The sequence below is a fragment of the Equus asinus genome, chromosome 30 (genome assembly GCF_041296235.1).
Source record: "Equus asinus isolate D_3611 breed Donkey chromosome 30, EquAss-T2T_v2, whole genome shotgun sequence".
Lineage (NCBI taxonomy): Eukaryota > Metazoa > Chordata > Mammalia > Perissodactyla > Equidae > Equus > Equus asinus.
Window position 1 is genome coordinate 904,621 of NC_091819.1, and position 278,205 is coordinate 1,182,825.

The 278,205-nt window shown below is 56.6% G+C and overlaps 9 protein-coding genes and 1 long non-coding RNA gene across 27 annotated transcripts in view; 3 read left to right on the forward strand and 7 right to left on the reverse strand.

Annotated features, from left to right (window-relative positions):
* Positions 1–2,610: 2,610 nt before the first annotated feature.
* On the reverse strand, positions 2,611–109,686 carry LGR6 (leucine rich repeat containing G protein-coupled receptor 6). Of its 3 annotated transcripts, none has more exons than XM_014843182.3 (18): positions 109,341–109,686; positions 83,974–84,045; positions 81,641–81,712; positions 73,860–73,931; positions 41,471–41,686; positions 36,729–36,800; positions 21,758–21,826; positions 19,719–19,790; positions 19,496–19,567; positions 18,216–18,284; positions 16,982–17,053; positions 15,530–15,595; positions 14,369–14,440; positions 13,920–13,991; positions 12,017–12,142; positions 10,976–11,136; positions 7,292–7,369; positions 2,611–4,485 (listed from the first exon to the last, which is right to left on the reverse strand). In XM_014843182.3, exons 1-18 carry the CDS (start codon positions 109,547–109,549, stop codon positions 3,230–3,232), a joined length of 2,898 nt encoding a protein of 965 aa, XP_014698668.3. In that variant the 5' UTR covers positions 109,550–109,686; the 3' UTR covers positions 2,611–3,229. The 3 variants fall into 3 exon arrangements, with proteins under 3 accessions (XP_014698668.3, XP_070357648.1, XP_044618788.2); XM_070501547.1 differs by lacking the exon at positions 109,341–109,686 and adding an exon at positions 94,225–94,364; XM_044762853.2 differs by lacking the exon at positions 41,471–41,686.
* Positions 109,687–112,056: 2,370 nt separating this feature from the next.
* LOC106832345 (receptor-type tyrosine-protein phosphatase V-like) lies at positions 112,057–124,235 on the reverse strand. The gene is given in 23 exon segments (XM_070501421.1): positions 112,057–112,269; positions 112,485–112,620; positions 112,948–113,108; positions 113,196–113,304; positions 113,474–113,610; positions 113,740–113,824; positions 113,875–113,957; positions 114,062–114,149; positions 114,309–114,376; positions 114,704–114,839; positions 114,955–115,115; positions 115,688–115,764; positions 115,767–115,815; positions 116,413–116,547; positions 117,407–117,483; positions 117,561–117,651; positions 117,813–117,997; positions 121,924–122,049; positions 122,237–122,506; positions 122,710–122,899; positions 122,901–122,983; positions 123,177–123,225; positions 123,570–124,235. Coding segments are annotated over 23 exon segments (2,613 nt in total). The 5' UTR covers positions 123,627–124,235; the 3' UTR covers positions 112,057–112,209.
* LOC139039764 (uncharacterized) lies at positions 118,770–120,648 on the reverse strand. Its single transcript, XR_011499361.1, has 3 exons — positions 120,144–120,648; positions 119,763–119,865; positions 118,770–119,642 (listed from the first exon to the last, which is right to left on the reverse strand). It is a non-coding gene; the product is annotated as an uncharacterized lncRNA (long non-coding RNA).
* A 4,840-nt stretch (positions 124,236–129,075) lies between the features above and the next one.
* PTPN7 (protein tyrosine phosphatase non-receptor type 7) lies at positions 129,076–139,907 on the forward strand. 7 transcript variants are annotated; one of them, XR_011499359.1, is made up of 11 exons: positions 129,076–129,402; positions 130,427–130,599; positions 131,086–131,269; positions 131,542–131,626; positions 133,099–133,175; positions 134,326–134,463; positions 134,776–134,886; positions 135,556–135,713; positions 137,151–137,264; positions 138,183–138,328; positions 138,421–139,907. XR_011499359.1 is itself a non-coding variant. In XM_070501395.1 (11 exons), the coding sequence occupies exons 2-11, from the start codon at positions 130,478–130,480 to the stop codon at positions 138,602–138,604; spliced, it is 1,341 nt and encodes a 446-aa protein (XP_070357496.1). In that variant the 5' UTR covers positions 129,076–129,402; positions 130,427–130,477; the 3' UTR covers positions 138,605–139,907. The 7 variants fall into 7 exon arrangements, 4 of the variants coding, with proteins under 4 accessions (XP_070357496.1, XP_070357497.1, XP_070357495.1 ...); XR_011499360.1 differs by having other exon boundaries at positions 139,058–139,907; XR_011499358.1 differs by having other exon boundaries at positions 131,545–131,626.
* Positions 139,908–141,038: 1,131 nt separating this feature from the next.
* ARL8A (ARF like GTPase 8A) lies at positions 141,039–149,191 on the forward strand. The gene is made up of 7 exons (XM_014843178.3): positions 141,039–141,334; positions 145,665–145,745; positions 146,084–146,157; positions 147,133–147,226; positions 147,341–147,408; positions 147,609–147,679; positions 148,130–149,191. Exons 1-7 carry the CDS (start codon positions 141,212–141,214, stop codon positions 148,177–148,179), a joined length of 561 nt encoding a protein of 186 aa, XP_014698664.1. The 5' UTR covers positions 141,039–141,211; the 3' UTR covers positions 148,180–149,191.
* A 3,231-nt stretch (positions 149,192–152,422) lies between these two features.
* GPR37L1 (G protein-coupled receptor 37 like 1) lies at positions 152,423–157,953 on the reverse strand. The gene is made up of 2 exons (XM_014843177.3): positions 156,667–157,953; positions 152,423–153,842 (listed from the first exon to the last, which is right to left on the reverse strand). Exons 1-2 carry the CDS (start codon positions 157,294–157,296, stop codon positions 153,024–153,026), a joined length of 1,449 nt encoding a protein of 482 aa, XP_014698663.1. The 5' UTR covers positions 157,297–157,953; the 3' UTR covers positions 152,423–153,023.
* A 63,503-nt stretch (positions 157,954–221,456) lies between these two features.
* ELF3 (E74 like ETS transcription factor 3) lies at positions 221,457–226,227 on the reverse strand. 9 transcript variants are annotated; one of them, XM_014843170.3, is made up of 9 exons: positions 226,089–226,227; positions 225,556–225,726; positions 224,986–225,207; positions 224,664–224,759; positions 224,374–224,493; positions 224,118–224,207; positions 223,855–223,971; positions 222,790–222,985; positions 221,457–222,245 (listed from the first exon to the last, which is right to left on the reverse strand). In XM_014843170.3, exons 2-9 carry the CDS (start codon positions 225,716–225,718, stop codon positions 222,131–222,133), a joined length of 1,119 nt encoding a protein of 372 aa, XP_014698656.1. In that variant the 5' UTR covers positions 225,719–225,726; positions 226,089–226,227; the 3' UTR covers positions 221,457–222,130. The 9 variants fall into 9 exon arrangements, with proteins under 9 accessions (XP_014698656.1, XP_014698657.1, XP_014698654.1 ...); XM_014843171.3 differs by having other exon boundaries at positions 224,118–224,201; positions 224,664–224,762; XM_014843168.3 differs by having other exon boundaries at positions 224,664–224,762.
* A 3,251-nt stretch (positions 226,228–229,478) lies between these two features.
* On the reverse strand, positions 229,479–246,604 carry RNPEP (arginyl aminopeptidase). The gene is made up of 11 exons (XM_044762786.2): positions 245,995–246,604; positions 242,465–242,605; positions 242,003–242,151; positions 237,311–237,427; positions 236,397–236,632; positions 234,491–234,604; positions 233,504–233,616; positions 233,250–233,358; positions 231,927–232,151; positions 230,954–231,096; positions 229,479–230,028 (listed from the first exon to the last, which is right to left on the reverse strand). The coding sequence occupies exons 1-11, from the start codon at positions 246,580–246,582 to the stop codon at positions 229,870–229,872; spliced, it is 2,094 nt and encodes a 697-aa protein (XP_044618721.2). The 5' UTR covers positions 246,583–246,604; the 3' UTR covers positions 229,479–229,869.
* Positions 246,605–258,585: 11,981 nt separating this feature from the next.
* Positions 258,586–269,131, reverse strand: TIMM17A (translocase of inner mitochondrial membrane 17A). Of its 2 annotated transcripts, none has more exons than XM_014843167.3 (6): positions 269,042–269,131; positions 265,772–265,871; positions 265,577–265,640; positions 262,099–262,227; positions 261,215–261,325; positions 258,586–259,065 (listed from the first exon to the last, which is right to left on the reverse strand). In XM_014843167.3, the coding sequence occupies exons 1-6, from the start codon at positions 269,065–269,067 to the stop codon at positions 258,980–258,982; spliced, it is 516 nt and encodes a 171-aa protein (XP_014698653.1). In that variant the 5' UTR covers positions 269,068–269,131; the 3' UTR covers positions 258,586–258,979. The 2 variants fall into 2 exon arrangements, with proteins under 2 accessions (XP_014698653.1, XP_044618717.1); XM_044762782.2 differs by having other exon boundaries at positions 268,822–269,091.
* Positions 269,132–277,331: 8,200 nt separating this feature from the next.
* The window catches only part of LMOD1 (leiomodin 1), a 33,531-nt gene continuing 32,657 nt past the window's right edge, over positions 277,332–278,205 (forward strand). Inside the window, exon 1 of the mRNA XM_014843166.3 lies at positions 277,332–277,809. Coding sequence (XP_014698652.1) covers positions 277,549–277,809 — 261 coding nt within the window. The 5' untranslated portion in view covers positions 277,332–277,548. The remainder of the gene's footprint in view (positions 277,810–278,205) is intronic.

Below are 278,205 nucleotides of genomic sequence, written 5' to 3' on the forward strand. Positions count from 1 at the left end.
CCTCTCTCAGAGCAGCCCTCGGCTCTACCTGAGGCGGCGGAAGGAGTGAGGGACGCCCGTGTGGCTTCACTCGTGCTTTATTACACAGAAGAATCCAAATATTTACATCCTGACAATTCTTACACTTCACACAGCTGTTGAAGACGTGGGACTGGGACCCAGAAGTGACACAGGGGCCAGTGGGCGGGAGAACTGGCTACACGGAGCGGAGGTAGTCAGAGGAGGTGGGGCCAAAAAGATCAGGGCCCCCGGCTACCTCCCATCGCCCTCTCTCACTCAGGCCAACTAACTCATCAGCTCTTCCACCTTCCCCTCCCTCTCTCCGTCCTTAGACCTTTTGTTTTCTGGAAAAGGAAAGTTGGGAAGGAGTTGGGAAGCTGGAGGAGAGGAGAGGAAGTCAAAGAGGGCCCCAGTTAAGGCTCTGCTGATCCCTAGTCTTCAGAGCTCAGCGCTGAAGTGGGGGCTTTTCTCTTGGTGCGGACCGAGGAGCTGGAGACCCGTGCTCCGTGGAGGACGTTCTCTCCACGTGTCGGCCTGAGAGGAGCTTGTGGTTGGCACTGTTTGCTGAGGAGCCACACACAGGGGCCAGGGCGATCCCTGCCAGGTCGGCAGTTCCCAGCGCCTCCAACGCTGCAGCCCCCTGGATGGATTGCTCCTTGTGGACGCCATTTGGAGGATTTCGTTGACCAGACAGAATGCGTTTACATGCAGTGAATTATTTGGCTTTTGGTGTTGTGTTTAATCAAAGATGTACACGATCTTCATGGTCTTCTGCTGATCACAATGGAGATAACCAGAGGAGTAACATACTGACTTGCTAGAAAGTCAGTCAAACACAAAGAAACTTGACAGTCTTATTTCGGGTAAATGTACAAGATCTGCTAGGCTTTTTGAATAGCAAAAATAGTTCATGGCAAACACCTCCACTCCCTTCCCGCACACCTCTCCTCTGATCACAGGGCCAGCCATGGCAGATGCCCAGACCTTTAGGGACAGACGATAGGATGCCAGCGGTGCCAGCCTGGAGCTTCAGCCAAAAAGCACTGGCCCCCTTGTCGTGGACAGGCCACCTGTCAGGAACAGTGCCTGTACCTCCTAAACCTCCAGCACATAGACACTCCACTCCACAGCCCACTCAGCGCTGGCTCCCTGACTCCAAGCGGGACAGTGGCCACACAGGGAGGGGGCAGCTATGACGAAGGGCCTGGGTGACTTCCCAGAAGTCAAGGCTCCCAAAAATGACACCAACTTCATCATCCCTGGGACATCTCAGAAAAGTCGTTTCCCACATCAGAGTCAGCAACTCTCAGTTCCCAAAGTAGAGCAGACTCCTTCCATTGGTGGCTCTTGCTCAGCCCTGGGAAACAGTGAGACTGGGAGATCTCAGATAACCCAGTGAAAAAGGACTCCCCCGCCGTGCAGTGAAGCCCACGCTGAGGCTGACCCTGTGCGAGGCCCCTAGGTTCTTCTGTCGTTACAAGGTCAGCACGTTCAGCTTCAGAGCCTGAAAGAGTCCAGGCAATTCAGCTGGTCAATCAAGATTTAGGAACCCACCAAGATCCACTCACGGTCTCCGCCTCACCCCGCAGCCTGGGCAGCCTGATGACTCCCGCCAGGATGTCCGTGAGGCGCTGGGCGCAGCAGGGAGGCAGAAGAGAAGCTGAGCTGCAGGCTGAGAAACTAGAGGGACTTTCTCAGGGTTGTCTTGGTAGTGGAGCCCGTGGGGCAGGGCCCGGCTGAGGACCACGACAGGGTTCAGGAGGAGGATGGTCGCACTCGGTCTGGGATCCCAGCCTCCTGTCCTGGTGTGACTGAGGTTGGGGTGCCCTGGAACAAGGCCCACCCTTTCCTGAGCCTTGGGTTCTCCTTTGATGTCTGCAGGAATGCCCCCGCTCTCACCTCCTCATCCTGACGTGGAATGTGTCTGTGCTTAGGGCGGGGAGCGGGGCTCTGGAAACACTCAGAGGCACTGGGTAAACCACAAGGTAGGAAGGTTATGACAGGAGAGGCAGAAGACTCGTGGCCTGTCTGGGGCACCCAGGAATCCCAGATGCCTCTGGTGCTTCCTACAGCACAAACATCCCTCCAGTGTGTTGGCCAAAGGCTGCCGTCCCACAGAGAAGGCAGGACCTGGGATGCGAAAGGAGGACCAGGGTTGTGGCAGGAGGTGGCAAGGGGCATATGATGAGAACCACAGGAAGGTGACCCAAAGCCAGAGGGAAGCCAGACAGCCCCGGCCTCCCCTGTGTGTACCGTGCCGGGACCCAGGAACCCTCCCTCCTACTGAGGGCAGAAGTTTCAATGGTGGCTGCGCCTGGGGAGGCAGTGGGAGCACATATGGGTCCCTTTGTCCCTGCACCCGTGCAGGCTGAAGGTGGAACCACAGGGCTGGGACAAGAGGGATGGGAAGGTACGCGTGGAGAGGCTCTTCTGGTTCGTGGGATCATCCACTTTACCCCAGGTGGAGCATCTGGGATGGAGGCTTTCAAGGATTTGTGGCATCTTGTGATGTCAATGGGTAGCGCTAGATGGCACAGAGATGAGCCCCCTGGCAGAGAGCAGTGCCAGATTCTTTGAAACATTAATAGATATGGCGTGAAAACCAAACAAGCAAACAAAAACCTGTTGTCAAATAATTTGAGGAACTGAGTTAAATGAAGCTCAGCAGATTCACTGCCACAGGAATTCTCAGAGCCTTCGCTACGCTGACATGCGCTGCGAATCTCTAAGAAAGGGACGTGGTGGGTAATATCCTCCAAAGCTTGTTTTAATAGGCTGTCTTTTTGCATGGCACATCTCAAGATTAATGGGACACAGAGCACATTTCCTATCCTGTCCGTGAGTCACGGGGGAGAGGCCCAAAAGCCTTTGGCAGGCCCCCAGGCCTTTCTCTAGGAGGTCCCCCTGCCCACTGCACCCTGATCCTGGACCTGCTCAGTCCCCACCGCAGTCCCTGTCTTTGCTTCTCTCGTTTCCCTGAAGTGGACAGATTTCCAGGTTTCTGGCCCACAGCTGCCGACCTGACAGGGGAAACGCCCAGAGGAAGGCCAAGGGGAAGCCAGGCCAAGAAGCACATGTTGGTGACGGCCATGGGAGAGAGGAGACCAATGGAGCCAGGGGCCGGGCCATCCTGCGTGGGTCACGCTGTTGGGTTTCGGTTGTATTTATTTTACAAGCAGCCGTCATTCATGGAGGGAGAGGAGAGGGAAGGGAAGAGATGGGAAGACACTTATAAGTGTGAGGCGAAGGCTGACCCAGGGGGCTGGAAGCCCCTGCCCACTGACAAGCCCCCGCCTGCTGACGTGGCCCCCTCTGCCCTCAGCAGCAGTTCTCCACCCATGGAGGGGGGCGGGTTCCCAACGCGGGCTCCCTCTGGATCCACGAAATGGCTGCCCTCCAGCCTGGGGCCTCCTGGCTGCTGACAGGAGATGAGAGTCACTGAGGGGAAGCCATAGGTCTCCAGCCCAGGGGGCCGCCCAGCCTCGGAAGCTTCCAGAATGAGATCCACATCCGAGAAGGCCACCAGGGCCTGCGTGGAGTCGCAGGAGCTCTTCTCCAGCTCACTGGCGGCGGCGTAGGCTAGGGGCCCCGGGGCCCGTGTGCAGGGCCAGAGCCGCCGCAGGTCCTCCCGGCAGTGGGGGTTGAAGAGCAGATAGAGCAGCGGGTTGAGGCAGGCAGGCAGCGGCAGCACCACCAGCAGCACAGACTTGACGGCCTCTGGGGTGACCGGGAAGAGGCCCAGCATGGAGGCGAAGCTGAGGAAGGCCACGGGACAGTAGAGGAGCCCGTCTGCGAAGATGAGCCAGGCCACGTGCCTCACCATGGCACAGTCCCACACGGCCTCGAAGTCGGCGCGCGGCAGGTCGCAGTAGAGTTTGATGTAGGCACCGGCCACCACCAGGAAGCAGAAGGAGTTTGTCATCACCAGGGCCACCGCAAAGCCCAGGGCCGCGGGCTGGCCCTCCGGCGGGGCGTAGGGCAGGCAGAGGGGAGAGGCCCCGTACTCTCCCACCGAGGCAAGGGGCAGCGCGGCGGCCAGCCCGGCCAGCACCAGGCAGCCCAGGGCCGCGGCGCGGACGCTGCCCAGGGAGGGCGCCTTGCCGTAGGCACGGGCGCAGGAGATGGAGACGCTGCACTGCACGGCGGCCAGGGTGAGCAGCAGCACGGAGGCCTCGGAGCCCAGCACGGCCAGGAAGCCCGTGGCCCGGCAGCCCAGGCCCGTCTCCCAGCGGGCACCGTACTCGGCGAACTGGCCAAAGGTCAAGGCGTCGAGGGAGGCCAGGAGGCCGCAGGAAATGCCAGTCAAGGTGTTGGCACCTGCGATGGCACCCACCACAAACTTGACAGGGGGCAGGGGCGCAGGCCCACCGGCAAACACGCTGAGGAGCACCAGTCCGTTACAGAGCACGGAGAGCAGGACGATGGCCCACACAGCCAGCCGGATGCCCCAGCTGTCAAAGAGATGCTCGCAGGGCTTGAAGGGGCCTGTGGGAGAGAGGACGAGACATCACCCCTGGGCCAGAGGCTGCTTGACACAGGGGCCTGGGGACAAGGCCAGGGAGGCTAACGCAGCCTGTTCCCTCTGCGGACCCCCTCTGAGGGAGGCTGAGCCGGTCTCGCACTCAGGGATCTGCCGTCTGGGAGGCCGACAAGGTCTCTGAGAACTCCCGGTTAGGGGTAGTGAGAGCAACAGTGGGCATAGACACAGCTCTTCTTCTGAGGAGCTGCAAATGGGGTGAACACGAACCACCCCACCCAGAAATTAGAAACACATAACAAACATACACAGAGTATCAGTAACGCAGTGAGACAGGCACGGAGGGACGGCGAAGCAGGTTGTGCAAAGGAGCCACATTTGGAAGGAAGGAAGGGACAGGCTGGCAGAAAGGAGTGGAGAGGGCATCAAAACTGGTGACGTGGCTAGGGTAGAGACATAAGGGTGTGAGGGGCCCACCGAGAGTGACCCCTCTGCGGCCCAGGGCTCTGCTTCTCTGCCGGCGCCCAGTGGTCCACTAGGACCCGCCGTGGCTGAGCCCTGACAGGGTGTCATACCAGGCTGGCTCTCCCTTGCTCTGAGAGAGGGACAGAGACCACGTTGAACGCTCGTGGAGCCAAGCGGTATTGGGGAGGCGAAGCATACTAAGCATACTAAGTAAGGCAAGAAGAAGACCTCTGAGGTTTTCCAGTCTGGTTCACTAGACAGGTGGGATCCTGGTGTTTGCATCTTTTCCTCCAGGTTATGTCCTTAAATCACCTTATAACTTTGGACATAGTGTTTCTCTTCATTTCCTTAGGCTGCAGACTCCCGTTCTGCAATGTATTGCTGGGTAGCTTGGAAATTCGAGAAAAATAGCTCTCATGGGAGCTGGGTTTTAAATATATATATTTATTTAAATATATATACATATATATTTTTTTAATTTAGAGTCCTTTCTCTTTTTTTTAAGATTTTATTTTTCCTTTTGCTCCTCAAAGCCCCCTGGTACATAGTTGTGGATTTTTTTCAGTTGTAGGTCCTTCCAGTTGTGGCATGTGGGATGCCATCTCAACATGGCCTGATGAGCGGTGCCATGTCCGTGCCCAGGATTTGAACCGGCGAAACCCTGGGCCGCCGAAGCAGAGCACGCGAACTTAACCACTCGGCCACAGGGCCGGCTCCTATGTATTTTTTCTAATTACAAAATAATAGAGGGCAACTGCAGAAAAAGCAGAAAATATAACATGGAAAAATTAAAACTGCTTATGATCCCACCTCTCAGGGAGAACTCCTCATTTCGGTATATTTTCTTCCAGGTTTTAAATCTGTATATATTTTTAAACTAAATTGAGATTTTACAGGATGTGGTTTTTAATTCTCTTTTATTAAGTTAAAATTTTATTATTCACTTTCCCATATCCTCATCTTCCTCAAAAACATGTTTTCAGTGGCCGTGTAGTTAACACTGCACCATTTGGAGGACCCGTCTGTATGAGCTCTCTTAGAAGCAAGCCCAAGTTGGACTTTGTCTGTCGGAGCTTCCTTTTTCACCTCATTGCTGCCGATGCTCGGTTTTCAAGGTGCGAGTTCTGTGACAGTGCCAACGACGCGGGTTTCCGTCAGCAAAGCCACCAGCTGCTTCCTGCCTCGCGCCACCGCTCTCCCCGCGGGCGGGCACCAGAGGGCGCGCTGCAGCCACTAAGCCCACGTGCAGGTGCTGGGCAGCGGCCGGCAGCGCTGTTCCAGCCTCACGGGGGCAAGGAAGAAGCAGGGGACTGACCCAAAGAGGGAGGGACACTGGAAGATGGAGGCGAGTGAAGCAGGGAAGCCCACTGTCCACTCTGAGCTGTCCCTGTGCTGGCTGAGGCGCTGTGCCATCTGGGAACCTGTTGGCGTTTATACCCAAGCGAAGGCACTTCTTCAGCCCAAATGCCTTAGGTTGAATTGCACCAAGGAGAAAGTGTTTTCCCTCTTTCTTTACGGCAAGACGGATTTCGGCTAGACCCCACAGGAGGCTTCCTCCGCTGAAGGGTCAGACAGGACAGCAAGGAGTTACCCAGATCCTGCACTGTGTTTATACCCCGGAGAGTCTTAAGAAAGAGGACAGTCGTCTCCCTGGGATACCGCAGAGAGGGATGGAGAAAGTGACCTTTCCCAGCTCCGTCTGCTCTAGGATTCTGCGGGTCTTAGGCTGAGGGAGTGCTCAGAAGCAGCCCCACCCTCCACCCTGAGCGAGGGGGTCAAGATATTCTTCCCTGCTTCTGTCTTCACTGAGCGAATTTTTTTTTTTTTTGAGGAAGATTAACCCTGAGCTAACTACTGCCAATCTTCCTCTTTTTGCTGAGGAAGACTGGCCCTGAGCTAACATCCATGCTCATCTTCCTCTGCTTTATACGTGGGATGCCTACCACAGCATGGCTTTTGCCAAGTGGTGCCATGTCCACACCCGGGATCTGAACCGGCGAACCCCGGGCCACCGAGAATCGGAACGTGTGAACTTAACCGCTGCGCCACTGGGCCGGCCCCACTGAGAGAAATTTTTTCCCAGACAGATAACCTCTAACTGGCCGGTTTGAGAAGGTCACTTGGACTCCCCACCCCACACCCTCTCCCACTGCTGCCCCCAAGCAGCCGTTCCAGGGAGAGAATTCCAGCTCCTTCCTCAGGAGTCACCAGCAGAAGCTGTCCTCCCCGGAAGGCTGGGTCCCGGGCAGAGAAAGTGCCTGAAGCATGGTGACAGACGTGCCAGGCTGAACTGGCATCTTGATAAACACTTGTCCCCAGTCCCACCGTGCCCCAAGGCGCCCATCTCACCTGGAACGGGGCTGCACTGGACACTGGGCTGTGGCTTTGTGTCCATCTCCAGCTGGAGCTCGTCCAGGTCCAGGTCATCTGAGAGGGGAGACCAGAAAGTGGCTGGGGGCCCTGGTCTTGGTGTCCAGCAAGCCCCACCTTTCTCCAAACGCTGCCCTTTGAGAAGCCATCCCGACTCCCTCGGCTGGCCCGGGTCAGTCCAGCAGCCCTGCACACCATTTCTACCCTCGAGAGTAAACCCTCAGTCAGCTCGCTGTTTCCACACGTGGATCCCCCGCCTCATTGGTTCTTCGTGGCAAACGTTTCACGCGAGCCTGGCTCTTCCTACAACTCAGTGCACTCCCGCATCCCCTTCAGGCAGCCTGAGTCCAGGGCGCTGCTGAGAGGGAGGGCGCAGGCTGCCTTCACAATGGGAGCCAGGAGTCCCACGGTTCTCCACACTGGCCCGTGCGCACCGTAACTCCATGTCCAGTTGTAAACACTGTGCGTTAAGGAGGGCGTCTTCTTAAGACAGAGTGGGGAGCTGCAGCGCGTTCACAGGTGGGTGAGCGGAAGCTGCTGGGTGAGAAACAGTCCAGCGAGTGAGGTTGGCGGGAGTTGGTGAGGATGCGATGGCTGCCTCAGGGAGCTGAAGGGCTGTCAGGCGTGAGGCACATGCACCCTGCATGCTGTGCTGTCTCGGGGGAGAGCCAGCGCCAACGGATGGGTGTGGAAGGAGGCAAATTACGATTCAAACGGAGAAGTTGAGTTCTTACCAACATAAGTCAATTCCCACAATTAGATTGTCCGACAGAGGGGTAGGACGGAGGCCCAGGTGTACAGAGTGCCTGCCTGACATATGCCGGGCGTTGGGCATGTGTGGAGGAATTCGAGGGTGACCAAGACATGGCCCTGCTCTCGAGGAGCCCGTGGAGACAAACGAGGATCAGGCCCTCAAGACAGCATGCACTGCACCGACTAACAGATGTATTACCTTGAGGGCTGAGGCTTCTCCGGCTCGTCCTGCGCACCAGGCACTTCGCCTCTGAGCCACCCCCACAGTCTCATCAGCCGTCACAGCGGCCGCACGAGGCAGGTGCCCCTTTGCCATCATTTGACAGATGAGGAAACTGAGTCTCGGGGAGTTGAGTGGCTTGTTGCAGGTGTCACAGCCAGCGAGCCACAAGGCAGAATTCAAACCCAGTTTTGTCCGTCTAGAACCCGGACGTTCAACCATCGCTCTTCCCAGAGGGACTGATTTGGGGGCGGGAGGGTGTTGAGGGAGCCCTACAGATATGTGAGCTGGGCATAGCTTGTCACTGGGATACGGGAGCAGAAGGTCCCTAAGGTGAGAAAGAGCACTTCTGTATGAGTCAGAGGCTGGACGAGATCATCTTTAACCATCCTCCCGACTCTAAATCTGGGCTCTGCGAATCTGCTAGTCTGAGGACATAGGGTTAGAATGGTAAATCCACTGTTAAAGAAATTCTGTAACATGTTTGGGTCAAATGGGATTTTTTTTTTTTTCTTATTCTCTACTGCAGTGTTTCTTAAACCAGGGCCTGCAAACTCCAGAGGCGTTATGGACATCCTGGGGGGCCGTAATTCTATCAGAATTTTGAACTGACAATCTAAAACATGTTATAGCTTATAAAGACAAAACTCTCTTCTGCAGCAATAATTCATCAGAGAGAGACTTTTTAAGAATAAGAATTTAGTTTCTCGAGAAGTCAGACTGGGAACTATGTCCAAGGCCCTCAGGGGTGCAAGAGAATTGCGCCTGCACGTTGTTGAGGTCCGAGAGACAGCGCCCTGTGGCTCTTCCTCCGTCCGTCGTTTGGCAATGGAGTGGGGACCGCTCGTGGCTGGTCCCCATCTTTGGCTCACATGGTTGTTTCCTGTGTGGACCCTTCCTCTCCACTTAGAGAGTGAGCACTTCCAGTTGGGAGTTCTCCCAGGCGGCAGGAAGGCTCTGGGAGCTGCCCTGGCCCGGACACCATCTGGGCGGCAGGAGGCCGAGGCGTGCCCAGAGTCCTGGCATTTCCTTCCCTCTCCACCTTTCATAGCCTGCCCGCCCTGCCCTCCAGAACGGAGCTCAGCAATTCTTTGAAATCAAAAGGCATGAATGAAATACAGGGGCGAAACCCGTGGACCCGGCTGAGGCTGGAAAGTCACAGCCAGGGTGTTAAGTAACCACTCTTCAAACGGGGAGGAAATTGGATCTGGCTGCCACGGCAGCTCCTGGCTTTCCTTCCCCGGGCTCATTAGCTCCCACAGGAAGTGGGGGGCCCTGCCCCAGCTCCCGTTACCGGCGGCAGGCAGCCCGTGAGCCCGACGCCCTGTGGTCCTCCCAGACCTGAGCCTGGTGGAAAGTTTCACCTGGAGGAAGGAAAGTTTCCATTCCTCCTTCCAGCCCCTGAGGGAGTGTCCAGCAGACATCCGGGACCAGGCGCTGGACGTTCCGTCTGCAGGCCCAGAGCAGCCTCGCTGCGGGCTCCTCCTCGCACATCCTCACGCCCTCCCCAGGAGGGGCTTTAGTGAACCAGGACGGGGGATCCGGAGACCCCCAAGTGCCTGCGCAACGGTTGGCCTCCCTCAGCCGCGTCTTCATCTACACCCTCTTACACACGCACCAGAGGGCACCTGGTTCTCAGCCGCCGCAGCTGGAGTGGTCTGAGTGGACATCCTTGGCCATCTATGGAATCCTCTAACGTGAGATAGAAAGATGTGTCCTGTCATGCTCATTTTACAGATGCGGGGACCCAGGCTCAGCGAGGTGATATCACTTGCCCCAGGCAACCAGGCTGTGAATGGTGTGGTCGGGTTTAGAACCCAGGTCTGTCTACACCATCACGAGATGCTTTCTTTACATGTTTAGACTGGATTGTTCTGTTGAGTTCCTCCATGGATATGTTGTCCTCCGTGGCGAGGTGGTTAGAGGTTGAAGAAGAAACCCCAAACTCAGGGGCCCTTTCCTCCACCTCCTGATTCTGCGTGCGTTCTGTAACGCGGGGCGGGGGAGGGCAGCCTTCATCCGAGACACTGCCCAGGAGACGAGCCCTCGGAACCCCCTCGGGCGGCTGCGTCCAACCTTTTTGCCCCAGAAGCAACCAATGGGGTCCAAGACGGCTGTGCTGTGATGGCCTCCTCTGCGAGGCGTTCCTGCCCCCAGTGGCCTGTGGCGTCTCACTGTGGCGTGCTGGGGCCGACTGGAGGGGCAGGACGGCTCCCACGGCAATGAGTCCTACGCTGTCCCAGTGAGGGGACTTGTTCTTTTCTGGAAGCAGGTTTCCTTTAATCGATTTAATTCCATCCTACTTGGCTCAGTTTGATTAGAAAATGGATGTCTTCTCTGAGAATGCTCTCCAGTTGAAGGGCCCATGTGGTGAGGAGGTGGCCGTGGGGAAGAAACACTCAATCTGTGGGGGTGGCCTGTCGCGGGACACGCACATGCGACCTGAAAGGGCTCGGCGAATCTGGAGGCATTAGCCCTGTCATTGTCATGGTCATTCTCTCTCCCCATGAGCCTCTGGGGAGTGGCCTTGGAGTGACAAGGGGCGAGCAGAGGCAGTTTTCTTCCAGGTCACCAGTGTCCCTGCCCGAGGTTTCCTTTTGCAGCCCTGCCAGGTCCCCTCAGGGTCCCTGAGCCTCCTCCCAACTTCCCCTTACAGCACCCCCCGCCCTGCCCGGGGCCCCGTCACTCACAGTGGTTCTCGGCTTGTCCAGCGAGGAGGCCCAGGGGCCTCTTCGGAGCCTCCTTGTCTGCAAGGTGAGCATCCTCAGCCTCCCACTGCCCTGAGGCCTTGAAGAAGCTGGTGCATATGCCATAGGCGCAGCATTGGTAGGCGTAGGGTGCCTCCAGGATCCTGGGGGCAGGGGCGAGATGGCTGGCTTAGGAATAGTCAGGGGCCGGGCACTCAGCACCTGCCCTCTGACCCCGAAGCACCCTGATTCCCACGCAGGTAGCTTCCTGGGCTTTCTCTGTGAGGGTGTTGCAGCCTCCGAAGGGCTCTGAGCATGTGCCAGGCTTCTCGTTCACCTGGAGAGCTGAGACAGGGAGACGCGCTTTCTGTCCGCAATTAGGGAGGCCCCCCAGCAGGCTCAGGGTGGGAGCAACTGACCCAGGCCATGCAGCTCCGGGGGCTCCGCTCCCCGCCCGGGCGGCAGCTCTTCTTTTACATTAAAGGAGACGGGGTTCTCCGAGGATCCTTCAGTCTTGCCCCAGCAAGACCTACACCCGGTCCCCAACCCAGCCCTGGGCACAGCAGAGCCGGAGTCGTGCCCTCTGAGGGTGAGGGCAGAGGCCTCGGGCATCTCGTTGGTCTGCAGCAGGCGAGGCTCAGGCCACACAGGCTACAGCCACGGCTGCATCATCGGGAGGCCTGGATGCCATTAGCACCGGGCCCTGGTGTGCAGTCTGCTCTCCCCTCCTCGGTGCCCTGGGCGCTGCCCTGAGTCCAGGGCCCAGATGCTGCCCCAGAAGGATGGGCATCCGGGTGCAGAGAATGGGGCAGGGAACGAGGAGGCCCCCACAGGAGGTCTGGTGCTTGGGACGGGGGCAATACTGCAAAGGAGATGGAGGGCGGGGCACGAACCCTTCCCACTCAGTCTTGGCCACAGCCTAAGCCGCTGGGCCACCAGGCTTTTCTTGGGCTGAGGCCCTGTGGCTTTCTCCCTGTCCCTCCACAGCCTCTCCCGCTGCCCTGGGGCCGTCCTATCCAGGCGTGGGGAAAGCCAGGCCCTCACCTCAGTTTCGGGAAACTGTCCTTGGAGAAGGTCTGAGACAGAGCCGGGTTCCCCTTGAGCTTCAGATGCATCAGGCCCCCAAGTCCGGCCAGGGGCAGAGTGGTCAGCTGGTTGTCGGTCAGGTCCCTAGGACAGCGGATGGTGAGGGTTACCGGCAGTCAGTTGGGCTGCTGGGGGGGCGGGGCTATGCTGAGGGTGTGGCCAGCGTGCCTGGGATGGAAGCAAGAGGAGAGGTGCAGAGGAGAGACCACCACAGAGAGAAGGGGAGGGGTGGTCAGGCTGCCGGAGGCACCGTCCGTAACTCAGCCAGTCAGTCAATCATCAAACAGTCATCCAATAGTGCCAGCTACATACCAGGGACGTTCTAAGGCAATGCCGAGCCACCCCGAGTCAGCTAACAGGGCCGTCATCCCCACTCCTGCGCCTGGCCTGAGCCCCATTCGGAGCCTCTGTCCGCCCCCCAGGGCATCAGCCTGTCCGTGCTGGCCCCCATTCCCCTGCTTTTCTGATGATACAAGAGGCCTGAGCCGCCATCTGGCCTCACGCAGGGATTTGGTCATCCTCTCCATCTCCCACGGCCGGCTCAGCAGCCAGAGGTGAGGGCGTGCACCGTCCTCTACCGGAGACGCGTTAGAGGAAGCTGGGGCTCCAAACCAAACACACACCACAGACTGTGCGTCGTGGAAACAGCCTGGCCGGGCAGGCAGGAAGCCTTGGGCTGTGGCCAGCTCCCTGTGTGACCAGGGGACTCAGAGAGCTGCCTGAGCATCGATGTCCTCATCCCTCAAAGGGATGAAAACACCCCCTACCTATCTGGCAGGAGGAGAGCAAACAGAAGCAGGAGAGGGAGGCGGGAATTCTGTGAGGCTCGGCCCGGAGCCCAGAGAGCAGCAGACTGGAGAGGGCAGTGGGGAGAGGGCAGTGAGGGCACAGGAGGTCGCATTCTGGCCCTCTACTGTGAGCAAGCTCCTCCCCTGGGCCTTGGAGGGCTCTCCTGTGAAGCGAGGGGTGGGGCTGGACCATCTCAGAGGCCGGGGCTGGTGCTAGCTCAGAAGGGGTCTTGGTGTTAATCAGAAAGGGCCCTGGCTGGGTGGACACACCCTTATTAGGACACGCAAGTGGCTGGCCGTCAGCTCTCCCTTGGCTGGGAGACCTTGTACAGTGAACAACCTGCACCACAGTGTGTGGCAGCCCCGACAGAGGCCCTTCCAGCCCCGACGTAATGACCATGCAGCCAGTGCTCTGTGCTCCCTGCTTACATCCTACATAACTTAGAGGACCCTCTAAGATCGGCACCCTCTACAGTCATGCGTCACTTAACGACGGAGACACGTTCTGAGAGAGGCACCGTTAGGCAATTTGGTTGTTGTGTGAACATCACAGAGTGTCCTCACACAAACCTAAGTGGCACAGCCTACTACACACCCAGGCTGTGTGGTACTAACCTTAGGGGACCACAGTCATGTATGCAGCCCATTGTTGACCGACACATCAGTGTGCGGCTCACGACTGCACAGCAATGCTCATGCAGGCCCTGCCGAGCTCTCTGAGACCCTGGCTCCCACGTCTGCTGCCACCATCTGTGTTGTGAAGGAGTGCCAGGGCACACAGCCTCTTTCCCGGTGCAGGGGGAGGCTGGGGGAGAGGCTGGGCATGGGTTGGGCTGAGCGGCCCTTAATGTCCGAGCATCCCCAGATGACGTCCCGGAGCTCGCAGGAGGCGGCTCTGTGCCTCAGGCCCCACGGCCTGTCAGCAGACTGTCAGGAAGACTGACGAGGCTGGAGCCCGTCTCCCTGGGATGTGCGGGCACACAGTCACGCATGTCCCCGCTCCGCCCCCACCAGCCAGCCCACAGTCCCGACTGGTCTCCAGCATCCAGGAGGAGAGCGACGTGGGCACTTACAGCTTGACCAGGGAGCGGAGGGTCACGAAGGCCTCGGGGTGGATAGTCCGGATGGTGTTCCAGCTCAGGTCCCTATGAACAGAGAGGGTGTGACAGGAGGGGACAGCGACAGTGGACCGAGGGGGCAGTGGTGGACTCCTAGGTCCCACCCTGGGCTATCATTCACCCGCCCCATCTGAGCGGCCCCAGCAGCGCCACCCTCAGCCCTTTGTGGAAGGTGCCAGCTGCCTGGCTCCCGATGCGGCTGTGGCCCCAGAAAAAGAGATGTGGCAGCGTGGCTTAGAGCCTCCTGGACCCTGGGGAACCAGCTGGAGATGGGGCTGAGAAGCCACGTGGAAGGGGAAAGCCCTCCTCCTGAGTGTGCTGGGGCAGGGAGGCCGTGTGTGTCGCTGACCCACGTGCTGTGGGTCTGAGCCTGCTGGGAGGGCACCCTGGGCGCGGGTACTCACAGAGCCTGCAGGGAGCTCAGCTGGCTGAAGGTGTCGGCTCCGATTTCCCAGATGCGGTTGTGCTGGAGGCCGCTGCAGCGAGAGAGCCTGGATGAGTCAATAGGCTTAGGCTCTGGCTCGGCTCCACAGCCCCCGCACCCTGGGAGGAAGGAAAGAGAGCCCCCCGCTTCTCCTGGCGTGAGAAGAAAGGGCCCAGCCCGCGAAGTCACCGGAATTAAAGGGAGCACAAGGGGATCCGGTTGCCTTGGGTAAGTGGGTCAGGAGACAAAGCCACGAAACCATCCCTGTGGCCCCAAAGGGAGTCAGTTTCCAGGGTTCCCACCGGGCCTGGCTCCTAGCCCAGCCCAGCCCAGCTCGCCCGCGGGTCCTCCAGACCTTAGTCCAGCAGAGAGCACCGCCCAGCCCTCAGATGGCCCCCGGGACGGGTCTATGCCTGGAAGCAGAGCCCACGCCTGGAAGCAGAGCCCAGTGGACTGGTTGTCCGAATGGGAGATGGACCCTGGGCCTCAGCAACATTGAAAGCCCTCCTTCTTTTGGCATCTGGACAGATAGGGGAGACCCCCACACCCCAACTCTGCTGTGGCCCCAGAAGGCATTTCCCTGCCTAGGGACACGGGGCAGACGTGGGGGCCCTGCTGGCTCGAGAAAACGGAAGCTGGGTGGAGACAGCTTAGAGAATCTTTTGAGTGTTTTTTTCCTTGTCAAATTCGAATTCCAGGTTTTGTCTTCTGTGTATGGGTGTGCGTGTGCACGCATATACAAGAATGTGTGTTTACGGGGTGGGGAAAATGAGGGCTCATGCTCCAAAATGCAGGGCCCCTCATTCCTTTGATGGCCCCTGGGCCAGCCCACCAGGGCCCACTGTGGTCCTGTCCCTCTGCTGTGGCCCTGACCCTTGGCTGGCTGTAATCACTATTGCACTTCTGTGTTGCCGTTGACCCCCAAAGAGCCACCTTGAGATTCCTTTTGGGCACGGGCTCCTGGGCCCATCCTCCGTGAGTCCCAGGGGACTCGTCCAGGCCTCTGCCGCGTTCCCCACCCTAAGCTCTGGGTTCGATGAGCCCAGAGAAGGGAGAACGGTTGGAGTGTGTTTGCTGACTCCCCCAGACCTGCCCGGAGTCTGGCTGGCACGCCGTCCCCTCTTCCCTACCCCAGACTCACATTTCCTCCAGCTTCTGACACCTGTGCAGGCTGGGCAGCTCCTCGATTTGATTATGAGACAATTCCCTGGGGAGAGAGAAAGACCAGGGCTGGGGGCCAGGAGAAGTGGCCCTGGCCGGGGGCTGGGAGGACCCTGCAGGGACACGGCTGTGACAGGCCTCACACCAGGGCACCTGCTTGCTCCGTCAGACTTGTCTTCATCCCGCTGGTGAGTCCCACCCTCACCGCAGGGCCTGGAGGGGCCGAGCTGGCATCTCCCCTGTAGGGTTGCCCCGTGCAGATGAAGGCCTGAGGGACCCTGGGAGGGTCCTGGGGGAAGGAACCGGAGGTGAGGGGCGTGGAGATGAGGACAGAAGTGAACGGTCCGGTGGTGCTGGTGGATGGAGCAGTGCACACCACTCAACAACGGGGAAAGAGGCACAGAGGGGGACAGGCCTCACTGAAGGACACACTGCCAGGCAGTGGCAGGGCTGGGTCTGGAGCTCGGGCCTCCGGACACGCAGTCTAGCGCTGTTCCACCTGGGGTGTCGTCTCCCCATCTCGAGTGTGGGGACGGTCTGTGGGGAGGACCCTCAGAGCCCAGCTGGAGTCAGGGGAGTGAGGATAACTCCCCTCGACCTCACAGGCTGCTGGGATATCCCGCAGCTCTGTCTCGTGCAAACAGAGCAACAGGCCCCCGACTGCACGCCTACTGGGTGTGAGCACCGTGCGCCGGCTGCTCGACAAACATCTCCTCACCTCACAGATTTGTCCTCATTCTGCAGACGAGGACCCTGAAGCTTGAGACGTTAAAGAGTGAGTCCAAACTCACACGGCAGTAAGAGCCAGCCTGGGGGGTCTAGTGGTTAAGATTCTTTGCTGTCACCCCTGTGGCCCGGGTTCATTTCCTGGGTCAGGGAACTACACTGCCCGTCTGTCATTGTCACACTGTGGCGGCTGCGCGTGGCTGTGATGCTGAAAGCTCTGCCACCGGGATTTCAGATACCGGCAGGGTCACCCATGGTGGACAGGCTTCAGCGCAGCGTCCAGACTAAGACAGACTAGGAAGAAGGACCCGGCCATCCACTTCTGAAAAACTTGGCCATGAAAACCCTGTGAATGGCAGCGGAGCGTTGTCTGATAGAGCAAGGAAGGGGAGAGGATGGTGCGGAAAGACTGAGCAGGGCTCGGCTCTGCTGGACAACAGGCGGCGAGGAGTCAGAATAGACCCGACAGCACTAACAACAAAGTAGGTGGCAGAGCTGGGCCTCAAACCCAGGTCTGACCCCAGAGACCACTGTCTCTTTGCCCTGAACCAGAGGGGACGGCCCGGACAGGTTCTCAGCAGCAGCTCACGTTGTCCCTCTCTGCAGGAGACAGGTGACCCAGTGGGACAGAGCAGGAGGGCCTTTTCCCAGTCCACAGCAGTGAGGGCACAGGGCCGAGACTGGAGAATGCTCATGAGCCACTCACAGGACTCGGAGCCTGGGCAGCTGTTGGCACATCCCCGGTGGGAGCAGCCGGATGCCCGCGCGGGTCAGGGTCCTGCAGGGAGAACAGAGACAGTGCTGGCACCAGGCCCAGGGCCCTACCATCCCCGGCCTCCTGTCTTCAGCTCTGGGGCTGATGCTGACGTGGGAGGGGAAGAGGTGGGAGGCACAGGGTGGGGGTGGGGCTGTGGGGAGAGAAAGCAGCCCTGGTACCTGAGCATGGAGCTCCCCTGGGACTGGAGGAGGCTGGGAGGGCAGCGGACAGAGAGGGACACAGCCCAGGGGCTCTGATGGGCAGACGGTGCCTGCACGCCCAGCCCTACCCGACCCGCCACGTCCCCACCCAGCGTCTCGTAATGGTCTCCAGAAACGCGGGGTCTATAGGACAGGGACTAGAATCTTCTCTGCTCTCCTTAGAGAGGAAGGATAGCCATGCGCAAGGAGTCTACAGAAAAACACCCCCGTGGAGTCATGAGAACCAAGCACAGAGTTTGCTCCCTGCGCCTTGGGGAGGGGAAGAGGTGGGAAAAAGGGAAGGCCCAGGGGCGGGCAGGGCTGTCGGGCAGGCTGGAGAGTGGGCTTGGCTTAGGGAAGGAGTGTCCAGGAAAGACTCCAGCCAAGGCCATCCTTGGGGAACTTTGACTTCCCTCACGGGAAATTTTCCAGATGCCAGGGAATCTGGGGGAGACAGAAAGGCACAGAGGAGTGTGCCCGACCCGGCCACGAGCGAGCTGTGTGACGTGGGGCAGGACAGCTGACTTCCTGACATCACTCTGGTGTCTGCTTGGTGGCTCCATTCATTCTCTTAAGTGCACTGAGGGCCTACTGTACTCTGGCACCCGCTCCCCTCTACAGGCTATAATAATGGGAATATGAGAAGGTCCTTGCTGGGGTCAAGCTTCAGGCAGGAGAAGGAAATGGGTTTTCACAACCCTCCTCCCCGTCACGGGTCTGGGGCCAGGGTCAGGAACCCTGACGTCAGAACAGAGTGAATGGGGGAAGCCCAGCTTCCTCATCCTGACCACCTGCCACCCCTGGCCTTGCGGCAGCAGTGTCACATCAGGAGATGGCCATGGCCTGGGGCCGAGCCAGACTGGAGCCAGCAGCAGAGGCAGGCCAGATAAGGGGCAGGCAAAGAACCTGGACGGCCTTAGGCAGAATAGCTCCTGGGGGCGAAGCTGGGGCCGGAGGAGGGGGAGGCGGGAGCGGCCACTCACAGGATCTCCAGGCTGGTGGTGCCTTTGAGGTCTGGGAACTCCTGGATGTCCGTGGCGCCGTTCAGGGATCTGGAAACAGAGGCAACAAGCTCTGAAGGGTTGGGTGGAGCGTCTCACCATCCGGCTCTAATCCTCAAGATCTCCCTTTCAGAGACTCCCCTTCTCGGGGAAATGTCATCCTCCCCGCAACCTCCCTCCAAACGTCCTAGGTTGCAGGCCCTGCCCGAGGCTGCACTGTGCTTAGCACGATCCACGCGGCCCTTTTCCTACGTGGCTCAGCCCACTGTCCCCAGACAGAGCCAGCTGTCTTGAGCTCAGGCCCCACTGAGCAAACCAGGACAGGAAGGACCATGGTGATGGCCTCTGTTTAAGGCAACAGCTTGGGCGTTTCTGTAAGGTCCCTGGCTCTGGGCTTTGCTTATTAGAGCTGACGCAGGGCCTCGCTAAGTTGTCATCTCCTAGGGCTTTATCAGAACCTCTCACTGGTCCTTTCATGCTGCTTCAGACCGAGGGCTCCCCCCCCATGCCACCCCCATCTCGGCGAGGACATGGACCACACGGGGCCTGCGCACAACAGGAGCACGAGGACACGGGTGTTGTGGACCCAAGGGGGTGGTGTGGGGTCTAGAAAGGAGCCCAGGAGCTGGAGTCAAGGGTCCTGGGTTCAAGCCCAGTCAGGACCTGAGAACCTCAGAATCTGTCTATAAAGCGTCTTAACAACACAGCCTCACAGGCAGGGGGTGAAGACAGAGTGCGGTTAGGGAGGTGCACACCAAGTGCGTGCCTGGAGATGCTGGTTCTGTTACCGTGATGCCCTACGCCGAGAGTAACCCCAGGAAGCTTTTTTGAAGGAGTGGGGCTCAGGCTGGGAACTAAAAGAATGGCAGGGAGAAGATGAAGGAATGTCTTCGGGCTAAAGGTGGTCCAGCAAAGGCCCCGGGACCCACGCTCCAAGGCCACGGGAGAGCCAGACCTCAGCCAGGCCTTAAGGAGCAGCGGCCTTGAGCAGGACTAAAGAGCCTGGATGGAACTCCCCAACTGTGGAGAGGGCCCTCCTCCCATCTGAGATGGAGAAGAAGCCACAGGGAGGGGGAGGCGGCCGTGGAGAGTGGACCGGTCTGCAAACAGGCCTGAGCCCAGCGGGGGCTGCAGCCCTGAAGACCACACCCTCCAGTGGGGGCTGAGCCTTGCGGGTGGGGGTCTGCAGATGGGGGCGGGGGCGGAGGAGCAGTGAGGGAGGGAGAGGTCCAGGCCATGTCGGCCTTCCGAAGCCGACTTACAGCGTGTGCAGCTTCGGCAGGTACTGGAACGCTGACCTTCCCACAAACTGGATGGGGTTATCGTAGAAGTGTCTGCAAGAAGACGCGAAGTTCAGTTCCTTGGCCCTTTCAGCCGGGACCATGGAGACCAGGAGAGCAGCCCCTCCCCATGCTCCTGCGCCCAACCCTGTCCTCGTCCCCCAGACGCCGCTCAGCACCAGGACACGGAGGAGCCAGGACTCACATGGTCTGCAGCAGAGGGTTCCCCACGAAGGCCCTTTCCGGGATGGCCTTGATGTTGTTGTTGTGGAAGCCCCTGGAAGACAGCCCGGGGTCAGCGAGGACTCGGGGAGGAGGGAGTAGAGGGAGGGACCTGAGTGTACGGAGCTCTCGGACAGCCGACCACAAGGCCGTGAGACCAGAGGACTTCAGCCTGGGTCAAACAGTCCAGGGTCAAACCCTGCCTGTGACTTTTCTCCTTTGCTCGGGAACTCACCATCCTTCTCCCTGACCCTGGAGGGTCCCCGAGGAGGAAGCTGAGGGTGGGTGGGAGGAGGAGGAGGACACGGAAAGAACAGAACTTCTAGGGGCTTTTGGGGTGAGGGACGCTCCCCAAGTGGTGGCTGGCGTGGCCCCGAGGCCCTGAAACTGAAGGACACAGAAGTGCAGTGGCAGCGAGAGGGACGCAATGCCGAGCAGGATGTTGAGTGACTGTGGACGGCATTATGGGGACTGAGGAACGAGGTGCCCGGTGGAGGGTCTGGGCCTCTGGAAGGTGGGAACCATGGGTTTGGTTAGCTGAGGAGCATATCTGGAAATAAAAGTTAGACTGAAAAGTACGTAATCCATGCTGAGCAGGCCCCTTTCCTCCTTTTCACGGGAGATTTCTGGGTTTTCCCTGCATCCTCCTGGCTCTGTCCCCTCTCTCTTTGTCCTGCCCTCCCTGCGTGACCTCCACCTCCAAGCCCTCTCTCACAGGGTCACCACCGGTGCCTCCCACCTAGGCCTGTTCGTTCACCCGTTCATCCCCTGCTGGCTTTGGAACACCGCCTCTGTGTCCAGTGCTGCGCTCAGCCCCGAGGGATTCAGAAGTTCTTAAGACTGAGGCAGCTTCTCTCAGAGACGTAGAGAGACAGAGACGGACGGACAGACACTTCCACACAGGCCCTTCTTGCTTCTGTTAACCTCGGTCTTGGCTCTCTCCTCTAATCCGTTCTTGTCCCCTCTCCTCACACCTTGGCACACCCTGTTCCCTCTCGATTGACCAAATCTCATCCTTTCCTCACATCCCAGCTCAAAGGAAAAGTCAGGCCTTGGTGACTGTCTGGCGCGCCTCATGCGGACCCTTCCCTCTGGCTGGTGCAGCTGCTGCCTATTGCTATGTGCATCGGCCTTCGCCCCTTCAGACCTCCGGGCGGGATGGAGGCGGGGAGGGGTAGTTGGAGTGGAGATGCTGTGCTGTCTCAGCATCTGGGGCTCTGACCATCAACTGTGGTTCCTCAGCCGGCTCTGCTCCAGCGTCAGTATGTCTCTCGCTGTTGCCCGGGATCCTCCCCCGTCGGCATGCTCCCCTCCGGGGGTCGGCCCTCTGCCCATTCGGCTTTTCCGTCTAGATCTTTTCCTACACGGTCCTCCATCCTCCTTCTAGGCCCATCTCAAGACGCCTTAGCCCACAACACTCTTTCGATGTCACTCTGGACTCCTACAATCATTTCAACTAAGACGTCACAGTTTAGGGTCAGAATTATATACGAGCCTAACTGCCTGGTCCTGTTCCCTGCATTACACACGTCACTGTGTCCTCAATGGGCCTGAAGGATCCCTGGGGATGGCTCAGCATAGCAGGTACTCAGTGAATGCTAAAATAGAATAATAGTAAGTGGTGGCTTGGGGAACCAAAGCCAGCTTCTCGTCTCCCCCAAGGGGACAAGGTGCTGAGGAGTGACCCCAGAAACCATCCCCAGTTCCTCTTCTCACTCATCTCCGGACGCACCCAACCAAGGCAGGGGCGGTGCCAGGCCCGGCCTAACAGGAGGCAGCTGGTGCCACGTGTCTCCCAGGCTGGAAGTGCTTAGGGCCATTTCTGCTCCTGACACACCCCTCAGAGATGCCCAGAGCCAAGCTCTTGAGGCCTGTGACCACTCAGACCTGCCCTGGGGGCTGGAGGGCAGCGACAGTTTTCACAAGGACCACAGGAGGTGAGGGTGCACGGGAGGCCCAGGCCTGGCTTCCATCCCTGCCCTGGGAGAAGAGGACGCCAGAGAAACCAACAGAGGAGCTCACAGTTCCTGCAGTCTGCCCAGGGTCCGGATGGCGACGGGAAACTCCCTCAGCTCGTTGTAATTCAGGTCTCTGGAACGGAAGGCAGAGCAGTCATTAGTGGCAGCCGAACGGGGCATGTCGGGGTCCCTGAGAAATGGAAACTTGGCTCCGGGGCTGGCCAGAGAGATGTTTCCAGTCTCCAGATCGAGCTGCCAATGCCTGGAAACATATTTGGGATGCTCACATCCCGTTCCTCCTCCAGCAGCCTTGAGGCTTGGAGCCTTCTGGCAGCAGAACTGTTTTGAGGGGACACTTAGGATGTGGCCATTGGAACTCACTCCCTCGGAAGGAGTCCCTGCTGGCTCAGGAAACATCTCAGCCTTTGGAGACATGAGCGGCTGGGGAGGGGCTGACGGGAGAATGGGGCAGCAACAGGGTGACGCATTGTCCCCAGCGCTCGGGGAGCACTAGGGATGGTCCCACAGGTGACTCCTTGCCTGTCGTGGCCCCTGTTGTCGTCTCCTATAAAAATGCACAGGGCTTCTTATCTTTGGGCGGTGGCATGACAGTGAATCGTTAGTTTCTCTTACTCTTTTCTGCATTCCCTTTTTTTTTTTTTTTACTATGAACATAGATCACACGTATAATCAGAAAACAATGGACAGAATTTCAAAAAGTGGTAGCAACCCAAGTTGGCAAGGATGTGGGGAAACGAGCATTCTAATCAACTATGAGTAGGAATTTATGTACAACATTTCAGAGGTAATTGAACGATATCTTTTCAAATTCAAAGATTCATTCCCAGTTACTCCAAGGCCAGGAGATTGTCCTACAGAGAAGCCTGCTCTGGGGTGTGAAGACGCCGTGCAAGGATGCGCATCACAGCCTGGTCGGGGCAAAGGGGCAAAATCCTGACCCGCTCGTGATCAGAACCTCCCCTCTTCCACCACCTCAGGGGTCTTCTGCGTTTGTACCCTTCATGTGAGATAAACCAGAAAGGAGCCCGAAAGACAGGGCGCCCCGTCGGAAGAGCAGGAAGCCAGCGAGAGTGGCTGGGAACTGAGAGGCAGAGCCGCCGACGTCCAGGCGTGTGCTCTGCGTCACAAGATGGGATGCCCTCCCCATGCGGGAGCAGAGGAGACACCACTTTCGGATTTCTAAAGGTGGCTTTCACCTCACTCAGTGGCCAGTGGGTTAGCGCCTCTGGACAGGTGGCTGATTTGCAGGGGGCTGTGCCGGGGCCTCCACTTCCTGAGGCTGGAGTGCATGCCCCAGGCTTTGGCAATGGGGGGCTTGGTTACGGTGTCCCTCTTGAGCCCCCTAGGATGACCCTGGCCTGTCTTCTCAGCCTTGTGAAGCCACCTCTGCCCTGACACCTTTCCCGAGAGGACTGTCCAAGGCTGGGGCAGGGGACCACACAGAGGCCCTTAATTACAGTGACCTGGCAGGTTTTGTGGGTAAACACCGTGTTAACACGGGGATAATGACAGGCTCCTCTGCGTGACAGCGTCATTACACTTAATAGTCCCAGGTAGAGCCAGGGGCCAGAAGAGCCGTGGCAAGTGTCTGGCAGCCAGTCAGCCGCATAATTGCCTCTCCACTAATTACCCGATGACGCTCAGACCATCCCGGTGATGGGGAATAGTTACGGCACAAATGCCCCGCCCACTCTGTGCTCTCTTGAGTGAATCAGACGCCTTTCCCTCAAACTCGCAAACCTCGATGGGCTCATAGAGAGGTTCCCACGAGCCGCTGAGGGGAGGACGTGGGTTCCCAGGGACCAGAGGCACTGGAGCTGGACGGAGGAAGAGTGTTCACCTCTCTGGGGTTCCACCACGGGCACAGAAGACGCCGGGAACATCGGGCTGGGAGAGTGGAGGATAGAGGCAGCAGGGATGCGCAGAAACACTCTCCTTGGTCTTAGATTGCATGAACGGTTCACCCGCACATCGCGGCATCTCCAATTCAAGTGTCCCCAGTTTAACTCGGTTCAGCTCACTTGAGGATTCTCTACTGTCCCCCAGGGCAACTGGATTTCCCATAAGTAACATAAGAGCATCTTCCCTCAAAGCCTGAATGTCGCATCATTGTCTTAAATGCAGAGATTCACGCTGGTCTGGCCTCAGAGCTTTGCTCTCAATTCCATCCGCCTGGAACGCTGAGATATTGGCACGGCTACTACCCACTTCATTCAGGCCTCCGTCCAATGACCCCTCATCAGAGAGGCCTCTCTCTGCCTGTCATTCACCGTTCCTCCACCCTGTCTGGGGGATTAAGAGTGGCCATGAGTCTAGTCATTTTATAGTTCGTCACTTTGTCAAATCAACATGTTGCATCTTTACCTTATACGATACATCAATTATATCCCAACGAAGCTGGAGAAAAAGAAAACAGCCGCAAGTCCTTTGCAGCTTCTCTGTCAAGAGCTGGCCTCTACCTCCCAGCTCTGGAGACTGGGCTGGCCTTGTGACCAGCACTGACCAACAGAACGAGGTGAAATTGGCATGGTGTGACCCAGTCCTAAGTCACTTCACAGCCTCTGCCTTGTCTTGGACTGCCCTCTCCACCGTGGAAGGAGGCCGGGCTAGGCTCCCAAGTGACAAGAGCCATGCGGAGAGAGGACCAGCCAGCACCAGGGCCCCGGACGTGCGAGAGGCTCTCGCCCTCAATGAGCCTCCAGCGACCTGGAGATGGAGCCCAGGGCAAGAGCCCAGGCGAGGCCAGCCAGCCCACAGACTCATGGGAAACCATCAATTGCTGTGTTACACCATGAAGTTTGGGGTTGATTTGTTGTGTAGCCACAGGTCATGAGATGCCCCTCTTTCATTTTCCTCGTGGAACATACCGACATCTGACACACATTTGTCAATTTTCTTCCCACCCAACTAGAATGAAACTCCTTGAAAATAGGAACTTTGTCTGTTTCATATTCTAAACACCAAAATAGTATTGGCACAGTAGCTCGACAAATTCCTCTCGGATGAATAAATAAAAGTGGATTAATGAAAATCTCTAATGGACTCTTAGGGGACCTAGCGTATTTGGAGGAACATCCTTATGGTTTTGAGACGGATGTCAAAAAGGCCGTCCTGAGGGCACCGTCGGGCTTGCCCAGGGACACCGAGAATGTGGGACGGGTCCCCTGTGACTTCGCCGTCACTGAGCCCTCACACAGTTCTCTGGACCCGTGTCTAGGCAGCCAGATCGAGTGGTTCCAGGCCTCCCTGCTGGTTTCTGGTCAGGAGTTCTGCCAGGAACAGCCTCACAGACAGCGGAAAAAGACACGTGGTAAGAGGCATGCAAACTAAAAGGCAGTTTCTGTAGAGACATGTGGGAGAATAAAAATTGTGCAAATGTCAAAAAGATTCTGCAAACTACATGCCAAGGAGGTAGCCTGAATTCTCCCACCCAGACTGCTACACAGACTCAAGGACCTGGGTGATCGCGAAAGCTTTGCTTTGTTTGGTGCTGTGTAGACGCAGTCCCCCGCTCTGACTGTCTAAGGAACACGTCTCTGGAACTCTCTGCCCCAGACGAATCCAGCTTGGTGCAATGGACGCTGGTTGCTGCCCCGAACACACAAAGCATTCTGCCGGGCAGAGTGGAACGTGGAGAGGTGGGTAAGAAACACTCTGTCTAGACGGATGCAGAAGACAACCAGCTGAGTGACCTGGGCACGATGTGGTAGGTCCTGGAGGACACACAGGGCACTGGGGCCTTTGGAGGCTGTGGAGCTGGGGGGACGAGAGGGCTTCATGGGGACGTGGCATCTGAACCAGGTCTTGACGGCTGGGCGGGATGTCAGCAGGTAGAGAGGAAAGGATGGTGGGTCAAGCAGACAGAGCTTAGTTTAGAGGGCGTGTGCTGTGGAGTTCTGAGAAGAACCAGTGGTGTAGTTTGGTCAAGCAAAGGGCATATTTGGTGGTGAGGCTGGACAGGAGTTTCCCCCGGACTGTGGCGCATGCTCCTAACTGGAGTCCTGCCACCAGGTCATCCATGAGGCAACCTTGGCTGAGCACCGATTCTGCGCCAGGCGCTGAGTGCTTGGCCCGAATGATCTCTTATTCCTCACGACAGCCTTGCAGGTGGACACCACTCTACACCCGTTTTACAGTTGAGGGAAGTGAGACAGAGGTGTCCAATAAGTTGTCTGATCTCACCCGGTTATTAAACAGCTGTGGCAGAGACCACCCTGTCCACCAAAATCCCCCCCCTCCTTCCTCTTTAGCTGCACCACTTAAAAAACGCCATGGCCACTAGCCACGTGTGGCTCTTTACATTAATGACAAGTTAGTAAAATTAGCAGTTCAGCACTCGGTCTCACTAGCCACACCTCAAGCGCTCATGTGGCTAGTGGCTACCACGCCCGTAGCACAGATTTCGAACATGTCCGTCATCGCAGAAAGTTCCAGTGCACAGCGCTGCCCCACAGTAACAGGAGGAATGGTCAGGAACGTAGCTACAGTGAATTTCCCAGCCTCCTTTGCAGGAGGTGTGGCCGTCCGACCAGATTCTCCCCCACGGAAGGTGTGCAGAAGGGGGACGTGCCACGTTTAGTCCAGGATTTATAAAACAGCCAGCCTGTCTCCTCCATCGTCTCTCTACCTTCCACCAGCTGATGCTGAAGACCGTGAGGCCCTGGGGCTGGTGAGGTCCCAAGAAGACACACCCTCCGTGGACTTCAGTGATCCAGAAATGAGCTTCTCTTGTCTGATCCATAGGTGTGTTGTTCCCTATTTGTTACAGCTACTTCGCCTCCCTGAACCGACTCGCACGGCAACCAGGATTGGAACCTGGCGGCGCCTCTGGAGCCCACACTTATAGCTACTACACGTCTGCCAGAAAGATCTCTTTACAACGCAAAGCTGACTGTCACTCTCCTGATGAAGAATCGGAAAGGCTTCCTCCTTGCTCACAGAACAAAGTTCAAGTTCCTTAACGGGCGGCGGTGGCTAAGTCATCTCCAGCCCCATCTGCGGTCAAACCCTTGCGTGTTTACCCGCGTCACCCACGCTGTCGACCTGGGACGCCCTCCCCATACCCTCAGCTGTTGATGTCCTGGTCGTCCTCTGAAGTCCGGCTCAGGTAGACCTTTCTTCATGATTGACTCCGTCCCTGCATGCAGAATGAATCCCTCGCCCGCTCAGCACTTTCTGGTCTTTCTCCAGAAACGCGCTCAGCATCAGACGGGTCAGAGCGCTGGTGGTGGTGGTAACAATGATAACGGTAATTACTACGTAACAATCACAGTTCTAGGCGACCTACACATATCAACTCGCTTCATTCCCTCGCCAGCCCTTTGAGGTGGGTGCTATTATTACCTCCATTTTGCAGAGAAACTGAGGCACAGAGAGAGGCAATCACTTGACCAGGTTCCGCAGCTAGGAAGGGAAGAGCCGGGACGGAAGCCCAGGCAGCTGAGTCCAGAACGGGGTTATCTGTGTGCACGTGTCCCCCCGCGAGATGGGAAGCCTGCTGCAGTCAAGGAGCGCAGGGCTCCCTGCTGGGTCTCCCGGAGCCCATCCGTGTGAATGTTCACGGTCGAGGATGGTCCCTTGAGCCCACTGTGCGAGGCCTAGGTGGGGGGCTGCGTTGGCCTCATGGCTGGCCGCATGGGGGCAGGGGCTCTGCTCCTTGGCATTAAGCGCTAACATGCAGGCTCTTGGCGGCTGCAGGGAAGGCCGCCCTGGCCCAAGGCTCGTTCCATTGCAGAGTGGTTTACGATGCCCTAAACGTCAGCTGGGAAACTCGTCCATCCATGGCTTTATAGTCTATTATCTTTAATAGCCCGGAATCAGCCAGAAGCCCAGGAAGAGTTAGTTGTTCCGTCTGCTGCTCCCGGGAGCTGGCAGCAGACGGGAAGGGCCGAGGTTAAGGAGAAACCATTCCCAGCTCCGGCGAGAACTCAGTCTAGAAGCTGCAGCAGTCCAGGCTAATCACCCCTTCGTCTGGTCAGCTGTTTCCAGCCAGACCCAATCAAAGCTGATGGCAAACCCGTGGCACCGGTGAAAGAGGCTGAGAAGGCGACCCAGCTCCCCAGCTGCTCAAGGACCCACGTCCCCAGTTTTCTCCTCTCCAGCTGGCTGTGCAGGAAGGGCCGACTCCTGAGGTCCCCGGGGAGCCTCGCTGGACTCAGAGCGCAGACTGGCGAGTTTCACAGCTGCCTCGCCCAGCCCCTTCTCACTGCTCGGGAAACTGAGGCTGGAGGAGAGCAGGGAAATCGCTGGACGTTCCAGAACCTGTTGGCTCCCGGTTGAACGCCCTCTCTATCTGCTCCCCAGCGCTGTGTCCTGGCTACGCTTGGAGCAGCAGGGCTGAGAAGAGAGTTGCAGGGAGAGTGGGAAGGAGGATGAACGGGGAGGCGGTGGACACAGGCTTCCCCCAGGTGCACGAGCATGTCAGAGCCCGATGCTGGCGCTGGAGGCTGGACTCCTCCTGTGTGTTATCCGCACGTAGGGAGAGCTCCTGTCCTCTGGGTGCCACAGGGTCACCTCGAGCCAGTCACTTAACTTCGCTCCGTGTGTCTCCTCACCTGCAAACCATGAGGCTGCCCTGTTCACCCGGCCCAGAGCCTGCATGGAGCAGACGCTCAAACATCGCGATTGCTCTTCTCTCTTCCTTCACCAGACATTAGACACCAGGACAGACCTCATTAGACACCACGACAGCAGACACACAGGGCGCTCTCTCTACTTTCAACAGCAATAAAGCAGGATTAATATCATTAATTGGGCTTCCGCTTACACTTTTATTCTCCAGGCTAATACCCGTGGGTATTGCCAGGTCACAGATAAGGGACAGGGAGGAACGTGGGTGAGCCCAGCTCTTTCATCTCCCGAAGGCCTGTCCCAAAGCCGAGCACAATGCGTACGCCTCTCAGCCGCTCTCGGTCCTGCAGACGGAGCGTCTGCCCGAATCTGACTGCACACGCTCGGGGCAGGCGACCCGGTGAGCCAGGAACCAACAAAAGCTTTATGACTAACGGCATTGTTTTATCTTCTAAACAGCCCACAGAGAGGGCCACCCCTTTAAAAAGGCAGCAATTAGTAAATTGTCACCAGTTTATTGAGAGCCACAGACACGCCTTCCTTTTGCCCTCCCTCCACCTACACTCTCTTCCGTGCCAGAAAGAAAATTCGGAAAATCCCTGAAGTGATTGCAGAGCTGGGTTTAAGGAAAGTTGCTGACCTCTGATACAGAGGTCGTGGTCCTGCCCTAACGAAGCACTGGGGTCAGAGAAGCCTAGAATTGGAGGGCGGTCAAAGGTCACAGTCCAACCTGCCCAGGCATTTCTCCAAGTTAGAGAGCATGGGACGTCTGTGCTGTCTCCTGGGCTGGGAGAAAACAAATGAGTAGATTCTTAAATCTGGCGTTCAGGGGCAAGGTCTGGGCTGAAGACTTCGCATTGCACTGAGTATGGCAGACCGGAGCTGGGAAGAACCTCAGAGATCAGCTAGTCCAGTGCTCCCACAGTACAGATGGAGAAACTGAAGCTCAGAGAGGAACAGAGATGGCCAGGGGTCAGACAGCCGTTCCTTTGTTCTTCAATATTTATTGAGTATTTTCCCCGTGTCAGGCACTGTGTCAGGTGCTGCAGATACGGCTGTGAACAAGACTCACGGCAAGGTAGAGACAGACACAAACTGCCTAGATAAGTAAAGAATGGAGGACGTCAGATTGTGGAGTGCTATGGAGAGATCAAGTAGGAAAAGGAGACGGAGAGTTTAGGGAGGAGCGGCTGCAGAATGCTGATGGGGGAGGACCTCACTAAAGAGGTGGCATGCGAGCAAAGTCTTGAAGGAGGTGGATAATTGTGGAAAGAACATCCCAGACAAAGGAAACAGCCAGTGCAAAGGTCCTGAGGCAGAGGCATACATGGTGTTTGAGGAGGCCGTCGTGCCTGGAGAAGACTGAAGAAGGGTGAGGCCAGAGAGGTGGCAGGGGGTCACGTTGTCTGAGGCCTTGTGGCCAGTGGAGAACTCTGGCTTCTTTTCAGAGCGTGATGGGAGCCACGGGAGGGCTTCAATAGAAAAGGAACACGTCTGATTTGTGTTTTATAAGAGTCCCTCTGGCTGTTGTGTTGAAGAAGATAGTAGAGTAACAAGGATGGAAGCAGAGTGACCAGGTAAGAGGCCATTGCCAGAATCCAGGGAGGGAAGGACACGGGCTGGTGAGAAGCGGTCAGATTCTTAACATATTTTGAAGATGGAGCCAGTGTTGCTTGCTGACAGCTTGGATGTGGGATGTGAGAGAAAGAGAGTTTTCTGGATCACCCCAAGGTTGGAGCCTGAGCGACTGCAAGAACAAAGCTGGCATCACTGGGCCAGGGAAGACTTCTAGAGCGACGGGCCTGGGGGACGTTTGGGCGCGGTTTGAGCGTCTATCAGCCGTCCACATGAGCACGTCAAGAAAGCCTTTGGATCGTGAAGTCTGGGGTTCAGCTCCAGAGCCATCAGCAAATCCACAGTATGGAAAACCGGGAGAGCAGTTGAGAACACGGAGGGAGAGTGTAAGCAGGGTCCCCCTCGGGGTACGCCACGGTTAAGGAGTTAGGGCGAGGCGGCCGGCAAGGCCGTGAACAGCACATTAGTGATTAGAAGTTACAGAGAACTCAGACTCCTGGTCCAGAGCCCCTTAGTCCCTGTGTGGGGGGCGCTACACTTTCCTTGTTCATAAATGTTTCCCCAGTGCCTGTATCTCGATAAATAGTCGTGGGAATGAGTGAATCTAAAGAAACAGAAGAAAAGAGGCTGGTAATTGTTGCTTCTTACCAGCTCCTCTTTCCCACAGGCATCAGGGCCAGACCTCAACTTCTGAGTTTCCTCGCCCCGGATCTACCGGAACCTGCCGCAAAGCGGTTTCTGAGGGGCCCCAGGAGCCCGGCTCCCGCCCTCCCTCCCCTCCACTCCAGACCAGCTGGCCCGGGAGCCTGTGAGGAGCCACGTTCAGAGCAGAAGCTTTGGCCCCACGGCCAGCAGGAGAGGAAGGGACAGCGGGAACGCGAGCGATGACCTTGGCCAGCACAGCACGGTGGCAATGGGACAGGGGACTCTGTGCTGGGAAAAACTATTAATAACCTGTCACAGTCGCGGACACAGGACAAACTCATTGGGTAGCTCAATTTTCTGCCTCTAAGAAGTCATTAGTGGTTCTGCAGGGAAGCCAGAAAAAAAAGTTTTATATGGAACAATAAATTACTCTATAGGCCACAAAACCCCACAAATTTGCAGCTAATAAACCCGCAAATGTAAGATGATTAAGAGCTGGCGCGGAAAGAGTTCCTCCGTGCTCCCAGGGCCGGCCTGGAGGGGCCGCGTGGGCTGACGGCTGACGCTGCGCCAAAGGCAGGGAAACCCGCGTTCCAGCCCTGGCTCTTAATTAACTGGAGGATCCTGGGCAAGTCCTCCACTCTGCCTCAGTTTCCTCACCTGTAACACAAGGGTACACCATTCCTGCCTGTCGTCCTCAACGAGTACTTGAGTGGGAGGAATAAATGAGATGTGAGATGCAACAGCCTTTGAGAAAAATGTATTTTGAATTCTCTGAACTGCAGGAATTCTCAGAGGGATGATCCGTGCTTGCCTTTAGATCAGAGGCAAACTGGCGAGATTCACCTGGACCTCTGTCCCACCCGTTAGCCTGCCTGGCGGGCTCTTCTGTGGAGCCTGCCCGTGGGTGGCTGGAGTAGGTTGAATTGTAGCCCCGAAAAGGTATGTTCAAGTCCCAACGTCTGGAACCTGGGAGTGTGACCCTATTTGGAAAAAGGGCCTTTCCAGATGTAATTAAGTTAAGGATCTTGAGATAAGATCATCCTGGATCAACAGGGTGGGCCCTAAATCCAACAAGTGCCCTTATAAGAAGAGGAGGCAGGGAGAAGGCATGTGAAGATGGAGGCAGAGATCCGAGTGAGCCAAGGAGTGCCAAGAGTTGCCCGCAGCCGCCAGAAGGTCAGAGAGAGGCCTGGAGCAGATGCTGACTCGAACCCTCTGAAGGAACCAACCCTGACAACACCTCGATTTTGGACTTCTGGCCTCCAGCCTGCGGGAGAATAAATTTCTGGGGTTTTTTTAAAAGCCACCAAGTTTGTGATAGTTTGTTATGGCAGCCACAGGAAACTAATATGGCAGCCGCGCCCTGACCATCCACACTCTGGAGGAGATGAGTCAGGCAACACCCTCCCTGCCACCTTCAGACACACTGCTGTCAAAAAAAAAAAAAAGGAAAGAAAGAAAGGAAAATTAATTAGTTAATTAATTTAGGAGGGGCAAAGTCACATTGCTGTCCATCCAGCATTAGGTGGGAGGACGGGAACGAGAAAGCCCACACCAATGAAGCACCTGGAGCCTTCCAGCCTCGGTAAATATCATCACGTGCATTGAAAACTATCGTCTCCATTTCCCGTTTGTGGAAACCGAGCCTCTGGAGAGTTCAGGTGACTCGCACATGCCACGTGCTGGTGGCAGAGCCAGGGCCGAATCCAGGTGAGCTGACTCAGGTCCAGTCGTTAGTCTGCTGCAGGATGCCCCTGAGCCCTGGGAGACCCTCCACTGGAGACGCGCCTGGTTTTCTGTCTCGGTCCGAAGGCTGGCCCTTGGGCCCAGGACTGAGAGACGGCCGGACACCTTGAGGACCAAGTCAGAGTTGGTTTAGAGCAAAATCTGTTGGCATGAGTGGTGTCGATGACGCAGAGCCAGAGGGCTTTGCAGCCACAGCTTCCGTCGAAGTAAAAACGTCCTGTGGAAGCAGATCACTGGGGCATCTGGCCCCAGACCAGCTTTTACGCGGAATGCACAATTTTGTTTCATCAGGCAGAATCCTATAGATTCCCGCCCTGCTCTCCTCCCAGACCTCTGTTGAACGCTGGTCCTGATTTGGAGCTAGAGCGGGAGGTTTCTGTTGCCACGATGGCCCCAGGCTTCCCTCCAAAGGGGAAAGGTCCAGCCAGCACAGGGGCTCCAACTGGGTCTGATCTGTTTAATGAGGTTATACCGAAGCTGAGATCACCGCCCGGGCCCGAAGGAGGCGAGGCACCGTTGGCCCCAGCTCCGTCCCAGGCCCTCCCCGCTCTGAGTCACAACCGAGACGCAGACATCAAACTCCCAGACTAGGGAGTGGTGTTGAGCCCTGCGTTGTAACAGTGTTTGCCAGGCTTTTCTTTTTTTGCACAGACTTCATGGGTAAGTATAGCTGGGGAGTCAAGGACCATTAGCTGACAGCTCTGCACAGCATCCGTGGCCCCCAGCCAGGCATTTCCAAGCATTGGCCAAAGGGCAGGGTGGCCTGGTTTTGGGTCCCTGAGACCCTTCCTGGAGAACTTCCCAGAATTGCTCCCGGTCCTGCTTTCTCTTATTTCTCAACCTAGATATCTGGGAAGGCCTGAAATTGACCTGACCTCACAGGAGCTGGTGCTCAAGGGAGGAAGGGATCAGGAGGCAAGAGTTTTGGGTCCTAGAGGTTTACCATCACTTACAAACTGTAGAAACTTGTGCAATTCACCCCAAATCTCTGGATTTGGTCTGATCTTGAAAGAGGAGGAAATGGTACTTCACAGGCCAGGGGCGGGCCCATCTCTGATTCTGACCTTCTCAACAGTGGCGGGGTATCCTCAGTGTGGGAGCAGAAAGTGGGTGCAGAAGCAGGACAGAGCTGGTCCTGCCTGCCTCCGCTGGGGTGTCTTGGTCAGGTCTGGAATCATGATGACGGCATCAGGGGAAATGGGAACAATGTCCCCAGAGCCTCTCCCTGGGCGATCGGACTCCTCAAAGCACACAAGGCTTCTGCTCGGGGCCTGGAGTCTGCCTGCTTTGTCCTGCTCAGTAGGGGAGAGGGCACAGCGGCACCCAGCCCCTGGACCCTGCCCACATCCCTTGGATTTGCCTGGCTCTTTTGGAGCAGAAGGGAGCATGGTGCATATGTGTCTCGCTCACGCTCATCCTTTGAGGATGCCCATGGGGATGCCCATCTGATGCCCAGCAGACGAGGGAGGCGGGGCTCACAGAGAGGAGGCTGCCGGCTCTGGGTGGCCCAGCTTGCAGAGTAGGACCTCCTGTGTCACCCAGGCAGTCCGGCCTCCAGAGCAGAGGGCCTGACAGAGGCCGTGCTGCCATGGGTGCATTGGTTGGCAGCAGGTGTGTCTGCACTGTGCTCGGGTGTGGGGTGGCAGCGTGTATGTGGCGGGGAGCATGGAGGGCTTGAGTGTGTGGCATGAGCACTGCATGGCTGCCTTGCCTGCTGTGTGTGGCTCGGGTGGCTGTGTGACCACGTGTGCATGCCTACACCGGGCCCTCCTCCCAGGTGGAATGGCTGGGTCCCGCTCCCCCTCAGAGGAGGAGCCTGTTGATGAAGCCAAACCACAGCAGGGCCGGGAGTAGGGGGTGGGGGGGGTCTCGCCCTCCCTCTGCTGCGGAGATGAGAGTGGCAGAGACTTACCCAGGGGCCCGAGGGAGAAATACCCTTCCAGTGAGACGCTGGCATGAAAAGCTCCAGAGCAATAACCGTGCCTGAGGACGTGCCAATTACGCAACCATTAAAAGGCCTGACTATCTGTCTCTCTCCTTTTATTCTCCAGCCACGCCTCCATCTCTCCACAGCTGGCCGCCCCTGCAGGCCCCAGGTAACTGCTCTGGGGGGTAGAGGATAAAGAACGCACTTCCCCCTTTTTAACTGGAGATCAAAAGTTGGAGGAACTTACCCTCAAGGGCGGGAAGCGAGGGGCGTTGCTGAGATGGAGGCCCTTGGAGGAAGGATGGGGAGCAAGGAGGGAGCACAGGGCAGGTTCCTAACCCGGTTTGCCAGGCTGTCGGGACCCGCACACATCATCTCAGTCAACCCACGCCCACCCTGGGAGTCAGCGGTATCAGCTGTATCCCAGAAAACCAGACTCCCAGAGGCAAACGACGTCACCGAGTCGTGAAGCTGGTGGAGCTGGCTTAACACCAAGCTGTCTGATGCCACCGGGCGGTTCTGCCCCCAAGGTGGGAAGTGGGGACCATTCCCATCTCTTCTCCTTGACTTCCCCACCTGTAAAGTGGGTGCAAGCCCTGGGATCTGAGCAGAGGCCAAGCGCTCCTGCGGATGGAAGGTGCCTTGGGCACTCAGCGGCAGGACAGCTCTGAAGTCGAGCCAGCGCCAGCTGAGCCAAACGCTCTGCGTGTGGCAAGCCAGTGGCTCATTGAGAAAGAACTAGGCAGCGTGCCCCAGAAGTGAAGAAATCGCTGCCGGTTGGCTTTTTAGAGTTGCCAACCCACACCCATTGTATGTGCCCCCTCCTCACCCCACACTCCCGGGCAGGTAACACTGGGCTCCCCCTGCTCTGTGGGCGCCCAGCAGCTCCAAATGCCACCTCCAAAGCTCTTGTGTCTCGAGGGCCTGGCCTTTGAGAGGGTCACAGCCGTCTCTCACACCTGGGAGCCCCCAACCCAGCATGATAGGCTTACACAATTCACAGTCGACCCAGATGACCGAGGACTGCAGGCACAAGCTCGGGACTTGCACCCGTGTTTTCTCAGTTCACACACCCTAGATTGCTCTGTCCCTAACTGAGGGAGTGACTCTGGGGTCACGCCACCTCCCTGGACATCAGTTAGCAGGTTGATTGAGCAGGCCGGACTGCCCAGCAGTAACCGTCCAGCTGTCTATGACAGCTAGAGAGGGGATACACACAGCCAGAGCCCCACGCGGCAGTGGGGAGAGGCTCCCTTTCCTGACTCCTGGCTGGGGCACATCCCCCTGTACCCCATTCCTGGGCACTCAGTCAGCTGGAAGGTGATGACGCCGGGGAGCCGGACCCGCTCTGGCGTTTCTCCTGCTTCGGGCTGAGCCCAAGGGAGCGACCGTGGCCCTGGGTCTCCCGCCCACAGGAAAGACGAGCGGAGCCTTGGTCTCAGCTTCCCGTCCTTCCCCCACAGCCACAAACGCAGATGCCGAGGCCTCTGGGACAGAGCCACTGAACGGTCTTCCCCACACCTCCCCTCTCAGGTCACACAGCTTGTCTCCCTGCATCGTCTCTTCTGCTGCTCTGGACTCTTGAAAACCCCTTGCCTCAGGAACGATGCCTTGGTGCGTGTGTCACGGGTGGAGAAAGGCAGATGGAGTATGGGGGCCAGGTAGCAAGAGGAGCTGTGGCCATGCCCCCAACACCAAGAGCCCTTCTCCAGCCTCAGCAGCTCACGCTTGGTGACCTGGGGGTCCTCGTTTCCCCAGTGCTGCCCTCCCAGGCCTGCACCAGGTGGCCATGACCACCAGCCCCATCGTGGGAGCCGAGAGACCCCGGCTGGCACGGCCAGTGTGCTCAGAGAGCCTGGCCAGTTGTTTGCTCAAGTGGGGCCCACTCAGCCCACTCTGTGGGGCCTGGCGGGACTCCAGAGGAAATGATGGGAGGGTTTGGGTGAATTCTGACCTTCACCGAATTCCAGGATGATGATGTGTGAATAATATGGCTTTTTAAGCGTCAACAGCTTGGGTGCTTTTTATAGTCAGGCCAGAGCGCTGAAGGGACCATCTCCTCATTCATCATCTAGCTCGTTAGACCGATTGGCACACAGGACCAGCATGACTCGGTGTATCACTCTCCCTCTGTCAGCAGCCACCCTCAAACAGATGTCAAAACTGCCGTCGAGTCAGCCCCAGCCCCACCCCCAAGCCTTCCATTCCCAGGCTTCATATCCCAGTTCATCTAGCTTCTCCTCGCAGTTCTCATTTCTGTCTAAAATTTGCATTGTTTTGGTGGTCTCTGCTGGCAGGACTCCTAGGCTCTCTGGGCCACCCTGAACTCCCCGAGAACAGTTCTGCCCCTCCGAAGGAGGAAGGAATTCACTGGGAGTGACATTCTCGAGAAAGTGCCCGGGAGGGGCACGCGGATGAGCCTGGAGCCACAGCCCAGCATCCCAGTCCTGCCATCCTTCCCCTCTGCCACCCTCCCTTCCGACTCCGGGACTCCAGGCTGTCATCACCCGGAAGGACAGAGTCCACAACCCCACAACCCCACACTCACAGTGTCTCCAGATTGTGCAGCCCCTCAAAGCTGTGGGTCCCCAGATGCTGGATGCGGTTGTTATGAAGATGCCTGTGTGGGAAGGAGAGCCACGTCAGAATGGGTGCCCACAGCATCAGGGCCCGGGGGAAAGTGGAGGCAGAAGCAGGGACAGACTGACCCCAGTGGCCCAGCCCCTTGTCTCTAGGGACAAAATGATTGGCCAAGACTGACTTCTGAAGTCACAATCTCCAAGACTGGATTGACCATGGGCAACGCTGTTTTGACTTCTTATTGAAGGAGAGAATGAGAGCGGGACCTCAGGCCTGGACCACAGCAGGCTCCCGCTATGCTTTGGAGAGAGGCCTGATGTCGGGGGCTCGAGTCTGAGGCTCCTGCTCCCCGGGACCCAGCCTGCCTGACTCAGTGGCCAGACGCACTTGTGGGAGCCCACAGCAAACCACTGCAGACAACATATAATTAAAGGGTAAGGTCTCTGTTGTAGCTGGAGAGAGCCGTCGACAGGCTCAGAGACGGGAGATGGGTGAGGCCGGAGAAGTCAGGGAAGCCTTACGGAGGCGGTGGTCCAGAGGTGGACCCTGAAGGCCGGAGATCTGAAGAGGCAGGCGGTGGGGACAAAGGTGGGGACAGGGGAGGAGCCCGGTGTGTTGGCAAAGGGCTTGGCCAGAGCTCGTGCTGGGTGGGTAGAGGCAGGAGATCCGTTTGGGAGCGACTTCCAGGGTAAACACTGAAAATAAGCAACAGAAGGTTCTCCTCCCAATTCCTAAAGAAATGAGCGAAAATAGCAAAAGCAAGCCCCGTGGCCCACCCCAAATATGACAAGCAGCAACGAAGCGAAGGCAGAGACAACCCAAGGTGAGTAAACTGCGGGATCGGGTGGCCAAGGGAAAATTCTGGCACCCCTCGTCAGCTCCTTTCTCCAGAAAGTGAACTGGCAAGAAAACCAAGTCTGGAGAATTCTCCCTGAAACCCCCAATCTGGAGAGACGCAGCTCTGCGGGTATCCTTTCTTCCCCTCCCCACTGCTGGCCTCCAAGGAGAACAGGTGACGGGGGGAAGAAAAGTAAGGCTCCACGCTACTCGCTGAGATGAGGAACGGTCCTGAAGCCCAAGGGCATGCAGGTCGGAGGGACCTCAATCTGAAGCCGGTAGAGCCCAGGAACTCTGACAGAGCCTGGGTGCCACCCAGAGCACACTCCACCTGCACCACTCCATGGGGTGCATGCACGCCATGGAACCACATTTACCCCGACACCAGCCCTCACACTGCAGGGTGGAGGGAACCAGTGGGCCAGAGATGGTGCAGTCAGAACAGGGAGACAGAGCTACATGCATGAGCCAGAAAAGAGAGGTCACATGGCAATTATGGAAACACACAGCAGTGACCCAGAGAGAGAAGAGACAAGAGGATGCAAAAGACAAAGTTCCACCCTGGAAGAAAACATGACTAAGGATGAGGCACAGAGGAAATTTATCACAATGGCCTTCTGCTGCAGAATAATCCAAGAAAACAATATTTCCAAGATGAAATTTCAAAAATGAAAGGAAAAAATGACATCGCAGACTAAGGAAACAAATTGAAGACCAAAACTACATCATTAAAAAATTAGTCAATAAACTGGAAACAAGCAACAGCGTAGATGCTGCTGAACACCGAATCGGTGTCATAGAAGAAGCTTGAGATAATCGCGGACGACGTGGCTGATTGAGACAAAAGGTAAAACAGCTGGGAACTAAGAGACGTCGAAGAGAGAATGGTGATTCAGGTTAATTGATGTCTCTGAGGAAGAGAATCCAAAATGAGACATAAGCTGTATTCAAAGACATAATACCAATAAAATTCTCTGAAAGGAAGAAAAGAATGGAATGCTCTGCTCAAAAGCATACATTGTTCCAGAAAAATTAGATGCAGAATATTCTGCATGGTGACATATTCTGCTTAAGATATTAAAGTTCAAGGACTAAAAAAACCTCTTTGGGCAGAAAAAGGAAATCACTTAAAGAGGAAGAAGTCAGGCTGGTCTCCAAGACGGTGTTCAAACACAAGGCAACAGGCAGAGCCAGCCGACGGAGACAGGTAGGGATGGGAGTCTTGAGAGGCTGGGGTCCCGTCTGTCTTCCCCATCCTTGCCCACCTGCTTCGTCAGGTTCCAGTGGAGAGACAGACCCCTCCCACAGGGCGCTTCTGATTTGATAGGGAAAACACAGCCCCCATCTCTGGGAATAAACCATGTCCCCTTACCAAGGGGTTTTAATTTTTCCCATTTGCTCCACACCTATAACCCAGCTGTCACCAAACTACCATTTCTTCCTGCCTCCTTTCCACTTCCTCCAGCATCTCTGGTCCAGACCATCTTGGTTTCCTAAACATGCAGCTCCAGGCCTCCAGCTCCCTCTTCCAAACCACTCATTCAACGGGGGGATCCTGGGCACGTCCAGTAGCCCAGCCTGGGGCAGGGGGCTGGGGCTTATATTCAGATGAAAGAGACAAGATTTACACGTGTGACACCACTGTGGCCCAATTCAGTGCCACCTGGGGGTCCATCAGTGCTGCAGCAGCGGTGGGAAGGGCTCCCATGCACGTCAGAGCAGCCGGATGAAAGGACAGGCTTCGGGTTGAAGAGCCTTTCCCCTCCACGCCCTCTGTAGCCAGGCCCCTGTCCACCCCCAGGGTTTAACCCAACTTTTATCTTGCCCGGTCTTCCTTATCTGCCTGCTGGGCCTTCCTACAGCTCATCCCATAGTCCCTGGATTGCTTTCCTCATGTCCCTGCACCCTCACAGGTCACCTCCTGCCGGAAGCCTCTCTCCTGCATCCCATGAGTCAGAGGAGGTGAAGGACAGAGGGTTAGGTTTCCAGCCCACCCTGCGGGAAGGACCAGTCCTCCCCTTTTGGCTTTGCTCCTGCTCCGTAGGGTTTCTTTCCCTAGTCCCTCTTCCAGGGGACCCCCGTCCCTCCTGCGTCTGCAGCAGACCTAACTCGAGCCACTCCCTGGTTCCCAGCAGACTTTGGAGGCGTCCTTGACTCCCCTTCTTGTTGGGCTTCCACCCTCTGAAAACGTCTAGATCAGATCAACTCTCCCTTCAGAACGTCCCTCACCGCCTTGCCCTCCCTGCCGTCCCTCTGCCGCCTCCCTCCGCTGGACCTTGGTTGGTGCACAAGAGCCCCTTAACTGACCTTGCTTCTCCAGGCTCCTCCTGTTCCCGTCCATCCTTCAAATTAGCCCTCTCAGACACCCCCTCGCCTCTGCTCGAGGACCTTCAAGCTGCCCTCCCCCACTGGCAGCTAAAAGCAAGACTCCTTGCTCTGACCCTGAGCCCCCAAACTCCCCTTTCCAGCCTCTTCTCCCACACTCTGCAAGAGGACCCTTCTGCTCCTGCCAGACCGGCCTATCTGCTGGCCGCCAAACAACCGACTTTCCCCTGCCTGTCTTTATGGACCCCTGCCTGGAACCCTCTCTTTCTCTTCTCTTGATAACTCTTCATGGTCTTTCCAGGCCAGGCCCCACTCCACCACCCCACACAGCTACCCCTCCTGCAGTTGCTTCAGCTGCCCCAGTGCTCCCACGCTGTAAGCCGGCTTCCTGGCATGAGTGATGTCACATCATCAGCTCCTCTTCCCTACCTATTCTGCCATTTCAACGAGGCCATCAGCCCCATGAGGGCATCGGCTACATCTCACACTTCTCGGAGTCCTCAGTGTCCCCAAAGGGCTCCATAAATGCCTGCTGCTGCTCATTTGTGGGGACCCATCCTGAGCCCTCATTTTTCCAGTGGTCTCGTCTATCACAGAGACCTGACTCCCTCCGCTCATGATGTCACAGGGGTTGACCACAGCTGGAGTCAACCACCTTTTCTTTTACCCTCTATGAACCCCCCAGTGCCTCCCAGAAGGGGTCTGGTCCGGCCATCCTGATAGAAGGATGTGGTCCATAAGGATACTCATCTTGGTTCTCCAGTCTCCCGGGACAGAGAATTAGACAAATTGGTGCTGGCTTTTCATCCTCAAATGGAGCTGAGCATCACCCGTCCCCTGGTTTGGAAAATCCCACTAGATTGCCAAGAGCCAGGGAGGCAGTGTGGCCATCGAGCAGAGTCACTAACACTCGTGTTCCTGTAGCAATTAGTGTGCAATCCAGAACAATTACACACAACCTCCGAGCCCTAGTAATTACCCTGCAAACTTACTGATCACACAGAGCAATCAGGTGGGAGCTCGTTTGCACTCTAAAGCTCCCAGCGGGAGGGCAGACTTATCCCCGGTCCCCAGGTCCTGCCGGGGATGCAGCTCCTGGGCCGTTGCCCTGCCGGGGCTTGGCTGCCTAATTACAAGTGATGGCTCTTCTCTGCTTCTCCAGGCCTGGAAACGAGATGAGTTTCCCCTCTCCCTGTGCCGAAGCAGGAGACTACATCATCCGATTGTCAAATACGCGGGAAATCATGGAAGAAAGTCAACTTCAATGCCAATTCGCGTGGTATAGTTCATACACTTGTATCGTGAGAAAACAATACTAATTCCTGTTTTCTGGCCTCCCAGAGCACCTCTACAGCTCTAGTGTCACTGTCTCATGATAACCCCGTGGTGTCCACAGGGGACCATCATCCTCATTTACAAAGGGGAAACTGAGGCCAGAAGGGTCCGTAGCACATAGAGAAATGCAAAGCTATCCAGCTTCCAGCCCAGCTCTGAGTAAACATGCAGCCCCAGCAGGACCCAGGGGGGACGGGGCGGGGCAGCACTCACAGCACCACAAGGCTGGTGAGGTTCTGGAAGGCGTAGTCAGGGATGTGGCTGATGCGGTTGAGGGCCAGGGTCATGGCCTGCAGGGCGGGGAGGTTGTTGAGGGCCCTGACAGGGATCTCGGTGAGTACATTGTCGTCCAGCCACAGGTGGCGGAGGGAGGACAGCCCCTCAAAGCTCCTCTCCGGGACCAGGGAGATGAGGTTGGCATCTAGGCGCCTGGTGGGAGAGAGGATGGAGAGGATCAATCCAGGGCAAGATGCAGACCAAGGTTTGGGACTGGGCGGGGATGGCCAGACAGGACCCCACAGGGGTCAAGGTACCTGGTACCCAGAACTACGCTGGGATGTGGCACCACTCAGCCCGCATCCCACCTCTTCCGTTCCCACATTCACCCCCATTCCAACCCATGGGCAGAGCCCCTGCGAGTGGCCCTCCACCCTGGAGCCCCATTTGCATCTCACCTCCTTATGTGGTTAGAGCCCCCATTTACTGGGAGTGCACCCACCATGTTCTAAGGGCATGGTCTGTATCCAGCCGCTTAATTCTCATAGCCTGTGAGGCTGACATCTCGCAAATGAGAAAAACGAGGTACAGGGCACTGAAGTAATTTGCCCAAGGTCCCTTATCTAGTAAGTGGTGGAGCTGGGCTCCACACCCAGGCCACCCGGCTCCACCCTGCTGGCTGGGGACAGCCTCCCTGTCCCAAGCCAGGCTGGACAGGACGAGGCTGCAACCACACTCCACGTCCTAGGACCCCTACTGCAGGGCGAGGCCGGAGGGCCCAGGCAAGGAAGGAGGTGTCTACAGCCTGTTCCTGATCCATGGGGACAGGGACACACAGGGGGAAACCAAGCGAATGAGCAGATGAAGGGGGAGGGTGACTCATGGGAGAAGCAGTCAGGCCTGCACTGGTGTTCCAGGTGAGCGGGGCATCCCGGTGTTTCACTCGGGCCTGGTGGGTCAGGGGGGACGCCGACCCCGGGTAGCATCGCCGGCTTTAGCAAATAAAAATACAGGTGGCCCGTTTAAATTTGAATTTCGGATAAATAATGAATACTCTTTAGCATAAGCATGTCTCGTGCAATATTTGGGATGAAGCCCAGCTAAATTTGAATTTCAGATAAACAAGGAATAGCTTTATAGAGAAAGCAGGCCCCGTGCAATATTCGTACTTTGTGTGGCAATCCTACCCGGGGGTTCCGTGAGCACAGGAGGAGTGTGGGCTTGGCCCTCGGAGTGGTGGAGCCACAAGTCCCCTCCCTTCACCTTTTGGGTTGGTTTCCTCAGCTGTGTGGTTTGACTGCCTGCCCGCCCGCCCCAGAGGCTGTTTTGAGTGGAAATGTGGACAAATGCACAGCTCAGGGCCTGCCGCTCCGTGTTGCCTTTCCTCTGACAAGGAAGCTGTCCAGAGCGGCCCGGGCGGGGGTCGGTCCTGCTGGTGGTCTTGGACCTGAGCACAAACGGCTCCCCATGGAGCCCAGAGAGGAGTGGGGGAGGCAAAAGATCTGTGCTAGCTTCCGCTTCCTCCCCTTCCCCCTCCTGGAGGACGTCCCCCTCTCCCCCCCCCCCCCCCCCCCCCCCGGGACCTCTGAAGCTTGGGGAGCCCCAAGGCTCAGCCGCCTGCCACAGAGCAGTCCCTCCCACCCTCCCTGCCCAGCACTCTCTGAAGAAGCTCCCCCTCCCCGGGTCAGGCTCCAGGCTTCCCTGGGTCCCAGTCCTCCAGGGTGGGTGGGCCCAGGCTCCCTGCCGCCTGGGTGGGGGCTGAAGGAGCCTGTGAGCAGCCAGCAGAATCCACCGCTGGGAACGAAAAGACCTTTCTGAGCAGACCCCCGTCCGCAGGTGGGAGAGCCGATCCAGACCGACTCTGGTTTGGCAGAAGAAGAAGCAATTATACCAATTAAGCTCTGGAATAAAACCAACCCACCCCCTCCCAAACCCTTCTCCTTCTCCCACATGGGCCTGGGCTCCAAGCAATTTCTGATTATAAGTCTTACCTGCGGTAACAGGCAGGTTAGTGGGGACCTCACAGGCCAGTTGGGGCTTGCTTGGGCTCTGGGGAAGCAGCCTAAACTCTCTGGGGCCAAGCTGCTCCCCACGCACCCCTAGCCCAGGGCTGAGGCTGCGGCTGAGGTCGGCGGGGGGGCAGAAAAGCGGAGTGGGGGTTGGGACCCCCTCCCTCAAAGCCCCAGGGGCCAAATGGTCTGAAAGTCGCCTGGCCGTGGGATGTCCCAGACAGCTGGGGAGACGGGGACTGGTCCCACTTGACTAGAGTGAGATGAGGACCCAACAGGGAGCAAGGGGCAGCAGAAGAGATTTGGGTTGGGCTGAAACAGGTTGCTCACTGAGAGTGACCCCGAAGAACAACCGTGTAGACACATTGTCACATTATATCAGAGCTTGGAGGAGCCTGCCAGCCTCACGCCTCTTATGTAAGGAACCCGAAGCCCAGAGAGAGAAAGAGAAATGCCCACAGGGAGTGGCAGGGCTGGGACTCGGACTCAAGGCTTCTTTCTACGCCTTTCTCCCAGCCCCGCTCCCCTAAGCGGATGGGAAGACACAGAGAAACACACCCCTCCGAGCTGCAGGCAGCACATTTTATCGGAAACCAGGGTCCCTCACAGCCCACAGAGCGCTAGATTGACCCAATGGACCCTTTCTGGAATTTCTTTCTCTAATCCGTCCTGCATCCCACCAGATCTCAGTCAAACATAAGACAAGAGACACAGCTCCGGGGTTCCCAGTGGGCCACCAGCTGACCCACGGATGCCACCAGGTGTTCGTTTAAAAGGAATCACGCACGTGAAGCCCCGAGCTCAGTGCCCGGCACATAGGTGTTCCCTGAGCACAGGCTGATGTTGAATCCAAAGGCCAGCATGTCCTCGGGGACGACCAGGAGGACAGCTGGGAGAAGAGGGCAGGTATCCCGCTTCTCCGTTCCACTCAGGTCAGGCGTGACGTGAGTCCTCTCTCCAGCTCTGAGTCACGGGATGTGAAGACATGGTGATTACAGGACAGGGTCCTTAGGAGCAAAGAGAGGCTGAAAACTGCAATCCATGAGGACCTGAGGGCCTGAATTTTGCTTCTCATCCGACTAGAGGGAGATAGTGTTTCCAGGGCCCCTCCCAGAACGTGTGCCTCATCCTCGGGCCAACCCTGGGGACCAGAGTGGCCCTTTCCCTCGCCAGCCCATCAGGTCTTTGCAGAGTGGGAAAGGAGGGCCAAGGTGCCATTTCAGAGGCTGACAGTTCAGAGAGGGGGAGCCCCCGGCCAGCTTTCATTCAGTGACCGGGTCGCTGAGTTTGGTGGCCTCTCTCTGCCCGGATGCCTGGCCCAGCCTGGCTGCCTCCCTCTCTCCTCCGGGCTGCTCTCCACTTGGGCCCTCCAGAGTGGGGCTGGCTATGCAATTTGCAGGGCCCAACACGAAATGAGAATGGAAAAGCTTTGTTCAAAAACGGTTAAGAATTTCGAGATGGCCGCAGCAGAGCACGAGGCCCTCTGAGCTCGAGGCCCCACGGAACTGCTTGGGTCCTGCACCATGAGGCTGATCCTGCTCCTGAGCTCAGAAATCCTGGAGAGCTGAGGCTGGGCCTTGTCCTGTGCTCGCTTCCCAACGGCACGTGTGAGAGCAAGAGAGAGTTGGGGGCGAGACACCTTGAGGACACAGCTGCTCCTTTGGCACCTGAGCATTGACTGGCCTCTGAGGCCAAACCTCGGGCTGGCTTTTCACCACAAACCCCCAGCCCCAGCCCCAGCACATACACGGTTGACCTTCAGTAGGACATGGGGAGGGAAGAGAAGAAAGGGGTGAGGGCATCTCTGGCTCCAGTGTGGGGAGAGCAGGCAGAGTGGAGGGGAGGACAGGAAAAGTGAACAGAAAAACCAGCAGCCACCATGGAAATGTGGGGAAAGCATTCCGTGTGGGAGCCGCTGATGGCCCAGAGGGACCAACGGCCCTGACCACGAGCCTGCCAGGGAGGGCGAGGGTTCCGGCAGGAGCAGGCCGGCACCTGCAGAGCGTGAGGAGGCGCCCGAGGCCCTCTACAGGCAGTGGGGCCAGCCTCCCACCCCCGTGCCAGCTCCAGCCTCCCACGGAGGGCCAGGGGCTCCAGCCTGCCCCGGCCCCGCTTGGCGGGAAGGCTTGTCCATCTGGGGACCGAGCAGACTCGATCATCTTAGCCCCGGCGCCCAGTGCCTGGGCCTTCTCACACACTGACCCACTCCTCAAGCTCCCTGCCTCCTGCGAAGGCCCTTGGTGGTCTTGGGGGGGGCTTCCATAAAGCGTCCTTGCCCCGACTGCCTCCCCACCTGCATCGGGCCTGAAGTGTCCCTCACGACATTGGTCTCAGCTCAGTCATTGAGCATCGTTCCTTTAGTCTTAGTTCAATCGGACGAGATTAAATTTAATCCTAGTGGACTGACAAATCCAGCCCGGTGGACGGACCAAACTCATCAGACATTCATCGAGGGCCTACCGTGAGGCCAGCGCGGTGCCCGGTGCTGGGTCCAAACATGAGTAACACAGAGCACTCTCCAGAGAAGCTCGTAGGCTCTTTATTATTTAACCAAACAACATAAGAACTTCAGCTGACGTCTGCGGAGAGCTAGCTAATTGCTGGGTGTGCTAAGCGTTTTACATATATTTTCATATTTAATCTCCACCAGCCGGAGGGAGCAGGAATCTTATCACTATTCCCATCTTGCACGAGAAAAGCGGGCCCCCAGAGCTGGAGCCCTGGGCTGACTCCAAAGCCTGTGGTTCTGAACCCACAGCTGCACATACTTTAGTCAAGTGTCTGGGGAACGCTCTGGAGCTGGGACTCACTCTTTCTGCCTTGGGAAATCCAGGAAGGCCTCACAAAGGAAGTGACACTTCAGCTGGCCCCCAAGGACGGAGTAGGAGGTTTCTGAGCGGCAGTGTTGGAGAAAGGGACACAAGGCAACAGGAAGAGCATGGGCAAAACCCCGAGGCAGGGAGCGTTCCTGGTGAATAGTTGGCGTGTGGAAGTGAGTGAGAGGAGGCTGGAGATGATGTCAGAGTCGGAGAAGGGCAGGTCATGGTGGAGCACGTGCTAAATTGGCCTTCTAGAAAGATCACGGAGGCTCCGTGGGGAGATGGGATTGGGAGGGACGGGCGAAGGCAGGAGGCAGGGAGGCAGGTGGGAGGCAGTTTCAAGTGCAGAAGTCAGAGCAGTGTCCTTTTGAGAAACTGAGGCTCTGCGGGAGCAGGGCCCAGAGAGTGGAGAGGGTGTACACAGGGCCAGGGGAGGCACCAAGGAAAAACAGCAGTAGTTTTCTAAGACTGTCAGCCGTAGAGAACAGAGGGGTTCAGAGCCTGCTGTGTAACTCCAGTCTCTCTAAGACCACTCATGTGCTGGGAGCCCGGGCTGCCCCCTCACCCTGACCCCCAGCTCCTGGGGCCGGGGGAGGTGAGTGGTGTGGAAGACCACCCTTGCCCCCAGCCAACCCCTCTGATTCCTATCCGAGGATGGTGAACGGTGGGGGAGGGAAGAGGGACAAGCTGGGCACCCTTGAACCAGGGCTCTTCATCTCGAAGTGGCCACCACTCAACCCAGGTTTACTGAGGACGTCCCCTTACCAAGGCCTGAGCATCAGAAGTAGCAACCAAGCCTCAAACCCAAGTGATTAGACTCTAGACCCAATTCCAGGAGGTCCCCCTTCAAGCACCTTCTCTGTGCTGTGCACTAACGTATATGTAGCTGGAGCAGCTGAGGACTCCCCAGACCCATCGCTCCTCCATCGTGGGTGCTGTACGTCTCTGGTCTCCGCTAAGACAGAGCTGTCCGGTAGAGCGTTCTGCGATGAGAGCAACGTTCAGTATCTGCGCTGTCCAGTACGGTAAGCCACTAGGTGCGTGAGGCTATTGGACTCCTGAAATGTGTCTAGTGTGGCTGAGGAACTGAATTTTTTAATTTATTTAATTTTCATTGACACATGTGCCCAGTGGCTACCACACTGGATAGCACAGCTCTAAGAAATGAGCCAGGTTCAACGCACGACATTAGGGACATAGACACGGAGGAGATTTGGTTCCTGCCCTGCAGGAGCTCACAGTCTAGTAAGGGAGGTGAATAAATAAACAACCAATCAGGATGCAGTGTGTGTGTGTGTGTGTGTGTGAGAGAGAGAGAGAGAGAGTGCAAGCCTGGATCTGTGTGTGATATATACCGAGAGTCGAGGCAACAAGCAGAAGGATGTGAATCATTCACCCAGGGAAGGGAAGTGACATTTGCAGTGGGCCTTGAGGAATAACTGAATTTTCACCAAGTGGACAAGGTGAACGAGCATATCTGGCAGAGAGAAGAGTGTGTGCGAGGAGCTGACTACAGCACAGCACATGGGGGGAGAAATAGCTAGTCGTGTGTGCCGGGAGCACAGGGCGCCAGGAGGGGCAGGGTGTGAGGGCTTGGAAGATCGGAAAGGTGGCTTCGGAAAGGTGGCTGGGAAGAGAATGTGCTGGTGCTCAGGGCGTTATGAATCTGAACTTTAACTTGTAGGCACTCTGGAGTCTGAGGCTGAGAAAGCCCCTCCGGTCAGGGCGGGGAGGCTGGCAAAGGTCTTGTATCTGCCGATACACAGAGCTTCGGGCAAGTCTGGAGTGTGTGTTCTCTGTCCCTGAGACTTGCCCACCGTGCGCATTCAGTCTGTGTGCTATTGATGGAGTTATGGGTGCTTCCAGCACTGTTCAGAGGACTGCCTCCTGGGAAGAGGAGATCAGTCATAAAAATGAGAGCTGAAAGGGACTCCTCGACCATGGAGGGAAGTGGGGCTTGTCCAAGGTCACAGAGGAAAGAGATGGCAGAGCCAGAGAAGGTTGTCGAAGAAGGTTGTTGGCTTTGAGTCAAGTGTTCACTTCTCTCTGCCCTTGTCCACTCGGGGAAAGAAGGTGCTCATCAACCTCTGCCCCCACACTCAGGGCCATGGGGTTGGCCCCCCGGAGAGCCCATGAAGGAGGACGGCTGCTCCCCACCCCATGTTGCTGGTCTTGTGAAGATCTTGGTCTCCAGGAGCCATTCCCCAGCAGTATTCAACACTTGGGTCCCATCCTTGGGTCCTGACCACGCCTCTACACATCTGGAACTCATCGCTAGGTTCTCACAGGGTGTGCACAAGTCCTAAGAGTCCAGAAACTAAAACTCTTGGGAGTCGGAACCTGAGCAGTCCTGGAAGGATGGGTCCCATGGTGACGGAGAGCATGGGGAGCAGAGAGGAAGCCCACCAAGCTGCCGGAAGCTTAGAGGACTCAAGCTTCCCAGCAGGGGTGGGTTGGGGGTGAGAGGTGAAGGTGGATGGAGGCTTCAGTTCATCTTTGTGTTCTCACTCGGGGTTGAGGGGGACGGGTGGCTTAGGGCTGGAGCAACACCCTTCTCTCCTTTGCCCTACACAGGGGGAGGTCGGAGTTTGTTGGAGGAAAGTGATTTCATTAGTTCTGATTTATGCCGCCTAGTAAGATCCTTCCCCTCTTATTGTGAACCTTTCAATAGATCAAAGGGGGGATATTAAAAGGAAGGCAATTCCAACTGGTTCTCCAGACTGTGCTAATGCCCAAACCACCCCTTCCCTCCATCTGTCAGGAGAATTGATGGATGTGCAAGAACCCCAGGAGGCAGAGAAAGTGCTTCCTTTGTCTACATCAAAGGGTGACACCTGAGCATTGCTCCAAGCCATTCCCTGTGTTTTAATCGCAACAATACATAAAGATAATTACCCGCCCTACAGAAAGAAGGCAGAGAGGAACTCTGTGTGTAGCCTTTATGAGTTTCCCCTGAAGACAGACCTTCAGATCTGGGCAGAAGGCCAGCTTTGTGGGTGACAATCCCGGAATCCTCGGGTGGAGACTTAAAAAGCCATCTCATCCTTCCCCCAGCCTCCAGCCATTGGATTCTAGACATCAGGCTGGTTTCTGGGGACCTTCCTGGGCTGTCTGAGATATGTTTGAGTACTGGATCCTGTGGTTGCTTGGGGCCTGGATGCTTGCCCTTGGCAAAGGGCAGCTGTGGTTGATGGAGGAAGAGGCAGATGGGGATTTTCCCAACTTGCCTCTCCAGAGAGAGGGCAGTGACATCAGAGATTTAGGGAACATAAGCAACAGCTCAGTGTTTTAAAGATATTTGAAAGCTGTCCTAGCAGACTCTGTAGTAACAGGTATCAGGAAAAACCAAGCCACATATTAACATTTCTAAAAGTGCCCTAGGAGGAGGCTGGAGAAGAAGAAAGGGGAAAAGTCCATATCAGTTCTGGCTTCTCTAACACAGTCCTTCTCACAATCGATTTTCTCCTCCCTCCTTTCCACAGGCTCCCAAGCTCCTTGTGGACCAGGATGAGAACTAGGGAGCTTACAGCTGTGTGGTATCAATCTGCTCCTCTCCAACCTCCTTACCTCCCTTCCATCCATCTATCCATCTACCCGTTCATCAGGCTGTCCATCCATCCATCCATCTATCCATCCATCTGTCCATCCATCCATCCATCTATCCATCCATCTGTCCATCAATCCATCCATCCATCCACTCTCACAGACTAGGAGAACCATCCCGAGTGTTGTGATCTGTCTTCTCTTGCTCAGAGTCATCCCTGGCTTCCAGTCAACTCCAAACCCTTTAGCTTGGGCTTAAGATTCCTTCCCTGAAATGACTCTCTCAACAGTCTCATCTCTCAGAAGTTCCCTCCATTCTCCATTTCATCTGGGAACTGTGCCTCTCTCCCTACCTGCTTATCCTAGAGTTCGTGGTTTAGTCCTTTATGTACCTTTGTAAAGGTTGGTGCTCCTGGTTGAAATATGCTTCTCTCTCCTCTCTTCCAAGCTCTGCTTAAAACTCCTCTCCTTCGGGGGAGCCTCCTGTCCTAACCCCACAGCATGCTGGGCTCTCCTACACTCATCATCTTCTTGGTCTTCAGTGATCCATAAGTATTCAGTGCACCCCCACCTGTGCTGAAACCATCGACAGAGGGGGACTAAACATAACCCCTCTCCTCTAGTCGTGGAGGGAAATGAAGGAAACGAGTAAAACACATTTAAGTCATTTCCAGTTAAAATGGAGGAAAACTTAACCACCTTCTCAGTAAAACACTGAAGGACATACAGAAAAGAGATGAAAACTTAGACCTTGACCCAAGCAACACTTAACCAGAATCTGACAACATCTCTGCTAACCCTGAGGTCAATAAGACTATGGAAAATAGCGGCTAAAGTGTGGTATTCCCGTGTTTTGCCTTGTAAAACCTGGATAGAAGATGGGAAGTCATTTCCTCCCTCCCCATCTGTTTATTCTAATCAGAATCCAGAAAACCGGACAGCCATGTCCCCACACTGTGTGAGTGATGCTTTTTGGGGTAGCCAGTGTGCCATCCACCACCACCACTCCAACCCCCATTTCCATATTCGCTCAGAGACTTCAGCTCCCTGAAGATAACATGGCAGGAAGAAGGGGCAGGGACTGGAAGTGGCTCCTTCCTTCCGGGAGCTGAGTTTCCTCAAGGCAGGGGCCATCTGGTGGCAGATGGAGGAGGTTTGGAGGTCATGCGTCTTGAAATAAAGCAGCACTTCTCTACCATGGCTACAAAGTAGCAACACCCAAGGAGCTTTCTAAAACTCTCAGGCGTGAGCCTACTCTAGAATTTCTGAGTCAATTGGTTTGGGGGGGCGGCGCCTAAGCTAAATATTTAAAATTCCCTCCAGTGATTCTAATTTTCATCCAGTGGCGAGAAACATGGTGTAGCCTTCCATACAGTCTTTGGTTGAGAAAAGCAGAGAACCGCTCATTGGGTGAGGAGTAACATTCCACCACAGGACTCTGAAGCCACGCCACACGGGCACCTGCTGAGATGCTGAAAACTGGCCGGGGAACTGCACACACTGACCCGCTCTCCCTCTGTGTATCTGAGAAGCTGATTGAACTAGTGTCTGGAGGAGAGAGAGCAAAATTGTGGGAAAGTCACATCATCTCCTAGTGACAAATACTGCGTCTAGATCGGATTTTCTAGAGGAGAAAAAGCAGGGGCTCCAAGAGATATGGGCAAACCCATGTTCATAGCAGCATGATGCATAGTAGCCAAAACGTGGAAGCAATTCGAGTGTCTGTCAACGGTTGAATGAATGAACAAAATGTGGTATGTCCGTACAGCGGAATATTACTCAGCCGTGAGACAGAATGAAATGCCGTGAGAAGGAATGAAATTCTGCCACAGGCTACAACACAGGTGACATTGAAGATGTCATGCTAAGTGAAATAAGCCAGTCACAGAAGGACATACATGATTCCACTTATATGAGGTCCCTAGAAGAGTAAACTCACAGAGACAGAAAGCAGAAGGATGGGTGCCAGGGGCTGGGGGAGGGGCCTGGGGAGTTGGCGTTTTAATGGCAACAGAGTTTCAGTTTTGCAAATGAAAAGAGTTCTGTGGATGGATGCTGGTAATGGTTACACAAGGATGTGAATGGACGTAATGCTTAAATAAGGTTAAGATGGTAACTTTTATGTTTTATGTATCTTATTACAACTTTTTTAAAAAAATAAACTTTTTAAAAAAGATAGAAAGAAAAAATTTAAAAGCAACATTAAAAAAAAGAATTCTCGGGGCTGGCCCTGTGGCCGAGTGGTTAAGTTCGCGCGCTCCGCTGCAGGCGGCCCAGTGTTTCGTTGGTTCGAATCCTGGGCGCGGGCATGACACTGCTCATCAAACCACGCTGAGGCAGCGTCCCACATGCCACAACTAGAAGGACCCACAACGAAGAATATACAACTATGTACCGGGGGGCTTTGGGGAGAAAAAGGAAAAAAATAAAAAAAATAAAAAGAATTCTCAAGTGGGGCCAGCCCCGTGACATAGTGGTTAAGTTCGGTGTGCTCCACTAGGCAGCCCAGGTTTACGGGTTTGGATCCGAGGTACAGACCTACACCACTCATCAGCCACGCTGTGGCGGTGAACCACATACACAGTGGAGGAAGATGGGCACAGATGTTAGCTCAGGGCGAATCTTCCTTAGGAAAAAAAAGAGGAAGATTGGCAACAGATGTTTGCTCAGGGTGACTCTTCCTCAGGAAAAACAAAATTCTGAAGAACAAGCAAATGGTAATTCTGAAACCCAGAAAAAGATCAAATCTCTGAAAATAATTTATTAATAGAATGAGAAAAAAAAATGCCTCCTCAATGAGGTATAAGAAATGACCTCTATGCAGTAGGAACAAGGCTCCATAGGAGAGAAAGCTGAGATCAAGAACAACATCATAAAATGGGAGAAAATAAAGGTAACTTTCAGAGATAAATTGAAGTGCCACTGGAGGTGGGTGGGAGATGGGAGGTTGCATGGGAAGCGGAAGTTGAAACAGCCAAATTCCCATGTGCGTTGTGCATAATGAGCAGAACTGATGGAAAATGGAATCCACAGGGGGAGAATAAGCCTGGGACACTGTCCTCGAAGCCAGAACAGAAGGACAACAGGACGGAATCTATGAGAACAGAGATGAGGTAAGTAGGAGAGAGAACTGAATTTGGACTAAGAATTCCAGATATTCAGAAGGATGGACCCAGAATGAATGGAGCAGAGGCGCAAGATAGCAAAGACTGGGGAAAAAAAATTGAAGCTGAAAAAATATATTAAAAAAAAAGTTTATTGTGTTCCAGACAAACCGAACAAAAAGAGATTCATACCTAGACATATTCTGGCAAAATATTTAATTGTAAAGATAAAGGGGAAAAATCCTATGAGCAGTCATAACGCAGAGACAGGCTCTCTTCTAAGGAACAGAATGATGAGGTCTACCTCAGAACCTTCCAGCACACTACACCCCAGGGGAAAAATAGGATCTACAGGATTCTGAGAAAACTAGATTACGACCCATGAATTCTATATCCAGCTAGTTTGACAACCATTTGTGAAGTTCAAAAAATATGTTCTCAGCTATGGAAAGGGTCAGAAAACATACTACCCATGTGTTCTTCTGGGGGAAAAAATTACTCAACCATATACTCTAGGTGATCAAGAGAGATAATTAAAATGAAGAGGTCAAAAATGGGGGTTTCTTGACTTCCAGTTCTGGGTAGGATGGAGTGGCAGACACCCTGCCCTTGTGCCTCAAGTAACTGAAAACAACAGTCTCAAACTTGGACAACAGGCAGGCTGGCCAGTGATTCCTGAGAGAAGGGACACTAATGATGGGAGCCTTGAGGTCCCAGTCAGCACAAAGAGCGGGACCCAAAGAGAACCTGTGTTCAGTCTGAGATGGGAGAGAGTCCAGAGTTGGAGGAAGCCAAGCTGGAGCAGTCTGAGGGGAGAGTACCAAAGGGGAGGGGCGGAGGGAAGCAGGTAGAATGACAGAAATATCAAGGAAGCATAAAAAAAGTGTAAAACATGACAGAAATGAGAAAAAAATGCATCATTTATATTTTTCTGGAATATAACTCATTTCCTCAAAATCATTTAATGTTTTAGCACAGAGTGAAAAGATTTTGATGAAATGGATAATTTTCAGGCCCAAAACTGACTAAGAAATAGAATACTGGAATAGACCAAACACAGAAGAAATTAGAAGCGTTATCAAAGACTTTGCTTCTGAAAAAAAAAGGTCTGGGGCCAGGCAATTTATCAGTAAGTTCTTCCAAACCTTCAAGTGAAAAATAATCCTCGTGCTTTATAAACTGTTGCAGGAATAGAAAAAGCGTGAATGATACTCAATCCACGCTTTAAATTCAGTTTCACCTAACAACAGAGTCTGTCACTGAGAGCACCGGAGGTAAGTCATACCCCATTCTCATTCGTGAATACTTTATTAGGATATAAACATTCTAAGTGTAACACCAGCCACAGAATAATGCAATAAGAGCAATCTACCAGCACAAAGGCAGAGTAATCCCAAGAATACTGTGATGATTAAAATAACGAATTCTGTTACAGCATAATGGGTTCTGAGTCTAAAATCCCAATATATACTGAAAAGCCACCAGGAACATTCAACAGTCTCAGTTTCTCAAAATGATCAAGACTGTTTTATGTTAAAGGATATCAAGCTGGATACTTTATGAGAAAATATTAAGAGATTTTCTTATTAACACCCAGAACAAGATAAATATGTTCATTGTCATAATTGCCAATAATCATTCTCCTGAAAGTTCTGGCTAGTGCACAAGACAGGAAATAGAAATAAAAAGTATATTTACTAATTGCAAATGATATTGAATGCCTCAAAGTTCCAAGAGAATTAATGGTAAAACTTTTAAGATTAATAAAATAATTCAGTAAAGTGGCCAGATACAAGATGGATGTGTACACGTCAATATTTTCCTAAATTCCAACAATAAACAGAAGAGACAATAGCGAAAACATCCTCTTCACATTAGTAATAACCACGAAGAAAGCTCATAAACAAACAAAATCCAATAAATATTGTGGAGTAATTCTAGCAAAAAATATATAGGTCCTTAACAAAAAACAACTGCAAAAAGATTACTGAGATGTATAAAAGATGTTTTGAATTAAGAGAAATAATTCCTGTATGAGAAGAAATTTTAGAAATATGTAAATTCTCTATAATTTAATTTAAAGACTTAATATAATTCCAATTAAGATCCCAATGGGATTTCTTTTGGCAGGGGTTGGGGGTAGCTTCACAAAATAAAATCAAAGTTCATGTCATAAAATAAATAGATGAGAAAAATACAGCATAAAAATGGACTGGAACTTCCCCTATCAAACATTAAAAATACCTAATAAAAAAACAATTAGAGTAAGATTGAAGGATATAAGGTCAATATACAAAAATTAATTGTATTTCTCCATACTTGCAATGAACAACCCCAAAATGCAATTCCACTTACAATAGCATCAATGAGAATAAAATTCTTAGGAATAAATTTAACAAAAAGTACAAAATCTATACTCTGAAAACTATAAAACATTGTTGAAAGAAATTCAAGAATATCTAAACACATGGGAAGACATCGCATGTTCCTGGATTGGAGGATTTACTGTTGTTAAGATCACAATACTCCCTAATTTGAACTGTAGATTCGATGCAACCCCTAGCAAACTCCCAGTATCTGGTTTTTTTTTTTTTGCAGAAATTGACAAACTGATCTTAAAATTCATATGGAAATGCAAGGGAGCAAGAGTAGCCAAAACAATCTTGAAAAAGAAGAACAAAATTGGAGGACTCAGACTTTCCAGTTTCAAATCTTACTACAAAGCTACAGTAATGAAGACTGAACAGAACTCATAAGGATAGGCACGCAGATCCATTGAACAGAACTGAGCATCCAGAAATAAATTCGTATACTTACGGGCAGTTGATTATTGACAAAGGTGAAGACAAGTCAGTGGGGGAAAAGAACAGAACAGTCTTTGGGGTGATGAAAATGTGTTGGAACAACTGTCCATCTACGTGCGACACAATAAAATTGGACCTCTGCCTCACACCATACAAAAACTAACGCAAAACAAATCAAAGATCTAAAACTCTTAGGGGAAAACATAGCCATAAATCTTCCTGAACTTGGATTAGGCAATGGTTTCTTAAATATAATATCAAAAGTACAAGAAACAAAAGAAAAAATAGGTAATTGGATTTCATCAAAACTAAAATTAAAAGCACAAAATTTGCGATTCAAAGGACACTATCAAGAAATGAAAAGACAAGGCACAGAACAGGAGAAAATATTTGCAAATCATATATCTTATAAGGGACTTGTATCTAGAATATGTAAAGAACTGTTACAACTCAACAATAAAAAAAAGACAACCCAATTTAAAACTGGGCAAAGGATTTGAATAGACATTTCTCCAAATAAGATAAACAAATTGCCAAGAAAGACATGAAAAGATGCCCAACATCATTAGTCATTAGGGAAACGAAAGTCAAAAGCATGATGAGATACCACCTCACACCCACTAAAATGGCTCAAATCAAAAAGACAGTAACAAGTGTGGGTGAGGATGTAGAGAAATTGATACCCTCATTAAATGATGGTGGGAATGTAAGATGGTGCAGCCACGTTGCAAAATAGTTTGACAGTTCTTCAAAAAGTGGTACACACAGTTACCATAAGACTCAGCAATTCCACTCCTAGGTATATACCCAAGAGAACTGAAAACATATGTCCACACAAACGTTCAGAGCAGCATTATTTATAATAACCCAAAAGTGGAAACAACCCAAATGTTCATCAAGTGATGAATAGGGAAACAAAATTCGGTATGTCCATACAATGGAATATTATTCAGCCATAAAAATGAATGAAGTGCTAATTCATGCATGAATACATATATGGATGAATCTTGAAGACATTATGCTAAGTGAAAGAAGCCAGACACAAAAGACCACGTAGTGTGTGATTCCATTTGTACGAAATGCCCAGAACAGGCGAATCCAGAGAGATAGAAAGCAGGTTAGTGCCTGTCAGAGGCCCGGGGTAGGAGTAAGTGGGCATGGGGGCAGGGAGATGCAGAGTGACTGCTAGGGAGTAAAGGCTCTTTTTGGGGAGGCGGTAATAAAAATGTTCTGGAATTAGATAGTGGTGATGGTTGCTCAAGTTTGTAAAAATGCTAAAAGCCGCTGAATTGTCCACTTTAGAAGTGTGAATTTTAGGCTATGTGAATTGCATCCCAATTTTTAAAAGAAATACTTCAAGCTAAAATGATTACACCAGTGCTGTATAAGTATAATTTTGAAGGAACAATAAACCAGACCCCAACATAATTTGCAAAGATTTAGCGTATGTGTGTTCATAGAGAAATACACAGAGATGTTAACAAGCATTGTGTCTGGGTGGTAGAATCGTGGGTGATTTTTATTTTCTTCTTTTTCATTTTTTGTATTTTCTAAATTTTCTACGATGAGTCAGAACAAAAATAAACATGTTTTTTAAAAACAAAGTGCGTCAGTGTATAATTAAGCCCCGGGCTCTGGAGGGCTGAGACAGGGCGGCCAGCGAGGGACCTCTCCAGGAGCCCGCCTGCCGAGGGCGCTGAGGAGGGAAGGATTTCGGAGCGGGCAGCGGAAGGGGAATCATCGCCTCACGTCACCTTCTCTGTGCCCACCTTTCCTGGATCTCCTACCCAACCAGCCACCAGGTCCTGGCTATGGCATCTCAAGGCTGTGGCCGTGCTGCTGATGCTGTGGTCCAGGCCCCGTCCCGCAGTGGTCTCCTCACTGACCCCTTCGCTAGGTGCACTGTGCTCTCTCTGAGATGCAGGTTTGTCTCCGTGAAAATCCTGCAGCGGCCTCCGTGGCCTATGAGACAGTCCTTAGCTGGACTTTGAGGGCCCCAGCCCTCTCTGCGGACCCATCTCCCACACGCAGGTCCTCCCTTTCCGACAGGCTGGCAGACGGTGCTGCAAGCTCGAGAGCCAGGCCTGCACCCACAAGGCCGCCCTTCTTAAATCCAGCCTCCGCCTCCCAGGCCCCAATCCGCTGCCTCGCGCCTGGCTCAGCCTGCTCCCCTCTGAGCAAAAGCTGTCCTCTCAGCTCCACCAGTTCACCTTTTATTCCACCTTCCAGACCCACCCAGGTGCTGCCTCTTCCCCAGAGCTCTGCTGATCTTCTCAGCCAGGAGGGACCCCCACACCTCTTGCACTTCCCTCTCATCTCAGAAGCGGGGCTGTCAGCCCCGTGAGACCCCAGCCCTGTAACTCAGGGTTCCAAGGGCCACGGGTAGAATCAGATGATGTGGGTTTCCTGAAGTCCAGGGGACAGCTACCTGCAGCCGTGCGCGTTTATCTGCAGGCGTCTTGTGCTCAACCACTGTTTCCCTCCTGCTCTTCTGGGAGCTTCCTGGGAGAGTGACACAGTTGTGCTGCCGTATGGTGACACGCCCCATCTGATGGTGGAGGGAATCGAGGACCCTGCTCTTTACGTCTGGAAACTCGGTGACAAGACTGACCCAGAGAAGCCCCCAGTAAACTCCCATTTCACGAGAGAGCTGAGCTTGGTTTGGACCAAGTGGGGATGATCATGGCCGTGGAGGGTGAGTTGGAGTTTGAGATTCCCGATGTGGATGGAAGGTTAATGTGGCCACGAGAAACGGTAGCCTACACTGCAGATAAGAAAGACGTGTATGAATAAAATGTCAGACCCCCTTCTTCACCAACAGGAGACTCAGGGCATACCCACGAGAGTCTGGAAGGGAGGCCCATTTTGGCCTCACTGCTGACCTGGACAGAGTAATTCTGTAGACTTATATTTAAATTATCTAAGTGTTTTGCCCTTTGAAAATAAATCTATAAAACCAAAAAAAAAGAACAGGCACTATGTTGTCAAACTTCTCCCGCGTGCAGAATAGCGGAGGGAGTTGGACGTTAGACGGCTACGGACCCACCATCAGCTCTGATGCTGCCCTCACAGCGCCTGGTGTTGCTGGTGCCCAGCAAGTGTTAGCTCCCGCCTCCCACTGCACTCTGGACCTCTCGTATGCGCCTGCCGTGCTCTGGCATCTACTGTTTGTGAACATGTCCTGTAGTTCCCATCCGATCATAAACTCACGGAAGGCCGGCATAGCGAAGGTGCTCACTGTGGATCTGCACAGTGCAAGGGACATGGGGGGAATGATCCACCCTCACGGCAGGGGTGACCGATGTCCTGGAAGGACCATTCCTGGGGCCGGAGGTTGGGAGCCTCCATCCCTCTCTGGGTAATCTAGTTTTGCAGCAAATCCTGGCAGGGCATGAAGGACCACAGTCAAGCCCCGAGTCTGTCTTACTCGGCTCCTCACGGCCAGGGTTTCTCTGAGCTCCCCAAATCATCCGGCCTCCGGGTCCCTCACTGATGGAAAATGATGCCACTGGAGGAGGCGAGGCTGAAGGTCAGTCTAATAACCACTGTGCACTGAGAACACACCTGCCATGGAGCCTTCTGTACATCATCTTGTGAAGCTTCACAATGACCACTTTATTATCCCCCGTTCACAGAACTGAGGCTCAGAATGTGTAGACAATCTGTCCGTGATCCTGCGTCTAGAAAATGGCCCAGCCGGCTTCCAAAGAAAACAGCAGCTTTTCAGAGAAAGCTCCTGAAATCGCCCTCCACCCTTCCAGCAGGAAGGGGACAGGTCCTCTGGGCTGCCAACTGAGCCGGGACTTGAGAACCCCGCTCCCTGTGCCTGGGGCCCCCCGGGCTTGGCATGTGGGGGCCTCGATGAAGGGCGGGGTGAGGGTGCCCACATGTGGGCTGGCACCCAGCAGGTGCCCCCCGATTACTTTCCTTCTCCCCTCTGAGTGTCCAAGACTCAGAGCAGCCTGGGCACAGTCAGAGTCAGAACACATGTCAGATCTCATTAGGAGGAGAGATGAGCCGAGGAGGGGACCCATCTGCCCTCGACTGGGCAGGGAGCCCTTTCTCAGAATTTTCCAGACTTGCCAAAAGGTTACCACTTAGCATCCCAGCCCCCCAATTCTGAAACCACGCCTCTAGACCATACTCAAGGGTATTTACTGCCTGTGCCAGTACCCCGTCCCTCCCCAGCAATCTGAATTCTGATCAGGTTCCCTCCGTGCCCCTGGCAGTAGGTCACTCCTGGCAAGCTCCAGGTCCAGCAGGGGCCTGGCAGCCTTTCAGCACCAGCAAAGAGAAGACAGATCTGCCTGGACCTTTCCTGCTCCGCTTTGGCCAGGGCCTCCCCTCCTGCTGTCCCGGTTATGAAGATGCCTGGTCCTGGTACTTAGTGTTTGCCAAGTGCCCAGGAGGCTCAGACTCAGATGGAATCAGTCTAGGAGGGCTTCCTGGAGGAGGTGAGTACCGCATTGATATAGGCATTATGGAGACAAGGCTTGGCAGAAAGGAAGAGGAAAGCCACCCTAGTCTGAGAAACAGTTTAAGCCACGGCTTGGTGGCAGAAGAGGACACATTCGGGGAGCTGGGGAAGACGGGGTAAGTGACACTGTGGGAGTGCGTGGAGAGCAAGGACACCGAGGTGAAAGGCAGATTCGCCCCAGCTAGGCGCTGGGGTGTGCGGGTGGTGTCTGATCAGAGGAGCGAGATTAGAAAGTGGGGCCACCGGATGACCTGGAGGAGCCTTGGGCCCCCTTCACCACGCCCCTCAGGTCCACTCTGCTCCCACAAGCAGAACTAAGAATTCAGGGGCGACCTGGTTTACTTCCCGTGTCCCCCACTACCCCGCCGTGCACTCCAGACCATGCTTCCTGCTCAGTCCTCCTTCCCCCGCCCCTTAGTCCAGGTGGGCTCCTCCCCTGCAGGCCAGATGTTCTGGAGGGCTTTTTTATTAGGCCCTGCAGGCCCCAGGTTGCCAGATGTGCAGCTGAGAAGCAGGTTCATGGGGGCTGAGGGAGCAGGCCGGGGCTGGGCCGGGGCCGAGGCAGCTGTGTTGGCCCAGACGTCCTGGAGTCTCTCCGAGGAGGCCCAGCCCAGCTGGAGCTGACAGAGCAGGAAGGAAGCAGGAATGGGCTGGGGGAGCGTCCTGGGGGAATAGAGCCTCCTGGCTCCCTGTTGGGGTGGCCCCAGAGCTCCTCTTCCTCCCCACCCCCACCCCACCTGGAGCCCCAGGAATCACGAACATCCCCGGCTGTCAGCTGTGGGAGGTGTTCCCGGGCCCTGCCTCTTCATTTTAGGAAGATCTCGGGCCCCACAAGGGCTGCGGGGTGGCAGGGACAGAGACCATCCCAAAGGGGCAGGTAATTCTCAATTTGTTATTCTTGGCTTTGGAAGGCACTGCACGATTTCCCCCTTCTGTCTTATTTCAGCTGATACACAGACTAACGTGCAGACCCCAACCCCACACCATCATCTGGCGGAGGCCCACAGCCGCCCTCACGCCTTCTCTCTGCAAACACACAGCACAGGGCGCCCCCTCCCAGCCAGAAGCTGCAGCAATGTCTGTGTTAGGCCCTGAGCTGTGCTCCTCTCACTTTAAACCCCGGGGGCCACTTTCACGCCCTCCCTCCCTTCTGAAGCCCCTCCTGGTCCCCCGCCTCCCCTCCAGTGGAGGGCAGAAAGGGCCCTCCTCCCCTCGAGTTCCCTCCTGTCTCAGAACTTCTCGGATGCGGTCAGAAAGCATCAGAGGAAGGTGGGAGGCAGAAAGTGGCCGTGGGAGCACAGACCTGAGCATCGGACACATCTGAGCTTAAATCCCGACCCCCACCCCCTTCTCACATATCGTGTGCTATCGGGCAAATTACGTAACTTCTGACCCTGTCTCCTCATTCATTAATTGATTCATTTACCAGCAGAGACCACTCGGCACCTAGTCTGTGCCAGGCGCTGTACTGGGTGTGGGGAACCCTGAATTAAAGAAGTGAACTCAGGGTGTAGAGGGAAGAGACAACAGGAAACAGGGGGCTCGTGGAGGTAGACCATGGGCTGCTCTGTGAGGGCATCGCAGGGGCCCTGAATGAACGTGGGGTCGGAGAGAGCCTCCTGCAGGACGAGACATTTGAGCTGAGACCTGAAGGATGAGGAGGAGGTAGGTAGGGGAGAGAAGGAGAAACAGAGTGAGCACTCCAGGCAGAGGGGGCAGCACAGAGCAGGAACAAGAGAGCTGCGGGCAGCTTAGTCTGCCTACAGCATCAGGGGACAGGGAAGGAGTGAGAGAAGGGGGCCAGACAGCCCCTCTTGGAGCTTCCCCAAGGAGCTGGGCTTTGTCTCCAGGGCATTGAGAGCCCCTGAAAAGTTTTAAGTAGGGGAGTGGCAGGATAAGATTTGTGTGCTAAGACCCACACGACTGCAATGTGGGAAAAGATGGAGGTAAGTTCAGAATGGAAGCAGGCCCAGCTGGGGGGCCGTTGCAGCAACCCGGGCAGGGGACAATGGTGGGCAGACGAGAGTGGTCACCAGGGAGAAAGGGAAGAGGGTTGACTCCAGAGGAATCAGGATGCACAGTCTCTGGGACTTGACAGATGGGACGTGGGAGTGGTGAGAGATAATCAAGGACCACAGCCAAGGTTCTGGATTAGGGAACCATTTCTTGAGACAGAGAATGCTGGAGAAGGAATATTCACGGGAGGGAAGATGATGGTCATTTGGGGAAACGACTGGTGGGTCATTAAGTGGAGATTCCAACAGGCAGCTCATTGCACCATGTAGGCTGGAGCTGTAGTCTGGGGGAGCCACCAGCACAGGGGTGGGAACTGGTCCACAGGCAGAGAAGAAGCTGCCCCGGAAGAAATTGAAGAGTAGACGGAGCAGAGAGGCAAGGAGAGAGCCCCAAAGAATCCTGTCATTTACAGGACGGGCAGAGGAGAGGAGCCTACAGAGAAGATGGAGGAGTGGAGAGAGGGTGGGGAGAGAACCAGGCCGGGTCCAGAGCACAGAAGCTACAGGCAGAGAGGACTTCCAGGAGAGTGGTCAACGCCATGGCTCCATGTGATGAGATCACAGAAGACAGGAGCCTGTGGGAGTGGGTGCAGCGAGGTCCAACGAGGGCCTTGGTCAGAAGTGTCTGGTGGCCGGACAGAGCCACAGAAGCCAGACTGGAGGTGAAGAATGGAGGCAACTGGTGTGGACCTTGAAGGGAGGAGAGACAAGGTGGCAGCTGGAGGGCGCTGGGGCAGAGGTGCCGTGCTGGTTGGTGGTCCTGCTGCTGAATGGATGCCGCCTGTGGAAGGCGCCTGGCGTGCTGTCTATCGAGGGAGGTGACCAAAGCAAGTCCCCTCCTGCTTTCCCTCCCTTCCGTCTCCTGCCTTCTCTCATCTTCTCCCCCAGTCTTGTCCCAAACTGCTTTGGCTCTGAGGAGAGGGATGGGGCTAAGGTCACCAGAAGGTGCTGCGTTCCCCACTCTGAAGTCCATCAAGGCAGGACACCCTGAGAACGAGTGAATTTCTCCAGGAGACATGGGGAGGCACTGAGAGCTTGGGGGGCCAGACCTGCCCCTTTTCCTTGGGAGAGATTGCTTTCCGAGGTGTGGATGGTGATCTCCTGTCTGTGGGCTCCCGGGACAAGGCTCAGCAGTCCTTCAACTGTCGCCACCCCACCAAACGTGGGGGACATCTCTCCTCCCTCCCCACCGCGCATGCCCTCCGAGGGTCCACAGCGGCTCCAGACCAGGCCTCGCTGGGGCTGTTCTGTTGAAGGGCTGGCAGGGAAGGAGTTGGCTCCAAGTCCAAAAGCAGGTGTTGGGGCTAACGAGGGAGGAAAGTCACCTTGGCAAGAGTCCTGGGGTGGAGTCTGTTCCAGAACAACCGAGCTAACAGCCATCTGGTTGAACTGGTCACAGAGGCTTTAAATAGATGGTCCCTGTTCAGAGGGAAAAGGCACCTGCAGGCCTGGCCTCCAGCCGAGGGAGCCACAGCACTGCCACTAACTCGCTGGATGACCCTGGGAACGTCACCCCCCTACTCTGCTGCATGGCTCCCTCACCTGTAGAGGAGGCAGCTGGACTGGGTGACCCCCAGCCCTTGGTATTCTAGGGTCCTGTGGTCTGCGGTGGGCAGCCTCCACCCACGTGGCTTCTGCTGGCGGCCGGAGCCGGAGCTGGTGCGCTGGCCGCCTCTTGCGGCGGGTGAGTGGATTTCCCCGTTCCGGCAAGCGGCTGGCCGCCACCTGGGCTCAAAAACCTCATAAACGGTGGAAAATTACGCAGACTCTTGAAAAAGATCACACTTTCCCAGCCTCCATCCCGTCCTCTCCCACCAGGAGGGCTGCGGGCTGGGGAAGGGGGAACAGGGGGCGGCCAGCCGAAGGCTAGCTGCAGGCACACACTGTGATCCGCGCCTTCCCTCCCCGCCTCTGCGGACGACTCCAGGCCTTCAGTGGGACAGAAGCCGATGAGGGGAGTGTGACTCTGAGGGGCTTTCAGAAGAACTGGTGGAGCCTCTTTCCCACCCCGTGGTTATAGACAGCTGCGGAACTCTCCCCGTCTGACCTCTGTCTCCACCTGCATCCTCAAAGAGGTCAGCTGGTACATCGCATTGCCCCCAGGCAGGTCCCCAACCAAACCAATACAAGCCTCAAGTTTCCATCCCATGTGTGCAAGTGACTGCGTGGGCATAAAAAGGGCTTTGAAGGCCTGAGCACTTTGCAGAGAAAGCCCCTGGGTCTGGTGGCAGGGGGCACGGAAAGCCGATAATGATTGCTACCCATCTTAACTGAGGGTTCGAGAGACAGGAGGGTGTCCAGAAGCTCTGGGACGAAAGAACAGTGATTCTGAAATTTTAATTGCATGCTAACTGCCCAGAAAGTAGACGGTCGGGTCTTGTTAAAATGCAGATTCCGAATCCCTAGGTCCAGAGCGGAGCTGGAAAGTCTGCCCTCCTCCCATGGGACGCTGATGCTGCTGGTCCATGAACCGCACTTTGAGGAGCAAGGACCAGAGCAGCGGCTCCCACGTCTGGCTCTGTATCAGATATCACCAAGGAGGACTTTTTTTCTAACTGGAATCCTGGGCCACAGCTCTCAAGATTCCTACTCAGGAGTTTTGAGAAAGGGCCTGGGAATATGCTGTCTGTATGCTTCCCGAGCGTCGTGAGGCGGACTTCACACCCATGGGCCTTCAAGTCAGATGAGCCATTCGCCACTTCTGTGATCAACTCCCTAAGCCTTCATTTCCTCATCTGTAAAACGGGGATCAAGATACCTCCCTCAGAGATTCATTGCAAGGAATAAAGATGATATCTGCTAAGCATTAGCTAGAGCTTGGTACCATAGTAAGTATTCAACAAACATTAACCGCCAGTACGATTCTTATTACACACACACTGGGCTGCACCTGGTTCTCATCATTTTTGTCAACTCCCTTTTAGCTTTTATATGCTAATTTCACATCACTTTCACTTGCTCTGACTTTTCTGTCTCAGAAGGCGAAGTCCGTAGTGTATGGGAGGAGAGGAGTGAAGACAAGGGTCTGGGTGTGTGTGACATTCCCACATGAAACCACGGGCCACTGAAAGGCAGGGCCTTGTTTTCTTATTGATCTCAGTAACTCCTCTGTCAAGCATTTCAGGCACACAGCAGGGCTTGAACAAACCAACCAATGGTTGGATGGATGGATGTGTGGATGGATGGATGGAAGCATGCATGGATGTGTGGATGGATGGATGATGGTTGGATGGATGTGTGGACAGATGGATGATGGATGGATGATGGATGATGGATGGATGATGGATGATGGAAGGATAGATGGATGATGGATGGAGGGATGTGTGGATGGATGTGTGGATGGATAGATGTGGGGATGGATGGATGATGGATGGATGGATGTGTAGATCGATGGTTGATGGATGGATGGATGGATGTGTGGATGGTTGGATGATGGATGGATGGATGACAGATGGATGGGTGATGGATGGATGAATGGAAGCATGGATGGATGTGTGGATGGATGGATGGATGGATGGATGATGGATGGATGGATGGTTACATGGATGCATGGATGCTTGGATGGATGGACACAAGTGGTTGGATCTCCTCCAGACACATCCCAAACCCAGGCCAGGGCTCTGCACTGACATCAGCTGCTCTGGAAGGGACATTCATTCAGGGAGGAGGAAACTTGCTTCTGTCCTCTCCCCATGGGGAGGAGGTCGCCCCACCTCTTGGCTCTGCCTGGGGGTCATGTGTACCTGAACCAAATCTGAGTTATCAGCTCCCCCACCCTGGGTGCTCCTGCCTCCCTCAGATCTCTCAGGCCTAGGCCTGCAGGAGCTCCATGGGGTTCAGGGGGGCAGAAGGCCTGAGGAGATCCACAAGTCTGGACTGAGGTGTTCCCTGAGGGGCCGAGGCACCACCCAGCTCCTGGGTGGCCCAGCTTGGGCCAACTGTATCCCAGACCAGCATTTATGGCTGGAAGAACCTCCACAGGATTCCAGGGCCCAGCCCACCACGGACACTCTCCTAGTATCTCCAGGAGCCAAATTATCCATGTTCAGACCTTCATCATACGAAGGGGGCTGCCCGCGTGCCACCCACCCACCTACCTCAGAGCAGCCTCTGCCCTAGACGCATGTAGTAATCAACTCCCGGAACCTTGGGAGATCCAAATGCAGCAGCATATAATCATGGAGCCCGAAATAGCCACGCCAGGGAGGCATCTGCCACCTCGTGCGTCCCTGGGGACCCCTGAGCCGGGCCCCACAGCGTGGCTGGGCCTCAGGGCCCTATCTGGTTGGCAGGCAAGTTGGGTGGTACTGACAACATTCACTGGACACCGGAAGAGCTCGGAGTAGCTGGGGGCTTCTCCACCGCCTTCTGAGCATCTTCGAGATGGGGCCTTAGTCAGAGCGGCTCAGACCTCAGGGCCTCCTTGCTCCCTCCTCCCACCAGCCTTTCTTTGCCAGATGCCTTCCCTGTAGCACAGCTGGCTCACTGGCCACTGATCTCGCCAAGCCTCCTCTTTCTCTCTGACTCAAGCCTCTGCTTTTCACCCCCACGCACTCTCCTATAAGACCCAGGCTTTCTCTCCCTCCTCTGCTATCGTCCTGCCCCTTGTAGTAGGTGAATGGTGGCTCCTGAAAAGAGATGTCATTGTCCCAACTCCCAGAACTTGTGAACGGGACCTTATTGGGAAAAAGGGTCTTTGCAGACATAATTAAGTCTCTTGAGATAAGATCACCTGGATTAACTGGGTGGGCTCTAAATCCAATGACAGGTGTCCTTATAAGAGGCCACAGAGAGACACAAAGAGAAGAGAAGTCTATGTGAAGATGGAAGGCAGAGACCGGAGTGATGCAGCCACCAGGAATGCTAGCTGCCAATGGAAGCTGGAAGAGGCAAGGAAGGAGGAAGGAAGCCCTGGCAACACCTTGATTTAGGACTTCTGGCCTGCAGAGCTGTGAGGGAACGAACTTCTGTTAAGCTACCCAGCTTGTGGGGATTTCTGTGGCAGCCCTGGGAAGCTAAGATGTGCCTTTTTTCCATGATTGGTTCTTCATCTTCAGTGCATCAGAATCCCCTGCAGTACCTGTAAACTCAGACTGATGGTCCCACCCGCAGAGTTTCTGTGCCAGCAGGTCCGGGGTGGGGCCTGAGAACGTGCATCTCTAACAGGTTCCCAAGCGATGCTGGGCTGCCGGTCCAGGGACCACACTTTGAGAGGCACTAGCCTGGAGTTTTATCTGTGACTGTCTTAGTCCATTCTCTCCCCCAAAGGCACCTTCCCCACCCCCCACAATGTCTTCCTCCTTCCCTCGGTGCCCAGGAGATCAGAGAAAACTCCCCAGTCCCACGGGCAACTGGCTCCTTCTCTTGAAATCACCGGGCCTCCCACTGGGGCCTCTTGAAGACCTGCTTCAAGGAGGCTGTGAGGCGAGGTGAGCCACGAGCGAGCGGACTCTTCTGGCCTTACCACAGAAGCCCCTCCTTAGTCCAGCCCTGGCTCCATCCCTAACCCACAGGGAATCTCGGGGCTGGGGGCCTCCTGTCTCAGGTCTGCCCGTAAAATGGCCCATAAATGCAGGAGCTACTCCTTACAGGGGTAAGAGAAGAGCTGTTTCTGGTGAAAAGCTCCCAGAAATGTCTTCGTGCTCTTCACGAGCCCATGGTTATGAGGCACAACCAGCCTCACGCCCTATCTCAAGGGGTCTTCGAAGGCTCTGCTCAAGGCCAAGGGTCTCTAGGGATCAATGCTGATGTTGAAGTGTGAGCAGCCCCTGGCCCCCAGGTGACCGACATTGTCCCCTTGTTGTGGACTGAATGTTTGTGTGCCCCCCAGTTCCTATATTGAAACCCTACCCCCCAAGGTGATGGTATGAGGAGGTGAGGCCTTTGGGAGGTGAATAGGGTTAAACAAGGACACGAGGGTGGAGCTCTCACGAATGGGATCAGTGCCCTCACAGAAGTCAGGGGACAGCTAGCTCCCTGTCTCTGCTGTCCCCCAGGTGTGAGTACAGCGGGAAGTCCACTGGCTACAACTCGGAAGAGGGCTCTCACCTGAACTGGACCGCATTGGCGCCCTGATCTCAGACTTCCAGCCTCTAGAGCCTCTAGAGCCACTAGAAATAAATTTCTGTTGTTTATAAGCCACCCAGTCCACAGTCCTTTGTTACAGCAGCCTCAAGTGAGCTCCACTCCCCTCCAGAAGCCCCGGGGTCAGGGCAGGAGCAGGCAGCCCGGGACCCTCGAGCACCCCCAGCGGAGAGCACAATCCCTGGGGGCAGGTGCTCTGGAAATGCCCTGGTCCCCAGAGCCCCACCAATGGCCCATTGCCCAGGGCCCGTCACACGCATCCAGGCCCCGCAGGATGGCCCGTGTTATGTGCGTGGACTGAGCCAGGTCACATGGGCTCTGAGTCTGGCTCTCCACCTGCTAGCTGTGTAACTTCCACCCAGTCACGTCTCCCCTCTGTGCTCGGTTTGCTCGTCTACAAAATGGGGTGATGAGACTGCTGGCAGGAAGCCCCCCACAGCAGGACTGTGAGACAGTGAGAGCAAGCCCCCAAGTGTGGAAAGCACCATCGAAGAGCTCGTTATTATTATTCTGGTCCTGAGTCTGGGGGAACGACTGTCCACTGGAGGGGGGTCAGAGATGTGGAATGAGGGGGCTGGTCTGGTCAGAGGGCCTTTGCCTTAAGCTCTCCTGGGAAGAGCCCCAATCCTGGTCCTCGCAGACCCTCAGGCACTGGGCTGGGGAGGTAGCCCTTTCCTCCTGGAGGAGCTGAGGCTATTTGCTCCTCATCCACCTCACAGACTCCTGGACACTGGAGCCGTTCAAGGAGGACACTCTCCAGTGCACAGAGAACAAGGACCCAGAAAGAGCAGGCACACAGCAGTCGTGAGCTGTTCTGGAACAAGCCAGCAACCCCGTGAGGAAGTCCTTGTGTCTCTACGGCATGACATCCTCTTGGGACTCCTGCCTGCCAATCACCTCATCGGACTCTCCCGTTTAGAGATGGGGAACATCAGGCTCAGAGAGGGTAGGTGACTTCCCAGGGCCACACAGCCAGTCACTGACACAGCCAGGCCTTGGATCAGGTCTCTGGACCCTAAAGCATTGTAGCTTAGACGTGGCACCGAGGGACAGAGGTTCAGAGCAGGGGCCTCCGGAATCAGAGCTAAAGGAGAACGCCCGCTTGCTTACGTCCTGCAGCTGCAGCCCGGTCTTGGGCCGGTCGCTTGCATTTCCCGGGCTTTAGTCGCCCGGTCTGTGAAGCGAGAATGGTGGGAGCTCCCTCGCAGGTCTGTGAAGCGAGAATGGGGGGAGCTCCCTCGCAGGGAGTGCGGGTCAAGCGAGACATGAGATTGTGCTCAGCATTCTGCCCGGCCCCCCGCCCCCAGCCCAGCTCCTTCCCATGCACACGGGCACCTGCACATGTCCCCCCACCCTCACTTCTCGTGTCCTCGCCACGGCAGGCAGCCGGCGTGCTGGAGATGGGCGGCTCTGCTGAGAGGGTGGTGGGGCCGCTAACTCTGGTTTCTGCTGGGGGTCTCGCGCTGCTCCTCATTCGTTCCCCAGCTCGGTGCCCTGTGGTCTGTTTCCTGCAGCCTTCCGCAGGCCGTCCACGACTGGGCTCTTGTTCTGTCTTCTCCTTTATTCCCGCCACTGTCCTTTCTGGGACCAGCCAGCCTGAGCCTCCCGGCCCGCCCGGCCCAGTCCTGAGGTGTCTCTGAGCAGTTTTCTCTTTTCCACATTCTCCCCTGCTCGCCCTGCCTCCCCCGCCCCCCGTTTCTATTTTCCCCCAGGCTCTGCTGGCTTCCCATGGTTTCTCTTGGCCTTGGCTCAAGCCTGCCGTGACACGTCTGGCACTGCCATCCTCTCCCTCCCACGTCGTCGGGGAGGGAGCAAGTGTACACAGGGGGGGCTGCTGTGGGGCTGGGCTCTGCCCACCCAGGTGTGAAGCCAAAAGTCTCGTGTGCCATGTCCAACTGGGTACCTGGGCCCCAGCCCCGCCGCCGACTCACCCAGACCCACTTCCGATGGCCCCAGTATCTGGACGGCTGGTGGGAAGTGGACCATGGACGGAAACTGCACTGAGCTGCCAGGGACATATGTGCACGACCCTCCCTCTCGGAGGCGAGGAACAGCCTCCTCCAGGGACCTGAACCCCGAGGCGGGCCTGGTCTGCTCTGGGGAGGATAGCCCGGCCCCAGGAGGGGCATGGGCAGGGATGGGTCCCTGTACTGTACTCCCCTGATCTACTGACTTCCAACAGGAAGGAGGAGATTTCTATTGGCTGGGACTTGTCGGGTAGGAGGGGGGCCGCCCAAGGCTGGCCATCAAAAGAGGCTTCCCTTGTGGCCGTGACAGAAAGGGACAGCAGCACGGCACGGTCACCCTGCCTTCCCCAGTCCCTGGCTCTGATCCCTGTTCCCTCACTTGGCAGTGGAGGTGGCAGTTATTAAAGAGGTTTTTGTGAGGACAAAATCAGATCTATGTCAAACATCTCACGGGGTGCTGGCATACGGGGTGCTCGAAGCATTGCCATTTGCTCCCAGCCTCTCCTGTCGGCCCAGCAACTTGGGCCTGGCTTTACTGTCACGAAACTGGAGGGACCTGAACGAGGAAGGACAGAGCCTCGCCTTGAGGTCCCAGCTCCCCAGAGCTCAGGATGCAACACCTGCAAACAGAACCTTCACGCCGGGTCATGCACCCTGCTCTTCTCCCTGACACGCACACACATGCACGCACACACACACACCGATGTCCTAAGGGTGGAGTGACTAGCCTTCCACTTTGTCCCAGATGCTCGGCCACGCCGGCTGCAGACACCTCAAACTCAGCACATCCAGAAGGGACCCCAGCACGGCTCCCGTCCCCGTCCCTCCCGAGAGAGGGTTTGCATTCACTTACGTCCCTACCGAACTCTTTCCACCTGCCAGGCTCCCGGGGACCGGCCTCTCCGTCCCCCCAGAGGCTGAAGCTGGAGAACTGCCTGTCCCCGTGCCTCCTGCTCTCCCTCAACCCCGCACCGGTCACCACTGCTGCCCATAATGATGATGGAGCAGCGACGAAAGGCGCCACCCTCAGTCTTTCAGGCGTATTAGCTCATTTCGCTCTGTCCTGCGGAGGGACACAGACACTGTCACCACCTGCATGCTACTAACAAAGAAACAGGAGCACAGAGGCTAGGCAACTCCCAGGCCTTACAGGTGACACATGAAGAGGCTGAGAGCTAAGCCAGAGTCCTGAGGACATGGCTTCTTGGTATTTCTAGTCTGTCCCCTTTCCCTTTTGCCCTGCGTCTGCCCTTCCCTCGACGGCTGTCACAGTCCCTTGGTCTACGAGCACCCTCACTGGCCCCCACCTCAGGGTGTCCTCTGTAACTGCTGCCAAAGTAAGTTTTCAATGGTGCAGGCTCTATCACATTGCTTTCCTGCTACAAATCCGACTATGGCTCCCCAGCGTCTTAAGCTTAAAGTCCAAACCCTTAGCAAGGCTCATGCCTACTTGTTGGGCATTATCTTGTGCTGATTTCAGATCTCTCTCCACCACTGCCCCTCCCACCAGTCCCCCAACATGCTCAAGTCCAGCCAAGCTCGCCTCCTTGCAAATTCTCTAGAACCCACTCCGTTCCCTCTTATCCCCGTGTCTTTGCAGGTGCTGTTCCCTCAGCCTGAAACGCCCTTCCCTGCCTCTTCAGTTGACTGACGCTAACCCTTCAAGTTGCAACTCGGGTTTTCCCTCCCCAGCGATGCCTCAAAAATACGCGCAAAATGAATGGATGGATGACTAGTCAGACGTGTGGAGTCTCCTTCTTCAAACCCCACGCAAGTTTACTGCCTACTTGATCTTCACGACAGCCCTGTGAGATAGGCAGGGAAGACGACTATCCCCAACTCGATGGCAGAGAAACTGAGACACAGAGAAGGTACAGGACTCCGTGGTCAGAGTCAGAGCCGGGATGTGATGCGAGGTTTCCACCTCCCAGCCCGGCGGCCCGTCCCTGCCCTGACCCGCGGGCGGCAGGGAGCCACAGGGCTGCAGGAGAAGGTAATTACCTGCTTCTCCCCGCACAGGAGCCCGACCTCTCAGAAAGTGCAGGGACAATGCCCAGTGGGGGTGACAAGACCTTCGGAACCCCTGAGCGCACAGAAGACGTGACTCAAAATTAAAAAACTTAACCTCACAATAAGTGCGAACAGTCCTGCGACAGCCCGTTTTCCGCTGTGTGGACCCCTTCGATGCTTAGGAGGCCATGTCACACTCTGCCCCCGTTCCTGGTGGCTGCCCCTGCTTTGCTGGAGCCCTGACAAACGAGTGGTGGGGCGACACGGGCTTCATGGCCTTCCATCTTCCCACGTTGGCCTCTAGGGGCATGCGGGGTTGCCACGCCCTGTTCAGGGGTGACTCTGGGTAGGGGGACAGGAGGTGGCTGAGACCAGGGCCCAGCGTCTGTAGCGACAGAGGGCAGGAAGGGGAGAGACGAGCAGTGCTGGGGGCCGGTCTGCCACTGGGGCGAGTGGGGCAGCCGGGAGCATGGGGTGCAGACACACACGCGGGAGGGGAGGGACAGGTTGGAAAGCCCTGAGCGAGGGTGGGCGTGCGCAGCCAGCTGGCCCCCATGGCTGGGCCTCTGTTCAAAGTGGAATGGGGCCTGAATGTGGGTCTGGGGAGGAGGCCACCCTTCCCACCTCCTTGCTCCTTCCACCCAAGGAGAATCAGGACAGTCAGAGTTGTCCGACTTCCACATCCCTGGACGGCCAGGGACCACAGCAGGACCCACAGGCCGAGGAGACCAGAGGCCTCTGTCCTGACCCGTGGAGTGCTGTGCCTCAGTGTCCCCCACTGGCTAGATATCATGCCCAGTCCCGTCTCCCAACTTTGCTTTCTCCCAAAATATCTATTTACTCTCCCATCAGAAAATGCTGAAAATTCTGAAAATTCTGAAAATTCAGTACCTGAAAATTCGGTTGGTTCAGCAGACACATATTAGGCACCTCCTAGGTTCCAGGCCCGTGATGAGCACTGTGTGGCTAAAACCCAGCCCCCAGCCCGAGGATCACACAGCCGCGCTGAGCACCTGTCCCTCCCGCCCTGGGCTCCGTCTTGCTTGCACGACGCCCCTGCTGGGCAGGATGGGAACTACAGTGCTCCTCGGAGGGACACCTCTGTCAGGGGGGCCAGTGGGCCCTAAGGAGTGGAAATGCGTCTCTGAGCCTAGCTGCCCCCCGACCAAGCCTTGGGGGCCAGCAGCGCAGGTGGAGCAGACTGCCCCTTCTGACGCTTCCCAGCCCCCGCCCCAGGCTCCGTGGCAGAAAGCCAGACACCCCAGGACCGCTGCCAGGGTGGCCCCAGCTAGGGAGGTCCCATTCTCTTCCTGGGGGGCGGGGGACAGCTGCTTTGGGTCCTTCCTTCCCCGGAAAACACACACGAGTGTACACACACACACAATGACGACAACAGAAAACCCAAAGAAACCAAAGCCTGGAGCGACACGCTGTCTGGAACATGGAGCAAGAGAAGGGGCCGCAGAGAGGAGGGAAAGCGAGGCGGGGGGCTGGACAGTGACTCAGGCCCCAGGAAGCCGGCTCCCCGGCCCGCCCAGCCCTCGAGTGACTCACAGAGACTGCAGGCTCCTCAGCTCCCCCAGCGCCTCGGCGGGCACTCCTGCCAGCTCGTTGTTCTGCAGCATCCTGTAAGGGAAGGAGGGCTTGAAGGACCCGCAGGGCTGGGGCCTCCTCCCTCAAACCTGCCCCACCCAGGCCCCTCCCTCTCGTCCCGGCTTCAGAGCCCCGGTGAGAGTCCTGGTCCAGCCCTGCCCTGTTCATGGGGGTTCAGAGGCTGTCCACGCATTGTGGTTGCACGCGGGGCTGGCAGAGGGCTCAGGAGGGCTTCTGGGGGAGGCAGCCCGGAGAGGACCATGGAGAAGAAGCAGAGAAGATGTTCTGGGAAGCAGCGGGGCCGGAAGTCAGACCACAGGCGCTTCTATCGCATTTGGGCAGAAAGAACGTGGGGAGAGTAGGTTTTTCTCCCTGGGCCTCAGTTTCCCCATCTGTGCAGCTGAGAGGCTGACGCTGTCTTTGGGGAAGGGGAGTATGTGCATGAGGGCAAGACCCCCCGAGGTGGCAGGACCCCGGGCAAATAGGTTTTGTGGAGTGCCTGTCTCTGGAAACAATCCTAGGCACCCCGGATCAGCGTGCCACACCACGGCAACAGCCCAGCCTCACACGACCTCACGAAGGGAGTGACACGCCAGCCAGTGGACACGATCCACTCAGCAGGCTGCTGTCCTGGAACTGGCCCAGCCACAGGTGCCCGGGATGACCCCAAACGCAGGAGACCCGGAGCAACTCGGGTTGCAGGGGAGAGGGGAAGAGAGCACAGAAGAGGAGGAGGGGGGTCTGGGGAGCCCCTCCAGGTGGCCCTGCTGACCCCAGCTGACCCCAGGCATCAGAGCAGGCCTTAGAAACTTTGAGGAAAGCACTCCAGAGCACAGGCAGTCCCCGAGGACAGCGGCCCTGGGCAAGCACCCTGACTGCCTGGTTCTAAGGCGAAGACGGAGGGAAGCCCCAGGGAGCAGCTGCCCTCTGACCCTCTCCATCTGTGGGATCTAGACCCGGGCCCAGGAACCAGGAGAAGGGGGCACAGGCGCAGCCCTGTGGGGGTTCAGGAGATGGTGGGGGAGCAGGCAGGAAGGAAGTGGCCCTGCCCCAGGCAGAGCGAGCACAGCCCTCTCGGCCACCGGGCAGCTTCTCATCCTCATGCATCCGGGCCACGCACAGCACAGAGAGGGCCACACACAGCACAGAGAGGGGCCACACACAGCACAGAGAGGGGCCACGCACAGCACAGAGAGGGGCCACGCACAGCACAGAGAGGGGCCACGCACAGCACAGAGAGGGGCCACGCACAGCACAGAGAGGGGCCACGCACAGCACAGAGAGGGCCACGCACAGCACAGAGAGGGCCACACACAGCACAGAGAGGGGCCACGCACAGCACAGAGAGGGGCCACGCACAGCACAGAGAGGGGCCACGCACAGCACAGAGAGGGGCCACGCACAGCACAGAGAGGGGCCACGCACAGCACAGAGAGGGGCCACGGTTACAGGCCTGGGAGGGGTGAATGTGCGCTGAGTCCCGCCACGCGCCAGGCTTGCCGTTCATCCCCCTTTAAGGTGTGTTGTCCATGGAGGCTCAGAGCAGACTCGCATCCTGCTCCCCACTCCTCAGGTAGCAGCACTATGCTGCGGGCGGAGTGGCTCTTTTCCCCATCTCTAGGTTTAATCACAGCAATGGCTAATGTGCCCTTAGAACGTCACACGTGTTAACTCAGACTCATGCCAGAGGCCGGGGGCCCAGAGGCCGGACCCCGACCTCACACCGCAGGGCCTCCATCATGACTCAGGACGCGCCGGGGGCCAGAGGGCGCTGGGGGCGTGTGACGCGCCTGGTTGGTTTCTGATCCTCCCAGTGACTGTCCGGGTTGGAGTCGCACCTGTCATGGCCTTTTATGGACACATGGGAGTCCCAAATGTGAAGCAAACCACAGCATCAGAAGACACAGGGCTCCCGGGGGTCTGGGAGGAGCCTTGTGGAGCCCAGCCGAGGAAGGGGTGGGAGACAGAGACTCCCGGGCTGTGGAGAACTGGGGCCTCGGGGTGGGTCCTGCCTGCCCCTGCCCTGGAGCCAGGCCAGGGCCGCCTGGAGGAAGGGCCCCCGCCTGCACACGATGCGCTCCCAGAGGTCTTGGCCTCCACTGGCCCCTCACGCCAGGCTCCACACGACCTGGAGGGACCTTCTCGAGGACAGTCTTGCTTCGCAAGTGGAATTTAGACCTGCGTCTCTCGGGCCTCCTTAAAGTGCTGCAGGCTCTGAGGTCAGACGGCCCTGGGTCTGCGCCCTAAGACCAGCCTCTTTCCAGCTGTGTGCCAGTGTGCCAGCTAGCGAGTCTCCATGGGTCTTGGTCTCCCCATCTGTAAACTGGGGGTAATGACAAGGTGATGACCGTCTATCTGGGTCAAACCAAACACCCCTGTGAAGCATTTACGCGGTGTCCCACACACAGGGAAGACCCAAGAATACATCAGCTGATAGTGTTAATCATCATTGTCAATATCCGGTCTCATTTCACAACTTCCTGGGTGACCTGAGTAAGCCCCCTCCGCCCACGGGGCCTCCACTCCCTCCCTGGTCCTTTCACGGGACCAGGTGCCAGGAGACACACCAGGGTCCCTCAGCGATCCAGGACCTCTCCTGCCCTCTGCCCGGGCAGTACGTCTATCCTCGGCCATCCTGACCTCTCTCTCATGAAGGGTGGGAACTTCCTTACTTGGGGGTCCTCAGGAGGCCGCCTGGATTCCCACCCAGACGCCTCAGGATGCTTGGAGCAAGGACGCAGAGAAATGATGGTCAGGCAAGAAGGGGGGACACAGGCTGCTCGTGCCTCGCGGGGCCCACCCTCCAGGGCCCCAAGGATGCATCCAGTCACTCCACAGGAAGAACTCTGCCTCCCGGAGCATCGCCATGGATCTGCACCCCGTGCCTTCCTCAGATCCCCCTACCCTTCCCTCTGTCCAATCCTAGACCCAGAAAGACCTTTAAGGTCTCCAAATTGCACAGCAAGGATGCTCCACGTCTCAGCATCTCCCACACAGAGGCTGCATCATCTTCACCGGGCTCTCATCTTCCTCCTAGTGTCAGGGAGCTCAGTGCCTCCCCAGACAGCTCATCCCACGCCAGACCGTCCGGTCAACAGAAAGCCCTTTCTTTCGTGAAATCGAAACCCACTAAGCTGCAGGTCAGTGTGGCAGCTGGCTTCAGACCTGGCCTGTTTCCCTCCCTGGCCGGGCCTGTTTCCCGGCCATCGCTCCCTCATTGAAGTACAACTGGGTCATAGGAGCTGGCAGCACCTTAGAGGGAGCAGCCCGTGGTTTCACAAATGAGGAGCTCGAGGCACAGAGAGGGGAGGTGACCCGCCCTGAGTTACAAAACAAATTAATGGTGAAATCAAGACTAGGACCTGAGTCCGGCCCCCGGGCCGGGGCTGCTGTGAGCACGTTTTCCTGGTTCCGCCCAGTGAGGCAGAGGCTGCTGACTCGGTGGTCCGCAAGCCTGGCTGCACGTTAGAGTCACCTGGGACGATTTTCACGCTGCAGCCCAATTAAATGCTGGGCAGAATCTCTGGGTGGGGAATACTCGTTTCTCAAGCTCCACGATGACCCCACTGTGAGCCGTCAGTCTTGTGCAAGTCTGTCCTCGGCACCGGCCCCTCTTTGCCCCGGAAGCGTGCGCTGGGGAACAGCTCTCGGGCCCGAGAGGCGGTTAGAGGCAGGAACCACGAGCGTTACAGTCAGAAGGTTCTGGAGAGTGACCCACCAGTGGTTTCCAGGGGCCCTTCCCTTGGTGCTGTGGCGGTGCCCCGGATCATCGGGGTGGGGGGTGAGCAGAGCCTGGGGTCCTCCTATCCTCTTGTCACTGTAGCAGAGACGGCCCCCCCCCATCTGTTTTGTGTCACACCTTCTCCACAAGGTGTTTTTCTTTTAGGTTTCTGCCGCTAACAATGTTGGGAAATTTATTCCAACATCCCCATTTTAAAAGTGAGAAAACCTGAGGCCCAGCGAGACGGAGTCTCAGTGTCCTCCTTGACATCTGCTCTGAGGTCTGCTGAGGTCCCGAGTGTGGCCCCAGGTCTTTCTGCTGCCGCGAGACCCACTCCCGGCCTCCTGTCCCTGGATGGGATGGGGGCGGCAGGCCCTGCCCCCTGGAGACTAACGGCTCAAAGCCTTATCCAGGCAGGGAGGCACAGGGAGAGTCAAGCACCCCAAACGACTCATGGTCTCTCCTCCTCAGGTCAGTTCACTCCATCAATGCCGTGGGAGCCCTGACCCCGGGCCAGGCATGGCCACTGTCCAGCCAGGCGGAGAATGGAGACAGTCGGTGTCTACCTAAGACCCCTCAATCCAGTGTGAAGAGGGCCCTGCCGGTGGCCAGCACCGGGGGACGTCCCCAGGGATGGGGCCCCGAGACACTCCCTCCCTCCCCCAGCCAGAACTTCAGCAGGGAGCGGCCCAGCCTGGGAAGCAGCCAGCGTGCCCCAGAGCACATCTTCACCAAGAGGGCCCGGGCTGGGAGCCCCAAACCACAGACTCCCAGGGGCTCTGGGCTCAGGCCAGGAGCGGTGCCTTGGGAAATCTCCCTCCAGCCTCTTGGGGACACGGGGGGAGGCACGTCCTGGAACTGTCAGCCCCTGCTTCCCAGATCCGGGTCTGGAGAGGGGCGACTGAGGCCCAACGGCAGTTTTTCTAGATGGGACGAGGCCAAGAGGACAGGTGCAGGGGTGGGGGCAGGGGCCATGCCTGGCAAAGCTCCCTGGGAGGACAGCTGTGGGAAGGAAGCCTGTGAGGAAGAGGGGCTGCGGACACTCACACAGACACATTCACTCACACGGGCACAGATTCACACAGACGCTCACTTGCACATGCACTCCAAGACACACTCACTTGGACACACTCACTCACACTTTCACACTCAGACACACACTTTCACACACTCACTTTCACACTCATACATACACACGTGTGTAAGTCAGACACAGACTTTCACACACACAGACACTTGCTCACACACAGAGACACACACACCTTCACACTCATACAGACAACACACTCACATAGACACTCTCTCACACTTTCACTCTCACACATGCACTCACACACACACACAAACTCAGACACAGACTTTCACACTTACTTGCACACTCACACAGACACTCGCTCAGACACAGATGCACTCACACACTTTCACGCTCACACATGCACAATCACACACTCACGCTCTCACGCACACACTCCTGGCCACGGACGCCTGCTTCTTCTCCCTCCAGCATGAGGCAGGAGCCATTTAGGGCTTCCCGCCTCCCCACGGGCCAGCTCCACCTCCAGGCTGTGGGTCAGGATGCAGGGCCTCTGGCCACAGCTGCCCCCCCAGAAAGGACACACAAAGCAGGTGCCCTCAGAGGCCCAGGCATTTTCCCACACACCCAGGAAGCAGACACGGTGGCGGCTCCGATGGTGGAGCCAGGCAGGGGCCTTCACGACCCTGCACAACACACATTCCCACCGACAGGCTCCAGGAAAGGCGTGACGCTGACACTCCCTGCGGGGCCAACTGCCCTAGCCCCAGACTTCGGGGCTGACTCCCCTGGTGACTCTCCCTGTTCCAGCCTGCGGGGCTGAAGACTTGGGGACCAGCAGAGGAAGGAGAGGACCCCAAGAGTCACAATGCCCCCCGGTGAGATGGGGGGCTGGAGTGGGAAGGACAGAGGGAGGGGCTCTGCATGGTCACTAGGAGAGGACCAGAGCGGGAATCCCCTTCTTTGTCCTCTGCCTCTGGGAGGGAAGGAGGGAAGCAGAGAGTCCCGCAGGGGTGGCCAGGCCTCAGAGGACGGAAGATGTGGCTCAGATGAGAGTCCAGACCTGAGAAGACGGGAGCAGAGGACATTCTCCAGGCTCAAAGGGATTGCAACACAACGGTGGGCTTCACCGCACCGTTTTTCTTGCAGGTCTGAAAACGAGCAAGGGCGGGACACACAGCAGGACAAACGGACCTCCGATGTCAGAAAGTACCTGCGGCCAGACCAGGCAGACCACCTGCTTGAAGCGTTGAGGAGGAGGATCCGTTCCCCAAGACCACTCAACTCATCCTGAGCTCGGGGCTCCTCAGGCCAAGAACTGACACGAAGGCTCCGGAGGTCAGGGGTCTTCCAGGATGGGGCAAAGCGGGGTTCCACGCTAGAGCTGGAGAGGACAGTGCGGCTGCCCTCGGCCCTGGCGCACTGAGCCAAGGGTGCCGTTTGCAGAAGGGGGCGGGAGGGGGCGGTTTCTGCGAGGTTTTGATTCACCGCCCGATGCAGGCGGAGAAGAAGGAAGAGGCTCATCTGGAAGCAGAGGTCGCAGGACGGGACGCGAGTCTCACGTCTTCTGAAGGCCCCGCAAACGGAGCGCGCTCTTTAATCCCACCGCAGGCCCGAGCCTGCCGCTGGGCACAGACACAGCACCAAGCAGGCCACCCGCCCCGCGCCCGCTTCAGATGCCTCCCCACCCCGGCCAGTGACGCAGACTAGGAGTGAGACAGACGCGAGAAGGGCAGGAAGAAGGAGACCCCAGGGGCCGGGACAGAGGGGCAGAGAGAGAGTGAGCAAAGGTCGGAGACGGAGAAGAGGAAGGCGGGAGGCACGAGGACACTGAGGCTGCAGACAGACAGGAGGACCCAAGGGCAGAGCAGAGAGTCAGGACGGAGGAGACACCAGAGAGCCCTGGACTCAGAGACTCAGAGGCAGATGGAGAGAGAGGCCGAGGGTGCCAGAGATGACAACGTGGAAAAAGGAGGAAGTGCTTCCATGTGGACCACGGGCTGTTGACCGAGGGGGCAGGGCCACCGCCAGCCCATACACAACTTTCAGGAAACCAGAAAAATATGCTCGTTTCTCGCTGGAGGCAGACCCAAGCCAGGCACAGGACTGGATTTCAGCCTCTCCTCACCACTCAACCAGAGGGTCTTGTGCAGTAAACAACCTGTTCAACCATACAAAGAAGACCTGCAGGTCCAGTCAGGGCTGAGGGGGCAGCAGAGCTGGGGAATGGCTCCCACTTTGGGGAAGTTCCAAATGCTCATTCTATCATTCCAGGGTCAGCCCCAAGATCCCCATTTTCCTACCCCCTCAGACCCTGTGCACCCACCTCCCCCAGCTCCTTCCACCCTCGCTCATCAGAGGAACACGTGGGGTCTTGTGTGGACGAGGTGGGCTGTGGATCAGGGTAGAAGGAGATGGCATCTCTGCTTTCCCTTCTCTATAACGGGCGAGGGGCCGCTGCGTGAAATAACACAGAGTTCTCTCTAATTCCCACTTGCCTATCCTTCAAAGGTCGAAGCTGGGACAAAGAAGCCGGAAAACTGAGGAGGAGGTATGTTGACAGCGAGAAGGGGGCCTCAGTGCCACAGACACCAAGGTTGGGTCGAGAGGAAGAATGGATTCCTCTGGGGTCAAGAATCTCCAGAAACGGTCTCGTCCCTCTCTGGCCTGAGAGGTCTGAGGCTCGCTGGGTCTGCCCCTGAACTCAGCCCACGAAGACCCACGCCGTGGTCCTCCCTCACATCACAAAACCCAGAGACGCTTCCCTCCCCTGGCCTGCAGGCTGTCACGCGGCTCGGGGCCGGTTAAACGCTGGCTCACAAATCAGAGCCTGGCACAGACAAGGTGAAAGCGAAGAAGCGGAAATGATCAAAATGAAAAGTGAAGAGAAGGAAACACTCAGCATCACGCTGAGACTCGGGCCACAGGCTTCGGGGTCCCCCCTCTCCCAAGGCCGCCTCTCTGTAAAATGGGGCAACTCACGCTTACAGGATTTTCAGGCTGTGGAGACCGGAGAAGGCTTGTCCCGGGATCTGTGAGAGGTGGTTCCCAGAGAGACGCCTGTGAATCGGAGAAGAGGGCAGGGATGAGGTCAGGGACCACAGGGGGCGGCCTCTCGTGGGCAGTGTCCTGGGACTCAGAGAGGAGGAGGATGAGGTGACCGGTACCATTTATCGAGATGTTTTCAGGACTTCACACCCATCATCTTGCAGTTCTAAGCACCTACTTTATCCCCAGATTCCCAATGAGGAAACTGAGGCTCGGAGAGGTCTCGACACTTCCCCTAAGGGTCACAGGGCCAGGCGCTGGCACAGTTTGGTGTCCTCACCAAATCTGACTAACGTGGGGCTCACGTGAGTTCCTCAGTGCCACGTCCCCTCTGCCCACCAGGGTTTCCTGCCCCAGCTCCCGGGCTGCGTCCTGCCCCGTCACCAGGGGAGGGTGGATACAGACAGGGTGTGTCTGCATCCCCCACGCCCGAACCACACCGCTGACCCTCACTCTCAGGGGGCTCAGAGAACGGAGAGTCAGGCTCCGTCTAACACTCGGATGATAGAGCCTGTCCCCATCTGTCACGGGCGATCACCGATTCTAAATGGAGCAAATTCAACAAAATGCACTTCATGCAAACACCTGATGGAGCAGAGCTCCACTGGAGGCACTCTGGGGTCTGCAGCGTCCCCCACGACGCTGTGTCCGGGCTCGATTCTTACCGAGAGGGCCTCACAGGGAGGCTGTGCTGAAGTGCCTCAGAAGCTATTCTGTAAAGCGCTCTCTCTAGTAAGAGTGTCTTTACTGGAGTCTCATTTATTGTTTAAGAAAACAACCATGTGAAAAGACGTGACGGCATCTGAGGCCTCCAAGCGTGGGTTTTGGATGCGGCATCTGCCACGGGGGTCCTTTAGATGGGGCCACCCCTCCCGTGGAAAGGGTGGATGAGCAGCCCTCCCTGCACCTGCCCCAGCTCCCGAGCCCACTCCCGCCCCAGCCGTGTCACCTCCATGCAAAAGCCCCTCCGCTGAATCTCTCTCTGTCACCGCCTGCAAGAACTCCCTCCCCCGGGAAAGCTCCTTGCCGCCCTGCCTGTGTCCGCCTGGCTGCCTCACGCCTCTACAGCCTCCCCTGCAGCTTGGAGGGAGCAGACAGCTCTGTTGTCTTGTTTGCCCCTGGAGCACCTCGTGGCCCTGTAAGTGCCAGGTCTGGAAAGCCCAGCCCTGGGGGCGGTAGAATGGTCACCACTGCGGAGGCAGGCTCACTGCTCCCTTGGGGAGCGCTGTCTAGGGTCCCAATGGGGAGATCTGTTGGGGAGTCGTGGGGCCCAGAAAACAGGTGGGACTGTGAGTGTTTCCAGGGAGCCCACAGCTGGCGCAGTGTAAGCAAAGCTTGATAGGGCCCCCAGGACGGGCGGTGGTGCTAGAGCAAGAATAACAGGGCTGGGATGGAAGTCAGGGCTGGGAGCAGAGTGACCGGCCCTCTGACCCAGGGGAGGACTGATCCAGGAGCACACGGGAGCATAAGGCCAGACTTGAGGATTCCAGGCTGAGAGCGGCTGCCCTGGGAAGGGATTAACCAGGGGCACTGAGAGGAGGAGGCGGGCCTTGTGCTTGGCGCTGATAGAGAAAGGATGTGTCTGAGTGGAGGGAAGGGGGTGGGCGTGCCAGGTTGAGGGACATCTGTTCACATGCAGGAGGGGAACCAGGGGTGGCCAACAGGACTGGCCTCGCTGGAGCAGAGGTGGCCAGCCAGGTCGGGGCCGGGTGAGGGAGGGTCTTAGGTGCAGATCCTTCAGGCTACGGGAGCCACGGAAGGCTCTTGAGCTGCTGAGATGCCCCCTGAAGATGTGCAGAGCACATTAGAGAGGAGGACCTGTCGGCTAGGAGGCTGGCGCAGCCCCTGGAGGTGGGGGGTGTCTAGGGCACAGTGGGAACAGAGAAGAAGGGATGGAGATGGGAGACATTTCAGAGAGAAAATCACCAGGACTTGGGAAGTGGCCAGTGACTGGAGACGGGGGATGAGACCAGGTCAAAGATGACCCCCAAAGAGAGGCGAGAGCCCTGACAGAAAGGGGGAGCTGCCAAGAGGAGCTGGTTTCAGGGAGGAAAGACGCTCAATCTTAGGGTTCCTGTGCGACGTGGCCCCACGCACCACCCCGAGTCCGCGCCTGGGCCAGGTCTCGGCTGACACCTGCTGTCCAGAGCCCCTTTCTTTTGAGCTCCACCTTCCTCCTGGGAGCCCGGGTTCTCACTGCTATTAGAGGCCAGCTCCAGCCCAGCCCCCAGGATCCAGCCCCCGCCCCAGCTCCCCACCAAGCATCTACTCACAGCTCCTCCAGGAAGCGCAGGTGGCTGAAGAGGCCAGGCCGGAGCTCCGTGAGGTTGTTCATGCTCAGGTCTCTGCACGGAGAGAGGAGGGGAAGGAGCTGTGACTGCCCTCGCCCCATCCCGCACTGTCAGCTCCAAACCCCCGCAGAGAGCCCCAGGGTTCCCACGCACCCCATGCCACCCCGGCCTAACTCCAAGTCCAGCGGCTGCATTCTCTGTGAGAGGGAAACGGGCTGGGACGAGGCCCTCCAGGTCCACACGAGTGTTCTCTCTCCCCCAGCGCCAACTCGTCCGGCCCTTCCCTCCCTCCACCGGACACCCCTCCCTGCTATGAAGGACGCTGACCTCCCCATTGGGGGAGGAGCCAGAGAGCAAGTCCCAGAACTTCAGAGCAGGAGGGGAGAGGTCACTCCACCCCAATAACACCGCATGCTCTCTTTTTGCCAGTGGGGAAACTGAGGCACAGGGACCACTGCCATGGTCTATGGAGCAGGCTCCCCCAAGATGCATGCCCTGGTGTGATCATCCGTGGAATGGCCACCGGGCTCAGCCTTTGATTCAACCCCAGAGCCAGTGGGGAGCCCCTGCCTCTGAGCTCGCCTGTCTCTGGTCTGCTGGCGTCCCTGACTCTGTTTCCTCTGCCTCTCTCCAATGGCAGAACGGCAGGACGTGACCTCTGGGCACACCACAGCAGATGTCACCTCCCCTGGTGAAAGTACCCCCTCCCTGGATCCTTCCCCCCTTCCCACGTCATCTGAGAGCCCCCGTGGGTGGTTCTAGTCACTGTGCTCAGAGACGCCCCGCACACAGCATGGTCACAACAGTAACAGCTGACACTGGCAAGAGGCCTCCCCTGAGCCAGGAACCGACTGACCTTCTCCCAAACAACCCCACTGGACTCTCACAACAACCCCAAGGTAGGTTCCACTGTTATCTCCATTTTCATTCAAGAAAACAAAGAGGGAAGAACGCAGAGCTTTGGGGTCAAAAGGCCCTGAGGTCAACTCTCCCCACCTTGGGCTCTCCAAGAGAGCCCTTAAGACCTCAGGCTCTTAGCCACTAAGACCCTCGGTTTCCTCATCCATAAAAATGGGACGAATAACACTAAACTCCCAGGGTCCTTGTAAGGATTAAATGCTTACAGACTGACTAACAGACAGTACGTGCACGATAAATATTTGCTTTCTTCCTTCCACCTGTCCCTCAGTGACCTGTAGGCACGTGTCCCAGCCCCACAGGCCTGTGGGGAGGTGGGCAAGGGTTGGTGCCCTAGTCTGCTGGTCTGGCTCTGTGTTGGCGTCTTCTTCTGTTTGTGCCCTGGTGAGCAGCGGTGTCTGAGACTATATGAGCGCCTGACACATTTGGGTTGCACCCTATTTCAAACTCCAACAGCTGCTTCTCGCCTCTGCCAGCTGCTCCCCGGGGAGCACCAAGGTGGCCCAGACCAGAACGCCACCCTGCTGGCAGCCCCAGGCCTTCCCACGGCTTTCTTCCGCCCTAGGAATGCACGCTCGCCTCTCAACCTCAGTGTTTCCCTTGCCCTGAGAAAGAGATGAGCGTGCTGCCGTGTGTGCTCAGACAGGCAGCCTGGCCACAGTGGCGGGGGGGGGGGGGGAGCTGGGTGGGCACTGGGAGCCCAGTCCCGTCTATAAAAAGACTGTTTAGTCTCAAACGTTCCATCCGTGATAAAGGTTGGACTCCAGACGCCATGTGCTCTGAGGAAGGAAGACCTTCCACGAGGGCTGAGCCGAGGACGTGGCACATGGGACTCGTGGCTGGTTCTTGTCCACAGCCCCCTCCCTGCTCCACGTGGAGATGGACGGGCCATCCCGGCTGCCCCATCGAGGAGGGCAGAGCTGGTGTGCCGACAGCCACCGTTTAGGGAGCAGAACCAAGAGAGCTCGCTGACAGACTTCAAGTCCAAGTTTGGTTCTGGGAATGCTTTTGGGCTCCACTAGCCTAGGGTTCCGGGGGAAATGTAGAGATACTGGGGACGCTGGACAGTGGCGGGAGAAAGTACAGTGAGGCGCACAGAAGCCCAGGCCATGGGACCTGGGTGTGATGGGACGCCTCCCCTGGGGGGCCTACCCACCCTCAGCCAGGCAGGGAGGCAGGCGCGAGGTGCCACAGAAACCATTACCTCTAAACGTTTACCCCGTGCATTTTTGGACGTGTCTCCACAGGCGCACAGCGGGAGTTCAAGGAGCACGCGGGTCTGTGACTCAGGCCTCATCACTCAGCCATGCCTCCGGGGGCCGCACCTCAGCGCTCTGATGTGGCTCCAGGCCCCCCTCCGCCCCGCCACCCGGACTCGCGGCCTCATTGTTCTCCCCTGGGGAGGAGGGGGCCAGCACCTCCAGCCTGCGCCCACATCCTGCCCAAGACAACACACAGCCCAGCTGCAGTGCCCCGTCAGGGGGGTTGAGCAGGGTGGATTTCAAATGGTGGGGGGTGGGGAGCCGGCTCGGGCCTGGCCCTCTCACAAAAGGAGAGCGCTGAGGCTGGTCCACGGAAACTGGAAGGAGGAGGAGTGCACGGAGCTGGAAAGGGAGGCGCGGCGGTGATTTCAAAGCTGAGACCCTCTGACTGATGCCATAGACCCCGGAGGGCCAAGGGCCCTGCGCGGGGGAGGCCGTGCTGGAGTCTTGGGGAGCGCGTCTGAACACGGGGCTTGTCCTGGGTAGTCGGTGGTGCTGAGCCATGACACTCCTGGAAGGGCAGCTGTCCTCGTCAACCAGAGAGCACAGCTCAGACACTGGGGCTGTGCTGGACCCAGGGACACTGAGGGCCGATGGTGCTCGGGGAGCCCGGGGTTGGTGGACGCTGCACGAGCTCACGTGCATTCACGAGGGCCATGCACTGGGAAACACGAGCTCCGGGGTGTGCATGTCTCGTGGGGTGCTGGGCATGCCTGAGGGCACGTGTGTATCTGACGCGTGCACATCAGAGTGTTGGAGAGTTAAAAGTCAGAAACTTACTCGAAGCATCCACTGATTAGAAAGACAGAAACCCTTCGGGGGAAATGAATGACCTCACCCAATTCTCGTCCTGTTGATTGGAAAACGCTCTTTGGCTGTGTGACCTGGGGTGAGCCTGGTTCCCTCTTTTGACCTCCGGCCTCCTGTCTGTCTGTCTCTCGGCCCCAGACAAGAGCAGAGGGAGCTCAGCGACGCTGCCTGGGGTCAGCCTTGTGGCTGAGTTGGATGCCTGATGCCTGAACTTGAACCCTGCTCCAACGCCGTCACCCACGACCACCACACACAGCCACTTCCGCTCTCCCGACGGGCTCTGGGGGCACGAGACCGTGCAGCTGCACAGACCCTCATCTGGAGGGCCTGGCACTGTTTACCTCTCTGCTCTTGCCGTTCGGAAATTCTGAATTCTTTGTGGAGGAGACACAGCACATTTTCCTTTTGCCCTGGACCCTGCAAACTGCTGCTCTCATCGAACAGCAAGGGGATTGAGAGGATGGGTTGCAAACCCGTTCTGAAGCTTCTTCCCAGCAGCCCTTGGGGTTCCAGGGGGGCTGTGTGTCCTCTCAGTGGACACAGTCACGGGGGGCAGGAGAGGACCAGTGGGGCGAAGCTAACGGGAGGAAAGGGAGGGGAGAGGGGCAGCCCTGGGCATGGGAAGGAGAAGTTTCTGGCTGTGTATTAGGAAAATGTTCTCAAAGCTTTACCCTGTGAGGCGACCGGACCACCCAAGGGAGCTGGTGAGGTGGTGTTGCCATGGAGACCAGGAACAGGCTGGATAAGGGGGGGATGCTGGGGAGCTGAGGGTGGTGAAGCCCAAGCTGGAGGGGGAGGGTACGAGGAGACCCCACCCTGCGCAATCTGGCTGATACCCAAGGGCCCAGGGGATTTGTTCTGCTTGCGTTTTCCTGTGGGAAGAAGAAACAGCAAAAGGCAAAGCCGCTGGGTTCCTCTAGGTCGGACCCGGGAGGACTGTCCCCACCCGGCCGGAGAAGAGGCCAAAGGAGTGACGTCCCTTCTGCACGGTCTGCGGTGTGGGCTCGGGTTACCCATCTCTGCAGCCAGGTAAGGGCAGTTAGAGCAACCGGGAGACGAGCCCCTGGGAGACGAGCCCCTGGGTCACCTCCTCCGTGATGCCTGCCCCATGCAGAGCGGACGTGGTGGCCCCTGTGCCCACAGCATTTGGCACACACTGAGCTCTGCGTGCGCCCAGCACCGTGCTCACCTTTATTACCAACCCAGCTGGGCGCTAATTAGCTGTGCGTGGCTGCTCGCCACTTGACATCTCCCAGCCTCCTTCAATCTGTGACATAGCGATAATAGTGGCGCTTGCCTCACGAGAGCTGTGAGAATTACCTGAGTTAATAAACGTACAACACACCTTATTATTTGCTTACGCCTGTCTAAGTGAACTATCCTGATTAGTGTCTAACGACCCGCATGACAATGAGCTTCCTCAAGGCACAGATTTACTCTCAGTCCTCTCTGTCTGTATCCCACATCCTAGCGGGGTCCCCAGACAACAGGGGTGCGCCATAAATGTTCAGACGAATGTGTCACAGACACAGGGGAGGTGGCCTCTGGGCTTCGACTCCTGGGCTGAGAGCCGGCGCTCCAGGGATGTTTGTCCCTATGTCTCGTCTGAGCGTCTCCCACTCTGCTTTAAGGGCATAATCTCTATGAAGAACCTACTGGGTGCTGAGTTCCGCAGCCACTGGGGCTGTTGCTAACAATGCTCACTGTTCTCCCACTGGGGCATCCTCTCTCCCTGAGCTCTGGCTCTGAAGGCTCATCCACATGCCCTTGCAACATCAGCCTGCTCCTTGCCCTCCTCCTCTCAGGCAGCAGCCTCTGGTTAGGGCCCAACGGGCTGTCACAACAGCTGCACTGACAGCCCTTCCCCACATTGACTGCACGTTGGGAGACAGCCTGGGGTCAGCAGGGAGCAGGACAGGCCGGTGTAGAAAGAGCCCAACGGGGTGGTCCCGCCTGTCGAAAAGGGCAGTCGTCAGGCTAGCTGCCCCAGGGACCGTCTGGTGCTCAGAGAACATGTGATGAGTTCTTCTGACCGCAAGAGAGCAGGTGACCGGGCAGAGAGGAAAGAGCACGGCATCGGGGGGGACCTGGGTCAACTGGACTGAGGCCAAGGTCCCTGCAGCCCCACAGCTCAGTAAGCTATGTTCTACTGGCTGCTGGGTGCCCGGCTCGGCTCGCCGCATGGCGGGGCCAGGGGTCTGGGCCCTGGAGGAGTTTACAGTGTTGCGGGGGAAGGATTGTTTGCTCACAAAGTAACAACAGAAAGCCACAAGCCCACTCTGTTTTGTGGTTTACAAACTGCTCCTGCAGCCTCTCTCCTAGCTAAGTTCTCAACCACGTGTCCCGACTCTACAGCACCAGCTCAGGGCTGGCTCCCCAGGGCAGAAATGAGGGAGGCGTGTGTAGAGACACAAGGAGCTCCCAGAACAGAGCCCACCGTGGCGGCACCCGGACAGCACCCCCTGCACTCGGGGCGGGGAGTTCTGGCCGTGGGAGAGCCCTTCCTTGCACCGGGCCGGCCCGTTCACCGAACGGCTGTTGGCCCCGCTGGCTTTGCTTTCTGTGCCAGTAGCATCTCCAGTTACGGGACCATCCAGACCCCCCACTGCATTTTCAAACAGCCCTGAATGGAAGGTACCTTCCTCTGCCTGCACTCCTTCAATTCAAAAGGGAGGAAGCAGACCCAGAGAGGCACAAAGCTACCTAAGGCCACACAGCAAGTGAACAACAGTGTCGCTGCTCGAATTGGGTCTCCTAAACTGGGGGCGACGCTCTCTGCACCCACCACGATGGTCTTGAGTCCCTCACGAGCCTCCTCCGTCCATTTGACTCCCGGATGACACTTTTTTTAGCAGAGATGACTCGGTACAAATTGTCTCCTCTGAGAATCCAAACACACTCGCTGACACACAGGTCTCGGATTTTTGCAATTTTCACCAATTTCCAAACAAAGGGAGTGTACTCCAATCCGGAAAAGTGTATCTATGTTCATACACATGACAGCACAATGCGTTCCCTTAGCTTTGCACGAAATCTTGCATGAGGACAATGCTCTGTTCTAAATAAAAGGACTTTTGCTTTATTTTGTCATTTCTTGGCTACCTTGTTTGCAATGAGAACATCTCCCAGCCTGCCCGGAGTGGCAGGAGCGCTCCTGAAGGAGGGTACAGGGGACAGTAAGAGATAGGCTGGAGGGGTGCCGGGGGCCTGGCACCTGGACTTGGGGTCATTTGCAAGGGGGCAGAAAGTCCCGGGGTTGCTAAGCAGTCTGAGGGGCTCATGCAGATGAGCTGTGTCGGCCTGTGCATGGATCGGAAACCCAGAGTCAACTGGTGACCCTCCATTCAGGTGGGATAGGGAGGGATAAAGGCAGAGCAAGGAGACGTTCCTAAAAGCCAGGGGAGAGAAAAGAAGAGATGTTTTCAGCCCTGGGTTAAAGGACCACAGACGTCAGGGAATGTCGCTCATGGGTATCCTATTTCATCTACGTGACGTGGGCCCCTCACGCTCTGATGCAGAGAGAGGAGGGAAAGGAGGGAAGAGACCCAGGGTGGTCCTTCCTACTCAACGATGCTCAATTTGGGAAATCTTGGTTTGACGCCTTTGGAACCAACGTCAGGCCAAACCTGATGGCTCCAGCTTCTTCTTGAAAGGGGGCACTCTGAGGGCAACAGTACGCCAAGGGAGCGGGTGCCGGGCAGAGCGAGGGAGGGGACAGCGTCACAGATGGAGACTGAGTTCTGGGGCTGGCCCTGACCCTCAGCACCGCAGGGGAATCCCCTTGTGAGGGAGTTGGGCCCGTTCCAGCTAAGGGGATATCTCTGGCTCTGCCAGGCGATGTGGCTAAGCTGGGGTGGTCCACAGATACCCTGAGTCTCAGTCAGAAGTGCTACGACAGGTCCGGTGCAAAGGCTGCTCCCGCCCCAGGCGACTGGTCAGGATGCTCGGAGCGCTCGTCCTGGGCGATGGAGAGCTGTGCCCGTGGAGCTGTCCCTCAGCCGTGCCCAGAGCCAGGCGAAGGCTCTCAAAAGCAAAGCGGGGCACCGGCATTGCAGAACCGTGTGTGCTTCTCCCCCACAGTTCCTGCCTCTTGCCAGCCGTGCCACCCACAGGCGGGGAAGCTGATGGGGCCCAGGCCTCCTGGGCCCGGCTGGCGCTGCAGTGTGGCCAGAGAGCAGCCCACAACATGAAGGGCAGAGCGTCCGGGAGCCGTGGAGGGCCGGCCCCAGTCTCCGTCTCTCCTCTGCCCTCTCCCTGAGAGACACTATAGATTCACGCTGTCCAACAAGGCAGCCGCTACTCCCATGTGAGTACTCACATCTAAAACTTACACCAAAATTAAATCAAATTTAAAATTCACTTCCTCGGCGACACTAGCCACATTTCAAGCCTCAATAGCCACTCGTGGGTAGCGGCCACAACATCGGACAGCGCAGATCTAAACCACGCCCGTCGTCACAGGCTACTCTATCAGACGGCACCCGTGTGGCCTCTGTGGTCACACTGACCTGCGTTTGGTTCCCACCTCTGCCACTTACTTGCTGTGTGCCTTTGGGCAAATTAGTTCACCTCTCTCTGCCTTCGTTTTCTCACTGCTAAAGTGCTCAGCCAGTGTCGGGCATGTGGTGAATACCAACCAACAGTCGTGAGCACCACGACCCAACTCTGCCACCCACCGAGGGCTCAGGTGCCTCCAGCCTCAAGCCACCCATTTAGTCATCCAGCCACACCTCACTCCACCAACGTGCATGGAGTCCCCACCATACAGCAGGCCCTGTGCCAGGTGACGGGGCTGCAAACCCCAGCCAAGTAGGACCCCTGCCCTCCAAGAGCCCTGTCAGATGGGGACAATGACAAGAGAGTGGACAATTACAAGCCTGAGGGACAAGTGCTAGGCGGGGCTGGGCCTTGAGTGTCACAGGCCCTCCTCAGACTAACCCACTTGGGCTTTTGACTCTGATCTCGTCAGATTCAGTCCCAACATCAGGCCATGCGATCCTGCCCTCGATTACGGACCATCACCTCCTCGTCTCAGCCTGCTCATTCATGTGGCTGGTCTCCTCACGGGGCTGGGGTTCCCTCATGGCTCCCAATTACCCGTCCTTGTCACATGCACACAACACAAGCTTAGGTCCATTTTCTATGCAGCAATGGCACCCCAGTGGCCCCCCCGGGAGGACTGACAAGGAGCGTGAGACAGCCCTAATGCAGGAGGGAAAGAGGACGGGCCCAGAAGACAGAGTGGCTGTGCATTTCAGGACCTGCCCTGCCCATGTGTTCCACTAGCCCGGGTCTCCTCCGGCTCCCCGCGTCGTCTCCAGCCCTCACTCGGGTCGCTGGCTCGTCTAGAAGGCTCTATGTCTGCGTGCAGGTGTGTGGTGTGAATTCCGCCTCCCTATCAGACTTGAAGCTCCTTCAGGAGAAGCAGGGGGACATCCTATGGGAAGCAACCTCCTCACAGGGAAGAATTAGGCCCCTTCCCCAGACCCGGCAACCCCGGGCTCCTCCAGGGCCCAGGAGAGGGGCCGGGTGGTGTGGGGAGCAGGGGTCCAGGTGGGAAGGCCCGGGACAGCCCCGGGGCGGGAGGTGGGCTCTGATCTGTGTGCTGACCGCAGACCTGAGCCCTGTTTGTCTAGCTGAAGCTCCTGATCCTGCTGCCTTTATGTCACTGGATAAAGAGGCAGGCAGGGTGTGTCTGGGGCGGAAACCCGAGAAAGGGCCCTCTATTCGGTCACCCCCACACCCACGTCCAGATGTAAGCTCTCCTCCTGCTTCAGGCTGTCCTCCGCCCTGTGCCATCCCAGCAACTCCTCTCACCACCACTGACACACACGGAGGGACCCCCCACTCACCACCCACGCCCACCCTGGCTAGGGCAGCACCAGGACCCCCAGACACATGGCTTTCTAAATTGCACCGGGTCCCAGTCTCAACTGGAGTCTAGTGGGAAAGAGCAGAGTCTGGGAGTTCAGAGCACGTAATAAGAGCCACCTTTGCCAGGGCAGACACTGCTGAAGGCTTTGCAGACCCAGCTTACAGGTGAGGCTCAGCAAAACTAAGGTCCCTCTGAAGCCAACGTCCCAGGGGGTGTCCAACCCATCTCTCTGCCCCCTGTTCGCCTCCTTTGTAGTGTCTTCTACCGTTATCGAGATCTGGGGCATCCTGGTCTCTTTTAATCTTTTTATCAGGTCGGGGAATGAAGGGTTATTTATTTCCATTTTAAGTAAAGAAACTGGGACTCGCAAACATGCTACCTCACATCCCAACCTCCCCCGGGCGGGTTCTGTTGAAACAGCCGCACAACAAACGAAACAGTAGCTCCAACCCCGGACCCCGCAGGTACCAGCCTCACCCCTGTCCGTGCCTCCTGCGGCTCTCTCGCCCCTTGCCCACTCACCCTGCCCACACCCCGCCCGCTGCCTCCCCGCGCCCCTGACCCTGTGCCCTGCCCGCCCCCTGCTCGCTGCCTCCCCGCACCCTCTGCCACCCGCGGCTGAAACGGCCCGGAAGTGGAGAGCTGACCACAGCTTCAGGAACAATAGATGGGGATTAGGGCCGCCTGGGAGGCCCAATGGCCTCTGGGTCCTGTTCCCAGGGGCTGCCCAGTACCAGTGGAACTTTCCGGAGCTCACTTTCCCTCCTCCAAGCCCACCTGCTCACGTGCCCTGCGTGCTCAGCCGCCCGGGGGGCAGGTCCCCAGACACCCACCCGTGCTGAGTGGCTCCCTTCCTCCCTGCACCGTGGGCCCCTGAGGCCCCGCATGCCTGGTCCCCGGGGCGATTCCTGCCGGGTTCAGCGTGATCCTCTCCTACCACCTCCGTCCTTGTCTCTGGCTGGCGCCCCAACAGCCACCCCCTTCCCCAGCCCCTGGTTTATGGGACTTGTAGAAAGGCTAGATCTGAGATCTGGATCTAACACCATGGCCCAGCCCTTCCTGACGTCTAGCCTCGCTCCCTAACGCTGCAGTCGGACTGAGCAGATCTCTGCCCATTCCGTCAGGGTGTGGTGGATGTGGGCTCTGGGGTCAGACTGCCAGGGTTTGTATCTTGGCCCTGCCGCCTCCCCGTTGTCCGATATTGGGCTAGTCCCTTCTCTCTGTGCCTTAGTTTCTGCATCTATAAAATGGTACCTAGTACTTCCTCTTACGGGAACTGCTGTGAGGGTTAACAGGAGGATCCTGTGTGCCAGGGTGTTAGCTGTGCCCCTGGGGGGCGTGAGTGCAGCTCAGTATCCCTCCCCTCACCTGCATTCTCCCCCAGAGCCCCCGTCAGGGAGAACACTGTGGCAGCGTTACTGCAGAGCTGGCTGGGGAGCCGCGGGAGGGGAGGGCGTTCCAGGTCGGGCCTGCCCTTAGGAGGCACCAGCAGCTGCTTCTCTCTGAGGAGTCCAAGTGGTGCCACCTGCCTCAGCCCTGATTGCGCATCCTTTGATCTTCTGATCTCTGGCCAGGGTCCCCCAGCCGAAGGCATTCCTGCCTCCCTGGCCTCCTCCGAGGAAAAGAAAAGGGCTGGGCTCCCTCCCTTCCCCCAGATGCTCCCTCCCTCCCTGTGTTGTGTGTGTAACCAGGACTACACAGAGGACAGTGTAACAGCCAGGTTCCCTCTGAGGTGGGGCTGTCTGGGGCGAGGGGGCATGGGGAAGGGCTGGCCACTGGGCATAGTGCCCTGGCCTGGACCGGACACTGTTGGAAAGGTGCCTTCAGCCCAAGTTCCTTGTTCCTAGTACCCTTGTGTGCAGAGCCGCTCTGAACCCTGGAGGAGGTGTGTGTGCCTCGTACAGGAGGAAGGCAGGAGGAGCCATGCCCTGCCCTGAGGAAGCCGCCATCCAGGATCCAGCAGAACCACAGACATGGTTGGACAGAGCCTTGAGCCTTTGTGCTGGAGGACTTTCAAGTGCCTCAGGGCCAGGATACAGTCCGGAGGGCTTCCTGGAGGAAGCCTGGCCTGCAGTGCCAAGAGGGACAGGTTTAGCCATCTGGAAGCGGCCTTTGCAAAGAGGAATGGAGCTGGGGTGCTTAGGATGGCAGTGAGGAATGGCATAATAGGCCAAATGGTGGCCCCCAAAAGCCATGTCTTCGTCCCAGTCCCTGGAACCTGGTAATACGAGCTTACTTGGGAAAAGGGTCTCAGCTGTGATTAAGTGAAAGATCTTGAAATGAGGAGAACATCTTGGATTATTCAGGCAGGCCCTAAATCCCATGACAGGTGTCCTTATGAGAGAGCCACCCGGAGAAGATGGTGACATGGAGACGAAGGCAGAGATTGGAGTGACGCGGCCACAGCCCAGGAAGACGGCAACCCCAGGAGTTAGGAGAGGCGGGCAGGGGGGGCTCCCCTCGAGCCTCATGGTGATGCGGCCCTGCCGACGCCTGGATCCGGGCTCCTGGCCTCCAGAACCAGGAGAGAATCAGCCTCTGTCGTAAGCCTCCCGGTTCGTGGTACTTTGTTACAGGAGCCGCTGGAAACTATACGGTAAGCAGTCAGAGGGTCTCAGTAGACTGCCGGTCCTCGTGGCCACGCTGTGGGACCCCCTGCCCTCTCCCGCTCCTCCCCCTCCACCATTGGCCTCCCTCCTGAGGCCTCAGACCTAGCCAACGACCCTTCCACACCTCACCTAGGAAGGTCATTCCCACCCTCCAGAATCCTCCTGGACCTACTACGACCCAGCAATTCACTCCTGGGTATGAAACCGACAGAAACGCATCCACGCACTTGCCAATGGCTGTACAAACCGCCCCCCGCAGCGCCGCCGGACCACCACAAACCAGAGGGTGTCCGGCGCCCATCAACAGCGGGGTGGATGAGCTGTGCTGTGTTCTCCCACAGTGAACACCTCGCAGCAGTGGGACCGAATGAGCCGCGCCTGTGGCCACCACGTGGACGGATCTTCAAACACAGCCAGACACAAAATAGGGCTCCGTTTATATGAAATTCGAAACACAGGGCACAATGCACCTGCGCCGTCAGAAATCACGGGGCTGGTTGCCCTGGTGGGGGTGGGTGGTGACGGGAAGGAGGGGCGGCTGGTGGAGAACTCTAGAAAGCTGCTGACATTCTGTTTCTTGGTCTGGGGCTGGTGGTGCCAGTGTGGTCAGCTTGTGGAAATTTGTCAGGCTATACCCTTTTGATAGGTACCCTTTCCTGTGACGTAGATCATACTTAAATAAAAGTTAGTTTAAAAAAAAAAAAGGACTCATTTTGATAGTCTCCCATGAGCCTCGAGCTGGCTAAGGGTCCCCTCTAGATTCCCACGGCATCTCGTGAATCCTTCTCAGCCTCCACCTTCTTGAATTGAAGCTGGATGTTTGTTTCTGTGGTTTGTTTTCTCGTCTCCCTCCTCTGTGCATCCCTCGCACCTTGCACGGGCTCTTGCACACAGCAGGTGCTCCATAAATGCTTGCTGAGACTTGCTGGCATGGCCAAGGGCTTTGGTGTCCTCAGGCTTCCCTCCCAGACTTCCCTGGCCATCTATCCGTGTGCCCTACATGGTCACAGGACTCCACAGTGGGACACACTCCCCCACCTCCTGCTCCCCACTCCTCTGGGTGCATACCTCCACCCCAGATTCATGGGGTGGTAGCTCTCCGACCCACCGCCCCGAGACCTCTCTTTGCACAGACCGCAGGTCTTATTCATCTTGAACCTTCAGAGCCCAGGCAAGTGCCAGACAGCATGGAGGTTCCAGAACCAGCAGCCTCGAGTGGCCAGAGCCCTGATGCATCCGCGCCCAGGGGCAGGCACATACCTCTGTTCGTCTTAGCTTGTTTCAGACTGGATGGAAATTTTCAAAAGAGGTTTTCTTTAAAAAAAAAAAAAAGCTAAGAGAATGAATAGGAAAGGCAAAAGCTTCTAAGTGGAAGGGTTTATAGAACAGATGTCTCATTCTAATGAAACCCAAGCCTGGCTGCGAGCTGGCTAACGGGCAGCTTAAGAGGCTCGGCGGCACAGCTCCGGCTTCACCGCAGCCGTCTGGGTTGCCTGCCACACCTGGGGCCTGCGGGGGAGCCAGGTCAGTGCCACCGCCAGGCCCAAAGAGCGCTGCCGCCCGCCCGCCCGCCCCCTCCCAGGTGAGGACGTCTGCTCCAGCCTGCTGGCTCCTGCTCTGCTCCTCCTGCCTCTGGCCACTCATTTGTTGATTCATTCCTTCATTCATTTCTTCACTCATTCCACCAATATTTTGGGGCACCCATGTGCGAGGGGCATGTGCCAGCACCGATGGGACCAGGGAGCACTGGCGGCTGGACTCTCCTTTCCTGGGGCTCCAGCCTGGGCTGAGAAACAGACAAGTAAACAGGAGTTAGATCCCAGAGGATGAGCCTGGGGACAGAGGGGGCACACACGGGAAGCCCTCATCCGGGCTGAGAGATTAGGGAAGGCTTCCTGGAGGAAGAGGCATGTCAGCCAGCCCCTCGTGTCCTAAATCAAGCTGATGCATCCCTGGCTTCCTCCAGAGAGACTCCCCCTGGGTCCTACTTCCTCCTGCCCCCCGGAGCTGCAGGCTTCTGGTCGGAACCCATTTCTTAAGCACAGCCTTGCAGGAAATCACAGCGAGGTCCACGGGCTCCTTCTTATCACTGTTGACTTGAACCCGTGGTGCATCGCCCAAGTGCACATTAGGTGAACGCAGTTCCAGGGGGTGGGGGAGCAGAGAGTCAGCTGATGCTCTGACCTTCCCAGGGACCAGCTCTAGGGCCTTGCTTGGCCCCCTCCAGAATGCAGGCTCCGACTCAGTGGGTCTGGGCCGAGGCCTGAGCTTTCTCCTGCTGACGTGTTCCCGGATGACACTGGTCTGCGGACCGTGCTTTGAGAAAAAGGCTTAAGGACATGCTAATAAGTCTCCTTTAAGCAACCCCTTATAAATATCTTTCAATCACTTTTTTGCTAAGGATTGACCAAACTGACTCATCAAGACATGCAGGTGGGGCCTGGCCCAGACAAGGGTGCCGCCGCCTCTCCATGCAGTGGCGCCGCATGGGCATTGTGCGGGCCAGCTGTGGCTGAGTGCAGGGGGCGCCGGGAGGCTGCAGTGAGGTGCGGGTTCCACAGAGGGACAGGATGAGGCGCTCAGTGTCCTCAGCAGCAGGCGGGCCCTCCAGGATCCCCAGGGACCACGGGGCATCTCCATCTCTGGCCCCCTGCTTGCCCACACGGGCCAGGCCCACTTCCTCATGGAGAAAATGAAGCGACGCCCAGCCCACCCTCAGTGCCTTCAGGGCTAGCGAAGCAGAGGGTAGCTGTCGGCTCTCTCCTCTTGACCGAAAGAGGAGGGAAACTCAGGGACATTACACGTGGAGGGAGGAGGGACACCAGGAGGAACTTCCCAGGGGTCATGTTCCTGAAGGGTCAACCCCAAGACAAGTGGCGGGATGGTGAATGGCTTGGTCTGTCCGTGTGGGGGTCCAGCCCAGGTCAGGGGCAGGGGCTGTGGCCAGCCTTCGGAAGGCCCCCGGGCCAAGCCTCCCCTCCTCCTACGCTCTCCACCCCCGCCCCCCTGCAGGCCCCAGGCCTGTCCACCAGGACCAGGCACACCAGGGGTCCAGGGTTAGCCAGGTATTTCCTGACCCCAAGCCCCACGCCCAGCAGGTCCCCTGGCCCCACAGCATGCTGCCTTTGCACCCCATCCCAATCTGGACAGTGCGGCTAATTCCTTCTGGCAGGTGGAGGCAGGGCAGGCGGAGGTGGGGGGGTGGCACCCTGGGCTTCTGCATTCAGGGCAGGGGAGCCAGCAGCGAGGCGCGGGTTGGCGTGGCGTCGGCCGGCGGGGGCGCGGGCATTCTTCTTTCCGCTGGCTGCACACAGTTAATGGGGGGCCTTGTTCTGGCTGGGCACGCAGCCCTGGAGGTGCTGGTGACTGCCCTGCCTTGTCCCAGCCCCGGGTCTCGAGTCTCGCTGAGTGAAACTGTGACTCTCAGGGGACCTGGCACCTCCCTCACCCAGGCTCTTCATAGCCTCCGCCTGCTCCTCCTCCCTCCCTCTGCGTCTGTGTTTATACTCGGTGATTGTCCCTATAAAATCTGGAATCAGGAACTCTCAGCCTGCAGGACACAGGCCCAGAGGTCAGAGGACTTGTCCAGAGGCACTCAGCACAGAGTCCCAGCCCAGGGCCTCTGATCCAACCCCACGGAGCAGGGGATAAGCCTGAAGCTACAGGGGGCTGCAGACAAAATCAGAGGAGGCGTCTGCAGCCACTCCTGTTCTCGCAGACTGTGCGGCCCCTCGCGGCTCGTTGCAGAGAAAACTGCAGCAGAAGGTGGGCGAGCGGGAAACGGGCTCTGTGGGTAGGGGGCTCACACGGTGTGCAACCACATCCTCGTCTCTCAAGGAGACCAGGCCTGGGATTGCTCTGTGGAGAGTGTCCACATATCCCAGTGCCTGGCACAGCTGTGCCCGCAGCTAAGCACATGCTCAATACACATCTGTTGTTGACTGAATGAATGATCATCGCTCCTGCCCACCAGATAGATGGCTGCTTCACGCCACACTCGCCATATTAGCTCATCTGCCCCCCACAACGACCCTGTGAGGTGGGCATCACCATCATCCCCATTTACAGGTGAGGATGGGACGGTACGAAGAGGGGAAACCCTTCCCCACGGGTTGGGGAAAGGCAGAGCCAGGTCTGAACCGGGGCGGAGGGGCCTCAGGTCTCATGTGCTAACCATTCAGCTATACTAGAGAAACTGGGAGGAGCCGGCACACACAGGATGCTGACATGCTCTTGCCTCCCTGTTCAGGCCAAGACCTTGCCCACCAGGGTCTGACAACTGATGTGTTCACAGAAGCACCGAGACTCTGGGTGGGCCCCGTGCCCACACACTGCACGGAGCACCCATGACCCTTGTCCCTGCAGATGCCACACTGGGCCCAGGACGGCCCCAGCCCAGGATGCCCAGTCTGCCTTCGAGCCCCAGGTCCACCTCAGGTGCATCTGGACAGAGGCGGCCTCTTCTGCCCGCGGTGTCCCCCAGGAGGAGACGCCCTCCTCCCTCCCCTCCTCGTCCACCCTGATCATGGGAACAGAGGAGATGCATCTGAGGTGTTAGGGCCCGCAGGCCCCGCAGGCCCACGCCAGAGACGTGGTCTCGTTTGAGAATCCTCATTCCACCAATCTGAAACACGAGGCTCAGCTCGGGACCAGCTACAGAACTTGCAGGACACAGTGCCAAGTAAAAATGTGGGGCCCCTCATTTAGAAAGACTGAAGAATGTTAAGACGGCCACAGCAGAGCACTAACCCCAGCGCAGGGCCCTTCTGAGCCGGGGCCGGTGCGACGGCACAGGTGGCTGGTTACGAAGCGGACCCTGGCCCCCAGCGCACAGGTGCCAAGCCTGGTGACCGTGTCGGGGGAGCCAGCTCCCCGCCCTGACTCTGCTGGGTCTGCCCCAGGTGAGTGAGGCGGGAGCCCAGCCCGTCCCAATTCTTCTCCCCTCTGGCTTTTGTCCTGGACAATAGTCCGCTTCCTTTCTTGTCCCCTCCCAGCCTCCTAATCGGCTCTATCCACCACAAAAGCGGGGGATTAGCTTACGGCCTCGACTCTCACAATCGCTGGACACTTGATCCAGCTCCCATCCTCAGAGACCCCACCCTGGGCCGCCCAGATCTGTGCTGCGGGGGAGGGAGAGTAGACCGAGGGCTCGTTCCCACACTGTGTCCTGCGTCCTGCGTGTGGCCCCGTCCAGAGCCCCGGCAGGTGGAGGCTGGTACTGGGAAGGGATGTGTGCACGATCGAAGGGGAGGTGTGAAGTGGTCCTGAGAAGGAGGGACCAGGAGCACAGACCTGCCTTTGGGAAGCCCCCTGTCTCAGGGGGAGGCATGGCCCCTCTCCTCCAGAATCCCGGAGTCCAAAGGGGCAATCCCCTGTCAGATGGACAGACAGACATGCACGCCCTGCACAGACAGAGGTCTATAATACCGCCTGATGCTTTCACAGGAAGGGAAATGACACCCCTTGCGTGCTAAGGTCCTCCGGGGCTGCATCTTGCAACCCCTTCATCAGGGAGAGATGATTATCCCGCCTCACCACGCCACCCCTCGAAGAACACTGTGGTTCTTGCCTCATACCGCGGCCGCCCCTCCAGGGGCTTCCATGTCAGTGGCAGCAGTTGGGATGAGCCGTGCCCCCTGTGCAGCCTGCCTGCAGCTCCTCATCCGGCCCTGCGTGCCCCTCTCACCCCCACGTGTCCCAGTTCCTTGTGGAAGTGTCTCAGCTCCCTCTTCGAGCCTTCAGGCAGAGGAAAGAGACTGGCTTTGGAGCCCCCAAGCCTCCCTCCAACTCTGGCTCCCCCCTTCACTGGGCGCCCTGCTCCTCTGAGGGGGAGTGACAACAGTGCTGGCTTTGCAGGGGTGGTTGCTTGAGGATGCCCCCAGCAGATGCCCTGGCGGACACAGGCATTCAGTCCACGCATGTTAAATGCAGGAATGAGAGATTGCTCCCACCGCAGCTGGGAGTTCAGTGGCATCGTCACTGACCACCAGCAGGGGACGGGGGCTCTGCAGCGCAAGCTGGGGGAGAGGTGGTAGAATGATACGGTGCGCTAACGGCCCTGGGGGTCAAACACACTCTACACGCGAGGCACCCACACGGGACTACATTGTCCTCTGGGCGAAGGAACCTGAAGAAGACCGCAAGATGCCCCGAGACCTGGAGCAGAGTCCTCAGGCCCGTCCACCTGGGAGGGCTTCTTCCGCAGGGGGCGTTCGGAGGCCCCGAGCACCTGCTGCCTGTGGCCCATTTCCCGTGAGCCAGCGGTCGCTCAGGTCGGGGGACAGTTCAAACCTGCAGATCACAAGGGAGCCGGAATAAACCTCCATATACCTGGTCCCCCATAGGCCACCTAGGGAAGCACCCCTCCCAGCTCCTCAGGGTCCCCTTCAATGTATTGGGCTGGGGTGATAGCTGGTGATGGTGATGGCACCTCCCTGGCACCACCGCGCCCCCCTCATCCCCTCCAGAAGACTGTCTGCCTGGGTTTGGGGCCTCGGGACCATGTGCAAATCCCTGACACTGGGGCGTGGAAGACACTAGGCTCCTCCTCCACCCACCTCTGTCTGGACACTCTCAGGGCCACTCCACCTCCTTGGACACCTCCGAGGGCCAGCGCCGAGACAGTGGTGGGGAGAGTGGGCCAGGGGAGCTGGGTCTGGCCTTCCTCCGGCGAAGCCCCAGCTGGCACCGCTGCAGGGTGAGGGCAGGGCTGCTCCGTGCTCCTTGGTGCTGGAGTCAAGACTTGAACCCAGGCCTCCGGCCCGCAGACACATAGGCTCTCTCCTCCCAGGCAGGCCCTCCAGGTGTGTGAGAGAGGGTGTCCTCACCGGGAGGCCCGGTGCTGCCTGGGGCTGGCTGACACCTTTGGCCAGAGCGCTGGCTGAGTCAGCCCAGCCACTGGACGCCTTGGAGCGGTGTCTTCAAGTGGGCCCCGAGGAGGAAGAGGCAGAGAGCTCTGCTCTGGAACACCCTCCTCGGAAGTAGGACAGAGCGGCCGTCCCTATGGAGCAGTGGAGGCCCCCACTGCTCCTCGCCCTTCTCCTGGGCTCCTGCCTTCCCCTCCTGGGGGCCTTCCCTACCCATCCCGCCCAAACCCCCCGGTCCCCAGGACTCAGGACGGGCCTCCTCCCCAGGCCTGCCCTGACCAGCCCAGTCCCCTCTCTCGTCACTGCTGGTCCTCGGTGGATGCTCCCATGCCCGTCTGGTAGAGAAAGCCAGCTTCTCCCGTCTCCCCTGACATAACCATCCCCACACCTCCCTGATGGCCTTGCCGAAAACCCAGCCCCGTCCCCTTCAAGCAGCCCCCGCAGAGGGGCTCCCAGAGGCCGCTGCTGGCAGATAGGAGGGGAGTGGGGAAAACCACTGATTCTTCCTGGGGAAGATGAGAAACTGGAGATGGGCTTGGAGGGGCTGCTCAGCTTAGCACTCCCAGAGTTTCGTCCAGGCCCTTGGAGCTCAGCACCCCCAACTCTGACTCCCGAGGGCAGTGCAGGCTGGTGGTTAGGAGGGAGCCTGCAGGGTTGAAATCCCAGACCAACAATGACAGGCCAGCGGCCTTAGGTAGGCTCCTGAACATCTAAAAGCCTCAGTTTCTTCATCTGGAAGATGGGACAGCAGCAGCACCTCCCTCCAGGGTGTATGTGCGATGCTGTGGCACAGAGCTTACATACATGCTGTAAGTGCCGGCAGCAGAGACACCAGTAGGTTCCTAGATGTGTCTGTCTGGGCCCACTGGGGGGCTGGGGCTGCTGAGCCCCAAGAATGGACCTTCCTGATGATCTGGCATCTTCCTACAAGAAAGGTCACAGTTCAGGGGATGAACGCCTCAGCCAGGAAGGCATGCCCTCCGTGGGCTGGAGCTGGAGCAGACCGGGAGGCAGAATGCTGGCCCTGAGATGCCTCCCCGGCCCAGCCTCAGATTCTGCATGTCACAATGATCAGGGGGACCCGGAGCCCCCAGAGCTGGGGAGGATCTGAGACACAGGTCTTCCCACTGGCTCTGGAGGAGGAAGAGGAGAGTGGCTGGAAGAGAGAGCCAGCCGTGGGACGCAAAGGAAACCTCCGCCCTGGAGGTGCTGTGGCGGAGGAGCCGGCCCAGCCCCCACATGCCCGCCGGCCCGCCCACCACCCTGGCACAGTTCCAGGGGGGCACAGCGCCAACCCCGAGCTCTCCCCCCACCATGTCCTTTTGCTGCTTCCAAAATAACTCTCTGCTCCCTGCCCAAGTTTAGCCTCTTGGGTGTTTTTTTTCCTCCTGAGACCTGTTCTCCGGCATCTGAAGGGCGGGAAGAGAGACCTGAATGGTCGTGAGAAATTGGGGACTCCCTCTTCTTACCAAGGGACTAGTCAGCACAAACTCTCCCACCACTCTGAGAGCCCCGGAGGCAGAGAGTCCATTTCAGTTTGGTTAAAAGTCGTCATTTCCAACAGAGGGGAGGAGGGTTGGAAATTTCTCCCCCACCCCATCTCCTGTGCCTTCCTAAGGTGTCCAGAGCCCCAGCAGGGGTCCTTGTCCTTGTCCCTGCTCCCAATAGAGTGAATTACGAGCCTAAGGTCACACAGCCCATTAGGGACGAGCTCAGAGGAGGATCCCTATCAGCTCCTTAGGGTGTGTCCCAGGGCAGCCACGAGCAGCATCGCAGGCCCGTCCACACCTGCCTGTCCTGGGGCTGCACCAGAGAAGACCACCTCCGCAGAACTGCCTTCAGGGGAGAAGCAGGACTCTCCACACAGTGCGGACCTGGCAGCCTAGACTTCTCCTCTTGGGACAGTCACCCTTCAGGGCCAGACCAGGCCTGTCTGCTCCAGGCATCCCTCTGAGGAGGATGGCTTCCTCCATCATCCCAGCCAGGGGCCCCAGGGGAGAACAGCTCTGTGAAAGGCCCATCTCCCTGAAGGTCAATGCGAGTGGCCTACTGGTGAGGGGGGCAGGAGGGAAGGAAGGACGGAGGGAAGGAAGGCAGATGGAAGGAAGCATCTGATGGGCAACAGAAAGAACAGACTGGACACCCTGACCCCGCCCCCCTCCCCTGCCCAACACTCGGCTCTGCTGTTGCCTCTGGGCCTCAGGAGCCCGTCTGTGGTTGAGGGGTGGCTGCCCCATCATGAAAGGCCCCCGGCCGGCTCTCTCTCACTCGCTCCCCAGGACCCTTCCACACAGACACTGCTGGTGTTTCCATTTTCAAGATGGAGAAACGGCACCTTGGCAGAGGTTACCTGCCCGGGAAGGCCCAGCTCCTGAGCAGTGGAGCCGAGCCGGCCGTGGCACCAGGCTGCAGGGCCAGACCCCGCCGGGAGGAAGGCCGAGGGCCGGGAGGGGAGCGGGGAGGTGGCAGCGGGCGGGGCAGCTCTGCCTGAGCGAGCCAGGCTTTCTTCACTGCCGCCAGCCGCCCCGCCCCGGCCGCGCCCGCCTGTGCTCTGCCAGAGTTGAGAGGTTTCCTTTACTCCTGCCGCGGGCTGCTTCCTGCCTTCCCTTTGAACTGGGGTGTTGGCTCCCCAGTACTCGCCCGCCCCGGTCTGCCGTCCTGTGGCCCGTCCCCATGCTTGAGGTCCCCAGGGGACCGCACTTCAGCGTCGCTCCCTGCTCCTCTGCCCCTCCTGGCCGCCCTGCTCTGGGGGCTGCCTCCCTGTGCGCCCCCGCCCTCCCCCCGCTGCCCGCGCCAGCGGCTCTCCTGGGCTCTCTCTGTCCCGGGAAGCGGGGATTTCTCCCTGTCTCTCCCACGCTCTAGTTTTTCATCCAAAACGTGTGGACGTTGACGTCCAGGAAAGTTCTGGGACTTGTGTCATGGCAGCCGAGGGACCGAGGGTCAGACAAGCCCCATGTTTCTGGGCAGGGGGGCAGTTCTCAGAATCTATCAGAAAGGGAAACTGAGGCCAGCCCAGGAAGGGTAGCATCGGCAGTGCATCATGAGGCTGGCCACTGACCCCAGACACGTCCTCCTCAAGGCTGGCTCCCCTGCACCCCGGCCGCAGCCCCTCTGCCCCCTCAGGGCACAGGCCCCAAGGCCCACCCACCACACGCAGGAGCAGTTGGGGTCTCCTCCCCACGAAGCCCCAGACTGGGCCAGGAGGAAACTGACGCCCCTCCGGTTGCAGGCCAGCTCCTCCTGCCTCCCAGCAGCCACTCTCTCCCTTCGCAACCCGTCCAACACACACACACTTACAGACACACAGACACACACAGACTCATGTACACAGACACCCACACCCCTATTCCATGCCTCCTCTCTTCCCAGTGCCAGCTCCAGGACTTCCTCCTCCAGGAAGGCTTCCATGACTAACACTTTTAGCCCTGGTCACCCTAATAACAACACTGCTGACATTGCTTGACCTCTTCCGATGAGCCAGACGTGGTGCCACATCCTTTACAAACATGGGTTCAGTGAAGCCACACAACAGCCCTGTGAGGAAGGTATCAGCTCCTTTTACAGAGGAGGAAACCAAGTCACAGAGAGGCCGATCAGCTGGGTTAGGTTCACACGGCTCACAGGTGATGCCCACACCCTGCCCTACTAACCCCTCTGCTCTCCCCCCCAGCACCCTGCCTCCATCTGGTCGGTCGCGCACACCCCAGGAGTGACGAGGAGGATGCGAATCACCCGGAATCTATAAGCACGCCCCTTGTCTGCCCTTTCAGACCAGCTTGGGCTGTGACGGCAGTCCTAACAGGAGCGAGGTCCCACGCAGGCGGGAGGCTGTCCACGGGGCTGCACGGAGCGGCCCCTGGACTGGCCCTGTGGCGGAGGGTGACGGAATGGGTGCTTCGGGGTGACTGCAAGTGCATGGCCCTCGGGTGTTTTACAGCCAGCTGCCCAAGATGGCTTTTCTCCCACCTGATACCCACTTCCTGACACGGCCCGACTTTGGGACAGATGAAGGGACTCTGAGTGACGAGCCAGATCCCCTGCTCGGGGCGGCTCTGGGTGTTTGCCAACAGGTCCTCGCTGCCTGTGTCTTCCCGTCCCTTCGCCATGTGGTGTGGATGCCATGGAGCAGGGGCACCGTGCCCTCTTGTCACCGTCACACTGGAGCGCCCCACAGCCGGGGCTCCCTCTCCCTGGACGGCTTCCCAGAACAGGCCCCACCCGGGGAGCAGGTCCAAGCCCAGGGAGTGCCAACGAGCCGCACCGAGACTGCAGGTCGGGGGAGACTCAAGAAAAGAGCGACGGCTGAGGGATTGTGGGAATTCGAAATCCGCCCTCCCAACCTTGACCATCAAACGGGGCTGGCACCCGGCCCAAAGCAGCCGTCGTTTTTGGACTTGAGTGTCAAAGCCGAGGACAGCAGCTGGGGACAAAGAAGACTTTCTGGTCTTCCCCAGAACCCAGTACCTTCTGGAGCCCACGGTTCCTTGGCGCCTGCCGTGGTTCAGTCTATGGCTCCTTCTGAGGATCGTCAAGCACCCTCTGTCTGCCCTTCCTGCACATCCAGCTGTTTTAATTGGACCTTTTACCTTCTCAATCCTGTGTCGGGAAGACACTCCCTTCCCACCCCCATCCCATCCCAGTAGCCCCTGGAACAGCCAAGCACTGACCAAGACCAGCACCCGCAGGCAACTGCCCAGCACGCACTGCGGACCATTCCCTTGGGCTCCACGGTCACTCCTGGGCTCAGCCTCCCTCCTGTGTGAAGAGCCCCGGAGCTCACCTCTGCCTCCCCCGGACACCCAATGGGAGGCTGCGAATTGTGGTCACCCCCCAGTGTCAGGCTGTGTGCTAGGGACTTTCTACAGATGCGTCACCTCATCTCACCTTCCCAACACCCGCTTCTCCCTGCATACGAATGAAGCACCGAGGCGTGGAGCAGCTCGGCGGCTCTGCAGATGGTGGAGCCAGGAAGGGACAGGGTCTGGGGCCCAGGCAGAAAGGGGTCTCGTCTGGGTCTCCCATCATCAGACGCAAATCTGCACTGTCCTCAGCAAGACCTGGGTTTCGTGGGGCAAGACCAGGCCGGGCGTTTCCCAACGTCGCTGAGAAGGGAAAGGAGCCCCAAGACCGCCCACCCCTGCCCCCGGCTCTGCTCAGCGACAGCCTCCCAGCGACAGGGAGAATCGGGGTCTTGGTCGGGGGGGCTTTCTCGATCCCCAGGGAGACACAAGACCAGCCCAGAAGATCCCACCTCCTCTGAACCCACGTGCAGACTTCACAGCTCTGGGGGAACTGCGACAAGAGGGTGGGAAAGCCTTCCATCAGCGCGCATGGTGGACACTTGGATTCCAAGCGTGGCTTCCTTCCTGAACAAGTGTCCGTCTGGGAAGACAGGTGCTGGGAAGGAAGCTGGACCAGTCAGCCTCCAGGAGGCCCCGTCTGTCTCCCCAGCCCCTCACACAGGAAGGGGACTATTCCTCTGCTCCCCCAGATGGAGCCTCTACAGAAGTCTTTTTCAAATTCTTTTTAGCCACAGGACTCTGACATCAAATGACACAGTGTCACACACCCCAATACGTAAACAGGCTAGAAGCGGGCTGCCCTGGGCACAGCAGGCATGCGGTCGGAGCCGGCCCTCCCCGCCAGCACCCAGTGCCCTCGCAGCCCACGGCTCGGCTCACAGGGCCTGTCCTGCTTCACCTCCTGGACTGTGAAGAGTTCGATTGGCCCTTCTGGAATGAGGGCACTATTTTCTCCCTCCCGCTCCCTCCCCTGCCCCCCCCCCCCCCCCCCCCCCCCCCCCCCCCCCGCCTGTGGCTCTTGGAGCGGAAGAGGATGCCCCAACAAGGGACAGAGAGATGGGGAGGGGAGCCCTGTGAAGGGCTGCTGTTCAGACCCTCCGTACCCCGCCGGGATGTCGTCAGCACAGCACGGAGCGCCCTGCTCGCATTTAGTGCAAACTTGCCGGGATCCTGCGAAACGAGCCTGGCTCCCTCTCCCTCTGAGCTCCCAGGGCCTAGACCCCCAAAGCCCCAAAGCTGCAGGACCCCGTGGCTGGGACAGAGGGCCCTGGGCTGTCCCACCTGCTCTCCTCCGCTGACAGGAGGTGATGGAGCCACTGCAGGGCGGAGCCGGGAGGTCCCCTTCCCCAAGAGGTGGGGTGGAGTGGGGTGGGTGATCTGGAATGTGCTCCCACCCCGTCCTCTGCCCAGGAGGTGAGCAGCCAGAGCCCCCAGCCCCAAGGTCCTGGGAGAAGCTGCTCTGAGCCGTCCTCTGGGAGCCGCCCCCAACTGGGTCCCCTTCACGCGCCGTCTCACCCCAACTCCGACTCTAAAAATGGTTCTCTGGTTTTCAGCCCTGGCGCCTGCCCACAAATTAGTGTCTCCAACACGGCCTCCTGGGACACGACTTCAAGGAGGCCCCCGGGGGAGGCAGGAGGCCTCTGTGAAGGGAGACGGTGCTGGCAGGGTCCCTTTCGGAGGAGACGAGAGTGGGTAAGGTCCCCTCTCAGCTTCTGGCGCCCCGCACCAAGGCCACCCAGCCTCAGTGTGACAGCTCGGCTCTCCTTGCCAGGCAGAGGAAGGGACAGCCCTTCTGCCCACTGGAGCACCCCCCCCCATCACCACCCACTCAGTCAGCTTTGCCTGCAGCCACGCTCCCGGGCACCGCTCTGCTGGAGAAGAAAATAGCGAGGGTACGGAGAGCCAACCCTGTCCCTCCAGCGCAGGGTCCAGAGAGTCACCTGTACTGAGCCTTAGCCACCCAGCAAACGCACAAGACAGGGGCCGGCTGGGAAACCAAGTCAGGGAAGCCAGTCAAACGCTTGTCTGCTTTTTAGCCTCGGAACTTTCAACCCGCCCAGCCCCGCAGCAGTCCATTCTGGAGGGGGAGAGGCCTCGGGGATGCCTGCGCCCCAGGGCACCAGCCGGGCAGGTGTCCCAGCCTGAGGTTGGGCAGGCGCCCGCGGGCAGCCGGGTGGGAACAGGGAGGGTGCGCGGCTGGTACTCACAAGTAAGCCGTCAGGGGGTCCAGGCCCCCCGGCACAGCGGAGAGCCCGAGCTCGGAGCAATCAGCCGACAGCATGATGCCGTCCTCCTGGCAGTGGCAGGGGGCCGGGCAGGTGGTCCCTGGGCCGGGCTGAGGGGCGCCGCGGACGCACGGCGTGGTGCACAGTGCAGTGCAAAGCCACAGCGCCCGGAGCCCGGGCGGGCTGGGCATCTCGGCGGCCGGGCTGCGGGGCAACCTGGCGGATGCGGGCTGCGCCGTCGCCGTCGGCGGGGTGCCCACGGGCTCGGCTCGGCTCAGCGTCAGCGGGAGCGGCCGGTGCCGTCAGAGAGGGGCAGGCATTGTTGAGTGATCTGGCTGTGCCGTTTCACGGGCTGGGCTCGGGGCCGGGGAGGGAGACAGGAGGAGGAGTCAAGGAAAGTTCTACACTCCGAGCTCCCCTTCCCTCCTTCCTTCCGAGCTGGCAGCAATTTCATCCAGGAAAGAAAAAAAAGCGAAGAAACCCAAAGCGAGGGAGCAGAGCCAGCACGTGGAGGACCTGCACTTGTCTGGAAGCAGGTCCCAGAGCTGGTGGGCTCAGACTCTCTTGCCTTCAGGGACAGTGTGGGGTCACAGGGGACTCAGAGGAGACCCTCTGGAAGCCACCTTGGAGTGTCCAGGTGCCCAGCCCCACATCGTCTGCAGGAAACTGAGACCCAGGAGAGAAGGGATGTGGTCCAGCACACAGCGGCCTGCCGGTACCGGGGAGGGGGAGGGAGCCAGAATGGGAGTCAGGGTCGGCCCTCGTCCTGTCCCCTGGGGGACGAAGCACAGGGAGGTGGGGCTGGGAAGGGCTGGGCAATGAGGAGGCTTCTCGCTGAGTGGCCCTGCCCGGCCACCCAGGAAGCTGATGCGATTCCACCTGCTAAGTGGACTTTGGGTGCAGCCTGGGTCCAGTCCAAGGCCCCGGGACCCAGCCAGGTGGCCAGGCTGAGGGGCTGCGTCCTGCTGGTCATCAGAACCTGCCGGAAGGTCCATGGATTGGCACCATCTGGAGGGCAGTGCAGGAGCTCGGCCCCCTGTGCTGGAGTCCCAGGGCTTGTCCTGGCCCCAGAGCCTTCGGTCAAGAACTGGGTCACGTCCCTGTTCCCTTCTGACACCAGGGGGCCGCCTTGCTTCCTTCATGTGGCCCCTGCTCTCTGTCTCTCCCATGCTGAGCCAGGCCCAGTGCAGAGCTACAGAGGGCTGTCTGCCTTTCTTGCCGTCTTCCCAGGGTGCATCCAGAGTGGACAAGAAGCTGGAGACCTCGCAGGCAGCCAATGGTCCTTCCATCCCTACCCGCGTACCCCAAGGTCCTCTCACCACCCCCTCCCGTTCTCCGCGGCTGCCATAACATCCCATGGCCACAGTGGCGGTACAGCTGGGCCCAGAAGCCAGCAGACCCAACTGGCTGGGGCCGTGGCCCTGAATGTGGAGGAGCCTCCCAGGAAGGCCAGAGGACGGCCCTACAGGGACACCTGGCTCCCATCACTGGCAAGGCACACAGATGGGAGCCGCCATACCTCCCCAGATGCGCCTGCCCCTACAGCCTCACTTGCCCGTTGCTCTGGCCCCGTTCCCCGGACCGTTTGCAGCTCCCTGTCCAGCGTGGGGGCCCAGGCTCGAAAAGCCATGCTCAAGCTGGGCTGTGACCTCAGTAACACTCCCTCGTGGTGGGTGTGGCAGCTCAGAGCTGAGCCTCCAGCCTGCCTACCTGAGGGTCATTATGGGGCCAGCCCCCAATTCCTGATAAGCACAGAGTCTGAAGAGGACATGACATTCAGTCCCCTGAGGGGCCCCCAGAGCCTGACCTCATTCTGGGACAGCCCCACTCTCCAGCCAGGCCCGAGAAGGGCCCTCCCTGACCCCTGACCGCCTGCACTTCACCGGAGCTCAGGTCGGCCTCCTCATTTGGGGGTCTAACTGCATTTTGGGGCCTCCAACTGGTCCAGGCTCTCTGTGTTCCCGAGGGCCCTCCACCTGACAATCGGTGTCCAGCTCTGGGCACCCTGCCATCCAGAACTGTGCTGTCTGATCGGGGACAGCAGGAGCTCACGAGGCCATTGCAATCCTGGCACATGGTGCATGGTTCCATCCATTGCGTGTGGGACAGACCGTCCCCTCCCCGTGTGCCCCCCCCCCGCCCCCGTCACGCCCCGCCCTGCCACATCTCCACCCTCCTGCTTGCTCTCTGTTCCTCCTGGTCTTTCCCTCCCCCACACCCCCTCACTCTCTCTCTCTCACCTCCCTCCTCTGCAGAGGGAGCAAGGAGGAGAGCAGAGGAGCAGAGAAGACTGCGTACGGCTCCTGACTTCCAAGTCAGTGTGGCTCCCGTGAGCACCCTGGCGGGAAGACAGGCCATGGTTGAGGTGGCCCCTGGGGACACCAGTAGGTGGAGCTAGCTGGGGACAGCAGAAAGGAAGCCAGAAACAGGGTCAGCCTTACTGCATGGAGGGGGCACCATGGGTAACTGGGGCTCTGAACCCAGGGCACCCCAGGAGACTAAAGTCTGAGGACACGGGAGGATGGGGGCTAGGGGCTGCCCTCAAGGACAAACCAGTTCAGCCAGACCCCAGCCCCGGCTGAGCCCTGCTCGGGTTTGCCCACCGGGCCCTCGCGTTGGGCCCCACATCCCGCAAGCATCTCTGAGGCCGTCTCTTTCTTCCTCAGGGGGTGACAGATGGGCACACTCAGCCTCAGCCTGGACCACATCCTTTATTCCCAACTCTGCCCTGTCACAGCACAGCCCCAGGGAAGCCAGGCCCGAGCAGGCCAGCCTGGCCGGCCCACCTGGCTGGCCCTCACTGCCCGGTGGGCACAGGCCTCCTCTGCTCCTTCACGGCCTCATGAGAGACTCAGGGAAGCCCGTCCAGCAGTGCCTGGTTCAGACAGTTGAAGAGGTGGATGTACTGCTCCTGGGGTGGACGCAGGGTAAGGAGGCTGCCCCATCCAACCAGAAGGCCCCGTGTCCCAGCCCTGCACATCCGAGAGCATTGTGGTCCACAGCACCACCTGGCGGCCGCCCGGACAGTGCACCCTGAGGCCGCCCACAGAAGGGGCAGAAACCGCGCCCCCCCCCACCCTCCCACCCCGCCCCCACGCCACAGCCCAGCCCCTGGCCACCTCTCACCAGCGTCAGGTTCATGAGGCCACAGGCCTGTGACTGCTGCAGGGCCACATTGAAGACGTCCACTGTGCCCTCAGCCCCAACCTGCTGCAGCAGCTGGGCCATGGCCAGGAAGGTGTCCAGTGGGGCCGCATCGTGGCTGCAATTGGCCTAGAGTTGGACCAGGTCCCTGGGGGAGGGAGGACGAAGGGCCCCAGGTCTGTAGGGAGACCCAACCTGGGTCTAGGGAGCTGGGAAGGCACCCTGGGCCCCTGGTGAGCCAGGCTGGGCCCAGGCAGGGAGGATAAACTCCAAAAAGATGTCACATCCAGAAAGGGTGTAGGGTAGGGAGAGGAGAGAGGGAGCGCGGAGAGACTGTGTCGTCTGGACCCAGGACCCAAGCAGGGCTCAGGAGACGTGAGGGCCTGCCGGAGGTACAATGAGGGGGCGCTGGTGCCTGCTCCCCCAGACCCTTGTCCAACAGCACCTGGAGTGGCTGAGCAGCGTGCCCGGCTTCTCCGTGTCCCCCGAGAAGCACTGGCCCACAGCGGCCAGGAAGGGCAGCAGGGTGGTGGCAGGGAGGGCATGCCCCGGCTCCCAGCACAGCAGCTGCAGGCTCTGCACCAGCCTCTCCTGCCCGCTCTCACCCTGGGGGCAAGGACGCCAGGCGTTGGCGCTGGGGAGGGCACAGCACTCTGTCCCACACATCTCTCCCTCCACGGCCTGGGGACCTACGTATGTGACCCTGAGGAGGGTACAGGGCCAGCCTGCCATGCTGCTCTCAGCCACCCAGCGCACTGTCACCACATGCAGGGCTATGGGCTGCTTCTCCATTGGCCAGACTCCTGGGCAGGACCAAGTCAGGGCTGCTCCAGCGGCAGCTCCCCGATGTCTCTAACCCCGCCCCCCCACGCCCTCTCCCCCTCCCCCCCCCCCCCCCCCCCGTGACAGGCCGCACCTCCAACCCCCCACCCCGCCCCAGCTCTGAGGCCTCCCATCCTCTGTCCCTCTGCTCCCTCACCTTCTCCCCGGCGTCAGGCGGGCACAGGGAGACCAGCACACGGGCCCCGCGCTCCCATACCAGCTCCCAGAGCTCCTCTGGCCCCATGGGGCCAGTCAGCACCACGTGGTCTCGGCCGGAAGGCCCGCCCTGCAGAGCACAGCTCGTTGGCCCCAGGCACTGAGGGTGTCCCCTGCCCATCCCGCAGCTCTAGGGCCCCCAAGAGCCCCAGGCCAGGAAGCACAGGCCGTCAGAGAGGGCCACAGGTCATCATCTCACAGGGAAGAGCCAGGCTTCCGGTATCTCGTGAGAGGGGGTCTCCTCCACCTGGGGATGGGCGTCTGAGGAAAGGTGGAATGTGAGACTGCCAGTGTCCCCACCCAGCACCCTGGCCACCCATGCTGTCCACGGCACTCACAGGGGACAGTGCTGTCCTGCTCACGGCCAGGGCAGGGCATCAGAGAGCCAGCGTCATCCCCGATGACCTGGAGCAGGAGCTGGAAGAGACACACACCTGGGCCTGGGCAGAGTCCGTGGGAGGGCACGCCAGGTGGGGTGTCAGCTGCCTCAGTTCTCACTGCCCCCACAGGCCCGAGTGTACCTCGTACTCCTGCAGGAAGCCGGCGTTGGTGTTGGCCGCCCTTTCTGCGCATGCCTGGGTGAAGCTGGCCGCGGTGATGGGCTGGAGCCTGGGGGGCGGGGTGGGGAGGGCCGAGGGCACTGCAGGGTCCCCAGCTCTGGCAGCGAGTGCTCTCCTCTCTGCTGTGGACAGGAGTCAGGAGCCGGTCGGTGGGAGGGCATGGGGTCCTGCACCCCACCTGGCAAGGGCCTGGGGAGCTGCGACTCACTCAGAGGGGTCCGAGGGCCCCTCCGGAATCTTGTTCAGGAGGCAGCTGTGCAGGAAGATGTACTGGCTCTTGGGGGGAGGAGGGGTCTGACGCCAAAGGAGTCTCCAGGCCCAACCAGCAAGACAGGGGTGGGCGGGGGAGGGAGGGAGGCTGGAGGAGCCCCTGGGAGCCGCCCCGTGCATCCCAGAGGGTGGAAGCGGGCAGCCCACCGGCCCCCCGCCCCCCACATCCTCTTCCACAAAAGGGACACAGAAGCCTGGCAGGTGGTGCCATATTGCAGCCCCTCCTCCCCGGGTCCTCTGTGAGCTTCCTCCCCTGCTCCCTTCAGACCTGTGGCCCCCTGGCCGTCCACCTCCCACACAACTTCTTGGGGTCCCGGCCTGTTGAGCCCTCACAGGGGTCTGAATCATGAGGGGCCGGTGCAGCCGCAGCGTGTACACTGTGTTGAGCACGTCCACCACCCGCTCCTCCTCCAGCTGCTGCAGCAGCCTCAACAGGGCCACGAAGGTGCCGCTGCGGCCGACACCCGCATGGTGGGGACAATGGGGCAGCTGCAGGGGCGAGGGGCTGCCGCGGCCACACACACCCCCACACCCCATCCTGAGCCCCCCCCACCCAGGCCAGGCAGCCTCCGACCCAGCCTCACCTGCAGTGCATCAGGATGGGCCCAGGGCCCTGGGAGGCCCTCACTCGCTCCTGCACCAGCTCCACGAAGGCCAACAGCGAGCTAGGGGCTGCGGGCACATTGTGGTCAAGCCACGTGGTGAACTGCAGCTGTCTCACCCTCCGTGGCTGCTGCTGGGCCATCTGAGGTGGGGAGGGTGGAGGGGCCGCTGCTTCCCCTCATCTTCCTGACCCCAGGGTCCCCGGCCTAGTCATTCAGCTTTCTTCATCAGACGCCCGAGGATAGGACTGGTGCCTCCCCTCTCAGACTGGGTGACCCCCAAGGACAGGACTGGTGCCTCCTCCCTCAGCCTGGATGCTTCCCTTGGCTCCTTCTCCAGCCTCTTGGGTGGTCCCTGCCTGGAGGGTGCCCAGGCAGAGGGGCGATGCTGGTCCCTGGCTTTCCTGCCCCAGGAGGCACAGCCTGGGAAGGCAGATGGGACACAAGGCTTCAAGATGAAGCAGCCAGCCCTGAGGGCAGGGCAGGAACCTTCACTGCTCACCTGCTCTGCCTTGACTCACTGTGTGACCTCAAGCAGACCCTTACCCTCTCTGTGCCCCCATACTTTCCCTAGCCACCAACTGCCCTGGGCAGTGCCGGGTGCCTACAATCTCAGAAGGAAGGAGGCCCAGGGACCCAGGAGGTGGGGTACTCTTCCCCAAGGGTCTCAGCTCAGATGCCCACCCCACCCACCCTGTCCCATCCCCTGGGGCACATAGTGTAGCAGGATCTCCCGCGTGGTCCACTCATCCTGGGGCTCCTCGGCCAGGAGGTGGACGGTGACATGACCGCGGTGACAGGGGTGGGGTCGGCCGGTCAGTAGTGCTCACACAGCACCCGGGGCTGAGGGTAGAGTGGAGGGGGCGGTGGTGGCCCCAACCCTCCCACCCGTCTTCCTGGGTCTGCGGACAGTCTGCGCAGCTCCGAGGCCACCTCCCCCAGACCTCTCGTCTGACCCCAAGGACTTCAGCAGCTGCCGGGTCCCTTTGGGAAACTGGCTGGCCTTACTGAGGGCCACCCAGCCTCACGGCTCCAGCAGCAGGACAGACCCAACCAGCGTTCTCTGTCCAGAGCCCTGCACGGAGCAGGACACAGAGGAGGCCCCTCGGGCTTGTCGGAAGAGAGGATGCAGGTGCCCACCCTGGGGCAGTCGTCCCTCGCCGGCCCTGTCTCCTAACCCCCCGCCCCATCTCCACCCGGAGCCGGTGGACACACTGAGCAGTGGCAGAGGCCAGCGGAAACTGGGTCAAGCCAGGAGCTGGAGTCCCTGGGCCCTTACGCTGCCTCCCTTGCCTGGGTGGCCTTGGGGACCCCACCAACCTCACTGGTCCGGCCTCAGTTCCGCCTGACCCACCCTCCCACACCTGGACCCCCCTGGCCATTCCTGCAAGGAGCGCACGTGCCCCCTGGTGGCCATTCTGGAGACTGCGGGGAGCTCACCCTCCCGTTATCCATGCCCACGGTCAGCATGAGGATGACGCGGACCTGCTGCTCCCACAGCAGCCGCCAGAAGTCCCCCAGAGTCTTCTTGAGGGGCCCCTGCGTGGTGATGAACTCCTGCGAGTGGGCATAGCCCTGTGGGGGCGGAGGGCAGGAGCACGGGAAGTGGTGACACCTGGGTCCCCTGGGCCCCACCAAGCACGAGGCAGTCAATACCCCTCGCATGATCTCCAGGAGAGAGGAGCAGCATCTCTGCGTCGGCGTGTGCAAACATGCCAACACACGTGCGGGGTTCACATCAGGAGGGGTGGCCTCGGGGACACCACCACACCCCAGCCCCACCTGGATGGGGCAAGAAAACCCTACGAGACAACTCGGGATATAGCAGAAGTGCTGTCCCCAGGTCACCCTCTTTGCCAACCTTCCTGAATCAAACTCTGTGCTTCCTCCACTGCCCTCCAGAGAAACCTGAAGCCTCAGCCTGATGAGCCAGCTCCCTCATCTAGCCCCACTCAGCCTTTGCTGTCTCACGTCCCCCCACTGCACGCTCACCCCGCACACGCCTGGACACCCCGCCACAGGCTGTGCATGTCCTTTCTCTCCTTCAACACTTAGAATTCTGCTCGTCCTCAAGAGATCAGTGGAGGCCTTCTCAAGACCTCAGAGACTCAGTTCCTCCTTCCTCCACGTGCCCTGAGCACTGTGCTGGTTCCAGCACTCCTCACATTGCTGGTAGGTGTGACACACACCTGCACACACGTGCACACACACACACATACAAGCTGCTTTGAAGGTGGGAATTCGGTTAGCTGGCCCTGCCTCCTGTGGGCCTGACGTGGGGCCTGGCACATGGCAGGCCCTCAGGAACCACCTGCCAGGTCGACCTACAGAAACTCCAGCTGGTGACCTTCGTGGAGGAGAAGAGGCGCGTCCTGCCAACAGCTCTGTCCCCGGCAGATGCCCCGCAGAGAGCCCTTCCCGCAGGCGGCCTTACCAGGAGGAAGTTGGCATTGACGTAGTCCGAGTGGGGCTCTCCCTCCAGTGGGGCCAGCCGCACCAGGGAGTGGTCATCTGCACAGGGCGAAGCCGAGCGGTCAGAGCCTGGCACACGCAGCCCCTCTGGCCCGCCGCCCTGGCCCGGCGCTCACAGGGCAGCTCGTGTGGGTAATGGTTCTTGGCGGTGTTGGCGGGGGGCTCGGCCTCCAGTCTGGGCTGTTACTTGCCCACCTCCTTCAGCTCCTGCAGAGATTGGGGGCAGGTGCTGGGGGCTGACCCCACCCTAGGAGAGGGGCAGGGGCCGTGCACAGCTGGGAGATCCCCCCCACCTCCAGGGCAGGTCCAGGCCCCCTAGGTGCCTGCGGCCCTCCCTGCTCTGGGCCTGAGGACCCCCGAGGCCGTACCTCAAACTCCTGGAAGAAAGCCTGGTGGGCATGCACGCTCTTGGCCTCGTAGCTCTGCCAGAAGCTGTGGACGGGGATCGGCCAGTGGGAGCACCTGGCGGGAGGAGGGGGAGAGGGCCCACGGCCTGGTGTGCAGTCCCGCCCTGCGCCCAGGTGGGTAGTGGGGACGGGCCTGGCTGCATGACCTGATCACCTGGGAGCTGCTGGGAGCACAGCCCCGGGTCCCACTCCCCGGAGTGGAGCCAGCACGCTGAGCAGGTCCCCCGACGCACGGCCCAGGATGCCACCACCGATGTGGGAAGATGGTGGGGCAGACAGGCCACAGGGGGACGCACCAGTGAGTCATGCCTTAGAGCTCTCCTGGGTCCCAAGGAGGGCTCTGTGCACAGCCCTGCTCACTAATGTCGGCTCAGTATGGAGTCAATCCAGGGAGGGCGGGAGTGAGCAGAGGGCACAGTTACAGCCCTTGCCCTCCAGAGCCCCAGGCCAGTGACCCCGGCCAGCAGAGAGCCCCTCGGGAGAGGAAGAAAGAAAAGAAAGAGACTGGTCTGATAGATCCAAGTGGTTAGTCAGGGAGAAGGTAAGGACTGGAGTGGGTGAGTTTGGGGGAGGGGGGGAGGAGGGGAGAGGAGAGAGGAGAGGAGGAGGTGAGGGAGGGAGAGGAGACTCCAGGGTGGACAGCAGCCAGGAGCTCCAAGAGTTGGAGAAAGGGCCCTGGCGAAGGTGTGACGAAAGTGTGCAGGTGGCCGAGGAAGCACAGTGCGGCTGGCAGAGGCCTGCGGGCCGTCTGGGATGCAGCCCCGGGGGAGAAGGCCACGTCCCCTGACCTGAGCAGGGCAGGGCGCCCCTGCCCACCACACCAGGCCGTCAGGAGGGGCGGGAACACGCACTCGCAGCAGGTTGTAAGCTGTCAGCTCTTGGGAAAAGCGGCTCTTCTCTTCGCTGCAGAGGGTGAAGAGGCTGTGGGAGGCAGCCCCGGGGGGACAGAAGGTGGGCTGGCCTCTTGGGGAACGGGGTCCTCCTCCCCCAGCCACGCTGGCCCCAGCCTTCCCTCCCACTCACCTCTGCCCCCTCACCCGCCTCCAGTACAACAGGCCCAGCACAGCACAGACGGTGAGGACGCCAGCCACCACGATGCCCGCCGCCGCTGTTGGGGGCATTGCTGCCCAGGAGACACCAATCCGGGGCTCTACGGAGGGCAGGGCAGAACATGGCAGCCTGTCCCACTGTCCTGCAGACATGCCAGCCTCTGCTGGACTTGAGACCCTCTGGGGGGAGGGCACAGTGACAAGCCCTCCCCCAGAAGTCCCAGATGCCAAACCGAGGCCAGAGACGGCTGCCAGGGGGGCCACCCTGGAGAACACATGGCAAACTCTCCATGCCCCACTCCCGAGCCCGCCCCAAAGACCCCACTCTGTTCCCTGACACCCTCAAAGAAAGGAAAGAAGGGAGAGGCCTGGCCTCCTGGACCTTCCAGAATGCTCTGTCCGGTGTGGTAGCTGCACGTGGGTATGGAGCACGTGAAATGTGGCTGCTCCAGATTAAGACTTGCCCTCAGTGTAAAATACACTCAGGATCTCAGACTTGACCCAAAAAAAAAGGATGTAAAATATCTCAATCATTTAAAATAACGCATCACATATTGATATAGCATTTTTTTTTAAAGATTTTATTTTTTTCCTTTTTCTCCCCAAAGCACCCCAGTACATAGTTGTATATTCTTTGTTCTGGGTCCTTCTAGTTGTGGCATGTGGGACGCCCCCTCAGCGTGGTTTGATGAGCAGTGCCATGTCCACGCCCAGGATTCGAACCAACGAAACACTGGGCCACCTGCAGCGGAGCGCGCGAACTTAACCACTCAGCCACCGGGCCAGCCCCTTGATATAGCATTTTTGATATCTTGGTTTAAATAAAATGTTACTAAAATTAATTTCACGTCTTTCTTTTTACCTTTTTAACGTAGCTACTAGGAAATTTTAAATGACATTTGTGGTTCACGTGGTGGCCTGCCTTAAGCTTCCACTGGACAGCGCTGCTCCAGAAGCTTGAGGGCCTGGGAGCAGCGGGCACAGAGGGCAGGGCAGGGAGGGTGGGCCGTCACGGTCCGGGCCCCTGCCTCTCCTGCCCCATCCCTCTGATCCCGGGCCGAGCCTGGGGCCCGGAGCCCCTCATCTCTGGTCTGGGCCTCCAGCTCTGCGAGGTGGGACATGTGCTCCCTGCAGTCTCGGCTCAGAGCCTCCTGCGGCTGGTTGGGGACGAGCCTCACACGAGGGCCCAGTGCTCCGCCCACCCCAGCGCCCAGCTGGAACCCTGGCTGGGTGCCCGCCCTACCTGAGAAGGCCAAGAACGAGAGAACAGTCTTAGGAGTGCTGTGTCTGGTGAAGGCCACGACGCTGAACCTGGGGCAGAGAGACAGGAGCTTCTGTTGGGGAGGGGCAGGCAGAGAGGGCAACTCAGTCACAAGCAACGGAGCCTCAAAGATGAGAGCCCCTCACCTGTTTAGAGCTACCTGAAACTTCAGAACAAGCTACCCTAGCTTCTCTTCTGTGTTCCCTGTCCCACTCTGAGAGCAAGGAGGTGTCTAAACATCCTCGGCATCACCCTGGCAAGCTGAAACAGCACCCCTCCCCCCTTCTTCTCCGAAAAAAGAAACATCTGACAGATGGTGGTTCCCCTTTTCGCCTTGTCTACCAGGAAACCCAGTCAAAATAACTCTATTGACCCTTATGGACCAGTACGTGCTTTCTCTTTGCAACTCAGTCCAGATCTTTTGTTGAGAGAACGTGTGAACAACCCACAACCGAAACTTACAGCGGCTGCCCCTCCCCTCAGCCTTAGCCCTCACCGATACTGGGAGCCCGGCTTGAGCCACCCATTGCATATCTCCTGGGTCTGCCCACAGGCACCTCCAGGATCTCGGCACAGCCCAGTGCCCCGGAGGGAAGGGGTTGGGGAGCAGGATGACTAGGTAGGAGTCCTGATCTCCATAGTAGTGGTCATACCACGTGCGGTTGAGGGCTTCCTGGGGAGGCCGAGCCACTGGCAGAGAGAAGAGAAACAGCGAAGGGGCCAGGCAGGGTCGGCAGTGGGGCCCAGGCCTCCCTCCTCCGCAGAGGGTACCCCGTTCCTCCAGCACTCTCCCACAACTCATGATGCACCGTCAGCCCCATCTTCAAGAACATGCCGGGCCCCGCTTCCCACTCGGAGACTCACGCCGGCCCCAGGCATTTCACCTCCTCAGCCTCCATGCCCGACCCCTCAGCCTCGCCCTGCTTGGCAGTGGCCAGGGTCACTCAGGCCCTCGGGGGCCAGGACTCACGTGACGTGTTAGTGTTGGCAGTGACTGTACCACTGGATCTGCCTATCGTCCTTCCCAAACATGCCCTGTGCGACCATCACTCCCATCCCCGGCTCAGGCTCCAGCTCGGGGGCTGCGGCTAATGCTGGGGGGTGCCAGGCTGGGGACGGTGAGCAGGAGAGTGAGGTCCTGACGGGGCGCCTAGCAAGGTCCCCAAAGGTGGGGTCATGCCATCGATCCCCAGCGCCCCTCACGGTGCCTGCCACCCAGTGGCTGATGGAGACAACTACATAAGGACTGGAAGATTCCTGGACCGGCATGCAAGGCCTGAGGCTCATGGCACCTGGAGCAGGGCCACAGAAAGGGTTGGAACCTGAACCTCAGCTCCCTCTACCAGAGTGGGGATGACATGATTACATGGGGCTGTGTGAGGATTAAATGAGATGACAGCACAGAGGCTGGGACACAGAGAGGTCCACATGACACCACCGTCACCTCCTCAGGTGGACACCACCACCAGCCACCAGGCAGGGCACTCCTTCGGAGCCTCATTCCTGCCCTGCAGGATTCCAAAGGACCCCTCTGCACCCCCGACCCCCACCCGGTTGTATCCTGCCCACTTGGCCAGAGGAGAAGAGTTGAGGCACCTCGGCTGTGTCCCCTTACGCCCTCACGGGTCCACCCGGTGGCATTGGGCCCCACTACCTGATGGGGCCCAGCAGCAGTGCTGAGCACCAACTCATAGCAGGTGCCCAGAGAGAGGTGAAGGAAGGTGTGACTGGAGACCCCCCTGTCTGACCACCGCGGTCTGACTGGTGCCACCCAGGAGGTCTGTGAGCACCAGGTGTAGCCAGCCAGTGCCCGCAGGACCCGTCCAGGTGGCTCGCAGTGCACTGGTGCCCAGAGCACAGAGCACCAGCTGATCCGGAGACAGGGGGGCTGCAGGAAGGATGGAGAGGGCGAACCCAAGCTGGAGAGAGGACCCTGGAGCAGGATCCCGGTGCAGACCCCCACAGCAGGGAGCCAGGAAGCCCAGCCATGCCGGGACATGGTTGCCAGGAGCTCTGGATGGCCCCACCCCTCCCCGATCAGCAGCCACCTGGGCCCCTGCCAAGGGCCTGCGCACCTGTCCACTGCTGGACACTGGTCTTCCCCTGGAGGTGGCCAGCGCAGGTGGTTACCTCCAGATCATACTTGCTACCTGGTAGCAGGTCACTAAAGTTGTAGGACAGGGTGCCTGGGGGCACGGAGATATTCCGTGCCAATGTCTGGGACTCCAGGTGGTAGAGGAGAAGCTGGTAGCCATCCTGCACCCCTGGGGCAGCACCCCACGAGGCCTCCAGGCTGGATGGGCTCCCAGGGCTATGGAGCTGCAGGTGGCAGACGGTCGATGGGGCTGCGTTGGAGGGAGGGAAGCACTCAGTTCAGGACCTGGGGGCATCACCCTCTCCTTCTGAGTGGGCCATTGTACCCTGCGTGGTCCTCGGAGACACTGACGTCTTGGCTACCCTGCCCCTCGGCAGCCCTCCAGGGCAGCCACTTCCTTCTCAGACACGGGGCAATGCCTGTATAACCCCTCTCAGCCTGCAGGCCACACACCAGTGTAGACAGTGAGGGTGACAGTGGCATTCTGCCCACACGGTCGCAGGGTGGTCACTTCCAGCTGGTAGCGACTTCCTGGCACCAGGCCCTGGAACTCAAAGCTGGACGCATTGGTGTGGACCTGGAGCGGCCGCCCTTCAGGAGAGCCGAGGGGGTGCAGGCAGGTGAGGCAGAGGGCATGGCTGAAAACGGCCTGGCTCTGGGGCTGCCCAGCTCAGAGAGAGGCTGGTCGGTCTCCCCTGGCTGCTGACGTTGACTTTCAGAGGCGGTCCTGGGGAAAAGGGGGAGCATTCTGGATCTCCCAGCACCCCTTCTGCCCCAAAGAGGGAGGCGAGGCAAACGGGACAGAGTAGAGGCAGGGTCTGCATGGAGAGGCTGGCCCTGGACCCCCCTCCCTCCCAGACTCCCTTCTTCCCAGCTAGACCCCCTCCCTCCCAGACCTCCTCCCCTCTGAAGACATCTACCTCCACACTCCCGGGCTGGGCTCCCTTCCACGGAGTGGCACTCGTCTTCCTGTAGGAAGGAGGTGGTGAGGGGGAGATTGGCAGAGGACTCTGGGGTCCAGGCCTCTGTGAAAGCCAGTGGGGACAGGCTGGGATCAGAGGGAAGCTGTCCTCTTGCCTGACACCACCCGCAGACAGGGCCAAAGGGGCTTCAGGGGCAGGCACACTCAGGTGCCAGAGGCAGCCCGAGGCGAGGGCAGACTGTTCTCGTCGTCCTGCCTGCTGGTGGGTGGGAAGGGGCGGCCTCTGTTCTGGATAATGCAGTCCAGCTGTGGGGCCCTCAGAGAGGCGGGAGGGCTGGACCAGCCCTGGAGAGCAGGGGCCCCACCCACCTGGACCCAAAGCCCACCTCACCTTGGCCAAGAAGGCCCAGAGCCAGAGGAGGGAAGCGAACAGCACTGGGGGCCTCATCCCGAAGTCTGCAAAGGAAAGTTGGGAGGCAAGGGGAGGAACCAGTACCCCCTCAACTCTCCCCTCGCCCCACTGGCTGGCTGGCAAGGGAGGCAAGGCTGGTTCAGGCAGACGGCAGGCAGCCAGAGCAAGGGGCTGCCTCTCAACACCAGACCGTGAGCCCCACCCCGCCCGGCCTGGCAGGGCTCTGTGAGGGGAGAGAGACGAGACTGGCTCAGGGACCAGAAAGTGCAAGGGGATTTCAACTCTCAGGCTCAGACAATCCCCCCTCTCCCTGTGCCTCCCCCACCTCCACCCCCTTCCGGCAGCTGGCTTTCTGAGCAAGAAGATGTCCTGTTCTCTGAGGAAGACCAAGAGGAGGAATGGCCTCGCAAGTGGACACAATAGCAGTGGCAGCTGGCTGCACACTCCTGGACCCTGGAAGAGAACTGTGGACTCTGCTGGCACGTGGGAGACCCATGGGGTGTTTGTGTTCCTGGGGAGAGGGGGCCCCCGGTGACCTTGTGTGTTGTGTGTTGCTGTGAGCTGGGTGGATGGAGCAGCTCTGAGGGCGTGGCCCCTTCTGTGTATCCGGGTGTCCCGGTGCTCCTGGGGACAGAGGCACCGGAACACACCCTAAAGGCCTCAATTCAGCGAATGCAGGTCTGGAAGAGCCCACCTGGCACTTGGCACCATCTGCTCCCACGCCCTCACTGCCCAGATGAGGGGGCTGACACCCAGAGAGGGGAGAGCCCAGCCCGGGGCCCCGAGCCTGTGAGCAGAGGAGCTGGACTTGAACCTGGGCCTTCTGGTCCCACTGAGCAGAGATGGCAAACCTTGCTCTGAGCCCCCACATTGGGATCCTCTCAGCTCAGAACGCTCCAAGGAGCCCCTCACGTCCCTAGGGTTTGTGCTTGCCTTCCTCGATAGAGATGCCCTCCCCATCCGCCTCCCCATCCCCCACCCCCACCTGGGGCCCGGCCTAGAGGACGGAGGGGTTGAGGCTTCACCCCTGCCTAGAGACAGCTCCTCACCTCGAGCTGCCCACTGTGTGGCCCCCCAAGACAGATGCAAGGGAGGGAGAACAGGAAGAGAAGGAGGAGAAGGAGGTTCCGGGCCCTGGGAAAGAAGCCAGGACTCAGACACTAACTCAGGAAGTGGAGAGGGGAAATTTGCAGAAAACAGGCAGGTGGAGAGACTCTGAACCCCAGACACCTTCTGTGGGAGCCAGGGCCAGCCCTGTGGGAGGACAGGCTGCACAGAGATCAGCTCAGGCCAGACCCAGGGGCCGCCTGCCGCGCCCTGCTCCACCCAGCCCAAACCTCAGAGCCGCCCACTGGCCCCTGGATGGGGGCCTGGAAATTCCGGCCTGCAGACTCATCAGATTTTCTAGGCCGTGTGTGTGTGCACATGTGTATCTGTGCACGCATGTGCTCTTTCAAAAGAGGTAGGGGGAGAGAAACTAGGAAAACTGACGTGAGAGGGAGGAGGTCCCAGTCTGGCTGAGCTGCCCCCCATCCCGCCTGACCTGGGGGCACCTCACTGTGCTCTTTCTCGTAGTGTCCCCATCAGCCCCAGTGAAGGCAGGGAGTGGGGTGGGACATCCTAATTCAGAATCTAAGTAGAAGAGATGCAGCAAGACGTGGCTGCAGGTAAGGGGGAACTCAGACGCTTCCCAAGAGTTCCCACAAAGAGGGGACCATGCAGACTCCGTAGCTCATCCTGTGGACAGCGAAGACCCACCTGCCAGCCTGGGGCCGCCTTGGGGACGGGAGGGTGGCTCAGGGAGGGTGCAGAAAGGCTCTGACAGAAGCGACAGACCCCCCAGCCCAGGCCTCTCCACTCAGCAAACAACCTCCCACGGGCTAAGTCCCCTCCAGCAGCCGCTCACACAGACAAACCCACACCCTCTGCCTGGGGAACCCCGGTTCCTCCCCAGATCTCGGAGCACCTACTGACTCCTTCTAGAAGGAGCCAGCCCGGAGGCAGAGGAGGGCAGGGGATGGGTCCAGATGTCCTGGTTCCCAAATGTGAGCCTGCCTGGGCTCTCCTGCGGCTGGCCCAGGCCCCTGACCGGCTCTCCCCGGGCCTGCGTCAGGCCTCCCCACGCTGGGGAAGATAACCACCAGGCAGGAGGGGTGGGCTGGCATGGACTGCCCAGTCTCCCAGTCCTCCTCCCACGCTCTGGGGAAGGTCACTGGAGAGGGAGGCCCAGGGCCCGCTGACCAGGCTGTGGGAAGGCAGAAGGATTGCGAGGAGCTGTGCACGCGTGTGCCGGCAGCCTGGGCATGTGTGTGGACGGCGATCCATGAGGGTGCGCACACCTATCTGGATGAATGTGCATGTGTCGGCATCCAGGGACATCAAGGAGGGGCAGGGGGGACAGGAGGTTCCCCTGGGAAGAAAAGGCCCTGCTGGGGAACAGATGCCCATTTTGCCAGCTCTGGGCTTGAGAGAGAGGGAGAGACTCTATTCTGTCCTAAAGTCCTCCTGACGGGGACCAGGTCCAGCCACCCGGCAGAGAGCGGGGCTCCTCGCTGGAGCTCCCAGCAGGCTGCCCTGGCTCCCCTGGTGCCCAACTGGCCTGAGTGACTGGTCTTTCGGCTGGGGGGCTAGGTAGGGGAAAGCCCCCTCACCAGCAGGCACCCAGAAGTGGTCATGGAAACTGGGTCGGGAGAGGGCTGGGCATTCCGGGTGGCCCACAGAGATAGGACCCCAGGACACGCCCAGGGGCCTCCCTGCCCCCTGCCGGCCCAGGCTCATCCCACGTTCCTAACAGCACTTCTCTGCCCCACTCACTGTGAGACTCCTCCCACGTCCCCCTGACTCCTCCTGGGAGAGGCCCCCCCCACCCCAGGTCCCGGCTCTCTGTGTCTCTGTCTCCCCCACACAGCAGGGACACACTGGGGGAAGCCGGCGGGGCTGGCCCAGGAGTTGGGGGTGTCGGAGGATCTGGGAGCCTAGGGCTTCTCCAGAGAGGAAGGGGGAAGGCCAAGGAAGGGGACAGGACACAGGGAGTGTGCAGGACCCAGGAGTCCTGGCCTTGGCGACTGACCCTGTCCTCGAGATCCCCCTTTGGAATTTTATAGGGTGGCAGCCTTTGACTGGGCTGGCAGCAGCCTGGCCTGCTCCCTTGTGCTGAGCAAGGACTTCTGAGAATCCCGGATAACCTGCCCCTCTGAGGGGCTCCTCACACTGAGGACAGGGAGGTGTGGCTCGCAGCCCTGGGACTGGGGAGTGACTGGGGGAGGGAGGCGGTGTGCTGGGCAGCCCTCCCTGAAGGCTGGCTGGAGAGGGTGGGCAGTGGGGACAGGGGTCTGCAGAGAGATGAGACTCACACCCAGACGCTGCCCCGGACCCCCTCCCACAGCAGCCCCGGCAGCCGATGGCTCCTGAGCACCGTCGGGTCGGTGCAGACACTTCACAGGACTCAGAACTCCTGACAAGAGGCAGGCGCTGGCTTCACCCCTGGGAAGGGAGGACGGATGAGGATACAGCCTCAGGGCGGTTCTGTCACTTCCCCAGGGTCATACAACTAAGAAGCCACAGTGCAGACTGGCAGGTCCTCCTGGCTTTCGAGGACTGATGCACTTTCTCTGGAGTCGAGGGTGGCTGGGACCAAGTCCCAACGCTGGCAGGCAGATCATCCATCCGAGTGACGAAGGTTTGAGAGCTGTCTGGCGGTTCCACACCAGAGACCGGGAAGGTTCTGGAGGGGGAGTCACTCCCAGGGCCCTCTATGCCTCCCCGCCCCCCTCCCAGAAGCCTGGATGGGGCCGAGTCCACCCCAGAGAGGGCAGAGAGATGTCCCAGGCTGCAGGACGATGACACGTGTCTTGTCCCATCTGAGGCTTGTGGGTGGTGCCTCCCCTGGTCACACCTCAGCAGATGTCCAGCATTTCTCAGCAGAAGAGAGAGAGGGAGCGGGCAGGAGGCAAGGGATGGCTATGCCTCCTCCCCAAATGCACCCAAGGTCACTGGGAGCTCCTCAGGGTCTTGCAGATGCCCCACCGTGACCCCCACCCAACCACCTTCCCCGTCTCCTGCCCCCTCTTCCTTGCTCTCCACCCAAGAGCTCAGCTTCCAGCTCCTCAAACCGCAGCCTCGTGAGGGGAGGGCTATGCCCTCAGCCAATAAGCCTCAGACAGGGAAACCTAGGGGGCCCTCGTGGGCCAGAGGGGCGAGGGCTTTGCCCACTTCCTCGTCCCCACCCCTGTGGTATCCTGGCTTCCTGTTCTTGATAACAACCAGCAGCTTGGCCCAGAGGGGGTGGCCCTCTTTCCCATCCCCTCCTGCCCCTCTTTGATCCCCAGGGCCCCACTATCCACTAGTGGAAACACCAGCGGGTTGGGGGTGGGGTGGGGGTGGGGTGGGGGGGTGGAGGCCGAGGCCAACCTCAGTCACTTCCCACAGGGAGAGCAGGCATTCCCAGACTCCTGCCCTCTCTCCCCGTCCCGGACACCAGCTCTGCTCTCAGGGAAGCCCCCCACCCCCAGGGGAGCACGGATGCCAGGCTCAGACAGGGGCTTGTCCCAGTGCCCACCGCCAGAGCTCCACAGGTCATCCTGTCCTTTATCTCAGCCCTCCTCCCAGACGGGCCAGTGGAAGGCCAGCCCCTCCCCACCGCCCCCTGCGCGTGCCCACCCCCTGTGCCTATTGTACATCATTTCTTCTTTGCTGTCACCGTCTGACGGCTGAATCAGAGAAGTGGGAGGCAGAGCGAGGACAGGGATCGCGTGAGTCGGGGGCCGGGTGGAAGGGCGTTTGGAACGTTGCAAGGTGAAAGGAGACGAGCAGAGAGCATGAACCTCTGGGCTGCTGGCCAGCAAGGGGCCCGCCGAGCCCAGGCAGCAGGGGAGAGGGGGGCAGTAGAGTCTGGACTTGGGGGCAACTCCCCGGACCCCAGGCATGCAGGCGCCCCAGCGGCAAAGAAGACATGGGAGGCCCCTGGAGAGAGGGCCAGAGACTGTCCACGCTCCGTAAGTCTTCTACCTAGAGGTCGGGGCTCTGGGAGGAGGCCTGGAAGGGGCTGGGAGCCGGGGAAAGGCCCCCAGACTGTCCGTCAGGCTGTCTCTGCCGCCTGCTTCCCTGCTGGCTGGACCGTCTCAGACAGCGGCCGCTGAGAGCTGGGGTGGGGCGCAGGCCTGGGATGACCTTCCGGCCTGGCCTGGGCCTTCCTTTCCCACGGGGAGCGAGGATTGCTGCCTCTGTTCTTCCCCACCCCACCTCAGGTCTGCGCCCACCTCCGCTCTGGGGAGGCGCAGCCGTGCTCCCTGTGAAGTCCCATGGCGGAAAGGACAAGGGCTTCCAGGGCAAGGCTCTGGGGCCGAAGCAGAGCAGTGGAGACTCGTCTGCGGCCAAGGTCGGCTTCAACAGGAGCAACCTGGGTTCTTGGTGGGACAGCCTGGAGCCGGGGGTCAGCCGAGCTCTGCCCAGCATGCAGGCAGAGGCTGGATGTGACAGAGGCCCACAGGAACGCTGCAGAAGGAGGAGAGTTTGGGAGCTGGGGCACCTGCGTGGTCGCCCCTCACCCATTCCCAGGCAGCAGGGCTTGGGCCCATGGCGAAGGTGCTGGGACGCGGCCAGCCCGCCCCAGAGGGGCACAGGCAGGAGGCACCGACCCCTGGTGGCAGCGGCAGGCGCAGGAGGGCAGCATGCAGCTGGGGTGTGCGTGGGTGGCAGCGAGGAGGGGCTGAGGGAGGAAGCTGGCTTCCTGAAGCCTCCTCAGCCCTCAAAGACAGACCGACAGACAGACAGACAGCTGGCAAGAGGCAGCCTGGGGGACACAGCTGCTTCAGTAAGTACCTGAATGGGGGAGGAGGAGTCCCAGGCCCCGGGGCTGCGGACCCCTGGGGTGACGGGAGGGCATCCCCAAGGAGCGGGTGCGAGAGGGCGCGTAGGGGGCCACAGTGCTGGGGAATGGGTGCTGACCTGGCTGACGTCCCCGAGGGGCAGGGCAGGGGGCGGCAGGAGAGCAGAGGCTGAAGAACCCCCTCCTGCTCCTGGGGGGGCCTCCCTCCACCACGCGCATCTGCAGGGCCACACTCTCCCCTCACTTCCATCCCAGCGGGCGTGGCGACTGACACCCCCTCCACCTGGGGAGCTGTGACCCCGGAGGTGGGGGCTGTCCCCCGGGAGGAGGTGGCCCCACCACCTCTGTGCCCCCTTGCGTGCCCCCAGCTGTCGCCTCACCATGCGCTGTCGCCCAAGGGCTTGGTGAGGCCATTTCCTGTGACGGTTGCAGAGGCGGGAGATCGGGGGGATGGGCAGAGGAGGAAGGAAACACCCCCAGCCTACCCCCTGGACAGAGACCCCAGATGCCAGGATGAACTTGGGAGGGGTAGGGTTAGGAGCGGGTCCCGTGGGGGGCCAGCAGCCCGGCATGCCTGGGTCCCCGACCAGCCCCAATGCTGCGAGAGGCCTCAAATTCCCCATTCAGACAAGGCCCACCGGCTAAACCTAGACAGGCTCTGTGGGCCTCCCTCTGGTTGACACAGAACACAAGGGCTGTGTGTCCTCCAGGAACACACTTGGGGCTCCAGCAGCCTCTTCTCCCCTCTCTGCCTCCTTCTGGATTCTTTCCCATCTTCACCCCCAATCTGGAACCCTTGCTCTAACCCAACACTGCCTGCCTCCCTGGGTCCCCCTGTTGTGGAGATCCTGGCCTTCCCCCAGTGAGAATGACACCACTGCCTGGGGAACAGAAGACACGCCCAGTGAAAACCAGTGCCGGGGGGCAGAAGGCCAGCCTGGGCCTGGGTGCCTTCCTCTGGCCAGTCGGGCAGGCCCGAGGTCAGTAGCTGAGGGGCCCTGTCTTGCAGGCGAACCCCATGGCTGAGTGAGCCTCCCCTGGGCCCAGCACCCACCCCAGCATGGTCCAGGCCCGTGGGGGGCCATCCAGAGCACAGGCACCGCCCTCGTCTTTGGAGGCAGCCATGACCCAGCCTCCACCCACCAAAGCGCCAGCCAAGAAGCATGTGCGGCTGCAGGAGAGGTGAGATCTGTCGTGGGAGGGGGCCTTCCCAGCCCCCAGCACCATCTGCCCCTCGGGCTCCGACAGCTGAGTCCAGAGGGCCCTGGGCTGTTGACACCAACCTGAGAAAGAGACCAGATGTGTTCGCTTGCTCATCGTTTACGTGCCCTTTACTTGTCTGGGGCACGAAGTTTCACATCCACCAGGATGGGCTGAGCAGCCCCAGAGCAGGGCCATCTTGGGTTTGGATGTGGGTGCAAGCTTTAGGGGCCGGGTCGGGGGTGGGCAGAGGTGGGCAGAGGGAGGCAGCAGTGGGGTTCCTGGCTGCCCTGTTCTGGCTGACAAAAGGAGAAGGACAGGCAGCAGGGGCCAGAACCCTCAACTTCACGGGGCCTCGGGGTCAAGGGGACGATAAGCAGCCACGTCCTCGGACAGGCCCCATAACCTAATAACTGAGAAGAGCCCGCGGGCTTGGGCGCTCACTGGACCCTGGTTCTGGGCCTGCAGGCGAGGCTCCAACGTCGCTCTGATGCTGGACGTGCGGTCCCTGGGGGCTGTGGAGCCCATCTGCTCAGTGAACACACCCCGGGAGGTCACCCTACACTTCCTGCGCACAGCCGGACACCCCCTCACCCGCTGGGCCCTGCAGCACCAGCCGCCCAGCCCCAAGCAACTGGAAGAGGAATTCTTGGTAAGAACTCGGGGTCCCCCCAAGCCCCTCTGCCCTCTGAGTCAGAGGCAGCTGGCACCGTTCTGCCCTGGGCCCTGCGGGCATGTCTCCTCCTTGGGCCCTTAGGAAAGAGAACCCCAGGGCTCAGGGGGGTAGACCGCACCTGCCCTCTCCTTAGCCCTCCACCTCATCCTGACCTGCCAGGAGGGAGCCGCCGGCCCAGCTCTGCTAGACGAGGGTGGAAGGGGTGGGGAGCCTGGGGACGGGTGTTCACTGTTCCCTCCTCCTGCCAGAAGATCCCCCCAAACTTTGTGAGCCCTGAAGACCTGGACATTCCTGGCCACGCCTCCAAGGACCGATACAAGACCATCTTGCCAAGTAAGCACCGTGGCTGGGATCCGAGGGGACGGTGCTGTCCCTGGGGCTGGAGAGGTGCCAAAGGCCAGACACACAGCCCTCGACAGGGATGAGCCACCTGCCCTGGAGCATCTTCTTTCAGCAGAGAAATTCCAAAACCATGCCTGTGCGGGGGCAGAAGGAGCAGTAACCATAACCCCAGCGAGGAGACAGGCACTCTCCTGTGCAGATGCTTCCCGTGGCCAGGCATGCTCAGCGTCCCCTAGAGTAATTCACTGCTCACAAGGACCCCATGAAGTCGGTATTATGGTGTCATTATCCCCATTTTACAAACGAGGAAACTGAGTCTCAGAGAAGTTGCATAACTTGCCCAAGCTTGCACAGCTCGTTGCACCAAACCTTCTTCCTCCTCTTCCCCATGGGAAACGCCCAGCAAAGGTTTGCAGTGAAGAGCTGCCATCGGGACAGCTCCCCAAGAGAGGGCTTTAAGAAACTCCATGGAGGCAGGGCAGGGTCTGCGAGAGAGCAGTGACAGGCTGGAGACCGGGGTCACGGAGCTATAAGAAGGCGACCCTGCAAGATTGGCAGACCGGGGCATCAGCACCTCCTGTTGTTCAGCGGGAGGAAGAGTCCTTGGGGACTCTCCCTCTCTCTCCCCTTCCTCCCTCACGGCAGCCTTATCTGGCAATTCACCTCTGCACGGCCAGGGGCCAGGCCGAGGCCTCAGCTCTCTGCTCGCACTGCATTCGAATCCTCGGTCCCGGTCCTCTGCCTGCACGGCTGGGTCAAGGGCTGTCAGCGCTCAGCCAGCTGGAGGAAGAGGGAGCAGCCTGCTCTTGGCCTAATTAGGGCCAGCCTGAAGCCAGGGAGGGGGAGGTCCCCGAGCCTGAGGTGCCCTGGCCCCCTGCGTACCTCTGCCCGGAACAGGCTGGCGCTGGGAGAGCGAGCCCCTTCTCCTCTCCGCTCCTCTCCTCGCCTCACCTCTCCTGTCCTCACAAGCCAGCTTCTTCATCCTGCTTGGACTGGAGAAAGCCCTCGCCTGCAGTGGGAGAGGCTGACACCCCCAGTGGTGGCAGGAAACCCGGGTTCTAAGGCCGGTTCTCCATCACGACTTCAGACAAATCATCTGAATCCTGCATTCACCATCAGAAAACATTCTCCCTCCACAACATCCCGTTCTCTGCTCCTATGGGCACAACCCTATTCTCCAGCCTCACTGACCTCAAGGCTAGCACACCACCACAGCATCCCGTTAGGTTTTGGCGTCTCCGTTGCCTTTCCTCGCTGGTCCAGGCTGGACAGCACCCCCCCCCCCCACTCTTCCCAAATCATGCCACTTGGATCGCGTCACTCTACTGCTCGAAAACATCCTGCGGCTCCTCACTGTCTGTAAAGTCATCCAGTGGGTACCGGGCCACCTGCTCTTCTCGGCCCCGCTGGAGTTGCAGTGGTTACCTTTTGGCCTCTGATTTCCCCTGATTTCTACCTCCTAGATCCCCAGAGCCGTGTCTGTCTAGGCCGGGCACAGAGCCAAGAGGATGGAGACTATATCAACGCCAACTACGTCCGGGTGAGTGGCCCGGCTGTGGCGGGGGCGCGAGGAATGGGGGCGAGCTGTGTTTGAAGAGGCCCACAGAGAATCTGCCAGCTGCAGCTGGCGGTTCGGGTGCCTGGGTTTCCTGACCCCGAATCATGGCCTCCTTGGCCCTACCAAGCTGGCACGGACACCGAACAGGGCCCGAGACACCAACCAAGAACACAGAGCAGATGTCAAACAACCTGAAAAGGAGAGACCACCCGGTCTCCTTACCCTGCCCTGTCACCTCCTCCATGCCGACCTGTAAAGGTGGAGGAGCAGGCATTGTTGAACCCAATCGCCAGCCTCTCTGAGGTCTGCATGGCATGTGCCAGCACCCACGGGAGCTCCCCGCTGTCCCCCTTTCCTCTCTCTCCGGCCTTAAATGCCCCCCGAGCAGCCCCTCTTTGTGGAGATGATTTAACATCAAGCTGTAGGAACCCGAAGGCAGCTCCACCTCCCTTCCCACCTCCGTTGGCCCCAAATAGATGTAAGGCAGCGCTCTCTAGTGGTTCAAAGTGGGCAGGACAGCGGGCCGAGACGAGAAGTCGCTCGCCAGGGACGCCGTGAGGAACGTGTTCTCCCCTTGGCAGCAGAAACCAAGTGGACAGGTGCTCCTGCATCCTCTTGAGGAGCAGGAAGCTGGGGATTCTGAAGCGGAGAACAAGAGCTGGCAAGTGGGCACCACATCTTGCTACTAAATGTATACAAGTAATATGCAAAAGTGAAACATTCATTCAACAGACACACTGTTTTCTCACTTTGCAATAGTATAAAGCAGGGGAGGAAGGGGCACATGGTACAGAGGTCCTGATCCATGCTAGACTCTCAATGTTCTTTCTTCAATTTAATGTGCACAACATTCATGCAAGATAGATATTATGCCCCCTTTACGGATGAGAACACTGAGGCTACAGAGCTGGGTGAGCTGCTCACGGTGGCACAGCCAGAGACCAGAAGAACGTAGATTTGGAATCAGCTGTTCCTCACTCCAGAGCCTGTGTCCTTCCCACCACGTGGCTTCCGGTGTGTGCTTTTGGTGCATGTGTGTCCAGGTGTGCGTGTTCACAGCTTCAGCCTGGTCCTAGGACTTGCAGAGTCTGGGACACTCACTGCTTTCCTGTCCCTTCTGCGCACCCCCCAGGGATACGGCGGGCAGGAGAAGGCCTACATTGCTACCCAGGGCCCCATGCCCAACACCGTGTCGGACTTCTGGGAGATGGTGTGGCAGGAAGAAGTGTCACTCATTGTCATGCTCACTCAGCTCCGAGAGAGCAAGGAGGTAAGAGGCAGACCACAGCCCTGGGGACCCCAGAAAGGGCTACGCTCCACCACGCACACGCCCCAGCTCTGGGCCGCTCAAGACCAGGGGCTCCCTGGTGGCTGAGACCACCTGTAGCCAGGCCCAGCGTGCAGCTCTCAGAAAAGTCCCTGAGATGCACCTGTGGAGGCTAGCACAGCCGGAACACAGGACGGGCGAGCACTTCATCTGCAGGCGCCAAGCTCTGGAGCCCCCAGCAGGTGCTAATGACCCCCCAGTCCCTGCTCCAGCTGATGGACGCTTCCCCCTTCTGACTCCCTCCCTCCCTCCCAGAAATGTGTCCTCTACTGGCCCACAGAAGAGGACACCTACGGACCCTTTCGGATTCGCGTCCAGGATGTGAAAGAGCACCCAGAATACACCGTGCGGCAGCTCTCCATCCAGGTACCACCCTCTGGGGCCAGGCCTGGTCAGGTCACCCCCCACTTCTCTGGAACTCAGATCTAAACCTTCTTGAACCCACACCTAAGAGAAGTGCTTGAGGCCCAGAAGGAAGACACACAAGGGCGCTGTCCTCAGGGAGCCTCCAGTCAAACAGGGCAGAGCCACCAAACCCAGTAGGAGCCACCAGGAACCATCCATCTCTGCTGAATGGGCCAGGAGAGGAGAGCCGGGGTCCCCAGGAGCGACAGGAGGTCCACAGAGATGTACAGGGGCGCACATAAAAGTGCCTTAAACAGCCCATACCACTGTAGAGCGCTTTATGCTTTTCAAAGCATTTCTCTATCGACGCATTACCCTCCAAGCATCCTGGGAAGTAAACCAATACCACTGCACTGTCCCCACTTTCTGGGTGAAGAAAATGAGATTAAGGGACTTGCCCAAAGTCACGTGCTAGTCGGTGTCAGAGGCAGGCCCTGAACTAGGGTCCTTCTGCTCTCCCCTGACAGTGCTCCTTCCAGCGTTCGGAGGGGGGAATGGTGGGGTACGATGACCTGCTCGGGGCCGTGGCTGCCCCACGGAGAACTCCAGCCCTCACCCTCCTCTGGCACAGAGAAGGGGGGGGCAGTGTGCCCCCCCGACCCCGGTTCTCAAGCCTTGTCCCCACCCCAGCACCAGGAGGAGCACCGGTCTGTGAAGCACATCCTCTTCTCGGCCTGGCCTGACCACCAGACCCCCGAGTCGGCGGGGCCCCTGCTGCGCCTGGTGGCCGAGGTGGAGGAGAGCCCAGAGACGGCCGCCAACACCGGGCCCATCGTGGTCCACTGCAGGTATGTGGCGTCTCCCTCCACCGCAGCCCGTGGCCAGGCCCCCTTCCACGGGGTCTCTCCTGGGAAGGGCTCCAAGCAGAGCAGTCGGGCAGGCCCAGTTCTCACTGGGACAGGAGCCTCTCGGTCATCCAGCCAGCGCTCTGTTCTTCTTCCCTCCTTGGTGCAGAACCTGGTCTTCTGGGCTGGACATCCAGGCACAGTCCAAAGAGGGGAGGGAAGATCAGGAAGCCCCCAGGCTGCTGGGGGAGGAAATAAACGTGGTCCCTGCTGTCAGGGAACTCATTCATTCATTCAACAAACGTTTACTGGAAACCTGCTATTGTCAGGCATGGTGTTCGATGCTAAGGAGACAGGATTCTGGCCTGATGGGTATAGAGTCTGGTGGAACAGACAGCAGATAACACAATTAAACACACAGCAGATGAGAGCTGTGACAGGCTGTGTGCACAGCACAGAACCAAGTCGCCCCACCAGACTTTGGCCAGAAGTGGCTTTCCAGGAGGAAGGACCTCTAAGCTAAGACCCGAAAAGTGAAGAGGGGAAAGGGAAAGTGCTCTAGGCTGCTGGAGCAGCATGTGCAAAGGCCCAGAGATGAAATGTAAAGGGGGACACTTTGCTGGGAGTAAATTAGAGAGTGGGTGCTTGGCAGTGATGTGGTGGGGACAGTGACGAGAGATGGGTCTGGAAGGTGGGTGAAGTCCAGGTGGTGAGGGACCTTGTAGGACGGGCTAAGAAACTTGGATTTGCCACTTGAAAAGAATACTTTGGCTAAAGCATATCAAGTATATTGAGGTGGACTAGGGGGTGACACAGGGGACAAGCTGCAAACAGGAAGCCATTTGGGGCAGATCCTAACGGAACAGAGAGACAGAAGTGCAGACAGCAAGGGCTCCCCACCCCACAGGGGCGTGAGTGCCGGGAGTCACGGGGCGCCTCCATCAGGGGTGTGCACGGGAAAGCTCCTAAGAAAGGAGAAGGCTTTGAAATAAAGGACAAGACAGCAGAGTGGAGAGGACTGTGGGGAGGAGCCGGCTGGGGACAGGGCTGAGTGTGGGCAGCTGTGAAGACGTGTCTGCGGGGAGGAAGTGGCGGTTAGATAAGGGGCTCAGGGGTCAGCAGGCCCAGCACAGCACCGTCAGTTGGAAACTGCTGTGCACTGCCAAGCGAGGAGAGCTCCTCACGCCTGCACAAGGACCAAGGGTGACCTGGAATCTGTTTAATGAGGCGGGTACAATGTAGCCTCCTCCAGTGTAAAGCTGTGACCCGTGGAGGCACTGCCACCTTCCTCCGTCCCCATGTCCTCCGCCCAAACACAGTGCCCTTAGCTCCTACTGTTTTCCCTATGGTTGGGGGCCCGGCCCCCACGTTCCCCGCTCACCTGACCCCCATGTTCCCTGTTCTCCCGTGACCCCCCATTCGCTCCCTGGCTACGTCCAGTGCAGGGATTGGCCGGACCGGCTGTTTCATCGCCACCCGAATTGGATGTCAACAACTGAAGGCCCGAGGGGAAGTAGACATTCTGGGCATCGTGTGCCAACTGCGGCTGGACAGGTGGGTCCACGGAGGTAAACAGCACCGAGACTATTAACGAGCGAGCGGCATCAGTGCCTCCCGGGGTCAGAGCAGTCACAGATGCCCACCGCTGAGCACTTCCTGCGAGAAAGGAAGGGGCCCCTTTTGCTTAAAGACCTATTTCTTTTGTGATTAACACCCAGGAGAGAATCTCAATCTAGAATCTTAGCTTGGGGTTTAGGACTAAAGACGCCGTTCTGTGGCTTTCCCCGGGCCTTCGATCTTTTTTGTTTTCGTCTTGGTTCTTCTAAATTCCCTACTCAGGGGAAAGGCAGCGGAAAGGGTTGTGGCTGGTTCTAGACACCAGGCGGCCACAGGAAGTGCACAGACGCTCACTGACTTTGGAGACAGGGACCAGGGTGCAAATTCTGACTCACGCCTCCCTGAGCTGTCACTGAATTTCTCTGGGCCCTTCTTTCTTATCTAGAGAGAAATAGTGGCCCCATCCCCCCAAAAAACTGTTGTAAGGAATGAGTTAACTTATGTGAAAGTGTTTGGGAAACATGAGAACCTACTAGACAAATGTACGGAATTATTATTGGTACTTTCAAGGTTATTGGAAAGAGGAAACCTTAGGCTCAGGGACATCCCTGGCCTGGTCTGAGGAATCAGGGGCTGTTTCTACCCAGGAGCTGGTGGTTAGAGAAGACCAAGTGCTGGGTGGGGGGGGCATCTCCTCCTTGGCACAGCCAGTCCTTGGGCTCAGCCCTGGGTAAGTGGCAGGGGGCTTCCCTCGTGGGGAAGGGCTGAGGGGCAGCCAGAAGGAGCAGGAGGCAGAGGATGAATGTATGTGGAGGAGCTGACAGATTCTTGGGGAATGTCAGGCTCTCCCTGGAGGACAGCGAGGACGGCCGAGCCGACCCTCGTACGCTCAGGTCTGTGTGCCTCTCCTCCCAGGGGCGGGATGATCCAGACCACGGAGCAGTACCAGTTCCTGCACCACACCTTGGCCCTGTACGCTGCCCAGCTGCCGGGGGAGCCCAGCCCCTGACCCCCGACGCCCTCCACCAGCCCAGGCGCCGACTTCTCCCAGGCCTGGGAAGGTGGGTCTGGGGAAAGAGGGCTTTGTGGCCTAGGGTCCTCCTGGGTGCGCATGGGAAGAGGCTGCCCCCTCAGTGAGCGTGTGTGGTTACAGGAAGCTGACCAGCAAGGACCGAGGCCGGAGTGCAGGTCTTCACCACTGGCCAGTCCTCTCCTTCCTCTCGTGGACACTAGGGGCAAACTCCCACGTCCCTCTGAACTTAAAGATAGGAGGTGGCGTTGACAACAGGTCTGAGATAGAAGCCCAGGGGTCTGGTCTTCTCTCAAACCCTCTGTGAGCTTCAGTCTCTTCGTCTATGACATGGACACCTAAGTGCTTTGCTGCCTCACGGGGAAAACAATCAGAGAACTTCCTAGAAGCCATTCCAGCTGTATCCCCTTCCTGGGGCCGGCAAGAGAGTGACCCCAAGGTCGTTCTCCATGACCCTGCCCATGTATAGGCCAAGTGCCAGAGCTGGGATCAGGCTGGTCCTGACTTTGGCCACGTTCTCGACATCCCAGCAGTGACGCTGTGCTTCCTCACTCCACATCTGCGAGAGGTGGATACCCCCCAGAGAGAACAGGGACCCAGACTTCCCCTGCGCCCACTCATGTCCCTGGGGGCAGGCGACAGAAAAAAACGGGCCAAGCAGCTGAAATTTCTGGAAGAGGGAAAGTGTGGGGACCCTCAGAGGCCCAGAGGGCTGTCCCACCTCCATAGTGGCCGGCCACTCACCTCAGTTGCTCCCTAGGGAGGCCCAGCATCCTCTGTCTTCCTTCCATGACCTCAGAAGACATCCTGGGCATCCAGGAAGTCCAGAAGAAAGAGGAGAGAGGAGGAGGCGGAGAGCACGGCCTGGTTTTAGATAATGGGCACCCCACGGCCCTCTGCCCCCTGCGTGCACAGAGCACACCTGGAGAGCGTGGTTGTTTCCAGGAACAGTCTGAGTTAAGCCATGTGGGGCAGAGCTGGGAGCTCAGACCAAACCGGGACCCCGCACAGTCTACCCCAGAGAACTAACTCCCCTCATCATCTCGGCATCAACACAATTTCCAGGGCACCCCAGATCTATCTCAGGGCTGATGTCCACACCCCAGGAAGCCATCAAAGCCGTCATCCGTGAAGCCAAGATGGGCTGCCCATGGGGAGAGGGAGGCACCCCTCCTGCAGGCACAGAGCCCCTGGGGTCTGCCTCTGCCCGTGCCAGTTCTCTGTGGACCCCTGAGGAGCTGGAGCTGGAGAACAGCTGGGCCTCCTCATTTATGACATCTCTTCCAAGGAACACACAGCACTGAAACCGAGGCTCATTTTCTTCATGTTCCCGCAGGGCCTTATTGAGCGCCTCCCTCCTTCCAGCTCCGGTAGGGGGCTCCCCATACCTGTACCCTCCCCAACCCCTCTGAGGGACACCCACAGTCTGTGCCCGGGAGGCTGGGCAGAGAGTTCGGACCCAGCCAGGAGGGCAGCAACTGCACAGGCTCCCCACCCCGGGCGCTGTGGCCCCAGCCTGTTCCAGAACTTAGAGAGTGCGCCTCTGGAAAAGCAGCCATGTGGGAAAATAAAGTCTTCTGGGATGGCTGATTCATTCCTTCTTTCCATCTTCTCAGGCATCTGGAGCCCCTTTACAGCAATAGAGAGAGAAAATCCATAGACCAGGAGCAGGCTGCAGGCCCTTCCCTGGGGCATGGAACCTTCTAGCCCTTCCAGGGACACATAAAACCAAGTGAACCTGGAGTCAATTTAGGAAACGGGGCAGAGGTGACCCTTAGGAGCTAGAGAGAGACTTAGAGCAAAATAGAAGGACGACACAAAAAATCCAGAGCATTATGCTAAGCCAAGGCTCTGTGACCCCTCCACCTTGGCCTCTGTCTGCTGCTCTGGGCTCATCCTGGGGCCATTTGACAGGTGCGGTTGACACTGACCATTTATGCACCTTTGACTAAAGCAACACTCTCCATGGATGAACAACAAACACTCAGGAGCACCCAGCATGGGGCGGGGACTGCCCTGAAGCCTGGGAAGTCGGGGTACCGCCAGCTGGGGTCAGCGGGCCCTGGGGTTAGGGGCACCTCCCACCATCAATTCTCCTCTGGGAGAAAATTTTGGTTTTTCCCAGAACAGGCCAACTTACCCATTTGCCGCAGATCCTCCTCACTGGAGACCGCCCCCCTCCCCGCCAGCAGGATTTTATCTTAAGTATCTGGGTGATCCTAGCGAAAATCAGCATCAGACCCAAACATTCATTTCACCTTGGACCAGAGGCTTCCCAAATAAGTGGTTCAGGCACACTGCGGTTTACAAACCAAGATGGCGCATCGAAACCCGCCCAGACGCGGTGACTTCCCGCTGGGAGCATTTTGAGAGGGTGGGACCTGGTACCCAGAGATGCTGGGAGGCAAGGATTTAGGGGACAAAAAGTTTCTCTTTCATAGAGATCTCTCTCCTGTCCTGGAACGTGGGTGAACCACCCTTCTCCGCCCCGCACATGTTCCCGCATGACGGAGACCTCACCCACCTCGGGCCCACGGCCTTTTAAGCGAGGGGATGCCAGGGCGCGCCAGCTCGGGAAGGGAAACAGAGGATCAGACTGTTTTCCCCAAGCGCCCCCGACGCCAGCTGTGGGTCCGGCCCTAACCCGAAACCCGCCCCCGACCCCAGCGCCGGGGGAGGAGCGCGCGCTGGAGCATCAGCGGGACGCAGGAGGGCGGTGGTGGAGGAGGAGCGGGAGGGAGAGCAGGCGGAGGAGGGGCTGGAGCAGGAGGAGGAGTAGGAGCGGGAGGAGCAGGAGGGCGCGGAAGCCACACCCATCGGCGAGCCGCTCCGGGCGCGAGTCGTCGGCGCCGCGCTGAGCTCCGCCCGCACCGAGCAGCGGGACCCGGGCCGCACCGGGAGGGGCGCCGCGACCATGATCGCTTTGTTCAACAAGCTGCTGGACTGGTTCAAGGCCCTGTTCTGGAAGGAGGAGATGGAGCTCACGCTGGTCGGGCTGCAGTACTCGGGCAAGACCACCTTCGTGAACGTGATCGCGGTACGGGGGCCGGGGCGCGGGGCCGTCGCCGCCCTGCCGACCGGGTCTCCGCCCTGCTGACCGGGTCTCCGCCCGGCACGGCCGGGGCGCCGTCTGCATGGCCGGCTCGGCCGCGCGCGGGCGGGGAGGAGCGGGCCGGGCGCGCGGGGCCTAGCGCGGCCGTGGGGATGTGGGGCGCGACCCGCCTCCTGCTCGGCCGGGATGGCGCGACGCGGGGCGGGGAGGGGACGAGGGGACCGGCGGCCCCGAGGGGGTCACGAGACGGGAGGGACCCTCTGGCGGCCGAGACAGGCCCCCCGGCCCCGCGCCCGGGCCATGACAGGGCGAAAGCGCCCGGGCCTTTCCGCGTGCGGGGGGTCGCGGGACCGGGCGGCCTGGGGAGGGGGTCCGGGCGGCCAGCCCCACCCCAAGGGCTTAACCCCTGCCTGCCGGAAGAGGAAGCCGGCGCCCTGGAGGGGGAGGGGAGGGGAGGGATCCCCGCGGTGGGGGATCAGCTGAGAGGCCTTTGGCCCAAGCCCAGCCTCCTCCCCTCCAGGAACCTCCAGGCCGGCGGCTCTGGCCGGGGGTCCAGGGAGGGTGGCATCGCTGGCGGAGTTTGGAGTCTGCACCTGCTCAGAAGTTGCAGGGGGAGGTGCCCCCGCCCAGAGGATGAGCTGATGGGGCACTGCCCACTCTGGGGACCTGGGAGAGACCGGCTTGGGGCTCTGGGTACTAGGACCGAGGAGGGCGATTGTAAGTCTTTCAGGGCCGGGGGAGTGGAGGGGAAGGAGTTAAAATCTCGTCTCAAAAAAAAAAAAGAGGAAGATGAGCTTTCTGGGTGTGAGCTGGGGCTGCAGTCATGGCTGCGGCCTGCATTTCAGATCCCGCCCAATGGGGCTCCGGGAGCAGAGGAAGGCTGGGGACAGAGGCCTGGGTGGTCCAGGGACCCGGCGCCAGTCCCCAGACTGGGGTTTCTGAGAATTGTAGGTTGGCCAGTTGCCGGCTCAGAATGCTGCTGAGACAGGGCAGCAAAGAAGTGTGGCCGGCTGGCCCAGGTGCCTCCTCCTGCCCGAGGTCGCCCATCCTGCAGAAGAGGCCTCCCAGCAGGGCCCAGCACCCAGAAGGAGCACTGCCCGAGGCAGGAGGGCGCGGGGCAGGCTGGAGGGGCGTGCACCCCACCATCACATGTTGGGCACTGGCTTCCTTTCCCAAACATGTGTCGCAAGTGACCTCTGCCCCTGCGTCCACCGGTGGCTCCTGACTCCTCACCTGACAGAGCGGGATCTTCAGGCCCGTGCTGGGCTCTGGGCACGGTGGTGTCAGGGACCCTCTGCTTAGACTGGGCGTTGACTTGGGCTCTTGGCTCCCTGAGCAGGAGCACAGCGCCTGGACACTGGGCCTGCGGGCCTGGGCGGCTCGGCTTCTAGGCATTTAGATCTGGGAGCTGTCTCTGGGTGAGGCTGGGCTGATGGCTCTGCTGAGATGTCACCTCCAGTCCCGGGGGAAGCTCTCCTCATGGAGTATTTGTTGGAGCCATGTCCTGGACAGGGATCCAGGGACCCCGGTGGGTTCTGCTTCCTGGACAGGAGGGTCTCCTCTAGGCCGGCATTATATTGGAGAGTGGGATGCTCCGGCAGGTCAGGAACAGAACCCGAGAATGGCAAATTCCACTGCCGGGGTCAAGAATTTCTGTGATGTGCAGGGAAGTCCTCCTCCCCAGCCATGTGTTCCCCTTTTCGATGTTAAATTTGTTGCTTCAACTTGCACATCCTTAAAGAGCAAGCTGAATTTCCCTCTAACGAGTCCTCCCAAGAAACACCCCCCCCGGGGGGGGGGCTGTAGTGGGCATCCCAGCGACAGGGTAACCCTGTGTCCCCAGGTCCTCCGGGGCTGCCACACTGGAGTTTCTGCCCACCCTGCGTGTGGTCACCGTCGAATGTCTTTCAGAAAGAAACCAAGAGTCGGAACCCCTGGGCTTGGTGGTCCCCATGCCCACCGCTGACTCCGAATCACCTTTGTCTGTCCGTTTGGCTCCTGTTTGTCTCAGCCGCTCCCCCAGTCGGCGTTTGCTCCTCGCTGTCTGAGGCCAGGGTGTAAATAGAAGTTGACTTGATGTGTCCAGCTACTCCGCAGGCTAAGAAAGCTGGAAGGAAATTATATAGAGACTTTACGGTGCTTCCAAGAACCTGAAACTGATCTTTTGAGTTCTGAAAAGTCATGATGCTAGAAAGTAGGAGATGTTTTGCCTGAGGGAAACAAGAGGACCATTTTCAAAAATTTAAAAGTGGAAAAGACTGTCCTGTGAAGGAACCAGTCTTGGGGTACCCGGGGGGGGGGGGAGTTATAGGAGGATGGACTTGTGACTCATTATAAAGGACTTTTGGAGAGTTGAAGCTGACCAAGAAGGAGTGAGCGGGGGGATTCGAGGCTGGACCAGATGCTGTTAGGGTTACTTGTGACCTTAAATGAGGAGCTTGTGCGATGGGGGCGTCAGCAGAGAGATGAAGTCCTAAGCTGGTTCCAGCTTAGCTCTGAGTCGCAGCTGCACTGGAGCCCGTGGTACTGGGAGCCTGGCTCCCTCAGGGTCCTCCAGCCTCCCCCTTTGCCCAGGATCACCCCTGCCAGGCCGGGCTTTTCATGTATGTGGGAGCCAAGAGCGATGAAGGGTTCTCACGCTGCATTGAAATCATTTACAAGCACCTTGTGAGCCTAATTGGCCAATCTCTAGACAACCTGAGCACTTCTCCCCCATGTCATGGAAGGCGGCCTTGAGGCCCTGAGGTGGCAGTGTCTTGTCCCAGCTCCTGTACAATGAGGGATGACAAGAGATGGGCTTCCATCCTCAGACTCTGAGCTCCTAATCAGCCAATGGGGTGGGGTGGACTACATCCAGCATGTGCCCCACCCCCGCCTGGCCCCCTCGGGTCTGGGTGATGAGACCAGGACCATCCACGGTCCTCCCTGCTCAGCCAGGAGAGAAGCTGTTGTCCTCGGGGACACTCCCTTTGCTCAGGGATTCCTAACTTCCAGGGGCTCTTGGACCCTTTGAGATCTGATAAGATTGGAGAATCTTTCCCCAGAGAAGTGTACATAGAAACAAAACCCTGCACATGCGCATCCTGTGCAGTTTCAAGGGGTCCCACGGCTCTCTGACGCCCGTCTGGCCTCCAGGTTAGGAACGTGGGCTCCACCGTGTCGTGAGCATCCGTTGGGGGTCCTCCGGTCTCACATCCAGGGGCCTTGGTGAATGAGTTTGGGGCTTTCCTGCAGATCAAAGGGAATGAATCTCTCCTTCAGGTGGGACCTCCAGACTGAGGGCTCTGCGTGGGAAGCCCTCATCCCCCACACCTTGGCTAGTGGTCAGAGTCCCTGACCTCTTTACGTGACCCGAGGCCTTCTTCCTCCCAGCTGGAAGAAGCAAATGGCACGGGGCAGGAATAGTGCTGTGCCCTCAGGGGCCAGGTGCCAGAAGCCCCGTCTCCTCCAGACTGGCCTGGGGGTGAGCAGAAGTGTCCTTCATGTCAACATGCTATGATCTTGGGGGAATGTTGGTCTGGCCTTGTTGATACCTGTGGCTAGTTCAGAACAGTCTAGAGATCTCGGAGACAATTTGGAGGGGGAAAATAAACATTCTTAGGATCTGAAGATGGGTGGCGGGAAGTAGAGTTGTCGTCAGTTCTAGTTATGCGGCAAACGTCTACAAACGTTAACATAAACACGTTCCTCTCCACAAGGAGCTCTCCGTCTGGTGGGAGACACAGAAGTCAGCAGATCATATAGAGTGTGGATTATCCATCCTAACAGATGGAGTGTGGACAAATGAGCCAGAACTGTGGATAATCCTGAAATTGCTTGCATGCACTGCATTTTGGGGGTGGCCGATTTACCTTCCCCAGATTTTGACTGGAATATTTACTGCGGCTTTGAAAGTCCGTCCGCTCCCCTCGAGATCCCCGTGCCGTTTCCGGGGCCTGCACGGGGTTCCTGCGCCGGAGGTGGTGGCGCCTCTGCTCCGCTGCAGACCAAACTCGGTAGTGGCTTCTATTCAGCAGAGGCGGGTGAGACCTCTGGTCTCGGGGAGAGGTCCTACCATTGCCTCCTCCCTCCCAGGAGCGCTCCAGGACGGGGTGCACACCTCGCTCCAGGACGGGGTGCACACCTCGGTGGGTTACGCCCGCCCTGCTGGAAGGCAAGGGACGCTCAGGAGCGCCCCCTGGCCCCGGGGACGCCCAAGAAGCCCTGGCCTGGCCTCCACTTGACTCTCACAGCCTCTTGTACTCCGCCGTCAGGGACGGCGCGTCGGGGTCCTGTTGATTTTTGCCCCTTTTCCAATTCTGGCTCTTCCTTCCAGTCAGGACAGTTCAACGAGGACATGATCCCCACCGTGGGTTTCAACATGCGCAAGATCACCAAAGGGAACGTGACCATCAAGGTGAGGGGGAGGAAGCCGAAACTCCGGGTGCAAGTGAGGGGGCCGCAGAAGACCATGCGGGCGCTCTCGTGTGTATGCACGTGCCTGTGTGCACGCATGCGTGTGCGCGCGTGTGTGTTGCGGCAGGGGGTCCCGAAGGAGTTGGGGGAGGGCCCTGAGCTCCTGGGAGGAGAAGCTAAAGGAAAGCAGAAGTGGGTCATCCGGGCAGAGGGCAGTCGCAGGGGTGGAGCGAGGAGGGCTGGGGGGCAGGGGCGGGGGCGGGGAGGAGGGGTCCTTGGAGCCCAGAGCGTTTGGTTGCCTGCCTGTCGCTGAGACCGTGTCGCCCTCTTCTCGCCCAGCTCTGGGACATCGGGGGCCAGCCCCGATTCCGCAGCATGTGGGAGCGCTACTGCCGGGGAGTGAGCGCCATCGTGTAAGTGCCCGCGGGCGGCCGCGGGGCCCCCCAGCCTCACCCGGGCCCCAGCCTGAGGACCTGCAGGGACCGAACCCGATTAGTCGTAATCCTAGTTCGTGAGCACCGTGCGTGCACAGCTGCCTTCGCTGGCCCGCCTCCTATCCAATACACGCTCTGGGCAGCGCACCTGTCTGTGACCCAGGGCTCAGGTGGCACCTGTGCATCCTCGTTGTCCCCCTGCCTCCCCCACCCAGGGTCACCACCTTCCTGAATTTTGTGCAGTTTAAATGATTAATTCCCTTGCTCTTTAAAAATAATTTCATCCTACATATATATACCCAAACAAAAAATTATTTGGTTTTTCTTGTTTTTAACCTGATTTTGTGTGTGTGTGTGTGTGTGTGAGGAAGATCGGCCCTGAGCTAACATCTGTTGCCAAGCTTCCTCTTTTTGCGTGACGAAGATTGTCGCTGAGCTAACACCTGTGCCAATCTTCCTCTATTTTGTATGCGGGATACCGCCACAGCATGGCTTGACAAGTGGTGCATAGGTCCGCTCCTGGGATCCGAACCTGCGACCCCTGGGCCACCAAAGCAGAACACATGAACCTAACTGCTACAGCACCAGGCTGGCCCCTAACCTGATTTTTTAAAGTATCTTTCTGCAAGGAAATCTGGGGCTTCCTCTGCCTTTCTCACTCAACCATATCTGGTCTTCCCGTGAAAACATAGAGGGTCCTTTGGGAGGGACTTGCGTCTGATCCTCAAGGGCCCGAGCTTTGCATGGGAGTAGCAGCTTCTCCAGGGGGACCTCAGGGAACAGGATAACTGCAGGGTCCCTGTGGCTTTTCACTCCCATCCGTTCAGAAAACACACCCTGGGCAGGCCCAGGAGCCCAGAGGGGCAGAGGTGACCCAGCCGGAGCGTGGCAGTGTCTCCTCCTCCCTGTCTGCCCATGGTGTCAACACGCTTGTTCCCACCCTGCCGTCCCCAGGTACATGGTGGACGCCGCTGACCAGGAGAAGATCGAGGCCTCCAAGAACGAGCTGCACAACCTGCTGGACAAACCCCAGCTGCAGGGCATCCCGGTCAGCACCCCCGAGGGACTGGGACGGATGGCAGGGGGCGCAAGGGGGAGAGGAGGCGGGGGCGGCATCCAGTCCCCCATCCGGACACCCAGCCTTGCGCCTCCCTCTCTGTAGGTCTTAGTCCTGGGTAACAAGCGAGACCTTCCGGGAGCCTTAGACGAGAAGGAGCTGATCGAGAAGATGTGAGTTTGGCGACTTCTCTGACCTTGCTCCCTGCTCCCCATGTTCCCCGGGCACCCACCGAGCGCCAGCGGCTTGGTGCTGCCCTGAGTGTCCGCCACACGATGGCAGCAGAGCCCACCTTTCCGGGAGCCGCGCCCTCCCCATGTGTCCTGGCCTCTGGGTTGTCCTGGCCTCAGTGACTCTGCTCTGGTTCCCCCAGGAATCTGTCGGCCATCCAGGACCGGGAGATCTGCTGTTACTCCATCTCCTGCAAAGAGAAGGACAACATTGGTGCGTGGGTTCGGGGCGTAGCCACGGGCCGGGGAGGAGAGCAGAGGCCCCCTGGGTGTCTCCGTGGTGGCTCTCGATTCGGACTCCTCCACTTTCCTGGGAGCCCCATGCTCTGGTTCTCCAGGGAGGACAGGCAGCCAGAGGCCCGATGCTGAGCATCTTCTGCGCTCTGCCATCAGTTGGTCCCATGATCTCGGACAAACCACTCCCATCCTTGTAGCATCACAGGGTTGGTGGGCGTCTGACTCTGACACCCAGGGCTCATCTCTTTCTCAGCACCCGGACGCCCCGCCACCCACTGGGGGCTTCCTGGAGCTTGACAGCTCTGGGCTCCTGGTGCCTATAGAGCTGACCCGGCTGCAGTTTTGGGGGGCACCGGGCTCCCTGTGTCCGCCTCCCCTGCAGGTCCAGCGCTGGAAGCCCTGTAACCTTCTCTCTCGTCCCCACCAGACATCACCCTACAGTGGCTTATTCAACACTCGAAGTCGCGGAGAAGCTGAGGCTGCGGCCCTGCCCCCTGGGACCAGGACCTTGTCCTCCAGACCTGAAGCCGAGCCCCCTGCCCGCCCCGCCGTCCCCCCTGAGCCCTCCCCTCCTCGCTGGGTGTGGGGAGGGGCCTCTGGGGATCCCAGAGTCCTGTTCTGCTGAGGTTGGAACTCCTGATTTTACTGTAAAATAAACTGCTCCCATCTGGTCCTAACCTCACCCCCCCCCACCCGGCCCCTCCTCCCCCACCACCCTGCTTCCCTCCCTCAGCGGCCCTGGCCCCACAGCCCCTGCCCCCTCCGTCCTGCTCCTCGACGCCCCTCCTAGCACTCTTCTGTTACTGTCTGTGTGTACAGTATATATATGTATATATATTTTAACTTTTAATTTAAGCAAAGACTAAAATCAACCATTTGATGCTGCGGGGGCCAGTCAGGATCTGGGTGGGCGGTCTGGAGAGAAGGAAAGAGACATGGGTTGCTTGGGGCAGGCTCAGACCAGGAAGGGTGAAGCCTGGCACCTGGGGCAGGAACCAGCCTGGGCACTGGTGGCCGTCCCAGGTCCTCCCGTTGCCACTCCCAGTCTGGCTTGTCCCTGCGGCGCTTGAATGTTACAGGCTGACGGGAACCTCCAGAGGCGCCCCTCTCGGCCCCCAGCCTCCGCAGGGCCACCAGGCACAACCAGGAGCCGGAGACCACCGGCCGAAGGGGCAGGAGGCCAGCGTCCCCCCGACCCCGGCTCCCGGCTCCCGCCCCTCCCGGGCCCCCTCCACGGGCCGTGTCATTTTCTGTTCTCATTTTGCAGAGTTGCACAGGGAGAGAACTCAGCAGGGGTGGGGGGGTTGGTCCTTTGAGTTTTGTTTTCTGTTTGTTTGTTTATTTAATGATTTGTAAAGTGATGTTCCTCTTCCTTTTTTTACACTTTTCAGCTCATATTTAACCTCTGTTTGGAAGACGATTCTTGTAACTGTACATTTTTTTGCCTCCTAATAACGACAACAAGAATAAAATTACCGATTTTGTGTTGGGGGGGTGTGTGCTGCCGATTATTTTTCCTGAGATGGCGTGCCCTGACTGGCAGGTGGGGGACACTGGCGCCCATCACCGGGCGCGCGCCCACGTTCGCACACAGTGGACCTCGCAGAGTGGCCTCCCCTGGGCGTGTGTGCTCCCGCCTCACCCTTTCTAGTCACTTCCGTGAGGCCCTAGCCTGGAGTCTGCAGCCGCCCAGTGGGGCCCAGGAGAGGCGCTTAAGGAACTGCCCAGGGCCTGGGTCGTCAAGGCAGGACCCCGGCTCTGCACCCCAGTGTGTGCAGACTGAGCCTGTTTCCTCAGGTCCGTTCGGAGCCCCCCTTGCAGGCAGAGCTCTGTCCCCACCGTCCCTGGAGCCGGCTAATTGTCCTCCAGGCAGGCACTCTGGGCCCGCAGAGCCTGAGGGCTTCCCCTCCTCCGCGCTTCTCTGTGGGAGTCTGTGTCGCTGGTGTCCGGGAGCGGGCTGTCCCCTCTTCTGCCCAGTTCCAGCCCTCGCCCCACCCAACTTGGTCGCCTGCAGCTGCTGCCTCGGAGCCCGGGAGCCCTGCTTACCCCAATCCGAGGCCATCTTGACCCAGTTTCATGGAAGCCCCACCTCCCCCTGCTCCGCCTCCCGCAGCCTCTCTTCACCCTGGAAACGAGCAGACCCCTGAGGACTCGCATCCCTTCTCGCCCTGCCTCCTGGGAGGAAGGAGCCGTGTTTCCCTGGGTGCTGGGAGCGGGAACCCCAGGGCTCTGGGTCCTGGCCCTGCCTGTTGGCTCTGAACTTCTCTCGCCCGTCTTTGGTGCCCAGGGCTTCCTCCTGGAGGCTCCCTCTGATCATCAGAGTTGTCACAGTGCAATGACCTGCCCGGAGACAGAGTTTGCTGTGGGCAGAGGAATTTGAGGAAGGAATGTGGATGGAGTTTGGCGAGTGGAGCTGAACGATCTTAGGAAAAGGAGACGTGGCCCCCTGGTTAAGGAGGTTGAAGCTGGGCCCAGGCTGTCCCCTGTGCCCTCCTGGCAACAGAGGTGGCAGGGCTTGCTCCTGGCCTGAGAGGCTGGGAGGGGACCAACTGTCATTTATCTGGGGAGCAGGTCAAGCATGTTTCAGGGTCCATCTGCCTTTCTTGGGTCCTGCGTCCTCTGATGGGGGGCGAGGTCCAGGGAAGGCGAGATGGGCTGGTTACCAGCCAGCACCGTCCTCCGCTGCCTGCACACAGCAGGTGCCTGATGTGACCGAAAGAAATCGTTGAACAGGGAACAGGCCGTGCGTCTACGTGAATCGTGGTGTTTGGGGCCCTTTGAACTGCCCAAGCCTGGATGAGTTTAAGGATGCCTGGCCAAGCCTGCTCTGTGGTGTTGTCAGAACTGAGTCTCCAAAGGGAAGAAGGGAGGAGGAAAGGGCGCCCAGCGTTGTGCTGGATGTGTGATATTCTTCTCATTTGGTGACTGTGGTCCTCCAGGAGCGAGGGATTGTTCCCGTTTTACAGACCAGGAAGCCAAGACCAGAGGTCAGTCACTGCATCCAGCCCGATTGTCAGGCTCAGTGTGTGTGCTCTGTCCCCACTGCCCCAGCTGAAGGGGGCTCAGTGCATCATCCCTCCCGCCTGCATAAGGGTCTGAGGGCTGTGCCCTAGGGGGAGTAAGAATGTCCACTGACTCTGAGCATCCCAGCTCGAGAGCACCACCCAGCCCTGTGCCAATCCACCCTCCATCCCAAGCCTGGGACCCCTAAGCAACAAATGCCACATTGTTCCCCCAGCTGGCCCAGGCTGCAGGGACATTGGCTCTTTCCCAAGGCCAGGCTGGCCTGCTGACTAATCCTGCAGGCCATTCACGTCGGCAGGCCTGGGAGGCGGCAGTGGTGGCAGGGCCTCGCAGCCACCATCTCCCCCTTCTGCTCTGAGCTGGCCAACCAGCAGCAGGGAGAGGCAAAGGGCGCCCTTTGTGGAAGAGGCGCCCAAACAGGATGCCGCAGTGACCCCCTCTCTGCCCTCAGCCTTCCATCCTCAGCCCCCTCCCGGCCCCAGACTTTGCCTCGGCTCACCCTGGCCCCGTCCTTGCATCCTCTAGGAAGCTGCTGGTGCATCAAGGACTGGGGGTGGGGGTGGGGTAGAGAAGGAGTTGGGGGGTGTCGAGGAAACGGCCTTGGGAACTTCAGGGAGGCAAGCCCGCCTTTGGGGGCCCCTCCCACCTGGTCCCTGCATCTTAAGTTTCTACAGACAAAGCTGGGGGCTTCAGTCACTGTGGCAACAGGTCTGCGGAGAAATGGGTGGGTGTCGTCCCCCAGCACAAAGAGTGCGCGTGGCAGCGCCATCACTTAGCAACGGCCTCCCTCTCTCTTGGCGTCACCGTCCTGGGGGTGTGTGCCAGGGAGAGAACAAGGCTGTTAAGATCCTGGGAGAGGGGGAAGGAGGCCTGAGTACCAGGGGGCTGAGGCCAAGGGGTGTGGGTGGAGTGGACAGAGGAGAATGGAGCCCGGGCACCCGGCAGGCCTAGCCCCTCACCATCCCCGGCCCCTGGGGACCCTTCTGAGGCCCCATGCAGATGTCCAGGTAGGCCTGGCCAGCGAAAATTGCCGGTGGGACCCGGAGCTTGCTCTCAGATGGGGAAGGGTGGCTCATCCCCAAAGCTGGTGATGGGGGCAGGCAGTGATTTGTGGCCTAAGCTGTGGCATGCCTTCTGGTTGACCTTGTGCCAGCTTCTCTGGGCCCAAACAGGGGAAGTGGGACACCTGGGTGGGACCAGGGGAGGAGCTGAAGGGTCTGCGGGCCCAGGATGGAGCTGGAGCCGCGCTGCCAGGAAGGGGTGTGGCGGGGTGGGGCAGGGGCAGGCAGCGGGCAGCCAGCTGGGCCGTCTTTCGGCAAAACAGTCCATCCTAAGAAACCGAACAAGAGCGGCTCTCAGAGTGAGGGGGGGCTCGCGGAGGGAGGGCCACTGCTTTCCCTCGAATGGGGCTTTGTCGGGAGGGAGGAGCTGAGGTGGGGGCTCCAGAGGAGATGGGTTTCCCCTCTTGACTTCCCAGGGCTGGAGGGGCTGAGGCCGGGAAGAGGACTCAGCACCCCAGCTCCCAAGCTCTCCGTCCCCTCCGCCGCTCAAGAGCCACAGGGCCAGGTGGGACATCAGCCGCAGGCTGGGAAGGGCCAAAGGTGGCCAGAGGAGCCCCCTGGAACAGCACCCACCCAGGGAAGGTGCATCTGGGCGCTGCCAGGATGTGGCACAAGAAAGTCCAGTGGGACCCGGGTGGCTGCACCTAGTTTATTGTTTTTCAGCTGGGCTTTCTACAGGGGAGCATCTAAGAAGGAAGTGGGGACACGGCAACCCAGGGGAGTCAAAGAGGGAGGAAGAGGGAGAGAGAAATCCTCCAGAAGAAGAGAAGGTGCCGGAGGAGGCTTCCAAGGCTGGGGGAGATCCCATCCAGAGAAGAGCCAAGTCAGGCTGACCCCCACAGGGTCCCCGATCCAGGATGGGGGTGGGGTGGGGCAGGAAGACGATGCTTAGAGAGGGCACAACTGTGTGGTTGGGTTCCTGGACAGAGACGGGAAACAGAGTGGACCTGGGTGAAGTTCTGGCTCCCGGCTCGGGGCCCTGGCACTTCTAGGCAATTCGGAGGACCTGGAAGCATCCGCATCGGCCGGTTGAGAGGACAGAGCTGGGAGGCCCCACTGAGTGGCAAGGAAGGCCCTCCTTGGGGAAGGGGCTTTCCTAGGCCCGAACCTCAACAAAAGGGGCCAAGTCCACATCTAGACCGCAAGACTACGAGGACAGAAACTCCAGACACAGGCTGGGGTGCCCCTCTCTGCCCCCCTCACCCCACTCCTGGGCCTCCCCGCTGGGGCCTGGCCTCAGCAAGGCGTGCCCAGGGGCAGGAGCGGGGGCGACTCCCTAGGCTTGTGGAAATAGATGGAGGACGACATCTCGGTCTTGAGCTTGTTGTCCGAGCCGTCGGCGGCCGAGGCCTCGGAGGCCCCGCCGCCACACTCCTCGCAGCAGCAGCAGCAACAGCAGTCCAGGAAGGCCCGGCCCAGTGGCCGGCAGATGCACAGGAGGAGCACGGGGGTGATGGCCCCCTTCAAGAAGATGGAGAACTGGTTGATGAGGCCCAGGAGGTCCAGGGTCTGGCGGGTGAGCTCTGTGGAGAGGTAGGCCACCACGATGTTGCAGATGTTCTCGGGGAGGGTGCACAGGGCGTAGACCACAGTCAGGCCCACCACGGTGCTGTTGAGCTGGCTCTCGCACTGCTCATGCTTGCCTGCCCGGCACTCCGGCTTCCTCCCCGGGGGGCCCCGCACCCGCCACGTCACCAGCTGGCAGGTGACCGTAAAGAGGATGGGCAGGCAGAAATAGCAGCCGAAGTACCACCACATGCGGGCGTTCTGGTAGGTCATCACCAGCGAGTAGAGAGACTCAGGCAGGCTGGCCGAGGGCTTCATGACGCAGGAGTCCACAGTGCCCGCCGTGGGGGCAGGCTCCTGTGCCAGCTGCCACAGCAGGAGCTCGGGCATGGCCAGAGTCATGGAACCCACCCAGATGACAGCCAGCTTGGCCAGGATGGACTGGCACCGCTCGATGGGCCGAACCTTGGGCAGGGTGCTGGTGGCCACGTGGAAGCGGTCGATGCCTAGGGCACAGAGGCTGAAGGTCGTGACTCCCAGAGAGGACACCTGCGGGCAAAGATGTGGAGGAAGAGCGAAGCCTGCGGTCAAACCTGGGGGCGAGGGGAGGGTGCTGGTTTCTGGCTTAGACGGGGAATCGAGCGTAAGTGTGGAAGTGAGAGTCGTAACAACCACCCTTGAGCGAGCCTTTGTCACACGTCGGGGCTTTCACACACGTCATCAAGTCCTCACAACCAACCACCTTTTGCAAGAAGACGCCGTGGTCCAGGCAGGGTGAGAGACCTGGTGGACGGCTGAGGTGAGGACCCCACACAGACCCCCTGGCTCTTCCCGCCTCGCTTCTCTGCCTCTGGGGCAGGGGGTGAGTGGCTGGGGTCCCACAGACCCTCACGCTCTCTGAGAGGCTTTGGAAATCATCTCTAAGGAGGAACCGAGACAGAGACAGAGACAGCCTGGGTCTGGGCAGGTCCTTCCACGCCCGCACCCATTGTGTGCATGGAGTGAACGGTCTTGGGGCACATGGTGCGCAGGCTCAGTCACACTCACACACACTCAGTCACACACTTGTCCCGCTGGCCCCCGTCCGGCTGTGCGGGGAAGCAGCCCCCTGCTAGCCGGCCTGCACCCCCGCCCCCTGCCACCCCGCTTTTCATGGAGGCACAGGAAAATCACTCGGAGCCAAGAGGAAGAAGACAGAGCCGCGGGGAAGAATGTGCCAGCGAGAATAAAGGACGAGGAGAGCCAGCCTGGCTCTGGGACGACGCTCCTCCACACTCGGAGATTGTGCTCAGACCCCCTTCCGTCCAAACGCTCCCTCTTCTCGCTGGGGGAACACAATCCCTGGCTTATTAGCGCGGCCACCACCGAGTGTCCTTGTGGAGATCCCCCGCCCCTCTCTTGGCAGGGGAGCCCCGGCCTGTGGAGGAGGCGAGTTCGGGTTGGGCAAAAATATCACCGCGCTCCTTCTTCCCTACGTCTCAAAAAATGCCTCGAGCTTTATGCCAAGCTGGGTCCCTCCTGAGACACCCCCCCCCCCGCAAGGGCTTCTGGGGCAGCGTATTTGTCCCTCAGCTCCCTCCCCACGACCCAGCCTGGAGGGGGGCTGTGGGCTCAGGGACCATCTCCGCCCTTCAGGAGTGCAGAGGGGGCACCCAGGGGGATTCAGGCCAGAGTCTCCCCACGAGGTATGTGGAGACCCACAGGCGGGCACGGCCGGGCCTCCCCTGACTTCCCAGCCTCGTGCAAACAGGAGCTCGTGCCTGTCTGCTCCCATCCCGTCCTCCTCTCACACCATCCCCAGTTAAAAACCACCACTTATCGCACTATTTTAACTCTAAGCGTTTATAGACGTTACCCATTGGATCCTTCAAGAATTCATTCAGATCGTGATGATTCTCCTAACTTATTTCCCCAATTTACAGATGAGGAAACTGAGGTCAACGAGGTTAAGTCACTGATCAGGCCACTCAGCCAGTGAGGGCAAAGCCGGGGGTGTGGTCTGCCCAGTCCCCGAGCCCTGCGTCCAGCCTCTCACGGCGCATCCGGGCGTGGAGTGCCAGGTGACCACTAAGATGCGAAGGCCACCCCCCAGTGGGAGGGTCTTCTCTGGGGTTTGGGTACCTTTGCGCCACCATTACGGGGTCTCCCTGGGTCGGGAAGGACAGGAAAAGGCTGTACCAACTGCCGGGCCTCAGAGAGTCAGTCCAGATATGAAATCGTCGCTAATACACAGGAAACTGGGGACAGAGCTGGGAATGGGACCTGTGTCTGGATGCCTGATTCTGACCCCGTCTCCACCCAGGCAGGTCACCCGTGTCACACAGCATCGTCCACTCCCAGGAGGACTAGCAGCCTTCAAGATGGGGGGGAGGGGGGTGCCGAGTCACTCCAGTCCTCATTATTACCACCCACACAGCCAAAATGTTAAGGCCACTTGTTTATTTTGTGTCCCCTTCGGGATACAGTGGCCTTGCTGTGTTCCACATAAACGCACATATATTGGTATATTTTTGCGATGTTTTAAGCTGCCTCCATGAGATCCACACCTCCATCAACACCGCGGACTTGTCTTGAGGAAGCCCCCGGAGGCAAGGATAGCAAAACCCTTTAGAACTGTAGATTGGCCCACCTGGAAGGGCCGTCTGGTCTACCCCCTGGCTGGGAGCTAAGGAAACTGGAGAGGAGCTATGACCGGCCCAGTGACACCCATATGCCAGTGATGGGTGGACACTGGAGCCCCCCTTGCCCCCAGCCCCAGCACCCAGAATCAGGTCTTCCCTTTCAGAGGATTTGGGAGGTTGCTGATGGTGATGGCAGCAATGACGACAGTCACAGTAAAAAGGGTCTGTCCTCCCAGCGTTTGCATTCACGGGGTGGGTATTGACTTGATCTGGGGGGTCTGTAGGGAACGGATCTCCCTTTAGATGCTACTTAGGGAAGCAGGATATTGAGGGGTAAAGAAGGGGAGCCGTGGGTGCAGGGCAGCGGCCATGGGCACGAAGGGAGGAAGAGGAGACACACAAAGGACAGAGAGATTCTTGGATGGGGAGAGGGGAGAGGCTTAAGGCAGGGGAGGGGCAGCTCAGAGTGCAGAGAAACGGGGAGAGGTCCACCTCCCACCCAGAGCAGGAGACCAGGCTGGGGCTGGAACCGGGGGCCCCGCACACCTGCCTCCCCGACCCTCCCCCTGAGCCTGCTTAGTTCACCCGAGAGCTGCCAGGAGCCAATGCTGCATTTGTCTCCTCGCCTGGTTTGGAGGAGAAGAAGGAAGGCAGAGCTCGGGGCCTCTGGGGTCCTACACCCCACACACCCCACTCCTGACAGCCCCGTGGATGGCAGCCCTCAGCTGAGCTCTAGCAGGACGCACGCTCACCTCCATGAAGGGCACGGCCCGGCAGGAAACCTCGCCCAACAGCCTCTGCTTGGTGATCTCGTTGAAGATGACGATGGGGAGGCAGAAGAAGAGGACCAGGAAGTCCCAGAGGGCCAGGCTCGCGAGGATGGAGTTCCAGGCGCTCTTCAGGTAGTAGCTGTGCCACACGATGCACATGACCGACAGGTTGCCCACGATGCCCACGGCAAACACCACCAGGGCCAGGAGCATGATGGAGTAGGCACTATAGGAGGCCTCGGTCACCGGGTACAAGGGGTTCTGAATCTGCAGCCTCCGGCCCGGCGGCCCCGTCAGATTGCCCCGCGGCTCCTGCCCGCTGCCCGGGGGCCGCCCGTCCTTGTCTGGGCTGGGGCTGGTGGCCACCCAGGGCTCGGTGGGCTGCAGGCCGGCGGGGTGGATGGGCCGCGGGTACTCAGCCCACTCCTGGGGCACGTACTGCTGCACCCCTTTGGCCGCCTCATCCTCGCTGCCCCTCTTGGACCGGCTCTGCTGCTCCTGGGCCCCGGCTCCATGGTTGCCCAAGGGCAGGGGTGGACCCCCGGAGACTCTGCTCAGCCCCACAGCCGACCCCAGAGCGAGGGAGACGGCCAGCGGCCACAGCCACCGCATGGCAGGACACGCAGGAGGCAGCCGCCCCTCGGAGAGCAGGTGAGGGCAGGGGACCCGGGCGCTGGGTTGACTCGGGAGAGGCAGCTGGCCGGTTGGTCCCCCTCCAGTCAGGCGTCTGGCGTCGCCAGCCTGCTCCAGTGGCCCTGGGCTGTTCCCTCCCACCCTGCAGCCCCGGGCTGGGCAGGGCCCTCTGCTGGACACAGCGCACTCTTTGCTGCCCACACACCTCACCCGCCAGGGCGCTCCTTCTCCACCCCAGAGGGCAACAGCATCTCAGGCCTGCGGGGCCCTCGGAGGTCACCTGCTGCAAGCCCCCGAAGCAAGAGAGGCCACAGGGGGTGCTGGGGGTCCCACGGTGAGGAGGACAGGACCGGACTGAGGCGCAGGCCTCCCGACTCCTCCTCGGGAGATGGTTCCAAGGCAGCTCCCACACTCGACACTGGACAATATCAGCCGCTGTGGTTTGCTGAACCCTGACCAGGCCCCAGGGCTCGGCGCTTTCTCCATTAACCCTCCTGACAGCTCTCGGGGGAGGTGCTGTGGGTACCATATTTCAGATCAGAAATCTGAGGCTTGCAGAGTCCATCACTGAGCACAAAGCTGATGCACGGCAGAGCCAGCCTGGGCCCCGAATCCGACTCCAGAGCCTTCTGGCTCAACACTGTTCTCAGTAGGTATGAGTTCCTCTGCTCGCCTCCAACCACACACACAAGACATCACAAAAGACCATGTCATGCCAGGCACACGGTGGACGGACATGTGCAATAATTAATATTCCCCCAGCCCCTGCTGGGCTCTTGACACTCAACACACAAAAATGCAGGAGATGGGGCCGGCCCTGTGGCATAGTGGTTAAGTTCACGCACTCCGATTTGGCAGCCCGGGGTTCGCCAGTTCGGATCCCGGGTGGGGACATGGCACCACGTGTCAAGCCATGCTGTGGTAGGCGTCCCACATATAAAGTAGAGGAAGATGGGCAGAGATGTTAGCTCAGGGCCAGTCTTCTTCAGCAAAAACAGGAGGATTGGAGGCAGACATTAGCTCAGGGCTAATCTTCTTAAAAAAAAAACAAAAGGGAGGGGCTGGCCCCACGGCCAAGTGGTTAGGTTCGCACGCTCTGCTGCAGGCGGCCCAGTGTTTCACCGGTTCGAATCCTGGGCGCGGACATGGCACTGCTCATTGAGCCACGCTGAGGTGGCGTCCCACATGCCACAACTAGAAGGATCCACAACTAAGAATATACAACTACGTACCAGGGGGCTTTGGGGAGAAAAAGGAAAAAAAATAAAATCTTTAAAAAAAAAAGGGGGAATGAAGATGGATGAACCTTGAAAAAAAAAATGCAGATCTCTGCCACCAAGGGGCTGTCTGTGCACAGGGGGAAATGAGCATGCAAGTAAAGTTACAATTCATTGTGATGTGATGGATGGTGTGAAAGGCAGGGACGCCAGGGAGCCTAAAGGAGCCTGGAGGGATCACAAAGACCCCACCAGACGAGGTCACTTTTGGATGGATCCTGAAAGCTGACTGTGAGCCTGTAGGATGGACAACAGGAGGAAGGGTACTCCGGGCAGACGATACAGCTCACGCAAAGGCATGGAGGTGGGACGGCGGGTGACGGATGAAAGACGGCCAGCGCATCAAAGGCCGAAGCAGGGGTGTGCAGGGAGAGTGTGGGAGTCTGGGGCAAGGAGCCTGGACAGGTCAGCAGAGGAGGGCCCCCGAGGACTCTGTATGCAGGCCAAGGAGGTGACATGTATCCTGAAGGCAGGGGAGAGTGCTGTGGGTGAAGGAAGGACGGATCCCTGATGGGCCGCCTGGAGCGGGAGCATGCAGGGGCCGGGTGCCTGTGGGGAGGCAGCCGTCCGGAGGCCGGCCAGGAGCACGGAATCCAGGAAAACTGAGAGCATTGCGGGGCCTCGCGCGTGCCTGGGAGGGAAGGTCAAGGCTGACCCCCAGGTGTGGGACGGACAGCGAGCCCCTCACCTGCGCAGGAGACAGGACGAGAGCTTGGTGCGAGAGTGGGAGAAAAACTCCGCTCTGCACACCAGGGACTCCACGCACCATGGTCATTTGGGTAGAAATGCAGGGAAGGGCTGTCTGCGGCCCCTGGGAAAGGCTGCAGCTGGACACGGAGCTATGGGGGCAGAGGGGGGACGCAGGTGAGGCCCAGGAGCCCCCACACTCTCGACAGCCCGAGGGAGGGGCACTTAGGAAGACAGTGGAATGAACACAAGGAGAGGGCAGGTGGCTGTGCTGCGGGTCATCAGAGCCCACAAAGGAAAAGAGGAACTGGACCTGCGTGGCCGGAGTTAAATGTCACTCAGACAGTCAGTCAGCAAACATTAACCAGGGCCTCACGGGAGCGAGATCAACTCGGAAGTGACTTATCTAGAAGACTTCCTGACCAGGAAGCCTCCGTCTTACCCAGAGGGGCCCCAACACACTGTGTAAAGAAAGGAATCCCGAGGGGCCGCCCCGTGGCTGAGTGGTTAAGTTCACGCGCTCCACTTCAGCGGCCCAGGGTTTCACCAGTTCGGATCCTGGGCGCGGACATGGCACCGCTTGTCAGGCCACACTGAGGCGGCATCCCACATGCCACAGCCAGAGGCACCCACAACTAGAACATAACAACTATGTATGGGGGGCTTTGGAGAGAAGAAAGAAAAAAAACAGATTGGCAACAGATGTTAGCTCGGGTGCCAATCTTTACTCCCAAGAAAGAAGGAAGAGAAGGAAGAAGAAAAGACCCACATACCCTCAGACAAGGGAGGGAAGCGTCTGTGGACTTTTCAAAATTTTATTTTTCCGGCTTCTTGCTGTTTATTCCTTTTGTGGGGACAGGAGACGTGGTGGCTGGGGGGCCGCGCTCGTCTGGGGTGCAAAGTGTCACACGAAGACGCAGAGGGACGTCCAGAAGTCAGATCAGCCAACGACTCAGCTGTCCCCTTTGCTGCCGCCCCTGCCCAGGCCCCACGGCAGAGGAGGGGCCAGGACTCCTGCCTCCACGTCCCGCGCCCTCGGGAAGAGGGGAGAAAGGACTGCGGGAGATATGGGGGGTACCCCGCCTCATCCTGGGCATCACGCCGTCATCCTCGGAACTGTGCTGCTCTGACCCCGCTGGAGAACGGCCCCCTGACCTGTCCCAGAGTGGTCAGGTCCTTCCCACCTCCAGATTCCCATGGCGCTGAGGCTGCACCTCCTTCTGCCTGTGGTGTGGCTACTTGGGTAAACAGAGCCACCGTCCTCCAGATCATCACCACCATGTGCTGAGCACTAGCCAAGTGCTGGGCCCCATGCTGAACACCTGAAATAATTACCATATTTAATCTGTACCTTATTACCCCAAGCTCAGAGAGGTAGAGTAACTTGCCCAAGGACACACAGCTCATGAACACCAGCCAGTTTCCAAACGCAGGTTTGTCTGACTCCAAAACGGAGACTCTGAATCACACGTTTGGGGAGCCTGACAGCATTTAACATGGGAATAGATCCTGGCGAGACCTGCCCCAACGCTCTTAGTTTTCAAAAGTGGAAAGTGAAGCCCAGAGAAGTCGAGTGCCAAGGCCAGTGCTCCACAGTCGGGTGCACGCCAGCACTGTGCAGGCCCTGGCCCAGGGCTGGCGTGTGGGGACTGAGGATGCATTAGCCCTCCGCCCCTTCTCTACACCCGTGCATACACCCGTGTTGCACCCAGGAGTGTGCCTTGCCCTCGATAAACGCTGATCGCTCCCTCTGCTGGTCCTGAGCGTCCTGGGTTCCACCAGGACGGTCACAACGTCAGAGGCCACTAGGTGGAACCAGACGTTCAGCGATGGAAGTTAAGGGACGCCTTGACTAGCCCCGGGGGGCTACCTGGGCCCACCTCCTCCAAAGACACTCGGCTGAGGGAGCCGTCATGTGACTGGCAGGTTCCCAGGGGCCGCCACCTGGGGGGCAGGTGGGGATGGACCTCTCCTTTCCCCCAAGCTCCTGAGGGCGCCCACTGTGGGTCCCGCAAAGGCGCGCCTCTCCCGTCCCTGCTTCTGCTCCCCGAAGGCTCCTCTCCCAGGACCGGCTGCAGCCCTCATCTGGGGGCCTGCCCTGCAGAAACCGAGGCCCTCTCAGCCCTCAGACCGTCTCTCCCGTCCCAGGAATTCCCCAGCCTTCTCCCTGGGAATTTCCCCAACGCCGGCTGCGGAGAAGGTGCTCACCGAGGAGAGACAGGGCAGGGGAGAGGCCGGACTGTCCCCGGGCATTGAACCGGGCTGAGGTGGCAGTGCCACCCAGGAAAATGAGAAGAGCTAACGTTCTGTTGAGCAAGTCCACGCGCCACGCATTCTCCAGCCGAGAGCATCTTCCGGAACGAGACCGTCCGGATTTAGCTCTTAAAATGGCCCTGCCACTTGCTAGCTGTGTGCGTGTGACTCTGGTCAGTACTTAACCTCTCGGTGCCTCAGTTTCCTCATCTGTCACATGGGGATAATAACAGGCTTGGTGTGAAGATCGACTGAGTTCATGCGTGTAAGTCACATTGTATGCACTAAGTGTTAGCTACTGGCTGTGCAGCTCATTTAATTCTCACAACCACCTTACGAGGCAGGGTACTATTATGATCTTCATTTGACAGGTTTGGAAACTGAGGCACAGAGAGCAGCTGGCAGCCAGAGAGGCAGGAAGGGCAATTCTGAGACGAGTCCTCCCCTGCCCGTGTTCTGGCCTGAACAGGGACAAGCGTCTGGCCTGCACCTGGCACCAGACTACGCAGGGGGGTGTGGACACTCTGACCCCCTAGGTCCCACTGTGCCAGCTCCCCATGCTCCGCTCCTGGGCCCAAGGGGCCCTCGGGTTCTGCTTTGGAGGACGGGCGGAGGGCCACCAGTGGGAAAGTGGCTTCTGAAGCTCAGGGGCTTTGGGACCCGGCCCAGCTCTGCTGCCAGGGAGCCCTGTGATGTCGATAACAGCAACTTCACTCGCTTTACCAATACTGGTTGAGGACCTGCCACGCACCAGGCCGCGTGGAACACGCCGGGGCTGTGCCCAGCACGGCACGACCTCTGCCCCCTGAAACTCACGCTCGCGTGAAGGAGGCCACCACTGAGAAAACTAGCCCCAAATAGCACAACTCCAGACCACGAGGAAAACAAGCGGGGGGCACTCCATCACAGACCTCTCTGCCCTTCTGCTGTCCCCTCAGTGAAAGGTCAGGGTGCCGTCCTGGCCTGGGGTCTCCCGAGGATGCTGCTGCAACGAGAGGTGGGTACCAGGGAGCTGTTTGACCAGGTGGCAGCTGACGCCGGTGGTTCTCAAAGTGTGGTCCCCGGACACCTGGAGACTTCCCTGACGTGCAGATTCTCAGCCTGAGCCGTCGGGAGCTCCTGGGGGCCCACAGCCCACGTGTCAGCAAATCCTCCGGAGGAGCCGATGCCCCCCGAGCGTGAGAACCAGTGGGTGAGGCAGTCCCACTGCGTTGTGATGTGTCTGTGAGGGCTGCTTTCCCAGCAAGGCCGTGCTTGAAGGACGGATGGAGGGAGGGACCCGGGCCTCGGGGCTCCAGACCTCGGCCGCGCTGCAGTCCATTGAGCAGGCCGCGTGTTCCTGTCTGCTTCCTCGGCACCCAGCCCTCCGTAGATGCCTGACACAAGGCCCCTTTCCTGGGCAGGGGGGGGGGGGGGGGGGGGGGCGGTCTCTCACTTTACTTTCCCAGCCGTGGCAGCTGGGGGCCCAGGGAGCCAAGTTCCAAACTCACCTCTCCCCTCCCCGCTCCTACAGCACAACCAAGGCAGGCGGGAGGGTTCAAAGACGGGGGAAGGCTGGGGACGCCAAACTGACACACGCACAGCCAGCACAAGGACCCCGGTGCTCTGGCCAACGAGGTGCCTTCCTACCTCCCAGATCCCAGAGCCCTCCATCGCTGTCCCCGGCGGGCACCCAGCACTGGGAGCTCACTATGGACGCTGCTGTGTAACGGGGTCATGGGACATCCTCCCCTGCTCACCTAGAGACTGCCCTCTGGGCTGGGAGTCCCTGGTCAGGACCCTTTCAATACAGCATGACTTTCAGGACCCAACCTGTTGGCCCCATCAGAACAAAATCCCACATTTTCATGAGATATACACACACAGTCGGGGGGAGTAAGTCGTGTCCCCATTTGTTCCACAAATGTTTGTGGAATGCTGTTCTGTGCCAGACACACAATTGATGCTCAAAGCGTTTGTTACTAGAGAACAAGCAGCCACTGTTTGAACTCCTCCATTGACAGACAGCTCACTACCATGCGAGGCAACCCCTCCCCATTCTAGACGGTTATAATAGTGTGGAAACGGGACTCCAGGAAAACCCACCCGTCGGTTCTGGCTGTGTCCCATGGAGGAGACAGAAAACACACACACACACACACACACACACACAGAGGATCTGGGTGTGAGATCCGCTGGGCAGACTTAACACCAACTCCATCAGAAGCAGGACGGGCCCCAGCAACAGGCGGAAGAGTATGAGGGTGGCCGGCAGGACCGGAGTGTGGAGGCAACCAGCCGGGCTTGGATGATCAAAGAGGGCTTCCCAGGGAGAAGCCTGGGACGGGGTTTCTTCCGGAGCAGAGTCTGGTGGGAGCGAGGGAGCTGGCTTGGCAGGAAGGTGGTGGGGCTGAGGCTCCGGGCAGGAAGGTGGCAGGTATGGAGGAAAGGTTGATTCCAGGAAGACCCAGCCCAGGGGCTAGAGCAGAATGTCACCCCCCTGGAGGAGAGGGCCTGGCCCCCAGATCACAGGACGAGGCAGTCGAGGAGTTGGGCAGTGGGGCGGTGGGTGAGGCTGGAGGAGCCTGGAAGCCCTTGGAGGGCCATCCTCTGTCTGCCCCTCCCCAAGTGACCCCAGGCACGTGAGGCCTGAGTCCTTGTCACGTCAGGCTGTCCCTGCTGGAACCTCCTCTGGATGGATCTTTATCCCCTGGAGGCTGGGACCTACTTCTGAAGCCCGGGGCGGGGCAGGAGGGTGGGATAAAGTCTTGGGGTGGGCCAAGCCTGGCTGTGACCGCAGGGGTTTGGATGCAGCCCGGGCAGGTGGGGGAGCATCCCAGTTTCTGTTTAGACGGTGACCGTCTGGGCCATGAAGTGAGCTCTCGATGGCAGTTCCAGGTCCTGCCTCCGAGCTGGCTGACCCACAGCCCCCAGCCCCCTGCCCTCAGGTCCTGGCTCTGGCCGGCCCTCCCTCCGCAGCCCACACCGCACAGCCTCGGGGCGGTGGGGCCAGGACCAGCCGATTATTCGTTGCCAGGTGCCCTGGCCGGGTCCTTTCTGCTCTCTTGCCCCAATGTCCTGACACAAGCTGCCAGCCAGAGCTCAGCTCAGAAGAATGCAGCCCGGAGCCAGGAGGAGGCTTCACCCTTCCCCATGGCATCTGCCTGGGCAGCCGGCTGGGTGGGTGCTGGGGGAGACAATGGGGAAGTTTCCCACTGAGTGCTGAGCCCAAGAGCACCCCGCCTTCCTTCCTTTCTGTCTGGGTTGTCCTGGACGCAGCGTGAGGTTAGATTCACACGTCACCATCCCCTCGCGCCCTTGCTGTGTAGCCTCGGGAGAGTTCCTTGACCTATCTGAGCCTCACTCACCTCTCTGGACTGTAAATGAGGTTAGTAAGGCGTTGCTCAGAGCCCATTCTGAACACTGAGTTATGTAACTAAAGGGGCGTGCCCGACACAAAGGGGGTCTTTAACAAATGTCGGCTCCCTTCCTCTCTCCCTTTATCCCATCCCACCCTTATGCCTCACCCCCAGTCCTGTGCTCTCAAAGGGCAGCGCTGGGATCTCCTCCAGGCCTGCTGTCCAGCCACCGGGCGATGTGGCTCCAACCCAGATCGCTGAGGGACTTCAGCCACGCTGCCAAGACCCCAGCATCCGAGGGACCCAGGAACGGGCTCAGGGGTTCCCCTCCCCCTCCTAGGGGAAAGGCTTACTCTATGCCCACCTTAGTCGTTGCCCCAGAGCAGGATGGACGAGAGCCAGAGGGTACTTCAGAGGGAGGATGACAAAGGCGCCTGGCTGCACCTCCCCTAGGAAACATGAGGATCCCCGTATGCAAAGGAGGCTAAAGGTGGGGCCTGTATGGCCCTGGGATCTCAGCCCAGCCTCTGTTCCCTGGAACTGGCAAAGCCAAGCTGGCTGCCAAGATCTTGGGTGAGACGTGACCTGGGGATGAATGGAATGATTTCCAGCCACGGGCAAGACTCCTCTCCCTGGACCGCAGGGGTCAAACCTCGCTCCCTCTGAGATCTCCCAGGATTCGTTCCCTCTCTCTCTCTCTCTCTCTCTCTCTCTCACTCTCTCTCTCGTGTCTAAATCAGCACCAGAGTCCTGTGGGTCTGCAAGTCTCACCCGCAGACCTGCTCATCATTTTGCCTGGATTTGGGTCGTCTAGGGAGCTGAGAGGGGAGCCCAGCCCCTCCTCCAAAGCGACCCTACATGAGTAGAGTGCAGGGACGCCATGCCTGCCCCCCACCCCCACCCCCTGTCTCCCCAGAGCCTGCACAGCTCCTGGCACAAAGTGTGCCCGCGACACACACTCACAGTTTTTGTCCTTAGCAGGGCTGTGCCGAGGGTCAGGGCCACGCCCTGGGCTCGGCGCTCATGGCCAGTGCGCCCTCCCCCGGAAGGGCCTGAACAGGGGCAGGGGGCTCTCCTGACCCCTCCAGGTTACGCTGGAACAGATCCAGACGGTCCCCTCTCCCTCTGCTGAGGTCCCTCTGGCGCCCAGCCTTGAGCTCCAGCACCTAGGAAGTAACACCACCAGCTCAGCCCCTTCCTCCCGTGTCAGAACCCAGAGCCCAGTTCTCTCAGACCTGGGGCAGCTTGCAGGGCAGGAAGGTTGGGAGACAATACAAATTCATTGCCCCTTCCCGGTCTGCCTCTGGCTGCATCTGACCCACCAGGGCCACCAAGGCGGCACTACCCAGAACGACCGCCAGGCGGGGGGCTCATGAGGAAAGGTCTGACCAGGCTCCCGGCCCTTTGGCAAGATGCCCCTGCCAGTGACACCAAGATCCATGTCTGCCTTTGGATGGAGAACCCTGGTGGCCCCGGCCCCCAGCTGTCAGCGGGGCTTTGCTGGGAGAACTCAGCCCCCTTCACGCTCGTGTTCCAAGGACAATGCACCGTGGGTGCTTCCGTTTGTTTGCTTCTGTTTCTTGTTTTTGCAGAGGACGAGCGAACATTTTGGACCACTATTGACCTAAGGTTCACAGAAAGCCAGCCCTGGACACTGGAGAGACATATTCAGGTCTGTTGCAATCTCCTGGGCCTTTTCTCTTTTGCCACGTTCTGACCCGTGGTGGAGGAGAATGGAGACTGCCGTGACCCTGGCGGGGCCAGGAAGGGGCACACGTTTTCGTCTGTGCAGGTGCACATTTATGCGTGCGTGTGTGTGTCTGCGCTCAGTGTACCTCAGTGTGCATCTCCCTCCATGTGAGAGTCACAGAGCTCTCCATGCGCAGCTGTATAAAAAGGTTTCTATTTCTTTCTAGAATGTTTGGGGCAGGGGTGTGGTCCAACAGATGGCTAGCAGGTTATAGGTGTGTCTGGTTGGAAAAGGTACCTGGCCCAGGGCCCTCTGATTGGCTGTCCGTGAGTCACCGCAGTTGGGTTCCTGGAGCGAAGCTAATTGGCTGTCCTGGAGTCAGGTTCATGCCCTACCTTATCTTCAGAGCCTTCCCCTGCCGGCTCGGCCCAGACGGACAATGTTCCCGGTGTCGGCAGTGACTCCCGGTCAGTGGGCCCTGCCCTTTGGGAGCTTTCCCAGCAGTGCATGGGGCGGCCCTGACCTCGAGGTGCCTGACCCTCCGCCCTCCTCTGCCCCGTGGCACCTGCTGTGGGAGTGATTGGAGGGGCCGGCGGGCCGCTGGCTCTAACCTGGCAAAGTCACAGAGGGGTTTCCTTGGCTCCAAAAGACCCACCTGAACTGGTTGGCAACATGAAAGTGTTTGTGGGTAAACATTCTAGAAAGTAACTCCAGACTCTGGGAAGGGCCTCTGGGGACTTGGGCCGGGGGAACGTAGCCCAGGTGCCTCGGCCGTCTGGCAGAGAGCAGGACAGAGGCCGGTGGAAGTGGTCTTCTGCCCTGGTTTCCCAGACACAAGGGACCCCGGACTTACAGGCCACAGGATGTGTCTGCCTCCCGGTCACATGTACACACAGAACGTTTCACTTTTCCTGAGCCCTCCGTGGGCGTGGCTTCATGCCCTTGCAAGAGGGCGGGGCCCAGACAGTTGTCCCATGTTTGAGACGGACCAAGGAAGGCCCTGGAGGGGACACGCACTGTCCAGGGTCACAGGTGGAGGCCAGAAGCCAGTGGGAGTGGATACAGGGCCATCTGCCCCCATGGCACTTGACAAAGCTCGCTTTCTGCCTGGCCACTGAAACAGCTGCAGCCCTCGGTTCTCCATTAGGGGCCCGGGGACCACTCAGCCCCAGTACTGGGAGGAGCTGGCCCTCCCCTCTGTCTCCCTACCTGAGCAGGATACAATCTTTGTGTCTGGGCAGTGGGGGCAGTCAAGCTGGGGAGGCCTTGGCAGGCCTCTTGCCAGCTCCCTGTGGCCGCTTGGCCGTCTGTCGGTACCCTGGACGCCCCGCTCCCCCCACCCGGGCTGGCGCAGTTGCCATCCAGGGTGCCTGGGCAAAAAGCCAGAGGAAATTTTCCACCTGCCTGGCTTCGTTGTCTGCTCTGTGGGCTGGAGCCTGGGCCTGGAAAGGGGCAGGCCCCCTCGGGTACCTGGAGGACAGCTCCTCCCATGTCTGGGGCTGCCTCGCTCAGGAACAGCCAGCTCTGGCCTTTTCCGCGGCAGCCGACAGGGTCTCTCTCTTCCTCCTTCGGAGAGACGCAGGGGCTTCATTTGGCCCCGGGCAGTGAAGCCCACCAGGGTGAGCACCGAGGCCAGGGTTAGAGGAGACTTGGCTCATCCAGTCGAGCCCCTGCCTTGTACAGATGGGGATACTGAGGCACCAAGAGAGAATTGACGTGACCAAGGTCACAGAGGGAGGAGGTTGCCGAGCTGGGACTCAAAATGCTTTCCACAATCCAGCGTCCTTGACACACTTCCAGGCTTCCCCAGGGCTCTCCTGTCCCCTGCCCGCGCTCCTCCATCCCAGGCCGACCCGGGCTGCCCAGCCCCTTGCACTCCCAGCCCTCTCTTCTTGGCACAGGGTCTGTGGGCTGGGCTGCCCTCCACACCCCCTCAGCGTGAGAGCAGCTCTGGGGGCCCTCACTGCCCCCAGGTGCTCCTGGGCTGGCTGAGCTCTGCCTGGTGGCCTCAGGGCAAGGATGGGGCCAGAGCTGCCCTAGGAGCAGCCTGATTGACGACTGAAACTACTGATGAGGACTGGTGACCACGGGAGGCCGGAAGACTCGGGGGTGAGGGGGAGACTAGGGCAGAGAGCCGAGGACTCAGCAGCGGGGCGGGGGCGGGGCAGTGCTGAAATGCAGGGCCCCTGGGAGGGGTGGGGCAGGGGCCTGCTGGCCCACTGGAGCCTTGGTCCCTGCCTCGGGCTACCAGCAGGGGACAGGGTCAGCTCTATGATTGTGTTCCTGTGTCCCCAGGCCCGGAGCCGTCTATCTCTCCCTCCCATGGTGAGATGACACAGGTGCACCTGCTCCTGGGAGAAAACAGCAACTGGAAGGCCCGGGGCGGGGGTGGGAGGAGGCTGAAACTGGGTGAGTCACGTTCTTGCTCTGTGGCCACCAGGGACTAGACGGGGCGTGGAGGATCAGGGAAGGACAGCTCTGGGCCACACACAGCCTCCTGCAGGTCCCATTCTCCCCTTCTCAGGGACTCCTGCAAAGGTCCCCGGAAATCCCCTACAAACTCTTCATTTTACTGAATTAGGAGGCCGTGCTCTAGAGATGGCCCAGAGAGGACAAGTGACTTGTCTAGACACACACAGCATGTTCGTGGTCTTGGGACTGCTGAGCAGTGGGTTCAAATCTCAGAGCCAGGAATAGAACTCCCTGCACGCTTGCCCTGCTCCCGCCCCGGGTCGGACCCGCTGCCTACTGGGGAAAGAGGTTTGTAATTATAGTCATTGCTAAACATGCAGTCAAGCCACAGAGCTGCCCTGGGGACACAGAGGACATGTGGCCCCTCCGTCTCCCTGACGTCAGCCCTGTGTCACCAGTCCCTGGGAGCCCTGCCCAGTGGTGTGACGTCACGGGGCTGAACGGTGGCACCCTGGAGAGGGGAGGGCGAGGGATCCGGGTGGGGTGAACCAGCCCTTCGAGGGGTAGCGAGCTGGCTGCAGGGGTGACCCAAACTCCCGGGTCCTCCTGGATGCCCACCCCGTGGCCCTGAAACCCGGCTGCCTGCTGCTGCTCCCAGGGGTGACTGAGTCAGCCGTCCCTCGCCAACTTATGAGTAACGCAAAGTCAGGCCTCCCTGCCTAGGGAGGGTTGTGGTTATGAGGGTGGAATTTAGAGAATTCGGAGTATCGGGTCATCCTGGCAGATCTCAGCTTCTCACCCGTCAGCTGAGACCTGGTGGGTTTCTGGCCTTGCGGCACCTCATCCGTAAACCAGAACGAGGACAGCCACCAGCGGGATGATCGTGAGGGTTAAACAGGATGCCCTGTGTGTCCAGCAAGAGGCCGGCGTGTCACCTTATGGGCTCACTTTTTGTGTCAGACACAATAAAAATATTATAGAAAAGGACTCTACTATTAATAATGATAATCAAAGTCCTGAGCCTGCGTTTATATCTCAGAAGAATAGGGTAGAGTGCTTGCCTGCCGTGTATTCAACAAACTTCTCTGGGAGCCAGTGAGGAGGTGCCCCCTGGCCGACGGCCCGTGGAGGTAACGTGGGGTCCCCCTCCAGGGGTGGGGACTCGGGGTGACAGCGAAGAGAGGAAGGTCAGCAAGGGCAGGAGCTTTCTGGCGACTCCCAGGGCCGACGCACTCGCCCCTCTGGGACTCCTCTCAGGCAGCTTTTCCTCCTGGGTCTCTGCATTCACCCCAAACCTCTTCCTTCCCATGGAGTCTCTCCTCCAGAGCCCCTGAGGGGCTGAGCTTGAGCGGCACCCTCTCGGGCAGGTGAGGCGCCTCTCCGAGCCCCCGCAGCGCTGGCTTCCTCTCGGCGTCCTCTGTCCGGTGCTCACGGCAGCATCCACATTCTCCTGACAGCGGTCCTTGCCCGTTCCCTGAGGCTCCCTGGGCCAGGGTCTTGCTTCTTGAATTCCCAGCAGAGATGAGAGTAGAGGTTGGCAGCCTGAATGTGTAGGAGAAATGGGTTCTCCGGGAGACACACGTTTCTCTGGGTCCTGTGCCAGGAAAGGCCTGGCTGCGGGATAGCGAGTGCCCAGGACCGCCGTGGCCGATGCTGCTGTCCCGTCAGGACTGTAAGAGGCCCCTGTCACCCACCGCAGTGTCTGGGCTCAAAGGATAAATTTTACAGTTGTCTGGACGTGAGAGCCCCGGGCAGGAAGCACCGTCTGGCCAGCCAGAGATTTCGTGCCGCTCTTATTGATGGTTTCCTGTCCTGATGCCTTTGTCCACTTGCCCAGCTGTGCCCTGGGATGTGAGCGCAAAGCCCCGTCCAGCCTGGGCCTCGGTGATGAGGGGAGGGAGCAGCGATCAAGAGACCTGGGCGGAGAGAGACCCGTGAGCTGCGCAGTCCAGCAGCCCCTCCCCATGACGAGCTCCTCTCCTCTGACACTCAAGGGGCATCTGGGCTTATTTCCCCCAGGAAAGCCCAGAATAAAAAGCAGTAAAGGCACACAGATGAATTCTATAGCCCGGCACACATGTAGAGAGGAAATTACCTTACAGTCGGGGCCATGCGTGTCTCTAAGTCTCGAAGCGTCCTCAGTGGGGCCAGCCTACCCCTGGAGTGGGTCTTCTAGTGCCCAGGGGAAAGGTGTGGAGGCCGGAAACCCTCCTCCCAAGTACGTGCAAACGGGGGCCCTTGAACCAGCAGGGTCTCTAAGGACCGCAAACACACACACGGGGCCGGACGCCCCCTCTCCCAGGAAGGGTTGTAGGGTGGGGAGCTGCCTGTCTGCTTCTCCACGGCAGCCCCCTTCCAGCGGGGAGGCCTGTTCTGTTTTCTTTGCAGTGAAGTGGGGACGAGAGGGAGAAAGAATGAGTAACCACGGCAGCCAATCCCGGAATGAGACATCCAGGCTGGGAGAAACCTGGAGGAGGAATCCGGAGGGCACCTCCTTCAGTTCATTCAGCAAACATTCTTTAAACCTCACAGGGTGCCAGGCACTGGGCTAGGCCCTGGGGGTACAGAAATGGAAAAACAGTCCCGCCCTGTGGAAGCCGACAGGCAAACTCCTGCTGGCAGTGACCCAGGAGGCTGGGATGCCAGGACAGAGGGAGCCAGGAGTGCTGCTGGAGCCCAGGAAGTGCCCAAACCCGGCCGTGTGGTGGGGGCGCTGGGAGGGGGGCAGGTGCCGGAGAGCCCACCTCTGACCTGAGCAGCGTCAGCCAGAGGAAGAGGAGGAGGTTGGTTCAGGGAGGAGAGACAGGCAGTTTGGGCACAGAAAGACGAGACAGGGAAGACCGGGATATTGTAGAACTCTGAGTATTTTAGTGTACCTTCTCACGAAAAATTATCCAAAATTTGGAAATAAGACAAGAAATGACTGTGTGGTCTTTCAAAACCGTCCCAGAGTATTGCTGAGGCGTCCCAAGGACCCTGGGATGCTTTAGGGACCACAGCTCTGCAGTGACTTACCATCCTGCTGAGGCGGGCCCTGGAGGGGGCAGGGAGGGAGCTCTGTGAATTCAGATGCTAACTTGTAGGAAATTGATGAGTTGCAAATGGTTTTTAGCTGGAGGAGAAGATGACGTGAGAAGGTTACAGCATTATCGTCTTACAGGATGTGGACCAGTGTGTCCCCAACTTGGCGCTGCGATTCCGGGATTCTTTCCCCACAAACTCTATACACGTGGTCTCCTGCACCCTCTGCTGAACCAGCTCTATGCCTATTAATGAGTTAAACAAACCTTTGCTGTGCGCTTACATTGATGTGGGAGATCCTTGTCTTCGACTTTGTGGAAATTATACTTTGATGGAGAGCATACGAGGTCGTGGGAAAGGAGGGCTCCGCGTGTGTCACTAAAATAGAGGGGAGAGAGGGTGTTTAACGTCATAGGACACCAACAAGTGGTGTGGGTAGTTTCTTATAAACAAACCTGTGTTACCCAGCCCAGCAGTGCCATGGGTAGTATCCACAGGGAATGAAAGCATTTGTCCACGCAGAGACTTGCATGGGGACCTTCAGGGCAGCATTATTCATACTCGCCAAAACCCAGAATCAACCCAAACATCAGCTGACAGGTGAATGGATAGCATAGTATAGTATATCCCGCAGTGGATACTGCTCAGCAAGAACGAGGAGAGTCTGCTGGTATATCCAATGTGACGAGCAGATCTCAGAAACGTTACCCTGGTTAAGAACAGCCGGACAGAGATGAGTCCTGACACTATTTATAGCCTAGAAAAGGCAGAACGGTAGTGACAGAGGGAAGACCAGTGGTGGTCTGGGGCTGGGGAGGGAGGGGGAGATGGACCATGAAGGAGCTCTGGGGGGACTGGGGGGTGATGGAAGTGCCTGAACTTGGTTGTGGTGGTGGGCACAGGGTTGCATGCATGGGCAAAACTCGTCAAGGCAGACACTTAAAAGGAGTGAATTTTATTGTACGGAACTGATATCTCCAGTAAACTGCTTAAACAAAGAGGGAGAGGAGAAAGGATGGAAAAGGTCCAAAGAGCATGGGCTGGGCAGGAGGGCTCCCGAAGCAGCAACAGGGCGTGTGCTCTTCTGCTGAGATGGGAGGGAGGGAGAGGAGGGCGGGTGGACAGGCAGGGTCTGCAGCAGGGAGCAGGGGTCCCAGCTCTGCAGTGGAGACGGAGAGCACTCCGCTGGCTGTTCGGGCCTTCCGTCTCCTGCAGGACGAACATCACTGTAGCTTTTCAGAGGGAACAGCAGACAGGCCCCAGAGGGCTGCCTTCTTGTCTTGACTGTCTGTACCGCTATGGTTAATTCCCATAAGCTCTCGACTCTCAGGTTCCTCATCTAGAAATACGGATATTCGTCCCTTCCCTGCCTCTATCAGGGTCACTGTGAGGACAAATCAGAAAATGCACAGGAAAGCACTTTACTGCAGGGCCATCGATGAGGCAGGTGAGAGACGAGCTGCGGCTCTTATCTGTTCCACACGGGCTCACTCTGTCCTGCTTGTGGCTCGTTCTGTTACGATCTCTGTGCAGACAGGGGCCTAATGGAGACGTCTATGTTCTGCACAGTCCCTGGGGAAGTTCTCATCCCACAGAAGGTGGCAGAACCCTTGTGACTTTTAGAGGTCTTTTCAACAAGGGATTTAAAACTTGAGGGCTCTTTTTGGTGGCATTTTCTGCTTCTCTGGGCCGAGTGGCACCCTGCTGCTCATGTTGATGATCGTGTGGGGGAGGAAAACCTTTTCCTCTACCTCCTTAGATTCAGTAACTGGGATGTGCAAATTAAACGAAGAAAAGACAGATTAACAGGACAAAGGGCATACAAATTTTATTTGACATCAATATTTTAATTTTTATGTGCATGAAGACCTTCGCAGAAAAGAAGTGAATGGGGCCAGCCCGGTGGCACAGTGGTTAAGTTCGCACGTTCCACTTCTTGGTGGCCTGGGTTTCGCTGGTTCGGATCCCAGGTGCGGACATGGCACTGCTTGGCAAGCCGTGCTGTGGTAGACGTCCCACATATAAAGTAAAGGAAGATGGGCACGGATGTTAGCTCAGGGCCAGTCTTCCTCAGCAAAAAGAGGAGGATTGGCAGCAGATGTTAGCTCAGGGCTAATCTTCCTTAAAAAAAAAAAAGAAGTGAAGATGCAAAGAGAGAGTTAAACTTGGGGGCTCATATACCGTTTGAACAAAGGGTGATAAAGTGTGAAGTGAGGTCTGGCCTTCTGGAGGTGGCCCATTGTGGGAAGGTTAACATGGGGGGGAAACTAACAGAAGAGAAGGGTTATTCAGTAAGGGTTTAGCTTGTGCAGGCTCATCTTGGCACCTTGGTCTCCATCTGCAGTGACAGATGGTTCTTCCTTTCCTGGTGCCAGAGGAAGGACACCTCCACAAGGGGAATTTATGCCCTGCTTTTTTAGGCAGACAAGACGAGGACAGAGCGCTTTTCCTGTGTCTGCTTTTTCTCAATTGCCTTCAGTTCAAAATAATCTTTACGCCCAAGTGGCGTATTTGGGGGGCACGTCCTGACCCACTTCGATGTCTAACAGTGACTCGGCACTTTCCGTGTCCCAGGCTTGTTCTGAATGTTTCTGATGCCTTAACTTGTTTAATCCTCCAAACCTTTGCAGTGAGTACCGTGATAAGCATGCCCGACTTACACGCGAGGAACCAGGGAGCAGAGAGATTGTGAACTTGCCCGCAGTTCTCCAGCAGAACCCAGAGGAGCAGAGCCCAGATTCAAAGGCAGGCTGTCTGTCTACCCCAAGGGCCTCCTCGCCCAACCTTGTCTGCACGTCAGCCGTTTGCAAATCCTTTGATCTCAGGGCCCCTTTAGACTCTTAAAAATGATGGAAGACCCCAATGATCTTTTGTTTATATGGGTTATATCTATTGCTATTTATCAAGTTAGAAATTAAAATGAACGAATTTTAAAAATCTATTTTAAAATGGCAATAATAAACCTATTATCTGTTGCAAAAACAACGTTTTTATTCAACAGAGGACTTACATAGTCCAAAACAAAAAATTTCTTGAGAAGAATGGCATTGTTTCACATTTTCCCCAGATCTCTTTGGTGTCTGCCTTTAATAGCACAGAGATGGACGCACCTCTCTGCTTCGGCTCTTCCTCTGCTGTGGCGTGTTGCTTGAGATGCGTGAATAAAACCCAGCTTCACACAGATGTGTGAGGGGTTGGAAGGGCGAAGAGTATTTAATATCCTTTTCCTACATTGTGCACATCCTTTGACACGACATCAATACTCAGCAAACGGACTCTCTTAGAGGCTGGTTGCGACGTGGACTGGAGGCTGGATCAGTGACCTTTGTACTCTGTGACGTTAGCATCCGTTGTTCTGTCTTGGTGGATAATTTTCGGAGTGATGGACATGTGCTGTTAGTTTCATGGGTGTAGACAAACATCAAGATTTATTAAATTGTACAATTTCAATATGTGCAGTTTATTGTATGTCAATTATACAGCAATAAAGCTGTTTAAAAACAAAAACCACCCCCACAGCCAGATTGTCCTGACTTAGAAAAGCAACACAGCATGAAGGAAAACAGCAAATCGGGGTTTGTCTGGCGCTTCGGAGCTGTGAGCTTGGGCGTGGTCATGAATTCAGTCGTTTCACAGGTATTGAACGCCATCAGGCTCTCCCAGGTGTCGGCCTGAAGCAGTAAACAAGCCATGGTCCACACAGCAGCTTACAGCTGGTTGGAGGGACAGGCGGTGACAAAGCCGGGTGGCACAGAATAGCTCTGTGGAATAGCTGGGAGGGGCAATTAATCCAGGCGGGTGATCAGAGAAAGCTTCCTGGAAGAGGTGCCATCTAAGCAAAAACCTTGGTAGGCATACTTTATGAGTTAACCAGGCGAAGACGGGAAAGATGAGTTTCCCCAGCAGAGGGAATATAACTGCAAAAGCCCAGAGACGTGCAGAGTGGCTCAGCAAGCCTGCGGTACAGCAGAGATAGCCTGTGGGAGGAGAAGGAGGGTGCCAAGAGAGGTCTGCCATCAGGCCCTGCAGGGCCTGGTCCAGGAGAGCAGCGGAGAGCCACGGAAGGATGTTAGCTAAGAGCACTGAGATGAGAGATACACTTTAGAAGGGTTTCTCTGCTGCAGAACGGAGAATAAATTAGAGGGTCCCCGCGTGCGGGAGCAAAGCTGAGGCCTGGAAACCAGCTAGCAGGCTGTTACAGGGTGGTCCAGAGGGGCCGGTGGTCTGCGAGCAGGTAGGCACGTTGGATATAGAAAGCAATGTTTACAATCAGTTTTAATGACAAAGATAAGGCGTGTTCTTAAAAGCAGAGCAATACGGGGGGCAGCCCAATGGCGCACCGGTTAAGTTCACACGTTCCGCTTCGGTGGCCCGGGGTTCACCCGTTCGGATCCCGGGTGCGGACATGGCACCACTTGGCAGGCCATGCTGTGGCAGGTGTCCCACATACAAAGTAGAGGAAGATGGGCACGGATGTTAGCTCAGGGCTAATCTTCCTAAAAAAAAAAAGCAAAGCAAACCGACAGCATTTCAAGTAGAGACTAAAGGCCACCTCCGTTCCCAGCCTGGAGAGAAAGCCCCTGAGGGACCAGCCTAGCTGGAGCAGACCCGGCTGAGCCGCGGGGTCCGGCCGCCTCGGCAGCAGCCCCAGCTGACGCAGCTTCTCCACCGGGACCCAGGCCGCCTCATCCTCATCCCGTGAAGTGCTCTGGGGGTTCTTTTCTGAGTTCAGCCTAGATTCTGTGTTTGGGGCCCCCCCAACAACTCTGGGAGTTACCTTTACCCCTTAAAAAAAAAATCTCCTTTTGCTTAAATGGATTCTATTGTTGTAATTAAGAACACTTGAGACTTAGGCAAAGGGATGACTAACCGGCAAGGGGGCTGGAAAGAGCTGGAACGAGGCTGAGAGGTCTAAGTTGGGTTTGGAGAGAAGAAGGCAGAAAGCTGCTGATAGACAGAGGGACAAGGCAGCCGCACTGGGACCAGAGGTTTCAAAATTCTGTTAGAAATAGACTAGAAGAAGCTGTGGGGGACCAGGGAGGTCACGGGCCATTTGAACCTGACTTAAGCGGTGGGGCAGTCCCCAGTGGTGACAAAATTCAGGATGCGGTCATGAGACGGATGGTTGAGCAGGAGACAGATCTTTGGAGTCTCGATCAAGGAACGAGAGGTTCCTGGACTGGATGGGGTTTCTCTGCGGGCTTTGAAATCACCCAGAATAATGGCAGGAGGAGGAGAGACCCCCAAAGCAGGTCCCCTGTTTTATTTCGGGGTGGCAAAAATTACACTCAGAGACTGAGACTGTCTTTGCCAAAATTTTATTTATCGCGGGGCCACTGTGGGATTTATAATCGTTTCACAAACCAATAGGATAGATAGAATCAATAGATAGAATCGTTTCACGAGCATACAGGATAATGTCTCTTAATAAGCCAATAAAGGAATAACAACGCACTCCAAACCAACGACAGATTAATCACACTATTGTTCCAGGCCAGGGGAGATGAAAGGAATAAAGTCCAGATTTAATCGAGGTGTGCCTTCCCAACAGGGCGACTTGACCGACCGAAGAGCTGACTCCGGGGGCCAGCGCAAAATAAAAGTCCCCTGTCGCTAGAGCACATTGCTAGGGAACAGGCGTCGGTGTTGGCGGGCAGGCTGATCTCCATCACAGCCGCTGTGTGGTTTGTCACCACCACCCATAAGGGCATGGCTCTGCCACAGCAGGAGTTAATGCCCCACAGTCCTCAGAGAGTTTATTTAGGTCAGTAAAGACTGCCCCACCCAGACCGAAACTCTGGGATAATTCTCACAAACCCTGGGTATCTATGGTCTGAATGTCCCCTCCCCACTGTCACTTCTCCACGTTCACACTGACCACCCCCGGCAGCGCTCGTCCTCAGCTGGGGTCCCGAGTTCTTATAACGACAACAGGCGAGATGATGGCATCCTGACACGACTTACTTCATTCCTATATCAAAACGCCTTTTTGTTTGTTTGTCTTTGTCATTAGCAAGTGGATTAAAACTTAATTCACTTAAGTCATAAGCAAGCGGATTTGAAATCGTATCAAACCAATACACGACGTCCCCAATCCAAAGAAAGAGGTCAAGTAACCCGCAGGTCACAGAGCGGAGTGACAAAGGGAGGGCAAAGCCGAGGGCAGGGGCCTCACAGCAACAGCTGGACGTGACTCTGCTGTGCAATGGCCACGCAGCGCCTGGGGGCAGGGAGTCACAGACACCCCAGGGATGCTGCTGGGAAGGGGGTCCCAGGGGAGCCGGGTTCCCTGTTGAAGCCATAGGTGCTGGGACTACTCCCTGAAAGGGATGAGTTGAGCATGTAGAGTTTTCACGGATCAGAACTTTCAGATGACAAGATGGAAAGGTCTAGAAGACAGGGAGGCAGTGGAAGGCTGAGTCTGGGGAGAGGAAGCTCAGAACAGCTCGGGAAGAAGCATACAGAGAGCGGAGCCATGCCCTACGTTTTAGATGGTGACCTGCACGCCCCAGGGGGTGCTCAGGGCTCGGTGGCTGTGTGACCTCGCTCCCCAGGGAGGACAGTCTCCAAAGGAGGCTGTTGATGAGGATGGTGGTCTCTGGGGGAGAGATCAGGCCCAGACAGGGATTCTAGACCAAGTGGGGAAGTTACTTACCTCCCTGACACTCAGTTTCCTTATTTGTAAAATGGGTACAAGAATACCTAACTTGCCAGGTCATTGCAAGTTTTAGAAATACAGATAAAACAAGGCATTTAACCAAGTGTTGGCCCCAGGTATGTTCTCAGTAAACACCACATGCTGGTTATGCTTGTTGTAATCAAGTCCCTGTGGGGAGGCTGAGGCGTGGAGGAGAGATATATGGGGTGAGGTCCTAGGGCTGGAGAGACCTCGACTGGCGTCCTCAGGAAAGGTGGTCCCGGCTTCTCCTGGGACCCAAGCTTTCACTCTCTCTCAATCTAGAGTACTGGAAACACAGAGGCACCCATCACCAGACAGGAAGTTTTCTTCTCGGGGGACCATCTCTCACATCCCGTTGCCCAGAGCCCAGGGCACCCCCGAGGCCCTGCCCTACCCTTCAGTGCCCCTCCCATCAGTATCTCTGATCCACTAAACGCCCTGCCCACCCCACACACCTCTTAGCCTGCGGCAAGGCAACATCTTGGCGGGAGGAGTACCCACGGGCAGCAGAGGAGGGTCATGAAGTCCTCGGCCAGCCGCGGCCATGGTGACAAGCTGGAGGCCTGGGCACCGTGGGGAGCCGGCCCAGAGAAGAGCCTGCTCCTTCTGCCCTCCATCCTGTCTTCCTGGTTGCCCTTTGCTCTGCTGCCCTCCCCCCAAACACACCCCCAGCTCTGCACCTGGCTCAGCCCGTTTCTGTCCCTCACTGGCTCTCTTGGGGCCCCATTTCACCCGTTCCCACCTCTTTCTGAAAAGGGACAATAAGTTTTAAAAATTTGGAATGTTATTAGCATTGGGGCTCAGGGCAGGCTGCCCCAAAATATCCCACAATGACATATTGATTATTTTGAATTTAAGTTACTTGTTTTGACATAAAAATTTGACCTTCTTCTCTCTGTTCTCCTAAAAGCAAGAAATGAATCTCCCATGTGAAGGGTGCTCCCTGCATCTTTGTTCCCAGAGCCAGGGATTCAGGGCTGAGAAACTGCATAAACAAACCTTGTGACTTTTACTAATTTACTACCTCAAGCCTAAACTCTCCTCAAATTCCTCACTAATTACATACCCCAAACCTAAGTGTCTTTGTCCTGTCAACTCCACATAAACTTGTTGTTTCTTTATATAAAAGATATAAAAGCAGCCTGCTTTACCCATCTTGGGGAGCGTCACTTTTCTATGATCTCCCGTGCACAGGCATTAAATTGATTTTTCTCCTGTTAATATGGTCTTGTGTCAATATTACTGTTATTCATCTGGTCATAAGAACTCAAGAGAGGCAAAGGAGGGGGTCTCCCCTCCTGACATCAGTTTTACAGGTGTGCATGCATGCACACACCCCCATTCTCCATCTCCCCCTTCTATCCGTCCCTCCCCGTCTTGTTCCCGCCATCCCCCTGGACTGACTGTGTTTTTCCTCACTCCTCTCCTTCTCCCCAGGTCTGTTCCTGGCTGTCCCTTCAGTGATCTGAGCTCCCTTCTTGGCATCTGTGGGAATGAGATCCTGAACAGCCCAGCAGGATGCTGCTAAGTGGCACGGCAGAGTTGGCCTCTGAAGCCACAGAAACTTCACTCTGAATTCCACCCCGTCTGCCTGCCCAAGTCATGGAAGCTCTCCACGCCTCGGTTCCTTCACCTGTAAAATGGTTTGTGGAGATGCAGGATTAGTACCTATCTGGATTTCAGCTCAAGACAAGCCCACAGGATGACAGCTGATGTCCCCAGAGCTCATCTCTTCTCTCCCACTGCCTTGTCTGTCCAGGTCTTCAGTCTGAGACCAAGAACAGGTCACTCATTCAGTCCTGATGTCCCCTAGTCCTGGCATCAACTAGCTGGACCCAGGTACCAGCCTCCCTTGTCCGCCCCCCTGCATGCCCGCGGGCCTCCTCTGCCAGGGCAGCAGCCTGCCACAGCCGGCCCGAGCAGGACGGGGTTGGGAACATCTCCAGCCCCTGGCAGGGCCCAGTGTCAGTTTCAGGCCCTTCTGGGGTAGAAGGAGGTGTGGGGTGGGGCTGCCAAAGTCAACACAGCCCGTCTCCACAGGCGGGGCCTGGTTTGGCACCTGTGGACCTCGTTCCCAGCCCACATGCCCGGGTCCTGGCCTCTCCTGGGGTCGGCTGGGGTTTCTCTCCCCCCAGTTCTCAGAGTACAAAGCTTCTCCGTCTCCATCATGCAGTCTGCTCATCGCTCTCCAGGACCACGGACCTGCCAGCCGCTCCCTTCCCCAAACCCCAGACAAGCCCCTGGAGTATTTGTCCTCTGCACAAACACCTAAGACAGAAACTACCCACCCGCCACGATTCACGGCCACATTAGCGTGACTTTACCACTCCAGCTAAAAGCCCTGACTGTTCATTATAGGAACTTCCAGAAAGCCCTGCGAACTCTGCAGCAGTTTGCTCCCTAAAATTTTCACCTAAAATGCTCAGCTTGCTCTTTCCACGAATCCTTGACTTGCACAGTGATCCTCGCCCCATTACGTCAAGGCCCCTCACTGTGAAAGTCCCATCTGGAACCAAATTTCCAGCTCCCCATCCATTCCGACCTTGCCCACCCTGACCCAGGGGCTGCCCAACCTTATCCACACGGCGGCTCTTCACTGAGGGGAACGGCAAACGGGGCTTGTTACCGGGAGGTCGTGCTGGTGATGTTTGGGGAGTGGGAATTCGACACTTTCTACTCATCTTCTCCCCAAAATGAGCCGCTCTGGTCTCTGCAGGTGCAGCCCCAATGAGACCCCAAACCTGGCCACCACCCCTGAACAGCATGTGTTCTCAATTCCTCGGGCCAAGCCCAGCTCCCCGCCCTACAGCAGCCGCTGCCTGCCTAGGCCAGGCCCACCCAGGTCTCCTCACCTGTGGACAGAAGGGATGGGATGGGGGGAAGGGAGTGGATTTAACTAACAAATGGGTGAGGGTTGCAATTGGGGGTGGGCAGAACCCCACCCCTCCAGACTCTCTCCCTCAAATGAACGGGAAGGGGGCAACCCTCCCCCCGTCCAACAGCCTGATTTGTTTTGCAAAATTTGAGGGTGTTCTACACCCAGGCCCCAGGGAAGACGCAAGAGCAGGTGGAGACAAGGCCACTCCACACCCGGCTCCCCCCTCCCCACAGTGTGCGTCCCTTCTTCACTCTACTTCCAAATCTTCTCCAGGTCTCCTGGCCCCCAGACACTCTGCACCCCAAACCCCTAAGCCCTTCCCCTGGGACCTGTGTGCTCAGGTAAGAGAACCTGGCAAAGAGCAGCCAGCCCTTCCCCCAAACAGACGGGGCAGCAAACACCCGAGGCCCGCCCTCCCAGGGACCACAACAGCTGCATTTTGAGCCTGAGGCTGGAGCAATTCAGAAAGAAGCCCCGCCTCGCTCAGGGCCCAGACGTGCCCCCGGGGTGGGGGTGGGGGGGGGCAGCGGGAAGTTGCCAGTGCCCTTTGCCCACAAGGGGCAGGCTCAGCGGGAGCCACCCGCCGCCTCACCCAGCACTGCCCGCCCACCCCGGGCGGGGACCTCCTTCCTTCCCCCCCAGGGCTCCCTCCCGGGCCGGCCGGGTCCCAGGGCTGCTGCACAAAGAGCCCTTTGTCTGGCTGGAAACAATGCCTCTCCCCTGTATAGCAACACGGCTGTGTCTCATAATCAAGCTTTCAGAGGCTGGATCAAAGGGCACTCCAGCACAGAGTTGTGCTCGGAGCTGCTGACAACCTGTCATCCACCCTTAATCCTCACCTGTCCCCAGCCCACTGAGAGCACCTTTCTCCCCGGGGCAGGGCCTGTGTGCACCCTGGAGTGGAAGGGAGCTAGGGGGGACCAAGAAGGGCAGGGTGGGTCTCTCCCGCTGGCACCTTGGGCTCAGGTTACAGCCCCTGCCAGCAGAGCACTGGGTGTGGACGTGCAAAGAGGCACTACCTGGGGAGAAGGAGAGGGTGGTGCCTGGTTTGGCCCGGGGCCACCCCCATCTCCCAGATCCCCTGTCAGGCAGGCGGGTGGGTGGGGGCAACCCCTCAGACCCGCCAGAGCCTCTCGTCCCCATCTGCTTGGGCGCTGGGTGAGTCTCTGCCCAGAGACACAGGGTTTGGCCCCTGTTGTGCCCGCGGCTCTGCAGCCCCTGGCCTGTCACCTCCCTCCCCACCTTTGCCCACCTCCCAGGTCCTGTCTCTGCTCCCGCAAGGGCCACCTCGCCTTGTGGCCCTCCCCACCGGTCCCTGCGTCTCTCACAGGGGAACCAGGGACGGTATCCAGGGGGCCTTCCCTCCTCCGTCACCCTGTGTCCACCCCCTCAACTCACAAACTCCCTCTTTGCCTCCACCAGCAGACCCTTCGTATCTCTGTTTTGGAATCCAACAAAGACAAGCTCTAGACCATGTGGAGATTAAAACCAGCCCCTCCCTCGAGGCTGGAGCCCCCTCTCGGGGGCCAGCGCTGCAGTCAGAGCAGAAAATCACACGATCGCTGCTGGAAGAGGCGTTGGGCCAGTTCCTCCCGGATCACACGCGAGTTCTGCGCAGCTACCCCATCGTTCCTGGGAGATCATAGATTTTCTTGGTATTTCAAAATAATGTAAGCATCACTGATCTGGCCCGGTCTACATCATTTTAAAGATGGGGAAACTGAGGTTCAGAGAGGGGAACTCACCCAGCGGGCTTCGTGGTACAGCTGAGGCCACAAGTTATGGCATCACGACCATGATGTGGGTCCCTGCCTTTCCTCCAGAAGAGCCCTCCCAGCAGCCCCACCTCAGGGGTTTGTGACCTTTCACGAGGTCAAGGTTAATTCAAACGTCTGGGAGACACATGGTCAAGCAGAGATGGACCAGATAAGATCTGACCGAGGAGCCTATGAATAAATACATGGGTTCAACCTGCAGGGTGCAGGGCACTAAGATAGCAACAGGCTGCCTCCACAATGCACGACACACGTGCCGACCTGTGCTCGCGAGGAGGGGGCCCAGAGGAGCCTCGTGCCACCCCCGCCAGGCTGGCTGTGGGCAGGAGTTCAGGACCTCCGCTCCAGGACCAGGGGACTCGTTGAGCGTTCTGGGTGAGCCCCAGCTGAGGTACGAGAGGGACCTCACGGGTAGGTCAAGGACCGCAGACCACGTGTGACCTGGGCCCTGGTATGAGGCCTGGGCTCTGTGGAGACAGGCAGGAGGAAGGGGTCCCGTCCCAGAGACAGGACTCACGTCCCCACCTGCTCCTCACACAGCAACCAGACGTTCAAACCCTCCAGCGGCCCCTCCCACTGGGAGTCAGAGCTGACGTCCTCCAGGGCCCCAGAGATCTGCCTGCGCCTCAGACCCCCTCCTGGCCCCTGGTGTCCTCTTCGTTCCGCTTGCAATCCTGCTCCTTGGCCCCTGGCCCCACAGCCGCTCTGCCTGAGTCTCTCCCCACGACAGGCCCCGCTCAGGTCTCAGACCTCAGGCCTCTGCTCAGCCATTCCCTTAACCCAGAGACCACCTGGGCGAGCCCACCCAGGAGCCAGCCTTGCCCCGGCTCCATCCCCAGCCCTTCCCCCTGCTTGGTTTTCCTTCAGGGAACCGATCAGCCCCTGACATAATTATTTGACTTACTGTTGATTATATTTTTTATTTTATGTATATAATCTATTATATGGTGTAATATAGCTTAGTACAAAAATATTTCATATATCATTTATATATTTTTTAAATAGAATTATCATAAATGATTTTGTTAATTACATTTTCATTATTATCTATAACGTTGTTAACTCTATTTTCATTGTTGGTCTGTGGCTGAAGCGGCACAGGAAGGAGAATGCTAGACAAACCCCAACACAGCCCATTTCCCCACGTGGAGAATGGGAGGGACGAAGCTGCGTCTCTCAGATCCCAGGGTGGGACGGGCTGTGCTGGGCGGGCGTTGAGGTGGGGCCGAGGGGCAGTTTGGGGCGAGGCAGGGCGTGTGGGAGGCTGGCAGGAGGACCTTGGTGGGGCCCTGTGCAGAGGACTTCAAATTCCCAAGTGAGATGGGGCCGGGGTGAGGGCAGCCCCCAGGCGCGATGTCGCCTCCTCCAGCGTCTTTTCTGACCACGCACACCAATCACCTGCTGACAAGCGTCCCATTTTAATTCCCCATGTGGACACCCTGCTGATTTCTGGTCCCGTGCCTGACCTCCTGTGAGAACAAGGCCCCACAAGGGCAGGGGCCGGGCCTGCCTTGTTCGCCATTGCATCGGTCCCAGGGCAGCACGTGGCCGCAACCGCGACTCAGAGAAGCAGGTTGAGTGCAGCCCCGTGTTACACCTGTGAAACCAGAGCACAGAGACGTGAAGTCACTCCCCCAAGGTCGAACAGACAGGGAGTGGAGGAGCCAGGATTCATCCCTCCACCTGTGCTTCCCACTTATCGTGCCTGCCTCTCCCATCCCATCCCCACACTGCAGCCACCGTGACATCTTCAAAATGAAGTCAGATTCCTCTGATTCAACTTCCCATTCTGCATATGGTCATCTCATCAAACCCAGGCCAGTGCGGCTGCCTTCACTGCCTCTGCCAATCTTCACTTTCTCCCACCCTCACCCGCACCCCAGGGCCTTTGCACCTGTTTGCTTCTCTCTAGAAAGGTTTTCCCATGGCTCCTTCTGATAGTCTCCTTACAAAGGCCATCCTGACCACTCTTTAAAGCTGCCCAGTCCCTCCAGGGTCACCCTCCTCAGTGTCCTCCTTGCCATTTCCTCCACTGCGCTGACCACTCACTGTGATTATTGGTTTATGGTCTGTCCCCAAGCACCTGGAGCATAGGCCCCATGAGAGCAGAGACCACGGACGTTGCTGTGGCTCTGGTGCCAGACCTGTGCCAGGCACAAAGTTGACACGCACACGAGATCTGTTAACTGAATGAAAGCATGGAGGGACGCATTTGGGAAGAAGGCCCAATGGCAGCGAAGATACGAGATTAGAAAGGCAGGGTGGCAGCCGAGAGCCGTCCCACCGGGCAAGAGCGAGGCGGGCAGGAGGGCACGACCCCAAGGCTCCAGGCTGCACTGGGGAACCCGACTTGGGGGAGAGGGTTGGTTCCTGAAACTGGCAAGCCGGGAGAGCTTAACCCAGGGCATCGCACTCGCTTATCGACTTTCTCTGAAGCTGTTATCACTCTGGACTTCAAACAGCTGCCTCTTATCTTGGCCCAGCCCAGGCCGTTATCAGGTTCCAGAATAACAGCTTTCCAGGCTGCTAGGAGCCCAGTGCCAGGCCTCCAGCCTGGCGTGGGGAGGCTGTGGTGCCCGCCATCCCTTTACTCTTCGAGGCCGCGCTCCCGGCACCTAGGGGCCTTCACCACAGTTGGGAGAGACAGGAGGCAGGTGGCTCCTCCGGGAAGCCACCTTGGGCACGGTTAGAGCTCAGAATTTAGCCCAGGGGTCCAGCCGTTCTCACTAACCTGTGAGAACAGGTGCTAGGCCTCATCTTACAACCTGAGTCAGGGGTTCAAGCTTTACGATAGGCCCCCTGGAACCCCAAAATGCCCCAGGCGTCAGACCCCTCTGAGAAGGTCCCACTCTGCAACACCCTTCCATGCAGAAGAGAAGTCGGCCGGGGAGAAGCAGCCCGAGGGGGCTTGGTCCGCCTGTCCAGAGGGATCACCTCTCCCCCGCCCAGAGACAAGTCACCTTCAGGACTTCGAAGGCACATGGACAAAGGAGAGACGGGGTCACCGCCACACAGACCAGGCCCTCAGGATTCTGCATGCTCACCATCTGAACAGACTCCCCGCTGAGCTCAGACAAAGTCCAGGAGGCCAGGCTGACATCTGCTTGCCTCGCTCCACACCAGGTGGAGCCTTGGCCCAGGCCCTGACTCTGCCACACCCTGGGGCAGGGGAGGGGAGGGCACAGGAGGGGGCTCAGCACCACGTGCTCTGAAGGACTGGTGCCCACTGCCCTCCACTAAGTGTAGGAACCGGTATGGGTTTGGGGCATGGGAAGCTTCCTGAGGCATCTGTAAGAGCTGGCTGGACCCCTCACTTCCGTGCACCGTTATACCCTGAGCAGGAGGATGGAAAAAAGCACACCTGGCAGTAGAATTAGGAACATGACGTCCGTGCCTGGACAGAACAGTTTATCAGTAAATAGAGGCCAGCGTGATGGGAGTAGAGAGGGAAACAGAGCCAGGCTCAAGATGCAGCTGGAGAGAGAGGCAAGTGTCAGACCACATGTGGCTGCCGAGCTGGGTTATGGAGCGTGGACTTGACCCGGGGACCAAGGGAAGCTGTCAAAGCTGCAGGTAGGGGTCGCCAGCACAGATCCGCAGGTCTGAAAGGTCCTCCGGCCGCAGTGCGTGGGGAGGGCACAGAGCTGCAGGAGAGAGGCAAGCACCTTGAAAGAACCCACAAGTGCCCGTGTATTTTCTCCATAGGAAGCTACTCAAAACCAAACTCCTAGCCTCAGTGGCAGCCCACAGAAGTGTTTAAACTGCCTTTGAGAAAAAGGGGTCTTCACACTCCAAAAGGCTGGGCAGGCCCCAGCTACGGGATAAAATGCAAACCTCTCGTGTGGTCCTGCACCACCTTCCGTGACGTGGCTTGGCCTCGGGCTCCAAGCCTGACCCCCCCAAGTCCTCATGCAACCCCCTCCCCTGGGGACCATGGTGCCCCGTGCCTCCACACCATGGCACGGGCTGCCCCTCTGTCCAGGCTGCCCTCCCCTTCTTGGGTCTCGTTCCACAACCTGAGCAGTGCCTCACACAGGGCAAGCTCCCCATCAACGCGTGTTTGTTTTACACACAGCAGAGTTCATTGCTCCCATCCCGTGAAGCACACACCTCTGACACAGCAGGCAGGTCAACAGTATACACTAAGCTGTTTACCTGCACCTCCGCCCAGACCGAGCTCCTGGAGGGCTGGGACCAGGTCTTTGCCGTCCTGCCGTCCTCACGGCCCGGCACCTGGTAAGTACCCAGTGGTTGTGGAGTGAATGAGTGACATCTCTCTGAACACTCCCCTGTTGCCTTTGAGTGGCCAGAGCACAGTTATGCTCCCTTCCATGCCCCCACCACACTCTTCTGTAGCCAGGGCTCAATCCAGGGTCCGCAGATGAACCCAGGTCCAAATTCTGGTTGCACCATCTCGTGCTGGCCGGGGTGCCCCCGCGGCTGCAGTTTCCACTTGGAAAGTGAGGGCAAGAATGGCACATATGCCAGTAGGAAATGCGAGAACACGACCAGGGAATTCAGGGCAAGAGTTGGTACAACTGGAATCAGGGGTCCCTGTGATTCTGGCCTCACCCATGCCCTGGGTGTTGCCCCCTCCCGGGATCCTCAAGCCAGCCCTTTAGCCCCTCAAAGGCCTTGGCTCTTACGGGACCAGAGGCCCTAGGTGTGGTGAGAAGAAGATCCCAGGTGAAGGCAACATCCTTTGAAAGTTATAAACCAAAGGATGAGAAAAGCAAAAACAAAAGCAAAAGGACTCTGGGTGGTGACTGCCCTGGAGGGGCCCAGCTGCCAGGGAGTGCCATGTGCACAGGCATGGCGGGGCCGAGTCTCGGTGGCCAGGTTCTGGGCGGCTTGTCTGGCCCAGGCTGGATGGGCACCTCTGCCCTCCCGGGGCTCACCCTCTGGTGCTGCTCTCCAGTTAGGGGTGGGAGCCCTTGTCCTCAGGAACCCAGGCTGGCCAACCAGCAATGCTCGCCTTCTCTGGGCCTCGTAATTCTTACTTGTCAGCTGGGATAGTGATCTCGACCTCGGAGACTCTCGATGAATAAGTTAGATAACGTGAAGGTAACCCTAGAACGTATCCAAGCTGGGACACAGCTGAGCCTGAATGGGCACTGTTAAGGATTATTCTGGAACAGGAGGCATAGCCCAGCACTGCCCCAGGCATGCCGGAGGTGCGCTCCCCCCCCCCCACCTCCGGCCCCGTGTGATAGCTGCAGGCGACACTGTGTCAAATTCAAAGAGCTTTACTTCCTCCCGTGCTCATAACAGAGAGAATCCCTACGTCACAGGTGGAGAGATCAAGGCACAGAGAGGTTAAGTCACGTGCCCGAGACGCCCAGCTGTGATGCTCGAAATGGACACCCTACGCAGAGTCGGTGCGCCTGTGTTCTAGCGCTGTCTGGCCTCTGTCAAAGCCACACCCCTTCCCTCGGTTTGGAGCCACCCCACATGGGCTCCCAAGTCAATATGCTGTAGCGGGCTCCACTCTGAGGTGCCCTCACTGGCATTTCTTCCCTCTCCTGGAAGACATCGCAGTTCGTTCGCCCCGAGCCCATTCCGTGGGTAATCCTGTCCATTCACTCACCCTCAGCTACTAGCCAAGAGCCCCAACCTCGGGCTCAGTCCAGCGTTCTCTGCTGAGCTGCAAGCCAGCACATTCAGGGGTTCCTGGGCACTGCTGGGGCCCCTGGTCCTGAACCAGCGCACACTGGGAGGGGCTGGGTGACCTCTGGCGGGTCCAGGGTACTCAGGGCAGGTTATCCAGACCAGAGGCAGAGGTGAATGGACATGCCAACAGGGTCCTCTCTGCAGAGCTTCTCATAGCTACTGAGCAGCTACGCAGGGGAGACCGTCTTCTGACCTACCTGTGTCAGCATGTCCCCGCTGGGTTCTTCAGAAGCAGATGCTGAGTCAGAGTTTGGGATGCAAGCTGTTTTCCGTGAGCAGAAGGGCAGGAAGCAGGACCAGGTGAAGGGAACAGGGGAACGGCAGTGTGGCCCAGTGAGGCCTCAGCCAAGCTGGCAGGGAGCTCGGGGATGAGCACCCTTCTCGGGTCGTCCCATGTGGGGCCAAGGCACTCAGGTCTTCATACCCCTACCGCCGTCATTTACAGACGTGGATGCCCAAGAAGGGGCGAGCCGGGTGGCGTGGCCCCTGCAGCCGAGTCTGACCCTGAAGGAGCTCACAGCTGGAAGCTGGCTGTTGACCACACCCCCCACCCCACGGCGGGGCAGCAAGCCCTTCCTGGAAGGGAGATTGGAGCCTTGCATCTCCCTGTCCACACAGCCTGCTCCTTCTGTCGCTCAGGTCCACTTCTCCGTACCTGTCTAGGCAGCAACTCCTCCGGGATCCTCTGGACCTTTCTTCCTGATGGGATACCTAGGAGGGGAGGTTGGCGGGACACAGGCAATCCTGGCTGCCGTTGGTCTCAGGGCTGCAAGAGCCATCCTTGTACCAAGTTCACACCATCCCCTGAGGTCCTTGCCAGGGCGCTAAATGCCGTATCTCAGGAGAGCTCAAAACATCAGTGAATTCTTCCTGTCCACTCTACGTCCCAGCCCCCTAGTCAAGCATCCTCAGATCCAGGCACACCCCTGGGGCTGGCAGTATTTGCTGACTGGTTCTCGTGGCTCATTTGGAACGTAGTCCTTTCTCTGTCGTTAGGCCCAGCACCTCCCCAGCTGGGTTTCATGGCGACCTGAAGGCCTAGTGGCCAGAATAGGCGGTGGGGCAGGTCCTGATGGGGTGCAAGTCGTCCTGCCAGGGAGAGGCCTCTATGTTGTTGCCTTCAAGCCGGGGAGGCCGTGCTAGCTCTTAAGATGGGGGAGGGGGCGCATCTGCAGATTCAGAGGAGCCCGGCCTGTTGCAATCTTTGAGGACCTTCACTCGATGTCTCCAACCACAGATGCCTCCGTCCCACGTGTCAGGGGCCCAGAGTTCTCTAACCAGGGCTCTGACTTTGGTCTAACAGACTAGCCGTGGTTGAATATCTCACCAGCTTTGAAATCCAGCTGCTCTCACTATTCAGTCCCAGGCCTGGCCTTCATTTCCTGGGCTCTCCCTGCAGCTCATGAGTGTCTCTGTGCCCACCCCAACAGGCCACTGACTGTCACCCCTGACTTTCCATTGCCAGCTCCCCCTCCGCTGTTCCCTATTTTCTTACAGCACCAGCAGCCCAGCAGCAGCCTTTCCAGCATCTTCTCCTGATGGACGCCATGTCCCCAACATCTGTGAGACTCCTGGTTTGTCGCACCCTCCAGGGCGTTCTCTCCCGGGCACACCATCCCAATTTCCCGCCAGTGGGAGTTTTAATGATGCCACGTGTCCCAAGGGTTCTCTGTGCTCCGCCTACCACAGCGATGGGGTCCTCACTGCCAGGCGGGCAGGCAGAACCCCAGCTGCCAAGCCGTGCCTCACCACCTGCTTTCCTGGACCACTCCCAACTGGCGCGCTGGGTCTCTGGAAGCAGACGCCGACACAGAGCCCGAGTGTGAGAACGTATGAGGGTCAACACTTCTGAAGGAAGGTGAAAAGCAGGACTGGGCAGAGAGCAGGCATCGCACTGCCGTACAGGCCTGTGGGAGCCGGGACCAGCCCAAGGGAGCTCCGGAGGGAGGGCCGCCTGTCGGAGTTGTCCCACACGGCTCACGATGGCAGGGGTTCATACCCCAACTCACTCAGTCGCTGGATCTGGATCCAGGCTGCCCCAGGAAGGGTGTGACCTCGGGCTCTCTGAAACCGAGGCTGACCCAGACGGAGCTGGCAGCTGGGAGATTCAGTGACCTCACTCCCCACATCCGGGCAGCAGGATCTGCCCTGAAGGGTGATGAGGCAATGCCTCTCTGTGTGACAATGGCACAGTTTACCATTCATTCATTCAACAAACATTGGCTGCTAGGCACTGTTCTGGGTTCTGCAGACACAGGCGGTGTGGAGACAAGCCGTTCTCTCTCTCTCTCTCTCTCTCTCTCTTTCTCTCGTGGAGATTTAACACACTTCTCCCCGTAATAGCGCGGCCTCGACAATTATTTCTTTAAACAGCTTTAGGGAGATATAACTACGTACCATACAATGCACCTATTTAAAGTATAGAATTCAATGGGTTTTAGTGTAGTCATCTAGTTGCGCAAACATCACCACAATCAATTTGAGAACATTTTCATCACCCCAAAAAGACACCCTATATAAATTAGCAGTCACTCCACTTTTTCCCCCAACTACTGCACCCTCATCCTAGGCAACCAGTAATCTACTTCCAGTCCCTATAGATTTGCCTATTCTGGACGGGTCACATAAACGGAATTATGCACTGTGTGGTCTTTCATTTAGCTTAGTGCTTTCAAGGTTCCTGATGTCGTAGCATGAATGAACACTCCACTCATTGTCATGGTTGAATAATAACCCAGTGTGTGGATAGAGCACATTCTGTTGATCAGTTGAAGGATTGCTGCCTGCTAACGAAGGACGCTGCTACGACCACTCGTGTACGAGTTTTTGCGTGGACATATGTGTTCAGACTCTTGCCTGGTCGTGGAATTGCAGAGTCGTGTGATAACTCTATGTTTAACATTTTGGGGAACTGCCAGACTCTTTTCCAAGGTGGCTGCACCATTTGACAATCCCACAAGCAGGGTAGGAGAGTTCCAGTTTCTCCACATCCTTGCCAACACTTGTTGTTGTCTGTCTACTTGATAATGGGCACCCACTGGGTGTAAATTTTTGTCTCGTTGTGGTTTTGATTCACGTTTCCCTGATGGCTAATGATGTGAGCATCTTTTCCTGTGCTTATTGGCAGCCTCAGTAAGTTTAGCTTGGAATTAAAATGGTCCAGTTCAGGGATTTTCACACTTGCTTGAGCCTTAGAACTCTTTCTTCAGATCAGAGTTTACAGGAAAATCTAACACACAAAACAAAGAAACCCGGAGCTGGGGGTCCCTGTGAGTGAAGCGGGGAGAGGGACCCACAGCTGGAGCCGCTCTGCCCCAATCTCCCCAGAGCCTGCCTTCAAGAGCGAGGCCCCTGACACTATGAGAACTTGGGAAAGCATAGTTTGAACCCACTAATTAGGACAACATAACAAGATAACTGATAAGACCAGGTGGTAAACAGTGGAGCATCTTAAGTGGAGCTTATGAGAGACACCAACCCTGAGCTCGCGCTGCCGAGCCCCACGAGAGTTCCTGACACAAAGAAACTGACAGACAACAAACGCTTATTGTTGCTTTAAATCTCTAAGTTTTAGAGTAATTTGTTGTGTAGCAATAGAAAACAAATGCACAAGAATAGAGTACTATGAAAAAAGAACATTTATAGAACATAAAAGAGCTCTTGGAAATTCCATGCACAAAAGTGGAAATAATAAATTCAGTAGATAGTTGGAAATAAAGTTGAGGAAATGTTCCAGAAAGAAGAGCTAAAAGATGATGAGATGGAAAATGGGAGAGAAAACATTACCCCTGGAGCATCAAGCTCATGAAAAATAGCAGTTCTTGTTAGAAAGAAGAGAGAAAACGGGTCAGAAAATCCTTACTGAAATAGTCCAAGAAAATTTCCCCAAACTGAACTGAAATACACTTCAGTTACCAAGTTCAAAGGGCACAGCAAGTGCCCACAACAATGTCTGAAAATAGAAATACACTAAGGCACATCGTGGTCAACTTTCAGAACACCGAGGATAAAGAGACCCTACGAGCCTGTGTGAATACACAGACAGAGGGACCTGTCCTAACGATCAGAAATGAAAATGGCTTCAGACCCTCGTTGGTGGAGCATAGCTCCCAGTAGCTTCCTCAGAAAGAATATGTGGAAGGTAACTCTTTTGAGATTATTAATAACTGAAAATGTGTGTTCCACTCTCCCGCTTGGTCAATAGTTTGGGTAGGTATGGAATTCCAAGTAGGAAATATTTTTCCTTCAAAAGAACCTTCTTAAAACATTTTGGCTACCCCGTGGAGACTGTCTGCAGAGGGCAGAGGAGGGACACCCGGAGACGAGCTGAGGGGTTAATGTGGTAAGTAGCCCAGGTGGGAGAAGGTCGTGGCTGAGACTAGGGTACAATGGGGAAGATAGAATTGGATAGAGAGAATTAGAATGTTTTTGAAATTTGATAGAACTTCCCGAAGGGTTAAATATGAGGTAGGAGGGATGCAGGAGGGTCAAGGATAACACCTTGATTTTGGGGCCCTGCAACCAGATGGGAGGGCCGGTTACTGAGACGAGAAGCAACACTGTGTCCACTGAGCCTCTGGCCAGAAGGTAGAGAGGGTCTGGTGGGGGGTGGGAAGAGAATGGGAGTTCAGATCAAGGGAGACGCAGCCCCTTGCACCGTGGAGATGAGCACACGGGAGGCACAGTGACCACAGGGACCAAGGGTAACAGCACTGTGTGTTCACCCACATTGGGAGCTGGCAATGAGGACTGGTTGGCTCCCAAGACTTTGATTGGCCCCTTGACATCCAGTCTTTGCCTACACAACCCATGTCCCCATCTCAGGAAATTGCTCACTCTCTAGTGGGAATTCTTCTAAAACACCACCTGCCTTCCAGTGACCCACGCTCATCGGCCCTTGATTTATCTTCTGGGCGACCTCAGTGCAAGGTCCCCACTTCTGAGCTTCCTCACTGCAAGCATTTCATGTTTTCTCCTGGTGATACCAAGACAAGAACAAGTCCACAAGCCACCAGTGAGAAGGATAAGTTCTGCAAGGGGTCCAATGACCGAGTCCAGATTTTTCTAACCATGCCATTTTGTTCTTCAAGGTGCCCTTGCCACCTCCAAGGCCTTCATAGGGTCCCTCGAGTGGTCTACTACCAGAGAGCCTTCCTGGATACCACCTCTTTCTTCCATGTTCATGTGTCCCTTTCTCCAGAAGGACCTAATTTTTCCCTTCTTTGAACTCCTCAGAGTTCCATTCATTCATTCATTCATTTCCTGTTGGTTTTTTAAATTAAGGTTTATTGAACAACCACTATGCTCCAGACCCTGAGATTTAATAGTGAGCAATAAAGAGAAATAAAAACTTCTCTTATGGCACTTATCTCAGACTGTGTTATATTGTAGTCGATCATACAGTTATTTGTTCATTCAACAAACTTTTACCCACTAATCACCAGGCACTGTACTAAGTGCTGAGCACACAATGTGCCCAAGACACACTCCCTGATTACTTTTGGTGGAGGAGAGATGACCAACCAACAATGTGGTAAGGGCTTGGATGGATGGATGGATGGGTAGATGGGTGGACGGATAGGTGGATGGATGCATGGATCGATGGATGGATAAATGGATGGATGAATGGATGGATGGATGGATAGACAAATAAATGGACGGATGGGTGGATAGATGGGTGGATGCATGGATCGATGGATGGATAAATGGATGGATGAATGGATGGACGGATGGATAGACAAATAAATGGACGGATGGGTGGATAGATGGGTGGATGGATGCATGGATCAATGGATGGATAAATGGATGGATGAATGGATGGATGGATGGATAGACAAATAAATGGACGGATGGGTGGATAGATGGGTGGATGGATGCATGGATCAAGGCAGAGAGCAGAAACTGAGAGGTAAGTGGGAACAGGCTGTTAAGGAATTTATTTTCCTGGCTTAGCTTCACCAGACTCTAAGCTCCTAAGGACAGAACTCACACTTGATTCAGCTTTGTCTTACACAGACATGATGCTCCACAGGTGTTCATTGAATTAATATACACTTGTCCCCTAGTCGTAGCCAGATGTATCAGGGTCTCCCCTTCAACCCTGCGCTGCCCTTACCCTAGCTGTGGCCGATCAGACACTTGGGGCTCCACTCTTCCTTCAGAATGATGGGGCTCCTCTCAAAGCCCCATCCCAGGCCCTCCGCCCCTCCACAAATTAACCCCTGTAGTTTCAGCGGAGCCTGTCTCTCCCCATAAAGGAGTGGGGGGAAGGAAATCAGAAAAGGCCACTTAATTAGCTCTTCACCCACCTTCATTCCCCCATGAAATGTTTCCAGTGAGGACCACAGGGTCCCCCAGGCCACCCCACTACTCTCGTTAATCTGCCCTCACGGGGAGCTGTCTCCTAGGATAAGCCCGACCAGAGCAGAGCTGGGACACGCCGGTAAGCACGGTGTCACCAGCCCCACCCTCTGCAGCTACGGTTGCTGTTGGTGCTGCGGGAGATGACAACCCAGTTGAGTGCTGTGTTGGGTTCGTGACTCGAGTCTGTTTGCAGAGCGCTGTCACCCAGCTCAGCCAGCCAACGGAGCTGACATTCTGCTCCATTCTCTGGCCCCAGGCCCACACCACCACACCCGCCCACACACAAGAGAGGCCAGCTCAGGTTACAGTGTGTGTCTATGGTTACCAAGGAGGAGAGAATGGGGTGGGAGGGCCTCGCCCCATCCCCCAGGTGGCTTGGGTGCCTGAGGAACACAGCAGGCCCTGTCTGAGGTCTCTGGGAGAGTAGTTAGGGCACAGCGGTCTTGGTTGTCATAGGTACCAGCCTCTTGGGGCAGCCTCACTTCCCTTCTCCCAAGATTCGCTGTCTGGTGCCTCATCAAGCCACTCTGGGCTTGTCCATACTTGTCCTGTGTGCCCAAGTCTGGCCTCAGTGCCAGCCTAGCCTTCCCTACCTTGACCCCCACAGGCCTGGGAAGAGAGTTTGCCATGATAGCAGCAATAGCGGTGACCGTTTGTGATCCGGGCCTGGGCCCCTTGCTGCATTGCCATCCTCGGAGCAGAGGCATTGACACCAGTGTGGATTCCTCCATTTCTTGTGCCTCACATCTAACTCATCAACGAGTCCTTTCGGCTCTACCGCCAAAATATAATCCTAGTCTGCTCAATTCTCCCCATCTCCGCTGCTCCGCCCTCGTCCCTGGCACGGTCATCTCCACCCTGGACCGTGGCAATGGCCTCCACTCTTGCTCCCAACCATGATTTCCACTCAGCCACCAGAGTCAGCTTTTCAAAGTGTAAATCAGGTTGGGTTACTCCCCAATTTAAAGCTATGGCCTCCCGCCTGCCCAGAACGACACGCCCACTCTTCACTCGGGCCTCCAAGACGCCGTGCATTCTGAGCCCTCCAAGGCCACTTTTCAGTCTAAGCTGGCAGCACGAGTGTTCACCCGCTTTAGCACATAGCTTTCCGTTTCTCAGCAACACCTGTCTTGCTCTTGTCTCCAGGCCCGCCTGTTGTTTCCTCTTCCTGTGGCTCCCGTCTTCTCCCCAGACGTGCTTAGCTCAGATCTCACCTATTCAGAGGCCTTCTCCCAACACGCTATCTGAAATAGATGCCCTTCCCAATCTGCCAGCCTCTCCAGCACGTCGTCCTGTCATCTGGTCTTCAGAGCACTTACCGTCACCTGAAATTATTCAGTTCTTTCTTTCTTTGTTTACTGTCTGCTCCTTGCCAGCTCGAATCCCAGTACTGAGGGCACAGGTCTTTTCTGCCTGTTCACACGCACGCCTCCAGCACCTCAAACGAGAGATGCTCAAGAGAAACATGTCTGAGAAGTGAGTGAAGCTAACAATTTTTTAAAATTTTTGTTTTGTTTTTGTTTTTTGAGGAAGATTGGCCCTGAGCTAACATCTGTTGACAATCTTCCTCTTTTTTTTTTTCACCCCAAAGCCCCAGCACATCGTTGTATATCCTAGTTGTAGGTCAGTCTAGTTCTATGCCGGACACCGTCACAGCATGGCTTGACGAGAGGTGTGTAGATCTACACCCAGGATCTGAATGGGGGAACCCCGGGCCACCGAATCGGTGCATGCGAACTGAACCACTCGGCCGTAGGGCCGGCCCCCAATGCTAACAATTTAGGTATCTTCTCCACTCTTACACCAAACTCCAGGCTGACCAGGTTTTTGTAAAATACTTGTAACAGTAATACACGGATGAAATATTATTCAGCAATAAAGAGGAATGAAGTACATGCAACCACATGGACGGACCTTGAAAACGTTATGCCAAACGAAAGAAGCCCCTCACGAAAGACCATGGATGATATGATTTTGTCTATTTGAAGTGTTGGAATAGGCAAATCCACAGAGAATGAAAGATGCCAGGAACTGGGGGAGAGAGGAAGGGGGAGTGACTGCTAATGGGGGCCAGGCTTCTTTTCAGAGTGAAGAAGATGTTCTGGAATTGGATAGTGATGATGTAGCACAATCCTGTGAATACACTAAAAACACTGCATTGAACACTTCAAAAGGGTGAATTTTATGGTAAGTAAATTAAGTCTCAATAAAGATGTCATTTTTAAAAAGCTGTACAGGGTTATTATATGACTCAAACAGTGCCAAAAGAGTAAAAAGAAGGAATGAAAAGTCTTGAATCTCACCCCTAGAGATAAAAACTGACAGCCTAGCGGTGTGTTCTCTGTGCACACAGACGGACAGACGGTCACTCACAAGCTTTTTTGAGATGAAACGTCTGAAGACCATGACACACTCCCTCAGGAAGCTGAGCTGACGTCAGGCCCAGAGCTGGCCCAGAAGCGTGCTCAGCTCAGGGTTACGTCGGGGTGGGGCTGTGACGATGGCAAGATGCTCTCCGGTTTAAACACCCACCAGCAATTCTAACGTACTGAAGAGTCACCGGGAAGCTGACATAAATGGCATCACATTATGGATGCTCTGCTGTCACCCACTTTCTTCAACCTTTTTCGCTGGATGCTGCGCCCCGGCAGCTCCCCATGGTAATGCGTGGAGCCGCACTCCAACCTTTCAATAACAGCATTACAGTCCACCGCGTGGATGCTGCGTGACTGACTTAACAGTCCCCTTGGGGACGTCATCTCTTCTAGGAAGGCTTTGGGGCTGCCCATGCCGGTGTGGGCGGCCTCCACCATCTCTCCAAGATCCCCGTGGATTGCCCCCTGGGGGATAGACCCCAGTGACCGTGGGGACCCTTCAAGGCGGGGCCTGTGTACAGCTGCCTTTGCCTCCTCACCAGAACTCCAGGGCCCCAGCAGAGAGCATATGCTACTAGGTGAGTACTTATTAAATGAATTAATCAATAAAGCGAGTAGTTAAAGAGTGAATCTGGCCCTGGAGCAGCTCTCAAAGAGCCTCTGAGGCTGTGAGTAATAAGCCATCTTCTCTCTTCACCTGGGTAATCTTAGAATTTATGAAGCATTTTCCTGTGCATCACCTCCTTCTTTTTGCTTTTGTAAACATCCATTGAATGTCAGTGGCTACGAAGGCGTGATCCGCCCCCGTCTCGCATTGACTGAACAGGGTCTGGCTTCCCCCGGCCTCAGCGTGAGCCCTGGACCGTCTCCGAGACTGTGCTCTCCCCAGGGGGCCTAAAGAGTTGAGGTGGGTCTTCCCTGAAGGGGGGCCGCCATCAGAAGTACCACCGCCATGTTGTAACGTGAGTCCTGAGTGTCTAGACCCCACCTATCAGGCCCCAGAAACTGAGGAAGCCCATATTTTAAAATCCTGGCCTTACGGTGTTTTAGCGTCCCCATGCCGAGCCCCCCTGTCACTGCAGCCCCTCCAGTATGACAATGTGGGCCCGCAGCGCAGGGCTGGGTTGGGAGCCCCCGTCCGCTCTCAAGTGGTCCTTCCTGAGGACGGCCCGGAGACACGCTCTTCCGGCAGCAGACCGGCGCTGGTCCACCGTTAAAAACTGTCACAGCCACCTCACAGCATCGTGTTGTGTCTGTTGATATGACAACAACAAACAGGGCTTAGAATTTGTGGATCCTTTCTTTTCTTTTCATTTTTCTGGTAATTTACTTTTATCATGTTTTGCAACAGTATTAGATTGGGAAGTCCATTCAAAACTAAACAAACGGGTCCTTCAGCCCTCGTCGTCGGAGAGGCTCTGGTCTGGGGGACCCCGCTGGTGCCCAGGCTCCCCAGCTGGGCTGACAGCTCGGCCTTAGGCAGTTACGGAATCTCTGAGACTCTTCTGTTTCCTCAGAAGAAAAGGGGTCATGACAGCACTTGCCCCATAGGCTGTTGGGAGTATTAGCTGAGATACTGTAAGGGCAATGCTCACACCCAGAATAGTGAGCAATGACCCTCCCTCCCTTCTGCTGGCCCCAGGAGGATGTTTTCCGAGAGAGGAGCACGCAGTGGCAGACAGAGACGGGGCAATAATGGCTGCAGACGAGCCAGTGCAGGGCTCTCCAGGGTCAGGGAACAGGCGGGCCGGGGCTCCTTGCAGAGGGAGCAGAGCTGGGCGGAGCAGCTCAGCCTCCCGGGGCCCGGTGGGCGGAGGACTGCCTGACTCAGGTAGACCCAGAGCTCCTCCAGGGCAGACGCCCCGCTCAGGCGGCTCCTTAGGCTGGTCCCTCATCCGCCACTCAGCTTCCTGGGGTCCCCTGTGGGAGGCCCGCAGCCTGCTGGGTGACTCCAGGCCCCCGGGGTGTCCGAGGTGCTGGGAGTCCGGGAGGCGCAGGAGAGAGAGCCGCAGGGCCGGACAGCAGTGGCCGTGGGCCGTGGACTTGGCAGAGCTGCGACCCGTGGGCTGAGAACCAGGGCTGTCAGGGCAGCAGCCAGCCGCCTCCCCAGGTCTGGACACAGGCCCCCTGGACCTGCACACTGTGGGCTGCGGGAGGCGGCAGTGGGCCGCGGGCCATGGACTCGGGGGAGACAAGCTGGGGACAGAAGCAGAAACGAGGGACTAGGAAACTCTGTGGGTCCTGGACAATGTGACAGGATCAAACCCCTGACGATTCCCGGATGGAGGGACCCTCCACTCGGGGTGGTGAGGAACCCCCAGCCCCAGGCTCCCAGAGCCCAGTCTCAGCGTCCACTTAGAGGAAATGGGGGAAGTTTGCCCCAAAGCCCTGTGGAGGAAACCATCACCACGGGGTACTCAGGTCTTTGACAAAAGGCAGGTGAAGACAGAGCGCAGGTAAGGGCGTCCCGGGACGTTCAGGCCCGTGTGCGGGGGCTGCAAGGCCCTGGCGTAGGCACCCTGAGCATGATGCAGGCAGCCAGCTGACCAGGAGCTCTCATCTGGGGGCCCATGGGCCCTCCGCCTTGCACAGTAGGACCCCCTGAAGTAGCCCCCGGTGGTCTTAGGGTTGAGCCTCCATGTGCTGACCTCCCCATCCTGAGGGGCTGAGCAGGGATAGGAAGGTGGGCGGGTGAGGGTTCAGCCTGGCAGGAAAGGCAGGGTGTCCTGTTTGATGCCCGGACTGTTCCGGTGGAGAGATGGCAGGATGGTTTGTGGGGGAAATGAGAGGGCCCAGGTGTAGGAGCTGGAGGAGAGGAGTGGAGGCGTGTTGAAGGGGATGGAGAGGGCGCTGACGGACAGCCCCAGCGGGGGGTTCCAGCCAAATCAGCAAAGGGCTGGGCATTCGGTAGGCGGTCAGCACACACAGTACTGGGTGACTGGGTGTCCAGTCATCACTGTTGAGAGACGCAGAAGAGATGAGTGGAAAACACATCTTGGCCTGTTAATCCCCTGCAGAGAAGGAAACTTCTCCTGACGAGAGCCACACCTACCCAGGTCCCTGACCCTGCCTAGACCCGAGGGCTGCTGGTGCCCCGGGGGCTGGACACCCCACATCTCTCTTCCTTTGGGACACATGTCCTGCCCCCTGATTCTCCATTGGACAGGACTCAGCTCACCCCTTCCGTCCTCCCCTCGCCTCATCCCCCAGCCTGCCCTCACCCCTCGTGCCTTCCGCAGGTGTAAACAAGTTCCCTCTCACTTGTTCAATGACCCAGTTGTGGGGTGAAGCCCAGAGAGGGGCAGAGCCTGCCTGGTCACAAGGCAGGACTGAGCCCAGCTCCAGTGCAGCCACTGCACCCAGGGCCCCACGCCACGGTGGGGTCTCTTGTCAAGGGAGCAAGTGGCTCGAGCATGTATCGTACAGCCAGTATGACTCTGTCTCTCCCCAGACTTCAGTTTCCCTCTGGGAAATGCCCACTGAGGACCAAGAGCCTTCAGTCCTCCTGCCCCTGGCGACTTGGATGAAGCGCTCCCTGGCGAGGGGGCCCTCCTGGAGGCATCACATCCTCTTGGAGTTGGCTGAGAATCCCTGGCCCACGGCGGGAAGAGCCTGGCACCAGCGCTGCCCTGGAAGGAGCGGCACTTGCTCCCCAAGGGCCTGACCACCTGCCAGCCCTGCTGCCCGCACCCTGCCCCCTAGCGCTCTCCCAACCTGCCCTACAGGTGTGTCTGGCTCCTGGCCAGCGGGGCCGGTGCCCAGCTCATTTACGGGAAGGAAGGATGTAAACAGAGGACAAGGGGCGGGTGGAGGACAAAGGCGACCTGGGCCTTTGTTTGTATCTCACTCGGTCGGAGGCTGCTCACCTCACACCCCAGGGGGGCTGGCACCAGGGACCTGAGGACCTGCCCACCCAGGGGCAGCACCAGGGCCCCAGGCCGCCCCCTGTGCCCTCCACGATTCCCCCTCCTGGGGCTGCCCTTGGCCCACCCATCCTCCCTCAGCCCTGTCTGGGCCCCAAGCAAGGCCCTGCCGCTCAGCCCACGGCCAGAACCTGGCTGAGGATGTGCTGAGTCATTGGCCAGAGTTTGCCACGTGGCTGCTCCGGGGGTGGGATGCACCTTAGTTTCATTTTCCTACTTCAAGGAGCTGAGGGAGAAAGAGGGTGAAGGCTGAGGACACGCGAGAGGGCCTCAGCGCCCGTCAGCTGGGAGCCTGCTGCACCGAGGAGGGTCACACCACCAGCCTCTCAGGGCTGGTCCATCTGAGATGCTTGTGGGGGCCTGGGCCACTCAGGACATTCAAAAACCCCACGCAGCCCACAAACACTGGCCCACGGCACACTGTGTTCCAGGGCTTTTCCAGCGCCCGGGGCACATGAGTGAACAAAACAGAGACCCCGGCCTGTCCACCTTCACCTCCACTCTGGTGGGTGAGAGCCGGGCAGTGAGGGCAACGTGTGAATAGATTGTACTCCAGAGAGGAGTCAGTGTCCAGGGGGAAGATGAGGCCGAGAGGGTTGGGGAGTTTGCCAGGGCCTCCCTGAGGAGAGGTAATTTGCATAGAGACTGAAGGCATGCAAGGGGGATCCTGACAGACCTCAGGGGGAGCAGGGGAAGCAGGCCGCAGACGGCCCCACCACCAGGGCCTCCGAGGGGCTCCAGGTGAATGCATCAGAGGAGCCTGGGAGGTTCTGAGCAGAGGAGGGTCACGAACTGAGCCAGGATTGACCAGGACTGCCCCGGCTGCTGGGTTAGGAACGTACATGTATATTATTACATATTGTATATTATTGTCTCTGTTATAGTATGTCTAGCATTAATATATTATTATTAAATGTTAGCTATTAGTTTAGAACTTTATTCAAATTGTGGTATAATATACATAGCATAAAATTCACCGTTTTCACCGTTTTTCAGTGCACAGTTCCAGGTCACCAAGTACATTCACACTGTTGTGCAACCATCACCATTACCCATCTCCAGAACTTTCTCGTCTTCCCAAACGAGAACTGTGTCCCCATTCAACAGCTGCTCACCCCCTCCCCCTCCAGCCCCGGCCCCCTCCCATCCATGTTCTGTCTGTGAGAACCCGACTGCTCCAGGACCGCAGATAAGCGGAATTGTTCCGTGTTTATTCTTTCGTGTCCAGCTTATTTCGCTTATAGTTAAGGGGAGCTCCTTTAGGAGAAACGTTAGAATTGATGATATCTTAGGAGGCCTGCAGCAGTGGCAATGGCCCAGGGCGGGAGAGAGGACTTCTCACTTGGCCCGTCTTCCAAGGACAAGCCCAGAGCTGGCTCTGCTGAGCGGGAAACTCAGGGAAGGTGCTGGGAGCAGGAGGAGGCAGTGAAGGAGGTGGGACAGGGTTGAGCCAAGAATCCTCGAGTGTGACCGCCCGTCGGGGACACTGTTCTCCCAGGGCCCTGGGTGTGGGGTTGTCGTCCACTCTGTGAAGGCCTGACAGGCAGCGAGTGGCTCAGTGTCCAGGTGACGCCTCAGGAAGGGTCCTGGCTCCCCTGCAAGCCCCTGCTGCCATCCCCGCCATGTCTGACAGGGCAGTGCCCGGGCAAATGCAGCCAAGGGCCTTGGACCTGCTGCAGACCCAGCAACGTCCACAAAACCAAGTGGAAACCATGACGGGATGTCCCGCCTCTCCAGGGTCTGAGTCAATAGCGGGGATGATGCTTAGGGCAGGGTCCGAGCAGAGGGAAGACTGAGGCTGGGAAGTCCCTGGGGATGAGGCTTCTGGGATGGGAACAAAGGAAGGTGTTTCCCCGCACGGAAGGGGTGGCCCCTCTCCCCTGAGGTCTGAGGTCCTGGCAGAGTCCAGGCCTGAGGTCAGAGAGGGCAGACTCCTGGCGCTGGGACCTCCAGGTCCAAAGAACCGGAGATGCCGGGACCTGCGGTCTTGTCTGAGGAACTTTCGCTGGCTGCCCGGTCTTTTCTGAGTGACTGTGCTGTGTGCCCCGGTAGCTCCGAGCCAAGGGGCCTCCTGCTCCAGCTGCAGTTCCAATTCCCCTGTGCGGCCCAGCCCTGCAGGGTGATGGGTTATGGTTTCTGACTCAGATTAGCTCTAAGCAACAGCCAGGCCTCACCCAGGGGTGCAGTTCACGGGCTGGCCTCCCTTAATCCGCAGATTATCAACTCTTGAGAGAAGAGATCAGCTCTGTTCTGTTCCCCTGTAGACACGACCATCAGCTCTGATGTGTTCTGTTTGTTTGTTTTTTTCAGGAAGATTAGCCCTGAGCTAACATCTGTTGCCGAGCCTCCTCTTTTTCCTGAGGAAGACTGGCCCTGAGCTAACATCCATGCCCATCTTCCTCTACTTTATATGTGGGACGCCTGCCACAGCATGGCTTGCCAAGCAGAACCATGCCCGCACCTGGGATCCGAGCCGGTGAACCTCAGGCCGCTGAAGCGGAACGTGCACACTTAACTGCTGCGCCACTCTGATGTGTTTTATTGAACTTTCATCTTTCTCTCATGGTGTTCCTTTAAAGATATATATAAAAAAGATAAATATATTCTATTCTATTCCACAGACACATATTACACATGAAGATATACAGTCATATATATGTAACGTATGCACAATGTGTGTATAAATGTGTCTATAATGTATGTAAATATAACTTACCTTTGTACATTTATTTTTTAATCTAGAATCTTCTGATACTCCTTGAGAAAAAAAAATCCGTTTTCTAATACATAATTTGTATTTAAATTGCTAGAGGACCATTTACCAATTCCTACAGCCAGTACATCTATTTCTGAAAACAGAGTGGTTACATGAGAGCCACAGGTGTCTCGGAAAGTAGTTCCTTTTTGTTGATTTACCTTTTTGCAGGGGAAGATTGGCCCTACGCTAACACCTGTTGCCAATCTTCCTCCTTTCTTTTTCTTCCCCCCAAAGCCCCAGAACACAGTCGTGTATGGTTGTAAGTTCTGGTTCTTCTACGTGAGCCGCCGACACAGCATGGCTACTGACAGACCAGCGGTGTGGAACCGAGCCCGGGCCGCCGAAGCCGAGGGCACCAAACCCCAACTGCTAGGCCATCAGGGCTGGCTCAGTAATTCCTTTTAAAAATGCACAGCAATCATAAAAAATCTTCTTTTGAAAAAAGACACAATTCAAGTATGAATGGAGTCAACAGGGAAGGAAAAGCGGTCCAGCTGAGTTCTTTGCTCAGCAACACTCCCCTCGGGGGACCAACATCTCCTAAGGAGAGGATTCCGTTTTTTTCCAGTCAAGAACTTTCTGCTCCCAGTGGTCAGTACTAATTTCACTGTTTTATTTCCATTCTGGGGTGGGAAGTGCTTTGGTGTCAAGGATAATCTACAGACTGACAAGGGAACAGATGGCACGCTAAGATCTTCAGTGGTAAAAAGTGTTTTTAACATGCGTATCCTACGTCTTGGTTTACATGCAAATATATACGTTTTGAACAATGCCGGCAGAATAAAAAGCCACCGACACTTATGCAAAATGCAAAGTGAGGTTTACCGGCGGGAAAACTTCCATGGACACAGTTTCACGGTACCCGTGAGCAGTGATGCAGATAACAGCAGGGCCTCCACGTCGGGCCAGGTGCCCCCTGCCCTGCAGACGTGTGGCCCAAGCCGGCCTTTGAGGCTCTTCGCCTGGCCGCCAGCCCTCGGGGCTGGTTAACCATTTGCTCTGCTCCCCGGGTGAGGTAATCTGACCTCCCTGGGGAGAGGCGACAGCCTGCGGGGGAAACCAGCCGAGCCTGCACTGCAGGGCTGACGTCACCCCGACCCCAGGCTGAGGGGGAGGGGGCTCTCCTGAGCTAAGGGCACATTCCTGGCTGAAGTCACACACACACACACACACACACACACATACCCGGGCTGTCGGTGGAAACCCCCGGCCAGACCCAAGGCCCTAATGCAGCAGGAATAACCCGGACTAAAGGAGAGAGAACCCAAGAGCCCTTCCACCCAGTCTGAGGGGCGCTCGGTGGGGTGGGGGTTGGAGGGGGTGGGGGTGGGGGGTGTGGGTTGTGCAGCAGGGGAAGTGACTCAGCAGAACGGGGGAAACCCTGAGCCAGGAGTCTGCAGACCCTTAGTCCTGGCTCTGCCGTGCCACAGCCATGCCCACTGGGTGACCCCTACCCCACTCCCCAAATAAGGACAGACCCTAAGCCCCTGAGTCCCCTCCCTCTGCTTCCAAGTCCATGTGCCAGGTACACGGACGATCCTGTTTGATCTTCTGAACTTCCCCAGGATGTGGATATGAGTCTGAGCCACATTTCAGAGACAGGAAAGGTGACGCATGGAACCGGAAGTGCCCACGCCAGGGCTAGCCAGCAGCCAAGGCTGCCTGAGGCACCCACCAGGCGGGCTGGCTCCAGCACTCTGAACCACAGTGCCATCTTGCCTGGTGCCCCCGTTGTCCCGCAACCTGGCGTCCCACACCCTGCCCTCCGTCTCCCTCAGGGGCCTTTTCAGACCAATTGCTTGCAAACCCCAGTTCCTGTCTGTTCTGAGAGGAAGGCCTGTGCTGAGCTGCTGGACAGTTTCCCTGTCCAGCCCGAGAGGACAACGAAGAAAAGCCCGTCAGTAGCAACGATGCCAACCTGTTACCCGCTGGTCAGAGTAAAGGTCCTGGGCCGTGCCAGAGGTTACCAATTAGGAGGTCGAAGGTGATAACTAAGGGCCATTAATTTCTTTATGAAGTTTGAGGTGGGGACATTCATTTATTCAACAAATTGTTTGTTGACTATCCTCTATGCGATGGGCATTGTGAACAAAATGCGCAAAATGCCACCCCCTCGTGGGGCTTACATGTTCATGGGGGACAAAGAGAGTTAACCAACAAGTAGATAAAGCCATATACGTGTGTCTGACGTGATAAATATAAAGGAGAAAAAGCCAACAGGAGAGGGGAGGGGGGCGTTCCAGCAGGGTGGGGTGGAGAGGGGGAGCAATTTAATCAAGGAGATGGGGGCTTCACAGAGGAGGTGCTATTTAAGCAAAGACATACGCAAAGGAGGTGAACGATTAGAGCATTTGAGTATGAGGAGGGGCACTCCAGGCAGGGAGAAGAGGCTGTTCAAAAGCCCTGGGGCAGCGGCGTGTCCAGCACAGCAAGGAGGGCTGTGTCTGAGGCACAGCAGTGAGAGGGACCATCAGTGAGGTGGGGGAGCCGAGACTGAGGGGGGCACATCGCACTGGGATGACCTCAGGTTTCCCTCTGGATGAGAAGGGAGCCTCAGAGGGTTGTGAGCAAGGGTTACCTGACCACAAGGGTGGAAGCAGGAAGAGCCATTACGAGACTTATGTTAAGATAGGAGACCAGGTCTGAGGCAGTGGAGGTGGGAGACGGGTGGGATTCTGGGTATATTCTGAATGTAAAGGCAAAAGGACTTGCTGCTGGATGGAAGGCAAAGTGTGAGAGAAAGAGAGACGTTGAGGGTGGTGCCAAGGTTTTTGGGTCGAGCAACTGGAAGGAGGGTTTGCATTTACTGTGGGAGAAGCATTTAGAGGGAGGCCAGGAGTGGGGTCGAGCAGATGGAGTCGGAGTTGCAGACAGAGGAGTCCTGGAAGCAGCTGCACGTGCCAGCCGGGAGGTTGGTGGAGCGTCCGCGCAAGGACAGGGTTCAATGTGATGGGGCTGCGCGAGAGCGAGTGATGGCAGAAGGGAGGCCAGGCACCAGACATCCAAGGTCGGGGGGCAGGAGGCAGCGGGAAGGAGTCCCAGAAGGATGGTCCCTGAGGTGGTGTCCTGGCAGCCAAGTGGAGAAGCGTCTGGAGGAGGACACGATCAGTGGTGTCACGTCTACTGCTGGACCAGAGGAGAAACGAGGCTGCGACTTGACTGTCGGACTCAATACAACGAAGGTCATCGCGACGGTTGATGAGAGCGTTGTCAGAGAGGAGGAGCAGAGCCGACGGTGGGTTGAGGAGACCACAGCACATGGCTCTTTGCCTGAAGGGGAGCGGCTGGAAGGGCATGTCGGTCGGGCGCTGGCAGACTGGAGGGGACGTGGTGCAGGAGCCGAGGGCTTGGCTCAGCCAGGGCAGACGGTTCCAGAAACGACAGGACGGGGGCAGCGGGCGCAGGCTCGGACACTGGTCAGCAGGTGGGCGCAGTGGCGAGAGGTGACGGAAGTCCGTTCTGATGGCTTCCGTTTTCTCCGTGAGATGGGAGGCAAGGTCAGCCGAGGGTAAGGATCGGGGAGGGAGGGAGGTTTGACAAGAGATGGAGAGAGTCGACTGGGGTGAGGGGGTGTGACTGTCCCGGAGAAGTCGTCGCTGTGGGGAGCTGTCCTGTATACGGCAGGGTACTTGCGCTCCTGGCCTCCACCCACGGGGCGCCAGTGCTTCTCCCCAGCTGTGACCATCATATGGTTTCCAGACATCGCCAAACGTCCCTGGGGTGGGGGCGGGGGGGCCGCAAAACTGACCCCTGCTGAGAGCCACAGCTACAGACCCAGAACCATCGGTGTGGCTGTGGAGCGGCACCGTGCCGACTCAGAGTGGGCTAAGAGCTGGATTTAATCAAGGTTGTGGTCTTGCCAAGCGAGGAGGACAAAGTCAAAGGAGTAGGAGAGGTGAAGGTTTCTGAGAGGGAGCGAGTATGACCGATCATGGGATTCAGTCTGGACAAAGAGAGAAGACAGATTATCCAGGGGTGAGGCGCAGAGAAGACGGACCAGTGAACCGGAGAGCCGGGTGGGGCTGCAGGGGCGCTGGGGCTGGAAGCCTACAAGGGATGGTGGCAAAAATGGGAGGTGGTGGTCAGAGCGTGGCCTGACTATTGGAGGTCCAATTACTGATAATGAGACAGTCTAGGGCTTGGCCATGGGGACCGGTAGCTGAGTGAATGTGGAGGACGGGACCACTGGAGTTTTAACAAAGGGTTTGACAGTCCTTGACGTCATCTTTAGACTGTGTTTCCCGACGTGCTCTTGATTTGCTCTTTGCCTGGAGGCAACTTCTTTTTCTTTTTTTTTTTTAAGATTTTATTTTTCGTTTTTCTCCCAAAGCCTCCTGGTACATACTTGTGGATTTTCAGTTGTGGGTCCTTCTGGTTGTGGCATGTGGGATGCTGCCTCAGCATGGCCTGATGAGTGGTACTATGTCCGTGCCCAGGATCTGAACCGGTGAAACCCTGGGCTGCCAAGGCAGAGTGCACGAACTTAACCACTCGGCCACGGGGCCGGCCCCTGGAGGCAGCTTCTTAATTTGAGCATCGTTTGCCAGCTGAAGAGGTCAGGAATGAGAAATATTTTTGAAACTACCAAGTCCTGAGTCCTCTCTACGGAAGAGGTCATTGTTCACGGTCTTGTTTGCTTTCATTTGACTACGGATGCCAAGAAGAAGCCAGGAGCACCTTCCACACTCTGCCTCAAAGTCTCCGCGGCTGAACCTCCCAGCTCTTCAGGCTCGTTTTCAATTTTCCGTGTCCCTGCAGGCAACACTGTTGCTAAACTTCCCGCCACTATGTAACGAAGGCGCCCTTTCCTCCAGCTTCCAATCACACTTCCCCCACTGGTCCTCCTGCCCTTGCAGACAGCCCCCCGAGGACCGTCAGGCCTCCACTCTCCTTAAGACCCTGCAGACTTTCATGAACAGTCTGCTCAATGTTCTTCCAGCTTCTGCCCACCCCCTGGTCCTGCAGCCACCTCCACGTGGTTCAGGGTTGAGGTCTGTCTGCTTTCACAGCAGCCAGTTCTGTCCCACTTCTCTATTGCTGCGAAGAAATCACCCCAGAACTCAGTGACTTCAAGCAACAGCAGTGACTTTCTCGTTATCTCTCACGGCTCTCTGGGTTGGCTGGGCTCTGCTGGGTGTTCTCACTCAGGGTGTCTCCTGCGGCCACGGTCAGACGGAACACTTCCTTGCTTGCGTGTCCGGCACTGGAAGCGGGCTGTAGTCTGGGACCTCGGACGGGGCTGGTGGACAGAACACCTACCCGTGGCCTCCCCATGCGGCTTGGGTTTTCTCAAGCATGGTGGCTGGGTTCTAAGAGCAAGCATACAAGAGAACAAGCCAAGCAGAAGCTGTCGTGCCTTTTGCGATGGCCTCAGAAGACAGTCGCCTCCTCTGCATTCCATTCATCGGCGTTACTGAGGCCAGCTTATATCAGGAGGGGGGAACTAGCCTCCCACTTAACTGAGAATTGGGGGACCCTTAGTGGGAGCGGTGGGCGTCTCCCTCCCGTCCACAGCCGGTCCTCCATCGGTGCTTTGACTGCATCCTGCTGCAGCCCTGATCCATCAGCCATCCTTCATCCTCTCCTTTCCCTGAAGGACCAAGGCCACGTGCCATCAGCGATCAGGAGCTGAGACTCGGGCCTCTGGAGTCAGGCTGCTTGGGTTCAGAGCCTGGTCCTGCCGCCTGCTTGGCTCTGTGATTCCAGGCAACCGCTTAACCTCTCCAAGCTTCACTTTCCCACTTGTAAAATGTGGACAAGGCTAATCCCAGCCTCACGCAGGGTTGTTGTGAGGTTTAAGTCAGATTGTCCACAAGCTCAGCACCTGGATTTAGGAGGGAATACCTGCTCCTCGTTCCTGATGTTTCTTTGGGAGGGTGACCTTCCTGGCCCTTCTGTGTCCCTCCCTCACTTCTCTCCTGACAGGATGGTGGGAACTTGGTGGGTTGAGGAGCGTGAACAGCGTCCATGAGGCCCAGATCCTTCCTCCCTCCTTCTCTCTAGAGTGAGGCGACGTGAGCTCTGTTCTGCTTCTCTGTGTCTCATTTTTCGGGGTCGGGCCTCGGTGTGGTGAGGGTGGAGGAGAGCTCGTCTGTCTAGTTGTGAGCTCTGTGTTTCTGCCCACGGATCAAATCCACATGCTCTAGTGTCAGGTTTATCAGGAATATATGCGATATTTCGCTCTTCCATCTACCTCACTCTTCTGTAAAACATGAGTTTTATTTCTTAGAATTTGGGTGGCAGGGGGGCCAGCCTGTTGGCGTAGTGGTTAAGTTTGCGCACTCTGCTTCAGTGGCCTAGTGTTTGAGGGTTCAGATCCTGGGTGTGGACCTACACATGGCTCATCAGCCATGCTGTGGCAGAGTCCCACGTACAAAATAGAGGAGCATGGACGTAGATGTTAGCTCACCGATGATATTCCTCAGGCAAAAAGAGGAAGATTGGCAACAGACGTTAGTTCAGGGCCAATCTTCCTCACCAAAAAAAAAAAAAAAAAAGAATTTAGGTGGGAAACCCCAACCTGTAGCATGTATGGAAAATGCTGCATATCGTTATCCACTGGGTTTTCCTTTTTGATTTGTAAGCATGCCCAAGGTTTCTATCTTAAAAACTAAGATGTGTCACTATCTGCGTACATACTTACGTCCAGCTTCTCAGAGAGCAGTCTGTCTTGTTGAAGACATGCACTCAGCGCCCCTTTCTGTCTTGCCCACAGCCCCCCGAGTCCCAGCACATGGCGCAGCATCCAGCTCCTGGAAGACGCCCCAGAAACGCTGCTTGAATGAGTGAGCCCGCCCCGTCTTCACTTCCTTGTGTTGCTTCTCTCTTACCCACTATCATCTCAACGGCCCCAGTGAGACCCCTGATCACTCGTCTTTCCAAACCGTGAGCACTTTGCTAATAAAATGTTTTTGGCTTCCCCTGACATTTGACACTGTTGACCAGGCCCACCTCGAAGGTGCCACTCCTCGGGTCCGAGACTCCACCCTCTGGTTTGTGCTTCCTTCCCACCTTGCTGACCTCACCTGCCCATCTGCCAGCCCTCCCCCCTCCCCCCGGCCCACTGCACATGCAGAGGCTCCATCCTTGGGCTGTTTCCTCTCTATTTTCTACACATTTTCCCTGAGTGATGTCCAAACACTTCCTTGGCTCTCATATATATGCTTGATGACCCCCAAAACCTATATTTTTGGCCCAAATCTCCCTCCTGAACACCTGCTTACAGAACATCTCAAGACCCTCCAATCAAACAAGCCCCCCGAGCCGGCTCTTTCTCCTGAAGAAAGGCAGCCCCACCTTCCACCGCGGAAGTCAGAGCCTTCGTGTGCTGCTGACTCTGCCTTCCCGCTTCTCCTCACTAGAGACCCCATGTCAGCCCTCCCTGGGTGTCCTGACCCCTTACGGCAGCCTGGTCCCATCTCCCCTGTCATCACTGTCATTCAGGTCCTCAGCCCTCTAAGTGGGCCCTATAGCAGCCTTCTGGCTGGTGTCCTCGTCTTCCATATTATCCTGGTAATCTACCTTTGATGCTGCCCTCAGTGGGATGTTTCCAAAAGAAATATGACTCTGTCACCTGTCACAGACACCGTAACCCCCTCAGTGGCCACCATCACCCGCAGGATCTGACAAAGCATTTCGTGACCTACGAATGTCCCCACCTCGTTTTCCACCCCTGCCTGGAATGCTCTGCTCTAGTCCTTCCCAATTTCTTACCATTCTCTGTATAAACAGGACCAGTACCTGTGTTTTCACCTTTGCGCACAATGTTCTTTCTGCCTGGGTGACCCCATCTCTGCACCCTGCTGAGTTCCCACCCATCGTCCCAGAACACACCACACCTGGCCCCAGAGTCTGTGCTCTGCTCTGTGATTTCAGTGTCACCGTCAGAGCTTTCATCACACCAGTAATCCCAGCATGGGGTAAACGTCGGCTCAGCCATGACTTCATGAGGGGAGAGTCCTGGTCTCAGCCTCCCTTATATCATCAATGCCTGGCACAGAGCAGATTCCTCAGTGAATCACCATTTTTAATGGAGGCGTAGTATTCTGGATTATAAATAGATGAGTCATATTTAGTTCACTGATCCTGAAGATTAGACACGTTGCTTGTTTCACGTTTTTTGAATTGCTAATGTTTATTTTTCAAAATGGAAAAAGCATTTGTCTTCTTTTTTATTTTAAGAGCAATGCAGGTTTATTGTTAAAGAAAGTTCAGGCAACACAGAAAGACATAAAAACATAAATAAAAATCATGCATAACCCCACCATCCAAAGACGACCTTTGTTCTCAGGCCGGTGTGTATCTTTCCAGACTGTTTCTATGCAGACACATGCCTGGAGTTACCTCTACGTTTAAAAACCAAAACTGAGACCTCCTGCCCGCGTTGTTTTGTAACTAGCCGTCCTCACTTAGTTTATCGTGAACAATGTTCCATGTCATTAAATATTCATATGCCATTTTTTTGTTGAGTTCATAATAGTTTACATCAATGTGAGATTTCAGTTGTACATTATTTCTTGTCTGTCACCACATAGGTGCTCCCTTCACCCCCTGTGCTCACCCCTCACCCCCTTTCTCCTGGTAGCCACTGCACTGTTCTCTTTGTATATGTGTTTGTTTAGATTCCCCGTATGAGTGAAGTCATATGGTGTTTGTCTTTCCCTGTCTGGTTTACTTTGCTTAACATAATACCCTCCAGGTCCATCCATGTTGTTGTGAATGGGATGATTTTGCCTTTTTTATGGCTGAGTCGTATTCCACTGTGTATATATACCACATCTTCTTTTTGCAGTTGTCAGTCGATGGGCACTTGGATTGCCTCCACGTCTTGGCTATTGTGGATAGGGCTGCGATGAACATAGGGATGCATCATGTGTCATTTTTAATGATTGCATAGTGTCCCATTGTCTGTATGAGACAATTTATTGACAAATCCCCTCTCTTTGGACATTTAGATTGTTATCACGCTACCATGAGTCTTGTAGATACATCTTTGTACACTTATCTGATTATTTGCTTAAAATGCATTCCTTGAAGTTAGATGGTTGGTTTGGACATGTGCACACTTCTCACGCTCAGGCCCAGCTGTTGTCCAGGAGGCCTGAACGATGCTGTCCTTGTGCCAGCCCGTGAACAGGGCCAGCCACCCCCACCCTGGCAGCACTGCTGTTTCCTCCTTGTCTACCCGGGATCGGAGAGAGATGCTTTGCATGTCTCTTCTCTTTGAGATAGTGTTAAGTGGCTTTGAGGCCAGCAGCTCCCCAGATGATCACATGGGAGGTGCTTAATTGTTAAAAAAAAATAACAAATATTTTTTACTTGTTCCCAGTATTTTATTATTTTCAAAAAAAATTCTGCAATGTTTATCTTTGTACCAATCTGACAGTGCAACTGGAAGATAAGTCACTAGAAACGAAGTTCAGCATTGAAGGAGCGAGTTCTGGGCACCAGGGGAGGATCCATTGATAGGCAAAATTATGCGCATGTGTGCACATGGGGTGGGGACGGAAAAGGGATTTTTATTTTCTTAAGACTATCAAAGAGGTCTAGAATGCCCTAAAAGAACCCATAAGCACAGTGTGTGATGGACGGAAACTTCATACAGACAAAGAGCGAGTGGAGGTTGTTTCCACTGGGGATGTAGAAAGTCGAAAAGGGTGTCTCTCCCACGCTAATAACAAAAATAAGTCGGATAAACCACAAAGTCACAACTTTTCATGAATCCATCAGACAGCTGGGGTCACAGGGCAACCAAGTGAGCTAGAACCCAAGGAAAGCAGGCTCCTCCCAGGAGAGATGCAAAGACGGGACAGGCTCGCCCGAGGCAGAGCAAGCAGGGAAGAGAGAGTGGGTGGGCTCCATGCCGGGATGAAACGAATTTTGCTAATAATTGCATTTTTAACAAATCGCTGAAGGCTGGCTGAGGGCCAGCATGACAGAATAGAGTCCTGGGACCTGCACATTCCTGGGGCATCAGGGTTCACTTGCAGACATGCAGGGGGTCAGACCGGAGGCCGGAGAGAGCAACCATCAGTGGTAGGAGGGGGCGCCTGCTGCTTAGGGAAAGCGTGGAGCCCCCAGACCCTTCCCCAGAAGGAGCAGAAAAAGGAAGTGGGGGAAAGAGAGGAGGACCTTCAGCTGCTGGGGGAGGTACCCCAAGTTGTTGCCCCCAGGAGGAGAAGGGGAAAAGAAAACACTTTTTATCCCTGTGGAGGGTCAGGAAACAGTCATGGACCCGGGATCTTGTTATAGCTGTGGTTCTGGAGGCTGGGAATTTGTCCTCTCAGGGGACATTTGGCGATGTCTGGAGACGTCTCTGGTTGTCACAACTGGGAGGCGGGAGTGTGCTCTGGGCATCGGTGAGTAGAGGCCAGAGAGGCTGCTGACCATCCTGCAATGCCCGGGATGGCCCCCATCACAAAGAATTATCCAGCCCAGAATGTGAGAGAAACCCCGCCTTACGGGGCTCCCACGGCTGCAGGAGAGGCAGGAAGCCCCTCCCCACACAAGACCTGCGCCAGACACGAGGCCGTTTGGCTGCCACAGGAAGGACAGGCAGAATCATTGAAAAATTCCCACCCTTGAGACCCAGGCACGCAGGGCCTGCCTAACATGAAGGCTGGACAGGACAACAGAACCCCCCGACCCCCAACCCGAGCCACCAGGCTAGCAAGCACCCAGTAACTGGCAACAGCAGTCTGCCACTGGGGGAGGGAGGAAAGCATGGAGAGAAAGCCCTTCTGCGGGCGGGTGCACAGGGAGGGCCGAGAGCTGAGGGTGGACCAGGAATGTTGAGAAAACCCGTCACCAGGCACAGGGCAATGCTGGAGAAACACGAAGCCAGCGGCACACGGAGGAACCAACCACGGCAGCAGCAAAGCTGAAACTGAGGCAGGCTCCCCACCAGGGTGGCTCAGGCCCCCTACACACACACACACACACACACACACATGAATGCATGCGCACGCACGCACAGGCACGCACGCACACACACACGCAGGGCCTAGCAGAAAAGGCAGCCCCATGGCCAGCCATTTGTACTATTTATCTCAGTCTCTCCTGTTCCACACAGATGTCCAGCATTTAATAAACAATTATGAGAAACGAAAAAGTCAAAGAAAGAGCATCCTACTTTCAAGAAACAAAGTAAGGAATAGAAGCAGATTCCTAGGTAACCAGCTGTTAAAGGCTCTAGTAGAAAAGGTGGAGGACATACGGGATCAGACGGGGAATTTCAACACAGAGACGAGAACTGGGGGTCAAATGCCAGAAATGAAACAGACACGGAGATGAAGAATGGTTTCAATGGGCTCGTGAAGACTCAACATGGCAGAGGAAGGAAAGAATAAATTAAAAAACACCATGTTTTGCTATGAATCTTTGGAGTTGTCTTAATCTCTCAGAGTCAAAGGTTTCTCACCAAATTGAAAGGAGTAATCCTTGCCCCTGAGTGATTGAAAGGAAGAAACACCCTGGAGACATTTTTTTAAAGTGCTAGAGAGATGTAAATAACAGCACCCGGAAACTTTTTCTAATCCCATTGATACCAAAAATTTTTTTTTCAAAATGGGAAATAGTTTAATTTTTTTTCATAGTAGTATATACTCCATCTAATTATTTTTCAGAAAATATGAAGTTATTTTATGCGATGCCACCCAGAGATAACCACTTATATTTTACAAAAGTGGGATCATTTGATACTCAGAGAATACAAACTTGTTGTTTTCACTTAATGCTATATCATGGGCAATCCTACATGTCAATCAATGGGGCTCCGCAGCATCCTTTTAATGGCTGCCTACTATTTGAATAAATATCTCTATTGTAGTTAATTTCGCCAATCCTCTTTTGATTGACACTTAGGTTGCTCCCATTTGTCTGCAATTATAACATCACCACAATGAGAGACCTTGTGAGTATACATCTGTGCACCTGTCCAATTATTTTCTTTGGAAAAATTCGCAGACATGAAATTGCTGTGTACAAAGGTATGCAGGCTTTTGAAGACTTTTAAACAGTTTGTCAAATTGTTCTTCAGAAGGCATGTCCTAATTCACACCTGCACCAACGGTTTACGTCGAGTTCAAGTTTCTCCAAATCCTCACCAGCTCTAGATATCAGGGGCGTTCTTTCTATTCGTTGCCAATTTGATATATGAAAGGTGACATCGCCCACGGCCTTCAGCTGCTCGCATTTCAGAGGATGACGGGGAAGGGAGTTGACGCCCCCATCTGCATTCTCCACAGACAGTCTAGCTTTCTGAACTCCAGCGTTTGCCCAGCCTGGAGCATCCCCGTCTTGGCTAGAGACCAGCTGGGGAATCAAGCTGGTGGTATAGACTGTAAATCCCAGCATGCCTTGCAAACACACAGGTAGATGGAGATGAAGCTGGAACAAAGGATGCTGGGATTTTCCCCACGGTGTCACAGCCTGGGTCACCGAGGCTGGCAAGTGTGGAGGTGGGCAGGTGAGACTGAGTCATGCGGGACACTGGGTGTGGTTTCCTGGATCCGCTCCAGAGTTGACACGAAGGTTCCAGTAACGGGCGGCTGCGCTGGGCTAATTGCTGCCGAGGCTGCCCCAGCCCAGCCCTGCACGTAGCAGCAGGAGGAGGATGAGGGGATGAGGAGGGGGAGGCGACGCTCCCCAGCGAGGGCCACCAGGAGGGTCCCTGGACACGCGCGAGCAGGCCGTCTGCTCCCAGCATCAGGGAGCCCCGGAGGAGTACTCTGAGCAGCTCCAGCCGCTCCGGGCGCGTCTGTGTGTCCCCAGGGCACCTCCCAGGCCGCGCACCCAGTGGTGGGATACCAGGCCCCTCTGCCCGCTCAGAGCCTCTCAGAGCCGAGGCAGTTGTGGGGGTGAGGAGAGAGTGTCAGGGAGCCAGGGGTCGAGTCCTGGTTTCCTAAACTTTCTGGCTCTGAACACTCGAGCTGTTCGCAACCTCTCGAAAGCCCAATTCCTCATCTCCGAAGCGAGGACTCCTCCCACCCTGAGACCTGTTGGGAGGTTCTATCGACGTCCTGGGAATTTCTTGGGCGCCAGCCTGGGCTCGCTGCAGACCCTGGGTGACCTGTTCCCCACCAGGTCCCCTGCCCCCAGCGTGGAGCCGCGCACACTTCCGAGAGAGTGAATGAGTGACACAGGTGAAGCACTAAGTTGGTACCTAGGAAGTGCTTGCTAAGGGGTCAGCCATCGACACTAAGCTCAGGTTCTGCACCGGCAGGCTGTGTCACTTTGAGAAAGTCACCTTCCTTCTCTGAGCTCAGTTTCCTCGCCTGTAAAATGGGGCTTGCTCACCTGGATCTAGGGCTCTGTTCGGCAAATCGCTGGTAGATGGTTACGACGTGGGGACTCATTCAGGGTGCTGCTCTCCCTGAAAAGAGGTGGGCTCGGGGACGAAATGTGTGGCAAGCTATTGCACAGAGGACCAAGGTGCTGCCAGCCCCCGTCTCCCTCAGCACGGAGAGAGGACCTGGCCAGGACGAGGCTGCTGGGCCCAGAAGCCATGCCCAGCCCAGAAGGTCGTGCACCGACACTCCAGTGCCCATGAGCGTCCGTGACGTGCCATGCGCTGAATGGGGCCCAAAATGGTCTTGGAGGCGAGAGAATTTGATGCTTCCTAGTAAACGTTGGCGGGCTCTGGTCCCCCTCCCATAGTAGAAGGGGCTGGCTGGGTTTCCATTCCGGTGAACGTCACTAACCTGTCACCCCATTGTCTATTTACTTATCGACGTCTTCAATAAGCCATCATGTTGCCGGGTGGAGGGGGCACAAAATGAGTTTCCAGCTGGGAGCCGACAAAGACGTCTCCAACCAGGGGTTGAAGCTGTCATTCCTCTGGGGCCACACAGGCGACGTGTGGTGGCGCTGATGGTGAACTTGAGACCGTATAGGGAACCTCATAATTCTGCTTCTGCACGTCGGGGTCCAGGGGAGAGCTGCTCAGCCCTGCCAGAGCTTCTGGTTCTCTAAGAGGAACCACAAATTCAAGTCATTCTGTGAAAACTCTGCTCATTTTGAAAAGTTGGCTTGGCAACTTATTTACGTCTGTGTGGTCGCTGCAGACACGTCTGGAGTAGGCGGTGCGGCGGGCGGTCCTGCAGAGCTGAGAGGCCGTGTGGCACGGGCCGCCCTCGCGGGTGCGCGGCTGGGCAGTCACTCGGAGGACCACGCTTGGAAGGGCCCCGCCCGGTTTAATGATCTGGAATTTTTAATAATTTTTAACGAGGGCCTGAGTTTTCGTTTTGCACTGGGCTCTGCAAATTAGGCGACTGGTCCTGACTGGAGGGACGGCCTGAGCACCCCCTGAGGGGAGAAAGGGCAGCCGGGAGGTCAGGGAAACGCTTCAAAGAGGGGGTCAGTGGAGCCTGAGGGAGGAGGCGTGCGGTGTAAACAAGGCTTGGAGCAGCTGAGCCTGGGTTTAATCCCCCGAGGTGTGACTGTGACGTGTGCGCGTGTGGCTGCGAGACTTCGGTGCGTGCGAGAATGTGTGTGGGCTGTGAGCGTAGATCTGTGCCAGTGGGTGCAAGTGTGCCCGAGTGCGTGTGGATGAGTGTGTGTGAGAGCACAGCACGCGTGGGTGTGTGCGTAGAGGGAGACGGCGGCCAGGTGGGGAGAGTCACAGGGCCGTTTAGCAAATATTCCTGGGGCTCCTCTGAGCTGGACGAGGCGCCCTCAGCTCAGGGAGGGAGAGACGTGTGTGCAGCTGGCCGGAGTGAAGGGCAGATGCACCAGACCCCTGAGTAAAATGACCCCCTGCCCTGTTCCCCGGGGACAGAGGAGCCAGAGTCGCCGGCCCTCCCTGGGTGGAGGGCGGGTTCGGGGGAGAATCCGGGAACTGAAGCACGACCTGGCAGGCACACCCAACCCCCCCGGCAGGCAGGGTGACCTCCCTCTGACCTGCCCCGCAGCACACGATCCCACAGCAGCAGATAAGAGGTGAGCAGCAGCTCCAGGCGGGATCCAAGCGGCCCCGGCCACACCCGAGGAGAGGCCCCCCGCCCCCACCCCCCAGGGCCAGATGGGGCCGTCTGCAGGGGGAGTCTATCCAGAGGGGCCAGAGGCTCAGCCTGTGGGAATAGGGGACAGGGGCTGACACTCTACAGAGAGGGCGCCAACGGGGGATGAGAGAGGCCGGCCCAAGCATCTGTGCCGGGCTCTGCGGTGTCCTGAGTGGTGAGGAGGTGGACAGGCGCGTGCAGGCAAAGACATCCTGAGGAAGAAACATGTCCTTCAGGGCCAGCAGAGGACCCCTCCCTTCCGGCCCCTCCCCAGGGCTGCTCTGGGTCTCCCCAGGTCCCCTTGCAGAGCCAGCGTGTGGCAATGCCCCCTGGGCTCGCACCTGGAGGCCGGGGTCCTGGGCTCCAGTCCCCTCTCACCTGGCCGGTGACCTTGGGCCAGCACTGGCCTCGTCTGGGACATGGGGACGCCCAGTCTCCTCCAAGGGCTGTGTTGCGGAGCAAGCGAGATAGTGCGATGAGGAAAGCACCCCATAAAGGAAAATGTTGGGACAAAGGTCAGCCTGTCCTGCCGGGCAGGCAGCTGCCTCCCAGCCCTGTGGCAGAGGATGAGGGGCTGGCCCCAGGTCCCCGCTCTGCTCCCCACAGGCCCTCCATGTGTGCATCACTGCTGGAGTCTCCTTCTTAGAGCCGAAGAAAACGGGGACCAAGGAGAGGTGGCAGGGACACCCTGGGCTCCTAGCTTGTCCTCTGCTCCGAGGCTGGAACGTTAGGCAGCAAGGGTGGCCCCTCAACAGGGTGTGAAGGCCCCCAGACGCGGCAGGTACCGAGCATGTATGAGTGTTCAAGAAGTGAGGATGTGATTAGGCTAAGCTGCCGAAGGAGGTGGCCGATGGGGCCCAGCCAGCAGGGCAGCCGCTCCCCGCCCATCCCTTTCCCTCCCCGGCCGCTTGCTCACCTGCCGCAGGGAAGCTGGAGCCCAGGTGGCTCCTGAAGATTCTGGGCTCTTTCTTGACCCCCCTGCTCTCTCCAACCCACTCCCCACTCTTCCTTCCACTGTGCCTGGCTTCTCCAGAGCAAGCCCCACTTCCACACACACGCATGCACGCAAGCACACACGCATGCCTGTCTTTTCTAAGATCCCTTCCTTACCCACATCCCTCCAGCTTATAACCTGGTATTTCTAAGACATCTAAGCAGCATTTCAAACTCACGAAATGGATTTTTAACACACTCCCTGGAACGTGAAGCCTCAAACTTAAGAACTTTCTGATGAAAGGTGTTCTTCCTAAGGAGACCAGGATACAGCTCCCACCAGCAAAACATCCTCCCTAAAACCTGGACGCGCTATCACTGTGGAGTCAGTGGCGCCGTTCTGGAATCTGCTGGGCTTTCGGTCATAAGAGCCCGAGCCAGGACAGAGCCACCAGGGAGGCTGCAGGACAGCCCGAGGGGACAGCCTGACTGACCCGGGCAGAGCCACTGGCCCTCCCGAGCCTCACTTTCTGCATCTGTAAAATGAACACAAGTCTCCTTCTCTGCTTGGGCTTAAGCGGGTGGAGTGGCGTCCCCCTGAAGAACAGGTGCCGCACGTCTGTCCCGCCCCCTCGTTCTCAAGGACTTGTCTCGGTCTTGCTGGTTTTTCTCCACAAGATCGTACCTCTGAGCTCGTGTCAGAAAGCGAAAGATAGACTTCACGTAACAGATATTCAGCTGGCAGCCAGCTTGGCTGGGACTTGACTCCAGCCTTCTTAGGGAGCACCGGGTCCAACCCCAGCCTCACAGCGAGAGCTCCGACTCGGCCAAGGTCACCGAGCGGCTGTGTGGTGGCGGCAGGACGGCCTGCACTTGGCTGGCCCAGCTCGTGTCCTTGCTTGCACGGAGTCACGGACGCTGTCTCTGTCGTGACCCTCCTCGCTGCTCCCTCTGCCCTCCTCCCAGCCCCCACCAGGCTGGGACTCCAGGCCTCCTGCCTCGGTTTCCCCTCTAGCCCCGTACACCCCCTGCCCTACTCCCCTCCCCGACCCACGACCTTCTCCCCTCTGGAGGCCCAAATCTCAGAGCACAGGTAGCTAAGACAAGGTTAGAAAAAGCCCAGAAGGCACTTTATTGGAGGTCTCTGCCTCCGTTCCCAGGAGAAAGGAGCCAGGAGCCCCCACTGAGGGTCCCAGCCTCACCCCGCCCCTCACCGGCCCCACGAGAGCCTGGGACAGTCAGTCTGGCCACCAGAGCTCAGTGGGAGAGGGATGGGGAGGGGAATATCTTAGAAAAAATAGCTCTCTATGTACATCCAACGTATTTATAGCACATAAATTAGGGAGTGTTCCAACCCCCGCCCGCGGAGTCCAGGTGCTGGGGGAAGCCAGTCCAAAAGAAGGTGCGGGGGACCCATGCTGTCCCCTCTCCCTGCGCCCCTCCAGCCTGCTCGGCCTCCTTGGCTCAGTCTACACATCTGCAGGAGGAAGGTGTCCACAGCGGAGTCTTGATAGAGTCAGAGGCACCCAGACTCTGAGACGAAAGCAGCTGCCTCCAGCGCCCAGCCAGCAAAGTCCTTCAAACCCAGGGCTTGTAATTCCGAGAGGAGGGCTGAGAGGAGAGGCCGCAGGCCCGAATCCGGGGCCAGGTTGTCAGGGTCCATGAGCCTCGGCTGCTTTGCAAAGCGCTGGGCGGCGAGTCTGACGGCGGAGGCCCGGGGTCCTTGTGGGAGGGGCGGCAGGCCTCATGTCCGTGCGTGCATCCCGGCTCTGGTTGGGACCCTCAGTTCCGACTCCCGACGACCTCTTCCTCCTTCCAGCCGCTGGAGTTCTTGCCGAACTTGTAGACGAGCCGCCGGCCGTCCACCCGCTCCAGGATCTCCCGCTTGTAATAGTACCTGGGGGAGGGGGGCGGTCAGAGGGGCTCAGGCAGGAGGGCCAGTTTCCTCAGGTGACCTGTCCCCACGGGGCCCCAGCTCGGCTGACCCGAGCCTGACCCTCTCGGGAAGCTCCCTCTTCTGCCCAGCCCTGGGGAGGAGCTGACTTGGTTCCATTGCGCTGCAACCTGGTCTTGGGTCCAGAGGACCCGGTTTTGCCCTCGCCCTCACGTGTCCGGCTGGCCGAGTCCTGGGGCTCTCAGCAAACCACATGATTTAGGGCTTGGAGGGAACTTCAGGGGGATCCAGCTCACCCTTGATGCATGTACATAGGGGAAAACCGAGGCCCAGAGACAAGCAGCTTAACGCTTCTGTAGGGGAGGAGCCGGCCTCAGTGTGGACGGGCCTGCAGACCACGCCAGGAACGCTGTTGTCAGATGGGGTGACACGGGCACCACGTGCCAGCCTCCCAATCTCCCCGTCTCATTTCACCCAGGCCAGTGTCCTCGTGCCGCCGGCCTCAGAGCTGGCGGAGGCCGTGGTCCCTGGGCCCCGCCGCCCTCACCTCATGGCCCTGCTCAGCTTCTCGTAGGTCATGCTGCTGTTTCTCTTCTTCTGGCCCCACAGCTGGGCCACGGCCTCGGAGCGCAGGAACTTGAAGACGCCTTCCCGCCGGTTCTCCCACTTCATGAGGCCCTCGTTGAGCTCCGGGTGGATGAGGATGTCCCGGATGAACTCCCACAGGTGGGTGCCTCGGGGGGCTGCAAGGACACTTCCATCAGCCTGCGGTCCCAGCGCCCCCTGCCCCCGGGCCCGCTGCCCTCCCGTCCCAGCGCCCCGCCCACTAATGCCCATGTGCTGGGGATGGCTGAGCCCCTCCCCAGCTGCCCGCTGGACAGAAGCCCCAGGAAGACCGTATCCCACCCAGCCCCACCGTTTCGCTGGCTCAGATATCAATCAAATGTCAGGCTGGGGTACGAGAGCCCCTGAGACACCCCATGGCCTCAAGGAGCTCCCAGTCCTGTGGGGGCCACGGTCACAAAGCAAATGCACTGATGGGTGGGGAGAGCTCTGCAAGGACAGGACACAGAGTGGCCCCAGCCCGGGGGACGAGGGGACAGCATCCTGGGGAAATACTCCCGACACTAGAAGGAAGCAGCCAGGCAGAGTGTGGGGAGCCTGCGTGCATACAGCACAGAGGTGGGGAAGTGACGGGGCCACCCACCCGGGGGCTACAGAAGCTGGTGCACCCTTGAGGCCCAAGGCCCATGTTCTCAGACTGGGGGACGGAAAGGCCTCCCCTTGCCGGCCCGGTATCCAGGGGCCGAGGTTCCTCGCCTGAGCCCACCAAGGTTCTCTGGGCCCTGCCAGCCCCCACCAGCTGCCTCCTCACACCACCGGGCTGTCCCAGCGGGCGGGACGTGGGCATGTGCAGAGAGAGCTGGAGCAGGTGGCAGGACCCTTGGGCTCAGCCCCTCTTGCCTTCCTGCGGGAGCCTCAGTTTCCCCTCCTCTGCAGCACAGCCCAGCCCTGGCCCCGAGCAGCTGTGAGGATGGCCGAGGAGCTCGGGGACAGCCAGCCGGCACAGGAGAAGAGCCCCCGGCCCCCGGCCCCTCTCCGCAGAGCTTACCGTGCTTGCTCTTCTTGCTCTCCAGGCAGTCCCGGGAATCTTTGCTCAGCTTGCGGGGCCGGCCCCGTTTCCGCTTCCCGTGCTTAGGGTCCCCCTTCTTGTAGTCAGGAAAGGGCTCTAGGGAGGGAGGAGGGCGGTCAGGATGGGGGCGTGAGGGGCAGTCCCTCCACAGGAAGACCCTGCGGGAGAGCGGGATGGGGGGAAGGGCAGGCCAGGGCACTGCCTGAGGGGCCACCCTGGGGACGGGGGCTCCCTCCACTCACCGCTGGAGAAGAGCTTGCTGTCGGTGGGATCCAGGTCCACGTCACTTCCACCGGAGTCTGAGGAGTGGGAGCTCTGGGAAGCCCCTGTCCCTAGGGCAGGGAGGGCAGCGTGAGTCCCTCTCCAGCCACTTACCCTCTGCGGGACACGCTGCCTGCCCAGCAGGCTCCTGTCCCTCCCAGAGAGCCTGGATTCGAGTGTGGGTTGCCGAGGGCTCAGGGACACTTGGGGGAAGGGAGGCTGTGACCAAGGGCTCACCTGCGGTGGAGACGTCAGAGTTGCCTGGGGAGGGGGCTCCCGCCCCGTAGCTGCCCGGGTAGTAGGGGCTGGCCTGCGGGCAGTCGTCCAGCATCTCCTGGCCGAAGGGGCTTCCCTGGTCTGGAAGAGGAGGGAAGAGCTCAGACAGGGCTCAGAGGAGGGCGGGACAGGGGGCCACCCAGCTGCGGGATGACCTGCTGGTTTTCTAGCTGGGGCCACAGAAATCAGGACAGGGAGGGCACGGATGCGACAGGACGGGCTGGGGAAGGAGTGAGAAACTGGGTTCTCACCGAAGGGGCCCGGGTCTCTCAGGGTCTCCTGGAAGGTCGTGCTGTCCTTCTCCAGCAGCTCAATGATCCAGCTGAGCTCGTCAGGAAAGCTGGAGGCTGCTGAGAAGGAAGGAAGGAGGGTCAGAGCCCAGGCCGAGTCCCACCCCTCACCCCTCACCCCTTAGGGGCTGTCTCGCTGGCTGCGTCCACTGGCCTGGGGCTCCGGGTCCTTCCCACGGCCTGCTGACCTCAGCAGGGGGTACGGGCTGACCACTAGACCAGCCTCCGTGACCGAGAAGGAGCCGGCAAGAGGCAGACCTCCCCACCAGTGGCCTGGACTCACTGAGGTCCCACAGCTGGGAATAGAGCTGGTCCCCCAGAGGCCCAAAGACCAGACGCAGCTCCTCAGGGGCGCAGCTGCAGAGCGCGGCCCCGTCCATGTTGCACCGCGAGAAGTCGATGGCGCTGGCGTCGTACTTGTTCTTCTCGACCTGGTAGCTGATCCAGTCCAGCACCTGGGCCTTTGACCACAACTGGGGCTGCTTCCCCGACCAGCTGGCCTTCTCTACAAGGGGCCGGCACGGCGACAGTCAGCTCCGGCCACCAGCAGACCCTCACAGCCCCCTTCCGGCGCCCGTTTGGGATTCTGTGCGCGTCCCCCCTCACCTCTCAGAGAAGCCCCCTCAAGAGCAGGGGTAGGAGGTGGTGGTCTGGACACCCTTCCCGCACCTCACTTAGACAATCCAGCCCCCACGCCCCCGACACCTCCGCCTCTTACGGGTCCACCCGGCCACTGGCCCTGGAATTTGCTCGGGAGACGCTCATCCCTGGCTGGTCCCCCATTTACCTAACAGGCTCTTGGATAGATGTCTCCCCCTCCCCAATCATCCCATTCCACTCTGCTGGGACCCACCTGTGCCCTCCAGTGGCATCTGGGGGTTGCTCAGGGTCAGCACCAGGTCATCGGCCCCAAAGGTGGCAGCAGCGGGCACAGAGGCCAGAGTGGGGTCCTCCGAGCTGTACATAGTGCTGAAGTAGTTGCTGAAAACGTTGCTGATCTCACAGGTCGCAGCCATGAGCCTCCCTGGGGAGAGAGGGCCAGGCTGGTGAGGGGCCGGGTCCTCCCCACCTCCAGCCGTCCTGCTCTAGCCGAGCCTGGGGCCAGAGTAGCCCCAAGGGGCGGGAAGGTCAGCGCTTCCTGGGATACCTTCTCTCCAGGATCTCCGAGCCCGGTGGGGGCCCAAGGCTCAGCCCACCTGGCCTTGGGTGGGACTGGCAGAGTCGTGGCCACGCTGTCCCCCTAGGGACACTCTCACTGCCCGACACTCCTGCCTGGGCACTCTGCACCACGTTGCCACAGCAGCCAGCTTAGAGCTGCAAGTCCATGGGACCCCTACCCGATTTCCCGAGGCCCAGGCTGGGGAAGACGGCAGGTGGAGGTCCTACCGGAGTGGCGGGTACGGGCGTGGAAGGCAGCCAGGCGGACGGGATTAAGGGACAACAGCCAGGAGAGAAATCCACGAGGCACAGAGTTCCACAGGTAGGCGCCGGCCCGTCCCCCACCGCCCTAAATAGAGGCAGCCGGAGCCCCTCCCAGCCCAGCCTTTATAGCGCACCTGCGTCACCTGAGCTGGCGGCTCATTGGACGAGGGGATTTCCTGGCCTTTAGAATGGGCTCCTGGCCCCGGGTGATTTGCATATTTTGTGCCACTTGGCCTGGATCCGAGCAGGCGGTGCTGGGAAATCAGGCCCGGCTGGTTTAATGATTGTCAGAGTCTGTCACCCCGCACCCTCTGGGGTTGGGCACAGGGCACTGGCCTGGGCGGGCGGCGGGAGAGTCGCCGGGGTGGGCATCTGTACTTTCGGCCACCCTCTGGCTCAGGAAATTCCTTACGGGGGCCAGGCCAGGGATGGGCTGGGGAGGGGAGGGGCGGGCGGGGGCCCTGAACCGCTGGCGGAACTGGGTCACCAAGGGTGCTAGCCCCCAGCAGCCTGGAGATCTGAGGCCAAGGGGCCTGGTAGGGAGAGAAGTACGGAGACGTGGAGATTTTTCCCGCCACGCCCAGGATTCAGGCTGGAAGGCTTTCCAGACATGGCAATGTTCACGGGCTACTGGTGGTGGTGGGGTGGCCCGCCACTCGCTGGCATCCACTGTGCCGGCAGGGTCTGGCATATTCTCTGCCTGCTCAGGCCCATCCACCTCGGGGTTGCTGGAGAGACCTCACTCTGCCTGGACCTCTTCCCTCCGCCTCTGACCGACCCTCGGTGCCCCGGCTGCTGGAGGTGCTGGAATCCACATGCGTGCGTTTATCTTCCATCTCCTCTCCCTCTCCCCTTACCTGCCCAGGTCACTAGAACCGGCCTGCCACCCTCTAGTGGTCAGAGGCCTGAATACGGGGTCACGCCATTCAAAGGAAAAGGGAAGGCTCAGTATGAACTGACTGTTTATAGGCGCTTTCAACCTCCTCTCCATTTAAACCTCACAAAGACCCTGGAACGGACGTGTGGCTCTCTCCACTGTGTAGACAGAAAATTGCTGCTCGGAAGGGCTGGACAAACCGCCAAGGCCACGCGGAGCCAGCTAAGTGGTGGGGCCGAGATTTAAACCCACCTGCTGGTGCTCTTTCCCTCCCCAGCGTCTCCTGGCGTCGGGGTCCTATGCTGGCCTCTGCGCCTCGAGCCCTCGCCTTCCCTCTGTGCAGAGCGAGTCCGTCATGTCTGTGGTCATGAACTCAGCCCAGAACACCAGGCTCCGGGGCCAATCGACCTGCTGGAGACCCTGGGCTGGGCAGGGCAGCACACAGGAGTGGGGAGGCAGGAGATACCCACCCGCAATTATGTGGTCTTGGGGGAGAAGTGGATTCCCCATCTGTAAAAACAGGTTCTTTGGACTTAACCATCCCTAAGATCTCTTCCAGACCTGGTGTCTTATGCACCTAAGAGGTCGGATTGGAGTGTCTCTTTCCCACCTTTCTGGGTGGTCCGTGGCCAAGCTTGGCCTCAGAGGGCAAACAGACACGGTGACCCCACTGCCGGAGCCACCTGCTTCTTTAACTTTCAGCTCAAGGACCAAGAAGCTCATCTCGGGGAATCGCCATCTCACCCTCCTTGTCTCTGAATCCACTGGGTGCCCAGGAGAGGGGGTTACGGCCCAGGGCCCCCTCCACTGGGCCAGGGGTGGCCAAGAGCCCAGTTGGCCCTTCAGGGGGCCTCCCCCAACGAGCCCGAGGCGGGCACACCCTCTGCCCAGTCCTCACCCTGGAATGTGGGAGAACCGGCTTCAGCCCCAGGACTGCTCACGTGCTCCCTGGCCCCAGAGAACACCCGAGGCTGAGGCTTGGGGCAGGATGAGAAGGGAGTAGAGGAACAAGGAGGGCAGCAGTGCCCTTGCCTTCATGGGGCTTCACGGGAGGAAGGGGGTTGAGACCGGGAGTTCCTATAGGCTGCCATCTACCTCCATCAGCAGAAGGCCCCGTAGGGAGGGATGTCACAGAAGCTAAGTGCGAGAGACTGACATTTGAGGTCAGTGCCTTGGAGGGGAGGGGAGGGGGGTGGGAGGAAGGTTGCAGAATAGTGGTCAGAGGATCAAAGGAGCCGTGGAACAGGGCCTTCCCAACCCCTGCCAAGGGCAACAGCCCACTGCCCGTCCCCACAGAGCTGGCCCAAACAGCACACGGCCTCTTCTTCAGGATGGAGAACAGCACCAGCATGGCCCCCCAGCCTATGAGAGGACAGGCACACCCAGCAGGACTTTGTCAGGTGGAAAGGTGGGGAGCGGGGCAGGGAACGCCACCCAGGACACACACGTCGTGGGACTTGAGGGCTCACGGGTCGTGGAGTCAGAGTGGCGTCGAGGAGAAGCCCCAGCCTTCTGCCTCCACGGTGACCGTTCACTGCTCTGGGCTCCTCAATGCTGCGGGTTTTTGTACAGAACAAGGAAAGACATCCCCTGGTCGCAAGCGGGGGTGGCATCTGGATGGCCCCAAAACAGTCCTTGCCGATGACGTATTGTCAGGAACGGCCCCAAAAAAACTAGAGAAACAGGTTGCTATCCAAACGCCAGGGCCCAGAGGGACTCTGAACCCTGGGCCTCCAAATCTGCTGGGGACGCCCGGCGTGCGGGGACCAGGCCGTCGCCCGCCGCCCCCCGCACCACGGCACCCTGCTTCTGCCGAGACTGAGAGCGAATCCATCCGTGGGGCTCTGCTCCACTGGGAAGGGAAGGGCCTGTCCTGGGAACCCTGAGGCCAAGGGCAGAGCTACGTGGGGACCGGCTCAGGACAACGCTGTGTATAGGAAAGGCAACTTAAGCATACGTATTAAGTACGTCCTTGCAGCCCTCCCCTCATCCCACACCCACCACCTAAGCTGCTGACACCTTAGACCCCACGTTGAACCCAGGAGCTCAGAGCTTCATGCTGAGTTCTGAACAGACTCATCGCCATGCCATTAAAATAGTTGTCTGGGGCCAGAGGCGAGGCCCTAGGGACAGTGAAAAGGACAGAGAAAGGACTCTAAAACACACGTTTGGGTTCTGGCAGTGGAAAAGATGAGCAGGAATGAGGCCGCAGATGGAGAAGTCACCTGCTTCATACAGAACTGGGAGGCAATTCATTTGTGCCTTTTTCCTGCAACGGCCACGCTATGGCCACGCCGCCCTGTATGATTTCCTGCGCCTGTGCAGGAGCCCTCCTTTGGCCTGGGAGTTCCCTAAAGACAGGCAGACACTCATCGTCTGGGCGCCCCCCAGAGACCTTCTCAGGACACCTGCCCGCAGAGGGGACACCCGGAGAAGAAATCTCACAGTCGCTCAATCCATCACTCCCACTCAGCTACTTTTCACTTAAAAATATTTATTAAAATGAAGAATGAGCCTGAAAAAAGTATTATCAGAAAGCATCCCTTTGCATATTACTTCCAGAATCAGCAAAAGAAGGAAAAGAATGAAAGAAATCCGCTCTGCCTTCCCCGGAGACTCCAGCGGGAGGACGGAGAGGACTGGTGGCCCACTGTGGAGAGCCACGGGAGGGCCCGGTCTCAGGACTTGGGGGACAGAGAGGCGCCCGCCAGGCAGAGGCCCCCGGTCGCAGATGCCAAGCCCAGAGAACAGAGGATCAGAGGAGACACAGGCTTCGGGAGGGTGAATTCGGCTGGAGAGCTGGGGTTCGGGCATGACGACCCTGGAAGCTGGCAGCGTCTAGGAGGCAGCAGCCACGCCCACGAGCTGCTAACTGTCCTTGGGCGCCAGGATCTGCTGGATGTAGTTGACAACGTTGCTGTGGAGCTGGGAGGCAGTGGCCGCAAAGGTCTCCTTGGCAAGGGCCTGGGCCACCTCGCTGCCACCCATCATGGCACGGTACAGCGGAAGGGTGTATTTCTGTTTCCCCTGCAAGAAACACAAGCGCGCGCAGCCTCAGCGGCCTGTTCGGCGGGTCTGTGCCGCCCCCTGGCCCCAAGGACAGCAGTCACGGCAGGTCCAAAAGGGATATGGGGTCAGCACTGGAATGAGGGGCTTCCCAGACTGAGCACTCTTGTTCTGGCATCTTCTTGGGGCCAAAGATCCGTGCAGACAGACCTCAGCATCCCCCTTGATCCGTGATGGCAAAGGATGTGTACGCTCAACAACATGAAGGGGACCCAAACCTGGAGAGAGCTGCAAGTGCTCAGCCCCCAAGTCAGCAGCGGGGGGCGAGGGCTGCAGCGCATGATACTGGGGCCGTGCACGCTCCCACGGCAGCCAGGCCAAGCAAAGACACGGGGCAAAGGCATGGAAGCGTGCGACACATCAGAGTCCCTGCAGACAAGGGGACGTCTTCAGAGGCTCAGGACACCCCGCAGGGCCGCAGCACACAGACGGGGGAGACTGAGCATGGCTTCTGTGCAGCCCGCTCCTCCCGCTCTGCGGTCTGAGGACGGCCACCTTCAGGGCCCCAGCCCGGCCCCAGCAGTGTGACTCTCACGGCTGCCCCAGGACCCGGCTGGCACCTGAGCCTCCCAAGGCTCCTCTCCCCAGGACCAGCCCCCCGACACAGGACCCCGCTTCCCAGTTTGGGGATCGCTCCCACCAGCTGTTCTCCCTCCGGCCTCACCAGCTGAGCTGCAGGGGGCTCCCTGAGTCCACAGGCTTCTTCCCCACCGGGCTGCGCCCCCACCAGCCACGCTGAGAACAAGGCTGCTGGGAGGATCCGCCGAGGCCCCTCCCCCGGCCTCAGCTCCAGGGCTAGTCCAGCCCAGAGGCCCACCGTGTGCCCCAGAGGTCACCCACCGTGTGCCCCAGAGGTCGCCCACCATGTGTCCCAGGGGTCACCCACCTGGCTCTGCAGGAATTCCTTCACCTTCCAGAAATCCTCCTGGTGGTCGTTCTTAAGGACGATCTGGCCCCACCGGAGCCTCAGCTCTGCATTCTGGGAGTCGGAGACCTTTGGGTACGTCTCTCCGAGTTTCTTCACGTTCCCTGGAAACAAGAGATGGGTCACTGATGATGCAGAGCCATGTGTCTGAGGCCAGACTTACCCCAGAGGTGAGGGGCCCCACTCTCGGACTCTGCACATCTGCCCGCAGCCCTCCCCAGGTCCCAGGAACCACCTCAAGGCGTCCCGACCACCCGCTTCCGCTCCCGTCGCTCCTTCACGCTCCTGACAGTAAAGGCCTCTTCTCCCATTGCCCTTAATTTCTAAGGCTCTTCCACCAAACTCCCCTTAACGTTATCACAGACCTTCTGCAATCATCCTATTTGCCTTTCGCGACCAAAGCACACACACCCCCAGTACATCCTGCCCCACTTTTTCTCCTTCCCCGACCCTGCTAACGCTCATCCAGGCTTTAACCTTTTTTCAGAACGACACCCTGGTGGACAGCCTTTCTGGCTGAGCAGCAACAAGGCCTCAGTGGTTCAGAGCTTCCGCCACCTGGGTCCGAATCCCAGCCCCGCCACGGACTGGCCGTGGGCCCACCTCCATTACCTGGGATCCCAGTCACAGCACTGACCCCACAGAGCGGCGACGAGGATGAAATGACTGGACAGATGCACAGGGCTCAGAAGAACTGCCCGCACGCCCCGAGGACGCACTGAACACTAGGCTTTCTGTTCTGTCCCCAGGGCGCTTGTGTGGATGACCCCCATCCTTCTGCGGCTGCTCTGCCCACTGCCACCCTCCCTCACTCCTGGCAGTCCCCGGGGCAGGTGCCACAGCGGCTTTTCCCGAGTCTCCTCCGACCGCTGACATACAGCTCTGCACACAGGAACTGTGATCACCCGTAGAAGAAAGCAGCCCCTTTCCTTACCGGGAGGGAGGGGGGACTTCTGGAGGATCTGATCCAGGAAGTAAACCAGCTGGTAGGTCTTCCAGGTAGAGATGGCCACAGCCTCAATGGCCTTCATGTCCAGCTCCTCGGCCACCCACAGCTGGGCCAGCTCTTCGGCGGGCTTCATGAGTGAGTCCCCAGGAGAGAGATCAGGGAGGTAGGGGGGCCAGCCAGGGGTATTCAGCCATCGATCAAACTCAAAGCCTGTTTGGGAGAAGAGAGAAGACACCATCAGGACCCTCAGGCAGCGTCGCGGGCAGCCTGCCCAAGCAGCTCCCAGAGACCTCGGGCTCCTGCCTGCCTCTCTCTGTCCATATGGGACACCACTCTCCCACGCAGCCACCTGCTCCCAGGGGCCCAGCAGCAATGACTCCTAGAGATGGTCAGAGTTAGACTGGACTGCCCCCTTTTCTACTGTGAGAATGTTTTTAGCTCCACATCAACACGGTGCTGTCAGAGCCGGTGGACGGATGCTCTCCGAGCTTCATTCAAGGTCACGTCCTCCCCAGATGACCAGCATAGCACAGGGCTGAAGCCACTGGCCTCCAGAACCAGGTTCCGGGGCTCCTACCCCAGCTCTGCCATCACCCAGCTGGGAGGTCCCAGCACGTACTTCACGTCTCTGCACCTCAGTTTTACCTGTAGAATGGGGGTGAGGGGCCCCGCCTGGGCGGGCGGCTGTGAGGCTCAAACGCACAAGAACTCAGCATGCTGCCTGGTGCGCAGTGAGCACTCAGCAATTATTATCCACCATCAGTTACAGAGCCTCCTGACCTTGGAGGGTGGCCTCCAACCGGAGGGCGGGTGCAACGGGGCCGGAGCAGCCCCGGCCGTCAGGGAGGCTGGCTTTACCCAACCATTGATGGAAACCACTGAGGCAGCTCCCAGCACTGTGGCAGTGTCTCCTGGGCTGTCGCATCCACGACAGGACCTTCTCCACTCTCCCTCACGAGCAGTGCCTCCCGAGCCGAAATCAGGGCGGCCACCGGGACTGTCCTTCCTTTAGAAGGCAACTCCACCCTCTTATGGCTGCTGCCGCTGTCGCTGCCTGGGCGTTTCAGCTAGGGCAGCAGAGTTATAGGTCTCCCTGTGCGTGTCCAAGAGCGAGCAAGGAAAGCAGGAGGAGGAGGAGCTGAGAGAAGTGGCTGTGCAACAAGGCCCGGCACCCTGGTTTGTTCCCCAAAGTGCCAGGACCGGGTGACCTCGAAGCCATCTTTTTGCACCCCACCTGGTCTTTGCAAAAGTAAACCAGAGAGAATTCTCGCCATCGCCTAGAAGCCTGTGGGCAGGTTCCTCGCTCACCTGGAATGGAATCCACCTTCCTTTTCTTCAGCTCAGGGAAATATTCCAAGAAGAATTCCAGAAAGTCATCAGCTAGGATGCTTTGGAATTTAAATTCGTTGACATAGGCCTGTGAGGAGGGAGGGACTTTCAGTTACTCGGGGTCCCGTGGCGGTGGGGGGGGGACCCCGTTTCTCAGGGCGTCCACCCTCCGACATGGCCCGGCTGCCTGACTGGTCACTCCTCCTTCCCGCCCATCTCTGGCCTGCCCATACCTTGAGAAAGTTGTCAAACTGTGCCTGGTCGCCCACCAAGTGGGCCAGGTACGAGACAAAGCAGAAGCCTTTCTCGTAGGGGGTCTCATTGTAGGTGTCATCCGGGTCGACACCTGCAGAGGAGGCAGACAGGATCTGACGCTGGTGACCCCTCGCCACCTGGTCCTGCTCGGGCCCCCCGTTCAGAGGAGAACGGGAGACATCAGAGCTCAGCGTGCCCAGGGCCGGCAAGGCCAGGGATGTTTCCAGACCCATCCCGGCCTCTCCGGGGCCCTTCAAAGGCGACCCTAAAGGACCATTAATTGTGGCCTCGATAGGAAGACACAGACCCCAGCCTCCCGTGGGGTCTGGCCAGCTCCCTCGTTCCTGGAAATGCTTTGCCTGGGCACTTCCATCGACTCAGGATGGAGGGCTCTGCGCCTCTTCAGCCCTGCTGGCCTCCTACACTCACGTCCCCTCCCAGAAGAAGGGGCTGTTTCTACGAATGCTCTGGGACTAAAATAAACGGATTACCAGTCTACAAGAAGCTCATTTTCATAGTCAGTGGCACCAGGGAATGGGAGCTTCAGTTGCACAGAAAGCTTTTCGGTTAGTCACACGCGAGCTAAAGAGCAATGTTAGCAAACACACGCACATGACCTTGGACAAGTCACTTAACTTGTTGGGCGCTCAGTCACATCCTCTGTAAAGGAAGGCTAACACTTGAGCTACAAAACCCACAGGTCTGACTTGACGACAGAAAAGGAGTGGTAAAGAGTCTCATAAAGCGACATGGACCTGTACGAATGCAAAGCGACAGGGAAGTCATTAGGAACCGCACAGAGCCGGACAGAACTCGTCTCCGCCGGATCGGCTGCGGCCCCCGCTGCCCAGGGGCCGGGGAACAGCTGCCAGGAGCCCCAAGGGCTCCTCCCGCTGGTCACCATGGCGCTCGCCAGCGTGGGCTCCAAGCTGGCTAGGGGAGGGGTGGGAACAGGAGCCGCGGACCTGGTTCGATCTTCACCCGGAGCTTGTTGAGCGGGTTCTCCTCGCCGCTGACGTCCATGTGCTGCCGAAGCAGAGCCCGCCCAGTGGCGGCTTCCAGGCAGGTGTAAGCAGCCCCTGGGGCAAAAAGAAACCACAGGACCAGAAAGCTTGTCACCACCTCCCAGCACAGTTCCTGGCAGGACAGGCTGTGCTGCCCCCTCGCGGCCACAAGAAGAACGATGCCAGACACCTGAAGCTGACCACTGCCACCCCCTGGGGACCCGTCACCTGCCCTCCCACCAGAGACCCTGACTCTGTAGCCCAAGCTCTCATGGCTCTGGGCTACGAGGCACTTGGCTGGCTCGGGCTGTCGGGCTCTGCCCTACGTGAGGACTGGGGTCCCACCTTTTCCTCTGACAGTTACCTCCCCAGCCATGTATTTCTATTTTTAGAGATAGGAATGTGATCTTCTATGAAAACAGGGTATCTTCATCTGTCTGTTCCCGTCAGACAAGAGAAACTGTCACCCACAGCTGTTCCAGGGGTCACTGAGTCTCCTCCTGGCTCTAAGGTGGCAGGGAACGGTGGAGGGGAGGGCACCAGGTCTCAAGCAGCAGCTCTGCCCCTTCCGATGCTGCAACTCTGCACACCTGACTTAACCTCTCCTGGCCTGTTCCTCCGTCTGCACCCTGGGATGACAACACGGGCCTGCGGGACTCTTGGTGGCTGTTCAGGACATTCACAACTAGGCTCCTGCTTGATACACTCGGGAGGAAAGTGGAAATCTGAACAAACTTTCTGGGAGGCAACGGATGACATGAGCTAAAAAGCCTTTAACATGTTCAGGTCCAAAAACGATGTTTCTAGGAATTTGTCCTTATTGAAATCATCTGAGAGATGTATTAACATTCATACATAAAGACATTTGTCAAAATGTTATTTCATCGGAAAATTGGAAACAACCTATTGATTGAATAAATTACGAAACATCCATACTATGCAGCTGCAGAAGAAAATTCAATGACTTGGGAAAATGCGTAACTTGATTAAGGTGAAAAAAAAGGCAGCTGGAAAACCATGTGCGGTCTGATGACTCGCACACGCAGAAAAACGTCTGAAAGGACATCCATTGATTATCTCCAAACAGCGAGATTATGGATAATTTGTGTGTGTGCCCTCCATTTACACCAAAATAGATTTCGATCAGAGAAATAATAAAAATAAGAAATGTTATATTTTTAAAAGCACGTGATGCATGGTGGGTTTTCAATAACGAGAGGGTTGAGAAAGCCTTTTGAAAGCACACCTGGGCTCGACTCGAGGTTGTGCCTTCCTTTGCTAGGTGGCCCGGGCACACTTGTCCACCCTCTGAGTCACAGTGAACTCATATACAAAATGGAAATAATAATGATACCTGTTTTGTGGGGCTACCGTGAAATTGTCAAATGATGAGTGCTTTCTCGGGTGCCTGCGACAGAGCGGGTGTGCAGGTGTGCAGTGGGAGGCAAGGGCTATAACACTCTCATGATTCACGCAGGAAATCAACGAGCTCTCTGCGTGGACGACCCTGGGCAGCTGACCCCCTGAGGCTGGGCCCGGCTGTAGGGAGAGCAGAGCACCAAGTGTGGGCTCTGCTTGGAGGAGGGGTCCTTTCCCTGTCAGTTCCCCTCCGGGTTCAGTCAGTGAGATCCCTCCCCGACTGCCCTGGCAGATTCAGCGACCTGCAGTGAAGCGGGAAGCATTTACTTAAACAGCCTTTGTCCAGAGTTAGTCCTCTATGGCCTTTCACTGGAGCTTTCTGCATGACTGCCACCGCCCTTCACGCCCACTTGTATTCAGAAACCCCCAAGGGAGGCAACAGTGGCTTCACAGGCTAAGGAAGCGGGGACAGGGTCCTGTGGAGCAGGCAGGCAGAGAGCCGGCTTACCAAATAGCACAGTGGAGATCCTCCTCTGGGCATACATGGTGAAGCCTTCGTTGAGCCAGAACTCACCCCAGTTGGCATTGGTGACCAGGTTCCCAAACCAACTGTGGGAGATCTCATGGATGATGACATCGGCCAAGGAGCGGTCCCCTGCTAGCAGGCAGGGGGTGACAAAGGTCAGACAAGGGTTCTCCATTCCTCCGAACGGAAAGGATGGTGGCATGAAGAGCAGGTCGTACCTGCCAAGAAGGCGAGAGGTCATGGAACGGCTGCCCAGGGTGGACTCTTGATCCCTTCCCAGCCATGACTCTCCCAGCCTCCTTCCAGCCCCAAGAGATGCCGCCACTGAACAGGCACCGTACGTCCCTGGGCCAGCACCCCAAGTGACACCCAGCCTCCTCAGTCCCGCTGCCCTGTGGCCCCCCAGCTTGCTGGGACTTCCGTCTCCCAGGGGCCTCTTGCTGTCACGGAGACAGCTCTCCAAAACCTTCTGCTCTTGGTACATTTTCAGCTCTATCACACTGAGCCCACAGGTGGCCCACTTGGGGTCACAAAGACCTTAAGAAGCCTTTGGTCTAAGGTTTAAAGTCTGAAGATGTCAAAGAAGAAAACGGAGCATGGGGCTGCTTCCAGGAAAGATAAGTCAGCAAAGTCCCCTGCCAGCATTTCTTCAAACTCAGCAACTGCGGGGCACGCGTCCCTCACTCCAACAGCCCCCCCACCGACCCACGGTCCCTCCTCCCCAGCAGGGAGCGAGGCCTCGCTGATACTCCTCCTCTCCCTCTGCGCCCTCACGTCTGGGGCTGGGGCACTTGGCTCCAGGAGACAGAAGGACGAGAAGCAGCACCAGAGGGGGGACAGCGGGAAAGCGGGGTCTCCGCTGGACAAGAGACACCAGAGTCAAGGGCATACCACACCTGCCCCAAACGTAGGGTCCAAAAAGTTTCTCCCCTGTTGCCAGAAATTCTTCTATGAGCCCGCTGTACTCCTCCTTGGCGGCCTCGATCAGGCAGGGCTCGGCCCACACCCGGCTCCTGGAGACGAGGATACAGAGAGAGCAGAGTGCTGCTTAGGGACCATGGTGGTGACCGATCGTGAAAGCCCCTGCAGAAAGCTGGCCCCCGTCTCGTATCTGAGCCAAATACACGAGACAGTGTGGCAGCCACAGAGCCAGGAGATGCAAGATCAGGTCACATGCACAGACCCCAGAGACTGCTCATCACCTGGAGACACTGCACCCACGACAGACAGTCCCGGGGAGGGCCCAGGGAGGCGGGGACTGCCCCTGGGCAGGCAATGGGCTCAGACCCACAGGGCTACAATTTTATGACTATGACGTAGACTGCAATGTGGCAAAAGTTATCCAACCCTCTGAACCTCAGTTTCCTCATCTGTAAAATGAGTGGTGGGGATGACATCACACAGCACAGAAAGCCCCTCATCCAGTGGCTTATAGAGTAAAGACGGTTTCCTGCTCCCGGCTCTCAGAAGAGATTCTCATAATAGAATCTCTGCAATGGAAAGACACTTTAGAGATAAGCCTATTAACGGGAACGTGTTAACTGGCTCCGGTGGGTAACGGGGCGTGGCTCTGAGGGAGAAGGTCTGTGCTGGGGAGAAGCATCCTGATCTGCTGGCTTTTAGATGGTCCAGCAAGACCAAAACCAGACCTACACACAAAGAAGACTAATACGGCAGAAGGCGTGGACATACAGGTGCTCAACGCATCATCCTTTCCATTTTCTGTAGGAATTTTTCATGATAAAAAGATGGGGAAACAGAGGTGAAAAGTGGGTAGAAGTTAAGCAGATCCAACCCAATGAAGGTCAAGGCCGAGAGGGACGTGACCGGCCCAGGCCGATGGCTGAACTCCAGGGTGACCGGACCCCGAACCCAAGGATCCCGTAGCCAAGAGCACCTGCTGCTCCTCGGAGCCGCTCTCCCACCCGGACACGCTGAGTCGACAGCGGCGCAGCGGCGGGTTCGAGGCAAGGAGGAGGGAGGGCTTCTTCCCACCCCTGCAGAACCTCAGGAGCCGCTCCAGGAGGAGTGGGACAGAGACACAGCGCCGGGCGCTTCTCAAGCAGCAGATGCAAAGGCCTGGCCGGGAAAACTGCTCATGCAGGTGCGATGGCTGAGCGTCTGGGCCCTCCTGAGAGCTCACACTCAGATCAAGGCGGGGGGTGGGGGGGGGGCACAGGTGGGAGGGGCCCACAAGGCTCAGAGGCTCAGGTCACGAGGGCCTCAGGGGCTTCATCACACAGCTGGACCTGCAGAGCTTCAGGGTGTTCAAAGCCAACGAGTGACGTATGTTATCAGACTGACGGAGATCAGAAGAGCTCACTCGGACAGCCGAGCACAGAAAACACGTTAACCTACAAAAGTGCGTGAGCTTCCCAAGCAAAACACACAGGAGGGAAGAGTGGGTCCAGGACGGAAGCCAGGGCCACCACACACGAGGCGCTGGGCAGAGAAGAGTGCACAAAGGACCCCAGAACCAGGACAGTCGTGTCACGAAGCCAGAGGAAGGTCAACAGAGGCCGAGGATGAAGAGCAGGATGCTAAGACGAGGGCCGGAAAGTACCCCGTGTGTCGTTCGTGTTGAGGCCAACGGGCTCTCTCACGACAGGGGTGTCAACGCATGATGGGGACTGGATCCCAGCCCAGTGCACAGGGTGCGCGTGTCCCCTCCTCTGTAAGGAACGCGGCCGAAGGGAAGGCGGGAGCTGGGGGAGACTGTGGATCCAGTGCGTCTGGGGTTCAAGCTTATTTTCTGCTTTGTTTTGGAGAGCCTGGAACGGGGATGGGGCTGGAAGGAGGTGGGGCTGCGATCTGAAGGGAGGGGTGGGCGAGGGAGCAAAGAGCCGAGGATACAGGGAGGGAGTGAATCTCGGCCCGGACTGGCTTTAAACAGAAGGAAGGACCCTCGTCAGAGTCCAGAGGGCCGAGGGAAGGATGAGAGCCCATGAGGATGGCTTTGTCCCTGGAGGACGGGACGCTGACGTAATCCTATCTGACTGACGGATCCAATATTCTCAGTGAGGGAGGAGATGAGGTCATCCTCCTGGAGTGAGGCTCAGAAAGATACACAAAAGGACAGCTGAGTGACACTGAAAGCACAGCTGGGGCTGAAGACTACGTTTGTTACAGTTTTCTTGAAAACCACCCAAACATCTATTTCAACTTTTCTTTAATTCCAGCTTTTCACCAAAAACCCAGCACTGTGTAGCGGTACCAGTGCAGTTTCGTTATTTTCTCCATCTCTTGAAGACCCATAGAAGAGGGGGAGGGGAATTGCAGGACCCAGAGCTGCGTGTCACAGCAGCAGGACACACACAGCAAGGTGGCCTGGGGTGTTGAGGCAGATGTGATCAACACACGCCTGGGCCAAGGAGAGAAGTCGGGCCAGAGAGCTGACTGCCCAGGAGGAGAGGCTCAGCATGCCAAATGGAAGCCTCCAGGAGCTGGAGGAGCAGAAACAGTGGGAGCAAGGCCACCAGAGGGCTGGAAGGTCAGCAGGGTGGGGTCAGAGAATGAGCGAGCTCAAGGTGTCTGAGATTTCCAAGTCAGTACAGTTCACAATAACCCTAAGTCCAGCCCTCGGGCCTTGAGTGTGGCCCGGAGTGTGGGAACCCAGGGTGTTAGATGTGTCATCACGCAGAGAAAAAAGTCACCAAAGATGACGCGACAGGGTACCCGGCTGAGAAAGGACCATGGCACAGGAGTCAGTCTTCAAGGAATGAGTCTGTGAACTGTCCCCTCCCCAGAGTGGGCATCATAATTAACAACGTCCTTCCACCCACGGCACCTCAGCTTGCTACAGCCAGAAGGTGCAGGTGGGGCTGGATAGCGGACATCCAGGATATTTCCACTAGTACTGAGATTTCTGTCAGAAGAAACCAGGATGCTCTCAGTCAGGCTGGAATCTCATCGCCAGGATTGCAGTGCACGGAGCACCGGATCTGCAATAGAAATACTTGGACGGGAATTCCAGCTCTGCCAACCATGCGACTTTGCACAAGCCATTTCACGAAACCCTCACTATGCTTACATGTGAGATGGAGACAGCACTGATGCCCTCACTGAGTCTGTCAAGGATCAGAAGACAGTATGCATCAGAGGGACTGCTGCGAGATACCCATTACTCTCTTCTGCCCAGGATTTCCTGCTGGGGTCACAGGCACTGGGACTGGAGCCACACTCTGCTAGGGACCCTCCCAGTCAACAAACCCCGACACGACCCTAAGATGTGACCCAGGAGGCCAGGACTGTCCATCTGATGGCGGAAGGAATACACCAGCACCACCAGTTAAATGGATCCTGTCACCTGGACTGAAGTACCGTGTTGTCATTTGACTACATCATTCTCTTTTCTTTTTTCTTTTTTTTTTTTTTTTTGCTTTTTCTCCCTAAATACCCCCAGTACATAGTCGTGGATTTTTTAGTTGTGGGTCCTTCTAGTTGTGGCATGTGGGACGCCGCCTCAGCACGGCCTGGTGAGCAGTGCCATGTCCATGCCCAGGATCCGAACCAGCGAAACCCCAGGCTGCCGAAGCAGAGCACGTGAACTTAACCAATTGGCCACAGGGCCGGCCCCTGACTACATCATCCTCCAGTGTATTCAGAACACAGGTTCTCTCATCTCCCACTCCTAGTGCGTCTCTCACTAACCCACCGTAGTCAGTTCTCTCCAGGGACATTCTATACTTATCTATTTTCCTGTCAACTGCAAAGTGGACCCTTGTTTGGTTACCCGCTACCCTCTCCACCAGGAAGGCAGCGCTCCATGAAAGGAGGCACTGGTCTAGCAGGACTGCCCTCGTTTGGAGAGGGCGTGCTGGCAGCAGATGCCGATGGGATCCCAGCCACTCCCTCTGATAGCGAGGAAGCAAGATTCATCGTCCTGGCAGTGCCACTGAGCCTGGTTAGGGGGTCTGAGGCTTGTAACTAGTCCTGGCAAGGACACCACCACCTCCAGGAATGGAGAGCCGGGCCAGAGAGGAAGCACACGGCGGAGCCAGGAAAAGGGTCACGGCGCCACTGTGCATGCAGCCTCTGATCCTCTCGTGTCAGGATTAAGCCATCCTGGCAGATCATATGACAGCCAGCAAGAACCCAGCTAACTGCATGCTCTCTCTGCCACACAGGTTCAGATTTATGCATCTGGAGCAGACAAAAAAAGGAGCTCCCATTGTCCTCCCTACAGAAAAACAATGGGATCAAAGGCGTACTTTCCAGGAATTAAGCACGAGAGAAAATAGGCAGATTTAGTAAAAAAGATAAAAAAGTGAGTATAGTTGCCAGAAGGGAATTTAGACTTAAAGATACTAATAAAGATAAGTCCTCTACAACCGCTGCCTAAGCTGCAGTGTCACCCTGCAAGGTGGCCCAGGACCGAGGGGGTCGGGTCGCATTCCCGACAGCAGGGCTAGAACTGGAGGGAGGAGGGAGAGAGGCAAGGAGGGAGAGAGCACAGTCACCAGCTGCAGGAAGACGCAGAGAGGGTCCGAGACCACCCCCAGGACCACCCCCCCCAGCAGGTCCTCCAGTCAGAGGCCTCCTGCCTCAGCGGTCAAGCCATCCTTGTCTGCAGGGTCTCGGTCTCCTACCTGGGTCCAACTTCAGCAGAAACCAGGTCTCCAACGGCCAAGGCTATCAGATAGGAGGGGATGGGGTGACTCATCTGGAAGAAGAACTTATTTGGACCTCTCTTCTCCCAGGTGTCAGCGCTCATCACGGCTGTGAAGCCATCCGGGACCTGCCAACAGGGAAAGCTCAGGAGGTCTCCCCTGGAGAGACTCTCCCTCTGAGTAGCTGGGAGAACAGCATGGCCAGCAGCCTGCGTGGTGGTGATCACGACCTGGAGCCCATCTTGGGGAGCACCAGGGTTCCAAGAAACCAAACTTGTGCTAAATGGATGGGATTTAGCACAAATAAGATTTCTTTAGGTGGAGGAATTTTTCAGAGGTGCCACTGGAGGGAGGTAATTATTTACCAGTAGAACGTGACCTGAGAGATCTGAAACTGTCTTTCCAACCCCAACGCAGGTACCCTCGGCCCTACCCTCTTACCTCAATAAGAGCTGAATATTTAGATTTCACTGCAGGGGTGTCGAAGCAAGGGAAGAAGGCCCGGTTTAGGACAGCCTGACCCTGGGTATAGAGGAAGGGCTTCTTCTTTCCTGCTGTCTGCTCAGGAGCCAACCAGCAAACCTAAAAGAACAGAACATTTCAGAACCAACACCCCACAGAGGAGTTCAGCAAACCCAAAAGAACGGAACATTTCAGAACTGACACCCTGCACAGGAGCTCAGCCCAGCCACAGAAAAGGAGTCGGCCAGCAGGAAGAATTTTAGAGAATCCTTAGATCTTGCTGCTGGCCAGTTTGGCTCCGTCTAGGAAGTTCTCTCCTACTGTGTGTTTAATCCATCTGGGAGCCATGCCAAGGCATGGCAGCCACTTCACAGGGCAGAGACACCTCAATGGGTCCCTTCCTCTCTGAACCCCATGGGTCGTTTCAAGAAGTCCAGACCCGGCCTCTGACCCTGTCATCCCATCTTCCTCCTCCGTGTCCTCCCTGGGGTAGTTTCTCACCAAAAAATAAATACGGAAGCAGTTGTATTTGAATTTGTGATTAATATCACTCGCCTGGAAGGAGTCCATGATGAATACATATTCTCCACCCCCAGAATTTACCCTTTCGGAATAAACGTATTTTACATTATAGGCACTGGCTATGATTCTAATTTGTTTTCTGTTAGCCCTGCAGCAATGGCAAATCTGAATAATTATTATAAACCCAATTTTTGCCAACAGCAAAAAGAAGTTCACTTATAAGGGATGTGACTGTGGAGGTATGTCAGCATCAAATGCCGTTTGGAATTTAGAGAAGGACTGGATGATTCCAGGAAGGTTTCACAGGGGGAGAAAACTTGCTGGTTGAGCCCTCAAAAGCAGGTAGGACTCAGCTGGCTGGAAGGAATGCCAAGGACCTTCTCAAGGAGCTGGACAGCAGCATGAGGAAGGGCCTGGACGGAGGTGGGCTCTGGGAAGTGGTGGCGGCTTCCTCGTACAGGGGCAGGAGGCACACCTGTGCAGGTGTAACGAAGGGCTTTGAACACAGAGGTAGTTGAGACCTATTTCTAAGAGGCATAAGGAAGTCACATTGGGATGTTGGCTTTTTCTTTGCTTGAGTTTTCGTTTGTGTACGAAAAATTTAGCGAGTCTCCTTCCAGAGAGTACAATGCATATGGGGCAGGAGGGGAGAGCAACTCACGGTGGAGAAACCCGGTGAGCGCTGCCTCAGCCAGGTGATCAAGGGCAACGTCAACAGTCAGAAATCAGGCTGACGCTATGTACCCTCAACATGACGCAACAAAATGGCACTTTCTCTCTGCGAACTTTTGCTCAATTTTGCTGTGAAACTAAAACTGCTCTAAAAAATAGTCCTAAAAAAACTCCCCGATAACCCCAGTCTACTCATGAGAAAAACATCAAAACAAATTCCAACAGAGGGGCATCCTACTCCTCAAAACTGTCAAGGTCATCAAAAACACAGAAAGTCTGAGCAACTGTCACAGCCAAGAGGAGCCGAAGGACAGATGAAAGCTAACTACACTGTGGTATTCTGGATGGGATTCTGGAACAGAAAAAGACACTAAGTAAAAACTAAAGAAATCTGAAAAAACTATGGACTTTAGTTAATAATAATGTATCGATATTGGCTCATTAATTGTAACAAATGTATCATACTTGTAAAATGCTAGTAACAGGGGAAACAGCGTGCATGTGGAGAGGTATATGGAAACTCTGTACTAACTGCTCAATTTTTGTTAGCCTAGACTGTTTTATTAAAAAATAAACACTTTTGGGGCCGGTTCCATGGCCGAGTGCTTAAGTTCACACGCTCCACTGCGGCGGCCCAGGAATCGGATCCCGGGCAGGGCTCGTCAGGCCACGTTGAGGCGTCGTCCCACATCCCACAACTAGAAGGACCTGTAACTAAGATATACAACTGTGTACAGGAGGGGTTTGGGGAGATAAAGCAGAAAAAAAAGAAAAAAAGATTGGCAACAGTTGTTAGCCCAGGTGCCAATCCTTAAAAAAAAAAAAAAAAAGAAGATTGGCAACAGTTGTTAGCCTAGGTGCCAATCTTTAAAAAAAGAAACACTATTAATGAAAAAAATGTAATGAATTGATAATAAGAGCTGACACAGAGCCCTCACGAGGGATCAGGCACTGTATCAGGCACTGAGATAAAGACAGCTCATCTAGCTTCCTTCAAGCACACAGAGGAGTGCCTGGCACATCTTAATAAATACTGGCCATCATCCCCTCCATCATAATTCCTTACTCATCATCTTTGCTTGAGTTTTTGCTTTTTAATGACGTGAAGGAGATTGAAGGAGTCTAGGAGTACATACACTATAGAATCTGAAGTCAGGGAGAGGCTGTTACCCTTGGTGATTAGAGTGACAGCCCTGAATGGATGGTGGCAATGAGAAAAAGGAATAAATACAAGAGCCATTACTGTGGACCTCCTCAGTGCCAAGTGTGGATCTCTGCCATTATGTCTGAAGTGAAAGCTACTTAGTTTTCATATTCAATATGAGGTGCCACTTTCAGTAGGCAAATTAAGGAAGTGATTCATTTTTCCAGTTATCTTATTTAATTTCTAGTTCCTGCCCCAAACCAGGAACCAGAATACAGCAGAGCAGCTAGACACATTCCCAGCAGTTGCATCATCCCTAGAGGGCGCTAGGATTTTCCTTCCCTTAGAGGTCAGTGCCTACGGCTTTGGACTTTCATTTTTTAAAACGAGTTCAATCATAAGGTTCATTTATTCCCGGAATGGCGAACAATGAAAACAGAACTGCCCTTTGAGCCAGTTCTAAGAGCAGAACAGGAACTGCTGGCCTGAAAAGCAGCCTTCAAATGTGGGTGCACAGCACCTGGGAAGCTGGGCCCAACCCTGTCCGTGAAATGACAAGCAATGCAGCCTAAGGCCCCTCCACCAATGACTCTCTGGCTCTCACAGAGACAGGCCACATAACCTTCATCCTCTTATTTCTCATATTTGCAACCCCAACTTAAGATTTAAGAGGCAATCAACAGTGAGAAGGTCAGGTGACTCTAAAACCCAGGACACCCTAATTCCAGTTCCCACTCTCCCTCAAATTCTCTTCTCAGTCAAATCCGGGACTTCACAGAGGAAACAACAGCAGTTTTCTGGGTTCAGAGTTGTTTCCGCCCGCGGCACCGGCAGGGCACCTAGAGCAAAGTCCGAGTCAGTATCGCGCTGACTAACCGGCACCGTCCCGGCCCCACTGTCCGGGCCCCACTGTCCCGGCCCCGTAAAGCAGTTACCCAGCTGATCACAGGCGCCGAGGCCCAGAGCCCCGCGACGTTACACCCGGCGTGTGGGGCGTTCGTCACCCGGAGAGGCCCCCTCGGGCACAAGTGGACACTGGGAGGGACGAGGGATGCTCTGGACCGGCCAGGCCGCCGGGGAGGAGGGCCGGGGCCCCGGGAGCTGCGTGGCCGCCCCCTCCCCTCTCCTCCCGCCCTCCTCCCCTCCCCTCCCCGGGCCCCCCGGCGCTCACCCCCGGGCCCTCGCGCACGCTGTAGGTGAGCCGCAGCCACAGGTGCTGGCAGGCCCGGCACGGCCGCGGGAGGTCCACGCACAGCGCCTCGCCATAGCGCGCGAAGGGCCGCGTGTAGAAGGGCACGACCTGGCTGGACGGCTCGTCCGGGCGGCCCGGGGCCCGCCACTCCGGCTCCAGCTGCAGCTCCGCCGCCGTGACCCGGAGGCTGGGGTGCGAGTCGAGCCGCAGCTCGGAGGAGCCCCCGGGCTCCAGGCACCGCAGCGTCAGCACCGCCGCGCCGCTCAGCCCGCGGGCCCCCGGCGGACCCAGCTCGGCCCGCAGGTCCAGGTGCAGGTGCAGCAGCTCGAAGGCCCGGAAGCTGGACGCCGAGGCCACGTCCGCCGCCCGCGCCGAGTGCAGGGGCCTCGGGCCCGCGCCGCAGCCGCAGCCGCCGCCGGGAGACCCGTCGCTCGCCATGGTCCCGACGCGCCAATGCGCACGCGCGAGGAAGCCCAGGCCCGGGGAGAGCCGCGCAGACCCCGCCCCGGGGAGGGGCAGCAGACCCCGCCCCACCACGCAGACCCCGCCCCCAGGGGGGAGACCCATGCAGGCCCCGCCCCAACACGCAGACCCCACCCCCAGGGAGACCAGCGCTGGCCACGCCCCCTCAGGCCCCGCCCCTCTCCCTTGCCTCCCCTCGCCCCCGCCCCCCCGCAGCCTCCTCTTTCTGCAGGTGCCTCAGGACTTTGGAGCAGAGGACTGTGGGATAATTTGGTCCACACTCGCCCAATGGTCCCAGGGGCGCACCCTCCCTCCTGGCCTTTCCCTGTGCCCTCATCTTCCCTGCTGGCCGCAGGATGTAGGCACTGGCCCCTGGATTGGAAGGGTCTGGGTTCCAGTTCTCCCCCAAGAAAGGTGAATCTTTCCGAGCCTCTTTCTGCGCCTGTAAAATAGGAGCAGTGATATCTATCTCACGAGTTAATCGTGAGAACTCAGTCTGGCAACGTGTCTAAACACGTGTGGTGAACAGCCCAGAATTCCATGCAGATCGAGGTCCATCCCCGGGGGCTCCAGGATCTTTCCAGGATCTACACGTATAATAAAAATACAAAGACGTTTGGCTTCCACTAGAGGGTGAAGGGAGCTATGAAAACCATGCACGGACTCTTTCAAAACTGTAGATAAGCTACAGTTTCCAGCCTTTTCAAACCAGTCAGAGAACTGTTGTCCCAGAACAAGCCACTGGCCGAGACACTAAGGAGAGCCAGGCACCCAAAGGCGGAGCGCAGCAGGGTCCCTCACAGGGGTAGCTGCAACCAGACCCCGCAATGGTTCAATCAGGGTAGTTGACGATTCATGAAGGCCGGCAGTGGGCTGCTGAGCTACTGGAGGACCATCGAAATTGGAGGAATTTGCAGCCTCTTGCAGGTTTTTTCTCTACGTCCTTGTAGAAAAGATCAGAAAGAGCCCCAGGGTTGGGGCTGCAAGGTTGTTGTGGGGCAGACCTGGGAGAAGAGAATGGAGCCAAAGCTGGAAGGGAATGAATTCCACTGTGATGCTTCCCCAGAGAACACAGAGCTTCACGTGTGGGAGAAGGGCAGCAGCTGCCGTCATCCTTAGGGCGCTGGTGCCAACTCAGCAGGTGGGGGAAGGGAACAGAAGGGAACTGCATCCCAGGGGAACGCGGCCGACTACAGGCAGGGGAGGGCTCCCCTCCTGAGACCCGGGGACATGATGCCCACCTAAACCACGGCTCAATCAGAAGAGCAAACACTCAACACCACCCTCCCCACACCCCCACCAAGCTAACTTCTAGTAACAAGTAAGAGTGCCATGCTGGTGGGAGAGGGACAGGAGAAGAAGGAGAGCATGCAGAGACCTTCCCTCAGGTGCAGTGCGGAGAGATGAGCCAAAGCTGAGGGCAGACGTCACTCTGGCGAACAAGCACCCACCCTAAACCCCAGCATCCCTGAGGAACTTGAAGCCTGTGGTGCACTGAAGGTCACTCAGCAACAGCAAACCTCAAACCCAGACCAGACCCCAACCAGATCAACTCACCCCACCCCCAGTAAAGGCCTAGCAAGAGAAAGGAGTTCCCCTTCCCAGATACAAATTTTATACACCTCAGCGTCCACTATCCTACACTAGACGTCTGGTTTTCAAAAAAATTATGAGGTACACGATAATGCCAGAACTAGACACAAATGTCACCTAGATGTTAGGATAGGGAATTTAAGATAATTATGATTGGTATGTTAAACATTCTAATGGAAAAGGTGAGTAACACATAAGACGGGTAATTTCAGCAGAGAGATGGAAACTATAAAAAAAATAAAATGAGATGCTCAAAATGCAAAACACAGTCTCGGAGATGAGAAATGCCTTCACGGAGCTCATTGGTAGACTGAACACAGCCGAGAGAGAGTCAGATACGTGAGCAGAAATCACCTGACTTAAATACAAAGGAAAAACAACACGGGGTGGGAACGAAGATAAGACATCCAAGAGCTGCTGGACAATACCAAATATTCTAATTCATGCATCATTGAAATCCCAGAAAGACCAGAGAGAGTGGAGTATGAAGAAACAGCCAAGAATCGTCCAAAACTAATGACACACATGAAACCACAAAGAAGCAAAGAGACCACCAGGAAAGATAAATGCCAAATAAAACAAATAATTTATGAACACCTTAGCCCATCATATTTTTTTAAAAATCATATTTTAAAAAATACAAACAGGGGCCGGCCCCGTGGCTGAGTGGTTAAGTTCGCACACTCTGCTTCGGCAGCCCAGGGTTTCGCTGGTTCGAGTCCCGGGCCCGGACAGGGCACAGCTTGTCAAGCCACACTGAGGCAGCGTCCCACATGCCACAACTAGAAGGACCCACAACTAAAAATACACAACTATGTACCTGGGGGTTTTGGGGAGAAAAAAGGAAAAATAAAATCTTGAAAAAAAATACAAACAAAAAATCCTAAACAAAGCCAGGGAATTAAAGATATACAGAGGGACAAAAATAAGAATTACAGCAAACTTCTAGTCAGAAACAATGCAAACCAGACAACAATGAAGTGACCAAAGTACTAAAACAAAAACATCTGCTGGCCTAGAGAAAGCATTTTTTAAAATGAAGAGGAAATAAAGACTTTCTCAGACAAAAGAAAACTGAGTGAATTAATTGCTAGCAGACCTGCTCTATGAGAAATATTAAAGGAAGTTCTCCAGGCAGAAGGAATGTGGTTATCAGATAGAAACTTGGGCCCACACACAGAAAGGAAGAGTGCTAGAAATGGAATAAATGGAGGTAAAATAAAGTCAATCTGTTTCTTATTTTTAATTGCTGTAAAACAGAGGTTGGTACATTTTTTTTCTCTAAAAGGCAAATGCTTTACTTAATTCTGCCATATGTATGAAGGTATGAAAGCAGCCGTTGACGAAACATAAAGAAATGACTACGGCTATGTTCCAGTAAAACTTGACTTGTGAACACTGAAATTTTAACTTCATGTAATTTTCATGTGTCATGAAATATTTTTCTTCTTTTGATTTTTTTCAACCGTTAAAAATTTAAAATTCTTAATTCACAGGCCACACAAAAGGAGATGGTGGGGCGGATTTGGTCCATGGGCCTCAGGTTGCTGACTCCTGCTCTAAAAGATAACCTATTGTACAAAGTAAAAGCAGCAGCAATGTCCTGTGTGTTTATAGGATACATGAAAGTAAACTGGATCACAGGAGCAAAAGGGGGAGGAGGAACTGGAACACACTGTAAAGGGGGAGGGGAGGAACTGCAAATACACTGTAAAGGGGGAGGGGGAGGAACTGGAACACACTGTAAAGGGGGAGGAACTGGGAACACACTGTAAAGGGGGAGGGGAGGAACTGGAACACACTATAAAGGGGGAGGAGGAGGGACTGGAACACACTGTAAAGGGGGAGGGGGAGGAACTGGAACACACTGTAAAGGGGGAGGGAAGGAACTGGGAACACACTGTCGTAAGGTGCTTATCCTACGTGTCAAGTGATATGTTACTATTGTAAGGTGAACTGTGATTAATTACAGATGTATATTGGAAATGCTAGGAAAACCATAAAAAATTTAATAAGTATAAATAATAAGTTAATAGAAGAGATAAAATGGGATCATTAAAAATGTTTGGTTAACCCAGATGAGGCAGAAAAAGAGGAAAAAAATAAACAGAAAAAATGGAACAAATAGAAAACAGCTTACAAGTTAGTACATTTTAATCCAGCTATATCAATGATCACATTAAATGTGAATGGGCTAAATACACCAGTCAGAAGGAAGAGATTGTTAGAGTGACTAAAAGAGCAAGACACCAATTATATGTCATCTAAAAGAAACTCACTTTAAATATAAAGACATAGAAAGGTTAAAAGTAAGAGAATGAAGGAAAAATGATATGAAACTAAGCAAACACTAAGCAAAATAAAACTGTAGTAGCTATATTAATATCAAAGTAAACTTCAGAATAAGGAATATTATAAGAGATAAAGATGGAATTTACATAATGATAAGGGAGTCAATTATCCAAAAATACAATCCTAAATGTGTATTTACCTTACAACAGAGCTTTGAAACATGAGGCAAAAACTGATAGAACTGAAAGAAGAAACAGACAAATCCACAATTATAGTTGGAGATTTCCACTCTTGTCTCTCAGTAATTAATACAAGTAGACATAATCAGTAAGGATAAATAAGATCTGAACGACACTGCCAACCAACTACACCTAATTGGCACTTACAGAACAAGATCATAATATATATTCTTTCCAAGTACACACAGAACATTCACCAAAGAGATCACATTCTGGGCCATAAAACAAACCTCAACATGTTAAAAAGAAACAATCATAAAAAGTGTTTTAAGATGACAACAGAATTAAATTAGAATTAGAAAAATAGTTATTCTAATTATACAATATGAAATTAGAAATAGTTGTATATTTTAGTTATAGGTTCTTCTAGCTGTGGCATATGAGCCGCCACCTCAGCATGGCCTGATGAGCAGTGCCATGTCTGTGCCCAAGATCGGAACCAGCAAAATGCTGGGCTGCCGAAGCGGAGAGTGCGAACTTAACCACTTGGCCATGGGGCCGGCCCCTAAACATTTTTAAATAACATACTTTTAAATAACCCATGGATCAAAGAGGATGGGTCAATGGAAATTTTAAAATATTCTTAACTAAATGAAAATAAAACATACCGAAATTTGTGGAATACAGCTAACATAGTGCTTAGGGGGAAATTTATAGTATTAAATGCTTATATTGGCAAAGGAAGTTCTAAAATCAATAATCTAAGCTTCCCTCCTAAGAAACTAGATGAGTAAACTAAACAAAGCAAGCAGAAGAAAGGAAACAATGAAGGCAGAAATCAACGATGTTGAAAATAGAAAAGCAATAGAGAAAATCATTGAAACCAAAAGGTTGTTCTTTGAAAAGATCAATAAAATTGATAAGCATTTAGCCAAATGGACCAAGAATAAGAGAGAGAAGATACAAATGACCAATATCAGGAAGAAAAGAGAGGATATCAGTATAGATGCCCTAAACATTAAAGGGATAACAAAAAGGAATACTACAGACGACTCTATGTTCATAAATTTGACAACACGGGTGAAACGGACTGAGTCTTCAAAAGACACAAACGACCAAGAAGAAACTGATACTCCCCCGAGAAGAAACTAATAATCTAAAAAGTCCTACATTTATTAAACAACAAAGAAAACTCCAGGCCCAGATGGCTTCACTGATGAATTCTATCACATGTTGAAGGAAGAAATAATATCAGTTCTGCACAATCTCTTCCAGAAAACAGAGGCAGAACACTTCCTGACTCCCTTTAAGGTTGGCATCACTCTGATGCCAAAACCAGACGAAGGCATCACGAGAGAAGGAACTACAGACCAGTATTCTTCACCAACACTGTGCTGGAAGTCCAGTGCAATAGGGCAAGAAAGAGAAATAAAAGCCACACAGATTGGAAATAAATAAATGTTTCTTTTACAGACAACAAGACTGTTTACTTTGAGATAGAAAATCTCAAAGAACCTACAAAACAGCTCCGAGAACTAGTAACTGAGTTCATTAAGGATCCAAGGGTCCATCACAGGATACGAAGTCAATCTATAAAAATCAATTGTATTTCTATTTACTAGCAATGAACAATGGAATGCGAAATTTAAAAAAACAATATCATTTACATAGCACTCCCAGAAATGAAATACCTAGGTTTAAATCTAACAAAACATATTCAGGATCTTTATGCTAAAATTATAAAACATGGATGAAATTCAATCCTCAGAAATAATCCAGCAGGCTTTTTTGTAGCTATCAACAAGCTCGTTATTAAACTTATAAGATAGGCGAAAGAGCTAGAATAGCCAAAACAATTTTAAAAAAGAGGGACAAAGCTCGAGGACCCACGCTACCCAATTTCAAAACTTACTCTAAAGCCAGTGTGATGCCGATGAAAGGCAGACACACACATCAACAGAACAGAGAGAAGAACCCAGAAATAGACCCACACAACTAACTCTTGACAAAGGTGCAAAAAATACTTGCAAATCACATGTCTGACAAAGGACTTGTATCCACGACATAGAAAGAACTCTCAAAACCAGACAATAAGAAAAAACAATAAAAAATAGATTGAAAGGTTTGAATAGACACTTTACCAAAAAGATACAGATGGCAAATAAACATATGAAAAGATGCTCAATTTTGTTAGTCATGAGAGAAATGTAAATTAAAACCACAATGAGACACAACTATGCCCTTATTAGAATTGCTAAAATTAAAAGACAAGAACAAAAATTGGTCCTACCAAGTGCTGGAAGGGATGCAGAGCAGCCAGAACTCTCATACAGTGCTGGTGGGAATGCAAAACGGCAGTCAGTTTGGAAAACATTTTGGCAGTGTCTTACAAAATTAAACATACTTTATGACCCAGAAATCTTAGGTATTCACCCAAGAGAAATGAAAACATGTACACACAAAAGTCAGTAAGTGAATGCTTATAGTTTTATTTGTAATTGCGAAAACTTGGAAACAACCCCAATGTCCTTCAGCTGGTGAATGAAGGAACAATGGTACATCTGTACAATGGAATACTACTCAGCAACGAAAAGGAATAAACTGTTGATTCACACCACATCATGATTTTTTTTTTTTTTGGTGAGGAAGATTGGCCCTTAGCTAACATCTGTTGCCAATCTTCCTTTTTTTTTTTTCCCTCCCCAAAGCCCAGTAGATAGTTGTATATCCTAGTTGTAAGTCATTCTAGTTCTTCTATGTGGGATGCCGCCACAGCATGGTTTGATGAGCAGTGTGTAGGTGTGCACCCAGGATCTGAACTGGTGAACCCCAGGCCACCAAAGCAGAGTGTGCAAACTTAACCACTCGGCCACAGGCCAGCCCCCGTGGATGAATCTTAAATGCACTTTGCTAAATGAAAAAAACCAGACCTAAGACTACATATTGTATGTATAACACTCCTGAGAAGATAAAACCATACAGACAGAAAACATGTCAGTAGTGGCCATGGGCTGGAGGAATGGAGGGGTTGACTATAAAGGGGCAGCATGAGCGGAACCGGGGGTGTGGAACTGTTCTGTGTCACACCGTGGCAGTGGACACTGCCTCTACACACGTCAAGATCCACAGAACTGCGGGCCACGAAGAGTGACTTTTACTGAATGTACGTAGTTATCAGTCAGCCAGGATGTGGAGAGAAAGACGGAGTGCACCCTGCAGCAAGCACATCACGTGACCGCACTGAAGCAGGTGGGGAAGAAAGGAGGGACCCAAACGGGGGGGGAAGTGTTCTGATAAGGAAAAACTAAAAAGAATTGTGTACAAATGCTACTCTGGTTGGCAAATTTGTTTCTCACAGAGCTACCATTTAGCAATTCTGAAGTTACCTTAAACGTAGGATTGAACAAATCAGTAAATTATTGTAGGTAATGAGGATCAGGTGTCCTGCCGTTACAAACAAGGAAGGAGAGATGGCTGGAAGGCCTCCTGGGGTGCTGGCCCGGAGCTGGAGGGACTCGCGGATTCTGTTTTGGATACACATGGATAGATACACGAATACCGAAGTGTAGGCACATGGCTTAGCACATTCCATACACTTCCCAGTTTGACCCACTGCACCGAGGGACTGGCCGCAGCGACACCCAGTAGCAACGAGCATACCTCACAGCCAGCTTTTGGTTTCTAACACCCTCCTCCAATAGAAGGAGCGAGCGCTCCTTGGAGAAGAGGCGGATTTCAGGGCTTGAACAGGAAGAGCAGGTGAGCCTGGACATTGTGGTGCCAGGAAGTCATGAAGCGCTAAAAAACCAAAAGCAGAAACAAACAGCAACGTTGAAAGGGCCCAGATCCAACCTGAAAGAGTCCAATGGCCGAAGTTAGAACAGCTCGAGCAAATAAAGAACAGTGTTGGATCACACCCCAAACAACATAAACACCCAGGAGTCCATGCCAATACAAACGAGTAACTGAATAAAGAGGCAAACAAATGAGAAGTGACAACTCTTCCTTACAGAGGAATTCCAATTATGTTACGTGGAAGGATGAGAAAAACAGAAGATGACCACTGGAACACCAGGCAGTGGGCAAAGCGTAAGCAAAAACATGCCATCTGCACAGTTTCGGTCTCTCCTCTCAGGCAGCTCTAAGTTACAAACGGAACAGCAGGCATTTCACAGTGGGGAGAGCAGGAGACCCCGCCGTAGTTGAGTGACCAGGGTCGACGCCAGCAGTCACACAGACGCCGTCCACCCCAATGTGACGCACTGAGGGTGCCTCTCTGCGTCGTCCTTCCCAACAACGAACGACTGTATGAGAAAACATCAAACCCAAACTGAGGGCTTCTTCAAAACCCTTCAAAAGCAGCAAAGCGACGGGAGGACTGAGAAACCGTCACAGGCTGAAGGGGACTCACGAGACATGACAACTAATGCAACTTGGGATCGTGTACTAGGTCCTGAAACAGGAAAAGGACATTATGCACGGGAAAAACTCGTGAGAGCCAAATAGCCTGTAGTTTGGTTGATGTGAGCCACGTGAATGTCTTAGTTTTGATAACTGTTTTCTGGTTATGGAAGATGTTAACGTAAGGGGGAGCCAGGTGAAAGCTATGATGGAACTCCGTATTTTTGCAATTTTCCTTTAAAGCTAAAATTATCTCCAGCTAAAACGATGAATTACAAATACAAAGAAATACACTGGAAGGGTAAGCACCAGATTCAGGCTAACAGTTAATTCTCGTGGGGAGGCAGCTGATGAAATCAGGGAGCGGTATCACCAGCGGCTTCAAGCATGAGCCATGTTTATTTCTTGTGCTCTGGGGATGGTATGTGGACATTTATTTTGTAAATCACATTTATATGCATGAAATATCTCATAACACATTTCTGTGAAAAGCTTCAGACTTTATAGAGATGTCTGCCTATAACTTATTCATTCACTCAATATTATTGAGCACCTCTTAGAAAATGTGGCTCCTGTCCTAACTCAATTTCAGCATCTAGTGGGATTCAGTCCCACTCCTGTGTCGGTTGTAGGCCATAGTCTTTGTCACAATTACTCAATTCTGCCATCGTAGCAAGAAAGCAGCCACAGACGATACATAGATCAATGGGTGTGGCTGTTCCAATAAGTTACGTACAAAAACAGCCTTCGGGTAGCTTGCTGACCCACGATGCAGCCAACTGAACAGAATTTAGCCTGAGTTTTAATTAAAACTAACACACCACAGGGTGGAGCTCTGACCACGTTTTTACACCCGCAGACATTTCACACATGAAACAGATGTACTTCCAGCAGCAGATGCAGCTGTCCCCACGTCTTCCAAACCCTGACACAGAAATTCACCATCACATGCCAGTTTCACACACAATGTCAGCTACTGAGGAGCACAGCTGATGCGATCTTTCCCGTGGGCATTACAGCCTTCAAACCGAGGAACTGACTCCACTGTTCCAGGGGAGGCCTGGGAACATGTTCCTCTCTGCTTCTTGCTCCTTTCATTTATTTTGATTATTTTACCTTTTATTCTGGGCTCTACTGTAGTAAACCAAAATTAGTTTTAGAATATTTATTAAACATTTCAAATCAGTACTTTAAGAAGATACTTAGAATCTAAAACCACTTGATTGTCTACAATTTGCTAAACTTTAAAAAAGTTAATACCTGTGTTAGAATCCAGGTGGCGTTTACCATTGGGGAAAAAGGGAAGAAGGGACAAAAAACCAAAACCAACCTCACAAGCTCTTTCTCCTGCGCGGGTAAGACAGCAGGCAAAGGGATCAGCCCCCCAAGCACCCAGAGAAAGCCGCTGAGGTGATCCTCGAAGACTGTGACCGAGCCAGCAAAACCAAGGGGAGCAGGCAGAGGAAAGGGCACCGCAAAGGCTCTTGGGGTCACAGAACACCTGTGCCAGGGACACAGATGGGACTCCGGGTTTCAAGGAGCAACTTAAAGATAAGGTTTCTCCCTCCCCGCACCTTCCCTCTCTTCCTCTGGCTCCCGTCTCCAGACTGGACCCATCGGGTAAAGTCTGAACCAGGCCTTCATGCCAAGCTCTAGCACTAAGGGGAAAGCCTCTCCTAAGGGGAAAGAGCCCCCCCCAACTGCAGGATAAAGAGCCAGGAGGTATCAACCGAGGAGGCAGAAGCCTGGGAACACACTGGAAAGCCTTTTATCTCATCTAGCGTCCCGCACATGGAGGAATAAAACTTAAAAGTTCTCCAAAAAGAACAAGTTTTCCATCTTTTTCAAGCTTCCTCTTTTCCACCCCATCCCTAATTCCAGAAAATTCATCTGTATCCCAAGGACTGCTTCGGATATGCTGAGCTGAAGACACCAGAGTTAATGAATAAAATGGCAAAAACACACCAGCATCACGCATACACAACCATCAAAGAATGAGAATTTGGAAGAGGAACTTACTTCCCAAACCGAGAGACCACTTGAGAGAAGGAATCGAGGAGACCTTAAGAAATGGAAGGCATTTTCTCTGCAGTTCAACACGTTCTCAGCTTCCAAATGCTCTTCTGACAGACAGCTCCTTGTATTTACGACTGAAAGTTAAAGAGCTATAGACTTAAAAACAGATCTCCAAAGACACACAAACGGCCAACAAGCAGTGTCATCAGTCACCAGAATGTACATCAAAACCACAATAGATACCACTCCACTCATACTAGGATGGCTATAATTTTTTAAAAAAGAAAAATTAGTGTTGGCAAGGATGTGGAAAAATTGGAACCCTGGTGCATTGCTGGTGGCAATATAAAATGGAGCAGCCGATGTGGAGAGTCTGGTGTTCCTCGAAAAGTGAAACACAGCACTACCATAAGCCCCGGGAAACCCACTCCTAGCTACAGATCCAGGAGAACTGAAAGCTGGGGGCTGACCAGATCCCTGTACACCCACGTTCTCAGCAGCTTCTTCACAACAGGCAAGTGTGGGAACCACCCAAGTGTCCACCAACAGATAAACGGATAAACAGAATGAGCTAGATACTATACAGAATATTAACCAGCCATCGAAAGGAATGGATGGACCTTAAAACATCGTGCTAAAGGAAATCAGACAGGAGGACAAATATGGTATGACTCCACTTACACAAGGTACCTAAGAGGCAAATTCAGAGACAGAAAGCAGAACTGTGATTACCAGGGGCCGAGGGGAAGGGACCTTGGAAGTCACTGTTCAACAGGGACAGAGTTTATGTCAGTGAGGATGAAAAAGCTTGGAAATACACAACGGTGATGGTTACACAACATTGTGACTGGGTTTAAATGCCAGTGAATTGTACACTTACAAATGGTTAAACTGATAAGCATTATTTTATGCCTATTTTACCACACACACAAAATCAAACCACAGTGAGTAATTCAATGCTTACTATACATATGGCATTGGGCCGAAAGATAAATGTGCGCTCACCATACTCACACAGATTGTATTCCATTTCACACAGATGTAGGCAAATGGGGATTAACAAAATCATGCCTTCTGGAAGGTCTCATGTCATTTCCAGCACAATCAGTAAGTAAAGTGGCCTATTGTGAAAAGCTAATCCATTCTCCAGGCCCAGCCAGACCCCAAAATACACCTCTATGATGATCAGCTTCAGGGCACTTGGAACACATTAAAAACAGCATACATTTTATTTCAAGCACCCAATAAACATCAGACCTCCAGCGCGCCCCCTCCCTCTGTGAATTCTGCTCATGCAGAAGTGGGTCTCCTGGAAGGAAGTCGTGTCTGCTGAAGGCTCTGTCGGTCAAGAGTCAAGACACAGCAGCCTCAAAGGTACAGAGTTTTGTATCTGACATCATTAACACCAAGACATGGGACATTTTACTTTCAAAGTGAAGGGTGCGTGCTCCACCCTAGCTGTCAATCCAGAAGGAATGCATGTGGAAGGGTCCACGTGGACTCGGCACCGATCTTCTCGTACATGATCTACTTCGAGTGAGATGAGAGTCTAACTACAAAACATGCCATTTTCAAAGCACTGGGCATTATTTGAAGTGTGTGAGGATGAAAAGTAGAACTCTACAACTTATCTTAAATGAAAGAGCAAGTTCCGGGAGTTTTTATTGTGTAACAGAACGCGCAAATCCAGGCAGAGAAGTCCCCAAGGAATGACGGGCATGTTTCCCTGTTGTCTGCCCTACGGTCCTTCACCTCCTAAGCACTTACTATATTTCCTTTTAAAGATAGGATACATTTACTTTGCTCACAAATGCAATCCAAGTGTGAATAAATAAATGTATTATCTCTTAACACCCCCTTCCATGTTCCTTTATATAGAAAAATGTGCTAAATGTCTCTTCACAGCCTGCTGGGCCACAGCTGTCCCACCTATGGTTTTAAAAACAGACTGTAAGTCGATCTTCTGAGATCCTTGCTTGAACTGCAGCTCATTCTGTTGAAGAAATCCTGGGAAGGAAGTCCTATTGATATTGTCGGTAGTCTCCAAAAGGTGAGGACGGTAACTGGGTGGCAGGCAACTGGGAGGGGTCTTCAGCAAACTGAGGACCTGGGATGAGAAAGAAAGGAAGTGTGAAAACCACAGGCACATGACATAATTAGAGTAAATCAACCAACTCACGAAAAATAATGTGCTGCACTGAGCTGTGATCCGAATTTCTTTGTAGGTCTGCCTAATTCCCCTGAGAGCACCTTCAAGAGCAGAGAACAGACGACAGGCTGGGCTCCCTTGTGCTTCAGGAGGAACAGCTCTCAGACGCTGTGCCAGGGAGGCAGATGGACTAATTATGGCAAGAAGCAATACTCAAGCTTCTAAAGCAAGTGCTGTAACAAGCAACCAAATCAAGGCTGGAAGAATCTCTCCCACCTCTTGACATATTTTTCAGTAGCTATTTAAGATTATTTTCACAAAGTTTAAGTACCTTAGTCATGTTTTAATCCATTATACAACCAATTAAATAGGGAATGAGCCATGAACGGGAAGACACCCCTTAGTTTGCCGCAGAACAAGGTCTTGTAATGTTTAGTTTTCAAAGGGTGATAGGGCCTGTGAACTCAGAAAAATGTGGCTCTTTAGTAAAAGACTTTTATGGGAATAATCACTCCTCCCTTCTTCAGGGAAACAAGCAGACTGAAAATATCTGGAAAGGAGAGAAAGAGGGCAGTGATAATATTCCCTGAAGCTTTCCAATGCCTTAATCCAATGCCATTATTTTTTTTCACTATAAAAGCATTATCTGTTCATTATAGAAAACTTGAGAAAATACTGGGTGAAAAAGATAAACCAAAGATAACCACTGTTACCATTTAGATACAGTTTTATCTCAGTTTTTCACTGTTTTAAGATCTTTTTCATGTATATTAATTGGAAAGACATGATTAACTTTTCAAAGATTTCCCCCCTACACAGATTTTCAGAAACACATCTCCCCTCTAAAATAAAATGACCTTCCTTTGGAGATTACCTCTGAGGAAAAAAGCTTGCAGCAAAACAAGCAAGGCTAACTTCCATTAGACAATGTAACTAAATTTTTGTTACATCAATTTCTGAATTTCTGAAAATATGGAACTTTTCTGATTATAAGTGGCAAAGACAAACTAAAAAGCAAAACTAGAAAGTGACCATCACGACAGAGTGTTATCTCAGAAGTAATGACTGAAAATCAGAGGCACGAGGCGGGCAGGTCCAGGAGGTCATCCGGGGCCCCCCGGGCCTCGAATGAGCAGTGCGTTGAAGACGTCAGAGACACCTGCTCTCTCAAGGTGCCTCGGGGAAATCAAACCAAATGGGAGCTACGATCTATTCCTAACTCTATGCTCAATCTTTTCCAAGCTCCAAAAACAATTCCCAACATGCCTCACTATTCTGGGCACTGCCTTCCTCAAACGCCAGGCCAGGTTTCTCTACTGTAATCCTCACGCTATCTTTCTGCTTCCTTCCGACGTCACGGGATAGTCTCATTTAGACAACTGACGTTTTCTATAGGTCTAGGAAATTGGCTGAGCAGATATTGCATGACAATGTGATGATCACTTAGCCCACAGTTTAACTTCTCCCCTCTATATTGGACAAAGGAACAATTAGCAACAAATTATACTACCAACTTCTCAAACAAACTTTCCCCACAAGTGCTAAAGTGACCCTCTCCAACAGGAGTCACTTCCCACCACTCTGTCTCACTTTCTTCAAAGCCAGCACCACAATCAAGTAAACCCGTGTATCTGTGAATGGGTCCGTCTGTCTCCCCACCAGAATGGAAGTCCCTGGTCACCACTTCATCCCCAGCACCCAGGACAGCGCCTGGCACGTCCACGAGCAACACGAAGCCGTGGGGTGACTGCCATTAATGTTACACATCTGCCACGACCGTGCTTCAAGCACCTCTAAAATGCCAGCAATTTCTCAGCATGAGTAAACGAGCACTGATAAAGCCTGACAGCTCTAAGGAAAGAGCAACAGCAAGTGACCTAACCAAAGCATTTGGGTTCCTGTGGTTAATTAAACACAGTAACTACCCACATCCACCTTTTCAAACAGAACCAGAGCCTACTGTAATCCTCATGAACCACAGCATATTAATACACAATGCAGAAATCACAAACTACCACATCTTAGCAGACAAACTATGTTTTCTTTAAACATCAGGAAACCATTCCAAAAAGTCAGAGCTATGGTATTAGGCAGAAAGAAGACTCACCATTGGGAAACTGTGCAGAGGCAAATCTTGTCAACAGGATACCAGCTCCTTCAATTAAAGCTAGGAGAATGCCACCCACTGCGGCTGACCCGACCATGGCCACTGGTCCATCTGAAAACACAGTAACAGCGAGATGACTCTACTAGAAATCCAGTTTAATGTCAGACCCCGTAACGGCAAGAGCTGTCCATATGGCTACATGTTACCCCCATTCCCAAACCCTCTTTCCCACTGGCCAAGACCAGGGGTCAACGAACCATGGCCACCGGCAAACTTCAGCTCACTGCCCGTTCACGTGAATAAAGCTCTACTGGAACAGCCGTGCTCATTCACTGACGTACTATCTGTGGCCGCTTTCACGCTGTGACAGCAGAGCTGAGGAGTTGCGACAAAGACCTCAGGACCCACAAACCCTAAAATATTTACTATCTGGCCCTTTAGAAAAAGTTTGCCAATCCCTGGCCTAAACTGCTAAGCCCAAAGGAATTCTGGGTTGCTCCCTGTCCCAGAGATCCAGAAGATGGCTCCAAGCTCTTTATTCATAACATGCTATGTGGCAGGTACGATGATTAACTCGAGTACTGATGAGGAAAACATGGCACAAAGAGTTTGGTGAATCGCCCAGTCGCACGGCTAGTAAATGGCAGAACTGGAACTCGAGCTGCTCTTAACCACTGTGCGTGTGGGTCAGACCCTTGCTCTCACATTCTCAAACATTCCAACTAAACAGATCCCTTACTTTCCCCCCAAATCACCATATATATTCACGCTAAACCAAATTAAGCAATTCTCGGTTTTAGATATTACAGATGTCACTAAATTAAGACAGATGAGGCTTCCCAGAAAGTCTTGCTTCTCCTGGGGCGTCTGTAGCAATCACTTACTTCTCGCGGCCAGGATGGCTCCTGTTAAGGCACCACTTGTGATGGAGTTCCAGGGGTCCTCCTTCCCTCTGACCTGAACCATACTGCAGTCGATCATGGAAAAGAGACCTCCCCAAACTGCAAAGCTACCTATTGAAGTTAAAAACAAAACAATACAAATTTATTTTTATCTTACATTTAAAATGTTACAGTCAAACATAAGTTTAAACAGCAACACTCACAATGTTCTTAAAACTCTCACACTTCAAACACACACATGCAAGCACATGTCTGAATGAGCACCGAACAAGTCAGAGTGCTCGTCTTTTTAATAAAGCTCGGGCTGTGTGATACCAGTGGGGAAATCAGTGAGGACCAGAGCCTAGCAGAACCGAGCCAGGCCTGGGAGGTCAGGCTAGACACATTCAAGGCCCTTGCAGAACAATGTGTCTCTGCTGAACAAGCCACAGACAAGCCCAACCTCCTGCTCCTCCTTCAGCCTCCTTTCCTTTTCTAGCTCCACCTTACCTTAGTTTTCCTTTTCCTCACTGTCACCGAGTATCTACTCTATGAAAATCACTAAAGGGAATCCAAAAGAATCCAGCTATTCTGGATGTATTACAGGTAGAAGCCAATACATGCTAAGTGGCAAATCAATGACGCAAACATTAGCACCAGGGAACACCCAGCGACAGAAATTACCGTTTCACTCTCCTTTCTATCGTTTGCTCCTCAAGCATGAAACTAAAAACAACCCTAAATCAGATTATTTTGCACTTAAAAATAAACTCTTGCTAAACACAGTAACAATTTAAAACAGAAAACAAACACGCACACATATACATGTACAAGTACACACAAAATCTAGAAAGACAACATCAAGAGTTTAACTGTCAGCATCCCCAGGTGACATAACAGATGATTTCATTTCTCTGTGCTTTCATTTTCAAACAAATCCTCTAAAAGGAATGCACCTGACTTGCACCGTATGAAAAGAGCTGCTACATTTACTAAGATGAAAGAAAGAAGAACTGCACAAAGGAGCCTGGGCCCTTATTCTCTGTCCTCTGACATCTCAGCGGGCGTGTTAATAAGGACAGTGAACTGGGTCCCACCAACGTCTGAACGAGACCATCACCAGGACCCCTTCCCAGTCCTCACATGGTCAACCGAACCCAGCGGATATCACAGCTGAAGGACAGCGTAAGCCCCCTCATTTTTGGTCCAATACTAGATACCACATGCCACATAAAAATAAACGAGCTCCTTCTTCTGACTCAGTAGTTCTATGCCCTGGGAGAGAGAGACGATGCCTAGGATCTTAGAATCACCTCACTAAATTCCTCAGACAAGACGCTCTATCTCCCTCAGAGGGTCTGAAATCTCCCCACCCCCCAAGAATGACTGCCAGAGTCAGCTACAGCTACTGAGTGTCGAGATGTGGAGTCCAAGCAGGGAGGAGGGGTCCACGGGGAGGGCCTGCCTGGCACGGACCATCAGCGTGTTCAGGTGGAAGGGGGCCTGGCGGGGCACCACAGCCCACCAGGTGTTCATATGAAAAGGGAGAGGAGAAGGAGGAACCTGTGCGGCCAGACTGAGATTAGAGTTATCAGTGTGAATTCATGATTTTCAGTACGTAGAGACACACAGAAACATAAATCTGTGTATGTAAATGGATGCGGTCAGTTTGTGTTCATGTACAAGGACACACCCCCAAGCTCCATTACAAAGAAGGCCTGGAGACCAGCACACCCCAACAGCAATGATACACTTGTGCCCAGGTCTGGGCTTCTAAATACCCTTCTCAACTAAAAGGAAGCAGCGCTCCTTGGAGAAGTGGCTGACGCTAGGCCAGGGAAGTACGGACAAGCCTGGAATATCTTGTTCCAAAATGCAAGGAGGTGAACATGTGCACAGCATATCTTACTTCCCCTGTGAAAGCACAAGACTCTGCGGGACTCAACTATGACTCTCCAGGCCGCCTGTCCCTGGGTCTTGATTGGGAGAGCCAGAAAATGGTCAGAGTTAAACTGAAAACGTCATCCCACTATTTTTAAAATTCAGGACACTATAAGGATTTCTCAATAGTTTCCTTAAAAAGGCCAATCTCAAGGATTTGAAACAAATGATCCCAAGTGACTCGTGCCGCGACATACTCTTCTGCTATTTCACCGTGTTTTTAAAGAAACTTCAATTTTGGCATAGTTTGAGAGTCACAGAAAAGCTGTGAAAACAGTACAGAGTTTCCTCACACCCCACACCCAGCTCCCCTAATTTCTACCCTCTTGCATTAGCATGGTGCCTTGGTCACAACGCGTGGCCCAACAGTGATAGTTTATTTACTCAGGTCCACACTTCATTCCGATTTCCTTTGGTTCGATGTCCCTTCTTGGCCCCAGGACATCACATTACATCCAGTCGTTGTGTCCCTTTAAGCTCCCCCTGGCTGTGACAATTACCTGATTTTTTTTTTTTATTCACTGAAAATGCACAACGTGCCAGAAGCAGCCTCTCAAGAAACCTGTGAAAACCTGTATGACTTCTGCACATACGGGGGCTCAGGGTGTGGTGTGAACTTTGATACTGCCGTCATTCCTGAACAACACGGTAGCCGTTAAAACAAAGGAAAATTAGTTACCACTTACTTTCCAGGTGTACCATTATCACAGAGGGAAGAAAAGGAAAGAGGCATAAGACCATGTCAACCACAGATCCTCGTCTTTGTTGGGACAACCGGGATAACAGTACTTAGCCTCGTGCCGCCATGAGGAGGAGATAAAGTGATGCCGTGAACACTCGGCAAGGCCTGGCACCAAGCGAGCGCTGGGTAAGTGGGGCCCCTAGCTCCTGCCTCTGCCGAAGAACAGGCTAAAATCGAGGGGGGACGCTTTCTCCCAACACCCACAATCTCTCAGGAATGACACTGTGAAGTCTCTCTCACCTGTTCTATCTGGCCTCGCCAACCTGACCATATCTTTGTAAGTGAATATAACCTCCAAGCTCTTCTATCACCTTGCTTCTCCCAGCTTCCAAATAACCAAGTATAAAAGCGTAAGGAACAGAATCTTCTCAAATTCTGCACAATGTGCAAAGGCGAAGCTCGGAGAGGAGCCAATCAGCTTCTCCCAGGAAGCCCCGCCCTCTCGAGCACATGCTCTTCAGCTCTGTGGACCCCAGAAGCTGTCACTCCTGACTCTCACAGACCCGAGCTTTCAACACTCTGTCCGCCTTCAGGGTGAGAGGAAAAAACAAAACAAAACAAAACAAAACACCACTGAGCCTCTGAAGGACAGAGACAAGACTTTCAAATGGATGCAACAATTCCAGCTAACTTCCCGAATAAACTATAAATCAAGAACCTACAGAGATATTCATCTGCAACAAGCTGTTAGACTGAACTAAACCACCAATTGGTATAACCTAAGAGAGAAGAAAAAGAGAGCTTCGTCTTCAAACACACAGGAAGACAGTCTGGAGCACAAACGGAAACACTGCTTACCTCCCAGCTGGGGAGCTCTGGTTTTAATAGCTGTCAAACTCCCGCGCAGTCTGTGGTTCACTCCCTGTAAAGAGGCAACCAGAAATATTTTACAAGTGCAGTATTTCCAGCCCACTGATGGGGCTACCAGTGATGTTAGCAAAAAAAGTTGATATAAGTTCCACAATGATAAAAGAAGATCATTCATTCACTTACCACCGGAGAATTGCGAAAGCCTTTGATTGCTTGAAAGATACCACCACCTATGGTGCCCATCGTAAAGGCCCCACCACAGTCATCCACAATTCGCCAGGGGCTAAGAACAGAGGAAGAAAGATGAGAATGTTTCTCATTCCTAAGCCATCAAACCTCCTTTGCTAACACAGTAGAGAAGGCAAGATTCCAAAGCAGGGCCCAGTGCAACCAGTAAACATGTGGCTCATCAAACAGAGACAAAAATAAAGGGTTCTGAGCATATCGGTATTTACTCAGCCCCAAGTCATCTAAGGCAGAAGGAGCGAAACTGGCTGTAACTCCCCACTGAGAACAGCACTTTATCCATTCACTTCACAATGAGCGCGTCTGTCCCAGGTCAGGCACTGTGCACAAGCGCAGAAACGAGGATGTCGGAAATTACATTACAATCCACAACTGATCCAGTCTCCTAGGGATCAAGGTAAGCTCTCCAGCTGCAGTAAAACTCAAAGCTGAGACCCGAAGAATGAAGACTCAACAGGTACGGGGGAAAACAAATGTCTAAAATTTTAAAAAGCTCGAAATTCTTCCGGGGTTTCTTGAGTCCCAGTCGGCATCTGGAACTGCAGTCTGCACCAGACCCACTTAACGTCCTGGGATACTCTGGGACCCAAGAACTGGAAATTAAATTTGTAAACCCAGCCTCCAAACGTAGCACCCTCACTTACACGACACACTGACATCTGAGTCATCTGATTAGCAAAACAGAACCACTACTGTAGGAATCTGGCTCATGAAAACTTCTGTGAATAGTTAAATTCATTTTCAACCCACTATAAACAAAAGAAATTTCTTTTATCTAGTCTCAAGGGTCAAATGCCATAATGAACCCATGGGCAATCCACCTGCTCGAGTAAACGTGTGAACTCAGCACACTGCTGCTGCTGGAGAATCTGACATAATGAGTAATTCTGACTTTGCTGAACAGAAACACAAAACCCAGGAGTCAAAAGACCACGTCCTTTTCAAGTATAATACAAATGAGCACTTCGTACAGAATGACTGTCTCATGAATCAGATACTGCAGTTGTCAGCAAGATGCTTTGGGGCCTTGCTATCCAGGGCTTGCTTCTGTGGTCCTAAAAGCAATCAGCAACACCTGGGAGCTTGTTAGAAATGCAGACTCTCGGGCCCCACCCAGGACCTGCTGAATGAGAGTCTGCTGTTGCACACAATCCACAGGTGACTTGGTTTCACTTTAACAGTTTGAGAAGCAGTGCTTTGAGAGATTAAAAAGGATTAGGAAAATTTCTTTAAAATGATAGAAACATTAAAAGGAAGCAAAGAAGGACAAAGGAGAATGAATTAGTGGCTCCAAGTGGTGGGTCAGCAACTTTAAAAGATCTAGCCTAACTGAGCTTATAATTAGTTACAGCTGAAATTAATGAGTATAAAAAAATCAGTAAAGAACAGCAGGATTCAGATCATAGAGCAGCCAGAGTATTCCAAGGGAGGATGTCCAAAACTAAGGCAAGATGGAAACAGTTCCTGAACAAAGTCTGGCAAAATGTTCCAGCAGAGAAGTGATGGGCCACACAAAAGGAAGGTGGAAGCCAGACTCTAAAAGAATGTGAACGCCAGACAAATATGGGCAACAGAGAACCAGTAACTAACAGTAACAAGATTAAAAGTTATCATTTATCAAGTATCAACTATGTTTTAGGTGTATTATAACGCAAATAAAACCTATGGTTTTCAAGAAGTCTGGATTATTTTCCTATAGAATCCCTCATCTTTTAACTTTACGAAAAAGAGTACTCCTGTCTTCTCTCCATCTCACAGATGAACAGAGGCTCGGACAGAGATGAAGTAACTTGACCAAGGTCATAGAGGTAGTAACTAGCAGGACCAATTTAAATACAAAATCTAGTGGTCCAAGGCCCGCAAATTCCTTCCATACAGACTAAGGGTGTTTGAAAAGAAAACATATTGTAAAAAGAAGCACTTAGGATGATTTTGCCCATATGACAGATTAAAGGGGCCTGAGGTGAGGAAAGCAATTAGGAAGCCATTGTAAAAGGCATTAAGACACCAGGTAAGATCCTGACAACAGGAACTGAGAGGCACAAGTTTTGAAAGAATTCGGATGCATACTGGGGGGGGTGGGCGGGGGCAGAGGGAGGAAAAAGATGCTTACAGTTTGAGCTTGGATGACTTGAGAAAACGCTCTTACCAAACAGGGCAGTCCAGAAGATCAAAGCAGTCTGACTACAAAACTAACGGGACAACTGATCGTATTGCTTCAGAACACACCGACTAAGAGAAAGAGGAGGGACCACCTAAAGAATTAGCAGGTGAAGACGTTATTCTTAGAACATCTTTAACTCAACCAAGTTGAATAATTTGCCAATCTGTGTCATTATACCACATCCAGCAGCAGCTGATAACCAGTCTGGAGACAGCGTGCTGAGTCCTGCACATCTGGGCACAGTCCAGGAAGGGGAGAATTGCGTTAGGAGAAGGCACTTTTAGAGAGCCAGGAGGGGCTGACATACAGACCCTGTAACCCTTTTCAGGGGGGAAAAAGGGCACAAAGCAGGCAGCAAGGCCACGGCCGGGAAGGTAAGAGTATGAAGTCCTGGGCACCTTCACGACCCGAGGACACCTTGGTTCCTGCTCTTACACAAGTAAAACAGGCGATTAACCCAAGATTTGGTTTTTCACTTGTGACCCCAGAAACCGTATCCTCAGACTGCTTTCTCTCCGACAGCAATCACACCGCTTTATATCCACCTACGTGCCTGACTTAGTCATGCTTTTATTCCTTGAACCTGACCAAGCCCCGAGCACAGAGCCCTCCCTCGACAGATGCTGAACGAATGAATGAATTTCGGTTCGAGGCTTTTCGGAAAACACACGCTACTCGATTTTCCAAATAATTTTTTGTCCCCTCCGCCCCCAAGGGAGAACTCCAAGCACGGAAACGAGGCTCCTGCCTGCAGGCGCTCGCCCAGGCCCTTTGGGGAGATCTACGTTCCTGTCGTCTGGGATGCTCGGCCCTTTGGACACACCTGACCATACAAACGACGCCTCGAGAGGGGCACCCCTCGGAGACCCAGCTCCTGGGTCCTCCTCACCCCCCACCGCAAGGTCACCGGAGCTAGGTGGGGCGGCCTCACGCGGCCCGGGACGGAGGGGCCTGCGGCAGAGCCGGGCCTGCTCCTCGGGGACGGACAGGGCAGCGCGGGGCCGCGGGCAGGCCCGGAGCGGACACGGCCCGGGGAGGCTCACCACGGCTCCCGAGCGTACTCCTCCATCTTGCCTCCGGCGGCGCAAAGGGTGCTGGGAAAGCCGGCGGAGCCTGACCTCACGGCGGAAGTGATCCCGAGAGGCGGGCGTTGACGTCTACGGGGATTGGCTCCCCGCTGCCTGCCGCAGCCAATGGGAGCCGGACTCTGAGGGGGCGGGGCCCCTGGGCGGATAGGCCCCGCCCAGGTCCTCGCGGGGGGCGGGTCTGGCCGCGTGGGCGGGGCGTGCGAGCTGCCGGGTGCAGGGTCCTGGCTGAGAGGCACGTGGTCGTCTTGTTCTGGGGCTCGCCAGGCTTCCTTCTTTTTTATTGGTTTGGTTTCCAGCTGAACTAATGCTCCTGAGTTGTCCTCCACTACAGGTGGATCCCTAGGGCGGACAGTGTCCCCGTCGTTTATAGTCACAGGGCCTGGAATGTAGTAGGTGGTCGCTAAATGTGACCTGGAACTACCAGGGCCATCTGGAGTGCCCTGCCGATTTGGGGACGGCGACAACACCGCCTCTTCGGGCCTCCCTCCCTCACCCAACCAGAAGACGTGAGGGGGGTCTAGCCTAGAAAAGAAGAGACCAAAAGGATGGGGACCCATCAGCCCATTTTAGCCTACAGTCAACCAAACCTGTCATGCGATGGTTGTTAAAGGAGCTCTTCTCCGTTGTGCACTTTTGAGATTGACTTTAAAGTATGTATGTATTTATTTTATGGAACTGTTAGTGTCATAAATAATAGGAGGCTGCAGGGAGGGTGAGGTCCCCTCACTTGGAAATCTTGGGAATAAGGTGAGTGGATAAATTCGACCCTCCAGAGAACTAAAGATTGTCAGTGAAATGTGTCTCGTGTGTGAGAAGACCAGTTCGAACTAGTCATCTGATTTGGTTGTGTAAGCCGAGAAGTCCTTTTTGAACTGTGTGACTGTAATTAAGAAGGCTTCAATCTAGCTAATTTTACAGGCTGAAGAGAGAATGTGGGAGATGGGCAACATGGAACCCAGAAAGAGTAACTCAGAGCGAGAATGTGATGTTTAGTCCACACTCCAGACCTAGTGGGTTTAAATATTTCAGTAACTAGAGAGTTGCATTCTCATGGGGCAAGGATATTTCTTTCTGGTCTCACCAGGACCCAGAGAAATATCCCTTAGCTCTAGCCACCTCCCTTTGCCCTTATTCCAGATTCATTATGCAGTCTTCTGATTATTATTGGTCTTTGAATAGATCTTCCTTTAGGAAAAAATACCCTGGCCTGTGCTCATAACTGTTCTTATGCACTTGGTAGTTAGATTGGTTTATGCATCTGCCTCTTGTCAGCTCGGTTCTTTTGAATCAAATCCATCACCAGGAATGGTAATGATACTGAAGGTCAGCTGTAGGCTGTGGTTACCCAGCTTGCTTCCTTCCACAGTCCCTGTGCTAAAGGAGCTCACTGTTCTGGGAGGTACTGCTCAGGGGGCCAGCAAGCTTTCTTAGACTTCTCTCCCTCTGCTTTCTTTTAACTGCAACAGCGAACAGGGTGTAACAGGACATAGTTGGCTGGGCAAGGCCTAGAACTTAGCCTTTCTGGGCCAGGAGGAAGATGTCACCCCTCCCCAAAAATATCCATTTCCATCTTGGAAGAAAAGAGCTTGGTACTCTAATCTCCTCCTATGAGCCTTTTTTTTTTTTGAGTTCATAATAGTTTATATCATTGTGAAACTTCAGTTGTGTATTATTCCCTGTCTGTCACCATGTAAGGGCCCCCTGCACCCCCTGTGCCCACTCCCTACCCCGCTTCCCCTGGTAACCAATGAACTGTTCTCTTTGTCCATGTGTTTGTTTATCTTCCACATATGAATGAAGTCATACGGTGTTTGTCTTTCTCAGTCTGGCTTATTTTGCTTAGCATAATACCCTCCAGGTGCATCCACGTTATTGCAAATGGGATGATTTTGTCTTTCTTATGGCTGAGTAGTATTCCATTGTATATATATACCACATCTTCTTTATCCGATCATCAGTCGGTGGGCACTTGGATTGCTTCCATGTCTTGGCTATTGTGAAGAGTGCTACAATGAACATAGGGGTACACAGGTCACTTTGGATTCTTGATGTCAAGTTGTTTGGATATTTTAAGACAAATTTTTTTTGGTAAGGAAGATTGGCCCTGAGCTAGTATTTGTTACCAGTCTTCCTCTTTTTTTTTTCTCGCCAAAGCCCCACTATATAGTTGTATATCCTAGTTGTAAGTTATTCTACCTCTTCTATGTGGGATGCCGCCACAGCATGACCTCATGAGCAACGTAGAGGTCTGTGCCCAGGATCCGAACCTGCAAACCCCGGGCCTCTGAAGCAGAGCGTGTGAACTTAACCACTCAGCCATGGGGCTGGCCCCTCCTAGTGAGTCTTAACGAGCCTGAGGAACTGCAAGGCCCTCCCTGGGGGAATGGTCCATGATATGAGGGAATGATAGAAGAAAGGAGTAGGGGTCCTTCAGGGAAAACTTAGCATAAAGGAAGGGGAGTGTGAGCTGGTGGTTCCCCACGCAGGGATGTTTTGGTGAAAGTCAGCATTCTGGGCGCGGTACGAGGTGGCTGCTGTTGGAACCCCTGGGAGCCAGGTCCTCTGGGTATGGCTTTGCGGAAAACAGCTCCAGTGTGAACTGAAAGAGCTGTGACTGCCGGGGCCTGTTTTGCTGTGCGATTTCCCCAGCTGAGCAGGGTGTGGGAAGGAAGACCCTCCCTGGGGCCTCGAGAGTCCGGAGCAGGTGAGCTCTGTGAGCTGGCCGAGCCTGGCAGTGACTCTGGGGCCTTCCTCCCCACCCTAAAGTAATTACCCACCCTTGCCATCCCCCACCCCACAATTAGCTTTTATTCCTCTCCTCTTGGATAGGTAGACTGGTTCCTTTTTTCTTGGGAGAGGGCCCACTGATAGAGGCTAGGATTGGAGAAGGCCAGCCATTGGAGAGAGATTAAAGGGGCATAGGGAATGCTGAGCGGAGAAAATAACTGGAGGGATTAGAAACCCTACATCAGTGGTAAGGCCCTTCCTTTGTGCTCGGGATTGTTCTTAGTTTTAGGATTGAAGTGGAAAGAGAACAAAAACAAATTACATGGTTTCTACCCTCGGGGTCTTCACAGTGTACTTGGGGAGAAAGAATGTGCTCTTGAGAAATAGTCGTTGGGTCAAAATTATAAAATGCCAACTTGTGTGGCATAGGACGTGATGAATGCTAGAGAGGAGAGAGCCCTGGGGGCTAGAATGTGCTCTCAAAACTTGAGTGATCGGGTTGGCAGTTAAGCTATGGCCTGAAGAATGGTGGGATGTCTGAAGGTGAGGAGGAGAGTAAGACTTTCAGGGTAGAGGGGATGACAGCAACAAAGGCACGGGGCGGGAGGGGACGTGGTGTTGTCACTGGATGGGTTGCTGATCCTGCTGGGAGAGTAGAAAACACTGGAAGCAGAGAGAATGAGGCTGTATCAAGTGATAAAGTTCTAGGCAGAAGTGGAGAATGTCAGAGGCAAGGTTGGAGGAGTCAGCTGTGTGCTGGGGGCCGTTCTCTGTGGATCTCTCGTGTTCCTACACGTCTAAGCATTAGGATCTGACATCCTTCACACGGTGGCTTCCTCTGGGGCAGGTTTATTTTCATTACAGGATAGTAAAGGTGGAGAGGCCCCCCTTCTCTCCTCGGAGCAGATTTGTTTCCCTTCCAGGGTAATAAAGATACATTAAAGTTTCATCTACTTAGTTCAAGTAGCTGAGGGAGTTTGCTCTAGAAGGAGATGGTCTTTTCAGTAGACAGTGAGGTCATAGGGTGAAGAGCAGCCTTGAAATAGCTTCTGGGGAGGGTGTGTGAGCGCGTGAACCGCAAATGAGCATAGGAGCCAAGAATCCTCCTTTTCACCCAGGCCCAACCTCAGAGGAAGGGGCGGACATTCTTGGAGTCAGCCCCTCCTCACAGCGGTGCTTTCTGCCTTCGAGGCTCCGGGACCTGGCTGGGTTGAGCTCCACTGAGCCAGAGGCTCTGGGGGCCTAAAGAGCCCCATCCATCAGGAGGTCACAGGCCACGTATGTGGCTCCAAACCCCTCAGTCCCACGTCGTCTAATCACCGAGAAACTCAGATGGGCATAGAGAGTGGGGCTCGTTTCACAGCCAGCTCCTGGGTTGGGGTCCCATCTGTGACTGGCCCTACTTGGTGGGCAGAGGGGTGTTACCTGGCCGGGGCGGTGGGGGAGCAATCTCTTGTCTCTTTTCCGCCCTCTTTTCCCTCCCCCTGCTCTCCTCGTGGGTTGACAGTAGCCTGGCCTCTGCTCTGTCTCAGAGCTCTCTCTGCCCATTTCTGCCCATCCCAGAAGCGTGAAGCGAAGCCAGTGGCTCGCTTCCAGAGCCACATCTGCTGCTCTGGAGAAACTTCCAGGCTCCCCAGGAGAAGAGAACCAGTGAGATTATTTACTGAGTAATGACACATTGATGCTGACCATGTGCCTGAGGCTGTTATGCCCATCCCCTGCTCTGTCTTATTGTCTTGTCTTATTCTCTTATTCACTGTATGTAATAACTCTGTAACGCTGTGCATTAGGTACTTTTTTTCTTTAGGTAGCTCCTTGTAAGATCCCCATTTTCCCTTTCCTAAGACTCAGAGAGCTTAAACAACTTACCCAAGGTCGCACATCTCAGATTTGAGCCCAGGTCATTTGACTCCAGAGCCTGTGGCCTTATCTGCTACACTGCCACCACCCCATATCCCTGAAGATGGCACTTTCCTGGGGTCATTCAGCCAGTTGAGAACCGCCCTAAGCGTTAGTGAGGTTGGTTCTGGTTCCCAATCTCCCACGTATGTTGGCTGGAGCTTGGGGTCTCTTTTCCCTCCTGACTGCCCATCCCTCTGGCACATGTGCTGCTTTTCTCTGGGGAGTCGCCCACGCCAGGATCCCGTGAAACACAGGATGAATTTGTTTCCGGTGGAAGTGGATCCTGAGCTTGGATGAGCGTTGCCCCCTGCAGAGTGGGTGGGCGGCGGTCTCATTGCAGGGCCCGGAGGAGGCTGTCTTCTGAGCGCTGGGTTCCCAACTCCTCCAGCCCCAGCCGTGATGCCTCTCAGGGGAAGACCTGCAGAGTCCTTGAGCATTTGCAGGGGGCCCTGGGGACCGAGTCGTCAGAAGAGCCCGCTGTTTGGAATTGTGGGTCCCAAGTCACAGCAGACGCAGGGACTTATGTGCAGAAACCTCTGGCTAGGAGGCCACGAGGCCTGCCCTGTGAGTTTGGAAGCTGTGGGTTTATTTTTTGCGTGTGTTCCTAGAGCGGAGACTGCTGGACCCAGAAGAGAAGGCCACGGGAACCAGACGGCACAGGGCTGACCCCAGGGCGGAAGGGGGGGGTCTTCACATTCACGTCCTGACTCCTCCTTGGGAGGAGTGAACATTTTTGTCAAACAGCCTGAGAAAGCAGAGTCCTTGGAGGCTGGAAAGAGAGCTGACTGGGGTCCTAGAGGTTGACTGGGGTGGCTCCAGAGCCGGGGATCCCAGAAGATGATGCCTCCTCTAGAAAGCCTGTCTGGGCAAGCAGGAGAGTGAAGACGGGCTGACCTGAGGGGCAGGAATAGGGTAGGAGACCTGCTGGTGGGGGCAGGGAGGGCCCCTTCCACCGGGCGTGTCTGACTAAGCCCACCCAGGCCAGGCCAGGCCCCCCGGATGCCCCCCTGGCTCCTTGCCGCAGAATTAATGAGTCTGCTCTTGGGCTCTTGTCAATTGCTTCGGCCTCTGCTGCTTCTCTTTCCCTTACAGTAGAGCTAGTTTCTCTCCCATAAATTATAGATTTTAAAGGGAATAACCGTGTGTAATTATTTTTGTCTCTCTCTCCCTCTAGTGCCTGGCAGGGTGCGATATATACAAAGCAGTATCTGAGTCAATGCTTAATGAATGAATGAGTCAGTGTGGGAGAACCAGATGAGAAGGCGTGTGTGTGTGCACGCATGCGTGTGTGCATGTGTGTCTGGGTGTGTGCGTGTGTGTGTATTGAGGGTGTTGCTGTTGAAGGAAAGAAAGAGTTGAGAGAAGAGGTCGAATGGGGAGACAAGAACCCAGAAAGACAGTAAATATAAAGAATTACAATAACTGCAGATAATTACTGTGTGTCAACTAAGTGTTTCACGTGTGTGTTGGAATGGAACATTCACAGGGATCCTGCAAGGTCAGTACCCCCGCTGTCTTACGGCTGGAAGTGGATCCTGAGCTTGGATGAGCGTTGCCCCCTGCAGAGTGGGTGGGCGGCGGTCTCACTGCAGGGCCCGGAGGAGGCTGTCTTCTGGGCGCCGGGTTCCCAACTCCTCCAGCCCCGGCCGTGACGCCTCTCAGGGGAAGACTTGCAGAGTCCTTGAGCATTTGCAGGGGGCCCTGGGGACCGAGTCGTCAGAAGAGCCCGCTGTTTGGAATTGTGGGTCCCAAGTCACAGCAGACGCAGGGACTTATGTGCAGAAACCTCTGGCTAGGAGGCCGCGAGGCCTGCCCTGCGAGTTTGGAAGCTGTGGGTTTATTTTTTGCGTGTGTTCCTAGAGCGGAGACTGCTGGACCCAGAAGAGAAGGCCACGGGAACCAGATGGCACAGGGCTGACCCCAGGGCGGAAGGGGGGGTCTTCACATTCATGTCCTGACTCCTCCTTGGGAGGAGTGAACATTTTTGTCAAACAGCCTGAGAAAGCAGAGTCCTTGGAGGCTGGAAAGAGAGCTGACGTCTCGGGGGTAGGGTAACTGGCCAAGGGTGGTGTGGGCAGCATGTGGCAGCCCCCGGACCTGAGTCCTGGTGCCAGCCATGAGACCACCTGCCGTCCTCCTCCCCCTCGCCCTGTGCTTCCCTTCTGAGGCATTTTGTAGACCTTTACTTTCTTAGTGAGTTATTTGAAATTGTCTGTTTGCTACCCGTCTTCCTTCAGATAGAACGTAAGTTCCAGGAGGCAGGGCCGGCTGATTCTGTATCTTGGTTCCACCTCTTGCTCCAGAACAGCGCCTGACCCCAGCGAGCGCTCAATAAAGTCGTGCTCACTACTCACCGCCAGCCTGCCCTCTGCCCCGTGGGAATGACGACCCCAGGATCCTCTAAGCCCTTCCTCTCAGGCCAACCTGCCTCCCCTCTGCGCTTCCGTTCCCGCCAGGCAGCACCCCTCCCCTCCTGCCTTAACCCAAAGCTGGACTAGTGGGCGTGAAATGCAGGGCCAAGTTTTTGTCCCAGATGATCCCTGGACTCAGCAAGTGCTGATCAAGTGACTGTCTCTCTCCGGCTTAGGATGGAAAGACGCCAGGAAAGATCGAAGCACCTACCCCGATGGGTGACACCAGAGCTTCTAGAAGGGATTTTGTGGCCGGAGGGAGGGGCCGGGAGATTGAATGTCTCTGTGGCCTGTGCAGGGCGGTGTGATGGATGAGCCATGGAAAGCCCTGCTCTGAGACACGCCAGACCTGCTGCCGCCGTAGCCCTCCCCGCAGCCCGGGGTTCCAGCTCCTTGAAGACACATGGATCGTGCTCTGGGTTTATCCGAGGGGTGGCTGCCTGGGCTCCTCCTCGGTGCTCCTGAAGGAGGCCTGTCTACAGAGGTCCCCCGCAGAGGAAGAAGCAGAGAGAACGAGGGAGGTTTGACCCCTCTTCCCAGGGGCCTTGGCGCTTCACGGGAATTGACAGACTTTAAGAGTTTCCTGGCTCCTACGGATCTTACTTTCTTCCCCAAACGGCCTGCCAGGTTTCAGTCTGGGTACAAAGTGAGGATTTATTTTCCCCCTCTCTCTCTTTCTCAAGAAGTGGCCCAAGGAGCCTGGGGCCTCTGATGCTCAGCTCTCAGGTTCTCCTTGGCAGAAGAGAAGGGGTGGGTGGGGTGGGTGGGAGCATCTTGAATCCAGTGTCTTCCCTGGGCTTGTAAACAACTGGGAGTCCACAGCACATTACCAAATAGAGTAGAAAGGAGGCATGGACCACACACTGGCCGCACGACCTCACCCCGGGGGGGAGAAGTCGCATACGTGCCTGGGCAGGGCACGCCGGGGCTGGCTGTTCACGAGGCCCCGTGGCCCGGTCCCTACTCTGCTGGCTGTCTGTGGCTCCGATCTGCCTCTGCCAGCCTCTGCATTTTTGTATCTTTTTCTCATTGCGTGGCCCCCTTGTCTTTAAAAGGCTAAATGCTCTGTACTAAATTTGGTCACACAGCGCTCCAAGATTCCCTGGAATGTCCTCAAGTTTCAAACAGCTCTGACAGCGAGCCCGGCCCGCCCCCTGCTTGGGGATTGGCTTCTCCCTTCTAGGCCCGGGCGGCTGTCCGGTCTTATTGGCTGCTGGTCAGACCAGCCAGGGTCCGCTGGCCCTGGGCTCCCAGTTTACACTTGAGCACCCGTGGCAGGCGGGGCCGGGAGCTGCGGTCCTCAGCCAGCGGGGGGTCTGCTCCTGAGCCGCTCTCTGCTCCATCCAGACCAGCTCACCATCCGCTCCCGGCCCGCCAGGACTCGCATCGCCCCCAGCAAGAGCCGCAGCCCACTCTGCCAAGATGTCGAAGGTAGCCAAGTATCGCCGGCAGGTGAGCGAAGACCCTGATATCGACAGCCTGCTGTCCACCCTGTCTCCGGAGGAGATGGAGGAGTTGGAGAAGGAGCTGGATGTGGTGGATCCAGACGGGAGCATCCCCGTGGGGCTGCTGCAGAGAAACCAGACGGAGAAACAGTCCACGGGCGCGTACAACCGGGAAGCCATGCTCAACTTCTGTGAAAAGGAGACCAAGAAACTGATTCAGAGGGAGATGTCCGTGGATGTGAGTGACCACAGTCCTGGAGGGAAGGGGGACGGGGGAGGGCCGCAGACCCCGACTCCATGGCTGGGATGCTTCTGTCCTTAGAGGAAATGTTCTTGTGGGAGAGTATTTAATGCTTCAGAGCCCTGTCATCCCCCGCGCTGGCAGGGTGGACCTCTCACCCTGACTTCTGTTTTATAAGGCAGATGCCAGCTGTGTTGGGGGAACTCGACGTCCCACAGAACCAAATAGGGCTGCCGGTGGGATGGGAGCCGAGAGTGCCCTTGAAGTGTTCATGGTCAAGTTGACTCCCTCCCAGTCCCCCAGCACCTGTTTTTTCTCCTTCACATCCATCCCATCCTGCTGTGGGGAGGGGCGGAAGGATAAAGTGATGCTTGCCATCTCTTGCCAGCCACC

Coding starts and splice junctions, on each gene's coding strand:
- LGR6 (XM_014843182.3), bottom strand. CDS start 109,549: ATGCCCAGCCCGCCCGGGCTCCGGGCGCTGTGGCTTTGCACTGCACTG. Junction 81,713..83,973: donor CTGCGCTTCCTGGAGGAGCT/GTGAGTAGATGC, acceptor TCCGATTCACAG/GCGTCTCTCTGGGAACCACC. Junction 11,137..12,016: donor GACAGTTTCCCGAAACTGAG/GTGAGGGCCTGG, acceptor CCCTGCCCCCAG/GATCCTGGAGGCACCCTACG.
- PTPN7 (XM_070501395.1), top strand. CDS start 130,478: ATGGTCCAGGCCCGTGGGGGGCCATCCAGAGCACAGGCACCGCCCTCG. Junction 131,627..133,098: donor ATACAAGACCATCTTGCCAA/GTAAGCACCGTG, acceptor TCTACCTCCTAG/ATCCCCAGAGCCGTGTCTGT. Junction 138,329..138,420: donor CTTCTCCCAGGCCTGGGAAG/GTGGGTCTGGGG, acceptor GTGTGGTTACAG/GAAGCTGACCAGCAAGGACC.
- ARL8A (XM_014843178.3), top strand. CDS start 141,212: ATGATCGCTTTGTTCAACAAGCTGCTGGACTGGTTCAAGGCCCTGTTC. Junction 145,746..146,083: donor AAGGGAACGTGACCATCAAG/GTGAGGGGGAGG, acceptor CTTCTCGCCCAG/CTCTGGGACATCGGGGGCCA. Junction 147,409..147,608: donor AAGGAGCTGATCGAGAAGAT/GTGAGTTTGGCG, acceptor TGGTTCCCCCAG/GAATCTGTCGGCCATCCAGG.
- GPR37L1 (XM_014843177.3), bottom strand. CDS start 157,296: ATGCGGTGGCTGTGGCCGCTGGCCGTCTCCCTCGCTCTGGGGTCGGCT. Junction 153,843..156,666: donor GGGCCGTGCCCTTCATGGAG/GTGAGCGTGCGT, acceptor CTTTGCCCGCAG/GTGTCCTCTCTGGGAGTCAC.
- ELF3 (XM_014843168.3), bottom strand. CDS start 225,718: ATGGCTGCGACCTGTGAGATCAGCAACGTTTTCAGCAACTACTTCAGC. Junction 223,972..224,117: donor CAGCAAGCTCTTCTCCAGCG/GTGAGTGGAGGG, acceptor CTCCCTCCCTAG/AGCCCTTTCCTGACTACAAG. Junction 222,986..223,854: donor GAGCAAGAAGAGCAAGCACG/GTAAGCTCTGCG, acceptor GTGTCCTTGCAG/CCCCCCGAGGCACCCACCTG.
- RNPEP (XM_044762786.2), bottom strand. CDS start 246,582: ATGGGTCTCCCCCCTGGGGGCGGGGTCTGCGTGGTGGGGCGGGGTCTG. Junction 236,633..237,310: donor GGACCCTACGTTTGGGGCAG/GTGTGGTATGCC, acceptor CCTTCTTGGCAG/GTACGACCTGCTCTTCATGC. Junction 233,359..233,503: donor AGTTTGACAACTTTCTCAAG/GTATGGGCAGGC, acceptor CCCTCCTCACAG/GCCTATGTCAACGAATTTAA.
- TIMM17A (XM_014843167.3), bottom strand. CDS start 269,067: ATGGAGGAGTACGCTCGGGAGCCGTG. Junction 265,641..265,771: donor GCTTTCGCAATTCTCCGGTG/GTAAGTGAATGA, acceptor GCCTCTTTACAG/GGAGTGAACCACAGACTGCG. Junction 262,228..265,576: donor CAGAGCTCCCCAGCTGGGAG/GTAAGCAGTGTT, acceptor TAACTTCAATAG/GTAGCTTTGCAGTTTGGGGA.